This window comes from Eumetopias jubatus, unplaced genomic scaffold, assembly GCF_037043125.1.
Source record: "Eumetopias jubatus isolate StellerSeaLion01/CBP00866 unplaced genomic scaffold, mEumJub1_p1.0 scaffold_7, whole genome shotgun sequence".
Taxonomy (NCBI): Eukaryota; Metazoa; Chordata; class Mammalia; order Carnivora; family Otariidae; genus Eumetopias; species Eumetopias jubatus.
This window is the reverse complement of record NW_028274813.1, coordinates 35615374-35898240: the sequence shown is the minus strand read 5'-3', so window position 1 is coordinate 35898240 and position 282867 is coordinate 35615374. Positions and strand designations below refer to the sequence as shown.

At 47.8% G+C, this 282867-nt stretch overlaps 2 protein-coding genes, 1 long non-coding RNA gene and 1 pseudogene across 9 annotated transcripts; 1 reads left to right on the top strand and 3 right to left on the bottom strand.

Annotated features, from left to right (window-relative positions):
- Positions 1-67327: 67327 nt before the first annotated feature.
- Positions 67328-67679, bottom strand: LOC114208168 (multifunctional methyltransferase subunit TRM112-like protein pseudogene; annotated as a pseudogene).
- Positions 67680-73143: 5464 nt separating this feature from the next.
- LOC114205873 (uncharacterized) lies at positions 73144-82866 on the bottom strand. Its single transcript, XR_003608484.2, has 3 exons — positions 81912-82866; positions 75524-75643; positions 73144-73454 (listed from the first exon to the last, which is right to left on the bottom strand). It is a non-coding gene; the product is annotated as an uncharacterized LOC114205873 (long non-coding RNA).
- Positions 82867-112020: 29154 nt separating this feature from the next.
- PLEKHG3 (pleckstrin homology and RhoGEF domain containing G3) lies at positions 112021-153013 on the top strand. 5 transcript variants are annotated; one of them, XM_028116041.2, is made up of 19 exons: positions 112021-112250; positions 136935-137324; positions 138482-138579; positions 139807-139876; positions 140218-140264; positions 140375-140525; positions 140614-140745; positions 140990-141172; positions 141751-141843; positions 142078-142164; positions 142424-142457; positions 142778-142876; positions 145154-145243; positions 145709-145747; positions 146176-146195; positions 146687-147019; positions 147494-147610; positions 149525-150923; positions 151637-153013. In XM_028116041.2, exons 2-19 carry the CDS (start codon positions 136974-136976, stop codon positions 152377-152379), a joined length of 4086 nt encoding a protein of 1361 aa, XP_027971842.2. In that variant the 5' UTR covers positions 112021-112250; positions 136935-136973; the 3' UTR covers positions 152380-153013. The 5 variants fall into 5 exon arrangements, with proteins under 5 accessions (XP_027971842.2, XP_027971893.2, XP_087880698.1 ...); XM_028116092.2 differs by lacking the exon at positions 112021-112250 and having other exon boundaries at positions 146687-146932; XM_088024572.1 differs by lacking the exons at positions 112021-112250; positions 145154-145243.
- Positions 153014-157321: 4308 nt separating this feature from the next.
- On the bottom strand, positions 157322-274256 carry SPTB (spectrin beta, erythrocytic). Of its 3 annotated transcripts, XM_028115934.2 has the most exons (35): positions 219540-219693; positions 203628-203779; positions 202262-202435; positions 200962-201053; positions 200494-200574; positions 200076-200191; positions 199524-199636; positions 198548-198735; positions 196298-196415; positions 195492-195650; positions 194509-194811; positions 193642-193792; positions 191857-192727; positions 190643-190780; positions 186388-187144; positions 185038-185240; positions 184836-184926; positions 183296-183442; positions 181765-182028; positions 181200-181406; positions 180715-180804; positions 177656-177934; positions 177060-177190; positions 175940-176144; positions 175316-175690; positions 173670-173914; positions 172422-172560; positions 171876-171960; positions 170841-171037; positions 170491-170540; positions 169918-169996; positions 160383-160630; positions 157917-158090; positions 157611-157653; positions 157322-157489 (listed from the first exon to the last, which is right to left on the bottom strand). In XM_028115934.2, the coding sequence occupies exons 1-35, from the start codon at positions 219685-219687 to the stop codon at positions 157322-157324; spliced, it is 6981 nt and encodes a 2326-aa protein (XP_027971735.1). In that variant the 5' UTR covers positions 219688-219693. The 3 variants fall into 3 exon arrangements, with proteins under 3 accessions (XP_027971735.1, XP_027971585.1, XP_027971655.1); XM_028115854.2 differs by lacking the exons at positions 157322-157489; positions 157611-157653; positions 157917-158090; positions 160383-160630 and adding an exon at positions 274162-274256 and having other exon boundaries at positions 169765-169996; positions 219540-219738; XM_028115784.1 differs by lacking the exons at positions 157322-157489; positions 157611-157653; positions 157917-158090; positions 160383-160630; positions 170491-170540 and adding an exon at positions 274162-274256 and having other exon boundaries at positions 168392-169996; positions 219540-219738.
- Between the last annotated feature and the right edge of the window lie 8611 nt (positions 274257-282867).

Below are 282867 nucleotides of genomic sequence, written 5' to 3'. Positions count from 1 at the left end.
ATATTTGGGACTTTTGAAAACTAAATTTTATAAAAAGGGAAATTAAAATGTTTTTAAAATGAAATGTTTTTCTATGGCTATGTTATTATTGGCATTGAGATATAAAGTATATATGATTCATTTAAAAGCCTTTTAACATATATGTTTCATTCATTCTTTCATTTACCCATTCAACGACAAACATGTATTAAGCCTCTGGTCCATCCAAAGCCGTGTGCTGGGTTATGTAGGGAAAAGGGTTCATCAGGACAGAGACCATCATATCCTCAGATGTGGGTAGTAGAGAAGATAAACAAAATACACACCTGCTCACAAGACAATATTGAATGTGTTAGAAGCCATAAAAGAGGTAAAAACCAAGGCCCTAAGAGGACAGAGCAGAAGAGCAATCACTTCTAGGGGGACCAGGAGCATTTGGACTTGAATTTGGCTTTGGGGGGGATCGGTTGGCACTAAAGGGGGACTTCCAGTGAGAGGAAGAACATGTGCAAAGGCCCAGAGATGAAAAAATATGCCCTGTGACTGAGGAAAGGCAAGAGCATGATGCCTGCAAAGGGAGAAGTCGAGGAGCAGGCTGGAAAGGACAGCTGAATGTCCAGCTACGGAGTGAGTTGGATGTTACTTGGCAGGAGGTGATGAATAAGAATCACTAAGGAGGGGTGCCTGGATGGCTCAGTTGGTTAAGCAGCTGTCTACAGTTCAGGTCATGATCCCAGGATCCTGGGGTCAAGTCCCATGCCGGGCTCCCTGCTCTGCAGGGAGTCTGCCTCTCCCTCTGCCTGCCGCTCCCCCTGCTCATGATCTTTCTGTCTCTGTCTCTCTCTCAAATAAGTAAACAAAATCTTAAAAAAAAATACAAAAATAAAACTGCAAAATTTTTATCAAAATCATGTACTATGAGCTAACCTTTGTTGGACTTTTAATTTATGTAGAGAATTTGGTTATAATGTACTCTGTCATAACAAATTTCTATCTAGAATATGTTGATATGGTTTTATTTTTGGTTTTTGTTTTTATTTTTTGATATTTTAAAATAAAGCCCGAGAATTATGAGACTTTTATAACTATCTTTACTAGGGCACTGGGCTTTTCTCTACCTCCTTTCTGAACGGCAAGGCTTTGGGATACTTCATTTACTAATTCCTTCATTTGCTTATTCATTTTTTCATTCTATAATTAGTATATCCCCACTCTGTGCTGGGCACCATGTTTGGTGCTAGGAATTCAGTGTAGAAAAAATACAGCCAGCTCTGACTTGGAACTGACAAGTCTTAGGGAGTAACAGATGGGAAGCAAATACCATGATAATGAACTAATTGCAGTGGTGATGAATGCTACATAAGAGAAGGAGAAAATGCCAAGAATGTGGAACCAGAGACTTGCTGGGGTGTGCAGGATGGGCAGGGGGAAGAGAGTTCACCCCTCAGGAAGTGACATTTAAATCTGAGACTTGAGGGGCGCCCAGCTGGCTCAGTCAGTGGAGCCTGTGACTCTTGATCTCAGGGTTGTGAATTCGAGCCCCACGTTGGTTGTAGTGATTATTTTATTTTTTTTTTTAAGATTTTATTTATTCATGAGAGACAGAGGGAGAAAGAGAGAGGGAGAGAGAGAGAGAGAAGCAGAGGGAGAAGCAGGCTTCCAAAGAGCAGGGAGCCCGATGAGGGACTCGATCCCAGGACCCTGGGATCATGACCTGAGCCGAAGGCAGACGCTTAACCATCTGAGCCACCCAGGTGCCCGGTTGTACTGATTATTTTAAAAAATAAAATCTTAAAAAAAAAAATCTTAAAAAAATAATAAAATCTTAAAAAAAAATAATAACCAACTGAGCCTGCATGGCTCAGTTGGTTAAGCATCCAACTTGATTTCAGCTCATGTCTTGATCTCAGGATTGTGAGTTCAATCTCCACATCCATGCCCAGCATGGAGCCTACTTAAAAAATAAGTAAGTAAATAAATCTGAGACTTGAAGACACATGGGATTAGAGTGGTAGAAAGTGAGGAGGGGAATGCTCCTAACCATATTAATCTATTGCTGTGAAACAAATTACCCCAGAACAGCGGCTTAAAACAGTAACATTTATTATCTCACAGTTTCTGTGGGTCAGGCATTGGTGTGCAGCTTAGCTTGAATCTTCTGACTCCTGGTCTCTCATAAAGGTTTCAACCAATGTGTCAACCAGGGCTGAAGTCATCTGAAGGCTCAACTGGGGTTTGATCTGCTTTCAAAATGACTCAAGTGGTTGTTGGCAGGATTAAATTCCTCATAGACTATTGGACTGAGGCTGCAGCCCCTCAGAAGCTATTGGCCCAAAGCCTCCTTCTGTTCTCTGCTATATGAGCCTGTGCCTCAGTAGCTTACAATAAATCAGTAGGCTTCGTCAGAGTGAACAAGTAAGAAAGGAAGAGAAAGTGTGCAAGACAGAAGTTAGTAATTTACCTACTACTGGAACTGCCATTCCATCAGTTTGCTGTATTCTGTTCTTTAGAAGCAAGTCACAAGGTTCAGCCTACTCTCAATGGGAGGAGACCATACAGGGTCATGAATACCAAGAGGTGAGGGTCACTGCGGGTCTTAAAAGTCAGCCTGCCACACTGGCTATGAAAATCTTGAGGCTGGAAGCAAAGCCTTTTGAAGTTGTTTCGATAAGGCTTTTGTGGGTATAGACAGAAAGGATAGAAGGATGAGATGTGGCAAGAAAATAGGGAGAGCCTATCATGGAAGGTTCTGTAAGTGTATTAAGGATACACTTAAGATCAATGGGGTTGTTACAATGTGATTATGCAGTTTGTGGCTTGCACAAGGGCACCAGTCAAGGGGATGGATGGGGTCTGAAATCCAAATACACATCTTTACTTGGCCCTAGATCTTTCCAGAGAGTCCCTTTAGTAATTTACAAAACAACAAACTTAAATGGGTACCCTTTGATGTTTTTTAAGCAGGTGCATTGTTAAAGCTTACCAAAGGGTTTGTTTGCTTTTTGTTTTTTTAAATATTTGGCAATTAAGTGAATGAAAAAGCAAGCTCCCAACTGAGAGAAAATACCTGCAAAACTCATATCTGATAGAGGACTTGAATGCAAAATATACAAGAACTCTTAAAAATCAACAATAAGAAAAACAACCCAATGAAAAAAATGGGCAAAAATCTTACAGAAGGGGCACCTGGGTGGCTCAGTTGTTAAGCATCTGCCTTTGGCTCAGGTCATGATTCCAATGTCCTGGGATCGAGCTCCATGTGGGGCTCCCTGCTCAGTGGGAAGACTGCTTCTCCCTCTCTCATTCCCCTTGCTTGTGTTTCTTCTCTCGCTGTGTCTCTGTCTGTCAAATAAGTAAATAAATTTTTTTTAATTTTATTCATTTATTTGACTGAGAGATAGCACAAGCAGGCAGAGCAGCAGGCAGAGGGAGAGGGAGAAGCAGGCTCCCCGCTGAGCAAGGAGCCCGATGTGGGGCTCCATCCCAGGACCCTGGGATCATGACCTGAGCTGAAGGCAGACACTTAACCGACTGAGTCACCCAGGCACACCAAGTAAATCAAATCTTAAAGAAACAAACAAACTTGCATAAGACAACTTACCAAAGAAAATATACACACAACAAATAAGCATATGAAGAGATGTTCACAATCATTAGGGAAGGCAAATTTTGAAAGTTATGAGATAACACTACACACCTATTAACATGGCTAAAATCCAAAGAACTGACAATATCAAATGCTGGTGAGGTTGCAGAGCAAAGGAACTCTTATTCACTGCTGGTGGGGCGGGTGGGGAGGGAATAAAAATGATGCAGCCACCTTAGACGATGATTCAGAAATTTCTTTCTCTATGTTTCTTACTTTTAAGTTTCTTAAGATTCATATGAAAATGTAAGAGACCCAGATAAGCAAAACAATCTTGCAAAAGAACAAAGTTGGAAGACTAACACATTCTGATTTCAAAATTTTAACTCAAAAGGGATCATAGACCTAAATGTAAGAGCTAAAACTAGGAAAGTCTTAGAAGAAAATGTTGAAGTAAATCTTGATGGTATTGTGTTAGGCATTGGTTTCTTAAATATGAATGACACCAAAAACATAAGCAAGAAAAGAAAAGATTGATAAATTGGTTTTCATCAAAATTAATAACTTTTGTACTTCAAAGGACACTATCAAGGAAATGAGGGTGATGGTTGTTCAACTCTGTGAATATACTAAAAATAATTAAATTTTACACTTTAATGGTGAATTGTATGGCATATTTTTATCTCAATGAAGCTGCTATAAGTGAAAACAATCCACAGAATGGGAGAAAATATTTGCACATCATCTATGTGATAAAGGTCTGATATTCAGAATATATAATGAATTCTTACAACTCCACAATAAAAAATAAATACTCCAATTTTTATTTTATTTTATTAAGTTTTTATTTTAATCACCTGGTGCTCGTCATGAGACACACACTCCTGAATCCCTATCACCTATTTCACCCATCCCCCACCCTCCCCTCTGGTAACCATCAGTTTGTTCTCTAGAGTTAAGAGTCTGTTTCTTGATTTGTCTCTCTCTCTCTTTTTTTTCCCCTTTACTCATTTGTTTCTTAAACTCCACATGTGAAATCATATGGTATTTATCTTGCTCTGACATTTCACTTAGCATTATACGTCTAGATCCATCCATGTCATTGCAAATGGCAAGAATTCTTTTTTTTTTAAGATTTCATTCTTTTTTATGGCTAAATAATATTCTATTGTATATATATATACCACATCTTTATCCATTCATCAATCTATGGGCATGGGCTGCTTCCATATCTTGGCTCTTGTAAATAATGCTGCTATAAACATGGGGATGCATGTGTCCCTTTGAATTAGTGTTTTTATATTCCTTGAGTAAATACCCGGTAGTGTGATTGCTGGATCTTATGGTAGTTCTATTTTTAACTTTCTGAGGAACCTCTATACTTTTTGAGCCACCCACAGTGGCTGCACTGTTTGCATCCCCACCAACATTATAAGAGGGTTCCTTTTTCTCCACATCCTTGCCAACACCTGTTGTTTCTTGTGTTGATTTTAGCCATTCTGACAGGTGTGAGGTGATAGCTCATTGTAGTTTTGATTTGTATTTCCCTGATGGTAAGTCATGATGAGCATCTTTTCATGTGTCTGTTGGCCATCTGTATGTCTTCATTGGAGAAATTTCTATTCATGTCTTCTGCCTATTTTTAAATTGGATTATCTGTTTTTTGGGTATTAAGTTGTATAACTTCTTTATATATTTTGAATACTAATGCTTTGTTGGATATGTCATTTGCAAATATCTTCTCCCATTCCATAAGTTGCCTTTTTAGTTTTGTTGATTATTTCCTTCACTGTGCAGATTTTTATTTTGATGTAGTCCCAGCAGTTCATTTATGCTTTTGTTTCCCTTGCCTCAGACCTATCTAGAAAAAAGTTGCTATGGCCAATGTCAGAGAAATTACTCCCTATGTTCTCTTCTAAGATTTTTATGGTTTCAGATCTCATATTTAGGTCTTTAATCTATTTTGAACTGATTTTTGTATATGGTGTAAGAAAGTGATCCAGCTTCATTTTTTTGCATATTGCTGTCCAGTTTTCCCAAAACCATTTATTGAAGAGACTGTCTTTTTCTCATTGGATATTGGATATTGGATATTGGATATTTCATTCCTCCTTTGTCAAAGATTAATTGACCATATAATTGTGTGTTTATTTCTGGATTTTCTATTCTGTTCTATTGATCTATGTGTCCATTTTGTGCCAAAGTACCATGCTGTTTTGATCACTACAGCTTTGTAATATAACTGCAAGTCCAGAATTGTGCTGCCTCCAGCTTTTCTTTTCTTTTCCAGGATTATTTTGGCTCTTTGGTGTCTTTTGTGGTTCCATACAAATTTTAGGATTGTTTGTTCTAGCTCTGTGAAAAATGCTGTTGGTATTTTGATAGGGATTGCATTAAATGTGTAGATTGCTTTGGGTAGTATAGACATTTTAACAATACTTGTTCCTCCGATCCATGAGTATGGAATGTCTTTCTATTTCTTGGTCTCTTCAATTTCTTTCATGAATTTTTTTTTTAAGATTTTATTTATTGACAGAGAGTGAGCACAAGCAGGGGGAGCAGCAGGGAGAGGCAGAGGGAGAAGCAGGCTCCTTGAAGAGCATGGAACCTGATGCAGGGCTCCATCCCAGGACCCTGGGATCATGACCTGAGCCAAAGGCAGACACTTAACCAACTGAGCCACCCAGATGCCCCTATGAATGTTTTATAGTTTTCAGAGTACAGGTCATTCACTTCTTTAGTTAGGTTTATTCCTAGGTATCTTATTATTTTTGGTGCTATTGTAAATGGGATTGCTTTCTGAATTTCTCCTTAAGTTGCTCCATTATTGGTGTATAGAAATGCAACAAATTCTTGTAGATTAATTTTGTATCCCGCAACTTTACTGAATTCATTTATCAGTTCTAGCAGTTTTTTGGTGGAGTCTTCTGGGTTTTCTGCATATAGTATCATGTCATCTGCAAATAGTGAAAGTTTTACTTCTCCTTGATGATTTGGATACATTTTACTTCTTTTTGTTGTCTGACTGCTGTGGCTAGGGCTTCCAGTACTGTGTTGAATGAAAGTGGTGAAAGTGGACTTCTTGTCCTGTTCTTGACCTTAGGGAAAAGGCTCTCAGTTTTTCCCCATTGAGGATGATGTTAACTGCGGGTTTTCATACATGGCCTTTATTATGTTGAAGTATGTTCCCTTTAAAACCTACTTTGTTGAAGGTTTTTATCATGAATGGATGTTCTACTTTGTCAAATGCCCTTTCTGCATCTATTGAAATGATGCAGAAAGAATAGAATAAAGAATATTCTTTTTTTTTTAAAGATTTCATTTATTTATCTGACAGAAAGAGACACAGCAAGAGAGGGAACACAAGCAGGGGGAGTGGGAGAGGGAGAAGCAACCTCCCCACCGAGCAGGGAGCCCCATGCGGGGCTTGATTCCAGGACTCTGGGATCATGACCTGAGCCAAAGGCAGACGCTTAATGACTGAGCCACCCAGGCGCCCCAAAAATGTTCTTTATAAATAAAATAAAATAAGAACTTTCTCTATTATTCATGTGATGTATCACATTGATTGATTTTTGAATATTGAATATTGAACCACCTTTGCAACCCAGGAATAACTATCACTTGATTATGGTGAAGACTTTTTAAATGTATTGTTGGATTTGGTTTACTAGAGTTTTGTTGGGGATTTATGTGTCTACATTCATCAGGGATATTGGCCTGAAATTCTTTTTTTTTTTTTTTTTTTGTGGTGTCTTTATCTGATTTTTGGTATCAGGGTAATGCTGGCCTCATGGAATGAATTTGGAAATTTTCCTTCCTTTTCTTTCTTTTTTTCTTTTTTTTTTTTAATAGTTTGAGAAGAATAGGCTTTAATTCTTCTTTAAATGTTTGGTAGAATTTGCCTATGAAGCCATCTGGTCCTGGACGTTTGTGGGAGTTTTCGGTTACTGATTCAGTTTCTTTGCTGGTAATCAGTCCATTCAAATTTTCTATTTCTTCCGGTTTCAGTTTTGGTAGGTTATATGTTTCTAGGGATTTACCCATTTCTTATAGATTGTTCACTTTGTTGGCATATAGTTTTTCATATTATTCTCTTATAATTGTTTATATTTCTGTGGTGTTGGTTGTTATTTCTTATTTGTGATTTTATTTATTTGAATTCTTTCTCCTTTTTTCTTCACAAGTCTAGACGTTTATCAGTTTTATTGATGTTTTCAAAGCACGAGCTCCTGGTTTCATTGATTTGTTTTATTGGTTTTTTTTTTTTTTAGTTTCTATATCCTTTATTTCTGCCCTAATCTTTATTATTTCCTTCCTTCTGCTGGTTTTAAGTTTTGTTTGTTGTTCTTTTTCTAGCTCCTTTAGGTGTAAGGTTAGGTTGTTTATTTGAGCTTTTTCTTGCTTCTTGAGGTAGGCCTATCTGGCTATAAACATCCCTCTTAGAACTGCTTTTGCCACATCCCAAAGGTTTTGAACCATTGTGTTTTCATTTTCATTTCTTTTCATGTAGTTTTTAATTTCTTCTTTTATTTCTTGTTTTACTCATTCATTATTGAGTAGCATGTTATTTAACCTCTATGTATTTGTGGTCTTTCCAGATTTTTTCTTGTGGTTGACTTCTAGTTTCATAGTGATGCATGTCAGAGAAGATGCATGGTATGACAGTCTTTTTGAATTGTTGAGGCTTTTTTTTTTTTAACATTTTATTTATTTATTTGACAAAAAGTACCCATCCTTTACTCCTCTCCTCCCCATGTTTTAGGTATATGATATCATATTTTACATCTTTTTGTTTTGTGAGTTCCTTGACTGGTTTTTTTACAGAAATATTCATTTTTGGGCGCCTGGGTGGCTCAGCTGGTTAAGCGACTGCCTTTGGCTCAGGTCATGATCCTGGAGTCCCGGGATCGAGTCCTGCATCGGGCTCCCTGCTCGGCAGGGAGTCTGCTTCTCCCTCTGACCCTCTTCCCTCTCGTGCTCTCTATCTCTCATTCTCTCTCTCAAATAAATAAATAAATAAAAATCTTAAAAAAATAAAATAAAAAAAAGAAATATTCATTTTTACTGCTTTTGTGTTTCCTACCTTCATACTGTCATATTTGGTCTTTCCTTTCCACTCAGAGTCCTCTTTAATATTTCTTGCAGTGTTGGTTTAGTGGTCATGAACTCCTTTAGTTTTTGTTTGGAAAACTATTTACTGCTCCTCCTATTCTGAGTGATAGCCTTGCTGGACAGAGTACTCTTGGCTGCTGGTTTTTCCCATTCATCACTTTGAATATATCATACCGCCTTTCTGGCTTGGAAAGTTTCTGCTGAAAAATCTGCTCATAGCCTTATGGGGTTTCCTTTGTATTTAACTGTCTTCTATCTTGCTGCTTTTAACATTCTTTCTTTATTGGTATATTTTGTCATTTTAATAACAATATGTCTTGGTGTGGATCTTCTTTTGTTGATTTTCTTGGGAGTTCTCTGTGCTTCTTGGATCCAGATATCTGTTTCCTTTCCCAGATTTGGGAAATTTTCAGCTATTATTTCTTCAGATAAATTCTCTGCCCTCTTTTCTTTCTCTTCTTTTTCTGGGACTCCTGTAAATGAATATTATTACATTTGATGGAGTCACTGGGTTCCCTAAGTCTATTTTTGTTTTGCATAACTCTTTTTTCTATCTTTTGTTCAGCTTGATTACTTTGCATTACTCTGTCTTCTATGTCATTAATTCATTCCTCTGCTTCTTTCAGCCTGCTGTTCATTCTATCAAGCATGTTTGATCAAATATTTAAATGGGCAAAGAATTTGAACAGATATTATTCCAAGGAAGATATAAAATTGGCCATACGCACAGGAAAAAATGCTCAACATCATTAGTCAATACAGAAATGCAAATCAAAATCACAGTGAACTACCACTGCATACCCACTAGGATGGCTATGAACAAAAGACAGACAAGAACAAGGGTTGATGTGGATGCGGAGTAATCAGAACCTTCACAACATTGTTGGTGGGAATGTAAAATGATGTAGCCACTTTGGAAAAAAGTTTGTCAGTTCCTCAAAAAGTTAAGTATAGAATTACCCTATGACCTAGCAATTCCACTTTTAGACATAAACCCAGGAGAACTGAAAACATATGTTTACACAAACACTTGTACACAAATGTTCATAGAAACATTATTCATAATAGATAAAAAATGGCACAACCTGGGGTGCCTGGGTGGCTCAGTCAGTTAAGCATCTGACTTCAGTTCAGGTCATGATCTCAGGGTCCTGGGATCAAGCCCCGCATTGGGGCTTCTGCTGAGCAGGGAGTCTACTTCTCCCTCTCCTGCTTTTCCTGCTTGTGCTTGCTCTCTCTCAAATAAATAAATAAATAAATAAATAAATAAATAAATAAATAAAATCTTTAAAAAAATGGAACAACCCAAATGTCCAACAATTGATGAATGGATTAAAAAAATGTATATCCATACAATGGAATATTATGCAGCCTTAAAAAAAGAATGAAGCAACCAATTCATTGCTACAGTGTGAATAAAGCTTAAAAACATCGTGCTAAATGAAAGAAGTCAGACACAAAAGGCCACATATTCTATGATTCCAATTGTATGAAATGTCCAGAATAGAGAAATCCATAAAGACAAGTTAGATTAGTGGTTGCCAGAGGCTGAGCGGAAGAGGGAATGGGGTGTGACTACTAACAGGTACAGAATTTGGTTTTGGGGTGCTAAAAAATGTGCAGTAGATAGTGCTAATGGTTACACGTTGTGAATATACTATCACTGAATTGTACATTTTAAAAGAGTGGATTTTATAATAAGTGAATTATATTTCAATTAAAAAAAAAAAAGGAAATTCCAAGAAACTGCCACATGATGACTAAATGTAATATAGTATCCTGGAAAGGATCCTGAAATAGAAAAAGGACATTAGGAAGAAATAAAGGAAATCTTTTTTTTTTTTTTAAGATTTTATTTATTTATTTCAGAGAGAGAGAGAATGAGAGATAGAAAGCACGAGAGGGAAGAGGGTCAGAGGGAGAAGCAGACTCCCTGCTGAGCAGAGAGCCCGATGTGGGACTCGATCCCGGGACTCCAGGATCGTGACCTGAGCCGAAGGCAGTCGCTTAACCAACTGAGCCACCCAGGCGCCCAGAAATAAAGGAAATCTTAATAAAGTGTGGATTATAGTTAATAGTAATGTATCAATATTGGTTCATTAATTGTGGCAAATGTACCATACTAATGTAAGATGTTGATAATAGGGGAAGTTGGGTGTAAGGTATACAGGAATTCTCTATATTATCTTTGCAGTTTTTCTTTACCTTTAAAATTGTCCTAAAATAAAAAGTTGATTAAAAAAAATGCTCAGCAGATACTTATGTAGTAATGTAGTAATCTGATATGTGGATGTAGAGACAGACAACATGTAGTCCATTATGCAGGTTGCTCTCTGGGCATAAGGGAAGGATAAGACAAATACAGGTTTAAAAAGGAGAGTAGATGTCAGAAATCAAGAAAAACAAGCAGGGGCGCCTGGGTGGCTCAGTTGGTTAGGTGTCTGCCTTCAGCTCAGGTCACGATCTACGGTGGTAGGATAGAACTAGGTGTCAGGCTCCCAGCTCAGCAGTGGGTCTGCTTCTCCCTCTGCCCCTCCCCCTGCTTGTGCTTGCTCTCACTCTCTCTCAGATAAATAAATAAAAGATCTTAAAAAAAAAAAAAAAGGAAAACAATGCAATGGGGCTTAAGGGAGAGAGCCTATCAGGTTGAGGGAGTGAGAGGTGGGCACGGAGATGGTTCTTGAAGATGGGAGGGGTCTGGATAGGCAGAGATGGAGTGGAACATACCAGGGAATGCTTCTAGGGCATCTCACAGGGTTTAGACCTGGAAACCGGGGGGCCGCAAGGCCTCGTGCAGTTGAGCTGGACCATGGGGTTGGTTTGAGAATAGTGAGGACATCTCCTTTAGACCGGAAAGAAGGGGTCTTATTGCTTAACCTTCTGCTGGTGACTGCAGAGCTCTTTTCTCTTTGGTCTTTGTTTTAAGGCTGCCTGCTCCAGGGTCCTAGAGCATCTGAACTATCACTGTTGAAAGATTCAGCCTGCCTCACTCTGTCATCCTATTTCAGATTGGTCTATGGCATTCTGATTTCCCAGCTAATTTTTATACCAAGAAAGAAAAATAAACTTGACTCCTCCAGGCCCATTTTCATTTACCCCTCCCGCCTCTGAACAAGTTTCAGGTTGCAGAAAGCAAGCGGTTTCAGGGAACTGAGCACACAGCGGGAACTGGCTGCTGTTGTATTTGTAGTTGGTCTCCAGAGCAGTTTGTGCCTGGCAACAGGCTCCTACAGTTGTTCTCTGTCTCTGAGGTTGGGCACATGCTGGTGGCGCTCTCTCTGGGAGTGATGCCTGAGGCAGTCTAGGCGAGCCATGCCCAGGGACTTGGTGTCTGAGACTACTTCCTTTGCACCTTGGCCTCCCTCCTCCTTCTTGTACCGAATGATTTGTTCTTATCTCCTTTACTTCTCCTGCCTCTAACCCAGCTGCCCAAGCAGAGCCTAAGGAGAATGCCCTGGGGTGGAGGGCCTCAGCCCTCACTCTGCAAAGTCAGGCCACACTGAAACCTGACACAGAGTGGCCACCCAAGCCTAGGACCTTTGCAGGGTCACCTCTCCTGCCCTCACTGGCCAGTGTCAGAACATAGGAGCTATTTAGAATCAAAGTTTTAAGTCTATTTGTGGATGCCCCGTATTAACCCATACTTCTTTTTTTTTTTTTTTTAAGATTTTATTTATTTATTTGACAGAGAGACACAGCGAGAGAGGGAACACAAGCAGGGGGCGTGGGAGAGGGAGAAGCAGGCTTCCTGCCGAGCAGGGAGCCTGATGTGGGGCTCGATCCCAGGACCCTGGGACCATGACCTGAGCCGAAGGCAGATGCTTAACGACTGAGCCACCCAGGCGCCCCAACCCATACTTCTTAGAAATACTTTTTTAAAAAATTTAAATTCAATCAGCCAACCTACAGTACATCATTAATTTCAGATGTAGAGTTCAGTAATTCATCAGTTGCATGTAACACCCAGTGCTCATCACATCATGTGCCCTCCCCAATGCCCATCACCCAGTTACTCCATCCACCCACCCACCTCCCCTCCAGCAACCCACAGTTTGTTTACTTTAGTTAAGAGTCTCTCATGGTTTTTCTCCCTCTCTGATTTCTTTCCATTCTGTTTTCCCTCCCTTCCCCTATGATCCTCAGCACTGTTTCTTATATTCCACAGAAACCATATGATAATTGTCTTTCTCTGATTGACTTATTTCGCTCAGCATAATACCTTCCAGTTCCATCCACATCGATGTAAATGGCAAATATTCACCCTTTCTGATGGCTGAGTAATCTCCCATTGTGTGTGTATACCACATCTCTTTTATCCATTCATCTGTCAGTGGACATCTCAGCTCTTTCCATAGTTTGGCTATTGTGGACATTGCTGCTATAAACATTGGGGTGCAGGTGCCCCTTCGTATCATTACATTTGTATCTTTGGGGTAAATACCTAGTAGTGCAATTGCTGGGTCGTAGGGTAGCTCTATTTTTAACTTCCTGAGGAAGCCCCATACTGTTTTCCAGAGTGGCTGCACCAGCTTGCATTCCCACCAACACTGTAAGAGGGTGCCCCTTTCTCCGCATCCTAACCAACATTTGTTGTTTCCTGACTTGTTAATTTTAGCCATTCTGACTAGTGTGAGGTGGTATCTCATTGTGGTTTTGATTTCTATTTCCCTGATGCCGAGTGATGTGGAGAATTTTTTCCTGTGTCTGTTGGCCATTTGTATGTATTCTCTGGAAAAATGTTCATGTCTTCTACCCATTTATTGACTGGAGTATTTGTTTTTTTGGGTGTTGAGGTTGAGTTTGATAAGTTCTTTATAGATTTTGGATACTAGCCCTTTATCTGATATGTCATTTGCAAATATCTTCTCCCATTCCATAGGTTGCCTTTTAGTTTTGTTGACGGTTTTCCTTGCTGTTCAAAAGCCTGGGCTGCAAGAGTGGTTCAACATTCACAAATTAATCAATGTGATACATCGCACTAATAAAATAAAGGACAAGAACCATATGATCCTCTCAATTGATGCAGAAAAAACATTTGACAAAATACAGCATCCTTTCTTGATTAAAACTCTCCACAGTGTAGGGATAGAGGGAACATACCTCAATATCATAAAAGCCATCTATGAAAAGCCCAGAGTGAATATCATTCTCTATGGGGAAAAACTGAGAGCTTTTCCCCAAGGTCAGGAACACAACAGGGATATCCACTCTCAACACTGTTATTTGACATAGTACTGGAAGTCCTAGCCTCAACAATTAGACAACAAAAAGAAGTGAAAGGCATTCAAATTGGCAAAGAAGAAGTCAAAGTCTCACTCTTTTCAGATGACATGATACTTTGTATGGAAAACCCAAAAGACTCCACCCCAAAATTGCTACAACTCATACAGGAATTCAGCAACGTGGCAGGATATAAAATCAATGCACAGAAATTAGTTGCATTTTTATACACTAGCAGTGAGAAAGAAGAAAGAGAAATTAAGGAATTGATCCCATTTACAACTGCACCAAAAACCATAAGATACCTAGGAGTAAACCTAACCAAAGAGGTAAAGGATCTGTACTCTAAAAACTACAGAACACCTATGAAAGAAATTGAGGAAGACACAAAGAAATGGAAAAATATTCCATGCTCATGGATTGGAAGAATAAATATTGTTAAAATGTCTACGCTACCCAGAGCAATCTACACATTCAATGCAATCCCTATCAAAATACCATTGACATTTTTCGCAGAGCTGGAACAAATAATCCTAAAATTTGTATGGAACCAGAAAAGACCCCAAATAGCCAGAGGAATGTTGAAAAAGAAAACCAAAGCTGGTGGCATCACAATGCCCGACTTCAAGCTCTATTACAAAGCTGTCATCATCAAGACAGTATGGTACTGGCGCAAAACCAGACACATAGATCAATGGAACAGCATAGAGAGCCCAGAAATGGACCCACAACTGTATACTCAACTGATCTTCGACAAAGCAGGAAAGAATATCCAGTGGAAAAAAGACAGTCTCTTCAACAAACGATGTTGGGAAAATTGGACAGCTACATGCAGGAGAATGAACCTGGACCATTTTCTTAGACTATACACAAAGATAAACTCAAAATGGATAAAAGACCTAAATGTCAGATGGGAATCCATCAAAATCCTAGAGGAGAACACAGGCAACAACTTCTGTGACCTCAGCGGCAGCAACTTTTTGCTAGACACATCTCCAAAGGCAAGGGAAACAAAAGCAAAAATGAACTATTGGGACTTCATCAAGACAGAAATAGTTTTTTTTTTTAAGATTTTATTTATTTGACAGAGAGAGAGACAGAGGTAGGGAACACAAGCCGGGGGAGCGGGAGAGGGAGAAGCGGGCTTCCCGCTGAGCAGGGAGCCCGATGCGGGGCTCGATCCCAGGACCCTGAGATCATGACCTGAGCCGAAGGCAGACGCTTAATGACTGAACCACCAGGCACCTCAAAATAGAAATACTTTTTAATGACATCGTCCCTCCTCCCCCTAATTTACACAAGTAAACTTTGGTGTAAAAAGCGACCCTTAGAAAACACAAAGAAACACAAAAACCTTAGAAAAGCACAAAGAGTGAAAAATAACTTATCATTGTTAGTGTTTTGTGAATCCCCTTTTAGTCATTTGCGTGCATATACATACAAACAAAAACTGGGTCATGGAGTGAGCTGTAGTCTGCACCCTCCCTCCTTTCTATGTAGTGCATGGTGAACATTCTCCTATGATAGCCAATGCTCCTCTAAAATACGATTGTAATTGCCCTGTAGTATTCTATGGTATGAATATGCCACAGTATCCTTGCCCGATCCCCTACTTTATTTTACACACACATTGTCACTCAAACGGATGGCTGTTTTCTTAGGATAAAGCCCTGCAAATGGTATTGCTGTATCAAAGAGCACACTCATCCTCAAAACCTTATTATGGCCAAATCTTTTCCTGGAAGGCTAGCTCCAAAGCACACTACCTCCAGCTACGTATGAGACTCACTTTCTCACCTGGGCATTATCATTTCTTTGAATCATTGCAAATTCTACGGTAGTGAAAAATAGAATTGTATGTTCCTTCTAATTTATACTTCCAAATAACAGGAGGGATGAATATCTCTTCACATAGGTCATTTGTACTTCTCCTTTTCTGATTTCTCACAGAAATAGTATAATGTATGGACTGTTTTGTTTCCTGGAGTAAATGCATTACCCAACCCAAGGAACTATATTATGACATCACAGATAATAAAAGTGAGAGCACCTTGTCATAAATTCTGGATAAAGGCAAATGGTCTCTGGGTGTTTGCTTTTAATTGATAAAACTCATTTGTCCATATTTTAGCTCACAATCCCAAAACACTTTCCAGATCCCAGTTAAACTTGTTAAAAGACTTTTGAGGTACTTGTTACAGGAGTAACAACTCAGCAACTCCTGACCCACCAACCTCATCTCCAGCTTGGTAGTGATGCGAGAAAAACAATCTGAACTCAAGTACCTGATTGTTAACCTATTCGTATATTTTGCTTATTTTTCTATTAACAGACTCTATATTTATCTTTCTTTTATTGGTTTGTCATTCTTTGAAGAAATTGCAAATGTTCCTCTGAGGAAAACAGGTTACAGAAAAGCTGATTATAACAAGACACCATGTGTCTAAAACACACATATTCTTATAGAAGGTCTAGAATGAAATAACTAAATTATTAACAATTCTGCCTGGGGGTGCCTGGGGGGCTCAGTTGGTTAAGCATCTGCCTTTGGCTCAGGTCATGATCTTGGGGTCCTGGGATTGAGCCCCGCATTGGGCTCCCTGCTCAGTGGGGAGCCTGCTTCTCCCTCTCCCTCTACCCCTCCTCCCCACTCCTGCTCTCTCTCTCTCTCTCTCTCAAAAACAAATAAATACATACATACATACATACATAAATAAAATCTTCTTTAAAAACCCCACAATTCTGCCTGAGAAGTAGGATTTTGAATGATATTTCTTTAAACATTTTTGCTTACATGTACTTTCTATTTTTTTTTTGCAATAGATTGAAAAAAATAGTGTCCCCAATTTCTTGCATCATGGTGACATCTAGCACCCACTCCCATCTGGCAGCACACAGGGACCTCAATGTCTATGACCAAAAGACATGAGTAGGTAATTAGCCACAAAAGGAGAAACACAATGGCCAATATGAAGAGGTATTTATTCTCACAACTAATTAGAACATACAATTCCATTTTCACCTATAGGATTGGCAAAGGTTCCAAGAAATGACCATGTCTAATGTTGGCAAGTGGGTGGAGAAGTAGGCATTCTCATATGCTGACGGGGAAATACACTCTGGCGTGAGATCTGGAAGTCAATTCGGCAGTAACATATCACTTTTTGAACATATGTATGTATCCGTGTATTCATTTACGGCCAATTCAACTATCTGGCTTCGCATGTCAATCTGTGATGGTGTTGTCCATTATTGGTTTAAGACTTACTAAGGGGTGGAACTATATCATTTCATGCAACCCTCTGACCAAATAGATACTTCAAAAGTGCTTTGGAGGGTGATTATGGTGATAAAATAAATAATTTATCATCCTGAATTTATGAGCAGTCATCAGTCGTTGGCTGAAAGCCTACTCAATGCTACGTGCCTTGCTCAGTGCCTTGCTAGAAGAATAAGGTGAGGTTGCTGTTCTCAGAGCTGAACTAGAGTCAGGACAAAGCTCAGTAACAGAATGGGGAAGCATGCATGTAAGCTCAATTGTGAAGTGGAAACTTAAGGGCTCAGCAATCAGCCAACTCATACTCATCCATGCAGAAGTAATGAGTGAGGACCCAGGTAGGAGGAGCTCACATCTCATTTCCACTGCTCACACCACCCTCCTCCTGCATCCATGCTCTGATGAACGCTTACCACTTAGCACAGCTGGTGCATCTGAGTGGGCCTGGTCTCCCTGCAGGCATGAGCTCTTTCAAAGTGCACTCCAGGGCAACCCAGACCGTTGATGAGGGAAAATGTCTCTGTGTAGAAATAGTCCAGGTGATCACTGTAGAAGGAATGACAGAGTTAGAAACTGACCTTCTTATAAAACCTTAATGGAATAGTGGGTCTAGGAATTGATTGCCGGGGGCAGCTAATCAGAAGGGACATCTAGTCATTAAATGCCCCCAGTGGAGGGGCGCCCTGGTGGCTCAATTGGTTGAGCAACTGCCTTCGGCTCAGGTCATGATCCCAGAGTCCTGGGATCGAGTCCTGCATCAGGCTCCCCCTGCTCTGCGGGGAGCCTACTTCTCCCTCTGCCTGCCACTCCCCCTGCTTGTGCATACTCTCTCTCTCTGTCAAATAAATAAATAAATAAATAAATAAATAAATAAATAAATAATCTTTAAAATAAATAAATAAATAGATGCCCCCAATGGAAATATGAAACGCCACCTATGAAATATTCCTGCCAAAAAAAAACCACCCCCAAGATAAAAACCAAAACTCAAAGCAGATCAGGCCTCTAATCTAACATTTGATTTATGGGAAGTCGGAAGAAGAACAGGTTAAATGATACTACAAGAATTCAATCAGAAAAATTCAAAACGGGGGAACTCTTCAGAAAAACTTACCTTATTCTTCAACAAGTAACAAGGGGGAAGATGAGAGGGAAGAGGAACTTTAAGTTAAAAAAGAAACTTAAGGACCACCTGGGTGGCCCAGTCGCTTAAGGGTCTGCCTTCGGCTCAGGGCATGATCCCAGGGTCCCCCTGCTCAGCGGGGAGCCTGCTTCTCCCTCTCCCACTCCCCCTGCTTGTGTTCTCTCTCTCACTATGTCTCTCTCTGTCAAATAAATAAATAAAATCTTTAAAAAAAAGAAAAGCCATATCAGTTAAACACAATACATGGCCCTTGCATGGATCCTGATTTAAACAAACCAGTTATTTTAATATATACATATATTAATATATATTTAATATACTATATTGTATACTATAATAAATATATTAATATATTATAAATATAATTTATATCTTATATAAGTATATTTTTAATATAATATATATGATATAATCAGGGACATTTACTACTAAGGGGGATATTTGATATTAAGAATTATTGGTAAATTTAGCAGGCATAATAACGTTACTGTGGTTTTGTAAGCCCTCCCCCACCTCACCACCCTGCTTTTTAGAGGCACAAACTTCAATATTTACAGAAGGTAAAGGCCAAAAAGGCTGGCGATGGAAAGGGAGATGAGAAAACATGAGTAGGTACCAGTGCTCCTAAACCACCAGATGTGATGGCAGGCTGACTGAGGTCCCGTCCACTTCCCCAGCCTTTCCTTTTGCAACAAGCGCAGACTAAAGCAGGCGGTGAGAAGGTTAAACAGACAAAACATACCCTCAAGAAAAAGAAAACAGTAACAAGATACAGTAAAGCCATCAAGCGCAGACAACTGGAATCCACTTCAGCCTGAGCCAGCAGCCCAGTCAGGCCTCATGTGGATGCGCTGCGGGCTCAGAGCCATTTCCTGCTTCGGGGACTGTGTTCTTTTGTGTGGCTTCTTGGAGCCGCCTGACTGCATAACTATGCTGGTATCTACCCCAACACTGCCACTTAACGGGGATAATTATCTCCTTCTCCATACGCACCCTATTCCCTTCACACACATCCCTTATCATGCCACGATAATCACACACTGATGCAGATGTAAAAGGCACAAATGGAACATTTGCTTGAGGACTCAAGAGTCTTGTGTCATTGCACACAAAGGATAAAGTGAGGAGGAGCCCTGACTGTCATCACAGGACTCACACTGGTACATGTACCCATTAAAGAACAATTGGGTGGATTTTTAGAGCTAACATTTTTTTCTACTAGTTCTCATAGCAAACCAGGAAGAGTGGTAGTTATAGATGCTGGCTTTTCAAGTCAGGACCCTGAGATAGAGAGCTGTTGTTACCAGTCTAGGACTGGTAACTTTATCTTATGAAATCATTCGTTTATTGATTCACAAACCAACACTTACTGTGTATCTGTTGTGTTAGCTTCTGAGAATACTCCCATTACAAGGCAGACATGGTCTGTGCCCTTCCACATGGCTGGAGCTTCTTCTGGCAGAGGGTGGAATGAGAGGGAGTTAGCAGGGACCAGATGGTTTGTGCTTTGTAGGTTGTAGCATGAAGTTTGGATTATGTCTAATTGGATGGGAATCTAATGGAGGATTTTAGGCAAAGGAGTGACATGATCCAATTTATGTTTGAAAAGATTGTTCCAGCTACTGTGTGGAAGATGGGCTGGGGTTGGGGGTGGGAAGATGGAGAAGGGAGGCTGGAGGTCAATTAGAAGTTATAGAGGTGGCCCAGGACAGGGACGGTGGTGAGTCGGACTAGGGATGGTATTCTGGATAAGGTAGAGTTGGCAGGATTTGCTGATGGATTGGCTGTTGGGGATGAGAAAAGAGACAGCAAGGAAACCTCTAAACTTTTTGCCCTGAGCAATTGGATGTTTGGTATTTCCATAGGGGGGAGTGGATGAAGAACAGGTTGAGGGAGAAATGTTCAATTGCTATTTTGGACTGTTAAGTTTGAGATGTCAATCTGTCATCCCTTTGGAGATGAGTTGGCCTTTGGATAGAGAGATCTGGAGCTCTGGGGACAGATCTGGGAGTAAATGGCTCTGGGACTGGTTAAGATGACCTAAGTAGAGTGAAACTAGAGAAGATACAGGATGAGCAGTAGGGCGCTCTACACATAAGAGGGCACGGAGCAGGAGCAAACAAACTGTGGCAAATCCCTCCTGTGCTCCAACAGCTCAACTCGGTTTCAGAACATGCGATGAGCCAGTGCAGTAAGAAGAAAAACATGAGGGGTGCAGGCGGAAAAGTCATGGCAGACGAGAAAAAAAGTCTGCCATGAAGTAGGGAGTGGGCAGCTGCGTAGAAATGCTGCAGAGAGAACCAATAAGACACCCACGGAGAGGTGACTGTCAGATTTGGGAACACTGAGGTCAACTGTGCAGGCTCCACGTGTGGAGCCCCTTGATGAAGGCCAGGTAGAGAAAGGCTGGTGAGAAAGTGGAGACCAAGCCTCTGGCCAATGCATGGTGTGCCCTGACGGGAAAGAAAGAAATGGTGCAGTAGCGAGGGGAAGACGTAGGGTCAAGGCAGGAAGTGCAGTTTTCGTGTTGGGTTGTTTGGGTTTTGGGCTTTAGCAATAAGCGATAACAGAACCGTTCTGTATGCTGACACAGCTGATCTCATAGAGGGAGGAAAACTGACAATTCAGGAGGGAGAGGGATACTTGTAGGAGCTGAGAACTGAGGGACAGGAAGCACAGGGAAGAGGCATCTGTCATCGCAGGAGGGAAAGCAGAAGGTAGGATGTTCTTTCTCCAAGTTCTTCCGAGTCTCCCAGATGCCCAGAAGCCCCTTGTGTGTGCAACACTTGAACGAAGCCCAATCTCTGAATTGTCAATAGAAGAAACCAGAGAGCAAAAATTCTCAGCCCAGAGGAGTGCATAGCTAGTGATGGACTTTCCGACACCACATAGGCGAGACATAGCTGGGCTGTGAAGAGTGTCTTTTTGGTTTCCCTGAAGCCACACTTTTTTGGGTGATCATCTACTCCATTTAGGTACAAGACCAGCCATGAAAGTTGTATCATTTTTTTCCCATAGGATCCCTTAACCAAGTCATGGGTCCTCGAGCATTAAAAGTAACAGCACCTGAGCCCTGAGCCAGCCCCTCCTCTGTAGATTTTATTTTATGCCCTGGGGTTGTATTTTAAGAGTAAGTTTGGGGCACCTGGGTGGTGCAGTCTGTTAAGTGTCTGACTCTTGGTCTCAGCTCAGGTTGTGACCTCAGGGTCATGAGAGGGAGCCCCGTGTGGGGCTCCATGCTCCGTGCAGTGTCTGCTTGAGATTCTCTCTCCCTCTGCCCCTCACACCTTGTGCTCTCTCCCTCTAAAACAAACAAATAAATCTTAAAAAAAAAAAAAAAAGACTAAGTTCATTGCTCTTTTAGAATTTACTCCCAGGGGCACCCAAGTGGCTCAGTCGGTTAAGCGTCTGCCTTTGGCTCAGGTCAGGATTCTGTTGTCCCAGGATCAAGCCCTGCATGGGGGGGGGAGGGGGGCGGTCTCTGCTCTCAGCAGGGAGCTTGCTTCTCCTTCTCCCTCTGCCCCTCCCCTGCTCGTGCTCTCCCTCTCTCTCTCTCTCTCTCTCTCAAATAAATAAAAGAATTGATTCCCAGGGGAAAGACTGTCTCTCCTAAAAATGTACTGTGATTACTTTCATGAGAATACAAGAATATGTGTCCTATCGTGGTTTCTTCTTTTTCTTTTGCTGCAAGAAATCACAGAAATAAATGTAATGCTTAATCATGAGAACTCAGAGTTTTGGTTTCTCAGGTTTATATTTTCTATTTTTACATCTTTGTGTTAGTTGTAACTTTTCTTTTGTTTCTTTTTTAATTTTTTTTTTTTTACTTTGAAATAATGGCAGATTCACATGTAGTTGTAAGAAATTATACAGAGGCATCCTGTGAACTCTTTACCTGGTTTCTCCCGATGGTATCATCTTGCAAAATTATAGTACAGTTTCACAACCAGGATATTGATATTGACCCAGTCAAGATACAGGACGTGCCATTGCTCCAAGAATGCCTCATGTTACCCTTTTATAGCCACATACTTGTCTCTTGTCCCACCCTGTCCTTAACCTCTGATAACCACTATTCTGGTCTCCATTTCTATAATTTTGTCATTTCAAGAATGTTATATACAGGGATGCCTGGGGGGCTCAGTTGGTTGAGTGTCTGCCTTTAGCTCAGGTCATGATCCCAGGGTCCTGGGATCGAATCCCACATCGGGCTCCTTGCTCAGCAGGGAGCCTGCATCTCCCTCTGCCTGCCTCTCTCACTCTCTCTCGGACAAATAAATAAATAAAATCTTTTAAAAAAAAGGATGTTGGGGCGCCTGGGTGGCTCAGTCGTTAAGCATCTGCCTTCGGCTCAGGTCATGATCCCAGGGTCCTGGGATCGAGCCCCACATCGGGCTCCCTGCGCGGCAGGAAGCCTGCTTCTCCCTCTCCCACTCCCCCTGCTTGTGTTCCCTCTTTTGCTGTGTCTCTCTCTGTCAAATAAATAAATAAAATCTTTTTAAAAAAATCTATAAAAAAAAAAAAGAATGTTAGGGCGCCTGGGTGGCTCAGTCAGTTAAGCGGCTGCCTTCGGCTCAGGTCATGGTCCCAGGGTCCTGGGATCGAGTTCCGCATTAGGCTCCCTGCTCAGTGGAGGGCCTGCTTCTCCCTCTCCCTCTGCCTGCCTCTCTGCCTACTTGTACTCTCTATCTCTCTGTCAAATAAATAAATAAAATCTTTTTTTAAAAAGTAAATAAAAATAAAAAAATTTAAAAAAGAATGTTATATACATTATGTAACTTTCTGGCTTTTTTCACTCAACACAATTTTCTGGAAATTCATCCAAGTTGCTGTATTAATAATTTATTCCTTTTTATCGATGAGTAGTATTCTGTGATGTGGGTGTAACAGTTTATTTTTTATTTTTTTAATTTTATTTATTTATTTTAATTTTTTTAAAGATTTTATTTATTTGAGAGAGAGAATGAGAGAGAGAGAGAGAGCATGAGAGTGGGGAGGGTCAGAGGGAGAAGCAGACTCCCCGCTGAGCAGGGAGCCCGATGTGGGACTTGATCCTGGGACGCCAGGATCATAACCTGAGCCGAAGGCAGTCGCTTAACCAACTGAGCCACCCAGGTGCCCGTAAATTTTATTTATTTATTTTAGAACTAGAGATATAGAGAGAGAGCTGGTAGGAACAGAGGGAGAGGGACAAGCAGACTCTGTGCTAAGCACAGAGCCTAACATGGGCTCGATCCCACGACCCTAAGATCGTGACCTGAGCCAAAATCAAGAGTCAGACGATTAACCGACTGAGCCACCCAGGCACTCCACACGGTTTGTTTAATTCATCCTTTGAAGGACATCTGGGTCATTTCCAGTTTGGAGGCTATTACTAATAAAGCTGCTACAAACATTCATGTACAGATTTTTATGTGAACATATGTTTTCATTTCTCTGAGCTTATATCTTTTATAGTGAATTGTAGTAGATCTTTTCTGTGAACGAATAGTATATAATCATCAATAAACAAAGACCATCTACTTTCTTCTTTGTCTCGTGATTGTTATTAGCATGCTATTACCCTTCATCTTCACAGCCTCCCAGTCTCTGAATCCTCCTGTGGCCTGGAAAAAAGCAGATGAAACTTGGAAGAGTTACATAATTTGTTTGTGGGTCAAGTGGAGCCTGAATTCGGGTATATGTTCTCAACTCCTGGCTTTTATATGAAAACCCTGCAATTCTTGGGATGCCTGGATGGCTTAGTTGGTTAAGCAGCTGCCTTTGGCTCAGGTCATGATCCGGGGACCCTGGGATCAAACCCGACATCAGGCTCCCTGCTCAGCAGGGAGTCTGCTTCTCCCTTTCCCTCCCCCTGCCCCCACTCCTGCTCTCTGTCTCTCGCCCCTCTCTCTCTCTCTGCTCACTCTCCCTCTCAAATAAATACATAAATCTTATTTTTTTTTAAAGATTTTATTTATTTATTTGAGAGAGAGAGAGAGAATGAGAGATAGAAAGCACGAGAGGGAAGAGGGTCAGAGGGAGAAGCAGACTCCCTGCTGAGCAGGGAGCCCGATGTGGGACTCGATCCTGGGACTCCAGGATCATGACCTGAGCCGAAGGCAGTCGCTTAACCAACTGAGCCACCCAGGCGCCCTAAATACATAAATCTTAAAAAAAAAAAAAAAGAAAAAAGAAAACCACTGCAATTCTTAAGATATAGTTTATTTTTGCTTTTCTTTCCAGGATCCTGGACTATAGCAACCATGTTGGTTTCAAGTTGCTTGCTTAGGAAAGGCTCAGAGTTGTGGTTGGGCGTTATTTCATGTGTGTAAGCAATCAAAACAAAAGTCCTAACAGAAGTGGAAGTACAGTTGACTTCTACACCTACTTCAATCTGGACATAACATTTGAAATTAAGATAATCACTTCATGAAACCATGGTTTATACAAATCTCTGCTAGAAAGAATACTCAATTCAGAGAAAGAGACAGAATGAATCCACCATGAAACCCAAGCCATACATTTTTGTGGAAGCCACATCTGACAAACATCAATGGAGGAATAGAGGATGGGAAAGTATGTGCACCTGTTTGTTTTCAGGGATCTAAAGTGAGACACATGACCACAATGCTATGAAACTTAAAGTCAACCACAAGAAAAAATTTGGAAAGACCACAAATACATGGTAATTAAAGAACATCCTACTAAAGAATGAATGGGTTAACCAGGAAATTAAAGAAGAAATTAAAAAAAAAACTTGGAAACAAATGAAAATGAAAACATAACTGTTCAAAACCTTTGTGATGCAGCAAAGGTGGTCCTAAGAGGAACGTATATAGCAGTATAGGCCTACCTCAAGAAGCAAGAAAAGTCTTAAGTATACAACCTAACCTTACACCTAAAGGAGAAAGAAAAGGAACAACAAATAAAGCCGAGAGCCAGCAGAAAAAGGGAAATAATAAAGATTAGAGCAGAAATAAATGATATAGAAACAGAGAAAAAAAAAAAAACCCAGTAGAACAGATCAACAAAACTAAGAGCTGGTTCTTTGAAAGAATTAATAAAATTGATAAACCCCTAACCAGACTTATCAAAGAGAGAGAGAGAGAGAAAGGACCCAAATAACTAAAATCACGAATAAGAGAGGAAAGATCATAACCACCACCATGGAAATACAAACAATTATAAGAGAATATTATGAACAGTTATATGCCAACAAACTGGGCAATCTGGAAGAAATGGACAAATTCCTATACAAACTACCAAAACTGAAACAGGAAGAAAGAAAATTTGAACAGACCCATAACCAGCAAAGAAACTGAATCAGTAATTAAAATCTCCCAACAAACAAAAGTCCAGGGCCAGATGGCTTCACAGGCGAATTCTACCAGACATTTAAAGAAGAGTTTATACCTATTCTCAAACTGTTCCAAAAAATAGAAATGGAAGGAAAACTTCCAAACTCATTCTACAAGGCCAGCAGTACCTTGATTCCAAAACCAAAGACCCCACTAAAGGAGAATTACGGGTCAATATCCCTGATGAATATGGATGAAAAAAATTCTCAAGAAGATACTAGCAGGAGAGGAAGAATGAAGGGGAGTAAGTCAGAGGGGGAGACGAACCAGGAGAGATGATGGACTCTGAAAAACAAACTGAGGGTTCTAGAGGGGAGGAGGGTAGGGGGATGGGTTAGCCTGGTGATGGGTATTAAAGAGGGCACATTCTGCATGGAGCACTGGGTGTTATGAACAAACAATGAATCATGGAACACTACACCAAAACAAATGATGTAATATATGGTGATTAACATAACAATAAAAAATTAAAAAAAAAAAGAAGATACTAGCAAATCGAACCCAACAGTACATTAAAAGAATTATTCTCCACAATCAAATGAGATTTATTCCTGGGCTGCAGGGGTGGTTCAGTATTTGCAAATCAATCAGTGTGACACATCACATTAATAAAAGAAAGGATAAGAACCATATGATCCTCTTAATAGATGTATAAAAAGCATTTGAGAAAATACAGCACCCATTCTTGATAAAAAACCCTCAACAAAGTAGGTATAGATGGAACATACCTCAACATCATAAAGGCCATATATGAAAGACTCACAGCTAATATCATCTTCAATGGAGAAAAACTGAGAGCTTTTCCTTTATGGTTAAGAACAAGACAGAAATGTCCACTCTCACCGTTACTATTTAACATAGTATTGGAAGTCTTAGCCTCAGTAATCAGACAACAAAAGGAAATAAGAGGCATCCAAATCAGCAAGGAAGAAGTCAAACTTTCACAACTTGCAGACAACATGATACTCTATGTAGAAAACCCAAAGATCCCACCAAAAAATGGCTTGAACTAATACATGAATTCAGCAAAGTCGCAGGATATAAAATCAGTGTACAGAAATCTGTTGCATTTCTACATACCAATAATGAAGCCCCCACAGGAAAAAAAAATCAAGGAATTGATCCCATTTAAAAAAAACCATAAGATACCTAGGTATAAACCTAACCAAAGAGGTCAAAGATGTGTACTCTGAAAACTATAGAACACTTATGAAAAAAATTAAAGAGGACACAAAGAAATGGAAAAACATTCCGTGCTCACGGATTGGAAGAACAAACATTGTGAAAATGGGTGTACTACCCAAAGCAATCTACACATTTAATGCAATCCCAATCCCTATCAAAATACCACCAGCATTTTTCACAGAGCTAGAACAAACAATCCCAGAATTTGTATGGAACCACAAAAGACACTGATAGCTAAAGTAATCCTGGAAAAGAAAAAGCAAAGCTGGAGGCATCAGGATTCTGGACTTCCTGTTGTATTACAAAGCTGTAGTGATCAGGACAGTATGGTACCGGCACAAAAACATACATAGATCAGTGGAACAGAAGAGAGAACCCAGAAATGGACCCTCAACTCTATGCTCAACTCATCTTTGACAAAGCAGGAAGGAATATCCAACGAAAAAGTCTCTTCAACAAATGGTGTTGGGAAAACTGGACAGCCACATGCAGAAGCATGAAACTGGACCATTTCCTTACACCACACACAAAAATTAATTCAAAATGGGTGAGAGACCTAAATGTGAGACAGGAGTCCATCAGAATCCTAGAGGAGAACACAGGCAGAAACCTCTTTGGCCTCAGCCGCAGCAACTTCTTACTAGACAAAATGAAGTCAACCACAAGAAAAAAGGGAAGGCAAGGAAAACAAACGCAAAAATGGGGGACTATTGGTACATCATCAAGATAAAAACCTTCTGCACAGCAAAGGAAACAACCAACAAAACTAAAAGGCAACCTACGGAACGGGAGAAGATATTTGCAAATGACGTATCTGATAAAGGGTTAGTATGCAAAACCTATAAAGAACTTATCAAACTCAACACCCCAAAAACAAATAATCCAGTCAAGAAATAGGCAGAAGATATGAATGGACATTTTCCAAAGAAGACATGCAGATGGCTAACAGATACATGAAAATATGCTCAACATCACTCATCCTCAGAGAAATACAAATCAAAAGCACAATGATATATCACCTCACACCTGTCAGAATGGCTAAAATTAACAGGAAATAACAGATGTTGGCGGGGATGTGGAGAAAGGAGAACCCCTCCTACACTGTTGGTGGGAATGCAAGCTGGTGCAGCCCCTCTGGAAAACAGTATGGAGGTTCCTCAAAAAGTTAAAGATAGAGCTACCCTACAATCCAGAAATTGCATTGCTAGGTATTTCCTCAAAGGATATAAAAATACAGATTTGAAGGGGTACATGCACCCTGATGCCTATAGCAGTGTTAGCAACAATGGCCATGTGCCCCTTTGAATCTAAATAATCACGAGATGATGTACCAAGTGCAAACCAAAGTTTGCAAGTGGCGGTGGTGACAGCAACAGCCTCCAGTGAGGGGGGTGGCAGCAGTAGGGGGCACATTGGACTGGTTCAGCGGTGTGGCCTTGCCTGTGGACGTGGCTCATTGTCTGCTCTCCCTTCATTCTTGTCTATTTTCCAAGCTTTCCTGATAATTCTACCCAGTACGCTCCCAGGAAATTATCTGTCTGCTTAAATCAACCAGTGTTGATGGATAGGCCACTCATCTTAGATTCTTAGGAAAACTTCCAGAATTGTTTTATGTATGTAAATGCAGGACGAAGCCTTACCTGGTGTAAACATGTTGAAATACTTCCATGTCAGTTGATAAACAAGACATGGCCTCCACCCTCATGACTCCGGACTCCCTGATCCATCCTCTCATACCCTGTCCCCTATAATCATCTTAAGGGGTTACACCAGGCACAGGTACTCTGGTGGCATTCTTTCTGATTGACAGGTGCCACTGGTGAAGTACCTAACTGTATACAGTATACACATATAAGTGGATGTATATAAGTATATATGCATGACAAGCTCATCTCAATGGGAACTTACTGCACATTCTGTGTGGCTAATGTGAGATCCTTCCATATCAGCACGTGTTGTTTTACCTCCCTTTTCAAATGGCTGTTTGGTGTCCCATTGCATGGATTTTTTTTTTAAGATTTTTTTAAATTTATTTGACACAGAGAGACACAGCTAGAGAGGGAACACAAGCAGGGGGAGTGGGAGAGGGAGAAGCAGGCTTCCTGTCGAGCAGGAGCCCGATGAGGAGCTCGATCCCAGGACCCTGGGATCATGACCCGAGGTGAAGGCAGACGCTTAATGACTGAGCCACCCAGGTGCCCCCCATTGCATGGATTTAACCATAAGTTATGTAATCAGTTCGGGAAGGTTTCAGAAGATAGAGATGCCCTGCCCCCATTTCTTAACACCAACCTCAAGATGAAGATTCAGGAACTCTAGGGAGGGGTTGACCCTATGAATTTTCCATACTTTCCAGGTGGTTCTGATTATCAGCCAGGTCTGGGATTCTTTGGCAGAGGCAACGCATCACTTCACCCTACAAATATGAAAACACACAAAAAGCCAGGAAACTTCCTTTTTTTAAAAAAAAGTCTGTCTTCTTCTTTCTAGGACACAAGATACAAAATAAGCAATGTAAAAACCTGTGTTTAAAGACTTCCAATACTTCAGTTCATAGTTGCCCTGGCTTACTACCAGATTGTAAATTTGCTCTGTTTAGCAATAACTAAAAGGAATGCCAGTCTAGAAACAAGATGAGGGGCAGAGCCCTCTCAGTAAGTTCCAGATATCTAGGCCAAGTTTTTGCTTCCAAAGAACATTGCTATCCCTCCTGTATTTAGAATAAATTCAACTTTGTCCTCCAGAAACTGAGCAGTGGCCAAACATCACTATTTCTTCAGATTTGGAAATGAGTTTTGATTGTTTCTTCATAAGTCGGCATAACGCTTGGATAATCAACTGCAATTCTTGGAAAAGATTAAATGTGAACTCAGTTCACCACTCCCAGACTATCTGGAAACCAGAAAAGTATATTTATGGGAAAAGAGGTGTATATAAATACTTTCGTCAGTGATCTACATGATAGAGTTGAGGATAAGTATCTTGCTCTTGTTGGATGATACCAGATTAGGTGGAGTTGCCAACATCCCAACAGCAAGAACTAAACTCAGTATGACCCTTTTAGATTGGCCTTGACAAATTTTTTTTTAAAGATTTTATCCATTTATTTAATTGACGGAGAGAGAGAGAGACAGCGAGAGAGGGAACACAAGCCGGGTGAGGGGCAGAGGGAGAAGCAGGCTTCCAGCTGAGCAGGGAGCCCGATGCGGGGCTCGATCCCAGGACACTGGGATCATGACCTGAGCTGAAGGACTGAGGCACCCAGGCACCCCTTGGCAAATTAAAAAAAAAAAAAAAAAAAAAGATCCACACCACAAATACAAGATGAGAAATGGCTTGTAGCCCTATAGTAAAAAAAAATAAAATGTTAACAAAGTTTTCAAAGTTAACAACTGTGTCACGACTACAGAATTAGTCAGCAAAGAAGGAAACTATTTGGGAAAACAAAAGAACATGATGCTGGAATGTTAGTGAGGAGAAGATAAGCAAAACTCCTGAATACTTTCCCACATATGGTCTTGTGGGATAAGAGAACACTCTTATCCAGTTAGGGCCTTCATAATTTGGGAAGAGTTATCTAAAAGAAATCAAGTGTGCCCTGAAAAATATGAAGACTAACATGGCGGGAATGGGGGAATCTCTGGGAGAAATTTTAAACTAAATGGAATTATTTAAACATATTAGAAAGGAAACTCAGACACAGCTTAAAATCTCTCTTCCAATATTCATGGTGTGATTATAAAGAAAGTGTTAAATATCTTTTTCTCTCCCACAGAGGACACAACTGGAAGTCAAGAGGTAAATATGTAATAATTCAGAGTAAGCTAGATCTGTAAGGATGAGTTTGCTCTAAGTGGATTAGTATACTGGTGTGTATTACCTGGAGTGTACAGAGCGTGGACTCTGGAGCCAGACTGCCCGGGTCCAGATCCCAACTCCACCATTCCCTCCCTGTGAGGCCTTGGGTAGTTTACTTTCCCTCAAGCTGCTTCAGTTTTCTGTATGAGAAATGGGGAAGCCAATAGTGTCTGCCTCATAACGGGGAGGAGAGTATGAGATGATGTATGCAAAGCCCCGAGAAGAGTGTGATTATTGGTTGATGACTAAGGATGGTAAAACTCCTAGAACAGACTCCAGGAGGTGATTCTTGAGTCTATTTCTAGGCATTTAAAAGACTATCTCAAACTAATGATTAAATCTGTAGTGCTAATTCAAGTCAACTCTGTGAAGAACACATGGTGTCTCCACTAAGCATCTCACACAATATTTTAGTCATAATTTCAAAATTGCCTCATTCTATTACATTCTTATAACACAAAATTATAAATCTTGTGTGCCCAGCTGTGTCTGCCTTGCACAAAATATACATATTCAGTCAAGATTGCAAGCCTGGACACATTCATGAGACTATTTGCTCCTTAGCCTTTTGATATTGCAGAGAAATTATCGAATAATCTTCATAACAAATCATGAAATATATTCCTGCCTGAATTTTGTGTCAGTGAGCTGGTTTAATTCAATTTAAATAAATTCCATTTAGTTCAACTAACCATTATTGAGGACCTGTGCTAGGCCCTTTGAAAGACTAATAACACTTGTTCCCTTCCTTTAGAGACTGCATGGTCTACCGAGAAAAGGAAGAAACAAAAATAGTTCATTTTATTTTTTTTAAAGATTTTTAAAATTTATTCATTTGAGACAGAGAGAGAGCACGCACAAGCAGGGGGGAGGGGCAGAGGGAGAAGCAGACTCCCTGCCAAGTGGGGAGCCCGACTCAATCCGAGGACCCCATGATCATGACTTGAGCCGATGGCAGACACTTAACCGACTGAGTCAGCCAGGGGCCCCCCCCAAAGTAATTCATTTTAATATTGTGTGATAGAGGGGCACCCGGGCGGCTCGGTCATTAAGCGTCTGCCTTCAGCTCAGGTCATGATCCCAGGGTCCTGGGATTGAGCCCCACTTCGAGCTCCCTGCTCAGCAGGGAGCCTGCTTCTCTCTCTCCCACTCCCCCTGCTTGTGTTCCCTCTCACGCTGTGTCTGCCTCTGTCAAATAAATAAATAAAATCTTTAAAAAACATATTGTGTGATAGATGGCACATTTCAAGTGCCAACTGCCATGGAAGCATAGAGCCTGACTGATGACTTTGGCCTGGGAATCACCAAAGGCTCACGGAAGCCCAGACACTGAGGTAAACTTTGAAGAAAGTGGGGAGGTAAGAGCATTTCTTGAGGTGATGCTGAGAGGAGATGTAGGAGTGACAGCTTCTGTCAGGTCCCGGGACTGGCACTCAGTATGTGGAGTGAGGTGTGTGGTGGTGCGGGGAAGAGGAGGCCTGCTGAGAGGGCAGGAGCTGTTGACTCTAGGGGCTGACAGCACTGGGTGGCACTTCCTAGCTCTGCTAGAGCCCTAGCCCACCTTGGGGTCCATCCGTGACCAACTGTGGGAATAGACGAGGTGGCCTCTCCCAGTTCCTCTCCTGCCCTCTGTGTTGGGAAGAAACTCTTGTAGGACTCCATCTTCCAAAGGGAAAAAAAAAAAATCCACATTTCATCATTGTGGTCTTAGGGAAGTAATGCATCTCTTTATATATCAGGAAGAGTTGAACAAGCACGGATTTAGAGTCAGGTTCTAGGCTTGGGTTCAAATCCCACCTCTGAGGGCGCCTGTCTGGCTCAGTGAGTAGAGCATGTGACTACTGGTCTCAGGGTTGTGAGTTGGAGCCACGTAGAGATTGGGTATAGAGATTACTTAAAAATAAAATATCTTAAAAAAAAAAATCCCAGCTGTGCCACCTAGCTGCATTACTCTGGGTAAGCTGTTCATTGACACTCAAGATTTTTAGACAAGGGTTTAATATGTTCAGCTCAGAGGACCCTGATAAGGATGAAATGAGGGGTTGCAGCCAATTTAAAGCAGATGCTCCATAGATATCTGAGTGGTTTTTGTTATTGTTACTATTATTATTATTTTGCCTAAGTGACGTTGGCATAGAGCTATGACATTCCCAAATGATCGTGAACATGAAACAGTCTCAGGGGCCGCAAGAACTCAGACAGAGGTCATGGGTTGAAGCTGCATCTGCTCCTTGCAGTAAGATTTGAATAGCACCACTGCAAACTCAGAGTGAGAATCCTGTGTGTGTATGTGTGTTTATCTATCATCTATCTATCTATCTATCTATCTATCTATCTATCTATCTATCTATCTATCTTTTTAAACTATTCTTACACATTTGGACCAAACTGTGTTCTAAAAAGTAAATTGCAGAGCAAGACACCTTATCTGTGATAAATGGAGTAGAAGGAACTCTTTCCTCCAACCCTGTTTCTAAGGATTCTGGTAATATCTGCCCAAATCACAGAAGTATGTTAGAAGGAGGCACTCACTCAATTTCTTTCTATGTTCCAAATTGGCGCAAGTATAGAACACTCTACTAGTAATGTGGGAATATTCAAGAGGCACCCACCCATGTCGTTATGAAGCTTCCCACAATAGGAAAAATAGGGAGGAACAGTATGAAGAGAGAGCAAGGAGGTGAACACAGGTGTCCCTCCAGATCCAGGCCGAGAGTAGGCTAGCGGGCCTCTTTTAATGTTCTTTCAGGCAGCAGGGTTGTTTTCTCACTGATGTTTTCCTAAATAATCAGAAGCCGGTCCTGTTATAAATCAGTCCCTCCTGGGGTTACAAGGAGGGCAGCCTGGGTGCCACTGACCAGGCCAGTCCCCTCCCAGCAGGCTCAGGATCCTAAGGAGACAAAGCTGCATATATGCTCCTGAGCTCCAGCTCGTCTCTGGACATGGCCAATGGCCCCAGCACACTAAACAGGAAGTCTTTATTTTCAGGGCTGGGCAGGGAAAAGGCAGCTGGACAAGGAGTGTTCAGTGCTGTGCTATGGTACAAGGTCAAGGCTTTTTTCAAAGCAAATGACAGATCATCCTTTGTCCATCCATAGCTAAGTGACACCCGAGGCCCCAGGAGGAATAGTTGCTGCTCATCATGAGACGCCAGGCCCTCATCACATGTTTGTGTCAGACTCTAAAATGAGAGGCAATGAGCCGGCCCTGTGGTGCTGCCCCTGATCTCTGGCCAAACGACTCTACTTTCACCCTGTTCTCTTCTTTGGTGTCTGGTTTCACAGATGCCAAATAAAAACCTCATTGATTCAGCATTTGGGATCACTGGAGCTGAACAAACGGGAGTTTTCCTTTGCAACACCCTTAGTGAAGGGTTTGATTAAATGAACAAGGTAAAAAGTAGAGAAAAGGGGGATTTAACCCAATTACAATAATAAATGTATAAAAAGACTTTCAGTAGGGTTGATGTGTTAACCCTTGGTGGCAGATGGGGTTCATATTTTGGCGCATCTCCATTTGGTTGGCACAATGTTATATCTGAGTTTATTTAAGACAGGGCTGTGGTTGGGGCGCCTGGGTGGTGCGGTTGGTTAAGCGTCTGACTCTTGGTTTCAGCTCAGGTCGTGATCTCAGGGTTGTGAGATCGAGCCCCACATTGGGCTCAGTGCTCAGTAGGGAATCTACTTAAGATTCTCTCTCTCCTTTATCCCTCTGCCCCTCCCCCTCCACTGCACCCACATGCTCTCTCTCTCTAAAATAAATAATAATAAATCTTAAGGGATACCTGGGTGGCTCAGTGTGTTGAGTGCGTTGAGTGGCTCCCTTTGGCTCAGGTTATGTTCCCAGGGTCGTGGGATGGAGTGCTGCATCGGGCTCCTTGCTCAGTGGGGAGCCTGCTTCTCACTCTGCCTCTGCCTGCCACTCCCCCTGCTTGTGCATTCTCTCTCTCTCTGACAAATAAATAAATAAAACCTTTTAAAAAATTAAAAAAAAATAAATCTTAAGGAAAAAAAAAACAGTGCTGTAGTTGATTAGCAATGCCTGCTCTGGGCTCATGAAGGGTGATCAGAAGTGGTAGTAAATAGCCCAGGTATTTACTTCCTTGATAGTGTTCAAACCTCTTTTAGAAAAAGAGCTGTCTGAAGAAGACAAACAAATAAAATGAAAGCAAGTAACATTAAATATGTGTTAACATTAAATATGTGTAAATATATGTTCCTGACCTAAGCTAGATACTATATTTTTTCATTTCATTCTCATTGTACTCTGGAAAGTAGTAATGATTTTACAAATGGGGAAGTGGAGGGGCGCCTGGCTGGCTCAGTCAGAAGAGCAATGTGACTCTTGATCTCAGGGTCATGAGTTCAAGCCCCACGTTGGGTAGAGATTACTTAAATAAGTAAAACTTAAAAACAACAAATGGGGAAGTTGAATCTTACAGATATTGAGCTGACAGAGGTCACACAGCCAGTTAGTGGCCGAGCCAGCTTACAATTGAAGGTTTGGTTGACTCCAAGTCCACACTCTTTCAGTTAAAGTAAAAAGGACCTCTAGTTAACAAAACATTAAAAGAATCAATACATTGAAAGGTTTCAGTATGTATGGGAACACTTTCACATTTTTTAAAAAAGACTTTTTGTTTATTTATTTTAGAAAGAGAGAGAAAGCATGGTGGGGAAGGGCAGAGGGAAAATAAAAGAGAGAATCTCAAGCAGACTTCCTACTGAGCGCGGAGTGGCTCTCTCCGTGGCTCAATCCCACAACCGACCATGAGATCATGATCTGAGCCAAAATAAAAAGTTGGCCACTTAACTGACTGAGCTGCCCAGGAACCCTTGTATGGGAACACTTTCAATTTAAAAAGTTTAAGTGGAGGGGGTAACTGGTTGGCTCAGTCGGTAGCATGCAACTTTTGATCTTGGGGTCATGAGTTTAAGTCCCACATTGGGGGTAGAGTTTCCCTAAAACAATAAATTAAATAAATAAATAAAAAGTTTAAGTGGTGGTAAAATGGAATAATAAAAAAAATACCAAATGGGGCGCCTGGGTGGCTCAGTTGGTTAAGCGACTGCCTTCGGCTCAGGTCATGATCCTGGGATCGAGTCCCACCTCGGGCTCCCTGCTCAGCCGGGAGTCTGCTTCTCCCTCTGACCCTCTTCCCTCTCGTGCTCTCTATCTCTCATTCTCTCTCTCAAATAAATAAATAAAATCTTAAAACAAATACCAAATGGATTCAAAGAAGACAGGAAAAGAGAAAAAAGAAGCAAAGAAAAGATGTGATAAACAGAAAACAGCTAGTAACGAGGTAGATTTAAATTCAACATGTGGGTAACTACATTAAATGTAAATAGTCTGAACCACCCCTAAATAAAAAGGAGAGATAATCGAATTGAACTAAAAGGCTAGACCCAGCTATATGCTGCCTGTAAGAAACACACTTGAAATATAAAGACACAAATAAAAGTAGAAAGATGAAGAAGGATATGTCATGCTAATCAAAAGAATGCTGGAATGGACTTTGAAAACAAGGAATATTACCGGCAATAAAGAGGTTCATTACCTAATGATAAAAGAACAATTTTATCAAGAAGATATAACAATTCTAAATATGTATGTACCCAATAACAGAGCTTCAAAATATCTGAGATAAAAACTGCTAGAAATGGAAGAAGAAATGGAGAAATTCATAATTATAGTTGGAGATTTCAACACTCTTAGTAACAAGATGGAGCAAGTAGATAAAGCAGAGGGTAGAACACTAAGGATAGAGAAGACCTGAACAGCACTATTAACCAACTTGACCTAATTGACATTTATAGGACATTCCATCTGACAGTAGATACCCAATCTTTTCAAGTACACACACAAACTGTGCCCCAGTGTAACCTGGACCATAAAAACAAACGTTAGCAAGTTTAAAAGAATTGAAATCAAGTATGTTTTCTAAGCACAATGGAATTAAACCAGAAGCCAATAAAAGAAAGATATCTGGAAAATCCCTTATTATTTAGAAATGAAACAACACACTTTTAAATATCCCATGGGTCAAAGAAGAGATCACAAGGGAAATTAGAAAATATTTTGAATTGAATGAGAGAGTCTAAAGTGCTGACAATTTACCTGGTCTGAATTAGTGTGGTTTGCTTGCAGGTTTTAAGGCAATGTGCCATTGGGACAATTTTATTAAAATAAGGAGCAAGGACACTGGGCTCTCATCAGTCTCTAACATGAAAAGCAGGGGCCCCTGGTGGCTCAGTTGTTAAGTGTCTGCCTTAGGTACAGGTCATGATCCCAGGGTCCTGGGATCCAGCCCTGCGTCGGGCTCCCTGCTCAACAGAAAGCCTGCTTCTTCCTCCCCCGCTCCCCCTGCTTGTGTTCCCTCTCTCGTTGTGTCTCTCTCTGTCATATAAATAAATAAAATCTTTAAAAAAAAAGAAAGAAAAGCAGATGGGTAATGTCTATAGAACGCCTTCCCCTCTTCCCATATTCCTGGCTCTGCCCTGGTTTCAGATCACAAGTGAACACAGCCCCAGTGGAATTTGACTCCAGACACCATACTAATATTGTTTCTTTCTGGGGGAGAATCTCGCCCATGATACAATCACTGTGCAGTGAACTGAGAGGCAGGACTCTCCTCAATAAGCAGGAGTCAGCTGTCCGACTGGCTCTGGGTTTAAACACCTTTAAATAACAGCACCAAGCATGTGTCCTGCCCTGCTGCAACCTTCTGAAGAGAACCAGAGGCCTGTGTGAAGTTCATTCCTTTGTCAGAGGAGCTGATGAACAGGGGCTTAGACACCAAGAAAAACCAACTGAGGGATGGGGATGCATAGATTGCATGTCACTCATGGTGATCATAACATGTATGTGCTGCTTACTCTGTCCCAGGCGTTATCTTACAGAAACCCCGTGAGGCATGCCCATGCTGCAGAGGGGAGACTGAGGCACAGTAAGTTAATAAATTCTTAAGGTCCCACAACCAGCAAGTGGTAGAGCTGGGATTCCATCCAGGCTGTTTGCTCTAGTCGCTGAGTAGCTCTAGAGGCTTCATACAGAAGTACACAGTCTCAGTCCCGACGAGGAGCCCAGAGGGAGCCTTATAATCAAATGGGGAGAAGGATGCGGCGGCATGTCAGTGCTAGTACAGAGGAACCAACAAGGACCCAGCGAGGTCAGATAACTTAGCCATGGTTGTTAGGCCCTTGATGGCAGAGCTCGAGCTAGGACTCAACCCTTCTGATCCCCAGGCCAATGCCCTTCACTCTACACAGTGCTGTCTCCCAGGGTGCCCCACGAGAGTCACTCATGTTTCGTACATTCTGGCATATATACTTTCCAAAGCACCAGTGTGACCCGCTGTAGATGCAGATGTGAATATAATGAACAGAGCAGACGTAGTATTACGGGGCACCGTTCTGAGAGCTGCTTGGTGTCGGGGAGAGGGAAAGGACTGGGAATTACTGGGCTCTGTGGGTCCAGATAATATGAATCAGGTCAGAGAGGCTCAGGTCACAATTTTGAGCTGTGTACCTCTCTGCGCCTCTATTTCCTTGTCCACAAAATTGGGGTAATAATACTGACAACCTCGTGGAGTTAGTTAGGGCTAATGAACACCCAGCACCCAATCCAGTGTCTGGCAAGGCAACTTCGGCACACATTTTCTAAGTGTTGCTTCTTGAGTCTGCTTAGGAATTGCTTGAGTGTACACGCCTGTAACTATGACCTCTGGATGAAAAAAGTTGTTTTTCTCTTCCTTTCTTTACCATCTTGAGAGTGGTGATTTCCACCTGTGTGTCTTCCTCAGGTGCTCACCAGCCTGGGACTTTGAGACATTTGCCTGTCAGGACCTATCCTCACAGTCCAGCTCAGAGCCTCTCTTTTCTTTTAACACACACCACTCAGCTTTTAAGAAGTTCCTCCCTGGATCCAGAGAGGGTGTGTCTAGCAACGCGTTCTTTCCAAAGCCCAAAAATGGGAGAATTCTATAAGAATGCTTTGTGGAATACATATATTTGGCAGAGGGGGAGGAGGGTGGCTGAAAGAAAGAGCCTGTTGTTTTGCTTCCTAGTTTTGTACATTCAGCCTCTTCTGGGAGAGTTAGGGCTCCATTCGAGATTTTTAATTTTAATTTTTTATTTTATTTAAAGATTTTTATTTATTTATTTTGGAGAGAGAGAGAGTGCACATGAGGGGGAGGGGCAGAGGGAGAAGGAGAGAGAATCTTAGGCAGACTCTGCACTGAGTGCGGAGTCCTACACAGGGCTCGATCCCACAACCCTGAGATCGTGACCTGAGCCGAAATCAAAAGTCAGATGCTCAACTGACTGAGCCACCCAGGCACCTCTCCATTTAAGATTTTTAGAGATAGCATCTCTAGGGTCTGCCCTGAGATCGGTAGGGGGTTATTTTCAAGGTTTGGACCCCTTCCTTTGGAAGCATCAAAGCTGCGCATTGGACAGACTGAAATGGTAGAATCTCTTCTCCTTGCCAAAATGCCAGAAATGAGTTCTTGCTAAATGTATCAAGAGTCCTAAATAGGGGCGCCTGGGTGGCTCAGTCGTCGAGTGTCTGCCTTCAGCTCAGATCATGGTCCCAGGGTCCTGGAATGGAGCCCCGCATCGGGCTCCCTGCTCACCGGGAAGCCTGCTTCTCCCTCTCCCACTCCCCCTGCTTGTGTTCCCTTTCTCTCTGTCTCACTCTGTCAAATAAAGAAATAAAATCTTTAAAAAAAAGTCCTAAATCACTTTTTTCTCCACTATGACTCTTTTTAATTTTTTTAAATGAAGATCACTTTTTAAAATTTGACCTTATTTTGAGATGTGGTTTAGCCATCTCAAAGTGGTAAAATTATAGACGATTTTGTTCTTTTTGTTTATTTGTACTTTTCTAATTTTCCTGCCATAAGAAAGAATTACTTAAGTAATTTATCCTAAGGAAATAACCACTTATTCTGACAAAGATGTCAGCATTATTTATGTAGAACACTACAACCTAAATGTTCACCAGTAAGGAACTACTTACTTGAAGTATGATTCACCTATACAATGATACATGATACATCCACTGAGTGACATTTACAAAGAATATTTAATATCATGGGTAACACTCACAATAGAATGTTAAATTTAAAAAATAGTATATGTGATGACACACTCAATCCAATGGCTAAAATTAAAAAGACTGACCATACCAAGTGTTCATGAGTGTGTGGAGGAACTGGGACAATCATACACTACTGTGGGACTATAAGACAGTACCAATATTTTGAAAAACACTTTGACTTTTTAAAATGTATAAATTTAATATATAAATTTAAAATAAAAACCCATAAATTTTGGGACACCTGGGTGGCTCAGTCAGTTAAGTGTCTGCCTTTGGCTCAGGTCATGCATGATCCCAGGGTCCCTGGAATGGAGCCCAGAGTCAGGCTTCCTGCTCAGCGGGGAGTCTGCTTCTCCCTCTCTGTCTGCCCCTCTCCCCACCCTGAAAATGTGCTCTTTCTCCCAAGCGTGTTCCCTCTTTCAAATAAATAAAGTCTTTTTAAAAAAATTTAAACATACACCTACCTTATGATTCAGTAACTTTACTCCTACATATTTATTTACTCAAGAGAAATGAAGACATATGTCCACACGAAGACCTGTACATAGAAGCTCTACTCATGGTAGCTCCAAACTGGAAACAATCCAAATATCTATCAGCAGGTGAATGAGTAAACTGTGGTGTACCCATATGATGGAATACTACTCCATAATCAAGAAGAATGAACTACTTATACCTGTAACAATGTGGACAAACCTCCAAAACACTAGGCTGAGTGAAGGAAGGCAACATAAAAGACCATATAGGTATGATTTCATTTATATGAACAGTAGAAGAACAAATCTAATCCATGGTGACAGCTGATTGGTGGTCTCCTGGAGCTGGGAATTGGAAGGACTGACTGAGAAAGGACACGGAGAACTTTTTGAGATAATGGAAATATTTTTTAAAAGATTTTATTTATTTGACAGAGAGAGAGAGAGAGCACAAGTAGGCAGAACGGCAGGCAGAGGGAGAGGGAGAAGCAGGCTTCCCGCTGAGCAGGGAGCCAACTAGGGGCTCCATCCCAGGACCCTGGGATCATGACCTGAGCCAAAGGTAGAGACTTAACTGACTGAGCCACTGGGCACCCCAGGTAATGGAAATATTTTGTATCTTGATTGTGGTAGTGGTTCTAGAAGTGCGTGAAGAAATATCTTTTGTCAGTATTTACAATATGACTAAATAAAAGATATTATATCTGTGTGTGTGTGTGTGTGTGTGTGTGTGTGTGTATACCAGATATAACACCATAGGATCTTAATTTTAAAAATGAAAAGGGGGGCAGAGAAAGAATACTGGAAGCATATTTATAGAAAGATAGTGGTGGCTAACTCTTTTTTTTTTAAAGAAGAGAGGTTTTTTTAAATGTTTTATTTATTTATTCATGAGAGTCAGAGAGAGAGAGAGAGGCAGAGGCAGAGGGAGAAGCAGGCTCCCCACTGAGCAGGGAGCCCGATGTGGGGCTCGATGCGGGGCTTGATCCTAGGACCCTGGGATCATGACCTGAGCTGAAGGCAGACACTTAACCATCTGAGCCACTCAGGCGCCCCAAGTGTGGCTAACTCTTATTTGTGCAGTTACAAAAGATTAAAAGATTATTTTAATAATTTTCTGGGTTTTTCCTAGATTTTGTCCTATGAACAAATATTAATATAAATGTTAGCAAATACAACCAAAAAATAATTCTTGAAATTATTTAAATTAATTGTTTAATTTTTTTTGCATCTTTAAAGATATTCAATCAATCATCTCTCAGTACAGCGGGGGGAAAAAATTCCAAGACTTTTTGGTGACACATGCCTGTAGAGAACTAAAGAAGAGGCAGCAGGCGTGTTGTTCTTCAGCTCACTAGGTATCTTTACCAAGTCAGTGAGCTGCATGTCAGCCATAGCATGTGAGAAAGTAACTCCTATAATGCTGAGTAACACATCTCAGTAGGGGTGCCTCCTAAAAATTTAGACGGCTTACATGGGGTAAGCAGATTTTGCACAAATGTCCTATGAGATTATTGAGCACTCACTACGGGCAAGACTTTATTCCACAATCTTCACGGAGGTGGAGCGAATGAGACTTCTGGATTGGTCCTTTGGAGACCCTGACTTCAAAGGGGCTCTGTGGATGGTCCTCACCCGAGGGCCTGTGCCACCCAGTCACAGGGGCATAAGGGAACAGATATCCTGGAGTGTTACTCCATGGGGTGCAAACCCTGGGAAGGACTCCTTTTGGAGGGACACTCCCAAAGCTGTCATTGCTGTCATCCCCATTGGCCATTTCCCTCCTTTGGGCCCCTCTCCCCTCCAAAATCGTGGGAACCACAATTTCATCCTCTTGGGTACCTCCCACTCCCATCGCTCCTATATGTGAAGGTACCCAATGAAGACTTTTACCAGATTAGATCATTTCTAGTAGTTAGTTTGGTGGGGTGAAGGGAAAGGAGCCATGTCCCCTAAGAGAGGGTGCTAATGCCAGGGCTGAGGGAGAGTGTGGGGTCCATGATCCTAAACTTCTCAAAGGGTCAGAAGTCCCTAGATGCTTCCATGCAGTTCTTGGGAAAGATGACAAAGTTGGTCTAACTGTTTGCTGGCTCAGGTCAGAGGAGGTGCTTCCTCACCCCCCCTCCTGCCTTCGAGCCTCTTCATCCCGGAGACCCGCGTTCTCCCAGACCAGTTCTGCCACCAGCACGAGCTCCATGCCTTAGCTTCTGTGCACAAAGAACTAGCTGTCCTGGCTGAAACCTGGCCCACCTTGCTCAAACGATCTTCACAGTAGCTCACTCTGTGTTTCTAGACCACGCTCTTTGGCCTTACTCTAACTTCACCACACTGAGAAAAGAGCTGAGAAAACTTGGCATCACGGTGCCTTGTAGACTTGCCACCCACCACAGGAAGTGGATGTGGCCCTGGGAAAGCAGCCTGGCCCTGCCCACAGCACGTAATTACTGGGTCTCATATTTGCATGGTCCCAGCCACTGCCAGGTCTCTTGTACTTGTAGGAGCCAGGACATCATCCCCCATCGTTTCTTCCAAAACAAACCCAACGAGCCTTTATTCTCTGTGCTGATTTCCTTTGATGAGGTTTTCCAGGGCCTGATGGATGACTCTGTTCCCTCACCTTGGCCTCTAATTACTGCCCACACTTGCTTCCATCTGTTGTGGTTTCTGAGCTGGGAATGGAAGTGTACTTGGATGTTTTATCATTGCTTTGGAACACAGGCCTAGAAAAGCACAGTGTTCCCTGTAATTTCCACTCCTTTGGATTTCTAGTCAGCCTCAGTTTTTGCTGAAACAGCACACGAGGCAAAGATTAGACAAGGTACGGGCACCTTCCCAAAGCGCCAGCTACCTCTCTGTCTTATCAAGAGGGAAATCAAATGATAGAGCAAGTTTCCCTCTTGAATCTGCCATCAATCAGCAAGGAGGTACACACCGACACACACCGTCAGGAAGCCAGAGGGCAAAGGAGGTTCCCAGAGGTAGAGGCATGCCCTCTGCCCCCAAGGAGTTCACCATGGAGACTGTGCACTCAAGTGCACTCTGCCCTCCAGGCAGACCCAGGTGGCCAAAATGAGCAGGTCCAATTCTCGACCCAGGAGGAGACACGGTGGCAAGATGTGATTGGATGTGTTGCATATAGAGCAACAGCTCTACACACTCAGAGCCACTGAAGGTCACTGTGGCCTGCACGGTTCCAGGAAGGCGACTTAGAAGAGGCTACTTAAACTCAATCTTAAAAATCAAGGAAGGGTTATTTGAGTGGAGAGGGAGAGAAGAAAATAAAGGTGCTCCACACTGCATAAAAGGGTGAAGCCAGCACCTCCGGACACCTGTGCTGTGACCCCCTCCTTTACTTTGACCTCCTTCCAGACTTTCTCCTTCAACTGGTTTAACAGAATAACAGAGTCCTCTGAGGCCGCAGGCCTACCCCTAAATAAAGAGATGATCTGGACCCTTGAAGATGAAGAAGCCTCTAAATTCCAGCAATCTCCACGTTCACCCAAGTAACCCAGTGCATGCATATATAGTCACTGAAGTAAAACTAGCTAATTACAGAAGCTGCAGGGGTGTGTGGGAGAGGGTGTTAGACTGAGGGGGACACCACTAGGTACCCAGGTCGGTGGAAGGTGAAACAGTGCAGGAGACCGAGAAAGGGCTGTTGAAGAACGCTGAAGGTCAGTGCCAAGACTGTAGCATTGTGTATGGAGGTCAGATGGTCAAACAGCTGTGTTTGTCCCATAGGGCGGAGAGAGGGGCAACTGGAAGGAGAATCAGGGTTGATTTGACCCACCCTCTGGGCTCTGCGTTGAGCCTTCATAACCTAACAAGATCTCCTTTGGGGTAAGAGACTATACCTTCCCTCCCCCTTCCACAGCTACAAGGGATTTCGAGGTCAAAAACCTGTGCACGGAGGGAAAATACCAGGAAGGACATGTGTGGTGAGCTCTGCGACCTTGGGTCCCTGGTCAGTCTCAGAGCCTCTGAAGTATGTCCCTGCGAGTGACCTCTGGTCAGACCTCTGAACCCGGAGCCAGCCGTGGCCTTGGAGCCTGGCTTACCCAGCCTGCACTCCTGACAGCACTCTCTCCTTGATCCCTGTGCTAAGAGCAGCGCAGGCAAGACAGCCGCATCCTGGACCTGCCCAAGCCCTTCAGTACGGGGGAGGTGGGGGGTGGATGGGTGGGAGGGGTGGGCAGCAGCGTCTCGGCAAGTGGGACCAAGAATCCAGAGGGGGACGTCAGGAGGCTTCCGGGCCTGAGATGGGGCTCTGGGGCTGTTGACCAGCCTGGGAGCTGGCCTGATGTTGGTTTGAGTGTGGGAGTAATTTTTTTTATTGATATCCATGTGTGTACTCATCAGGGTTTGGACTCTAAGAGGGCATGACTGTCCTGTCCACCACAAGGTGCCTAGCAAGAGGCATCATAAGGGCACTGCCGGGAGGGGGTTCTCACGAAGGATCTGTCCATGGAAAGAGAACATAAGCGCCCTGAGGGCAGGAGGCTCTGCTGTTCTGTTTACTGCTGTATCCTCCATGCTTGCCTGCCATATAATAGACACTAAACAAATACTTGTTTGTTGAATTCATTAAGTATCTAAAAATCACCAGCTCAAGGCTGGAAGCCTTTTTTTGAAGGCTGTCATCTGGGGAAAGCTGGGGCAGAAATTTTGCAGAGCTTGAATTCAAGATCCATCCGTCCGTTTATTGAACACCTATCGTTATGTCCCGCACAGGGATAGATGTTCGAGGTACAGAACTGAATCAGGTATGATCTCTGTCTTCAGGAGCTCTCAGGAGATCTGAAACAAATTAGTGGGGAAAAAAAATGCTGCTGGGATTAGGTGGAATCGGAGAGGAAGTCGGCAGAAGTGGATTGAAGCATGGGTCCTGGCCTCTGAGAGATTGTTTTAGAAGTTCCTCTCAGCCTAAATTTCCTGCCCTGTAACGGGGTGGTGGTGGGGATAACAATCACTTCTGTTTACTACAGGGGTTGTTGCGAGAATTCAGTGAGCTACAGGGGGACGTGGGGCATGGCATGCGCGGCGTGGCACTCAGGGCACAGGGGCTCCCGAGGAAGAGCCGCGCGTGTCCCGCAGGGAGCAGGTGCTCACAAACGGCTTCTCAGAGGAGGGACCCAAGCAGGGTCTTGGGGGATGTGGGCACGTTGGCCAGGTGGGCTCAGAAGAGGGTGGGTGAGGTGGCATGATGGTAAGGCTGGGACATAGCCTGTCTAGCCCAGCAGATGACCAGGCCCCAGGAAGCCACGGCCGGGGTGCTTAATGCAGGCATTGCCCTGACCTTCGCCCCCCACCCTCAACACACAACACACAGCAACCAGAAGGCTCTGCTCTTTTCCAAGGAATTTCTGTGGTATCATCTATGCATTTAGGGCCTTCTAAGGCATGATCGCCAGGATGTGCTTCAGCTACATCCCCAAGCACACAGAAGATATCCGCACAGTTCAGTTGGGGGTGACCACTTGTGAATTGACAGTCTGCGTGAAGGAGGTACCCCCTAAGGCCGCCCTGATGCCGGGCTCTGTTCTAAGCATTCTACCTCTACTAACTCATTTACCCTTCCCAACAAGCCAGTGAGGCAGGTGCTATTATTTGCCCCATTTTTTTTTTAAAGGCATTACAAATGTTTTATATCCCTAGAACCATTCACAGTTATGGCTCATGAGAAGTTATTAACATCAGACACACCAACGGACAGAGACCACACACACATGGGAAGCAGCCACCACAACAGTGGAGCTTGCCTTTTATACAGAGTTTGTATGTATATATGCACGTGTGTGTGTACGTATGCATGTGTGTGTGCACATACATATACACACATACATATACATATATATTTTATGTACACAGACACAAGGGTATAAAATCCAGTGAAAAGTATTTGCCCCATTTTTTAATTGAGAAAACAGGGGCACAGAGAGGTTAAGTAATTTGCCTGAGACCACACAGCTGGGAACCAGTGGAGGTTGGCTTCAAACCCAGGCAGTCTGGTCCAGAGTTGGAGCGCTTAGCCACCACTCTACGTTACAAACATAAGAAGGGGTAGAGAATCACAATCTTTACTGTTTAAATAGGTGTAAAAACCAGTTGAATTTCTTTGTTAGAGACCTATTTACAGCTAAACATTTTCAGTTCTAGGGTCCTGGAGACTGAAAATCTGAGGACTGGATACTCTTCCCAGAAAAACACATGGTTGCAAAAGTAATTTGGGGGCTGGGGGGGGTGTTGGTCTCCTGAAGCCTATCCAAACACCCTTGACAGGCCTGTGAACGTGGGATTCATGAGTCCAAGATTTCCTATTTGGCCTGGAGATGGGGGCGGGGGGTTGCTGCAGAGACCAAGCAAGAGGCGGACTCAGGCGTCCACACCTGCTTGCCACCCACCCAGCATGGTGCTCCAGAGATGAGAGCATTCATTTCAAACTCTGAATCATCTGGAGCTATTTCTTTACATATTTCTGCAAGAAAAGAAGGCTTTATTTGGAATGATTCGCCAACATATTATAAATCAAGAGACATACAACACAGACTTAAAGGAGCTACAGACTTACAAAGCCTAGGAACTAGAAAAATAAACTATTTCCAGTGTTCCCATAGCAAGGCATGTAAACTCAACTCCGGGGAAAAGAACAAATGAAATCAACTCACTTTTCAAGAGGTTACAAATCTCGCTAATATAATGCACAGCTGTTTTCTTCTTTGAAAACTGAATCAAGGAAATGCATGAACGAGATTAAGAAGTAAAAAAAAATCAGAAAATCCGGCCATGAGAAGCAGCAGCTGTGACTTCTCCCCACCTTGAGTCCCACACCCTAAAGGTAACTAATTTACTGGTTGTTTTTACTGCTTCTCAGAGCTACCCCTTCTCTCTAAAAAACTGTTTGACTTCTGCTGTTCTGCTGTGATAGCAAAGATTTAGATTATGTCCCACCTCTAGGACACCTACCTCCAATTTATTTATAGGTAAAACATGCTTTCCTGCTCTGTTGCCTTGGTTAACATTGTAACTTTGAAAAGTATAGACTTAAAGCTCTTTCTCTTGCTCACTCAACTTTTGACAGTCTGTTTTCCTGCTTTACAGATGAGGAAATGGGAGGCTTAGAAAGATCATCGCTTGCCCAAGGCCACACACAGTTGGTAAGTGGATCTGGTGACAAGCCCCGCTCAGCCCCCAAGCCCGGCTGGGACTGCTGTGGTCCCAGAAATACTGTGCCTGGCACCTTTCATGGAAGTGGGATCACCTGCTATTTTTATACCTGTTACTCTGTAAAGAGAGCTGTCTTCCCAAGGATTCAGCTCTGCTAGCTAGTAAAAATCCAGTGCCGGCCAGTGGAGGAGGGAGTGTTCGCAGAGTGGATTGCAGGGTTCTGTGGCTCAGTCCTGGAGGTCGGGGCCCCTCTGTGCTCCCTTATTCTCTTGCTGCAGGGAAGCAGGATGAGAAGCGGGGTATTTTACCCCTATAGGGATGGTTAGGGAGAAGCCAGCTCAGAGGTTCCCTGTCCAGCACTGTGGATAGTCAATAGTGACAAAAGAGAACAAAGGTATTGAGGTGAGTAGCTACTTGTTTGGTGTCCATCCCAAGTCTGGGAACATGTGGATGGTCTCACTGGGTATCTCCTTCCTCTGTGGAGCTGTGGAAGGCTGGATTTGTTTTCATTGCTCCTTGATGGTTTAAATCCCAAATCAGACCAGAGCACACCTGATGATAGTTGTTCCTCACGCATTTTTTTCGTTCGCCTACTACTTTATCAGAACAAAGGGGCCCATGTCAGCATCTCTGCAAGAGCATGCTGGTAAAAACCTAGCAACTGGCTCTCTTGGGTGGGGGCGGTGGTGCTAATATGTAGCATTTGCCGGTTTCCATGATGTAAATCCTCCCACCACTGTCGAGTTCAAGCTCCCAGCATGACTTCACCGAACAAAGACTTGGCAAGAGATGCCCAGCAGCAGCTCATATAAAGTATTTCCACCACACAGAGGCAATAGATATGAATCACCTCAAAAGCACAGATAACAGTAAACTAGAGTGGCATAATTAGGAAATGATGATTTTTGAGTACAGGTGTATCTTGGAGAGACACTGAAATAAAGTGAGTATCACAAGATAGTCAAATGAATTTTTTGGTTTTCCAGTGCATGTAAAAGTCATGTGTACACTATGCTGTAGTCTATTAAGTGTTCAACAGCACTGTGTGTAAAAAAACAAAAACAAAAACAAGGTACATATCTTCATTTAAAAAAGACTTCATTGCTAAAAAATGCTAATCTCATCTGAGCTTCCAGTGAGTCCTACCGATCACAGGTCACCATAACAAAGATAATAATAACAAAAAAATTTGAAATATTGCAAGAATTACTAAACTGTGACACAGAGGCGTGAAGTAAGCAAATGCTGCTGGAAAACGGTGCTGATAGACTTGTTCGTTGCAGGCTTTGCCACCAACCTGCAACTTGTAAAAAGCAATGTATCAGGGCGCCTGGGTGGCTCAGTTGGTTAAGCGACTGCCTTCGGCTCAGGTCATGGTCCTGGAGTCCCGGGATCGAGTCCTGCATCGGGCTCCCTGCTCGGCAGGGAGTCTGCTTCTCCTTCTGACCCTCTTCCCTCTCCTGCTCTCTATCTCTCATTCTCTCTCTCTCAAATAAATAAATAAAATCTTAAAAAAAACAATGTATCAGCGAAGCTCAAATGAGGCATGCCTATATTTATTACTTCTTGAAAAATATACAATTTAGTTCACTGTAAGTTTTTGTAACTTAATTTTTAATAATGACTATATTTAACAACTGCCTCCTAAAATTCCTGAAAATTCAATAGCCAGCTTGGTGAGTTTGCACCGACAGCTCCACCATGCCCCTGCTCCCGGACAACTTGGGAAGCTGCTAGATGGGCCAAAGCAGGGAGCGAGGAGGCTGGGATCTAGTACAAGACTATACTATCCTATAAGTGACCAGCCCGGAAACCATAAAATACCCAGGAGGCTGGGCTCTGGTGGCACTGAGACAGAGGAACAGGGCAGGCCAAGATGTCTGCCAGATTGGGTGGAGCTGGGCTGCTGTCTTACTCAGTACACTCAGATGTGCAGAAAAGGGCAACGTTCTTTGAGACCATTCTTACCTTCCTCTACGGCCTCTGTTTCCTCTGGGGGGGGGGCAGAGATTTCCATTTGTCTATGAAAGGGAATTCAAGAGACTTCATTTTTTTTTAAGATTTTATTTATTTATTTGACAGAGAGACACAGCGAGAGAGGGAACACAAGCAGGGGGAGTGGGAGAGGGAGAAGCAGGCTTCCCGCAGAGCAGGGAGCCTGATGTGGGGCTCGATCCCAGGACCCTGGGATCCTGACTTGAGCCGAAGGCAGACACTTAACAACTGAGCCACCCAGGCGCCCCTTCATTTTCTTTTAGTTTAGAATAATCTCTCCAAGCTCTCTCAACCCCTGTTTTTTTTTCTTTTTCTAAAGATTTATTTCTTTATTTGAGAGAAAGAGAGAACGAGCAGGAGGGGCAGAAGGAGAGGGAGAGAGAGTTCCAAGCACACTCTGCAGGCTAAGCGCAGAGCCCGACGTAGGGATGGTTCTCATGACCCTGAGATCATGACCTGAGCTGAAACCAAGAGTCAGATGCTCAACCAACTGAGCCACCCAGGTGCCCCCTGTCTCAGCCCCCCTTGAAAACAGATCTAGTCTTTCAAAATTTCTCCCCATGTACCTTGTGCCTTTAGCAAAGATGGTGTATTAATTTGCTAGCACTGCTGTAACAAAGTACCACAGCCTGGGTGGCTGAAACAACAGAAATTGATTGTCTCACAGTTCTGGAGGCTGGAAGTCCAAGGTCAAGGTGCAGATAGAGTTAGTTCTGTCTCCCAATTTCCCATTTTATATAAGGATACGAGTCATGGACTAAGGGCTCATCCTATTCAGTATGACCTCATCTTAACTAAATATATTTGCAGCAATCCAATTTCCAATTAAGACCACATTCTGAGGTACTAGCAGTGTGATACTATGATTTATAGTAAGAAGTATATATTTGGCCTTTGTCCTCTTTCTGGCAAAGAACTCCTAAAACTCTGGGAATTTCCCAAGTGATGAGAGCAATAAAGGTGTCCTCTGTTGTGTTAATGAAGTTAACTTTTGGACCACACCTAAGGATGGGGGCTGTTTGCCTATGGAGCCAACCATGTGATGAGAGGGTTGGAACTTTCAGTCTGCCCATCCCCCACCCCCACCTCTGGTGAAGGGAGAGGGGCTGGAGGTTGAGTCAGTTGCTAATGGCCAATGACTTAATCCATGGCGCCTATGTAACGAAGCCTCCATAAAACCCCAAAAGGATGAGGTTCAGAGAACTTTCAGGCTGGTGAGACTCAAGGACAGTAGCACGCTCAGAAAGGGCACGGAAGCTCTGTGCTCTTTGCTCATACCTCACCCTATGCATGTTTTCCGTAAATAAAGTGTTTCCCTGAGTTCTGTGAGCTGCTCTAGCAAATTAATCGAATCCAAAGAGGGGGTCGCTGGACCCTCCAATCAGAAGCACAGGTGATGACCTGGGCCTGCAATTGGCATTGAAGTATGGGAGGGAGGGCAGTCTTGTAGGACTGGGCCCTGAACCTGTGGAACCTGATGCTACCTCTGGCTAGATAATACCAGAATTGAGTTACATTGTAGGACACCCAGCTGGTGTCAGAGAATTGTTTGGTGTGTGTGAAAAAACCCTCTCCCCACAATGTGTGAAGAAATCTTAATTGTAATTTTGTTCCTGTTTATTTTTAAATTTTCTTTTTGTTTCACTGGAAAGGAAAGATAATGCTCAGTTTTAAATGTTAAAAGTACACAGGTTGCTTTGTTACAATAAAACTAAATGTGTATACACACACACACACACACACACACACACACACAAAGAAATCTTATTAAAGGGTTAGGAATTCAACATATAAATTTGGCAGAGGACACAATTCAACCCATAACAAATGGTATTTGACTGTAGGAGCATCTGAGTGAGAATGGATATGCACGTGCCGTCATGAGGGTGGCGGGTCTGGGAGATCTCCTCCATGTCCTTCTTGGTCTTCACTGTAGAGTGGCTGGTTTGATCTGGTTTTTGAATCTCCAGTGCCTGCCAAATGCTCACTCAGGTAAAGCTGTTCTCACCTGGCTCTCTTGGCTCCTTCATCAATAGTTCTTCTGGTCATTTGGTTCTTACATTTGGTGGTCTCTCATTATCCCTCAACTTTCTATAATCTACTGGTTCCAAGCACTTACTCAAGCCCCTTGGGAGACTGGGACTCTTTTTTTTTTTTTAATTAAAAAAAAATTTTTTTTAAGATTTTATTTATTTATTTATTTGAGAGAGAGAGAGAGCATGGGGGGGGGAGGGTCAGAGGGAGAAGCAGACTCCCCTGCTGAGCAGGGAGCCCGATGTAGGACTCGATCCTGAGACTCCAAGATCATGACCTGAGCTGAAGGCAGTCGCCCAACCAACTGAGCCACCCAGGCGCCCAGAGACTGGGACTCTCGACTGCTGTTGCACTCCCACGGAAGAGTTCAGGGCTCTGTGAGATCCCCCTGCAGCCCACCTATCTCTTCACCATCTTCAGCCCAGGCGGCCCATGCTGGATGTGGACCTTCCCTAAGGTGCCTGAGGAAAGAAGAAATAGTCCCACTGCTCTGGGAGTCTCCTGGACTGACCCAACAGGGTTTCAACCCTAAATGGGGAATGGGACATGCCTCCCCCAACATACATACAATTAGCTTCTCCTCCTCTTCTTTCCCCCACTTTCCCACACTGGAGGTGCGATCTACTTTTGCCCTAGATGAGTGGATATTTAAGTTATCTCTCCCTATGTCTTGTAGCAAAAGTCAACATATAGAACTCTAAGCAATACTTTTTTGGAATATGTACATATTTGATATATATGTATATCAAATATATGCTTAGAATTTTATATATTTAATACTATACTAACATATGATGTGCTTTATAAAACATAACCCCAAATGGGCATTTTTTAAAGGATAAGATAAAAATGAAAATAGAAGTGCTAATGTTTTTTTCCTGTACCCGGTGTGTTGTCTTGGCACACTCCACTTTGGAGGCTGCCATTCACTACTGTTGTCTTACAAGGGATTAAAAAAAAAAAAAAAAGAATTTGGCAGCCAAAGCTGAGCAATGACCTGGTTGTTCTCTCTGGCATCTCCCTTTCCCTGAAGCATGGAAACCTGTTGATTAAATGGGTGGAGAACCACGGAGCACCATGATTTAATCGGAAAGAAAACACACCAGTTTAATATATATTCAAAAGTATCATCCCCATTACATGGGAACCATGCCATGGGCTGGCCCTGATCACCAGGGCCTGAGAGCAAAACAAGCTGCCTCTGTGGGGTACACAACATGCCCTTTGTCATCACTGGAAGGCGGATGGGTTAATACTTGTTGTCCCCTACGTTCTCTGGAGCTACGGGTTAGCGAGGGTGTCCATCAGCATGAGAAGCATGTGAGCACCCAAACCTGTATGTGTATTTGTCATGGGGGTGGGAGTCACCAGGACATGGATGTGGAGCAAGACAAAGAATGCTAAGTTCTATGTGCTGGGAACTTAAAAGGACATAGACTCAGAATCAGGGCTTAGCTGTGATGACCGTGTGTCCCAGAGGCCAACCAGATCTCCCTTTCGAATAGTGTATTGCATTGTGTAGAAGTCGCTAAGAATGAATACCAGTCCTGATCTAGCAAGAGAAGCAGAAAATCCTTCTCACTATGGCATCTAAGAACCCAGGAGGTCAGGGGAATGTTCACAGGTTTCCCTTGTTATCTGAAAGTAGGCTGTTCTTTTGAAAACATTTTGTAAGCAGAAATGGCCTAGAGTGAGGAAGGAATAACCATGAATTTATATGGCAAAAGTTCTGAGTGTTACCAGACCCAAAAAATCACCTCTCCTAAGCTTTTCTGATGCGTTAGGACCTATCTTGCTAACGGATGCACAAATTAAATCTAGATAAAGTCCAGATGCTCACACAGATACAGTTCAAAGCTGTGGTAGATGCTGAGCATGATGGGGCCTCTTGCTGCAGAACAAATGCTGAACGTCATTTTTGCTTTTTGCTTTTTGTTGTAAAAGCAAAAATCGTCTTCAGATTTCTTTCAGTTAGCAAAAACAGGTACTAACGTCAGTGTTTTATAAAAGTGAAGTAGCAGGGGCACCTGGGTGGCTCAGTTGTTAAGCGTCTGCCTTTGGCTCAGGTCATGATCCCAGGGTCCTGGGATCGGGCCCCACATCAGGGCTCCGCGGGAAGCCTGCTTCTCCCAACCCCACTCTCCCTGCTTGTGTTCCCTCTCTTGCTGTGTCTCTCTGTCAAATAAATAAATACAAATCTTAAAAAAAAAAAAAGAAAATAAAAGTGAAGTAGCAGAACACGGATTTTCAAGAGCAGGAGATACCTGTATGAGAATTCTGTCTTTTTCATTTTAATAAAGACGTATGACAAATATTATAGGGATTTCTGGAGGTTTCCAGTGGCTGGTCACCTCCACATGATTTGTGATGTTAGTTTACTCCAGCATAAGTGTGGTCAAGGAGAAAGGGCAGGAAATTCTGGAATCTGGGCTTGCATTCTGGTTTGAATCCTGGCTAGTGCTTGTAAGTTTGGGCAACCTGGGCAAGTGAACTTTGTGAAGTCTCAGTTTCCTGTTGATCAAATGGTCTAATACTAAACAAAATGATGTATAGGAAGTGTCTGTTGCACCACATGGCACACAGCGGGCATTTAACAATCCTGATAAAAGTTAGCTGATAATAGGTAAAAGCTAGACTTATTAAAAGTTTCCCCCCCAAAAAATTTCCTAGCACTTCCTGCCTGCCTCAGACCTGTCCCTCCAACCAAAACTCTGAGGTGTTAAAAGTGGCCCATTTTAAAAAACGAAATTTCTAGAAATGTTTAGTTTTTCTCTTTTTTTAAATACGTATTTTTTTTAATTTTAAGTATAAGCTAACTCCCAACATGGGGCTGGAACTCATGACCCCAAGATCAAGAGTTGCATGCCCTACCAACTGAGCCAGCCAGGCCACCCCAATGTTTAGCTAATTAACTTTTATATTAATACGGTTTGTACATGAAAAACTGTTTTACATTATCATTAGGAAAATCACCAGTTTCTTTTTTTAATTAATTAATTGATTGATTAATTTGTTTGAGAGAGAGAAAGAGACAGAGCATGAGCAGGGGGGAGGAGACAGAGGGAGAGGGAGAAGCCGACTCCAGGCTGAGCTGTGGGGGGCACCGCCCCCACTACCCCCCCACCCCCACCCCCCAACCACCACGTTTACATTTTCAGTAGGAAGCTCCGGAAAACCTGACCATTCTCAAAATCAAAAGAAGTACATTTTCAATACTACGACTCCAGGCTGTGTGACAGAGGGTAGAAGGAAATACTGGAACGAAGGCTGTGGGCGGGAGAGGAGCTACTTCTCACTGGTGAACTTGCAGGAGCTGCCGGCCTGACCGGCAGCACAAACCTGGCAAAACCTCCGTCGGCCCTGAGGCCACCGCCGTTGGTGACTCCTGTGGGCACCAGGGTTTTCCTCAGACCGTCTCCCTCACAGCGGCCCCTCGGGAGTGTGCGTGGTTCTCCCGGGAGATGGATGCGGGGCTGGCTCACCACCGCGGCGGAGCTGGTTGTTCCCGAAGGGGGGCAGCACACTGGTGACGGGATGGTGGGTCGGGCGGGTGAAGGTGAGGATTGGAAATAATTGGAAACAGCCCCACGGGTGTTTCTGGAAAGACCGATCCCCGGGGAGCCTCACAGTGAGGGCCTTGGGCAGCCATGGGCAGCCATGGGCAGCCAAGGACAGCTGGTGACTTGAGAAAGGAAGGCGGGTTCTCTTACTTCTACCGTTTTCACAAAAGCCTACCCTGCTTATTTTTACTACAATGTTTCAGACATAAACTGTAAAAAAAAAAAAAAAAAGCATGACATGGGAAGGTGGAGTGGTCTTTCGGGCGCCCACAAATTTGTCTTCGGGTCCCTTCCCAGGTTCTGAGCGCAGACCCGGGTGGGCTCCGCCGGTGCGGAGAACACTGCCACCTGCTGGGCCTTTTGAGAACGTCAGCGGACCCCGTCCATCAAAGCTCGTCCCCAAACTTTCTCAGTGCCCTGGGTGTCAGCACCGGCTGCACCATCCTGGTCCTTCTGAAGAACAGAACAAAACAAACGCCCCCCCCCCCCCAACACACATGCGCACCGGGAATTCCAGCCACAAGGTGTCCAGGAGAACTACAGTTGACACACTGGAGGAGAAAGGCTACAAGGATTGTTTTCTTGGGCCCTTGGAGGCCACTTTGTCTTCAGCACTACTATCCGCTGTTTCTGGCCTTTGAATTTTAATTCAAGCCACCGATTGAGGCTCAGATGTGATTTCACAGCACAGGGGGAAAACACCTTAGACATTCACCGAAGCAAAACAGAACAAAACATGGAAAAGGTGAGGGAAAAGCGGAGGGGCGGGGGTGGGTGTGGAGCAGGGGCTGTGAGAGCGCTGACAACTTCTCTCGGGGAAACTCTGAGCCAAACATCTGCTAAGGTGCCAGAGCGCGTGTGTGAGAAGAGCAGAGGAGGGGAGACAGAGGGAAGGGGAGAGAAAGTGGGAAGCAAGTTCTGTGGAGCTGGGAAATGACCTCTCGAACCATTCCTTCCACAAATGCTTTCCCGGTGCTAGACGTGGGGTGGAACTGGAAGCAGAGCCCAGATGCCACTCCTCTGGAAGGGCAACTCAGGGCCTGCTCCTTGGAGGCTCAAAGCCTTGCAGGATTGAACCTGAGCCCCAGACCTTGATAGGCTTCATCCAACATCCTCCTGGTGTTTGTGACAATGGGCAGCACCCTGTTCATATTCAAGTTTCTCCTTTGTTCACAGCATTGCAGTCTGTTCAAACATGCAGTGGAAATGGGTATGTGTTTCCAGCTACTGTTTTAGGGGGAGACGTCATGTTTTGGAGCATCCCAGTTTCAGAATCCTTTAACCGAAACATTGTCAGATGTGTCCTCAAGAACGAATGAAATTATGTTCTGTGTAAAATATAAAACAAGAGCATATTTGATCACCACAAAAGCAGTTATCTGTGTCTTATACTCCTTGTGGACAGACTAAAGACCCCCTTCACATCCAACCAATCAGGTCTCAGCCATGCCCAGCTCCAGCCATCAGAGTTCAGTGACTGAATCATGGGCTTAGCCACTGCCATTTTATAAGCAAATCAGGTTAATTGAGAAAGCAAATCATTTGTGTCTGCTAACAGCAATTAAACAAAACATGAGATTACAGCATTATGAGAGTGAAAATATTGAATCAGGTCATTCAAAGATAAAGCAACTTGCTGATGTGTGACTTCAGCCTTGGGTAGTTATAATAAAAATGAGGGGTGGGGGTGGGTCGTATTGTCTGCAAGTTCATTAGGAGGTATGTGGTGTGTGCTTTATTTCTATGCCAGTCTAAAACCATAGAAACAGGGGTGCCTGGGTGGCTCAGTCAGTTGAGTGTCTGCCTTTGGCTCAGGTCATGATCCCAGATCCCTGGGGTTGAGCCCCGCGTCGGCTCCCTGCTGAGTGGGAACCTTGCTTCTCCCTCTCCCTCAGCCTCTCCCCTGTGCTTGTTCTCTCTCTCAAATAAATAAATAAAATCTTAAAAAAAAAAGGACAAAAAACAACCATGGAAACATAAACATTGTTTGGATGACCTTTATGTCCACTATGGCGCAAGATTCCACCATGCTATTTCAAGGTGATATTTTGCATATGCTTTGTGATCACCTTGGGGGCATGTGATTATCCAAAGTAATAGAGTATAACTATTAATGCAGCCTTTTTTCCAACTAGAGCATTCTGAACGATTCCTCAAGTTATATTAGCTAAGCACTGTCTTAAGATGGAGAACTTTAGATAGAGTTCCTTGCACCATAGTGAAGTGACAGGGTAAGTCCATGAATGTTAAAATCTCAATGTAGTGTATGGAAGAACCCTCTGTGTTCCCTAAAACTTCTTTCTTTTTCATCTCAGGCACTCTTTTGCCCTTCGATGTGGCCATATTGACTGAGTTCTGACCAATAAACTGTAAGTGAGAGAGGCCAAAATAGATAAGAAATGGGTCAATATCACTGAAGAGTCAGTATACAAAAGTCAGCTGTATTTCTTTATACTGGCAACAAATAATTTGAAAGTGAAATTTCAAAAAAGCAGTTCCATTATCAATAATACCAAAAAAAAAAAAATCACCTGAGAAGAAATGTAACAAAAGATGTGCAAGACCTGTGTACAGAAAACTACAAAACATTACCAAAAGAAATTAAAGGAGAAAAAAAAGAGTTATATACCATGTTCATGGATTGGAAAAATTTTGTGCAGCTGTTAACACTCCGCAATGTTATCTGTAGGTCCAATTCAATTCCAAGCAAGATCCCCACAGACTTAAATGTGTGCATGTAAAAACAAACAAGCAAATTCTGAAATGTCAAGTGCCACAACAGCAAAGACAATCTTGAGTAAGAACAAAGTTAGAGGATGCAAATTACTGATTTTTAAGCTACCCTAATCAAAACTATGCAGTATCAGTGGAAGGATAGAAAATTGACCAAAATAATAAAATAAAGTCCCCAAATTGACCCCCACATATATAATCACTTGATCTGCAACAAAGGTACATTGCAATACAGCAGAGAACGTATTTCTGCAATACAGCAGAAAAACCATTACTTTTCAGTAAATGGTGCTGATTCAAGGGATATTCAAATGGGAAAAACTTGACTCCTACATCATACCAAACACAAAAGTAAATTACAGCTACATTATGGACCTACATGTGAAAGGTAAAACAAAAAAGATTCTAAAAGATAACAAAGGGAACATAGAAGAATACCTTCAGGACCTTGGGATAGGCAAAGATTTCTTTAACTGGACACAAAAATACTACCCCTAAAAGAAAAGATGGATACTCCATATCTAATTAAAATTTAAAACTTTTATTTATTAAAAAAAACACAAGGGAGCAAAACAGCAAGCCACAATTCATAAAGTAACAAAAAATTCATATCCTGAATAAGAAAAAGATTACCTAAAAGAAAAGTAGGCCAAAGACTTGAATGGAAAATTCTCAAAAAGAAGATTGAAGTGGCCAATGAGCCTTTTCAAAGGTGCTCAAAGGGGCACGTGGGTGGCTCAGTCGTTAAGCGTTAAGCATTAAGCGTCTGCCTTCGGCTCAGGTCATGATCCCAGGGTCCTGGGATCAAGCCCCACATCAGGCTCCCTGCTCTGTGGGAAGCCTGCTTCTCCCTCTCCCACTCCCCCTGCTTGTGTTCCCTCTTTCGCTATGTCTCTCTCTGTCAAATAAATAAATAAAATCTTAAAAAAAATGCTCAAATTACATTAGTCATTAGAAAAATGCACATTTAAAACCACAGTGAGAAAATCAACCAACCAGTCAATCAATCAATCCATGAGGAGATACCACAGCACTCACACCAGAATGGCTAAATGAGAAAGATGACAATACCAAATGTTTGCAGGGATATGGAGCCACTGGGTGTCTCATGCAATGCTGGCAGACATGTACCTTTGCATAACCACTTTGGAAAAGTATTTGGCAACATCCACTGAAGTTTTTCCTATGCATGCTCCCCGACCCAGCATTTCTACCACTAGGTGCATTCCCAACAGAAATGTGTATATATGTGCACCTAAAGATACATTCATAATAGTTTTGTTGATAATAGTCCCAAACTGAAAACAATGCAAATGCCCATCAGCAGTAGAGTGGATAAATTGTGGTGTAATCACGTATTAGAGTATATTACACAGCAACAAAAGAGAATGAACTATTGTTTCAAGGCACAATATGAAGGAATTTCACAGACATGCTATTGTACAGTAGAAGTGGGTGTACCTTGCCTATACTCTCTTTCCTCATCTATCAACTAAATAACAAGGACTCCAAGGACCTCAAAGAGGGTGGAGATGCAAAATAGAGCTTAGGGAGCCCTGAATGATCATGTGAATGCTTAGCTGGCCAGGGTTACCCACTTAGTATTGTGACATGAGTGAAAATAATGTTTTGTGTTAAGTCACTGAGAATTTGGGGTTAATCTGTTTCAGCAGCCAGCATTACTTATCCTCGGTGGTACATAGTGCAATTTGGAATTAAATGGTAACAGGCGATACCACCAGAATGTGCTGGAGAAGCTCATAAGATAGAGAGGTCACCAGGAGCTGGGGTTGTCAGGAATGACCTCTGCCCCTTTACAAATGGAGGGCGGGGATTGGCTAAGTCCAGGGAGAAATCCTTCCAGTAGGGGCAGCGGTTTGGGGGCTGATGCTGACGGAGGGTGGATGGAGAACATCCCGATCCTGCAGGCGGAAGTTGGTTAGAGGCAGCTTTTGCAGGTGCCTTTGTCATCCACTGAAGGATCTTGGAAGAGAAGGGTCAACAGCTATTCTTTCCTTGGTGGATCTGCAGCCCATAGTTGGAAATGACATAGTCCGCCTACACATTCAGGGCAGTTTCAAGTGAGATGTATGTAATGCCTTTTCTCTGACAACACGCTCCATTGTCTTCTGTCTGTTTCACAGTCATCTACTTTTAAGAGAATTTATAGAGCCTGATGAATAGCTTAGCATTTCTTTCTTTGAACTCCCAGATGTTCTGACCAGATTCCAACTTCCGGTCAGTGTTCCCAGCCCTTCACCAGAGCTGTCGGGTAAGGTTCTAATCCTCCCTGGGACATTCCTATTTCCTGCTGAGAAATAAGAAAACAACAATGCTTCCCAAAGGCTAGTAGGCCTCAGCCCTGAGGCCTGGAATCTCCATTTTAGGAAAAGTGTTTCCAAGGGTATAAAGCTCTGAAAGGAAATGGGCCTGTGAGCCTCCTGGGAAAGAATATGAGAACCCACCATAAGGATTTCACTGCATTCCTCAGCATTACGGGGCTGCCTGAAATTCATTTCGATTAAAAAACATATCAAAGTAAAAGTGTGTGTGTGAGTGGGTATGTGAAACAGATCTGAGAAACAGACAAGCAAAAGTAGAGGAAGCGTGGGAGATAAGGACAAAAGTCAAAGGCAAATAGTTTTCTTTCTTTGCAAAAAGACCTCTTCAGTGCGTTTGATTTTTTTTTTATTATGGACATATTCCAACATACACAAAAATAGAGAAATAGTATAATGAACCACTATGTTCCTGTCATCTGACTTCAACAATATCAACATTTTGTCGGTCTTTTTCACGTTTCTGCTCTTCTCCTTTTTTTTTTTTTTTTGCACTTCAGCTGGAATTGGCAAACCGTGACCCCATCAGCCAAATCTGACTTGTCTCCTGTTTTTGAAAATAAAGTTTCATTGGAACACAGCCTGCCTATTCATGCGTGCAATATCTATACCTGTTTCCCCATCACAGCAAGGCTGAGTAGTTATGACTGAGATCATGTGGCCTGGGAAGCCTAAAATATTGCTATCTAAGCTTTTACAGAAAAAATTTGCCAACCCCCACAATAGAGTATTATAGAGCAAATACGAGACATCAGATCATCTATAAATGCTTCAATATGAATATCTAAAAATAAGAGCTTTACTAAAGCCATATTAATAATAGAATTATTGTACCTAAAAAACCTAATAACTCAATTTCGTCTAATACCTGATTTATGTTGAAAATTCCTTCATTATCTTGAAAATGTGTTTTTACAGTTGGCTTTTTCAAATCATTATCTAAATAAGGTTCACACGTTGCACTTGGTTAATATGTCTCTTAAGTATCTCTTAACCCATTTTCATTTCTCCTTTACCACCCCTCATCCCATCTTCTTTTATTATTTTTTTTTTTAAGATTTTTATTTATTTGACAGAGAGAGACACAGCGAGAGAGGGAACACAAGCAGGGGGAGTGGGAGAGGGAGAAGCAGGCTTCCTGCGAGCAGGGAGCCCGACATGGGACTCGATCCCAGGACCCTGGAATCATGACCCGAGCCGAAGGCAGACGCTCAACGACTGAGCCACCCAGGCACCCCTACCCCTCCCATCTTCTTTTAATGACATTTATTTGTTGAAGAAACCAGGTCATTTGTCCTATGGAATCCCCACATCCTGGATGTGGCTGCTTGCATCCTCGTGGTATCAGTGAATAGGATCAGACTGCATTTATTTGTCTGTGTCTGGGCTATGTGAGGTGACACGGGGAACTTCCCATTGCCTTTGTACAGGTGGTATGCAGGGAGATGTGGAATGAGAATTCAGTCTAATCGGATCTGGTTCTACCCCTCTGGGATGTAGAGGAGAGTGTCAATTATAGTTACATTTAGGGCTCTTGTAACATAAGCCAGACCCAAGAAGAAATCAAATGTTCCTTAACTCAATTATGTTGAAGCTTATGTTGCACAAGTGGTAAGAAAAATCATCTTAACACGAGGAACATCAATAGAGTAATAAAAGTAAGAAGCACAATGCTATCTAGAGCAATAGACCATTCATAAAAATTAAAAGTACAAAACAAATTAAAACAACCCTATGTGCTTGACAAGGACCCAGGCCTCTTCTAGGACTCACAGCAAGCCCTAGAGTGGGTGCCTATGGGAAAGAGGCAGGACTGGGAGAGACCACTGATGAGGAAGAGGAGAGAGCAAGAGGAGAAAGTGAGGAATGGGTAGTGTACTGACCCTTGATGGTGGGTTGCCCTGAACTGCAGAGAATGATTAATTCAACTATGCACCAAACAAATAAACCAACCCCAAGGGATTCTTTTCCTCATAGGAGATTGGATGGTATGGTTGCCAAGAAAAGCCAATGCTCATTTTGGAGTGACTTGCCAGTTTTTTGTTTGCTTGTTTGTTTGAAAAGTGGTGAGTGATCTGTCATGCCTCTGGCTGGTAAGGAGACTGAACTGAAGTGGGATCCCCACTGTGGGGCCACCCTGTCCCTCTAGGGTCATAATGGCTTAGCAGATGGCAAGGTCCCAGAAGAGAGCTTCTGCAATGGCAGGGTGAAGCCCTGGACCAGGGGACACAGAAAAGGCAGCTGCCTGTGAAGAGGGGAATTTGGAGTACAGAGAAAGAAGTTTAGAGAAAGGAACCCCACTGGACAACCTCCTTTTGAAGGCCTAGGTCTCTGGTATGGGTTGAATTTTGTCCCTCCCCCCAAAAAAGAGATACATGGAGACCTAACCCCCAGGACCTCCGAATATGACCTTATTTGGAGATAGGGACTTTACAAAGGTAATCAAGTTAATACCCCACCCAATCATTAGTAGAGCCCTGACCCAATATGATTGGTATCCTTATAAAATGGAGAGATTTGAAACATGAACACAAGGCGAACATGAGGTAATATTGGAGTTATGCTGCGAGAGGCCAAGCATCTAGGACAGAGGCCTGGAACAGATCCTTCCCTGGAGCTTTCAAGGGAGCATGGCCCTGTTGACACCCTGATTTTGGACTTCTAGACTCCAGAACTGGGACACAATATATTTCTGTTGTTCTAAGCCCCCCAGTTTGTGGTACTTTTGTTATCACAGGTTTAGGAAATTAATACAGTGACACTTTTCCTTTGTGTTGTTTGAGGGCATGACAGCACTGTATAATTAGAATCTTTGCCCATCCCATGGTTTCTTGCTCTTTGACAAATCACCTGATCCATCTACAAAGGACCGACGCACCTCCTTGGCAGTCTAAGGAAGATGCGCAAGGCAGTTTGTGAGCAGAGAACACTGTCAGGCACTTTGCCAGGACACTGGTGAAATGCTACATCCAATGAGGACGGGTCAGTTTCTAGACAATCATCAAGGGCTATTGGCAGTGGCAAGAAGAACCCATGGGGCTGTCAGCAGAAGAGATTCCTCTGGTCACAAAAAGAGCAATTGTCTGATTACTCACCTCAAAGTTACATGGGATCATGAGGTAGGAAGGAGGGAGGCTGCCATACTTGCATTATGTAAAGGTGTAACACATGGACCCCTGAGTGTCTTGCCGTAAAATTCTCACAGCTGGACTCAAAGCTGGAGAATAGACAGGAGGTTATAAATCTATGCATTTTTTTTAAATTTGGTTATGTGGGAATGACTTTTGGCAAGTACAGGCAGATATCAGGATGGCAGGGAAAGGCAACTCAAAGGGCAACATTCAGGGAAGTTTAGAAGGAATATGATAAAGAGGGTGCAAAAGTCATGACCTCTCACCCTTGAACTAGAGTCTGAGGAAGGAGCACATGGAATGAGTCAAAGAAAGTGGTATAGATGGACCCCACTCTGGAGACAGCAAACTCCTCAGTTAGGGACCATGACCTTGAATGGCTGGGATCACTGGGTCCGATGCTGGAGGTCACACTCGGATGCCTAGGCAGGTCTAGAAACAGAAGGACAGCGGGAAGTTGTTGTTTTAATCTGCCACCATCCCTTCCCCTCCCTCCCTACTGCTTTGAGGGTGAGAGCATGCCTCCTTCCTTTGGAGAGCTCCGGGCAATCCTGGTGGGGCTGTCTAGCACAGTCCCCTGCCTTCCCCTGTCTAGAGCCCAAGAGGTGGGCATGAGACCCAAGCCCAGCCAATCAGAGCCATTCCCTGGGAGTTATGTCTTCTAAAGCAGGAAATTCTTTTCTTCCTTAGTGTTGCCAAACTGGCATGATGTGAGCCTAGAGCTGCCTGCAACCATGTTGAGCCTGACCCAGCAACAAAGGCTGGGGCGCTACAGGGTACTAAAAATCCTGATAACAGGGGTGCCTGGGTGACTTAGTCGTTAAGCATCTGTCTTTGGCTCAGTTCATGATCCCGGGGTCCTGGAATCGAGACTTGCATCAGGCTCCCTGCTCCGCAGGAAGCCCGCTTCTTCCTCTCCCATTCCCCCTGCTTGTGTTCCTGCTCTCGCTGTGTCTCTGTCAAATAAATAAAAAAATCTTTTAAAAAAAATCCTGATAACAACATACAGGTCACTCACTCAGTGGAAGTCTCAACATATGGACACATGTCTGAGACCTAAGGAGAGAGAGGGCTGTGAGTAAAAACAAATTATTTCCATAAACTCTCAATAAAACCATAGCGTAAGGACACTGCATTGGAGAGGAGAGAAGCATCTTTCAGCCACACCATTACAGAGTAGCTCCTCACTTTGGTCCAGTGAATTGCTCAGAAGCAATACTTGGAAGGTAGCAGCAATGCCTGGTGGGAGACTTTGGTGCTTGGCCAGGGGCACTGACCCCTGGTGGCAGCATGGCGCCAGCAGGAAACAGTGTTATCTCAGAACCCATCAGCGATGCCCGCAAGAGACAGGAAAACCGCACCCAGGAGATTCATAAACACACAGGAGACATATGCCTCTTCTCCCAGTTCACAAGCATACTTGTCATTTTCCTAAGGAAGTAGGGGGAATAGTTAATTTACAGAAGATCTCAGGTCCAGGTCTTGCTTCAGCAGAAGAGGTGAGAGAAGTGAGATCCAAGTATTACTCTTGCTGTGTCCTCTTTTGTGTTTATGGGTTGAGGTGGCTGGGAACCTCAGGTAGCTTTGGGTACCTCAGTAAAGATGAGCCACCTCATAGCCAGTGTTTAGCTGCACGGTAATTTACCCCAAAACCTAGAGATTTAAAAATAACAGTGACTGTTTATTATCTGACACAGGTCAGGTATTTTGGAGTGGCTCAGTTGAGTGGTTGTGGCTTGGGAATCTCTTGTGAGGTTGCAGCAAGCTGTTGGCCAGGGCTGTAGGATCCACTTCTAAGAAGGCTCACTCATGTGGCTGGCAGAGTATCTTGGCTGTTGGAGGGGGGCCTTGGTTCTCCCACATGGACTTGACCACAGGACTGCTTGAGGATCCTCACAACATGGCAGGTGATTTCCCTGAGAGCAAGTGATCCATCCAATAGAATGAAGTAGAAGCTGCAGTGTCTTTTAAGATATAGCCTCAGATGTTCCACTCTTTCCTTTCTGCAGTATCCTATTGTTACACAGTTTTTGTCCCTATTCAGTGTGGGAGGGGACCACACAAGGGCATGAATTCCAGCAGGCAAGACTCACTGAGCCTTCTTGGAAGCTGGCTACTACAGCCAGTCTCAGCATGGAACTATATTCAAAAGAAGCACCGGGTTCACATCCAAAAGGCCTGGAGTCTTTACTGAAGTCTCTAGACAAGGCTAGGTAGAAGGAATTACACTGTAGAGTGCCCAGCAGTTCTAAAGTTCCTCATCATGTGTCTGTGTCCCCAAAGTCACACTCATCACAGCAGCTACTCTCCAAAATCTCCCTTCTTCCAACTTACTCAAATCTGTATATCTCTCCTGTCCACCCCCACACCACTTCAATTATGTAAATCAAGCCAACCTCTCTCAATTCTGAGCTCTCCCCTCTACCTTGAAGCTCAGGAACCAAGAAGGCAGTCATAGACACTCTTGAGTGGGGCATAGAAGGTGGAGGAAGAGGGAAGCCTGGGGAGAATGACATGTCAACATTTGAGTCCATATCACATTTATGTCCTAAGTGCCTAGTATAGTGCCTACAACATGGTAGGTGCTCGATAAGTGTTGGTGAATTAATGGATGGTGGCATTTAGCAAATTCTAAATGAAGATGCTGGTATTCAGTGGTAATATTATAGCAACAAGTTTCCATATAGAACACAGAGTGATATGGTATTATCTTGTTTAAAAATGTTCATGATGGGGTGCCTGGCTGACTCAGTTGGTAGAGCATGCAACTCTTGATCTTGGGGTTGTAAGTTTGAGCCCCATGTAGGGTATAGAGATTACTTAAAAATGAAATCTTTAAAACAATGTTCATGATAAGAACATGTGATGTTGCTTTTCCATGTGTGTATTTTCTGTGTTCTCCTCTGAATAACCCTCTTGAAAGCAGGATCTGTGTTTTATTTATCATTATGTCCCCAAAGCCTGGTGATGCCTGGCTTGTGTAAGCAAGAGGTTTGTCAATAATTTATTAAAGTGCCAGACACTTCTCCAAGGCACATATATATATATATATATATATGTTTATATATATATGTATATGTATATACATATATATACATTTATGTGTATATGTATATATACATATATGTTTATATGTGTGTGTGTGTGTGTATATATATATATATATATAAACTCACTTACTTCTTATAGTGACCTAATGAGGTAGGTTATATTACTATCATCCCCATTTTTCAGATGAGAAAATGAGGCACAAGGAGATGAGGCACCTTGCAGGATGGCACAAAACAAGAGCTAGGATTTGGAGCCGGGCAATCTTGTGCTAGAGTCCACGACCACCCTCTCTGCCACATCTGCAGGGTTTGAGGAATTGCACTGAAGTTGCATGAGGAGATCTGTTAGACCTCTTCTAGGGAAAGCCTGTAAATTTATATAAGACACATCTAGAAAAATACTGAGGAAGTCCTGAAACCACCAGTGTGCTTTAAGGTGACTCATGGAGGGAAGGGAGGAAGTTGCAGTGTTTCTGAGGGCATTGTTTTAGTGAAAGATGAAATATGTCCAAAAAAATCAAGAAACACACAAAGGATTTTTTAGGGCAGTGAAAGTATAATATCTGCATGATACTCTAATGATGGATATGTGTCATTACACATTTGTCTAAACCCATAGAGTGGACAGCACCGAGAGTGAGCCCTAAAGTAAACTATGGGCTCTGGGTGACTATGATATGTCAGTGTAGGTTGGTCACTTGTAACAAGTGTGTCACTCTGGCAGGGGATGCTGATAATGCGGGAGGCTCTGCAGGAGTGTGCGCGTGGGGGAGGGGTAACTGGAGATCTCTATACCTCCTCTTAATTTTGCTCTGAACCTAAAGCTGTTCTAAAAGAAAAAGGTGGGTTTTTTTTGGGAGGGGGGGTTTATTTTGTTTTGTTTTGAACCTTTAATGAGAAAAAGAAATCGAGCTCAAGAACACTGTGTTTCGTGTGTCACTGGGTCCAGGTTTGGGGATACACGACGGACCTAGCAAACAGGATTTACATCAACAAAAACATTCCTGGTTACAGACTGAAAAACTAGCGCCTGGCACGATTAAGTCTCGGTTTCCTCATCACTCAGCAGCATGTTGGAGATCCCGTGACTGATGGGGAACAGACGTCCAGACTCTGGGCACTGCAAGGTGCCCTCCAGCACACCCACCTCCAGCAGCACGTGGTGCATCTGCCTCAGGAATTTCTCATCATGCTCATACCCTTCAATCGGCCCTTTGGGCACCTTGACCTGATGCAACTTGGGTATCATATGTGCTATGAAGTCAGGGTTGAACTCCACGGGGTTGATGCGGACCTCGGTGGCCTGGAGGCGCAGAGGGAAGCCATGGGGCCCCCACCCCACCCCACCCCCACACATGCGAGCTCAGCAGGTTGTGCGTGAGCAGCTTCATGTCGCCACAATGCCAAGAAAAAGTTTTAAAAAATTAGTGGCAGAAAAAAACAACAACAACAACAAGCAATAAACACAAGTAAAGCCAAGCAGTTCATGTTAGCATCGAAATGGAAGCCCAGATGGAGCAGGATCCTTAGGGTCTGTCCAGTTTCACCCCCGCCCCCGTCTGCCTGCTGTCACCCAGAGCTCGGTGAATGTTTGGCTGATGTGGGGTCCATCACGAGGTATAGCTCTGGTCATCACAAAGCTCTGGCATGTGGGATTCGTGTCCACTCTCATCTGGATATTAGTGTTTGAGTGAGATTTTTAAAAAATCACCCTGGAAACCAGGAAGCAACACTCTTATTGAGGAACCAGCTAATGGAAAATTTTATAAAATAAGTAACACAGCTTATGCTTCAGCAATGGGATCTGTGGCGTCTCTCCCAGGGTACACGGTTAATGTCCACCTTATTTAGGACCACATCATAGTCATTTTAGCCTTCAGAATTTTGAAACTGCATAATTTTTGGAGAAGTTTAAAAAGAACAAGAACATCATAATTTCCCAAATAAGTGAAGAATTTGCAGAGCTGAAGCAAAGGAAAGCGGGGTCATGGAAATGAGAAGCAGCAGGGAGGGTTCTCGGCTGGCATCCGGACATAGGGCTTTGAATTTCAGTTCTGCTATTTGCACCCTTTGCCTTTTCCCTTGGGGGCACTTAGCTGATCTGCATCTTTCCTCATCTGGGTGTTGAGAGGGTTGCCCTCGATGGTCCTTAAAGGACCCACCCAGGCCTAGGTCTGAATTCAGGAGAAACACGGTGTGGTTCAGGTTCTGGTGCCAATTTCTACCTGGTTCGGGTACACAGTGAAGCCCCTGTGAAGTGCGCTGCTTGGAGAGGCAACTCCGCCAATGTGGGGCAGCCGGGTCATCTGCCAAGGAAACAGCCTTCTGAATGTGGCAGCACATCCCAGGAGGGAAGAAGACACGAGCATATGTCTGAGGGGCAGATCCGCCCTGCCCAAGCACTAACCAGTTCCCCCCCTCCTTTTTCTTAAGATTTGTGTTTATTTATTTGAGACAGAGAGCGCAAGCACTGGGCTGAGCAGGGAGCCCAGTGTGGGACTCAATCCCAGGACCCTGGGATCATGACCTGAGCCCAACCAAGGCAGACGCTTAACTGACCGAGCCACCCAGGTGCTCCAAACCAGTCTTCCCTTTGCCACAGTTCTTGGAACTCTTTCTCCCTCTTTATTATGTGTGGTTTTCTAAACATCTCAAATCCTTTTATGGAACAAAGTAAGGGTATAAACGTATTCATTAAAAAACCCTCAAAAGTGAGTTGCTTCAAACTACCATAGAACTATCCTATGACCCAGCAACGCCATTTCGGGGGATGTATCCCAAAGAACTGAAAGCCGAGACGCAAACAGATAACCTGCACACCCATTTTCATAGTGGTTTTATTCACAGTAGCCAAAAGGTGCAAACAACCCAAATGATGTCCATCAACAGACGAATGGATAAGCAAGGTATATATAATGGAATAGTATTCAGCCACAAAACAAGGATGAAATTTTGATAGATGCTGAAACTTGGATAGATCTTGAAAATACGATGTCAGAAAATAAGCCCGACATGGAAGGGTAAATAGTGTCTGATTCCACACATGTGAGTTACTGAGGAGAGGCCAGTTCACAGAGACAGAAAGTAGAAGAGAGGTTTCTGGGGGCTGATGGGGCAGGAGAAGGAACAGAGTTCCTCTGTTCAGTAGGAACAGAGTTTCTGTTGGAGATGATGAAGACGTTTTGGGTACAGATAGTGATGCTGGCTACCCATGCCTGGGGGTGGATTTAGTGCCACTGAACTGTACATTCATAAGTGGCTGAAAGGATAAATATTGTCTTATGTATATATTAACACCACAACTTATTTTTTTACTTATTTTTTTTAAGTAGGCTCCACACCCAACATGGGGCTCAAACTCATGACCCTGAGGTCAAGAGTGACGTACTCTACTGACTGAGCCAGGCAGTCTCCCCAACAAAAACATTTTTGGGGGGGCACCTGGGTGGCTCATTCGGTTGAGTGTCTGACTCTTGATTTCAGCTCAGGTCATGATTTCGGGGTCCTGGGATTGAGCCCCACTGGGGGCTTGGTGCTCAGCGGGGAGTCTGCTTCTCCCTCTCCCTGTGCTCCTCCCCCCAGCTCGGGCTTGCTCACATGAGATCTCTCTCTCTCTCTCTCAAATCAATCAATCAATTTTCTGCAAAAAAGCAAAGGTTTTTAAAGAGTGAGTTGCTTTTTGTGCTTCTGTTAAAAACTTTATTTTTTGTGTATAAATGGGCTCCCCATAAAGTGAGACAATGAAAAGAGGTAGCTGCTTAATAATGAAATCTGACTGGAAATCATAGTGACCAAAACGTGAGCACTAGCGTTTGTGTGGATTTGGGAAGATGTGAGGACATGGATTTTTAGGAAGAGGCAGAGAAAGAAAGGCAAAGAGAAAGCCGAAGCCCTAGTGCCGGGAGCAACTTTTCACTCAGCAGGTCTTCAGACTCCTCAGGTCATATGACGCCCGGTTTGCTCCTGACTCCGCAGCTGCAGCTAAGTAACACTTTGTCTCTCATCCTTCCCCGCCCCCCCCCCCGAGAAGTTTGGTCAGTATTCTTCCAGAGTTTTTCTGCTCCCGTCATCCATGATAGGTTTTCAGATAGGCACATTTCTTTCCCAGATAACAGACTCTGAAGAGAATTGGGAGTGACTTCGTGTCTCAGCTTGGTACTACTGTGGTTTACGTCACCTCTGTGACTTGATTTCCCCAATACCTAGGTCACACTCACTATTACCTTTGAATAGCAGTGACTCCTTCAATGTGCCCAGGGCATGACAGCAGTGCGTGACAGCTTACAGAACACTCTGGTAGGCTGTGCCCCCCCAAATGTCAGCTCCGTGGGGGCTCTTGTGTCCTCTGCTGAATTCCCAGCCCAGGAACCGTGGTGCTACACGGTCGGCACACAGTCAGGATTGCCCAAATACATGACGAGGGGTGTCTTATGTAGTCCTCGGGGCAATGCTGTGAGGTGCTCTTCCTCCTCATTTCACAGATGAGAAACGTGAGTCTCAGCAAGACGGAGGAATTTCCCCAACGATCTGGGATTATCAGCACAGGTTATTTGGCTACAAGTCTACGGACTAAGAGATACATCAAAATCAGCTTACTTTTTATTTCTTTTCCATTGTTTTGTTTCAGTTCAAGTGGGCTTTTATTTAAGATGTGGAGGTCATAAGTTTTATATCCTTAGGCTTGGTTTATATGGGTTTTAAGCTTACTTTTTAAACACCTAGGCAGTTACATGAAACAAATACCTTGAGCCTTTGTGATGATACTGTTGTGTCCTGTTTTTCCTCTGTCCTTCTGCTCATTTTTTCTTGCCTTGTGTTCTCCTTCCCTGTCCTGAGGCAGCTTCGTGTTTTGAGTCCAGCTCTTTGGTCTTCCAGTTGTTTGAGAATGCCCCTGTGGGGTCTTTCCCTGCTCCCCAAATGGCTGGGGAAGAACTCCTTCCTACCACTCCCGTTCCCTCCCTAGGACGAGTCTGGACAAACATAGCCTGTTCGGTCCTAACACCTTCCAGCGATATTGTTGTTCCCCTTCTAGACCGGGTCTGGCCTCTGCCCAGCTGGCTGCCCCTCAAAATGGGATTTGTGGAGCTGGGCGGTGGGGCGGGCATGGGAATTCTAGGCTCTTACAGTTATTTTCTTAGTATATGACTCCAAGTCCTTGGTTAAAAGTCTCTCTGTGTTTATCAGGAATGGGGCAAATTGATGTCATGTGCCTCCTAATACAATACCCTGAAAAGAACACAGCACCGTTCTTGTGGTATTCCTGCCCCGAATGTATAAACCACGAGGAAGCATCAGACAAACTCAAGTTGGAGGGCGTGACATAGTGTAACCGGCCTGTGCTCTTCAAAAACTGTCAAGGTCATGAAAGATGAGGCATGTCTGAGGAACTGTTCTAGGTTGGAGTAGACTAAAAGACATGACAACTGAATGCAACTGGGATCCCAGTTTGGATGCTGGACCTGTAAGTGGCGTCATTAGGACAACCAGCGAAATCTGACTGGGAGCTGTGGATCACATGGTATTATTGAAGCAGTGTCAATTTCCTGATTGTTATGGTTGTCCAGTGGTCACGGAGGAGCTTGTCTTGTACTTGGGGAGTACACATTCAGGGGTTAAGCGGGGGTCAGGATAACAGCACAGGGGGTCAGAGCGCAGGCTTTGAAATGCAGCACACCTTGACTCGCGTTGCAGGCCAAGTCTGTGTCCTCATCTGTAAAGTGCAGCAAATACTGTACCTACTTGAGAGGATATTTTAAGAATGTGATAAGACCATGTTTGTAAAGAGTTGAACCTGGTGCCGGGCACACGGCAGGCCCTGCATAAACTCTGGTTATCTTTATTGCCCGCATGCTTTTCAAGGGGATGAAGAACTTCTATTGTACTCAACACAGGCTTGCCAGCTTCGTGGCTGGGACCCTCCCTGGCTCCCTTCTGCTGTTCTGCTTTGAGAACATGTCACCGTCATCATGGGCATTGTTGTCTTTGGGACCAGCCACTGTCAGAATGATTTTCTTTGGCCCAGATTCAGATTCCCAAGTTAAGTGTTGCCGTGTGAAGGAAAGCTCAGGCGCGGAACCCTTGCTTCCCAGTCTGGGCTTCCTGTTCTTGTGGCGAGGGGGGCTAGCTTCTATCTCTTCCTGAACAGCCTGGGGCTTGATTGAATTTCCTCTGGGCCTCCAGAGGGCAGGACTCTGGACCCAGAGGTGATCCATCTAAATGCCCTGGTTTTCGGAAGATCAGGAAAGCAGCTAGTCAACTCCTGGTCAGCGGCTTCTTCCTCAAAGCTGGCCTTCGGTTTCCCTGGAATGTGGGCAGGCCCAGACTGGAGGTGCATGTGGGAGGCCAGACCCCTGAGGGTCTGGGTGGGAACTCACTGAGACAGGAAGTAGCATCTTTCCAGGCCAGATATTAGAGGTTGTGGTTTGGGCCTTACTCAGCTTTATCACCTAAAGCACCTGGTCAGGAAGTCACCAGGGGCAGGTGTGTCCCTAGACTAGGTAGGGTGTGCTCAATTTTCATAGGTTTGATAGCAAAGTCCTTATTACCATTTTAATCTTCACTCTTTAGGGACCCTATCTTTTCTTTTTCTTTCTTTCTTTTCTTTTCTTTTCTTTCTTTCTTTCTTTCTTTCTTTCTTTCTTTCTTTCTTTCTTTCTTTCTTTCTTTCTGAGAGAGAGAGAGAGTGGAGAGGGGCAGAGGGAAAGGGAGAGAGAGAATCTTAAGTATGCACCATACTCAGGTGCGGAGCCAGCGTGGGGCTCTATCTCACGACCCTGAGATCATGACCTGAGTGGAAATCAAGAGTTGGACGACTGAGCCACCCAGGCACTCCTAGGGACGCTATCTTTCAAGAATCAAACCATTTAAATAAAAAAATTTTGAACTAAGTCTTGAAGTGAAATTCTTTAATCATTTATTATCTCAAGATTTCTATTGGTTAGTAATTCAGACCAAACACAGTGAGGATGGCTATTCTCTGCCCTGGGATGTCTGGGGCTTCAGATTACAGTTGTTGATGAAGGCTGGGGGCTGGTGTCTCTCACAGGCTCCTTTACTCCTTTACTCACTCACTGGTTACTGAGGCTGGTTACCAGCTATGTGCCTGTTGGCAGGAACATCCACACGTGGCTTCTCCATATTGCCTGGGCTTCCTCACAAATTAGTGGCTTTTTTTCCAAGGCAAGTACCCAAAGGAAGGAGAGAGCAAGGTGAAGGCTGTATTGACTTTTATGACCTAGCATATTAGTGTTCTTAAGAAAAACAGAACCAGTAAGGTATATATATGTATATACCCAAATCTGTAATTCCTAAATGCAAGTTCGAAATCTGCAAAGTGAGCCAGCAGGCTGGAGACTCAAAAGAGCCATTGCTACAGTTCAAGTCTGAAGGCCACTGGCTACAGAATTCCCCCTTTCAGTCTTTTGTTCTATTTGAATCTTCAACTGATTGGGTGAGGCTCACCTACATTATGGAGGGCAATCTCCTTTACTCAAAGTCTACAGTCTTAAAGGTTAATCTCATCCACAAACACTTTCACAAAAACATCAAGAATAATGCTTGACCAGATGTCTGGGCAAGGTGGTTCAGCCAAGTTGACACACAAAATTAACCATCACACCTAGTTTCAGACATCAAATAACATTACTTCTACCACATTCTATTGGTCAAGGCAGTTACAAAGGTCCACCCAAGTGCAAGGGGAAGGAACATTGCATTCCACCCCCTCACCTGCCATGCCCCACCCACCCCGCTCCAAGCTCAGTGGAGGGAGGAATATCAATGTCATGTTGTAAGGAAAGCACGTGGAATGGGGTATATATTGGTGTGGCATCTTTGGAAAATACAAATGTCTCAAACATCTAACTCTAATATAAGGGAAAAGGACACCAACTTAAAATGTTACTTTCAAAAATGTAAATTCTTGGGTGTGGTTGCACTAGAAGTTACAGCAGAGGAGTCAGACGTCCTGCACCCACACACAACACCACTAAAGATGCAGACTCCCCCAGGTGTGTTGTCTGGGAAGCTCAAAAAACACTAGTAGAGTTGCTGTAGGTAGTGTGATTTTCCAAAATGCTGAATACCATAAAATTCAACACAGAAGGAAGTGCAATTTTCCCTCTGTTTCCGTGGTAATTGCATTCCTGGGAGGGGGTCGATAGTTAAACTGGGCTTATAAAAGTAGGTAAAAAATACATCGTGTTCATGTGTAAAATGGAGTTAGGTTTCAAGGCTCAAAGCACTGTAAGTAGATTGTTTTACCTATAGAAATGTCTCTATACCTGTGTACCTACAGAAATGTCCCCTATAGAATGGAACATTCTAACATCGTGTGGTCTATAGGATGATTCCTGCAGAACTCTCCAGCACATTGCAGGAGGACTTCCTGATTTCTCCCTACTAAAAGCCAGTAGTGCCCCTCCCAGCATTGAGATAACCAAAAAAAGCCTCCACAAAATTCTAAAACACCTCCTGGAGAATAGTAGCTCCCTTATTGAGAACTGGTGCTATGAAGGAAGGGAAGAGAGAAATTCCAAAGATTCCTATGGAGACAACAAGGAAAAAGTCTGGGGAGTACAGAAATGAAACAACCAGTGTTAAAACAGAGGATGGAAGGCAAACAGCCCCATGCCACATGTGAGGGGTAGGACCACTGTGTGTGTGTGTGTGTTGCGGGGGGTTGTCCACCCATCCCAGAGAGCCCCAGTGGAGGCCCCACCCTGCTCCTTTAGGGATCCAGCACCAGCCAGGATCAGGGAAGAGTCTTTTCTCATGTGTCCACTGTCATTGGTATCGAGGGCCCCTACGTTTTTAGGGCATTGTCCACACTGAGGGTGAAGCATGGGAACAAGAAGCTGAAGGGCTATCCAGTGTTCTCTTTCAGATCGCTGTACCCCAGTAGTTGGGCCTCTCTTTGTTTAGGGATGAAAGAAAAATCTTAGATCTTACTGGGACTATCTGATAAAAACTAGAAACTTCAAAGAGGCCTCATTTTTTTTTTTTTTTTTTTTTAATGAAGCTTCATTCAGGAACCTTTTTGTCAGACTTAACATATCCTTTAAATTCCTACCCCTGGGCCTTTGCCCCCACCATCTGCCATCTCCCCTGCTGGTAGCCTGTGTGTTGCCTGTCCCACTACCTTCCCCAAGCCTTGGGCTCCCAGCCTAGCCTGAGGGGAATTCTCTTCCTCCCTGCATGACTGTGTATCGTTCAGCTCCAGCACTCCTGGACTCACCTGTGCTGTGTGCATCCCATCTTAGTCTCTTCTCTCTCTCCGCACACTTTCTTAAGCATAGTGACTGATGCAGATGCTTGTGCTTTTTTTTGTATCTTCCCACAGCACTGAGCCCAGGACCTCGGTCAAAGTACAAATATTTTTTTAAGGATTTGTTTATTTATTTGAGAGAGAGAGAGAGAGAGAGAGCACAAGTGGGGAGAGGAGCAGAGGGAGAGGGAGAAGCAGACTCCCCACTGAGCAGGGAGCCTGACGCGGGGACTCGATCCCAGGACCCTGAGATTATGACCTGAGCGGAAGGCAGATGCTCAACAGACTGAGCCACCTGGGTGCCCCCAAAGTACAAATATTTTGGATTAATTCAACAGGAATAAAACTTTGTAAATTATGCCTCTTGAAATATGGCGACTTTAACCTCCCGAGGTCAAATCAAACTTTGACACCACTGGGAGTTCATTGCTGACATTTTCAGGGCTTCCCTTCTTCTTGTAAGAGGCTGAACAATTAACTGCTCCTTTAAAAAGTAGGGCATTGATTTTGTTTAAGTGAATGTTGGGAATAGTTGCCAGGAAGGGGACGCTGCTGAGGGCTGAGTCGGGAAGGCAGAGGGCCGGTGAAGAAGGTGGTCCCTCCTCTTTGGCCTTAAGGAGGCGTGGCCCTGAATCCCTCTTGAGGAGGAGGAAGCCAGTGTGAGAGTTTCTTCAACCTCTTGAAGGGAGACATCAAGAATTATCATCCTGGGGGCGCCTGGGTGGCTCAGTCGGTTTGAGCGACTGTCTTCGGCTCAGGTCATGATCCTGGAGTCCTGGGATCGAGTCCCGCATTGGGCTCCCTGCTCAGCAGGGAGTCTGCTTCTCCCTCTGACCCTCCCCTCTCTCATGTGCTCTCTCTCTCTCTCTCATTCTTTCTCTCAGATAAATAAATAAAATCTTTAAAAAAAAAAAGAATTATCATCCTGAAACTTTGTAACCTGTTCCCTGCTTACATTTCCAAGTCTAAATATCCTTGTAAATCATTTCCGATGCTACCAGAGCACCTATGTGGAGTTTCTCTGCCCCCAGATGGTGAGAACTTTCAGGAACCCGCTGAATTACAAGAACTTCATTTTTGTTTTTTGAGAGGTGGTTTTGTTTTTTGGGTTTGTTTGTGTTTTTTTTTTTTTGGTATCACAGATTTGATGTTTCAAGAGTGTCTGTATTCTTGTCCTGTGACCTTGTTCAATCCTCAGGTGTGCTAAAAAAAAATCTATTTTTTAATTATCTGTTTAATGCCTCCTTCTCTTCCTGGACTGTATGCTCCATGGGGGCAGGTGGCTAGGTCTGTTCACTGTGGGGCTGTTGATTCCTAGCCCAGCAGCATGGCAGGGCTCAGTTAACACATACTGAGTGGGGCAAATGGTCGGGCAGTTCCTCCAACAGTTAAACATACAGTTGCCATATGACCCAGCAATTCCACTCCTAGGTATACACCCAAGAGAATTGAAAACATCTGTCCACACAGACGCTTGTACGTGAATGTTCATAACAACATTCATAACAGCCAAAAAATTGAAACAACCCAAATGTCCATCAACTCAGGCATGGATGAATAAAAGGTGGTGTATCCATCCAAAGGAATGTGTTTCAGCAATTAGAAGGAATGACATACCGATACACTGTTACACACTGCAACGTGGGTATAACACGGAGCCTTGCAAACAGGGTGCTAAGTGAGAGAAACCAGACACAAAAGACTGCATAGAGGATGATTTCACTTTATGAAATGTCCAGAATAGGTAAATCATAAAGACACCAAGTAGATCAGTGGTTGCTAGGGACTGGGGGAGGAGGTAAGGGAGAGTGACTTATGAGGTTTCTTGTCATGACGGAAATGCTCTGGAATTAGAGAGTGATGATGATTGTATAACATAGGAAATATACTAAAAAACATCGACTCGTGAACCTCAAAGTGGTGAATTTTATGTTATGTGAAGTATATCTCAATTTTTAAAAATATTGCCTTAAAAAACATTTATATATATGTTTATTGAGTGAACAGTTCATCCCTGAGAAAGATGCAAACTCAGGGCTCTCTGGTTCACCTCTAGGCCTTTCTGGATTTTCCTGCTATGTGTGAGAAAAGTGGGCTCCAAAAGTTAGGCTGTTGGCACTCTGCGTGAGAAAAGGGTGTGGCTGTGATTCATCTGAGATTGTGTGTTGGCTGCCGGCACTCTTGCTGGATATGGTCCATCACTGACATTTTTATCAACTTCTAGAGAGGAAATTTGGAGAGGGAGGCTTTCACCCTATTTCCTTGAAACTCATTTCGGAGACAAGTCAGATTAACAAAGGATCCTAGATACCGAGGCCAAGCACATCGTCTCAGTCATACAGGGACAGGGACAGGTGGCAAATACTCGAGTTAGAATTTTGATGTATTTTACTGTAGGCTTTGGAAGTTTACATAAGAGGTGAAAAAGTTGGTGCTATCTGGGGCCATGCTTTAGAGCTGTCATGAATCCAGAAAAATGAGCAATGCCTGTAGTTCAGACCCTGGTGGAATGAGTGTAGACAGCGGGACAGACACTCCCTGTGTGAATATACTTAGGGGCCCCCGTCAGTTTGGCTGAACAAGAGGCATTTTTAGGGTTTGTCCTTGCAGCTGTATCTCCTCTGAATGAGAAGGGAGGACCGACCCTTCACCAGGTTCTCCCTTCTTGTCCAGAAAGCACAGAGATCCCAAGAAAAACCAATTTGGAAAAGGGAGAAACCATTTTTTGCAGTGCAGACACGGTTACAACTAGGGCCGCACCAAGTCTTTGCTCTCATCTCCAGGCCCTGGCCAGGGCCTCTTGGGGCTCAAGACTGACCCACAGTTTACATGCATTTTTTTTTTTTGAGTTATTTATTTATTTATTTGACAGAGAGAGAAAGAGAAAATGAGCAGGGGGAGGGGCAGCAGGAGAGGGAGAGAGAGAATCTTTTTTTTTTTTTAAGATTTTATTTATTTATCTGACAGAGAGACAGCGAGAGAGGGAACACGAGCAGGGGGAGAGGCAGAGGGAGAAGCAGGTCCCCTGCCGAGAAGGGAGCCTGATATAGGGACTCGATCTCAGAACCCTAGGATCATGACCTGAGCCGAAGGCAGACGCTTAATGACTGAGCCGCCCAGGCGCCCCGGGAGAGAGAGAGAATCTTAAGCAGACTCCCCACTGAGCCAGGAGCCCAATGCAGAGCTCGATCTCACAACCCCGAGATCATGACCTGAGCCAAAATCAAGAGTCAGATGCTAATCAACTGGGCCGTCCAGGTGTCCCCACATGCATTTTTTAAAACTCCTAGTATAGGGGCCCCTAGCTGACTCAATCAAACATGTGACTCTTAATCTCAGGGTCATGAGTTCAAGCCCCACATTGGGTGTAGAGCTTACTTTAAAAATAAATAAATAAAAAATAAAACTCTAGTATATGAAAAAAATGCACCTATCCCCCCAGAAATATTACTGAGAACTGTGGTATATTTAAAATGTTGACCTTTGACAGATTAATGCTTTTACCACAGAAAATTAAAGTAAAGGTAATGTGCTTTTGCAAGATAATTCCAGGACATGTTTTAAATATATTACACGAAGTGCTCTATAGACAGTGATGGAACACGGGTTTAGAGCTCCACCCTGAATGTCACCTTCTTCCAATCCTGTCATTTGGAGATAATGTCAAAAGCCAGAGTGTGGGACCCTTTGTCAATCGTGAGGCCAGAGCTCCTCTATCCCCTCTGAGTCAGCCCCACAGGCCCCCAGCTGCTGCTGTCCCCTTGGGTTGGAGTGAGGTGGTGCAGGCTCAGAAGCTGTGTTTTGGGCTAAGGCCAGTTCTTATTAAGACCTTTCTCTTCAGTCAATAAGCAATTTGCTCTTTAGATATTAGTAGTCTTTCCGGCCAATCCCATATGCTTGTTTGCTGCTACCTTGCAGTGCCTGGGTGTCTTTGTGGATTTTATTTTTGTTTCATTTTAGTCAAAAGCAGGAGCATATTATACAGGCAAGGGCAATAATTATTCACTGTTCAACTGCAAACAACGCAAGTGGGAAGCAGGGCCCAGGTTGGCCTCCTAGGTCTTGCTTGTTGGGCTGGCTCCTGTAAAGCACATCAGCGAGGCCGTGGCCTGCTCTGGGCCCCCCATGCATCTCTTTTCCTGCAGCCTCAAACCCAGATGTGCTACTCTCCAAGGACTTGGGAGTGGAACTGTGAGCCCAAGGACCCACTAAAGACTCACCATGAGCAATGTGGGGAGGAAGGCTTGGCTTCACAGGAAGCCCTTTAAACATGAGCGAGGGAACACTGGCATTTCAGATCATTACAGAGGTCAAGTTGGAGTTCCCTGAAGGAGTTAGTTGGGTGCTAAATGTCTGTGTGGAGTACTGATTATGAACTGCCTTGCCGTTTCCCAGTTGTGGCAGTCAGGGGACATTCCAGAATCCCCATTATGTACCAAATATTAATATAAGCACTTTTCATGGCATCATCTCATTTCATCTTCACTACAACCCAATGAGATAGGTACTATCTTTTGCGCATTTTACAGATGAGTAAACCAAATATAGAATGCTAATGAGTAGCAGAGCTAGGATTTGAAGACTGGTCAATCTGATTCCAGAAGCCCTCTTCCTGGGATTCTAGAGAACTTTCCTTTTCCAAATCAACTTTCCTTGCCCCAGCATCTTTGTGTGAACAGGAGCCCAACTTTGCATGCCACACGGCAGTGAAAAGAAGGATCCTACAGTGTGGCTGTGAATGCAAACATCAGGGACATGCAAAGCTCTAAACCCCAGCTACTTCTAGAAGAGCTGTGAGCAGTGTGGCAGGATGCGGGTCTCTGCCCTTGTGGAGACCAACCTCCTAAGCAGGTCACTCAAGGCTTCCCTGTAGCCACTTGACAGGGGGTTGAGGTCTGGCAGAGATCTTGGAGCAGGAAGGAAACTTGATGAGTATTCACCCTCTCATTTACAGACAGGGAAACTGAGGTCAGGGACATTAAGTAAAGCACACCCTGTCTGCAGGCACAACCTGGGTCTCCTGGCTTCCATACCAGTTACAAAATGGGCCATTTTCTAAATTAGGAAGCCAAAGCTCTGAGAGGTGATGTAATTGACTGAAGGCAGGGACCCATATTCAACTCCCCTGGAGTCTGCCCCATGCTGAAGTCATAATGGGCTGTATAGGAGGCATTCTTCCAACCCTTGTAGGATGAATGAATCATATGCATCTGTGTTTCCCAAAGACTTGCCTGAGCATAAGAATCATCTGGGGGCCGGTGTTAAAAATGAAATCTCCAGTCTTGACTGCAGGTCCCACCCTTGATAGGGTGTTCTCACTCCTGGTCCAGAAAATCCCCAACCTGTTTATCACCAACCTTTCATAAACTAAAGGGGGTTCTTTTTAGATTTGTTTCTTGCAGGCTGGACCTTCAGGTTGGGATTTTGAACACACTTTTTTAAACACTGCCTTCCGGTCTTTATTCTCAGTAGGGTAGGTTATGTCCTCTAGGGGGCAGAAATGAGCTACTTGGTCTTTCTTTGGGGCTGCGCCTTCAGACTTCCCAAAATTTATTTATTTATTTTTTAAAGATTTTATTTATTTGACAGAGAGAGACACAGCGAGAGAGGGCACACAAGCAGGGAGAGTGGGAGAGGGAGAAGCAGGCTTCCCGCGGAGCAGGGAGCCCGATGAGGGGCTCGATCCCAGGACCCTGGGACCATGACCTGAGCTGAAGGCAGACGCTTAACGACTGAGCCACCCAGGTGCCCCCAAACTTCCCAAAATTTAAAGAGAAAATAAATACCAAAAGATGGTTGACAGAAGGCAGATCTTACACATGCTTTTCTCACTAGGTTGAAAGGTCCTCTAAGAGACAGAACACTGGTAAGAACTTAGGCTCTGAATTCAAACAGACCCAAATTTATGGATCAAATGTACAGTTCACTGTACCATACTGTATTTTGAAAATTGCTGAGAGATCTTAAGTGACTAAGATCTTCAGTGACACACACACAAAAGGTAACTATGTGAGGTAATGAAGGCATTAGCTAACCATATTGTGGTAATCATTTCACAATAGATCTGTGTATCAAGTCATCACATTGTATACCTTCAATGTCCACAGTGTTATTTGTCAGTTATATCCCAATAAAGCTAGGGGGAAAAAAACAAAACAAAAGAAAACAAAAAATAGATGCCGGTTCATATCCACTCAGTCATCTACTGTCGTTGTGATCTCAGCAGGCTATTTAAATTCATCAAGCCTCAGGTTCCTGTTCTATAAAATGGGAATAATACTACTAGCTTGACAGGATTGTTCTGAGCCTTTTTATCACAATTGCTAAAAAGAAAAAAAAAGTTTACTGTTATTATTACCTCAGTTGTTACTGTTGCTCTCTGAATGGCATATGGTTTGGTTGTTAAGTATCCGGAAGGCAGGCTCCACTTTCTTCAATAGTTGGCTGAAGCTCTCTAAAGAGGCATTTGGCCCATTTTTTTCCAGGTTCTGTCCTAGGATGACATTTCACATCCTGGAAACCAATAATATAAACAACACAGAGTCCACGTTGGATGGAAGGAAACGTGTTGACTTCCTTAATAAAATCAAATCCGCTTCCTTCGAGGTTGGCTCTGGCTGCCAGGAGATTCTCCCCATGGGAAGGATGGCGGGATCTCTTGGCTCTGTCTCCCAAGATTCACCTTTCCCTGGAGGTTTCTCCTGCATCTCACTGGTGCCCCTGTGGGTGAGGAAGGTTGCAACCCTTCCCCACCCCTGTGAGAATTTCGCTTCCACCGCCAGCCTTGGAGGAGCTGGGTTCGATTTCACTGAGGGTGTCAGTAAGTTTCTGCACCCTGAGACGTGGCGATTCTCTTCTTGTTAACTTCACCTTGAATAGCTTGAGATTTCAGGATCCTTAGTTCCTAACTGGAAAAAATAATAATGCTCATAGCAGCTACCATCTTCTGAGCCGTTCTTATGTGCCAGGTGCATATGGATTCTCTCATTCCATCTCCATTGCAGCCCAGTTCCAGTGACCCCCCTCATTTTGCAGGTGGAGAAATTGAGGCACTGGGTAACTTGCTCTCAGCCTCAAGGGTAGTCAGTGAAGGAGCTCAGGACTAGAACCCGGCAGTCTAACTACAGAGCTTGTTTCCAAATCATTTAGCTGAGCAGGTAGCTGAATGAACACAGAACCTGCCTTCCTGCCCCTTCTGTCTCCTGGAGTAGTGATTAAAGCCTGAGGTCTTTGATAATACCAGTTTCAGCGAAAGGCTTGACTATAGCCTGGACTCCCCTCTGGCTGCCTCTGAGTTAGGTGATGGTGTCAGGGACATCAGGGAAGAACTGTCCCACAGCACACTCTATTTGGGCACTTACACTTTGCCATACACTTCTGCCCTCCTCCCCCACAGCAAGTGCCCTTCCTGCTCGAGACACAGGAGGATGCTCAAAGGGCATGACCCTTTGCAAAGCTTGTGGCCAACGAAGAGGGGGTGTGTAGCTCCTGTGAGGCAGAGTTAGCTTGCAAATGTCTGGCACAGGCGGGAAGAGAAACACCTTTGAAGTCTTCTCTCTTGAGACAAATTGAGTCCCACCCCTAAGCACCGATGCTGTGCCCTCCCGCCTTGCCTTTCACCTCCTTATTTCTTCACCATGATGCAGGCAACACTCAACAGGGCACGGAGAGACACTGTCCCTGCCCCGGAGACTCAGAATTTGTCACCATCACTCTGGGGTGGGGAGGAAATTGCAGTGTTGAGGTTTCTTGCTTCTTCCTCACTAAGAGAGAAAAACCCAACTATCAACAAACCCCAAACCAATGAACCAAATGGTGCTGGGAGGCTCTTGGGCAGCAGGCTGCGTGTGTCGCTGTGAGGGTCATGAGCTAGCCCAGGCACAGAAAGCAAGGTGACAAAGGACGGAGGCTAAGGAGAGGAGAAAGGCCAAGAAGAGGGATGCTTGAAGGTCAGAGAGGTGAGGCCAGAGTGTATGGATTCCCCAGGTACCCGGGGTGCCGGGCAGGGAGGACCCAGGGGGAGGAGGAGGAGAGGAAACTGTGAGGAGGAATCTAAAGAGGGGGATCTGTGTCCCAAGAGACAAAAACACCAAACCACCTTTAAAAGAATAGCAAACAGGGGCGCCTGGGTGGCTCAGTCGGTTAAGCATCTGCCTTCGGCTCAGGTCATGATCCCAGGGTCCTGGGATCGAGCCCCGCATTGGGCTCCCTGCTCTGCGGGAAGCCTGCTTCTCCCTCTCCCACTCCCCCTGCTTGTGTTCCCTCTCTCGCTGTGTCTCTCTCTGTCAAATAAATAAATAAGATCTTAAAAAAAAAAAAAAAAGAATAGCAAACATTTCAGAGAACAAAGATGTCTAGGATGGTAAATACCTAGACCCATGGACCCTGGGGGGCTGGGGTTTGCCAAAGGGTCCAGTGGTGGGTGGGGAAGCTGCAGCCACAGCTGCTGGTCCGGATTTGTCCGTATAAAGCAATTTGTAGCGAAGGTGAGTGGAAGAAGAGGAGGAAGCAGAGGTAGATACTGTTTAAAAGTTCAGTACAAAAGGCTACATAGTATGTGGTTCCACATATACAACATTCTGGAAAAGGTAAAATTATGAGACAGAAAACAGATCAGGGCGCCTGGGTGGCTCAGATGGTTAAGCGTCTGCCTTCAGCTCAGGTCATGATCCCAGGGTCCTGGGATCAAGTCCTGCATCGGGCTCCCTGCTCCTTGGGAGCCTGCTTCTCCCTCTGCCTCTCTCTCTCTCTCTCTCTCTCTCTCTGTCTCTCATGAATAAATAAATAAAATCTTTAAAAAAAACCAAAACAAAAAACAGATCAGTGTTTGCCAGAGGCTAAGGGTGGGAGGACCTGACTGTGCAGAGGGCTACAAGAGACTTTTTGGGGTGATGGAACTGTTCTGGATGTTAACTGAGGTTATGATTATACAACTGTATACATTTGTCAAAATTTGCTGAATGTACAACTTTACAAATTTGTTTTTTATTTTATTTTTTTTAAGATTTTATTTACTTATTTGACAGAGAGAGACACAGGGAGAGAGGGAACCAAGCAGGGGGAGTGGGAGAGGGAGAAACAGGCTTCCCGCGGAGCAGGGAGCCCGATGTGGGGCTCGATCCCAGGACCCTGGGATCATGACCTGAGCCGAAGGCAGACGCTTAACGACTGAGCCACCCAGGCGCCCCTTCTTTCCATTAATATTATGTGGGAGAATTTAAACTTGCCAACTAAAAGAAAACTAGCCTTTTCTGCTTTATTTTTTAAAAGATTTTATTTATTTACTTGAGAGAGAGAGAGATCAGGCAGCGGGAAGGGAGAGAGAGAATCTCAAGCAGACTGTGCTTGAAGCCCGATGTGAGACTTGATCCCACCGCCCTGAGATCATGATCTGAGTCAAAATCAAGAATCGGACACTCCACCGACTGAGCCACCCAGGCGCCCTAGCCTTTCTAACTCTTCTAACTACTTTAATAAAAGTCTAAAATTGTTTTATTAAAGTAGTTCAGCCCTTTTGGATACATATGCAGTCAATCCTGCTCTCTAGGTGTGTCCCTCCTGCCCCTTCCCCTGCTCCCCTACCCTGTGGATGGATCTGGGGCAATGGCAGAGGGTAAGTCTGGATGCTGGACCTGATGCTATTCTCTGGTCCTCAGTGGCCTCTGCGGGGCTGTCCTTCACCCATCTGCTCTGCTGGCGTCCATGGTGAGGCCCTGGCTGGTGGGGCTGGATGGTTCACTTGACTCATTGGTCCTGTTTCAGCTCTGCTGGTTCTGTCCATACAAACCTACACCTGTTCCATGTCTCTGCATGTTTTCCATTTCCCAAGGGAGGTCCATAGGCTCTCCACTCTCCACGCTCTTCTGCATTCCCTAGCAGCTCTAGAAACTTCTGGGTTTCTCCTGGGCCACACTCAAGCCAAGAGAAATTAGGATGGGGCAGGGTGGGGGAGGATATCTAAAGACTCTCCCAGACTAAACATACCATGCAGTTGTCTCTACTTTGCTGCAGCCACCCCAGATAGACATAGGGACCCATGGCAAGGGTTGCTGCCCCAGGGCTCCATTCAAGGAGCAGGGCATAAGTTGTTTTTGTTTCTGGCATGCTCTCAACCTCTGGGGACATTTTCTACTCCACACTGCCATCAAGGTTGGACATGAATGGGAGAGCATGGACTTTGGGTGTCCCCATCCCCTTCCTCTCTCCCTCCAAATACCAAAAGAGTTTGTACTTGTTCTTTATGTTTTTCAGAGACTTCTTTTTCATCATATCTTCCTCCTTTCCTGCCCTTTGGATTTTATTCTAGATGGTATCCGCCTTTCTCCTTCCCTAGGACATTAAGCCCCATGGTGCAGTGAGAGAATATCTCTCAACGATAATGAAAATGCCTTGGAAAGTATTTGAAAAATGTATCTCCATTGCTGTAGGATCTTAGGAATGAGGCAGCCGTTTCCAAGGGAGTGTTTCTGCTGGCATGTTAAGGAACTGTCTTTAAAATGATACAAGTTTCCCAAAAATGGTGGAATTCTCATCCAGTCAGCTATATAGGATGTTCTTCACCATCTTTGAGACTCCTCCTAGATTACTTGCTTCACACCCTGTGTATCGCTGTATGTTCTTTTCCCTTAACCTGGAAGAAGTCTTGTCTCTGTCCTTTCTCCCATCCCTATCGCTCCTGCCTTAGTTCAGGCCCTGGTATTTCTCACCTGGATTCTTGGAACGTTTTTCTGATGGATCTTTCTACACCCCCCAGACTTGTTACCTACTTTCCTCTACCCATCCTTGCCCCTGGCATGATCTTTCCAAACACATATCAGACTGTGTTGTTCCAGGGCGCCTGGGTGGCTCAGATCGCTACGTGTCTGCCTTTGGCTCAGGTCACCATCTCAGTGTCCCGGGATTGAGTCCTGCATCAGGCTCCCAGCTCAGCGGGGAGTCTGCTTCTCCCTCTCCCTCTGCCTGCTACTCCCCCTGCTTGTGCTCTCTCTCTCTCTCTCTCTCTCTGACAAATAAATAAATAAAATCTTAAAAAAAAAAAAAAGACTGTGTTGTTCCTCCACTTAGGAGCCTGCAGGTGGGTCCCCATGCCTCTATGAGGGGCAGAGGCAAAAAAAAGATTCATCTCCTTTTCTCGTGAACAAAATCTCTACTCCACCCACATCAAACCACTTGTGGTGAACTGGCTGTGCTGTGCTGGTCCCCGCTCCTGTGTCTCTGCACCTTCTGCTCCCTCTGGTGGGAATGTCCCTCCTCCCCTTCTTACCATGCAACAGTCAGCTCAAAGATTTCCTTCTCTTGAATTCCTTACTTGTCCCTCCAAGCAAGACTCTACGGTTTGAGTCATCGTGATACCAACTTGCCTCTGTTAGGACACTTACCACAAAGAACTGCGTCGGAGTGCTAGGCTGTGAGCTCTTTGGGGCCAGTGATGGGCTGTTGTAATCTCCATTTCCCCAGCCTGTAGCACATTGCTTGGTCCAAGCTGGTGGAATGAATGAGTGACAATGAGCATCAACCGTGGAGTGGGAAGAAACCTTGAAGGTCACTGGGTTCAATGTTTGCATTTTCCAGATAAGTCTCAGAGAAGTTAAATCACTAGGTTGACCTCACATAGGTAATTATTACATAACTAAACCTGGTCCAAGGTACCTGGCTGGCTCAGTTGGAAGAGCGTGCCACTTTTGATCTCAGGGTTGTGCATTTGAGCCCTATGTTGGGTGTTAGGATTACTTAAAAATAAAAATTTTTTTTGGGCGCCTGGGTGGCTCAGTTGGTTAAGCGACTGCCTTCGGCTCAGGTCATGATCCTGGAGTCCCGGGATCGAGTCCCACATCGGACTCCCTGCTCAGCGGGAGTCTGCTTCTCCCTCTGACCCTGCTCTCTCTCTCAAGTAAATAAATAAAATCTTTAAAAAATAAAAAAATAAAAATTTTTTTAAGTTTATTTTTCTTAGTAATGTCTATACCCAAGGTGGGGTTTGGACCCATGACCCCAAGATCAAGAGTCACATGCTCCTCCAACTGAGCCAGCCAAGTGCCCCAAAAATAGAATCTTAAACACACACACACACACACACACACACACACACACACACACCCCTAAATGTGATCCTTTGATTCCAGTATAGAGCTCTTTCTACTCCCTACAGGGCCTCTAGACACAGGAGAGGGGAGTGGGGGTGGGGTAAGACTGTGGGCAGGGGTCAGTGAGAAGACACCAAGGCCAAAATAACTCAGAGCCTGGTATAACTTATTCTCAAGCAGGAAGATAGGTCAACTCCACAGAGGGGTTTTGTAAAACTCTCACCTGTGCAGTTGGAGTGATGTACAGGGTCTCAGCGTGAGCAGCCTGCTCCCGATGTTATGATGATAGTGTTGTGAAAGAAATTTAAACAGAAGCCTTGCTTGTTCACTACTGATTTGTTTGAGGCCCAGCCTGATGACACTACCATCATCACAGGGATTTTATTGTTTCATTCCTTTAAAAACAAAAATTGTATTTTATGATTTTAAAAAAGCAGCCACAGGGACACCTGGGTGGCTTAGTCGGTTAAGCATCTGCCTTCGGCTCAGGTCATAATCTTGGGGTCCTGGGATCAAGCCCCACATCAGGCTCCTTGCTCAGCAGGGAGTCCGCTTCTCCCTCTGCCTCTGTGCTTTCTAGCTCTCTCTCAAGCAAATAAATAAAATCTTGAAAAAAGTGTTTTAGGGCACCTGGGTGGCTCAGTTGGTTGGGCGACTGCCTTCGGCTCAGGTCATGATCCTGGAGTCCCGGGATCGAGTCCCGCATCGGGCTCCCTGCTCGACGGGGAGTCTAGTTCTCCTCTGACCCTTTTCCCTCTCGTGCTCTCTAGCTCTCATTCTCTCTCTCTCAAATAAATGGGTAAAATCTTAAAAAAATAAATAAAATTTTAAAAAAATAAAAAAGTTTTTTAAAAAATAAGGACACCTGGGTGGTTCAGTCTGTTAAGCATCTGCCTTTGGCTCAGGTCTTGATCCCGGGGTCCTGGGATCGAGCCCCACATCGGGCTCCTGGCTCAGAGGGAAGCATGCTTCTCCCTTTCCCTCTCCCCCTCCCCCGCTTATGCTCTCTCTCTCTCTCTCTCTCTGACAAATAAATAAATAAAATTTTAAAAAATTAAAAAAAAAAGCAGCCATACATACTAAGCCCTTGCCTTGTTTTTTCCTGGAGACTCAGTGCAGGGTGATAGAAAGAGCTCTGGGGACACAGGCTCTTGGGTCTGTAGCTTACTTACGGCAGGATTTAGGGCAAGTCACTTAACTGCTTTGCACCTCAGCTTTTATGTTTCCACAAATAGAGGCCATCTAGTGCTCCCCATGGTTGTCATGGGCATGAGAAGAAGGCACCAGGGAAGTGACCAGCGGAGTGGAGAAAGCCTGGCCCTGGGGCCAGAGGGTCCGGGTTTGAATTTGGCTACACACCTTGCAAGATGTGTGACCTCAGACATGCGGCTTACCCTCTCGGCAACTCAGTTTCCTCTCTTTGGTACTTAGTATCCATGTGGCACTCAGATGGTGCCCAGTTAGTGAAAACACCCAGCCCTGTGCAGGCACATAATATGTGATCATTCCTTTCTTCTGCCCTCCCGGAGGGAGCTGTGTATGCATCCATCTGATGGGTTCTCAGGACCCTGGCCTGTGCCCTCAGACCACCCTGTGTCAGCCTGTGGTAAATCTGGAGAAACCAAGCCTTCTCTGTAGAGCTAATGACATATAAGCTTTTTTGTTGGTCCCTGGAGTTACCACCGGCTGGCCCACCCCGACCCTGTGGGTAGAGCCTGCTCTCTCCCCACCCTCCGGTGTGCATATCAGGGATGACAAGCACAAGCCCAGTCCAGGGCTGGCACCTGCTCCCAGGTCTAGAACCATGTGGCCTCCTGTCTGGCTTGACTCAGAGCACTTTGTTCAGTTCTGTGGCCTGGGCCCTGGCTCCTGAAACCTCCCTGAGGCTTGCTTGGACCTGTTGTTTCTTGGGTTTATTAGTCTCAGCTCACTTGCTCGCCTCTCAGCTCTGCATGCCAATGCCAGTCGCCTCCTCCATCTGGACACACCCCAGACTCTGAGAGGGAAGGCCAGCCCCAGCCCCCTGCTGCAGCCCTGGGGCTGGTGGAGGGAGGTGGCGGGGGCGGGGGGGGGGGGAGCGGGGGGGGGGCAGGGGCTAGACCCTGAACTGGGAAGAGGAGGAGCCTGAATCCGGCTGCCCACAAGAAGTTGAAAACAAAGACAGTCCAGGTCTGCAGGTCCTGCTTCTGTGTCTCTTGGAAGCTCCTTTGCCTTGTGGTAGTTCAAGGCCCAGGATTCCAGAATTAGAAGAGATGTTAGAACTCCTCGAGGCCCGCTCTTGCCTCATCAGAAGCAAGAGGCTGCATTATGGCATCCCAGACAGGTGGTCTTCCAGGCCCTGCGTGAATGTGCTCTATAATAGAGAGCTCACTACATTTCTACCCTGCCCACGCCATTGTCGAGCCCCTCCGCCTGCAGGAAATGCAGCTTCTGGAACTTTGACCCAGTGCTCCTAGTCTCTTTCCCATGTGATGGTCAGTTTGAGCCAATTATCTTACACACTCCATCCCCCCACCACCCCCTACTTCTCCAGGCTGAACACTCTCGTGGTTCCTCGCATAACATGATTTCTAGACCCTTCCCCATTCTGCCCATGATCACTGGGCTTCCCTCATGTCCACAGAAAAACAGCTGTAACAATAAGAGCAAAGCCGCAAATATTTAGGGACCTATTGTGTGGCAGGCATCTCAGCAGGTGTGTGGGCGGCGGGGGGGGGGGGGGGGGGGATGGTGGGGAAGCATCAGGTATGGCACCTAGTCTCTCTCCTCTGGGAGCTGACCATAGAGGTGAGAGGGAGATAGCTTACCCTCACATTTGCAGGCCAGTGGGGGCCACCTGCCATATACCTAATAGTAAAAGTTTAACAGTCCCGGGATCGAGCCCCACATCTGGCTTCCTGCTCCGTGGGGAGCCTGCTTCTCCCTCTCCCACTGCCTGCCGTTCCTCCTGCGTTCTCTCACTCTCTCTGTCAAATAAAAAAACAATGATGGCAGTGAAGGTTGTACACATCTGTGAATGTACTAAAAACCGCTGAATTCTAGACTTCAAATGGGTGAATTATATAGTATGTGAATTAAATCTTGATAAAGCTGTTTAAAAATTTAAAAGGTTAACAGATAAGTAAATATATTCTATCTTCCTATCATGAAAGTATTCCTTCATAATCACCTGGAAAGCCAGGTTGGAAGTGAGGAGCTCTCAGAGTGCTTGGAATTCGGCACGGGAATCCGGCCACACAGGGAGAGCTGGCTCAGTCCTCCCCACTGCCCCCTCCAGCTCCCCGTGCCAACACTGGCCTGCACCTTGAGAGCTTCAGGCACGCCAGTGGACTCTAGTTCTTGAGTTCCAGATCCACCCACAGGGCCCCCCTACCGGCCACTCTCATGAATAGGGGTGTGCACATTGGTGGTGGGGTCTGCTTTCGGGGAGTTAGACCCAAGGAAGACATCCATCATCACAGGCCCAGGGGGGCTAGTGACCTTCTGACCAGGAAATTCCGGAGCATGGTCCAGAGCAGTGCTCTATGATAGACCATTCTGTGTACTGGAAATGTTCCATATCTGCACTGTCCTATATGGTAGTCACTAACCTCAGGTGGCAATTGAGCCCTTAAATGTGGCTAGTGCACCTGAGGAACTGAATTTTTAACTAAAAATTTTTAGTTAAGTAACACAAGTTTAAATTTCACATGTAGCTAGTGGCTACCATATTAGGTAGCATGGGTCTGGAACGTGGCGGGGTGGGGTTGGCTCTGAATGGAGGCGTCCTGTTGACTCTGTTGACTTCATCCCATGGAGGGGAGGTGGGCGCCTGCAGGGGGATCAGAGCGGAGCTCCCAGGGCTCAGGAAGATACTGGAAAGGGAAATGAGATTTGTTCTCAAAAGGAAACTGCTATATGAGGCTGCATATTCCTGGCCAGTGGAGCTCTCTGGATCTCTGAGGAGAGAGGGTGGGTGACTTGAGGGCACCCCCAGACAAGTCCTCCTGAGATCTTTGCAGGGACCTGTTTCACATAAGAGGCCTGCTCTGGTAGTTCAGGCCTGCTAGTACTGTGGGTCTTGGCAGAGAGAGAAGGCTCTGTTATTTTTTCTGCTGAGGCCATGTGAACGGGGCAGGCCGTGTGCATAGTTTCCATGGCATAATCTGACTATAAAGCCCTGTGTGTCTGTGGGGGAGGGATGAGGAGAGGCCCTCAGCCCAGCCTCAGTCGGGACTGGGCATGGGCCCAGGAGGCACATTCCCTCCCGATTCCTGCAGGGTCCTGAGCCGTGCGTGATGCGGGGAGGGCCGTGCCTGGCTGGCCTGAACCTTTGGAAGCTCATCTGGTTGCTGACTGGGGTGAGGGTGTTGGCTCTTCCCGACGCCTGGATGTGAAGTAGAGAAAGATAATCTCCCAAGAACTGGGCCGGGTTGAGGCTCGGGCAGAACACAGGATGTGGATTCACTGGGAGGGAGGCAAGGAGAGTCTCCTTGTGTGCACTTGGCTACCAGCTCCCACCTGCAAAACGGAAGCTCCCTGCAGGCTGGCTGTGGCCCAGCCCCAAACAGGATAATTTGCCTTGAGCAATTCTAGGCAGGTTCGCTGAGCACCTTTCCCTTCTGGAGAAAGGAGGCCTCTTGTGAGGCCACCCGTTCGCTGCAGAAACCTGGGGCTTCTCAGACAGAAGTCAGGGGAGCAGAGCACGGGACAACAACATTTATTAAACAACTTTTAGGTACCAGGCTTCGTGCTAAGCATTTTGCACTTCTGATTTCACTTGGAACAATATAGATTAATAGGCATCGTGATAGCTAATAATTCTTGAGTGCCTACCGAGGTAACAGACATCCATTTATTTAATCCTCACAACCCCCCTGTCGACCGGGTGAGGGAAACCATTGCCTCATCTGTAATTTAGTTTTGCCCTATGTCACTTAGCCAGGAAATGTGCCAGTTGGGATTTGAACCCAGACTCTCTGACCCCACCACCCCCTGCTCTTAACCATCAATTTTCCCAACAGAGATTCTGAATGTAGGTTTTGTGAGGCTCCAACCTGGGGCCTTCGAAATGGTCCCTCAGCTCTGAATGATCCAGTTTGTCCCAAAGTTCCCTCTGCCCTTCCCTACCCTGGCTCTGTGGGGTTGTGAAGCTTGGAGTCTCGAAGGCGCCCTGTCCTGGGACAGTGGCTGTCCCTTTGCCGGCTCTGGGTTTGTTGTGACGTTCAGGACGGCAGCCCCAGGCCACAGAGGTTGCCGGAGACAATCCTGCCTTTCTGAGGGGCGCATCTCAGGCTGCAGCGCCCGCACACAATGCTCTCTGTCTCCACCGGGGCAGAAAGGCGCATTATTGCGGTCGGGTGACTCGGGCTCTGCTGGGGTGATGTCTGTGGTCTGCACATCCCCCACCCCACACCTCCCCACTCCAGTTGGTTGGCCAGAGGCGGGGCGGGGGGGGGGGGGTGGTGCCCTCGGGGCCTGAGAGTCCCTTCTCCCTCTTGAGGCTCCTGCCTTGCCTGCCACGTCAGACTCGGCCCCTCATGGCGCCAGCCCCTCCGAGAGGCCCTTCCCTGGACGCACATCTCACACTTCCAGGTCTTTGAGTGCTCAAATTTAGATTATTCTGGAAAGCATGTGGCACTGTGCCTGGTACAACAGGCTCTCCCCAAATGTGAATTTTTCTTCTGTTTGGGAGATAATTTTGTCATCAGGAATTTTGACAGAGATACTGAAAAACAAGTGTATTCTTAATAACAGCCCTAGCTGGTGCCAGGCACCGAGCCAAACCCAAATCCTCACGACAGCTCCGGGTGGGCCGTGCTCTCTCCAGGCCCACGTTAAGTGTCAGAAATGAAGGCTCAGAGGACCGGAGTGTCTTGACCAAAACGGCAAAATGAGGAAATGGCACAGCTGGGAGTCAGACTCCGTGCCGACTGAGTTTAGGTACACTCCCTTAGGTACAAACACTCAGTGTTTGGCCGTGGTGTGACTGTGCCAGTCTTAGCTTCCCTGGGCTGCCGTAACAAAGTACCCAAAACTGGGTGGCCTGGAACAACAGACGTGGATTGTCTCTCCCGTTCTGGAGGCTAGAAGTCTGAGATCAAGATGCTGATAAGGTTGGTTCCTTTTGAGGGCTGTGAGGGAGAATCTGTTCCATGCCTCTTGCCTAGCTTCTGGTAGTTTGCCGCCAATCTTTCGTGCTCCTTGGCTTGTAGACGCATCGTCCGGCGTCTGCCAAATCCTCACGTGGTGTCCTCCCTGTGTGCATGTCTGTCTCTGTATCCCAGTCTCCCCTGATTGTTAGCATATCGGTTATGCTGGATGAGAGCACATCCTCATGACCTTATTTTAATTTGATCATCTGCAAGACCTCATTTCCAAATAAAGTCCCCTTCACAGGTACTGGGAGTTAGGATTTCAACATCTTTTGGGGAATCCTAATTCAACCCATAGCAGTGCCCTTCTCTGCTCCGTTCCCTGGTGACCCAGGCTTTTTTAAGACCATTAAAAGGAGGTGATGTTTCCGTCAGCTCCAAGGGCAAGAACATCTCTTGTCAGGACCCCCTTTTCCTTGCTCACGCAGTGTACGCCTATGCACGCGCGCGCGCGCACACACACACACACACACACACACACGTGCGCGCAAAGGTCAGGCTGGAGAGGACAGAGGCCGGACTGACACATTACCTTCTGGAGCCAGTGGTGCCGGTGGCACACGCGGCCGGGGTGAGGCATGGAGGTGCCAGGTGCTCTGTGGGATACAGAGGAAGGAGCCGGCAGAGCACTCAGCCCTCTGAGCCCTGCAGTTTGCACACAGTCACACCAAATCTGTTCTTAAAACATCCCCCTTTCCCCTCCAATCCCTCTGCCCTTCCCAGACTCATCCCCCTTCACCTCCCCTCCCTCGGCCTCAGGCCCTGCCTGCAGTCTGATTAGGGTGGAGGCAAGAGGTTGGGCTGACTCTGCAGCTCCAGCATTTGGTGCAGGAGTGACAATTTATGGGGCGTGGAGGGCGGAGGGAGGCAGCCTGCCTGAGGGGAAGTGGACTCCTCCATCTGTACCTCCAGCTACACCCAAGCGATCCGGGCCCGCTTACTGACTACCCCTGCTGGGTCTCATCCTGTTAGTGGGGCCAGGGAAACAGAATGAGGGTATAGGGATGTTGCTTCCTGGGTCCCTGGCTTGAGGGGTGCAGTGGAGGCCTTTCAGCTCCCAGGCGTGGAGGTGTTCTTGCAGCCCCCTGGCAGGCTGCCGTGGGGCCTTCTCTCGCAGCCTCTCCCCTCAGCTCCACGCAGGCCTGTCCAGCACATGCCCCCTGCCTCTTCCCACTCCCCACAGAGGCCTCCATTCAACTTTCTGTCCTCGCGGCTTCCCACCCACGTCAGTGACTGGTTTCCCCCGTGTCAGGCCTCCTGGGCCTCAGTACAATCACTCAGACACATGTTCACACCCCCCCACACACTTTACAAGTCACATGCTCACACACTCACATGGCTCGCACGCTCACACATGCGCACACATTCACACACGCCCACACACTCACACCCACAATACTCTCTTACACACACACACAGCCTCATACAAGCTCCCAGAACCTCCCTGCTTAGGACTCTGCCATGGCTAAGCAGGGCCTTCCTGGAGTTGGCTCTGTAGGGGGCATATAAATGGGCCCCCTGGGGTCAAGCACCCATTGCTAGGAGAATGAGAACAGACAGGAAGCGGTTGGGCCCTGAGATGGAAGCACAGGGGACGAGAAGCCTGCCCGACTTTCTGGTTAAACTCCAGCTCCACTGTTCTATGTCTGCAGGAACCGAGGTATTTGCTTTATTTCTCCAAGCCTCAATTTTCTTATTTGGAAAATGAGGATTAGGTTATGCATTTCACAGAGTTGTGCTAAAACTAGAAAATGCATTTGAAAGATACAGTCTGGCAGACAAGAGGCATTCATTATTATTTATTCAAAAATTTAATTGCATTTACATTTAAAAATAAGTAGCAGTTACATGATTTAAAATTCAAAAGGCAGAAAAGGGTATACAGTGATGTTTCCCTTCTACCCTGTCCCCAAACCACCTGGCCTCTTTTCCCCCAACCAGTGTTACCAGATTCTTATGTTTCTTTCCAGAAAGATTTTAATGTAATGAGTAACTATGTATGCATATATTACTGTTCTTCCTTTTTTCCACAAATGGTATGTACTCTACACACTGTTCTGTGCCTTACTCTTCTTACTCAACAATATATCTTGGAGGGGGACCTGGGTGTCTCGGTCATTTGACCGTCTGACTCTTGATTTCAGCTCAGGTCATGATCTCAGGGTTGTGGGATCGAGCCCCATGTCTGGCTCTGTGCTCAACAAGGAGTCTGCTTGGATAGTTTCTCCCTCTGTCCCTTCCCCCACTCACTCACTCTGTTTCTCTCTCTCTCTCAAATAAACACATAAATTAATCTTAAAAAAAAAAAAAACAACCATCCAATCTATCCTGGAGAATGTTTAGTGTCAGTACATAAAGGGCTTCTTCTCTGTTTTACGGCTGCCCTGAATTCCACCGTATGGAGGTACCATCGTGTATTTAACCACTTCTCAATGGATGAGACATTTAGGAGGTTTCCAGTCCTGCTATTTCAAACAAAGTTGCAGCAAAAAAATCTTGTATAGACATCATTTCCCACAGGTCTGAGGCTATCCATTAATACTGTAAATACCCTCAAACGGACACCAAAAAGCCGCTTTTCCTGGCACGTGGGTCATTCCGCCTGTTACATAGGCAACTTCTGGGCTACAAGAAGTCTGATGAGCAGCCCTCCATGCGTGCCCTAGAGCAACCCAAAAGACCCTTGCTTTGGCTAAAGAGGCAATCCTTTCCTTTCCATTTTCTGCACTTCTATTGGATTCAATCCACAGGTAGTGAGCTAACACTGCCTGGAGGTGGAAGGACGGTGAAAAAGAAGTGCTATTATCTGCTGAGGAGCAGGGCTTTTGCAAACCAAAGAGCATAGTGCTGGTGCATTCGCCTGTAGCTTCAGCCAGCATGTACCCACTGGACACACCACCTGCTATGCACTGTGCTGGGGATGATGAGACGTGTGCAGACAAGACAGGGCAGGCCCTGCCCTCAGGGAGCCTGCAGTGTGTGGTGGAGACAGATACAAAGCAAATAATTCTCACCCCAGCTGTGAAGGAAAAGTAGGGAGTGGAAAGAGCATTCCTCAGTTTGGGCCAGCCCCAGAATTCTGAGACAGGCAGGGCACCCCTTGACTTCTTTCCGGAAGCCCCTTCAGGTTTTCCCTGGAACCACCCCAGCGCCTCCACCTTCTTCCCTGGTTATCTTTCTATCTGTCCCCTCCTTTCCCTCCCTGGCTCTGGGCAGGTGGAGGCCTTGGCCTGGGTTGGGAGGTGCCTCAGGCTTCTCCACGGCTGCCTGACGTCGGCCTCCCAGGCCTGGCAGAATGGCCTGGGTCACTGGTGAGAGTGGGGGCTATAAAGTGAAGAGAGCTCAGCTGTCACCCACTCCAGTTTCCAGGGAGGGCTGGCTCAGGCTGCAGCAGCTGCTTGGGGCTGTCCTTACCGGGGCCAAAGCAGGCTCGCCTTCCTGACACACAGGAAAAGTGGCTATCTGATAAACTGGATTGCACCGAGGGGTCAGCCATTAATGTGGTAGCCCTCCCAGAAATATTTGCATAGTAGATGACACCAGGTGAGGACTTTGCTTCTTGCAAAGGAGGGAATTGCTAATTATACAGGCCATGCAGCCTGACTGGTGAGAAGATTTTATTTGGGTGGATCACAGGGGACCTTCCCATATTGGCAGCAGTTTACTTCCTTTAGGATGGTATACTCCATAATCTCTGCCCTGATTTCATTGTTGTTTTAACTGGGAGGAATCTGTAAAAATGAAACATTTGCTTAGGTGTGGGAGTCCCTCATCTTCAGAGCCCTCATCTGCACCCAACACCTTCCTAACCAGCTCTTCTCCACGCCTTTTAAAAGGTTCTCTCCATCGTGACACTGGACCCATGCAGTGGGAAGCATAGCCTGGCCACACGGAGAGAACCACACCCACAAAGTCACAATTCTGTAAGCACAGAGGGTTACTGTTCAACTTCTAGTATCAGTCTACTGGGAAAGAGAAAGATGCTATGAGATGCCATCAACTATAACGATATAAATGTAGAAATACAGCTGGTAGAAGTCGGGGGTGGAGGGGACATCTCCGTGGGAAGAGAGATAAGGAGCTCCTTTAATTGAGCAAGGGGAGTGTTGAACATGGATGGACCCAATCAGAAACCCAATGAGCTTTAAGCGCATTGTTTACAGTTACAAAGATAACCGATAGAAGAACCGACAATTGTAATGACTAAACCCAGGAGGATTGGGGAAGGAGGTGGGGGTTGGGTTAGGAGCTAAATCCTCTTGTTTCTCAGGCAGGAGTCACAGCTGAAGTTGATAGATAAAAGTTTTGCAGGAAAGGGGCAGCTGGGTGGCTCAGATGGTTAAGCGTCTGCCTTTGGCTCAGGTCACGATCCCAGGGTCCTAGGATCGAGTCCCGCATCGGGCTCCCCGCTAGGCGGGGAGCCTGCCTCTTTCTCTCTCTCTCTCTGACTCTCAAAAATAAATGAATAAAACATTAAAAAAAAAAAAAGTTTTGCAGCAAACTGCTTAGTGTTAGGTTGATGACCATCTAAAAGCAGAAAAGTCTAAAACTGACTGTCTCAGGAAAGGAGGGCCGGAGTGGGGCAGGGATATGTTGCTTTTCTCTACAATCCCTATTAGGTCACGTTTCGATTATGGGCAGGCTTTACTTTCACAAAACTTAACAAGAAAAGCCTTCTCAATTTTCCATATTTTCCCTAACGGGCATGTAGGACAACGATAATGTGTGGTAAGACAATACATGAAAAGCTTAATTCGTTTTTTAATTATTTATTTCAAAATTTGTAATTGTGTGAAAAACACATGACTGAAATTTACCATCTCAACCACGGTGTTGTGTACAGTCCAGCAGTGTTCACCATATTCACGTTGTCGTGCAACAACTCTCTAGAACTAACGCTATGCCCATCGAACAACAACTCTCCAGTTCTCCTGCCCCACAGCCCCTGGCAACCACCATGCTACTTTCTGTTTTTATGAATTTACTACTTTAGATACCTCATATAAGTGGAATCATGCAATATTTGTCTCATTTCACTTAGCATAATGTCCCCAAGGTCCATCCATGTTGTAGCGTGTAACATGATTTCCTTCTTTTTTTATGGTCGAATAATATTCCATTGTGTATGTAGACCACATTTTCTTTATCCATTTTTCTATGGATGAACATTTGAGTTACTTCCACCTCTTGGGTATTGCAAATAATGTTTCAATGAATGTGCACACAAGCTTAATTTATTTTTTAAAAAGGACACCCCAGGGGCGCCTGGGTGGCTTAGTCGGTTAAGCGGCTGCCTTCGGCTCAGGCCGTGGTCCTGGGATCAAGCCCCGCATTGGGCTCCTTGCTCAGCGGGGAGCCTGCTTCTCCCTCTCTCTCTGCCTGGCTCTGCCTATCTGTGCTCTCTCTCTATGTCTCTGTCAGATAAATAAATAAAATATTTAAAAAATAAATAAATAGGGCGCCTGGGTGGCTCAGTCGTTAAGCGTCTGCCTTCGGCTCAGGTCATGGTCCCAGGGTCCTGGGATCGAGTCCCGCATCGGGCTCCCTGCTCCGCGGGAAGCCTGCTTCTCCCTCTCCTACTCCCCCTGCTTGTGTTCCTGCTCTTGCTATGTCTCTCTCTGTCAAATAAATAAATAAAATCTTTAAAAAAAATTAAAAAAATCAATAAATAAATGAAAAGGACACCCCAAATAGATGTGGAAGCCCCGAATTTGTTTAAGTCCCTCCTGGGCCAGAGCAAGCCTAGGGGCTTCCTGCCTTCCCTCTCCTGACAGCGGGGAAGTTGGTCGAGGCCTGAGCTCTTGGGATGGTCTACAAGTTGGAGGAAGTAGTGAGGTAAAGCCATGGAATAGCATGGAAAATGCACAGAAAGGCACCAACTTGGCAGAGGCCCGGCACATTGTCCGCTCTGCCATCCGCCCGCCTCTGCTGGGGCTCTTGCGGCCCTGCTGAATCCACCCAGGGCCCTGGCCTGGCTTCCAGGAGCTGTGTGCCCCTGCAATCTGAGTTCAGTGGGAAGACAAGTCTCCACCTGATTAACCGGCTGCCTTTCCCACAAGCTCACTGTCCTCTTTTGGTCTTGGGCCCGTGCCTCGGTTCTCCTGTGCGGGGCTGGTTTAGGTCTCTCCGGGGTTGGTCAGGACCGCTTTACCTAGTCCCTGACTATCCTGATAGCGCAGATTCCTTTCTAGGCTGGAGGCTGTGGGTGGGGCCGTGTCACCCCGCAGGCTCCTTGGATGGTTTCCCACTGTGCTAGGTGACAGATTGTTCTTGGACAGGAAATTATTTAAGTTCAGCTTTTCCTCTGATGATCTAGGAGGCATTCAGTCAACACATGTGGAACTGAGATCCCTTAGGGATCTGGCCATTTATGGGGTCCTTAGGCATAGCGTGAGATACTTTCCATAGTGGGATACGGGGTCTCCCATATCAATGGGGGGAGGGTGTTCCCTATGGGGCTATTGCGAGGTGTGGAAGTTATTTCCTTCCTCACTGGACTGTGGCTTTGGAGCCACCTGGTAGCCTCAGATGACCTTTTGTGAGGTTCTTTTCAGAGGCAGTGGCTCTCAGAGGGAGAGGCTGGGGGACAGTTGCCAGAGTTCAGGCAACTGATGTCTGTGTCTAGGAAGGAGGTTGACACCAGGGGTCTTCTTCATTTCCCAATTCTGCACCACCTGCCTTGCCTGACGTAGATCATTGATTGGGATGTTCCATTCCAATTTATCCTGCCTTTTTCCCTTCCAAGCCCCAGAGGTGCATGGAGGAAGGATGTTCTCTAAGACTTAGTATCTAATACATAGCCACTAGCCACATGTGGCTACTGAAATTTAAATTCATTTCAATAAAATAAAATTAAAAATTCAGTCTCTCAGTTGCACTAGCCACACTGTAAGCGCTCGGTAGCCATATGTGGCTCCCATAAGGGACACTGCAGATATAGAACATTTGCATCAACACAGAAAGGTCTTTTGGCCAGCACTGCCCTAAGCCTCCTCTCTCTTTTTCCCTCTATGATTCTGATCTGGAGTGTTGATAGCTGCTGGCCCCTGACACTGGGGCCCCCAGAGCAGGCTGCCTACTGAGAATTCAAGAGCAGAGAATGAGCAGGCTGGAAATGCCTTCAGTCTCCACTTAATATTGAGTCCAGGGCAGCCTGAGGCTCTGAAATCTTGCTCTTCCTGAGTAGGACACCTACTGGGTCCTTGCTCTTCCTAATATGACACCTACAGTCCTGAAATCACCACCCAAACCCTTTAAGGGAGTGCTGGCCTGCAGCGAGGATTCTGTTCTGCTCACCACCTAATCCCTTTCATGAAGTTTCCACGGTGTAAAGGTATACCAGCCTAACCTGGTCTTCTAAGCTAGATCCTGCTCCTAAAGACATCTATATCCCTTTGGATGTTTATCCAGTTACTAACCCTGCCGCAGTGTCCTGTGATAGGTAGCTGTTGTCCCTGCACAAGCCCTCCTGGCAATTAACCATTTGTTTCCCTACGGAAAGAGTCTGGCTATTAGGGTTGGGAGGAAGGGGTCACATGTGTCTCTGGGAGTCCATAACAGGCAATGGGGTTTTTCAGAATAATGCAACACAGCCTTGCCTTCTTCCCCAGGTCAGCCCCATATTGTCCTTTTAGTCTTTTGGGTCTACCCCACAGCACAGGTATCTCCCCACATGACAGCTAACTTTGGGACCCTAGCAGTGAACCTATTTTGCCTCCTTTGTCAGGGATGCCAACAAGGGACTATGGAGAGGGAGTAGGAGGGAAACTTCTACTCTTTCCATTGGTGTTGATAAGTTCAGAGAATATGAATCTCAGGTGACTGACAGCCATTTTCCCCTGCCTCATTGTGAGAGCCAGCCTATAAGGTGGTTCTGAGTGGAGTAGAAAAAGGGAGAGAAAACAGAGCCCTGAGATAGTATTAGATCGCCTAGAGGCAGCTGTGCCTTAACACTCTTGCAAACTAATGTACCTCCATAGCTGGATTTTCCAGTTCTAAAGGACAAAGCCCTTTCTGCTTAAGTTAGTTTTGTGTTGAGTCTCTGTCACTTGCAACCCAAAGAATTCTAACTAATACAGAGTCATTAGATCTGAATATTTGGAAGGAGGAAGCCCCTACTTGATAATCAAGTTCAGGTCTTTGCCAAGACCCCTGAAAAGAATGACTAGACTGGAATACCAGTGAACCAGAGATAGCTCACATGTATACCAGCACCACACACAGACCAATCTTGACCAGAGGTTTGCCTTCCCAGCACTGTCTTCTGTTCCTCATATTTCCTCTCCTCTTCAGTTCCCCCAAATCTGCTCTGTCTCTCAAGACTCTGGTCAGAGGCCACCTCCTCCAAGAAGTCTTTCCTGACCACTCTAGCCTCTAGCCTACAGTAAGCTCTCTGCCTTCTGGCTTTTAGTACCAATTAGAATTATTAAAAAATTGTAAACTGTCTTATACCATGTCTGCTTTCATTGTCTAGAATGGCACTTTAAATATTTTTATATGTTTATATATGTTTATAGTTTGTTATATGTTTAGAGTTTGTCACCCTCTCCCACTTGGCTGAGGTCAGAGATGGAGTCTGATGCTTTTATGTCCTTGACAAGAGCCAGCATAATGGCTGGCACATAATAGAACCACGATGAATGTCTGTGGTTGAGAAACTTGTGGAAACAAGTGTGAGAGCTATAGGAGTCAGAACAGCTTGTCCTCAGTGGGAAATAAGTACTCCACTTAAATGCCCAGGAGGGTGGGGGGTGGGTTGCATTCCCCTAGTAAGATGTGTGGTCTACCAAAAAGTTCTTTCTCGTGTCAGGGAGTGAGGATGGAGGGAGAGAAGGAGCCCGGGAAGGAAATGGAGAGGAAGTGAGAATGTAGACCTTTGCTTGATGGCTGAACCTCCCAGGGAAGGGTCCCTAGGTCACTAGAAATGACTCTGGGCCTCAGACTTCTCTCAACTTCTCTGTCCTGGGAGAGGAGAGCAGAACCGGAGGGTGGGTGCAGGTGGGGAAAGGCACAGTGGGCATCAACTCCTCTCTGGAATTGCCTTTAGAACTGGCTCAGGGGCCACATGGGAGAAACTAGGGTCCTCACTCCACTGTCACTTCTCATTCTGGATCCACTTTAATGCAGCTAGAGGTTACATTTTCCACCTGACTTGGGTTTGAATGGGATTTGGCTATTTCCCAAACATCCTACCCCAACATTTGAAGCCCAGGATTTGCCAATATTAAAGCCATTATAATCATTTGAAGGATGATGCTCACCCACCCTGGGGAGGGCAATCCACTTTACTCAGCTGACCCATTCAAATGCTAGTCTCTTCTGGAAACACTCTCAGAGACACACCCAGAAATAACATTTAATCAGATGTCTGGGCATCATATGATCCAGTCAAGTTGACATATAACACTAACTACACAAACCCTAACCTTTACTAAGCATTTACTATTTCCCAGTCATGTGCTAAATACTTTACTGATATTATTTCATCCTTAGAGAGAGATGTCTGAAAACAACCTAAGGAAACAATAGTTATCTTAGGTGACTTCTAGTCTATTCCAGTTGTAAGATTCTTTGACTTGATTTGGCGTTAGAGAAACTAGGATGTTGAGGAGGTGCTTGGGAATCTAACACTAAGAAGCAGAAGTACAAATAGCATTATAAGCCACCTCCTTCCGTGGACTAGGAACTATGTGTTCCTTACAAGTATTTTCTCACTAATTCCTGGAAAACACCCTGTGAGATAGGTATCACTACTCACCCCCTCTTCAGATGAGGAAACTGAGGCCCTGTGAGGTTAATGGCTTGATTAAACAGCAAGTGTTCACGTCTGTTGACTCCAAAGCTTGTGCTCTTAACCACCCTGCTTGCAGAGGGACTGCCAAGCCCTCCATGTCTGGTCTGGATGCCTGAGAAGTCACCCTTCCTTGAGGCCGTGTGGGGGAGCAGGGGGGCGGGGGTGAGCTGGGGGAGAGAGAGGGCAGAGGAGTGTTGTCATAGGAACAGCAAGTTCCACTGTGAGGGCGGCTGGCAGGCAGGGCAGCTGGGGCTGGCGCAGGTTCTGGAGACAGTTCTGCAGGAGTCTCTCGGCCCAGCAGGAAGCCGACTGCCCACTCCCTTCAGCAGCACTTGGTAAACTTCAGCTTTGCTCCTGTCTGTCCAGGGGCAGGCAGGACGGGATGTTCTCGGAGTTCCAGCGGCCTGACGACTCCGAGGGAACAGGTGGCAGAGCCATGATTAGGGCCCCAGAGACTCTGCTTGCCAGGCAGACGTCCTGCCTTACCTTTTATGGCTGGCTTGCCCGAGATGTCACAACTCCTTAGAGATTTTTGCATTTTTCCCCTTCTCATCCTCTTTATGACCCTGAACCACATTCCTCCTTCTCTCTCCATCACTTGATTTACCAGCCCCTTGAACAAGTCTGTAACTCCCTCGTGAACCGAGTAGGCTTTCCAGTCGGTCGTGAGGCAATTCGCAGCAGTTTGGGCAGAACAGGGAGGGGACGTTTCTTTTCTTGGGTTTAATTTACTTAAGTTGCTCCCATCTGCTGGAGTCTAGTGGCTCCTAGGGAATGCGGTGGGGTATTTTGCTGGCAGGCTGCCAGTTAAGAGTATGCGTTCAGGCTGCAGAGGGGCCTGGGAACATGTCTTGGGTCTGCCGTTAAGAGCTACACAACCTGGAACATGTGACTTGACCTCTCTGAGCCTTGATGTTCTCACCTGGAAAATGGGAGAGAACTATTACTTGCCTCCAAGGACTGTCGGGAGGAGGGAGTGAGAATACTCGTGGAGCACTTAGCACTGCTCCTGGCACCGTGCTATCCCCATACTCTTCCTCGCAGGCTGAGCACAACCACAGGCCTGAGATAAGTGTATTCAGATTATGGAGTCAAGGGTTAGGAAGCCAGACTTGTCTCCCTAGTCAAGCTTGGAGGTGAAGAGAAAAGAGAGCTTGTAGCTGAATGATCAGTTTGGGATTCCTTAAGATGAGAGAATCCAAGATTTTTAGGATGCGAAGAAACCCTGGCAATCCTCTTTAAGACTGAGAAGAATGCAGTTACGTAGCAGGAGAGTGAAGAAGAGAGTGGGCCAGGGTGACTGCCACAAAGCACCACCTGTGAGGGGAGGGGAGGTTTCCATGGGATAGGACTGTGGGGCTCCATGCGCTCACTACCCTGGTGGAGGAACTGTTACTCCTTCTACCCCTGGGTCAGGTCCTCATTTCTCCTGGAGGAGATGCTGGTGACTTAGGAAAGTAGATGGACTGGGTCCCAGTTGCCCTAATCTAGTTATTACCGACTCCTGTTTCCTATAGGGTCTGGCACAGAAACCAAAGAAAGAGTATGCCAGGGCGCCTGGGTGGCTCAGTCGGTTAAGCGTCTGCCTTCGGCTCAGGTCATGATCCCAGGGTCCTGGGATCGAGTCCCGCGTCGGGCTCCCTGCTCAGCAGGGAGCCTGCTTCTCCCTCTCCCTCTGTTGTTCTCTAATAAATAAAATCTTAAAAAAAAAAAGACTCTTTCTCCCTTCCCCCTGCCCCTCCCCCCAAATAAATAAATCAATGTTTAAAACATAAAATAAAATGTAAAAAAAGAAAGAAAGAAAGAGTAGGCCAAACTGGGCCCCACTGGTTTCTTGGAACAACTGTTCTGTACTCTTTGAGCAGAATACTCTCAGGGAAGCCAGGGCAGAATCTACCTATTATAGGCCCCTGTCTAGGAGGAAAACATCAACAACAAAAATTACAGTTGGGAGGAACTGCTTCCATCTGCAAGTAACTGGGCAATTACCTCCTAATTAAGCTCTTATTAATTTGTTTTCCGAGTGTTACAGGATAGTACTTGGTAGGTGCACCCCGCCCTACTTGTCACCAAGGTGTGGAAGATTAGGCATTTCACATGAATCAAGGTAGAACCCTTTCATCTGATTAAATATAAGAGCCTGATTTGTTCCAACATCATGAGGTCTTAAAAGCCATACCCTTTCATCTTTGGAGCACTGGGTTTTGCAGGGTTTCTATTTTGAGTCCTTAGTTTCAGGGGAGGAAGAGGAAGCACCAGGAGGGGAAAAGACAAAAGGCAGAATTCAGACCACTGTTTTTCCAAGTGTGGTCTATGGGTCTCCCTTGCATCTGAATCATTTACTGTTAAAATGCAGATTCCTGGGGTTGGTTTCAATTGTGAGTCAGAAGCTTCCCAGGTGCTGCTTATGAATACCGAGGTCTGAAAATCTCCAATGGAAGCAGAAAGTCTTATGGGGGATATTAACAACATAGATAAAGAAGTACACAGACAACTCAACACCATTTCAGCTAATAGTTTCTGAACCCCCCCCCCCAGAAAATCTTTCACTTTAGCATTAAGCTGGGGAAAACTTGACTATTCCACATTTATACTTTGTCTATCTCCAGGCAGTGCTGTAAATAGAAAAACGTCTGGCCAAAAGGCCAGAAGTCCAAGAAAGGACAGTCAATGTATTAACCAACCCCTAGACCATTAAAGGCTGATGTCTTAGTGCCAATTCTCTGGCCTCAGGTGTTGGAAATGCGGACTTACAGCCCCTTTATCTGCCGATAACGAAGGTGACCGTAAGTGGATCTCCGAAAATGGTTCACACGTGGCTCCCAGGGTCTTCAAAACCGCAAGTGATTGGCAAATGTTTCTATTGCGGACACAAACTCAAACAAACAGCTCATTTCCTTCAAGAGCTCCTCACAGCAGTGGCTGGGAGCCTGAAAGTAGTAAGGAGGGGGGGGAAGTCTTCCTCTTCCTTCCCCCATACCTTCTTCCCCTTTCTTTTCTTCTTCTTTTTTTTAAGATCTCATTTATTGGGGTGCCTCTGCCTGTCTCTGTCTCTCATCTTTTTTTTTTTAAGATTTTATTTACTTATTTGCCAGAGAGAGAGAGAGCACAAGCAGGGGGAGTGGCAGGCAGAGGGAGAAGCAGGCTTCCTGCTGAGCAGGGAGTCAGACGCGGGACTCGATCCCAGGACCCTGGGATCATGACCTGAGCCTAAGGCAGACCTTTACCGACTGAGCCAACCAGGCATCCCCCTTCATCCCCTTTCTGATGTCAGATTTTTTTTCTGACACTACGGAGTTTAGACTGGGGGAAAGAAGCAATTGATAAAGAACTTCAGGAAGGGGATTCCCATTCTCCCCACCCTCCCAATCCCCAGGCCTTTGCTCTCTCAGAATTACAGACCTTCCATTTCATTCATTTCAGGAAGCCCGGAGCCACAAGACTCTGAATCATAGTCTTGTAAGGCACGGTGTTAGGCTGAACTTCATTCAGTGTGTTCTGGGGAAATGCAGAGCTGGGGCCTGCCCACCAAAGATTCTGAAAGGATTCTGATAACAGCCTGGTAATTCTGAACAGTTAAAAAAAATAAACAGCTTTATTGAGATATATTGCACAAGGGGCGCCTGGGTGGCTCAGTTGTTAAGCATCTCCCTTCGGCTCAGGTCATGATCCCAGGGTCCTGGGATCGAGTCCGGCATCAGGCTCCCTGCTCAGCGGGAAGCCTGCTTCTCCCTCTTCCACTCCCCCTGCTTGCGTTCCCACTCTCGCTGTCTCTGTCAAATAAATAAATAAATAAATAAATAAATAAATAAAATCTTAAAAAAAAGATTGCACATATCACACAGTTCACCCATTTTAAAATATACAATTCAATGTGTGTGTATGTGTTTGTTTTGTATAATCACTCTTTTTGTTGCAGGGTTGCAGGGTCCTTGTCTCACGGAGTCGAAGAATGAATCTCGTGGACACAAAAGGGTGAGGTGAAGTGAAGTGAAAGTTTAGTAAGAGAAGGTGAGAACAGGAGGGAAAGAAAAAACTCTCTAGAGAGGGGTCCAGAGCGGGTTGCCACTGAGGTCTTTTATGGTCGGTCTTTTATAGAAGACTGACCAGGGAACTGAAATCTTCTTGACGTCACCACTGATAGCACCATGATGACTTCTCCTTCGAATATCTCATCTCTGATGTTTAAGGCAAACGAGGTGGTCTGGTTCTGTTCCCTATCTCTGGTTTCCTTACGTGTCAGCATTTCTGGGATTTTTGGTGAGCCTGATCACACAGCCCCCTACCTATCTCTCCCTACCCGGCCTCTCCTGTCCCTTACTCATTTTTAGCATTTACAGCACTCCTAAAAGAAACCCCGAACCCATGAGCAGTCACTCCCTATCTCCTCCAACTTCCCTCCACGCCCACCCCAGCTCTAAGACAGCCAGAAATAGACTTTCTGTCTGTATAGATTTGCTTATTCTGGACAATTCATATACCTGGAATTATACAGATGTGGTCTTTGGTGGCTGACTTCTTTCACTTAGCACAATGATTTCAAAGTTCATCTATGTTGTAGCATCAACCAGTACCTCATTCCTTTTTATGACTGAATATTCCATTGTAGAGATACACATTTTGTTTATCCATCATTAACTGATGGACATTTGGGTTGTGCCTACCTTCTGGTTATTATGAATAATGATGCTATGAACATTCGTGTACAAGGTTTTGTGTGGACAGATGTTTTCCATTCTCTTGTATGTACATATATATATATACACACGTACATACATACCTGGGAATGGAATTGCTGAGTCATATGTTCACTCGGTTTAATCTTTTATGTATGAGAGTTCTAATTTCTCCATAACCTCATTAATTATTATACGTTTTTGATTTTAGCCATCCTAACGGGTACACAGTGCAATTTCATTAATAAAAATATTTTTTTTGGAGAGAAAAGGAGGAGGGGCAGAGGGAGAGAGAGAAGGAGAGAGAAAACCTTAAACAGGCTTAACCGACTGAGGCTCCCAGGCACCCCTCATTTAAAAACTTTTTTTAACTTGGGCGCCTGGGTGGCTCAGTCGTTAAGCGTCTGCCTTCGGCTCAGGTCATGATCCCAGGGTCCTGGGATCGAGCCCCGCATCAGGGTCCCTGCTCTCTGGGAAGCCTGCTTCTCCCTCTCCCACTCCCCCTGCTTGTGTTCCTGCTCTCGCTGTGTGTCTCTCTGTCAAATAAATAAGTAAAATCTTAAAAAAAAATTTTTTTTAAACTTTTTTTTTTAAGTAGGCTCCACACCCAACATGGGGCTTGAAATCATGACCCCAGAGATCAAGAGTCACATGCTCCACCAGCTAAGCTAGCCAGGTGCCCCTCATTGTTGTTGTCGTTTGATTTGCATTTCTGTGGTGGCTAAGGTTGTTGAGCGTCTTTTCATGTACTTATTGGCCATCTGTATATCTTTGGAGAAATGTCTATTTAGATTTTTTTGCCCATTTTTAAACTGGGTTGCTTTTTTATTTGGGTTATTTGCTTGTAGGGATTCTTTACATATTCTAGATAAAATCTCATCAGATTTATGATTTGCAACAATTTTCTCGGGTTTTTTTTTTACTTTCTTGATGCCCCTTGAGGCATAAAAATTTTAGATTTTGATGACGTTTAGTTTATTCTCTTGTTGCTTGTGGTGCACACTTTGAGAAACATTACTAAAATGCAACTCGAAACTCTGGAAGTTTTGAGACCTCAAGCTTGGGTGGGTTTTTTAGGTCACCTTGGAGGAGGACTTCCTCCCCAACCCCAGCAAGCCCGGGTTCCTTCTCAGGGCTGGAAGCACAGAGCCTTAGGACCTTCTCAGTCTTTACATCCCCTCCCTCTCCTGAGGTCTACCACAATAGAGCAGCTGAAATGACAGTTTGGAAATGTCCCTTATTGTAAAAACTCAATGGTCTTTGTCTCTGGGATTTGAAATTTTGATGCAGATGTTGGCAGCCAAGAGTTAGGAAGGAGAAGGGGAAGGGCTGGGAGAAGAAACCCTTCCACTGATTTCCATAGTTGAGTCATTTCAATTCTCTCTGCTGTCCTGGTTTTCTCACCCATAAAATGGGGGAGAATACCTCCATCTGCCTATCTTAGTGGGGATACTGTGAAGATGCATTAATCTGTATTTGTTAAAACACTTTGAGATCTTGGATTAAAGGCATTACTGGAGCACAAGGTATTATTATAATAATAAATGATTTAATAGGGAGAGTGCAGCCACTAAAGCAAGGATCCCCGAAGGGGCAGGAAGGAGACAGGCTCTGATCGCTGAAGTCTGGGCCCAGACACAGGTTTTTATCCTTAGAGGTGAGATATGATTTCTCACAAACTGTTTGGGTTATTTCATCTGAATTCAGGATTGCTTTATAGAGTGCTTCCTATATGACTCTGCCATAAGGAAAGATTACAATCTTTTTAGGAAATAGGTTATGTACATTAAAACAATTAAGCAATGCAAGGCATTATAACGAAGTGCTGAATTGAATATAACAGGTGTCAAAAAGAAAGCAGAATAGATGGTGATGAAGATCAGCTTTGCCCAGGTCTATCACACACTAACTGCGTGACCTTGCCTCCGTCTCTTCCGTGACCATAACTGTACAAAGGGCTTAGAATAATGGTTAGCACATAGTAAGCACTCAAATGTTGGACTTCTCTGGAAACTTGTCAGGGTCTGCTTTTGCTGGTTATGTAATCTTGGTCAAGTTGCTAGGTACCTTCTGATCCTCTCTTATCTGTAAAATGGGAATAAGGATACTGACTAGCTCACAAGGTTAAATGTGAGGAGGGAGGGAGATAATGTAAATGGCATAGCACTGGGCCCTACAAATGGTAAGCATCCACTAAATGAGTTATTATTACTGTAATTGACACTATTTCCTGCCCGAGGAGTGAGGGGTGCACTCAGTAATGGCTTAGTTAAGTCAAGGGCCTTCTTTGGAACCTGGAATTTGAGATGGACAGAACGGGATAGGATTCAGGTGATCAGAAGAAAGCGGGCTCAAAGAAAGGCGGAAGTATGAGGAAGGACAACACTCCCCCACCCCCCCGCTGGAACACAGGAAGGGCCTTGGGGCTTTTCACTTTTCTCTTCAGTGGGGGGCCTGGCTGGCTATAGCTGGTGGAGCCGCGGCGGTTTACCCCCAAACTCCTTCCGCAATCTCGGCTTTCACCTTCCCAGGAGGCGAACGTAGGGCTCGGCAAGGCTGGAGCCTACCCTCCCTCCCCGAGGAATGTGGGTCCCGCTTCCGGGGCCGATGAGGCCCCGCGCTTACCTCTTCCCCGGCAGTCGGCAGCCAGGAGCCCCGCTGTCTCCACCCCACCCTCTGCCTGGATCCTGTTTCAAAGTCACCTGAAAGCCATTTCCTTCCGCGCCCGTTCCCCCCCCCCCCACCGCCCCATGTAAATCACCTGGAGTTTGCATTTGCCTGGAGCAGGTTTTTTTTTTTTTTAAGCGTGTTTTCTTTTTAACAAGAACTCTGTTGGCCATTTACTATACACACTTGTCTACACAGAACCCAGTGATTCGGTATCAGTGTTCCATTCCTCCTCCCTAGGAACTGGCGATAATGCCTAACCAGTGGGATCTCTTCTGGGGCCCCACCCTGGGCTTCTCTCCTGCCTTGTGCGGGGACAGCATCTTTTTTCCATCTTTATTGATGAAATTATTTTGCGTTTTAAAACTTAACGATCTTGCACAAAATCCAGCCTGTCCTTATTCAGTGTTCGTGACCCCCTTCCAGGTGTGTACCTTCCCATGCGCATAGGATTACATACAGACATAAAAAGAAGAGGCAGGTTCTGTCTTCGTTTTACAAAAACGTGGTTCTCTATTACACAGGTTTCTGCATCTTGCTTTATCTCCCTAGCAGTCTTTTGGTGGGCTCCCGCCAAGTTACCCGTTTCTTCATCTCTTCAGCTTCCTCGAGGCTTGGATTTACATTTGTAAAGGATCACAGGGGCCGAGTTGCGGTGAGATATTCATGTAAGTGCCTTTCTGACTCAGAAAAGCCAAGATGACCTGCTCTGGTAGGATCGAGACCCCCAAAGCCGATTCCAACTAATGTCTTCCTAGAACGCCCCCTTTCCTATCCGCACAATGGGAGGTGTCTGGCTGTGACACCGGGGTGACCCCCACCACGTGCGTCTTTGTATCTGCGAGCACCTAGGCGGCGGGGGAGCGGCTCACGCGGGACGGTCACCGGCGGGGCAGCGCGCTCGCCCCACCTGCGGGCGTTAATCATTAGTGGCGCACGATCCCCTTCACCCCGGGCCCCGGCTCGCCGCGACGCGAAGGTTCTCCGGGTCCCCGCGGAGCCGCCAATTGCTGGATTCCAGCGGCCGGCCTGAGTCTCCACCCACTGGAAAAATTCCTGCCCCGCCCCTCCCTCTCTCCTCCCTCCCGCGGCAGCTCCGGCTCCGCTCGCCCGGCCCCGACTTCCTGCCGGGCGCTGGGAAGGCGCGCGCGGGCTGGGGTCCCCGGGGGCCGCGTCAGCAGCTGGCCGCGTCCCGGGCCGCCGAGGGGCTGGGCAGTGGGCGGGAGCGGCCGGCAGCCTCAGCGCCTGCCGAGAGCGACTTTCAAACTCGCGCCTGCGTCGCGGCCGCACCTGGCCAGCCTCGCGCGCGGAGCGTGCCGGACCCGGCGGGGCGGCGACCGCGCGGTGAGTGGCCCTCACTTCTCCCCTCTCCCTCGGCCAGTGGCAGCGCCCAGAGCCCCTCCGCGGCCCCCACCCTCCCGGGCCCTCGCCCCAGCCCCCGGCGGGGTGAGGACTCGGGGCGGCTGAGGAGGGCCCGGGGCTGTGTTGGCGCCTTCCGGGGCGAGCCCCCCGGCAGAGGACCGGAGCGCGGTAGGCTCGTGCACGGAGTCCTCTTCTGTCCTGTAGTCTCCACCCCGGAAACAAAAGGAGCGAGCGCTCCAGGTGGCTCCGGGAAGCTCCGTTTGAAAGCCGGGAAGCCCGCGAGGCTGCGCCCGCCCGCTCCGCCTGCGCCCGCCCGCTCCGCCTGCGCGCTCGGGCGCCCGAGGGCTGGCCCTTGCCTCGAACTGTGGGACTCGGGCCGGGTGGACCCTTCTGGGGAGGGACCTCAGCCTCTGGTCCCGGGAGCCCAAGGGGCGCCAGCGGCGTGTTCCGGGTTGGTGCACATGGTGCTCATTCTTGGGAATCTCAGCTCTTGTCCTGGAAGGGTTAGAGTGGGTGCCAGAAAGGCGATGTCGGGAGCCGAAGGCATAGAGACCACTGCCTGCCACTGTCGGCCTCGACCTCGCCCACTCCTGAAATCCGTCTGGTTACTTTTCTCCCCATTCTCAGCCCTTTGGTTTGGAAAGCTAGGATGAGACCTGGAAATTTCAAGACATTTTAGGGTAGCTACTTTTACTCTTTGGAGCTGCTTTTGAAAACAAAGAACGGAGTGGGAAATGTAATGGTAGGAGGCTGGAGAGGTGTGGCCTGGGGGGGGCGGTGTTAGTGGCCGTGGTAAGAGTTTCTTCCTCCAGGTCACTTGCTAAACTGTTGGCAGATGAAGGAAGCTGTCTTCTCTGGAGCCCCTGTGGAGGCGACTCAGACTGCGTTCTCCTATATGGAACCCTAGACTAGGGGTTCTTAGAGTCTCCCCAGCCCTGCCTCTTCATGCAGCCTAATCACATCGACCTTAAGAAATAATAAGTAGGGAGAGTAATGACAGCCCAGGAGGGCTTCCCTTCTGAGCACGTCGCCTGCTTCCTTTTAGGAGAGTGCCTTTCCAGCACCTCCCTTGATGAACTGGGAGTGGAATCCTGATTGCCTTAAGCTGGGAATGACTTCATTCCAACCGTCCCCAGCAGAAAACCTAGAGAGTAAGAACCAAAGGAAGGTGTACCTTTGTCATTCACCCCTTCCAGTGATCCCCGGGTGCCTCATCTCTTCCTTCTAAGCCTGCTGTTAATGATCCTGCAGCTTCTGCTGAACCCATTCTCTTCCCCCAAGGGCTGGGCAACCCCCTGGCTCCCTGGTATCTTGCTCTGGGGATAGGGCAGGGAGTCAGCATGGGGTAAACCAAGTCCTAGAAGCAGAGGGAGTGGTTTAAGGGTTGTTTTGGGGGCTTTTCCACTTTTATTAGATGTGGCGTTTTATGATATGGCCTATCAGGAAGAGTGGAAAGAGCACGGGCCTGGGAGTCCAGCACAGGATTTTGCTTGAATTTTAATCCTGGCTCTACTGCATACCATTAAAGATTGGTAGCATCGCTAGTTCTGGAAGGCACCTCTGATTAGCCTATCTACACAGGAAGGAAGCAGATCCCAGAGATGTGAGATGATTTGAGCCTGGTCCCTGTTGGCCAAACAGGGACTAGAACTCAGATTTCCTGCTCTGGCTAATCCGTGTTTTCTCCAACATGACCTGGGTGAATCACATATCTTTCAGACTCCGTTTCCACCTGAGTAAAGCAAGGTACTTGCCTTCTCTTCCTTATAGAGGTTGTGGTAGGGATCAAATGAAGCCAGATACGTGGAAAGTGCTCCATAAACTCTTATACAAAATAAAGGGCTCACTGTGGCTAGGAGAGGCTCTCGAGAGCTTTAAAGTTTACTGGATATGTCCCACGTGTGCCACAGGAGATGGTAAATACGAGGATCCTGTGGTGGAAGTTTACATCTGTGGCCTGTGATATCTCAGCTCCAGAGTAAACATTTGGCTTACCAAATCCACAGCTAACCCAGGGTTACTGTGTTTACACCGGAGGAGGCCAAAGGCTATGGCCTGAGGGATGACCAGGGCTGGAGGGGAAAAGGGACTGTGTTCCAGATGTGTGGCTTGCCCCTTCACCTCCACCCCCTCTCAGAACCTTGTGAAGCCTCTGGCTCCAAGCCTGGAGGGGTTGCCACAAGCCCAGGCTGGGGCGCTGACTTTGGAGGGTTAATTGAGGAGCCATCTAGTTATTCTCTGTTGTGTTGGGGGTTGAGGGGACTCTGGGCTTTGGGAGCGTGTTGCCTTTGCAGCTGCACTGAGGCCCTTCTTCAGCTCCTCATTTGCCTCCCTCCCCACTACCCCAGGCTGCCGCTCTGGCCCTGGTCTCTGCTCTGGTCTGACTCTCTGGCCAGCTGTTTGTCCATAGGCCTTTGTTCCAAAGCTGCCTGCCCACCCTCCCCAGCAGAAGCCCTCAGGCTGGAGCCTTGGCAGCTGGAAGTCACTACTGTGCAGGAAGGCTCTAGTGGAATCCACAGGGGACCTGGCAGACCCTCATTTCCTCCTCTTGGGCTCCTCTTAGGGCTCCTAACTTGCTCCTGGCCACACTCTTTCTTTTCTCATCTCCTTCTTCCCCTGAATGGATGGATCGTCCTTTTTTTTCTTCCTACAATTATGCTTCTTAGTTCTATTTTTAAGTATTCATTCAACATTTATTTAGTGCCTACCGTATATGACTGTAGATGCAGTGAACAAAGTATACAAATATTGACCTGGAACTGACTTGTAGTGGGGGAAGCTGACAGACAGCAAGATAGAAAGTGAACTAGAAAGCATATCAGTTTAAAAAAAAAAAAGAAAGAAACGTCAGTGATAAGTAGAAACATGTGATAGGCAAGGAGGTGGTGGATGTGCATTGCCATGGAGGGGGTGAGATGGCATTTTAGATGGGGTGGCCTGGGAAGCCTCCTGAGCGAGGGATGTTGGAGATAATGCCTCAGGGAAGAATTTCCCTTCATCTCTTACCGCCTTTGCTTGACTCCCAGTTGGAGCAACCCAATGCGGGATTGAGGGGCAGGGTTTGGAATTGGATGCACCTGGGTTCGGATCCCAGCTTTCCAGCTTGCTAGCCCCTTGGTGCTGAACTCCTCTGAGCCTGTTTCTCACCTGTAAGATGGAGTTAGTCATCATACCTACCACGTACAGTATCTTGTGAGAATGAACAATGAGAATGTGTGTTAAATGCTCAGCAAAGCCCACAGAGGTGTTCAATAAATGATAGTTGTATTATTTCTCCAACCAAATTGTGTGTGGGCGGGGGGGGGGGTGGGAGGTAGCCCAAGATATTTCATGCCATTGCTAAGGACTCTGGATAAAAGGCTTTGCATTTCAAGGGTTGGGCAGGGATGGGGAATTGGAGGGAGATAAAAACAGAAACCCTAGTTAGTGCAGACTTCCCAGTTAGGGAGACTTTACCCTATCCTAGATTTCCAATGGTTGGTCTGAGTGAGGATGCAGGACTACGAGGTGTGGGCTGCTTGCCCCGGGGCAGGGCGAACTGGGGGCAGCCCTGACCTTCCCTTGCTCTGGAATTCCCCCAGCTTCTAACCAGCCCTGATGAATCACACCATGGTCCCTGGCCTCTTTGCTCGGCCTCACAGCAGGGAAGGCTATTCGCCCCTCCCCTAGCCTCCTGTAGAAAAGTTACCTTCAGAGATGGAGGGAAAAAGGAGTGGGGGAGATGAGAGGGGAGGGCTGGGCAGATAGCATAGGTGGCAAGAGGATTCAGATGGAGCCTTATCTCGGGTTCTGCCTGGACCTCTTAACTGCTCAGCTTTGTGCTGCGTCTGCCCAGCCAGTCTGTGGAGTCTCAGACTTCAAAGGGAGGGGCCTGCTCTGAGACTCCTATCAAAGCTGTGGTGATCGGTTTCCTGGGGGCCCTGCCCTGGCTCAGGAAGCAGGGATGGGCTGTGGAGGGTGAGGCCTGGGGAAGTGGTCATCAGCTAGACCACCCCCCCGAGGGCCCCGTGGCGCACGCAGGACAGCCAGGCAGGCCCTGTGGTGAAGGAACTTTTTGGGCCTGCCAGTTGGTGCCTAGAGACTGCATAAAACTAGTTATAATCTGGCCCCAGAGGAAGTTGCAAAGATGGCCCTGAACAGCCCCAGGCGTTTTGTTTTTGGGTGACCTTAAAGGAAGAGGAAAACGGCAGGGTCCGCTACCCTGTGATCAGAAGGAGGTTCACCTGGAGACACTTGGCAGTGCTTCTGGGAGTTAGCTGTTTGGAATGATGGCTGGTCTTGTTAACTGGTCTCTGCTCTGTGCTGCTTATTTTATTTATTCATTCATTTATTCATTTAAAAGATTTTATTCATTTATTTGACAGAGAGAGACACAGCGAGAGAGGGAGCACAAGCAGGGGGAGTGGGAGAGGGAGAAGCAGGCTTCCTGCCGAGCAGGGAGCCCAAGGCGGGGCTCGGTCCTGGGACCATGACCTGAGCCAAAGGCAGATGCATAACGTAACTGAGCCACCCAGGCGCCCCTGTACTCCTTACTTTGATTAGAAGCTGTCTGAGGGCAGGAACTGTGCCGGATTCATCTGTGGTCCCGTTATAGCACAGAGAACAGTATGAAGTGTAACCAACAGGTGGGTGAGGAGCTTGTGCTGAGGTCCCAGCCTGAGAGTAATCTGGGCTTGGTGGTCTCATTGGCTCCCGCTTTTCTTCCTATGGGAGCTGGGGAGGGGGAGGGGGAGAAGGCAGTGGTGGGGGTTAGGCCCCACCTGGGTGGGCTGTGGCCATCTGGGAACACAGGCAAAGGGAGAGCCAGGCTTTTTACAGTTCTCTTGCTGGCCTTTGGGGAGGGATCTCTGGTTTAAGCTCAGGGAATGGATTTTTAAGGACTCTTAAACGCTTGTTTCCTGCTGAGCAGATTGTGGGCCTGGACACAGGACCTGCACAAGGTTCTAATGGGAACGGTGGTGGCCGTCCATGCAGCCTTTTGGAAAACCCAGTTTGAGTCCTCGAAGTTGCTGATTACTGCCGGGGTGTGGCTGAGAATGCAGGGAGAGATGCAAGAGGGCCGAGGTCTAGTTCTTACTGTGGTAACAGGATCTCAAGAGGAGAGATGGGTTCTACAGGTACTGGAAGCTCTTAAAAACGCATATCCTGTACTCTCCAGGCTGCAAGACTGTGTGTACGTGTGTGTTTGTGTTTATACATTGAAGGTTCTTGAGCAATAGTTGGCAAGTGTTTGTTAACAGGAAAAGGGAACCAGTATTCATGTAGCCTCTATCTGTCCTGCACATTGCTACATCTCCAGTGCTTGCTGCATAGTAGGATTCCAATAAATATTTTTTAAAGATTTTATTTATTAGAGCATGTGTGCGGACACATGAGTGGGGGGAGGGGCAGAGGGAGAGGGAGAAGCAGACTCCCTGCTGAGCAGGGAGCCTGTTTTGGGGGTGGGGGATTGGGGGGGTTGCGGGGCTCAATCCCACGGCCCCAGGATCATGACCTGAGCCAAAGGCAGGCGCTGAACCGACTGAGCCACTCGGGCACCCCTCCAATAAATATTTTTTGTGTAAATGAAACCCTACTGTGTGGTGAAACCTTAGGAATTCAAGAAATCCTCGCACTCTTCACAGATGTTCTATTCCTGTCTAAAGACGCCTAGGATAGTTAGGAAAGTTAACCTGTGGTCGGCTGCTGTGGCAGAGGGGCAGGCTCTGTATTTCTGAAGCCTGGAAAAGTGCAAGGCTGCTGGAGTCCCTGGGAGCAGTCCCACCAGGCATTCTGTAGGCTTCTGCCCCCATGCAGGTTGGGCCCAGAGCGGACAGGAGGGTGTGCTTGTAGTCTTGAGTATAGTTCATCTCATGCTAGGTCCCATAATAGCCGATCAAAGGCAGTGGTGGGGGGGTCACCTTTTATGCTCTTCAGGACCTGTCCTCTCTGCAGCCTCACTTACCTGCGTCTGGCCAGCAAGCCTCAGATCCGCCGGGACGCAAGTTCCTAGGTTTTCCCCCCGGCTTCCGCAGACTGTTTACTTTTATATATAGGTGGTGCTATCCTCCTTCTGAGCTGGCAACTGAAAGGAAGCAGCAGAGGAGAGACGGTAAGGAGACGGGCACAGAGAGGAAAAATGAACCCTGAGGAGCTGAGAGTCCACAGGAAGAGTGGAGAGAGGTCAGAATAGTAGGAAGAGCCAGTGCTGGTGGAAGCTGGGGTCTCTCATTTAGGAGGAATGGCTCGGCACACCTGGGCCCTTGGGGGATTATCATTTTGATAATTGATGCTTTGCTGTAATTGTGACCTTGAGTCATCCAGAAGAGGTTAAATTATGCTCCCTTGACTGTTTAGGAAGGCATGCAAGGAAGCGCTTACCGTATTTTTAAATGATTCCCAACCAGATTGATGAAAAGTTTTAAAAATGTTGATACTTAAGGTAGTATCACTGCTCCTCTCAACAAGGCAAAGTGGTGTTCCCCTGAACCACAGATAAGGAAGTGTAGTCCACACGAGGTTGGAAATTTGTCCAGGATCCCTCGCCAAGACTTGGCAGGAGTGAAATTTGAACTCTTGAATCACCCCAGGGCACAGGCGCTCAGCTTTACCCAAGACTGTTCCAAAACTCTTAAAAATGTGGCTTTTTGGACAGCCGTCTCCATGGGGAGTCCAGCCAGTGCAGTTTTAATGTGTTTCAGTACAGCATAGACGGGTCCAACCCTAACTCAGCTCCACCCAGGTAGATTGCCAGTTACCCCACAGGGCACTTGCCTTGGTAGAAACAAGAATGCTTTCAGTCCATTTACATTTTAAGCATCTCCCCGGGTGCCACACAGCACGCACCCAGCACTTTTCTTCTTCGGAGGCCAGAAAATGACAGGGAGGAGGTGCAGTTTCAAACATCGCAGGACTCTTTCCATCAGGAGCTTTGTTCCTTTGTTTTGGTTCTGGATGCTGCGGAGAGGTGCTTTGGTGTGCAGTCTTGGTGCTGGTTGTTCCAGTCAGTCTCCAGCAGCCTGGGGCCCACCCCTGCCTAGGAACCCCGACCTGACTCCCCGTCCCCACTGTCCAGGCCTGGCAAATGGTAATGGTATCCTATTTGCCTCTCTCATTTATTGTACAGATAGAATGTTACACACACAATTGAAGCTTCCTTTTTCTTGGGGAAACCTTTCTCTTCCCTCCCACCCTAGAAGTGGCATTTTCCTGAATATGGTGTTTATTATACCTTTGCATGTTTTTATACTTTTTACTGTTTGTAAGTAACATATGGTATCGTGTTTTTATTTTGACATAAATAGCATCATGTTCAATGTGGTCTTCTTGAACTTGGATTTTTTATCCAACATTGTTATCTAGATTTATCCATGTTGATGTATTTAAATCAACTGGCACATTCTCTCTCTCGCTCGCTCTCAAATTAAAAAAAAATGTAATTGCTATTGCCTTTTTCTTTTTGATTTTTTTTTTTTAAGATTTTACTTCTTTATTTTGACAGAGCGCACAAGCAGGGGGAGTGGCAGGCAGAGGGAGAGGGAGAAGCAGGCTCCCTGCAGGACTCAAATCCCAGGACCCTGGGATCATGATCTGAGCTGAAGGCAGTTGCCTAAACCAACTGAGCCACCCAGGCGCCCCCTTTTTGATTTCTAGGAGTTAAAATATATATGTTAAATAACTGATCTTTGGTAGGTTATATTCATTACATAGAACTGTGGGTTGTCTTAACTTTATTAATAAATGTCATTTTTTTCATAAGGAACTTTTAATTTTAATGTCAGATTTACCAATCTTTTGTTTGTACTTTCTGTCTCGTTCAAGAAATCCTTTCCTACTCTGATTTTATAAATATATTAAAATATTTTCTTTTAAATTTAAGTTTTGCTTCCCATGCTTACATTTTAAATTTACCTGGAATGTATTTTCTTTATATGAAACTGGATCTCAACTCTGGCTCCACACTAAAGCCTTATGAGGAGTTTTAAAAAAGAAAGTACTGATGTCTGAGTCTCAGATCATACCAATAAAATAAAAATATCTTGGGGTGGGGCCCAGGCATGGTTATGAAATGCTCCAGGTGACTTTTATGTTCAGCCGAAGTGGAGAACCACTCAACCTTGTAAGATCAAACTGATTTTATTTTTTCCAGAGGAATAGCCAAGTTTTCTAGGACCAGTTACTGACTAGTGTATACTTTTCCCACTGACTTAATACTTTTAAGATTTGATTGATTGATTTATAACTTTGAGATATGTTTCATATATCTTAAAATTCATCCATGTAAAGTGTTTAGTGGTTTTTAGTATATTCACAGAGTCGTGCAACCATTACCACTATCTAATCCTAAAACATTTTTATCCTCCCCAAAAGAAACCCTATACCCATTAGCAGTCATTTCCCTTTCTTCCCATCCCCCATCCCCATGCAACCACAGATCAACTTTCTCTGTGCCCTGGGGCTCGATCCCAGGACCCTGGTATCATGACCTGAACTGAAGGCAGACGCCTAACGACTGAGCCACCCAGGCGCCCCAAATATGTAGTTTATTATGACTTCTTTCACTTAGCATGGTGTTTTCAAGAGTCATGCATGTTGTGGAATGTAATCAGACCTCATTCTTTTTATTGACAAATCATCCATCCTCTGGATAAACTGCATTTTGTTCATCTTTTCATCAGTTGATGGGCATTTGAGCTGTTTCTACATTTTGGTATAATGAATAATGCTGCTATGAACAGTTATGTACAGCTTTGTGTATGGACATTTTTTTTAAAAGATTTTATTTATTTATTTGAGAGACAGAGCAGGGGCAGGGAGAGGGGCAAAGGGAGAGGGAGAAGCAGACTTCCCACTGAGCAGGGAGCCCGATGTGGGGCTCGATGTGGGTGGGGCTCGATCCCAGGACCCTGGGATCATGACCTGAGCCCAAGGCAGATGCTTAACTGACTGAGCCGCCCAGGTGCCCCATGTATGGACATTTTTTAAATTCTCTTAGGTATATACCTAGGAGTATAATTGCCTGGCCACATGATAACTCTAACTTTTCGAGGAACTGCTAAATTGTTTTCCAGATAAGCTACAGTATTTTACATTCTTACTAGCAGTGTGCAAAGGTTCTAATTTCTCCACGGGCTCACTAACACTTGTGATTTAACACTGTTTTGATTTTAGCCATCCTAGTGGGTATGCTGTGGTATTAAGTGCGGTGTTGATTGCATTTCCCTAAAGACTTAGAATGTTGAGCATATTTTCATGTGCTTATTGGCCACTTATATATCTTTAAAGAAATATCTATTCAAATCTTTGCCCATTTTTAAAAAAATTTAAACAATTTTTTATTTTATTTTTTTAAAGATTTTATTTATTTATTTGACAGAGACACAGCGAGAGAGGGAACACAAGCAGGGGGCGTGGGAGAGGGAGAAGCAGGCTTCCCGCAGAGCAGGGAGCCCGACGTGGGGCTCGATCCCCGGACCCTGGGATCATGACCCGAGCCTAAGGCAGACGCTTAACGACTGAGCCACCCAGGCGCCCCTCTTTGCCCATTTTTAAATTGAGTTTTATTGTTGTAAGGGTTCCTTAGATATTTTAGTTACAGGTCCATCGTCAGATACATGATTTACAGCTATTTTCTTCCATTTTGTGATTTGTCTTTCACTTTTTTTTTAAAACTTTCTTGAGAGTGCCCTTTGGAACACTAAAGTTTTTAATTTTGATAAAGTCTCGTTTATCTACTTGTTTTGGTGCCTGTGATTTTGATATTTTAAGAAATCATTGCTCACCCAAATTCACCAAGATTTACTCCTCTGTTTTCTTGTAAGAGTTTTATAGTTTTAGGTCTTACCTTTAGGTCCATGATACGTTTTGCCTTGGTTTTTGCATATGGTGTGAACTAGATGTCCAGATTCATTCCTTTGCATGTGAATATCCAGTTGTCCTAGTACCATTTCTTGAAATTCTGTTCTTTCCCTATTGAATCATCTTGGTACCCTTGATGAAAATCAGTTGACTGTAAATGTAAGGTTTTATTTCTGTCCTCCCAATTCTATTCTATTAATCTAGATGTCTGCCTTTATACCAGCACAGCCTGGTCTTGGGAAGTGTGGCTTTCTAGTTTTGAAATTGGGAACTGAGTCTTCCAATTTTGGTCTTTTGCAAGATTGTTTTGTTTATTCTGGGTCTCTTGCTTTTCCATAGGAATTTTAGGATCAGCTTGTCAGTTTCTGCAAAAAAACAAAAAAAACAAAAAAAACCCAGCCGAGATTTTCAGAGATCGTGTTGAGCCAGTAGATCGATTTGGCGAATATTGCCAGATGAACAGTGTTGAGTGTTCTGATGCATGAGAACATAAGACAAATCTTCTTTAATTCTTTCAACAGTGTTTTGTGATTTCCAGTATAGAAGTCTTATACTTCTCTTGTTAAATGTATTCCAAAGTATTTTATGCTTTTTGCTGTTATTATAAATGGCATTATTTTGTTTCTTAATTTCATTTTTGGATTGTTCACTGCCCGTGTATAGGAATAAAATTGATTTTTGTGTGTTGATCTTGTATCCTATGTTGCTGAGCTCTTTCATTAGTACTAGTGGTATTATAGTGGTTTCCTTTTCTATACAGGATTTTCTATATATATGATTATGTCATCTGTGAATAGAGATAGTTTTACTTCTTTTCAATCTGAATGTCTTTTATTTCTTTTTCTTGCTTAATTGCCCTGGCTAGAACTCTAGTACAGTGTTAAATAGAAATGGCATGAGGGGACATCCTTGTCTTGCTCCTGATCTTAGGGGAAAGGCATTCAGTCTTTCTCCATTAAGTATAAAGTTACCTATAGGTTTTTCACAGATGCTCTTTATAAGCATGGGAATTTTCCCTTCTATTCCCAGTTTGTGGAAGTGTTTTTATTATGGAAAGGCGTTAGATTTTGTCAAGTGTTTCTTCTGGGTCTCCTGAGATTATCAGGTGGTTTTATACTATATTAATATCTTGAATTCTATTAATTGATATTTGGATGTTAACCCAATCTTGTATTTCTGGGATAAATCCATATGGTCATAGTGTATACTCCTTTTTATGTATTACTGGTTTCTATTTGTTAGTATTTTGCTGGGGATTTTTTGCATCTTTATTAGGGGTTTTAGACTGTAGCTTTCTTTTATTGTGATATCTTGTCTGGTCTTGATATGAGGGTAATAGGGCCTGATAGAATGATTTGGGAAGTATTCCTTCCTCTTCTATTTTTGGAAGAGTTTGTAAAGAATTGGTATTAATTCCTTTAAATGTTTGGTAGAATGTACCAGTGGGGTCATCTAGTCTGGGCTTTTCTTTATTGAGAAATTTATTTATTTATTTATTTATTTTTATTATTATTTTTAAAGATTTTATTTATTTATTTGACAGACACAGCGAGAGCAGGAACACAAGCAGCAGGAGTGGGAGAGGGAGAGCAGGCTTCCTGCCGAGGAGGGAGCCCGATGTGGGACTCGAGCCCAGGATCCTGGGATCATGACCCGAGCCGAAGGCAGACGCTTAACGACTGAGCCACCCCAGGCGCCCGAGAAATTTATTTATTTTAAACTTTATTTATTGGGGGGGGGCAGAGGAGAGGATCTTCAAGCAGACTCCCTGCTGAGCATGAAGCTTGATCATGACCTGAGCGAAAACCACGAGTCAGATGCTCAACTGTCTGAGCCACCCAGGTGCCCAGATTTTTCTTTTAGCTCTTGGAGTACCAGTTTGTTCCATCTTTTTACTACCTTGTGATGGCTTATTTTGTTGTATGGTTAGTAATGTTTATACTCAGCCCCTCTTCAGTGGTTGCAAAGAGTGGGATGCTTAAAAGTAAGATATTTTAGAAGTCTGCACTTACTGGTGATAATGAGATCTAGGACATACGAAATGTAAGTGGATGGCTTAGGTAGAGTAGAGGAAAGGATTGTTGGAAGGCTCTTCCTGGGAACTTTGCATGTCTGCCTGCTTCTTAAACAGGACTCTGCTCAAGAGTCACTTCCTCAGAGCCTTCCCGGACCTCTTGACCAAAAAACATCCCCATCCCCCACTTGTTTTTTTTTTTTTTTTTTTTTTAAGATTTATTTTTATTTTTTGAGAGAGCGAGAGCACACTGGAGCCTGGGGAGGGTCAGAGGGAGAGGGAGAGGGATAAACAGAATCTCCACTGAGCAGGGAGCAGGACTCGAGCCCAGGACCCTGGGATCATGACCTGAGCCGAAGGCAGACGCCCAATGACTGAGCCACCCAGCACCCCCAAGATCTTGTTCTTACGTGTAGGAGGCTCTTACTGTGTTAAGAAGATAGAGCATTCACAGAAGACACTTCAGGTCCTTGCCAGTCCTCGAGCTGCTGTGCAGATGAGTACCCCTTGCTGTGACAGGGTGGAGAGAGGCAGCCTGTGCCCTGGTCCTTGGCCCATCCTTAATGGGCACATAAACCATTCCTGGAAGCTTCTAGAAGGGAGTTACACATTCCCAGGTGACTCCATTTTGCCCTCTTTCGGAGGTTGACCCCTAGCAAGAGAACTTGTTCTGAGCAGTGTTACTTGTAAAACTTAAGTGCCCAAGGGCGTTTGTACAAAGTGGGCTGAGGGAGTGCGGTGTGCATCTCTTAAGGACCCCCATGGGAGGCGGTGTTGAGGGATGGTGAACTCAGGAAGCAGGGATTCCAGGAAACCCTGGCTTTCCCTCCTACCTCCCTGTTGGGCCCTTGGGTAAGTGAGCACATGGCTCTGGACTTCGGGGTTGTTGTGAGGAGATTACAAAGGGCTTGTGTTCAGCACAATGCCTGGTGCTGCCTGATCACATGCTGGCTGGTATTCCAGTCTGCCATTTTGGGAGCCACTTGTACCTCAGTTTCCTCATCTGTAAAACGGTGATAATCCTGCTGCCCACGCGCCCTTCCCTGTGCTCCTGGCAGCCGGAAGGACAAGGGTTAATATCCTTGGGCCATGAGGGCCTGGGGTGGGGGAGGAGCCACATAAATGGAGTATTGTTGTGCTGGTGAATGAACTGGCTTTGTTCAAGTGTCTTCAGTGTTTGACTTCCTGCAGTCAGTGTCCCCTTGTGTTTAATGGCTCAGATATTTGCATGTCCTCGGTGGCTTGCAGTGCTCACCTGCTGGACTGTGCCCTGGGTCCTCATTCACCTGCTGAATTAGGGTGAGAAGCCTCATTTCCTCCGTCAGGGGCCCCCCAGGAATCAGGAATGAGAGAAATGCAGAAAGTATGACCCACACGCGGAACTGGTTCTGAATAGGACATTTATTGAAGAGGTTTTGCAGGAGGCGGCGGGCACTTTAATTCCCGAGGCTGTTGGTGGCAGTGCGCTGCTCGCCCCAGGCCTGTTAACTGCTCGCCTGCCAGGGCTGGGAGGATGCAGCCCTTGGTGCTCCGATGGGAGCCCTTTTGAGGAAAGCGGTAGGTACTCCGCCGAGGCCAGGCCAGGGGGGACAGTAGCGGCCTGACTCTCAGCTCTGGGCCTCCAGGCCTTTCTAAACTCCCCCGGCGAAACCTGGCCAGCCACAGGTTTGGGGGCAACAGGTAGGTTTCTCCCTTGGGGGTTCAGAAACAGGAACCCCATGGATGCAGGTGTAGGAGAGCTGTGGGTTTGTTTGTTTTTTTTCCTTCTATCCTGCCCTGGTCTCTTCTAGTGGATTTGTCAGTTGTGGCTGGGTAAGAACACGACAATCCTGTGTTCCTTTTTAGAGGAGACTGCAGACCGTTCTGTTGGGGGTTTCAGAGGGTATTCTGATTTCTGGACATTCAGAGTTGGGTGGTTTAGAGAAGGGGCCGCTGTTGGAGGGACCCAGCACAAAACGGCACACATGCTGGGAAAAGCAGAGTTAATCTCCTACTTCTTCCTGAAGTTTCTTTTTCCCAGAATCCACAGAGGGTGGTTATTTTGGATAAAATCAAGTGGTGACAGGTCAGCGAGTGAAAGGAAGTTCTCCCCACCCAGTTTCATCCCGGATGGACACTGCCAGGCAGGGGCTATGCCCACCACTTCCGGAGCTCTGGGCCAAAGGAGCAGGAAGGTCGGGGGGCAGGTTGCCACCCTGACTTGGCTGATGTTTTTTACCTTGAAGCAAGGCCTTGCTTTTCCAGGAGCGGGACCATGCTGCCTGGGCTGTCCTGCCCCACACCACGTGCATCCCCTCACCTGAGAACCTGGGGTTTGGCGACAGCCTCCCCTCTCCACTGCGTTCTGGTCTCCTCACCTCTCAGCTAAGGGAGAAAGCTCCTTTCCTCCCGCCTGGGAACTGGTTGGATGAGTTTCTTGGGCCTCCCTGGTTGAGGCCCCTTAGAAGGCCACGTGAGGGACCTGGGGGGTGGAGGCAGGTGCTGTGGGGTGGAGAGCTGAGAGGCTCTGGGAAAGGGATCTGTGAGGGGGAGTGCATGAGGACTTGCTGTCTGAGGGCTGGCTGCCTTTGAGAGTTGACACTTGTTGTGGGAGTCTATGAAGTCTACCTGACTTCTCTGGGTCAGGCACCAGGCCTGAGATCAGCATCTGGGGCAAATATGGGGGGGGGGGGGAGGTCATCGGAGCCCTTTTGCCGTAATGCCCAAGAAGTGGGGCAGGCCAGGGTGGTTTGCCGGATGGCAGCAGTTCACAAAAGGGGGCTGCTCACGTTAACGAATGCACTTTTCTGGGTCTGGAGGATCATGCTTGGAATTAGGAAGTTGTGTTTGGGGGAGCTGTCCTGTTGGCAGCCTTGCCCCCTAATTCTAATTTGTTTGGGGAGGGAAAGTGAGAATTTGGGGAAGGGAGAAAACCCTCAGGTGAGATGTATTCTGACCGACCCCCAGCCCAATAGAGAGCCTTTGGCCTGGAATCCCAATGGGACATGGTCTTCCAGCGAAGCCCCCAGATCTCAGTTTTCTAGAGTCGGCGTACTCTTCCTGCTTTCAGAAGCATGTGATTTACACGGAGCTTGTTTCTTCACCTTTACTTGGATCCTTGTTGCTCCCCTTGCCACACAAGGGTTGGAATAGGTCTCGTTCTTCTTTCTAGCAGATGCTTCCCTGGGTCATTCTGTCTTTCTACTCCCTGATGCTTCTGTGAACAGTCAGCATCTTCTTGGTCCTCTGGATTCTTCCTGAACACTCTTTGGCTCTGGACACCTGCTGCCAAAGCCCCACGTGCCGTAGAGGGCCCATTCTCATGCCTCATCTCCTAGAGTCTAGAGTCTCGGTAGTTGTTCGCCTAGGCGCGGCTCGGGCGTGTCCTTTCCCACAGAGCCACTGCCCAAGTGTCCTCCAGTCTGTCTGATTCCTTCCAGCCTGGCCTCTTGCTGCCCGCCGCCCTGGGTCCTGGGGAGGTCCAGGTCCTTTTGGGACTCAACTGTCGCGTGCTGCTGCTCTGCCCCTAGGACCCTCCTGTCTCTTCTTCGCTTGGCAAGTACAAGCTTATTCATCATTCAAGGCTCAGCTGAAGTCTCACCTCCTTTAAAGCTGCCCAGGTGCCCCACGTAGCACCAGCTACTCCCTCTTCTGTTAGCACAGTTTCTGTATTTGTGCTTCTGTACAGCACTCAAGGCATTGCCTGGTAGATAATTTGTTAATAGGGCTGTTTTTCCTTCCAGAATTTCCTTCCAAAGACAGGAACAATGTCTTATGCATTTTAGTGTCCCCAGGGCCTAACATCATGCTCAGAAGTGTGGAACGAATTGCCAGACTGGAGGCAGCCTTGAAGTCCCAGACTGCTCATGACCCCACTCTCTACTTCCTTTTGTCATTGGGGCACTTGTCTTGCTTCTCCTGATAGAGGATCAGCTCTTGAGAGCGGGCTCTGTGTGTGATTCATCTCTGTCTCCCACAAGGCTGCCACAGTGTCTTTGTGCAAAGTGAGTGCTTGAAAATACTTGTCCAGTGAATGCTGCAGCTCACAACTTCGGCAGGGCAGGGACTGTTCTCCCCAAATGAGAGGGTGGACACTGTGGCACAGATTGCTCACTGCTTTGCTCCTTAACACCCAGCTGCTGAAGAGCAGAGCTGGGGCGGGTTTGGAGCAGTGCTGGCTGGTCTCCCCGGGCTCACTCATACTCATTTTGTCATTTTGCTGCTCTCCCCCCCTTTGATATCCCCTGTGATTTAGGAAATGGGTGAACAGCAAGACTTTCCTCGTACCTTGAGTTTTTGTCTTATGTCCTGGTTCTTCACATGTCCACCTTGCAGCTGGGTTTCATTTTTTCTTTAAAACCCAAGGGCCTGTGTCAAGGATGGTTGTTACTGATCACTTATTTGTGCTTTGTGCTTTTGCCACCTTCCATTTCCTGCAGTTCTGTTCCTGCTTACGCCTGGTGTCCTCTTGTCGTTTTGTTCCTCTTCAGCTGCTAGTAGTACACGTTGTTTTTCCCTGTGGAGTCCGGAGGAATGTGCCCTGCCTGCCGCAGCAAAGGACTCTGACTCACTTAGACTTCATCTTCTGCTTTGCCCTTCTGTTGGGCATGGATATCAGACTGTTTTCCTTTCCAGCTGAATTGCTTTATATTTTCCCATATAAGATCATGGTTCGAATCAGCGTCGGGATTGTACATGATGAATGTCTGGCGGGCGAGGATTAGGTCGTGCTAGTTCACCAAGTTGAACACTTTTACCTTTATTATTAATTTGAGATGTGGGTAAAAATTATAGGCACAAATCAGAAAAAAAGTCTCTTGTCCCAGTGCTTGTGAAACAAACAGTAAGTTATCTGTCCTTGTCATCCTACCACTTGGGGTGGGCTTACTGCGCGGCAGAGGTTGTGCACATCGCTCTGTGTCCTCTGTCTTGGGAGACCGAGTCAGGCGGGTGCTTTTGTTTGCATTTTGCAGATGAGGAACTTGAAGCTCCGTGAGGTCGGGTGGCTTGCCCAAGCCCACATGGGGCCAGTCAAGTGGAGTCGCTGGGGTTTAGACCAGATCTGCCCGGCTCCAGAGCCTGTGGATCCGTTTAGTGCGTGGACTCCCGTGCACCCACGTGCCTGCATATCCTGTCTTCTTCTGGGGACTCAGAGGGTCCTCATGGGACCCCTCTGTGCCCACTTGCTTCCTGCCGAGATTCTCCAGTGCCTTTGAACGTGATGCAACAGCAGATGCTGCAAGTGTTGAAGGTGTGGCTCACATTTCCTCGCTGCCCCCACCCGAGCCTAGAGGCCTCAAAACCAGCAGCCCCTGCTCCCTGTGGTGGGGATAAGATGGCTCATGTGCAGGGCAAGTTTCCTGGAGGTCCTGTGAGCCTTTTTTGGCCTGGTGATGAGAGACGGGGGGCTTCTAGGAACGCCGAACCTGTCCGTGATTTCTAGCCCCGGCTTTAGCTGCTCCATCTTCTGGGGACATTGTGTCATTTCCCTGCCTAATGATGAGCTGTGCTGGGAGCCACGTTGACCTACCCTGGCTGTGAGCAATAGCAATTTCTGATCAACAGTAATTGCTCTCTTGTGCCTTTAGTATGTACGTATACGAAACTTCCTGGTAGATAGCTTTTCCTGGACTCTTTGTAGGGGGACCTTATTATAGTCTCTTCTCCAAATTCCAGAGTGGTTCCTTGGCCATTTTTCCCTTCTCAGTTTTTTGTGGCTGGTCACTTGATATGTGGCATGATGGTAAGGCAGCAATGCCCTTGCTCTAGTCCCTTGTCTAGGGCCAAGTAGGACAAGCCTGCTAGGCTGAATGAGCAGTCACTGCTCCTGGGTACCTCACGGCAGATTGGAAACTTGCTGGTAGTGACTAATATGGACACTCATTAGTTTAGGAGGCTCTGGCTCAGCCCTTGGTTTTGACCACTGTTTGTCTATGGGACTGGTGAGAGATGCTGCAGCACCAGCCCGTAGACCTTCCACGGGTGTTTATTGAGCACCTGGTATGTACATTGCTCTCTCGGGGGTGAGGGGAGGGTACAAGAAAGCAGGCCCAGCCTCTCTCACCTTTACTGTCTAATCCAGAAGAAAAGTATGCACATAGGTACCCCCCAGAGACCAGCACTTTAAATGATACTCAGGGTCAGTAGATTTAAAAGTGTGTGTGTGTGTTAGTGTCCTATGGCTGCTCTAACAAACCCCACAAGCTTAGTGGCTTGAAACAACACATATTTATTATCTTACAGTTCTGGAGGTCAGAACTGAATCTGGGTCTACAGGGCTGTGGTCCTTCTGGAAGCTCCAGAGGAGGATTTGTTTCCTCCCCTTTTCTAGCCTCCTGAGGCTGCCCAGATCCTTTTGCTGGCTGTCCCTTTCCTCTCTCTCCAAAGCCGGCAGCCTCTTTCTGTCTGTCCCTCTGCTTTTGTTGGCACATCAGCTTCCAACTCCTGCGTCCCTCTTGTGAGGACCCTTCTGATTACACCAGGCCCACCCAGGTAACCTAGGGTAATCTCCCCATCTCGAGATCCTCGACTTGATCACATCTGCAAAGTCTCTCTTGCCGTATAAAACAACATCTGGGGGTGCCTGGGTGGCTCAGTCGTTGGGCGTCTGCCTTCGGCTCAGGTCATGATCCCGGGGTCCTGGGATCGAGCCCCGCATCGGGCTCCTTGCTCCGTGGGAAGCCTGCTTTTCCCTCTCCCACTCCCCCTGCTTGTGTTCCCTCTCTCGCTGTGTCTCTCTCTGTCAAATAAATAAATAAAATTAAAAAAAAAAATAAATAAAACAACATCTGTGGGTTTTTATATCCAGGGATGATTAGGATGTGCTTATTCTTTGAAGTGGGGGGCGAAGTCTACAGTAGTGGGTGTGTTGGATGCGCTGGAAGTGGCTGAGGAGGCCTTTCTGAAGGAGGAGATCTGACCGAATTTGTGTAGGGAGAGAGGGTCTGGGACACATCCCAGGTATGAGAAACCACATGAGCAAATGTTGGGGCTGTGGGGTGGTGGGAACAGTGAGGTGCGGGCAAGTGGTCCTCCCATCGAGACAAGATGCCAGGGGCTTCCCTTCCCTTGCAAGGCCAGGCTGAGGGAGTTTTCTGGACTTCAGGGTGTAGGCTCAAACTTCCTCCCAGGATTCAGGTGGGAGGACTTCACTGGCAGCCACGACCCCTTTCCTTCCCCGCAGCTGAAGTCCCGCTTCAAAGACCCAGCCACACTTGGTGGCCCCTGCTGCTCTGGGGTGGTGGGAAAGGGAATTCATGAGGGAATCTACATTTGTGAGGGGAAATGAGTTTGAGCCAGCTGGCCTGGGTTTGTGGCCCAGAAACCCTGATCACACTGTTTGCACAGCCTCTGTGACAGTCACGCCGCTCACATTGAACATATCGAACACAGTCACTCCCCAGGGAGCCTTCCCTTGTCCTGTCTTAGGGTGCTTAGAGCTCCTGAGTCTCCGGAGAGGGCTGAGAGAGGCCCGAGGGAGGAAACTGCTCCGGAAAGGGACCGTCCTGTGCCCCGGAAAGCCTTGGGCTGTGGTGAAAGGTGTCCTCCTGCTGGTGTGGCCGAGGCGGAGTGGCAAGAGCAGACCGGCCGAGCTGGGCATGGGGTGGCGCTGAGCTGTGGCTGGCAGCACAGCCCAGTGAGCTCAGCACCCCAGTTTGAGATCTCGGCGGCTGTTCCCCTTGCTCCTGCAGTGCTTGTCTGGAGGCGCTGTAGCTCTTCTCTATTGCTTCCTTCTGGTACCCTCTCAGGAGATCCTGAAGGGGGACATGGGGGCCATCGTTCTGGGGAAGGTCAAAGGCGGCTGGCTGCCTAGGTTTGGAGAGCCTTTGGAATGTGTAGGAGGTGTAGTTGAGAGATGGAAGAGCCCCTGGGGAGGTGTGCAGGGCTGGCGGATGTTGGAGCAGTTGCCTTTGGGAGAGCCCCCTGCTCCGTCCCTGCCCGCCTCTAGCACAGGTGTGTCGGGCTTCCGCTCCTTGGGGGTGGGGGGAGGGGCGGAAGGTGAAAGGATGACATCAGCCTCCTCTGCACCTGGAGCCGGCCTCTCTGAAGCAAACTGTTTTCTGGGGCATCTCCAGAGCTGGCCTGCACAGAGGGTTGTCCGGAGAGTGCGCCTCTCCCTCTCCTGCCTTCTCCACAGCAGCCTGCTGGCCAGGGAGGGGAGGGCCAGAAGAGAATGTTGCTGAGTCCTGGGGATTCCTCAGGACCAGAAAAGGAGAGGTTCTCCAGAAGGTTCCAGGTGAGTGCCCCTGTAGGACCATCTTACTTTTCTTTTCTGTTTTTTTTTAAGTAGGCTCCACACTGGGCGTGGAGCCCAACATGGGGCTTGAACTCATGACCCTGAGATCAAGACCTGAGCTGAGATCAAGAATCGGCCACTTAACCAACTGAGTCACCCAGGCACCCCTGAGACCATCTTTTCTGAAGTTGGGGGTGGGGGAGCAGGGTCCTTTTGCCTCAGTGACCGGGAAGCCTGAGGATAGAACATGGGGGCTAATTATATGGGTTTTGTCATTTTTTTCTGTTGGAGGCAGGGGTATGGGTTAGGTTGGGGGCATGGTGCTGAGCCTACTGAGGAAGAGAAGGATGTGGGACTTGACCCCAGTCAGCTGTGCTGGGAAGCCAAGGGGCCTGCTGCAGCCTGCCTCTCTGCCTGGGGACATTCAGGGAAGGTCCTCAGAAGGGCGGGCCGGTAACCTGGGGAGGTGTGGGCAGAGGAAGGGTGTGGATTGTGTTTAAATATAGAGAGAGTTAAAAAAGAAACATTCCTCTCCTGTCATAACCCCCCCCCCCGCCCCCGCCCCTGCCAGACAGATTTGTGTCTGAGCCACTTCTTGCGTCCGTCAAAAAGAAAGGCTTGGGGGACCTTCACAGGTGTGGGACTGGAGATACCGAGTTTTCTAGAAGACTGATTCACTGATGATTGGACTGACTCATGTTGAGAGATGGAGGAGGTCACGGCTGGGGGAGACTTCGGAAAACTGGAAACTGGGTGCGGTAGGAGGAGGTAGGCGTGTGCATCTGGCTTGGGAGCTAGGCCGCTCTCTGCCTGTCTCCTTTAGGCTCCCACTTCCCCAGCCAGACTGTGTCTTCCGGATGAGTTTTGAAGACCCTGAGTTCTGATCTTGGCTTTGAGGAGAACCTTGCAATTTGGGGGATACTAGTGGAGAGGAAGGAAAGGTTGCCTCTGGCCCAGGACATGTGGGCGGGTACTAGTGCTTTTCTCTTTGGGAGTCTGAAGTACATACACAGTAATGGTTGGGCGCAGGCTTTTAGGACCAGGATGCACTAAAATTGAGTGCGATGGTCCTACCAACAGCCCCCATGGACTCTGCCTTGTTGCTCTCACTGCCCCACGTGCTTGTCTTCCTCCCTTTTTGGGTCTTTGCATTCTTTTCCAGCAAGCCTGTCCTAGAGAGCCACGTGGTCCTGGGTCTTCTGGTCCCTGCAGATCTCGTCTCATGCAAGGAATTATAGTCAGATCTTGGTGACCTCATGCTTTTTCCCTTTTCCATGACCTGCGACCCTTTGGCCTGGAATCTGTATTTTACCATGTTCCAACAGGAGGGTAAATGGCCAGAGGTCACAGAGTAGCAGGTCTAGAAATAGCTGTAAGGAATCTTCACTTTCATTCCTTTACCTCCACGGCCTTTGTAGGGTAAATGAAGTATCATGTTAAAAGCTATGATCTTTCAAGACTTAGTAAGTTCCCCACAGCTTAGGCTGAGGCGGAGCCATAGCATCCAGGCCTGTGACTAATCGTTTGCCTGTGGCCCCGGCTTGTATGAAATCCATTAGGGAGACCACAGGCAGGGGCAGGGCGGCAGGAACACTGAGCCTGTGTGCCCGAGTACACGTCCAGGCTCCATCACATGCTACTTCTGTGGCCTCAGGTTTCTGTGCCTGTAAAATGGGGGTAGCAGTGGGACCAAGTTCACAGAGCTGTTAGGAGATGAAAGCGGCGTGCTGTGCCATAGCACTTAGAACGCTTCAGCGCTCAGCTGGTATGCCTCGTCTCAGCCCGGGGGCTTGCTGGGCATGGCACTACTTGGACAATGTGAGCTTGCTTTGCGGGGAGACGGCTGCGTTCCACCAGAGGAGAGTTCTCCAGGGAGAAAAGATGCTTTCCTTTTGTTTCTGGGTTCATAGGGCAATGGGGTCCCCAAAGAGTGACCCTCAGAAGGCCCCCCTGAGAGTGGGGGGGGTGAAGGGGGGCTGTGGCTAATCTTTTACTTTAAAACTGACCTGGCCAGCTGTGAAATCCATCTGGGACTTGGGCCTTTGCCATTTAGCATCCCCGTGGGGGCTGACTGACCCCAGGTTTGATCTGGGAAAGGTCTTAGGTCGTAAGTTTCTGCCCCATTGTTCCAGCTGCGACTGACAGTGGGGGTGGGGGGGCCCTGACTGCAGCAGGGTTTGAAGGACACTGGAGTCCCATAGGGCTGGGGGTTAAGGACTGGGGTGGAGTTTGGATCTTTGTCTTTGTGCGGAAATGACACAGTGTTACCCTGTGGGCTGGTTCTGTAGAAAGGCCCAGCTGGTTAATTGAATTGAATTTAATTAATTTATTTTTTTACTTATTTTAAGATTTTATTTATTTATTTGACACAGAGAGCACAAGCAGGGGGAGCAGCAGAGGCAGAGGGAGAAGCAGGGTCCCTGCTAAGCAGGGAGCCCCCCACGGGACTTGATCCCAGGACCCTGGGATCATGACCTGAGCCAAAGGCAGATGCCCAACCGACTGAGCCACCCAGGCACCCCATCAGCTGGTTAATTTTAAAGGCTCTTTTGAGGAGGGAGGAAAAAGTAACAGTGCTGCATTTCCCAAGGGGCTCTCCTCTGAGATGCTCAGAGTTTCACCAAGATGAGCCTGTTAATTCTCCTTTGTTGCACCCGGAAGGGAGGGAGAAGGCAGGCATGGCTTTAGCGCTGCCACTGTGTCCTTATCTGCAAAATGAGAGGCTCCTGTAGATCAGTAGGGAGGTGACACCCCTCCCTCTGCCCAAGCTGAGACCTGCAGTGGCAGGGTGCTGAGCTGGAGAGGGTCCTTGCTGGGCTCTTGACTGTTAGCTCAGTAGACGCACGAGTTTGTTCACCATCATCCATTTGCCAGATCACCCTTAAGGCCCCTGAGCCTGGGTCGCTTACAGTCTAGGGCAGGGGATCTCAAACTAGTCACAGTCACACAGGGAGTGGTAGGGGTAATCCTGGGGTGCTGTAAGAGTATGCAGAAGGGGGCATCCAGGTTTGTTTTGGGGGTAGGTTTCTAGAAGGGGGCTGGCTCCTTACCTGAAACCTGAGGATTGGGTATAAGTGACGGGTTGGGGGGTGGTATGGCTTGGGATAGACAGGGTTGGGAGTGGGGTGCGCGGGGACTTGGGAGTAATGTCCAGGCAGAGAGAACATTTGCAAAAGCCAGAGCCCAGGGCCCAGGGGTGCTGGCATAGCAGGGGCATAGAAAAGCAGGGGGAAATTCAGGGTTACTGGAGTGATGGCACCTAGATCCTTCTTGTAGCTCTAGCCTGTGGTCTAGTAATTTCCGAGCCCTAGAGCTAGGGGTGGAAGGCTTTGGGGCAGTGAAAGTGAGGGTGATGCTCTGGAACTTTGTTCCTTGTGCAAACAGCAATGAAATACACATTCTGGAAAGTGGTGTTGGTGAGCTGTGGTCTGCTGGGGTTGGGGTAAAGTGTCCCTGTCCTTCCCAAGAGGGCTTAGCCCCTCCCAGACTTACTGCTCCAGTTTCCAGGTGGGTCTACCTGTGAACAGCACCACCTGCTCAGGGACTAAAGTCCACCTGAGGCTGCGTTTGCCTTACCTGGGAGCAGTTTCCTGTCTGCTGGGCTGCCTGACCTTGCTGTGCTAAAGGGAGTTTAGAGAGACTCATCGGTGGCTCAGCCCTGGGACATTTCCTGTGCTCTGGGAGCTGGGGTGAGTCAGGGCCTGTACCAGGTGCTGGGGGTTGGGGAGCCTTTGTACTCTCTCCTCTGCCTCCCCTGTCAGTATCTAGAAGGCTTCACGTTCATGGTGCAATGGCTGGTGCCCCCAGAGATGTCCTAATCCTGAGGAGAATCTTCCCCCCTGGCATGTATGTGTGTCATCTTAGATCATAAGAGCAAGATATTCAGCTGTCCTTGCTGGTGACCCCAGCACAGGCCCCAACAAGTGGGCACTTGGGAAGTGCTTTTTGACAATTGTTATTATTATCACTGTTTTGACGGCTTATGGAGACCTTGCCCCGTGGCAGGCACCATACTCAGACCTGTTGCTGCAGCAGGTCGCTGCATCCTCAAGGACACAGCCCTGGGGTAGGTTCTGAGAGGCTGGGTGCTTTGCCGGAGCCATGGGGCTGGGCTTGGGGTTCCGTCCGAAGGCAGCCCGACTGCTGCTCTGGCGGAGATGTCCTCTCTGCTCTCCTGGGGCTCGGTTTTCTGAGCCCTTTATTGTCCTTGGATGCAGTCACCCTTTCCTCCTTGGAATGCTGGAGCTGTTGGCAGTCAGGAAGGGATGTTACTTGGGCATCCTTGTGCATACTTGTGGAGTCTGAGGGAAGGGACCTTCTCGACATTCAGAGTTGTGTTTAAAACTGTGGTGAAATATACAAACGTACAATTTCCATTTTAACCCTTTTTGAGTGTATAGTGTTTCAGTGGCATTACGTACATTCACATTGTTCCTCCTCTATCACCACCATCCATCCCCAGGACTTCTCTTCTCTTGCAGAATGGGAACTCGGTACCCATTATATACTAACTCCCCATTCTCTCCTCCCCCAGCAGCCTTTTACTTTCTGTTTCCGTGAGGATTCTGAGATTTAATTCTTTGTCCGCCTCCCCCCCCAGAACCTCCCTGGAGTGCCCTCGCCAGGCAGCGATGCCAGGATGCCCGTCTCTGCCTCCCTCCGCCAGGATGGCGGCCAGGAGCGGCCGGTGAGCCTGACCTCGACCACGTCCTCGTCGGGTTCCTCCCGTGACAGCCACGGTGCCATGGAGGAGCCCAGTGGCTCCGAGGCTTCTGCCAAGAACGGGGCGGGCTCCCCGGGTAGTAGGAGGCGTCCCCCCAACGGCAGCAGCAGCTCCAGCGGCTGGCTGAGCGTGAGGGGGCCGCTGTCCCCGTTCAGCGGCCGGGCCCCGGCAGCCCCGGCGCACAAGCTCAGCTACCTGGGCCGAGTGGTGCGGGAGATCGTGGAGACGGAGCGGATGTACGTGCAGGACCTGCGCAGCATCGTGGAGGTGAGGCCCGCTGCCCGAGCGGCTGCCGTGCTGAGGCTGCGGTGGGGCTGGCCTCCAGCTCCGGGTGGCCCAGCTCACTTGTAAACCCACTGCCACCGCTGGAGGGAAAGTTCTCCCTGATAGCTTGTGTCAGAAGCAGACTGCTTCCCATGGAGCAGTGGGGAGGCCTCACGTCTCCTGCTCTTGGGGGAGCCTCAGGCTGCTCGTGCTGCCTCATTTTGGGCCAGCAGAACCTCCTGCAGACCCTCGGGGCGTGGGCATGGTTGGTGGGGACGGGCAGGGACCGCTGTGCTCACAGACACGGAGCACAGTGGGGAAACTGGCCTAGATGTTGCCCGACTGTGCCCAGATCCCTGCTCTGCTGTTTCCTGGCTATGGCGACTCGGGCTTCTGCATAAGCCTCTGAGCCTCAGGTTCTTCCTCTGTGAGATGAAGAGTCCCCCCTTCCCCCCCCCGCCTCCGCAGGACCAGTGCGACGTGCTTCACCCCGCGGGGCCCCTGGGCAGGTGGCTGGGTGGCTGCCACTGAGGAGACCCTCTGTTCGTGGTGGAGAGAGACATATTTGTTTCTTGGAGCCGCTGTAACAAATCACCACAAGCTGGGGGCTAAAATGCAGAAGTTTCTTCTATGTTGGGGTAGGAAGCCAGAAGTCAGAAATCAAGATATTGGCAGGACTGGGTCCTTCTGGAAGGTCTGAGGGGGGAGAATGTGTTCCATGCCTCCCTCCCGGCTTCTGCCAGGTGGTTGCTGCTTGGATTTCCTTGGCCTGTAGATGTTCTGTCCTGGCCTCTGCCTCCATGTTCCCATTGCCACCTTCTGTGTGTCACTCAGTGTCCTTTCCTCTTATAAGGACACCCGTCATGGGATTTAGGGCCCACCCTAAAGCCAGTATGCTGTTGTCCTGAGATCCTTGACTGATTACATCTGCAAAGACCCTATTTCCAAATTAGGTCACCTTCTGAGGTTCTGAATGGATGTTGATTTTTGACGGGGGGGTGGGGTCGGGGGAGGAGAGCTCTCCAGCCCAGTACAATAGGCGATGTCTGTGAGGTTACATTGTCATTGTAAATGCAGGACAGAGCTGAGGTGTTCTGCGGGAAGTGGGGAAACAGGACTGCACCCGGAGGGGCTGGGTTCTGATGCCTCCCTCCACACAGGACTACCTCTTGAAGATCATCGACACGCCTGGGCTGCTGAAACCAGAACAAGTCAGCGCCCTCTTTGGGAACATAGAAAACATCTATGCACTGAACAGGTATGGAATGGGCCTAACACACACCGTGTTCTGCCTGTGAGGCCCATCTCGGGGCCTAAGGAGGAGCCCTGGATGTCCCCAGTCTCTTGGGTTGTGATATGTGGGCTTGGGGCCTGATCGCCGAGGGTGGGTAATGGTGGTCCATCCCTGTTCAGCGGAATCGTTAGTTCCCTGTAGTAGAGAGGGGGATGTGGGACCGTGTGCCCTGGGGCTAATGTGCTAGATCGTTTGAGGCCGTGTGCTTGTTGGGTCCAGCCTGGGCCAGCGCCCCCTCAGGGACCTGCTGGCCTCTGGCATGTAATGCTCTTCCCCCTGTACCTGTGTGGCCCCTCTGTCTCTCCCATCATCACTGCCCACTTGCACATCTCTTTACTTCTTCTTCACCTTCCCACAGACCCCCTGGGAAGTCAAGTCTCCCTGGGGGTAATCTGACCCATTAGGAGAATGACAGGCCAGGCAGAATGTGATGGGGGAGGCTGAGCAAAACCTGGTGAGGGGCTGCTTCAGGGCACCAGGGGCTCCTCGAGGATCTGGTGTGTTGCTGCCTGGGCCCACAGATTCCCCAGGGAAGGGACACTGGTTGGGAGGGGCAGTGCCTGAGGGGACAGCGTCAGTAGTAGGAGGAGCCTTACCCTGGGCCCTTTAATATGGGCCAGAGGGGCTTCCTGCTGGGCCAGCTGCAGAAGTCCGGGAGAACAGGTGCAGGGTGACTTGGGCTGGCGGGTGGTGGGGTCGGGAGAAAAGGTGCACAGGAGGAGGTGTCCGGGGAACATTGTGTTTAGGGTTCCCATAGCGCCCCTTCTAAGTTTTGGGGGTACTGGGACTCACCCTGTTTCTCCTTTCCTGCATCCTTTTGAATTGGGGGCCTTTGTTTCCTTTGGGAGTCCCCTCTCTCTCTTCTTCTCCCGTTAATCTCTGCCTTTGTGTGTTTGACTCCTGCCTGCAAAGGAGCTGTCTCCCCTCCCAAGGTGGGTACTGGTGTCCCCTCTCTCCTGCTTGCTGAGCATGTGGGTGTTCTTTGCTCCCCATCTTTGCGGCAGTGCGGGGTACTCTCTATGGTTGCTGGCCTGGGCGGGGCTTACTTTGAGGATGGACGCCCCGACTCTTTGGCATGACACCCGGGGCTGGCTGTGTATCTGGGCACCAGGAGGCTGGGGAGGGGGCGTGTTGGTAGCTGTGGAGGCTGTGTGCTGTCCGAGGTCTGATGACCCCTCTCCCCTCCCCCAGCCAGCTACTCCGAGACCTGGACAGCTGCAACGGTGATCCCGTGGCTGTGGCCAGCTGCTTCGTGGAAAGGGTAAGAGGGGCTGCTGGGTCCTTGCCTCTTGTCCCGCCTTGCTGGGGGCTCTGAGGCACAGGAGTGCCCAGCTTAAGAGGATGTGTGAGTCCTGGAGGCCTCTGTCCAGGGGAAGTGCCCGGTGCCCTGTCTTGTGGGAAGGGCATTCTGGGGTAGAGCCAGGGGCCGCTGGGTGGATGGGATGTCCCAGACAGATGGGTCCAAAGATGGATCTGCAGGTGTTCAGGGAAAGGAGGGCCGAGTGTGCTCTGGGGGGTCAGGGCCATGTCTTTGGTATACCCAAGTTTAGAGTCAAATGGGAGTCTCCCAGAAATCACCATCTTTGTTTGGTCTCCTCTTAGAGTCAAGAGTTTGATATCTACACTCAGTATTGCAACAACTACCCCAAGTGAGTATTGGGGTGGAGGGGGAGACAGAGTTATTTTGTGGGCCTGGAGCACCCCACATCCCTATGTAGGCCTTCCCAGGTGGTGATGGCCCCTTCTCCCCCACCCCCAGCTCAGTGGCCGCCCTGACCGAGTGCATGCGGGACAAGCAACAGGCCAAGTTCTTTCGGGACCGGCAGGAGCTACTACAGCACTCTCTGCCCTTGGGCTCCTACTTGCTGAAGCCTGTGCAGCGCATCCTCAAGTACCACCTGCTGCTCCAGGTAGTCCAGTGGTCTTCCTGAGGATGTGGGGGGCCAGGGGAGGGGCAGGGCTGAGTCTGGGCTGCCTACGCACCTGTCTCCCACACAGGAAATTGCCAAACATTTTGATGAAGAAGAGGATGGCTTCGAGGTGGTGGAAGATGCCATTGACACCATGACCTGTGTGGCCTGGTACATCAACGACATGAAGAGGAGACACGAGCATGCGGTCCGGCTCCAGGTGCTCCAGGGCTGGTCGCTGGAGGGACAGGGCCGGCTGGTGGGCGGGGTGCAGCCACCCTGCTGCGGGGAGCCGCGAGGGTGGGTTTCCCTGCAGGGCAGCCTTCTCTGGGGGGGCCCTTGTGGCAGTGTGTGTCTGATGGATGCGGGTGGTGTCTGTGTCTGTAGGAGTTTCTGGGGTTCTGTGTCGTCCCCAGAGGGTCACGAGCAGCCTGACTCTGGGGGTCGGGGCTTCTCTGCTGTAGGAGATTCAGTCGCTGCTCATCAACTGGAAGGGGCCGGACCTGACCATCTACGGGGAGCTCGTCCTGGAGGGCACGTTCCGCGTGCACCGTGTGCGCAATGAGAGGACCTTCTTCCTCTTTGACAAAGCGCTGCTCATCACCAAGAAGCGAGGCGATCACTTTGTCTACAAGGGCCATATCCCGGTAGCCAGGCTGCTGTCATGGCCTCTGCCCTCTTCCCCCCTTGTAGTGGGCCAGGCTCCGTTCTTTTTTTAAGATTTGAGTATTTATTTATTTATTTATTTATTTATTTATTTTTAAGATTTTATTTGTTTGACAGAGAGAGACACAGCGAGAAAGGGAACACAAGCAGGGGGAGTGGGAGAGGGAGAAGCAGGCTTCCCGCCGAGCAGGGAGCCCAATGTGGGGCTCGATACCAGGACCCTGGGATCATGACCTGAGCCCAAGGCAGATGCTCAACGACTGAACCACCCAGGCGCCCCTAAAAATTTTATTTTTAAGTAATCTCTTCACCCAATGTGGGGCTCGAACTTAACAGCCCCGAGATCAAGAGTCTCGGGCTCTAACGTCCGAGGCTAGCAGGCGCCCCCAGGCTCCATTTCTTGACCTCTTCGTAGGCCCCGGGTTGGGGTGGATCCAGCTCCATCCTTCTGAGATTACTCTCCCTGTCTCCCCGGATGGTCTTGAGGGGCTGGGGCCCCAGTTCAACCCCCCTACCCCCACCCCTTCGTGTGCTTGACTGCGCTCTCCCTCTGCCCCAGGGCTCCTCCCTGATGCTGATCGAAAGCACCAGAGACTCCCTGTGCTTCACCGTTACCCACTACAAGCATGGCAAGCAGCAGTACAGTATTCAGGTGAGGGCGGGCCGGGAACACGGCCGCCACCTCGGCTCGCTCAGCTGAGCTGGGCCTCATAGTCTCCCTCTGCAAGGTAGGGATTCCTGTGGGCGTGTCTCGGGTTTGTGTTGAGGAGCTCAGGTAACCTCACAGAGGCGCCCTGGCAGGGCAGAGGCACTGGACATGGCCCAAGTCTGACGGCTTCCGGCCTGTGGTAATAACCCTGGTTCCCTCTCCCTTCGGTCCTTCCAGGCCAAAACAGCGGAGGAGAAACGGAGCTGGACTCACCACATCAAGAGGCTCATCCTGGAGAACCACCACACCACTATCCCCCAGAAGGTGAGTTCCCGGGGTGCCCCACCTGCCCCGTGACCGGGTGCAGGGAGAGGGTGTCCCTCAGCCAGCTCCAGGGGCCCACCAGTGCCTTACTGCTGGACGTCGGCTTCACTCGAGGCGGGGGTCAGTGCAGTAGGTGCCGTGGGCTTCAGCACAGCACCACGGGGTGTGGGGTGTCCCAGTGCAGCAAGAGCAAGTCGGTGGGCCAAGAGAGGTGCGTGCACAGCAACGTGGTAATTGTGTGCGTTTCCTTCCCTTCCAGGCCAAGGAAGCCATCTTGGAAATGGACTCCTACTGTAAGTGTGCTCTTTCTGCCTGCTTTCTCCCTGACTGGCCACATCTCTAGATCCTGGGAAAGCTCTGCCTGGTACTTCTATTCCAGGGAGCAGGGAGAATGGGGACGCTCCTTCTGTCAAGGGCTAGGAGTCTACTGCAGGATCCAGGGTGTAGTCCTGCTGGCAGGTGGGACCCCCCCACTGCCTAACATTTCTGGGTGGAAGCTGGAAGAGGAGGGAGCTCTGGAGGCTTCTGGCCCCTGGAGCTGGGGCAGGCAGCAGAGGTGGGGTCAGGGATGGTCAGAGTCCAGGCCCAGGCTAATTGTCAATCTTGTGGGCAGATCCCAGTCGGTACCGCTGCAGCCCAGAGCGCCTGAAGAAGGCTTGGTCCTCCCAGGATGAGGTGTCCATGCATGCGCGCCAGGGGCGCCGGCAGTCTGGTAAGGGAAGGGCTGTGTGGGCAGAGGCTTCCTCACAGGACTCTTGACCAGGACGGGGACTATCTGCAGCAGCATTTGGGGCTGGCTCTTCCCTCCCCGGACATCCCAGGAAAGGGCAGGAGGGAGGGTCGCCGGGCACATGTGGCACGTCATGTCCCCGTGCTTCTGCTACCCTCCCAGGCACCTTCGTTCGGGCCCTTCTTGCCCACCAGGGCCGAGCAGCCCACCTTTTCCAGGGCCCTGAGGGTGCTTGTTCACTCAGGCCTCTGTGCTCCTTCTTAGCTTTCCTGTGACCAAAACCTTGCTCCTTTGCCTCTCAGAATCCTGGGACTCAGCCAGGAGCAACGCTCAGACGTCATGGGTGATCCCCAGCCCAGTTCTGGAGCAGAACAGAGGCAGGACGTGGGGAAAACGAGTTAGACATCAAGTGGCACCAAATCCAGACAGGAAATATTTACTTTGGGTCTCAGGAAAAAGTTCCATTTTCCTCTGCTGGGTTTTCTTCCATGACTGGGCTTGCTACTATGTACTTGGGTTTATTGGAATGAATCGTCTGTTGCAAAAGAGAAAACCTTGCTTTTATTCTTAGCTCTGGGGTGATAAGGGTGTGTGTTTTCTACGTCTGTTTGTCTGCTTGTACTCTGCTCTTCAGTCTGAGGCCCAGGGACAGATTTAGCTTCAGCTGGGCACCGCCAAACATAGAGGAGGTGAGAGTTGGAGTGAGAAGTGTCTCAGAGACCGCTGGAGAGAAGATTTCGGGAGTGACTGGCCCACTGTCCTGGTGTGGGTCTCCTGGGTGCATTGGGCTTTGGCCATGACCCATGGGTCCCCTGAACGACTCTGGGGATTGACATGTGGGCTTTGGTCTTCTGGAGGGTGGAGCCAAGTGGTCTCTGGAAAGCTTTTGTGATTTTGTTTTATTTGGTATTACGCCCAGTGGACCTTGAACCCTAGGCAAATTTGTGATGGTTGCAAACATTTTATGACACCCTACGTGAAAAGCCCCCAGTTGGGGGGGTGTTACTTCGTAAGTTTCTGGCCCTTGTTGTTTTCCTTTCTCCTATGATGCTCTTCCTGTCCCTCTAGCCTTCCCCTTTAACCTGCCATAGCTTTGAATTGGAAGCTTCTGGCTCATGGAAGAGCTGGTGGTGGTGGTAGGAACCGCAGTACTGCCTGTCATGATGTCAGCACCCACACTGTGGCTATTGGGGCACGTGGGCAGTGAGTCATTTTAGAGCTCAGTTTCCACAGAACCAAGATTTCAGCCTGTGAACCCTGATGGAGTCAGGTTCCGTTTGCTTGTTTTTGTACTTGAGTTCTAACCATTATGAAACAAACGTCTATCTAAAACTTGCTTCATCCCTTGAGCCTCTTATGGTAGAGGATGCCGACCACTGTTGAACTTTGCCTTTTCTGGTGCAGGTGCGACAGCATCCGTTGGGCGTGTGCGCTGCTTGGGGCTGGGGGTCGCCATGGCGGCTGCACACCGGAGGTGTGGTGTCCACCCTTAACCCGGAGGCATTGGTTCTTGTCTGTCGCAGAGTCCTCGCCTGGAGCGGCTCTTCTCCCTGCTTCTGTTGTTTGAAATCAGTCGATTGAACTTGTGAGAAGTGTGGGTAAAGACAGGCCAGCAAGGGGCACCTGGCCGGCTCTGTCGGTGGAGTGTGCAACTCTTGATCTCGGGGTTGTGCGTTCGAGCCCCATGTTGGGTGTAGAGATTACTTAAAAAAAAGATGTTAAAAAAAAAAAAAAAAAGGCCAGCAAGTTGCTGAGAGGGAGATGGGGCCCCACTGGGGCAAGCTTGGAGTCACCCACTCTGCCTCCGGGCCTCCTTTTCCCAGAGAGCTGAGATGGGCAGAGAGGATGCTCTAGATAAGGGAGGTGCTGCTGTCACCACTTGTCACTTGTTAAATATTCTTGATTGCAAGTGTTAAGATGAAAGAGTAGAGCATTTTGTATTTCTCTAAAAACAATCGGATTCACAGCGTACTTTGGTTGTGCAGATCGGGTGCACGCACACACGCGTCTCAGTAGAAGAAACTTCTGCAGTGTGAATCCCTGCTAGAATTCCCTTACGCCTCTGAGTTTATAGCGGGCTCCCCGGTTAACACCAGCTGTGCAAGAACACTGTGGGCTAAGGTCAAGACTCTGTGGAGAGTCCCTGGACACATGTCGTCTTATCCCTGCCTGCCTCTCTCAGGTCTGTTCCCAGAAAGGCTGGGATTACAAGGGGTGACACCATCAGCCTAATGGGTGTGTTTTGTATCCTGTTCCCAGAGCCTGGTCAGTCCTCGTTCATCCGGGCAACACTCCCCAGCAGGCAGCGAGGCTTCATCGAGCCAGGCCTTAACGGCCGTAGGAAGTCGGGTGCGACCTCTGCTTTCCAGCTGGGGTGCTACAAGGGGGCTTGGCCTTGGGTGTAGCTAATGCGCTCATGTGCTTATTGCAGGGAGGGTGGGGCTTGAGGTAGAGCTGAGGTTCTCCAGAAATGTGGTGAGTTGGTCTGAAAGGAGGCAGCTTGGGACTATAGCTCCAGAACAAAGGGCCCTGGGCGGGGTGCACTAATGCAGGGATTCTGGGTGGCGCTGTTCCTAGGGGCGGGGGGTGCTGGCAGTCACAGCAGAGGTCTCTGGTGCTGGATGGGGGTGGCCCGGGCGCTGCCTCCCTGTGGGGTAGGTAGGAGGGCAGCCTCCCTCAGGCCCTAGGGCTGAGGGGGGCCAGGCTGGAGTGGACTTTGAGCTGGTGGTGGCGGTGGCGCTGTGAGCATGGGACCAGGGCCAGACACAGCTGTTTCCAGGCCCGAACTGACTGTCCACTCGCTTTCCTTCTCAGAGCCAACCAGACACCTGCTCAGGCAACTCAGTGAGAAAGGTGAGTGTGAGCATGGCCAGCCCTTCCTGGCAAGCTCTAGGGGAGGGGCAGGGAGGTGACACAGGTAACCCTCTGGGTGTTGAGGACAGTTTAGAGGGGACCCTGCCTCTCCCCCTCCCTGGAGGTGGGCCTCCCCCCTTGCTGTGTGGCGAGGGGGCTGAGCTCTCCCTCCCGCACACTCCTGTCCTCGGGTAACAGTCACAGTGAGGGGCACAGACCTGTGCTGCCCTGTGTCCCCCGGGGCCTCTGCTCTGTCAGTCATTCCTTTCAAAGCCCGGGAGACCGGGCGCAGGTTCTGGGAACAGGAGCCCCAGTGAAGCCTTCCCTGGGGGGCTCCTGGTCTCTGTAAAGAGGCTCTTTCTCCTGCTTACCGATCTCTTCTCCCCTCCCCGCCTGTGTGTGCTGGGACCTGGCCGTGGTGGGTGCAGCCAGAGCCGCAGAAATGAAGGTAAGGCCAGTGGGCAGAGAGGACTGGCCTGACAGAGGGGGTGGGACTGCCAGGTCAGTGCCCTGGTCCCTTCGGCTCTCGTCGTCTTCGCGCATTCGGCAAATACCTTTCAGGCCCCTACTGTGTGCTCGGCTGTCACAAGAGTCACAGAGATGAATAAGCCGTGGCCCCCTGGGGATCCTTCCATACCCTTTTCCTGGAATGGTACCCTGGTGGTGGCCCAGCCTGGATCTTCTCCATTTTCTCTCTCTGGTGCAGGCAGGCCTCTCTGGGTCTTGAGTTCCTGAGCAGGCCCCAGCCCCAGCTTTCCCAGGTCCCAGCTTCCCACCTTGAGGACGCCCACCCTGCTCCTCCCTGGGCCCTGGTGGAGACCAGGGCTTGGGTGTTTAGGCGCAGTTTTCTCTGTGTAAAGCCTCCGTACCCCGAGCCACTGGCAGGAGGAGGGGGCTTGCCCAGAGCCTGGTCACGAGGGGGTCTTATGCTCTGAACAGCATGCAGGCAGTGCCGGCGCTCTCCTGGACTTCGGGCGGCCTCCCTGTGCTCAGGGCCTGCAGCCGGAGGCCGAAGGGGCTGCCCGGGAGGAGGAGGAGGAGGAGGAGGTGGTGGAGGAGGAGGTGGTGGAGGAGGCCTTTCAGGTGTCTCTGGAGGACTTGGCAGGGCATGAAGGCAGCGAGAAGGGGGCCAGACTGGAGCCCCCAGGCTCGGAGGAGGAGGAGAGCCTGGCAGTGGCGGAGCAGGTAGCCGACTTCGCCAGCTCCCTGCTGGCCGCCCTCCACTGCTGGCACTATCGGGCCAACGCTTTACTTTTCTCCCGGGGCGCTATGGTGAGGTGTCTCTTTGATCTCCCCTCCTCCTTGCATGTTCCCTGGCGAGTGCATGCCTATCCGGGAGTTCTCTGCCCTGCCCTCCACCCCTCTGTCCTGTTCCCTCGCTCCTGCCATCAGCACCTAACCCCTTGCCCGCTGTCACGCCCTGGTGAGCCCTTGGCATGTGTGCTGTTCAGTACTGGGCGTGAACTAGTGTCCTACCCAGTGAGCGTGACTAACGGGGTGGGGGTGGTGGGGAAGGGGGAGAAGCCAGTGGGGCTGGAAGGGGCCAGCGGGTTGGGCTTTTCGGAGGCTGCACACCCGGCAGGGATTTCTGTATCCCCAGACCTGGCGGTTCAGGCTCAGGTCTCAGGCTGGCTCTCAATACAGCCCAGCCCCTTTAGGGCTCAGAAGGTTCGCCCATGTTGGGCTGCAGAAGGGATGAGCTCCCACTTGTCCCAGGAGCTGACGATGGCCCTCTGCTTGCTGCAGGAGAAGGGGCACAGGGAGTCCGAAGGCCCCAAGAGCCGCAGAAGGTCCGGCGGCCGGTCTCCAACGAGCGCCGAGAAGCGCATGAGCTTCGAGTCCACCTCCTCTTCCCTGCCAGAGGTGAGTGGCCGGTGGGCGGAAGGGGCCAGTGCGGCAGTGCCCAGAGCGCAGGTCTGTGGGGGGGGCTTTCTGGGACGGGCTCTCCTCTTGGGCCCATGGGGACACGGGTCCCCCGCTCCCCTCTCCGGACTCTTGGCCCTTTAGGAAGCCTGTCTGGCCTCTGGGCATACGGTGGGGTGAGCAGGTAGCCCCTTTCTGTGAATTAGAAAAAGAAACCCCTTTTGACAAGACGCAGTCTCTTATCAAGGGCCATATTCGCAGAAATGACCAGATTTTAGGTCCCTCCAGCCAGGCCTCCTTGTATAGGCCATAAGGCCCTGCCCCTGCCAGCTGGCCAGACATTGCACTCACGACTGTGCCTCCCTGGGTACTGACATCTACTGGGCACTTCCTACACGTCCAATGTTTTATTTCTTCCTTCTATTCCCTGCAACAGCTCAGGCAGAAAGAGCCTCAGAGAAGCTGAGTGACGTGCCTGGTGTCGGGCAGCTTCTGAGGGGCAGAACTGAGATCAGACCAGAGTCTGTGACTTAGAAGCCCGCATTCCACTTCCTGACACCCCACGCTGTCTGTGGGTGGAACCGATACCTTTGTTTTCCCAAAGTTACAAGAAAAAGTGTATGAGGCCTTGACTCCAGGGCAGACCTCACAACCCGGGCAGGTCTGAGGATCCTGACACTGGATAGGAGTCTGGGGTGGTGCTGTTCCATGATAACAGGAAGCAAGCCACATGGATAACTTTACATTTTCTAGCAGCCGTGTAAACAAATTATTTAATTATTGAATGTTAACTATAATTTCAACATGTAATCAATGGGAAAAGCTATTAATGACATTTTTTTTAAAAGATTTTATTTATTTATTTGAGAGAGAGAGAATGAGAGATAGCACGAGAGGGAAGAGGGTCAGAGGGAGAAGCAGACTCCCTGCTGAGCAGGGAGCCCAATGCGGGACTCGATCCCGGGACTCCAGGATAATGACCTGAGCCGAAGGCAGTCGCCCAACCAACTGAGCCACCCAGGTGTCCCGCTATTAATGACATTTTATACTTTGTATGAAGTTTTTGCAATCTGGTGTGTATTTTACCCTTCCAGCTGTTCTCAGTTTGGACTAGCCACGTTGCAGGTTCTCAGAAGCCACTTGTGGCTCGTCACAGTGTGGTGCCGGCCGCGACCATGGGTCCTGCTTTGCAGACTCTGGACTAGAACAGTTGGGGTCAGGTCTGGTTCCTCAGAATGGAGAGTGTCGCTCTTCTTCCTGAAGGCCCCTCTGGGAAGCTGCCTGTACTGGCTGGTTTCGTGGTTCAAATGACCTTCAAGGTGGTCAGGACGAGGTTCTTACATTGCCTTCCTTCCTTACCTGTCTCCTGGGCACAGGCAAACGTTGTGCCTACGGCCAGAGGCTGGCTGGTAGGAGCCAAATCCCTGTCTTCACCCGCTCTGATGGGACTCTATCATGTGGTCCTATTGCCCTCTGGAGCCTCGTTCGCACAGGAGGTCGTGGCCACTCGCGGTAGTTGGGTTTGAACCCAGAAAAACCCCTATGTGGTCTCTATAGGGCTTTAGAAAGCTGCCTCTCTATCAGGCATACCCTGTGTTGTGTGCTCCCACTTTGTCCCTGTAGCTCCCAGGCAGGCTGTCACTGAGAGCTGCCTCCACTCTACCCCATCTGCGTTTCTAGAATTTTCCTTGGGTTTTACAACCCAAGGCCACTAGCTGCATGATGACTGAGGGACATCACCACGTTCCTCTCTGTAAGGGCCTGCCTCTGCCACTCTCGAGTTGTGCTCATTCTCATTGCCTTTGGTCCTAAACTACATAATCTCCCACTGGGCTTTGAGCAGGCCATGCTGTCCCCTTCTCCTTTGGGTCTCATGAGGGAGGCTTTTGGCTCATAGCAGCTCTGTTATCCCAGGTTGAACCAGACCCTGAACCTGAAATGGAGCAGGAAGTATTTGCTGCCATGGAAGTTCCCAGCATTGAGGAGGTGCCCTCAGACACAGAGTCTCCAGAAGTCCTGGAAGCACAGCTTGATGCCCACCAGGAGCTGCTGGGGCTGGACCCCCCGGGTGACATGGTGGACTTTGTGGTGGCTGAGAGCACTGAGGACCTTAAGGCTCTGAGCAGTGAGGAGGAGGAGGAGGAGGACATGGGGGCTACCCAGGAGACCGAGAGCCTCCTGCCGCCCTCTGTGCTGGACCAGGCCAGCATCATCGCTGAGCGCTTCGTCAGCAGCTTTTCTCGGCGGAGCAGCCTGGCACTGGAGGACGGCAAGGCCAGCGGCTTTGGGAGCCCGAGGCTGGCGAGCCGGAGCAGCAGTGTGCTCAGCCTTGAGGGCAGCGAGAAGGGCCCGACCCGGCACGGCAGCACCACGGACGCCCTCAGCTCACAGCCGCCCCCAGAGGTGGACAGCACTGTGGGAGTGGCTGCAGAGAGTGGCCCTTCGGTCAATGGGACGGAGCCCCCGAGTCCAGGCTGCCCAGCAGAGCCCGACAGGTCTTCCTGCAAGAAGAAGGAGTCGACCCTCTCCACCCGAGATCGGCTCTTGCTGGACAGAATCAAGAGCTACTATGAAAACGCAGAGCACCACGATGTGGGCTTTAGCATCCGGCGCCGGGAGAGCCTCTCCTATATCCCCAAGGGTCTGGTGAGAAACTCTGTTTCCAGATTCAACAACCTTCCCAGGCCGGACCCAGAGCCTCTGGCTCCGCTGGGGCACAAGAGGCAGGTGGGCTCCCGGCCGCCTTCGTGGGCTCTGTTTGACCTCCCAGGACCTGGCCAGGCAAGTGCAGGGGAGCCAGCTCCTATCACAGATGCTGAGTTCCGGCCATCTTCAGAAATTGTGAAGATCTGGGAGGGAATGGAGTCTCCTGGGGAGAGCTATCTGCAGGGGCCCCGCCAAGGCCAGGCCAATGGTTTTGACCTGCACGAACCGCTCTTTATCCTGGAGGAGCACGAGCTGGGGGCCATCACTGAGGAGTCGGCCACTGCCTCCCCTGAGAGCGCCTCCCCCACGGAGCGGCCCAGCGCAGCCCACCTGGCCCGGGAGCTGAAGGAGCTGGTGAAGGAGCTGAGCAGTGGTGTCCAGGGGGAGCTGGTGACTCCGCTGCACCCCCGCATCGTCCAACTCTCCCACGTGATGGACGGCCACATGAGCGAGCGAGTCAAGAACAAGGTCTACCAGCTTGCCCGCCAGTACAGCCTCCGGATCAAGAGCAAATCTGTGACAGCCAGGCCACCTCTACAGTGGGGAAAGGCAGCTCCCACCGTTCCCTGCCTGCAGGAGGAGGCCGGAGCGCCCTCTGGCGGCAAGGGTACAACTACCCGGGTGGGGAGTGGGCCGTTCCTGCAAGTCTGGGGTGGAAGAGGCTTTTAGGAGCAGGTTGGCTCCTGGGGGAAAGTGACCCCTGTAGATCCATGACCAAAGAGAGGGCTGGACTCCACACAGGAGTGGTGTGAGCCCTGGCGGTTAGTCTTAACTACCAAGGCCAAGTGTGTGGCCCTGGTTGAGCCTCCTCACTGCCCTCCCCGAGCCCTTCCTGTGGAGCAGAGACCTTGGGAGGAAACGTGGCCATGGGCCCTCTCTTCCAGGAGACTAGAGGCTCTCATCTTTTCCTTAGACTCCTGACTCTGTTCACTGCCTTTTCTTCATTTTCTCATTGGTTTTTTTTTTTTTTTTAAAGATTTTATTATCTGACAGATCACAAGCAGAGGGAGGGGCAGAGGCAGAGGGAGAAGCAGGCTCCCCACTGAGCAAGGAGCCTGACGTGGGACTCGATCCCAGGAGCCCAGGATCATGACCTGAGCTGAGGGCAGACGCTTAACTGACTGAGCCACCCAGGGCCCCCCCCCTTCCCATTGCCCTTTGATAATGGGGCCGGAGATGTTGAATGTGATTTCTCTCCCCTCACAACCAAAACCCCAGCGAGCAGCCTTGGCTGGAGCGTGAGCAGAAGGCAGGGCAGAGTCCTCATTTGCCCTCTCCCCTCCCGCCCAGCCATTCAGTCCACTTACTGTCTCTTCACAGGCAAGAGAAAGCCGGTGCTGTCCCTCCTCAGCTCTGAGCAGACGGTGGCCCAGGAGCACAGCCCGCCCAAGCCCAGCTCTCCTCGGCATTTCTCCTTCAGCCCCCCTGCTGCCAGCCTGAGGACCACCTCACCTGGGGTCCGACCCTCCTCTCGAAGCCCCCTCAGCCCCTTCGACACTGAGACCTTCAGCTGGCCTGATGTCCGAGAGCTCTGCTCCAAGTACACCTCCCATGACGAGGCATTGCAGGCTGAGGGCATCCGGCCCCGCGGCCCGCCTGTCAGCCGCAGCCGCTCGGTGCCCGAGAACATGTTGGAGCCCCCTCTGGCGGGCAGGGTGGGCCGCTGCTGCAGTGTGGGCGCCAGGAGGGGCCGGGCGGGCCCAGAGGCTGTTGAGACCCAGCCTCCCAGCAGGGTGCCCCACAACAGGCCAGTCGGAGAGGAGACCCTGTACGTCACCGCAGACCTCACCCTCGACGACAACCGGCGGGTGATTGTCATGGAGAAGGGGCCCCTGCCCTGCCCCGCTGCAGGGCTGGAGGAACGCAATGGGCAGGGACCCAGCTCACCAGCAGCCACGGTGGGACAGGGCCTGGATTTCCAGGAGTCTGGAATTTCCAGGAGTCCGGAGTGTTGGCCAAAGGAAGAGGGTCCCAGGGACCCAGCGGACCCAGCGGACCCAGGCCAGCCGGGCCGAGTGAGAAACCTGAGGGAGAAATTCCAGGCCTTGAACTCCATAGGTTGACTCTGAGTCCTGGGAGAGGGAGGAGCCGTGCAGCAGGGTGGGGACGCAGAGGAACCTTGGCATGCTTGCCCACAAGCCTGGGCTCCCCCTGCTCACGTGAGCCCCTGAAAGAATGCTCTGGTGTGCTCAGCAATGCTGGGAATGCCCCGGTGCTCCCCGGGGCTCATGGCAACCTTCACAGGCCCAGCTGAGCCCTTCTCCCCACCGAGGCCAGTGTGCCACTTCCCTTATATATAGTTCTTCCCTAGTAAGAAGCTGAATATTAAAGCTCTCCTCTTCCAGGGAGAGCAAGCCGTGCTCAGGCCTCTGGTGTTGGGCTGACCACCGCCAGGCTGAGGAGCCCACCCAGAGGAGACGTGGAAGTGGCGTGGGGAGGCTTTGCTCTTTAATTGTGCCTTTTCTTAGGATCCAGGCAGGAACAAGGCCCGTAATTTATTGCTTTCCATTCTGTGGTATCTTTGTATGTGCACGTGTTTGTGAGTGTGTGTTCTTCTGTTATTGATTCCTCTCCCATGAAGAATGTAATGGACTCGGTTCAGGTACTTTTGTAGGTTGTCTTGCTGACCCTGTGGTTGTTGCTAATGTATATACATTTCATTATTTGCCAATGGTGCAATACCTGCTGCTCACCAACCGACCTGTGTGTGGCTCCTCACTGGGCCTTGCGGGGTGGGGAGAGCTGGCCGAGGCGGGCTGTGGGGGTGGTTGCTTCCACATTCCCTCCCTCGTCATCCGTGCTAAGAAGCATAAGGCACCAGGGTGCTTGCCACGTGCAGGAGGGAACCTGTTCTCCAGCCACCCCGGCCTGGCATCCTGTGCTGGTGGGGGAGCGGGTGGGGGGAACAACGCCGTGCCAGCCTCGAGCTCTTATCCTCAAGGACCAGAGTTGGACCGAAAAAGGTGAGGAAAATGAATGGAACATTTTTCTAATGGGCAGAAATTTCCAATGTCTGGTGCCTTTTCTCTCCCTCTCTAGTTCCCAGGAGACATTGTAGGAGACAAGGATTCTAAACTTGGAGACTAGACATGTCTTGAGGTGGCTTGCCGTGTCGTGTGAGGAGAGCAAATGCATTTTTTTCTGGGATGGAGCCTCAGTTTTCATCTCATTCTCAAAGTGTCTTTTCTCAAAAGGGCTGGGAGTGCCTGCCTATTTCTGATTGGGCTTTCTGCCCCTTCTCTGTGGTGGACCAGCCTTGTTTGGCCCTGTTCCTCCAGGCAAGTGTTCCCACAGGTCTGCTGGGTCCGGGCTCTATGAGCTTCTGATCTTGGAGGATGGACTCAACCTGAAGGCAGTTGTGCAGAGTCTAATGAGATCAGGGGAGGAGTGGAGGCCAGGGGAGGCCTCTCCTAGGCAGAAGCAGACAGGGCAGAGCTACCCGCTGTCCTCAGTGTTCTGTGGCCACTTCCACTCTTGCTGAGGATAGTTGGCTCCTACCAGGCTTGGGGTATGATGCTCAGGAGCCCTGAATGTATTGGAGCGAGAGTGAGGACACCCAGGTTCTGGTCCCAGCCCTGCCATTAGTTAGCTGGGTCACCTGAACTCTTGCTTTTTTCCCTCATCTGCAACTTGAAGAAAATAGATGATGCACTGCTTCTCAAACTCCCTGACTCAGACTTTTCAGGGGGGTAGGGCCTGGGAAGTTGTAGTGAGCACTTTCCCCAGGTGATCTTTAACCAGCTAGGTATGCCTGGGAGCCTTGAACCAGCTCACTGGTTCTCACTTGCTACCACTGAGAGTAAGTGGAGCCTTTTGAAAAATGGTGATGCCGGTTTCATCCATCTAGACCAAAAGAAATTGCCCCCCTGGAGGTGAATCTCAGGCATGGCACTTCCAGTGATTCTGACGTCCGGTGAAGGCCAAGATCTCTGTCCAGAGCTCTGTGGGGAAGGGCTTGCCGCAGACCCTCAAGATGGTTGAATGCGTGAATGAGCAAGCTTCACTCAGGCTCTCAGGCAAGGCGCACAGCTGGATACGGGCTAAGACTCTCCAGGGACAAACCAGAGACTGGCTCTCCCTCTGTCTCCATGGTGGTCCCTCCCTGCCCTTGCTCACTCAACTATCCCTCCTTGCTCCAATTCAAGGGGAAACAAAACTAGTCAAATAAGTAACAGAAAGATGGAGCATTGTCAATTTATTAGAAAAACTAGTAAATGGGTTTTCTCTGGTGGTGGAAGCACGTTTGAGCAGGTGGAGGACAAGGCCCAGCTGGCCCCAGGGCCAGTGCCAGATTGTGCAGTCTGTGCCCAACAGGGTTGCAGTCTGGTGGAGCTGCCTCCTCCCTTGTGTCCTCCCTGAGCTTGCTTGTCCAAGCGACCAGGCCCTTACGGTCCTCTGGGTCCTTGCCCCCTCCCACTAAAAGGAAGGGAGAGCGATCCAGGACCAACCTTGGGGACCCTAGTTGCCCTCCTATAGGAAAGAGAAGTGGTGTGGTGGGGATGCTGAGCCTTCCACAAGCTTCCTGTTACGGGTGCTGGTTGTGGGGGCTGGGGGGAAGCCTGAGGACCTTCCATACCCCCACCCCCCAGCCAATCAGTTGAGGCCAGGGGATGAAGGGGAAGGAGAGAGGGAAGGAGGACCACCTGACCATGCCCAGAAGGAGCTTCCTCTAAGCTGTTCTGGGGAGGAAGCCTGTTATGCTGGTGTGGACTGGAGCTGTGTCAACCTAGTTTGGGAATACTGTTAAAAGATTGCAAAGTAGAAAATGTAAGGAGGGGAAAACCCTTGCCAGGGCTCCAGGAGCTTAGCCCCGTGTGGCTGGGCTCGTGTAGCTTCAGTGCTGTTGGTGGAGGTCTTGGGGGCCCGTGTGATGTGGGCGGGATGCCTGGGGCACTGGCAATAGCTGGTGGGTCACATGCAGCTGGCTGCCATTGCCCAGTCTGGGGGACCTGGGGTGGTGAAATCCTACCTCTTCCTTTGGGGCCCTTTCATTCTTTGGACTATGGAGTTACTTGCTGGAAATTTCTCACCTCAGTGACTATTTTGGCACACATAGAATGGAGAGGGGAGTGCCCCTTGTCTCCCTAAAGACTGGTCCAGGGGAAAGAGTTGAGGAAGATTCTTGCCTCTACCTGCTCTTCAGTAAGGAGCGTGCTATTTGCCTCGGAGCAGGACATGCCCTCAGATGCACCAGAGGCCTTCTTCATTGCCAGGTGAGTGTGGTCACCTCACTGCCTCCTGCCTTGGTTTCCCCAGGTGGAGAAAGAGGCTGGTGAATGGTATATACTAGCCTCCCTGTAGATGCAAAGAGGGATGTAGGATTAGATGCATAGAGGCCAAGTGAAGACCCTGGCTAAAAAGTGGGCCCGCCCAATCTGGGGATGTCAGGCTCCGTTGGAGAACTTGCCTCCTGCTGTTCTTGTCTGAAGTTAGCTACCCCTTGACATGGTGGCACTGAGCGCTAAGCTGTGCCTACCTCCACTAGGGGCTCCCGGGAAGGCCTGATAACTCTGGATGCCTACCCTGTGGCTGCTACCTGAACCTCCGCCCCTTCCAGAGGGATCATCACGGTGTATCTAAGGCTCTTCATAGGGAAGGTGATGGAACAGCAGCTGTAGGCCCCAGGGACTTTTATGGTCTCTTCAGGGGGAAACACCTGCTGCCCCCAGTTTGACCCCTCTTTTGGACTTAAACCCAGCTGAGATGGAGGCTGGAGCTGTATTGCTTTCTGAGTGGTGGGGGAGATCTTTGTTGGGATGAGTGACCTCTTTCCTCCAGAAGTCTGACCTTACCAGCATGGGGAAGGCTGTCCCTGGGGGAAATAGTGTGCAGGGCTCCTTTTGGCTGTGCTTGGGGATGGGGGTGTTAGATGTTTGGTGGCCTTTGCACCCATGTGACTTCCCCAAGACCAGGACCTTCAGGAGAAGCTGAGCAAGGGGTGCCGTATCTTCATGGCCCAGGCCCCCGCATCTGTCTCAGTTGTCCAGAGGTGGTGTGACATGGGTGGTAGTACCCAGGTGTGGTTCCGTTTGCCACCCCAGAGGGCTAGGTCATGAACTTTGCTGTCTGTCCAGCCAGTACCCTCAGGTGGTAGCAGCTACAGACAGGACACATTGGGCCTTTGGCTTTGGGATGCTTTACTGCAGAAAGCTGGGGTAGCCATCTTCTCTCTGGGGAACTGCACTATCCCTAAGGGACCCGGGGTGTGAGTTGGGGAGGCTCCCAGAGTGGAGAGGCAGAGCCTTGGGTAGTGTCAAGGTCTGTCTGCCTCCTTCACGTCTGAGCCTTATGCTGTTCTGTTGTTTTAAGAGGACCCGCTTGAGAGCTTTTACCTCCCTTTTACCACCTGTGGTGGTAGCAGAGGGCACCGGAGGCAGCAGGAGGCCCTTGCATTGACGACCCATCAACCTTGGGAGGTGCCTCCCCCTGTTTTTTTTTTTTTTTTTTTTTGGTGAGAGGAAGAGGGGGGAAGGGATGTGGTGGCCCCTGAGGTGAGAGTCCTAGTTCTGAGGAGGCCCCATGGGGAAGAGGCCCCTTGTGTCCCCGGAGCCCCCAGCAGTCCCTTGGCCAGGGCTAGAGCCCTAGGCGCCTACCTGAAGCTCCTTCCTCACGCCCCTAAGGGGCAGGTCAGGCATTTCCAGTGTCCTCTTCCCTTTCCCTGGCTGTGACCAAATGGGAGGTGGCCCCAAGCAAGACCTGCTTTGGGAGGGGGCAGCATCTGAGGAACCTCTTCTGCTCCAGCTTTTGTGGGGTCTGGGGGCTGGAGGGCCCTCAGGAGGAGAGGCAGGTGGGAGAGGAGGGTGGGTGCCTGGGACACCATTTCCTGCCCCAGGGGCCCCTGGGCTGCACGGGGCGGAGGTGGGCAACAGCCGGCGGGCGGAGCAGGCAGGTGCAGGCAGCGGGGGGGGGGAGGGGGGGACGGGCGGCGGGTTGCGGGCAGGACATGCCCTGGGCGCCCCGCCAGTCCCTACACAGCCCGGTCCCGCTGGCAGGGTGCCAGAGAGGCTACTTCTTTTTGGGGAAGAAGCTGAATCTCTTCTCCTTGTCTTTCTTGCCCAGGCTGGCATCGGGGCCGGTGCTGGAGGGCAGGGGCAAGCTCTGTGCCTTGATGCGGATGCTCTGGGACTCGTTGATGGCGGTGCTCACGCCCTGCAGCCAGGCCAGCATCTCCTCCTGCAGGGTGGGAGGGTCATGGGCCACCAGGGAGGGGGCTGCTCCTAGGACTTCTGCTGGGAGGGAGACATCTGCCCCTCTGAGGTCTTTTGGGGTCTGGGCGAGGCCACCCTGCACTTACCTCATCCTTGCCATGGAAGAGCCACTCACTGCCGTTGCTCAGCCTAAGACAAAAGAGGGTTTCCTGTTCTGTGGCCACCTCTGGCTGGAGAGGAGCCAGAACCCAGAGCCTCCCCAGGACCAGAACCCTCACAGGCAGCACAGCACCTGCTGAGAGGTGAAAATCTGGACTCCAAGCCTCTTTGATTTGAAAAGTCCCTGAGGGGCAACTAAGGCATGGAGCTGGTCCCCTACAAGGGACTCCCGGTCAGCCACTAATGCCAAACTGTGCGACCAGGGAAGGGGCCCTGCGGGGAGGGGGCCTCACTTCAGCTTGAAGACATGCTTCTTCTTCTTGTAGTTGGCCGCAATCTCACAGATGGCGTGTCTCAGGGCCAGGGGCTCCTCCCCATGGTAGGGCACCCCCAGTGCCAGGTTCTTGGCATCCTTGTAGAAGGTCAGCTCACTGTTCCGGAGCACACAGTAGAGGTTGTTCCAGGACCTGCGGAGATAGCGGCCGGCTCATCACACAAGTCTGGGTGCAATACCTCTGCAATCAATTCTTACAGCTTTGCCATTTGTTTTTTAGTTATACCATTTTTGCCCCAATAAATAGTAACACACTTTACAGTTAAAAAAGGAAATGAAAATCATCTGCATGTAATTCCACTACCGAAAGTTAGCTATTTTTGTCAACGTTTTATGTATTTTCTTCTAGTCTTTCTATTCACATATTCACATTTTCTTCTATTCACATATATAACGAAAATTGGGTTATATTGGATATTCAATTTCATAGCCTGCTTTGATTTTTTTTCATATCCTGCTTTTAAGATTAACACTGTATCAGGGTGCCTGGGTGGCTCAGCTGGTTGAGCATCCAACTCTTGGTTTCAGCTCACGTCATGATCTCAGGGTCCTGAGGTTGAGCCCCGTGTTGGGCTCCAGGCTCAGTGGGGAATCTGCTGGAGATTCTCTCTCTCCCTCTCCTGCCCCTCCAACTCATGCCCGCTTGCTCTCTCTCTAAAAATAAATAAATCTAAAAAAAAGATTAACACTATATCATGAATATTTTCACATATCCTTCAAATCTTTCCTAAAAATAATTTTGAATTGTTAGATGGTATCCCATCCTATATATAAATAATCCCTTTATTGGTGGGCCTTGTAATTACTGGAAATTAAAATGGTGTAATTTAAACAGCAATGTGAAACATTCATGCATAAATCTTTGCTATAACTCTGATCTTACCTTGAGATACATTTCTAAAAGTAGGATTAGTGAGTCTAAGACCAACAGTGTAAACTTAACTATCAAAGCCCTTCTCACCCATGAGTGTATGTGATTCTCACCACAGAACTGAAGTGAGCAGAGCAGCGTTTTGTTCTGGTTATTTTTCATTTTGTTGAGGAGATCTGCCCGGTATACTGTACAAGCACTTTTTAAAGAAACATATTTGTGCAAATCAAGGCCCAACTGATGTTTGGTGACAAGCTTATAAGCTCATGGTTTGGCTAACCTGAGCTCCTTGACCGACTCATGGGAAACGTGGTGCCTTTTCACCCTTCACAGGAATGAAGGCTGGGGAACAGGGCAAGGCTTTCCTCCTCCTCCTCCTCCCTCTGGAGGGCAGGAAAGTGGAGAGCTTGTTGGGCTCATAGGAAAGACTACAAGCTCAGAGAGAGAACTTGACCTGTACAGGACGGGCTGGCTGCAGAGCCATTTTACGGGGCCCAGGTTTCTGACACCCAGAGAAAGATCCTCCAGGAAAGCTCCGATCTTTCCCGTGGACCTCACCACCTTCTTTGAGCTTGGAGCCCAAGTCAGGCAGTCGCTAAGAAGGAGCTGGGTCCTGGAGTAAAATCCTGCCTTGAACAAATGACTTCTCTGGAATTCTGATTCTCTTTCTGGGAAATAGAAACCTCAATATCACAGGGTGGTTGTGAAGATGGTATCAGTCCTAACAATGCCTTGCACATAGCAGGTGCTCAGTAGATGTTAGTTTCCCCCTTTTCTGAAGGTGGACTCTATAAATAATAAACTTCTTCAGGGTGGTTGGGCCCCCAAATTCATTTTTGGGATTTGAATGAGCTTTAGCATGTTCCACCCCCCCCCACCCCCCTCAGCCCAGGCTCTGTATGCTGCCACTTGGCCCTGAGAATATGGCTGGCTTCTTGATGCTGCCCAGTGTCCCTGTGAATGGAATGCTGCCTGGAAAGAGAGGCCCCCGGGGACCTTGGGTAGAAGCATCCCTGGACGGACGGAACTCAAGGACGTAACTGCCTCAGGGCCAGGAAAAGACATAGCCTTTGAATGAGTTCCTCGGGGTCACAGAGTTGCTGTAGGACAGCACTGGGAGGGACCACCAGAAGGCATGTATGCCAACCCCATTCTCTCCCATTTTACAGCTAGGGAAACAGGCCCAGATTGGTTAAAAAGTGGGACTTGGTCAAGGATATGTTGTTGCTGCCAAAACCTACCTACCCCGTTACCCAGCCCTGGGATAAGAATAACCGCGAGTATTCACTGAGAACCTACTCTGCCAGGCTTGGGATCGGTACCAAAGAGGGAGGTTCTCCCCATCATCCCCATTTTACAAATGGGGAAACAAAGGCTGAGTAACTTGTACAAGGGCATAGGATTTGAACTCATCATGCCCAGGTGCCCGGGAGCTCTCAGAAGAGGCAGAAGGCGCCCTCTCCCCTCCCCTGTCCATGTTACTGAGGCTCTATAGGGGGAGAAGTCCCTGGGAGCCGCCCACCCCTCCCACCAGGTGGCCCGTCCCACACACACCTGTTGGATGCCTTCTTGTTGGGCCCCTCCAGGTCATGCTTGCGTCCCAGGTAGCCCTCCATCTGCACACTGTACCCGTGGTCCTGCTGGGCTGGCAGCGTTGTAGGCTCATCACCCTCGCTCAGAGGCGTGTCCAGGACCTTAAAGAGAGGCTCTGTGGCGGGCCTCTCATCCCCACTGGATTTCTCCTGCGGCCCTGGAGGGGGTGGCGGCTGCAGGTCCTGAGGCCACCGCCTCTCTTCTTCCCCCTGCTCAGGGGCATACGGAGCACACCTTGCTAGGGGTTCAGACCCAGGGGTGGCTACCCGGCAGGACTGGGAAGCCTAAGCGCCCCCCCCCCCCAAGCCTGGTTCCTGTCTGGCTCTCCCTTGACCTGTGGTGCCACCCGGTCTGCTTCCCTCGACTCTGCCCATGCCTCCAGCTCCATCCCCACTCCCTGCCCCCTGGAACACAGTGAGGGAGGTTCTTAGAGTCAGCTGAGGGGCCTGGGTGATGGTTTCAAATGCCAGGGCTGCTGGGCAAGCCCTGACTCACTGCCTGGCTCCGGCCCCTCCCCCTGCTGCAACAGGGACTCCAACTGAGTTAAACGTGGGCTCCGGCAAGATTTCCTGTGAAGGGTTGTGCTGCTAACACAGCTGTGAAAAACGTCTAATAGTATGTTGAATGGGGACTTTGCTGGTACCTGCTTGTGTTTAAGGCCCCAAAGCCAAGGGCACAGGCCCTAAGTCTCCCCTACCACCTTACAAAGGGAGAACCTAGGTCCTCCCGGGTCACAGTGTAGGGCTAACTGGTCCTGCTCCCATCAGTGGACTGGGATTTGCTGGAATAGGGCAGTGCTTCCTAACCCCGGCTGCCTTTTACCATCACCTCAGGAGCTTTAGCAGAATACACCCTAGTGCAGGTCAGAACATTTGTATTTCTGAATAAGCTTTTCACACTCTCTAATGAGCAGCTGAAGTTGAGAATCCCCAGAGAAGGAGTCACTGCTTCCCTGGGGGGCGTGGGGTGCTCCGGCCCCGGCCCAGCCCAGTGAGGGGCCTCCAGTGGGGGCAGATGTCCACCTCCTGGTTCCCATCAGCAGAGGCCTTCGTGATCTGCCTTTGTGCCCACCCCCTACCACAGAAGAAGGCAGCACAGATGGGAGCAGCAGGGGGTAGCCAGCTTCCCACCGCCAGGTCGGCCAGGTGGGGCACAGGCGGGTCTTCTGTGTGCCAAACGAGCACCAATGAAGGCAGCCTAGCTCGAGCCAGCTCGTCAGAGCCCTGTCTCAAAGGCCTGCCTGCTGGAGACCTTATAGCACCAGGTGGGAAGGGTTTTGCAGGTCCTTGAGCTGGCCATGTCTGGACTGAAGGACCAAGGGCATCAGCCCAGGAGGACTAGGGCCACCCCAGGCAGGAGATGCCGACCCCTTTGCTAGTCCCTGCTGCTTGCCCCACAACTGAAGGTGGAGGCCTGGAGAGGCCAGAGAAGAGCAGAGACCCTGTGCTCCCCATTGTGGGTCCTTCAGACCATGGGTCAAACCTGAAATAGAGAAATGGAGGATGGGAGAAGGTGGACGTGACATCGGATAGTGGATTGAAGTAGTAAACTGAGACACCGGGTGGACCCTAACGGCTGAAGGTGACCGAGGACTGCCTGAGACGATAGTAAAGCAACGGCAGGAGAGGCTCAATGCAGATGTCTGATGCCATGGCTGGAAGAAAGGTAAAGCTGGTCATGTTTGGGTCCCATCAAATCAGGACTGTCCAATACACAGTTTTAAGTTGGAGTTCCAGTAAGATCTCTCTTAAAGAAAGGATAACAGGACTGAAAAGTTTGAAAACCACTAACCTAGTGTAATACCTTCAATTTACAAAGAAATCTATGCTCAGAGAGGTTAAGTGACTTACCCAAGACCACACAGCTAGGAAGTATCAGAAGTGATTGAGAGCATGCACTCCAGAATTAGAAGGCAAGGATTTTTTTGTTTTTTTTAAATCACATCTTTAGGTCTTTCATCTTTTCCTGTCTTAGAGCCCCAGGAGAACTGTGGCTGGCTCACACTCATCTTTACTCATCTGTAGTACTTGTATCTGCAATTGTCTGCAATGAGCGAGCATTGGCCACAAGGATCTAGAGACCAGGATCATCCTCCTAGAGGGAGGAAGGGCAGAATTGGCAGGGGTGAGACTGGGAGCCTGGGTGCCTGGCTTTGGGCTTTTTCTGTGGACTTGATCAGGCCACCCTTCTGACTTGGGTATAAAGCTTGGTGGGGGGTAGATTATTAATGGAGGAAGTGAAGCCTCTTTTCATCCCCCACCTCTCCATCTGGCTGTACTGCTCCTCTTGGTCATGGGCCAGTGCTTTCCCTGCACCTGCCGGGGGTGGGGGTTCAGAGAAGACCCTCACAGCCGTGTGTGCCTCTCTTGCTCAGCCTCTGCCCTCCGCGGACTGGTTTTACTAGGGACTGTGTCCACATATTCTTCCCATACTGCCATTCTCCTTCCTTTTTGGAACCGTCCCCTGTAAATAAGGGCAGATTTTTCCAGGACTGCCTACCAACTTCATCTTAACCTTTCTTCTGCTTCCTCCTCCTGAGTGCCTGACCCCCACTCTCTAGCAGGGACGTTCAGAGGCCATGGCCATCAAGGTCAAAAGTTAAATGGCCCGGTCATGGGTTTTAGAAAATGGGGGTCCTCCAATGTCTGCAAAGATTTCTTCTGTGTTCTTGACTGTTCATGTGGAGACAATTTAAAAGCCATTCTGTCCCGTCTGCCCGGAAGGCCAAGGCCTAAGGAAGAGCTCAGAAAGAGGGCGAGAGAAATGTTTGGCAGCTGATGCCCACCCCCCCCCCCACCCCGCAGCCCCAGGTCTAGGGAAGCAGAACTGCTCTTCAGGGCTAAGGGAGGAGCCACAGATGAGAAAGATGGGGCATGGTTTGGCCAGAAGGACCTTCCTCTCCCAGGCCCCAGGGGTAAATGGGCTTTGTGCTCTCTTCTAAAAGAAAGCGGTGGCAGGGAGGGACAGGAGGTGGGGACCGTGTTCCTGCTGCCCCTGGAACGGTGCCGTGCTCGGATATGAAGAGTCTGCCTTGCCCTACCAGGGTGGGACCTGTGGAGAGCGGGACACAGGGAGGGGATTCTAGGCGAGGAGCTGGGGCCCAGGGCTGGCTACTCGTGTGGCTGTAGAGACAGGCAGGTTCTGCCAAAGGGCCCTGGAGAAGGGAGATCATCGAAGATTCCCTTCTACCCTCCACGTTGTAAGGCAGGGAGCCCACTGCTTCAGCTCACGAGGACGATGCACAGATTACGCCTACACTGCTGAGGGGGCCGAGCCTGAAGACACCACCCGGAGGAGCTGAAAGAGGGGGCCTGGAGGAAATTCTCGGTGGCAGGCTGGAGCAGCTGGGCAGTCTGGCTGGTAAATGGGAGTGACAGCCCGAGGGATAATGGCCCGCGGTGGGAGCTGGAATCGGGGGAGGGGCTGTATGCAGGGTGGAGCCAGGTTCTTCGCTTTGGGGAACAGGTGGCTGCAGTGGGGGCATCTGAGAGGGGGGTATGTGCGTGTGCCGGCTGCTGGGATCGAGAGGTCAGAGGAGGGCAGGGGACAGGCAGTACTGGCTGCGGGTTGGGGGACATCAGGGAAGGAGAGGCTTTTAGGATCTCACAGGACTGTAGTCAAACAGGGAGAGGCCTCAGTTCCTGGTGGGCAGGGGATGGCCACCTCTTTTCAGAGTCTTGTTAAGCTTGACTTTTTAGGGTCCTGCCTGGCTAGGAAGCTGGCTTGGGCAAAGTAGGCAGAGGGCCACAAAGGAGGTTCAAGAAGGGGAGAAGAAGGGGGGCAAGATGGGTACATTTCTGCTCTGGACCAAAGGGGTGGAAGGTGTACTTCCAGGCCCAGCCAGCTGGTGGTGCAGAAGACAGCACAGAGATGCGGGACTCCCACGAGAAAAATCACCTGGCTTGGGACCACAGGGTGTTTTGGAGGTTCTAGAAGGTGCTCGGTGAACCCAGATGTATTAACAAGCAAGGAAACACAAGTGAGGGGGGGCTTCTCTCTAAAGGAGATGCTGATACGTGAGAACCAGGGCACAAGGGTGCACCCTGCGAAGAGACCATTCCACCTTGAGATGTGATGGTTTTGCCCACTGATCTCACAGCAAGGACTGAGCCTGGAATGTGTACGTAGGCGGGTCAAGGGGGAGGCACTCCAGGGCGGTTGGTTTGGGAGGGCTTTGGCATTCATACGGAGAAGGCTGCTTTTAAGAGATGAAGGACTGCAGTAAGGGACAGAGAAAAAATGAAGGGAAAAATGAAGGCTGGGATCATCTCCTCGATGCCAGTTCTACCTATGTTCTCTCTTCTGATACTCACACCTGTGAGGCAGGTATCATCCCTACCCCTATTTTAGAGACTCGGGAAAGTGGGGGTCAGGGAGAATGAGCAGCTTGCTCAGCCACACATCTAGTGAGTGGAAAGTCAAGGCAGCAGATCTGTCCCGTCCCAAACTCCAAGTTCTTCCTATGGAATCCTGCTGCACGAGGGGCGGGGACTGCTCCAGAGGAGAGCACCTACCCAGCGCAGTTCTTGGTCCAAATGAGCTGAGCCCGCTGATGTGGGATGAGTCAGAGAAACACCTGAAGGGGCTGGAGGAGGGGTGTGGGGCCACACGAGGCCTATGGCCGGATGCCTGAGGCAATCCAACAGGGCTCTGAAACGGAGGTGGGGGAAGCCGGCCACTTCTGCTGCTGAGAACTGCATGCTCCCCCAGTGTCTGATGTCTGGGCGCTTGTCCTCTGGGAAAGGGGTGGGAAGGACTGTGGGCAGGCAGCTTGGGAAGACAGTTCAGAAGACAATTGTTTACAAGAGAAGAAAAAGAGATGCTTTGTTGAGTTGAAAGAAGAAATGAAGAGATGGCAATTCAGGGTGAGCAGAGACAAATGCCTACAGAGAGAAGGCAGGCAGGAGTGGCTGGGGTGGAGGGCTCTCATGAGAGGTGGGACGGGGGGCAGAATGGCTCCACACCGCACCCTGGGGGCCGGCCATCCATCCGAGATGACAACTGGGACACCAGGGAAGATGATGGGGGTGGGAGGGCACCAGGTGAAGTGAGGGGAGAGGAGAGGGGAATGTGCAGGGTCCCCTCAGACAGGGATGGGGAGACCTGGTGCGCCGCCATCATGGGCGGGAGGAGAATGAGGCTTCCTTGGCAGCGGTCTTCACCATTCCTGCCATCAGTGGGGGCTCTTCTGGTCCCTCTGCCCTGGAGAAACTGGGGGCCGCTCCATCCCGTGGTGACTCTGAGCCAGCCACTCAGAAAGATGAGAGAGAGATGTCCACTCCCCCATCCAGATCTAACACCCAGTGGTTAAGCTGGCAGCTTCAAACCCCATTTCTGAGATCGCCTCCAATGTTAATGGGTTCTGTCCCGAGTCCGTCAGTATCTGGGATGCTCTGAAACACAGCTTGCAAGAAAGAATTTAGGGGCAGCCTTTGGAGCAGCGGGGCCTGGAAGATCGCATGTGGCCACAGCAGGGAGAGCTGGGTGGGGGACACAGGTCCAGAAGAAGCCTGGAATATCAGGGTGCAGTGCCAGATGGCACGCAGACCCCACCCCCCGCAACGTGGATTCAGGCATCCTGGGGAGACAGGGCCACGCCCAGGTTTAGGGGAAAACAGAGTCCTTTCCAGGCCCCTTCTGCTCATTATGAACAAATATGATTCGCATGGGCTGAAAATGCCTGAAGCGGCAGCTCTGCTGAGCCTCACAGGGTGGGGGAGGAAGGATCGGGAAAGTGTGCTCAGGCAAGAAGAAACACAGCTGCTCCCTCCACACACACCCACGTCCCTTCCATCCAAGGACAGTGGAGCCTGGCCTCTGGCCGCTGGGTAAAACTCCAGGCCGCCCACCAGGGAGGCTGCTCTGAGGGGAGCTGCCCAGCTGGCCAAGGGGGTGCCAGTCTGAAAGGTATCCTGGCGGTGACCCAGTGCCCGGGACCCAGCGCCCCCAGCGCCTGGGATATGTCCCTCACATTTGCAAGGGCTGGTTATTTCCCTGAAGCCACAGCAACCTCTGAGACTATGGAAGGGAGAGGCAAGGGACCTGGGTGGCTCGACTCCCTTCCCTTGTCCCTGCTGAGATGCCCAGTCCTCTCCAGGGCAGCCAGGGGCAGGCAGTCTTAAAAGGTCACACTAAGAGTGACATCTGTGAGCTGCACTTGGGTGAGTTTTCCCTGACCACCTGATGGAGGGGACTGATAACGAACAGCACCCAGCAGTTGCTTTCTGGAGTAGCCTCATGTCCCTGAGGCAGGCAGGGCATGACTACCCATCCCGTGACCCTGAAGACGGACTCTTTCTTGTTGTCACAGCCCCTAGGAACACCAGTCCCTGTCAGGGATGTCTCTCACATAGTCCCAGCAGCTGCCCTGCTGGGAGAGTTCCTCAAGCAGGCCCCAATTCCCATCCCAAAGCCGAGAAACAGATGCTGTGTGCAGAAGACATCCCAGCACTGTTGGCTGGGGCCCCTCAAGCCTGGAGGGATTTGGATCCTCTGCAATACCATTTTTCCTCCGTGAAATCAATCACATCTCACCACAGATGTTACACAGGGGATTCTGAGGCACCCAGGGTCTGGAAGATGAGGATGCTTGACAAGACCCCCAAGCCCTTTCCAGAGCCACATCCAGGATGAAGGGGAGACACACAAGGCAGGGGGTATTAGGGTGACAGTGCCTCAGGAACTAAGAGGAAAGGGAATGGCTCAGCCTGCCACCAGGCCCCCATCCAGCACCCTGGGGCCATCTTCAGGGTCCAGACCTCTGCAGGAGCTGAGGCCCAACCCTGCCTCTCTTCCCCAAACAAGGACAAAGGCAAATATCCCAGCCCTTTACCTCTTCTTTCCCATCTTCAGCCTCACACCAACTAGCAGCCGACAAGCGAACAGGCTCCTTAGACTGAGGATGAGACCCGAAGAAAGTGGGGAAACCCACCTCTCCCAGCCTCTCCCTTTACTTAGGTACATTTTTGACACACAAGAATGTTCTGGACTGTCTGTAATCCCTAAGAGAGGGCTTTATAAAGGTGAGGAGACCCAGGAGGATTAGGTGGTTTGTCTAAAATCACGCAGGAACGCTCCAGCAGAATCATGGACTGGGACCCAGTGTCCTGACTTCCACTCCAGAAGTTTTGGCTTTTTTGATACCTTTTTTCTGCTTGGCCTCACACATACTTACACACTTACCTGTATGAAGGGATTTTTTTTTTTTTTTTTTTACCAGAACATGCTCTAATGTGGAAAAGTGATGAGGGAGACAATTCATTGTACGATGATGTGCTTGAGGAAAAACTGACGTGGAACAGCATGGACGCACCCGGGAAGGGGGGGCCTGGGCTGGGGCTGGTAGGCTGCCCCCACCCCCCGGTGGTGTGGAGCCGGCTAGGCAGGGGTTCAGGTGCCTGGTCCCCTCCCATCCACTCCCCCGAGCAGGAAGCCAGCATGCACTAGTGACGGGTTTCACAGAAAGCAACGCCACATGGATCTATTCTACAGGGCGCCCACACTGGACCACACACACAGGGGACAGACAGCAGGAGAGCCACCGTGCCCCAGGCCGGAGGGAAGGGGCAGCACGCTGTCAGCCCTTCTCGGGACAGGCCTGCGGTTTCTGCAAAGGTGTCCCAGCCTGCATGGGGCCCATTTTCCTCTCTTCTCAGACCAAAGACCAATTGGAGATTGTGCCCTCCCTTGGAGTTTTGGAGATCCTCATAAAGCCCAGCAAAGGGCTCAGAAAGGAGAAGTAGCAGCCTCGTGGTTGTTTCCATGAGGCCTCGGGCCTTGGGCCTGGTGTTCATTGGATTTGCCATCTGGTTTCTTCATGTACCAAACCCAGGCATTTCCCCCTCTGGCGCAGTGGCCGGCTCTCTGGGAAGGGTCTCCATTGTAGGCTCATTCCCTCATTCCAGAGATGCTCAGGCCCAAGATTTTATTCCCCCAAACCCAGTGACAGTCAGGTGCTGGACGGAGGCAGCTCTGATGCACGTGTCTTACATTCACACAGACGAACATGACAAACCACGGGAGTCGTGCAGGAGGTCACAAAGGAGCCCACAGACCCAGGACACCACCGCACGGAGACACACAGGGATGCACAGCTGAAGCGCGGGCCATGGGGGACAGTCCCAGCCCCAGCATCCACAGTTCAGGCCAGCCCCCAGAGTTCTCTCTCCTTCCAGTAGGGGCCGTCTCTGGGAAAAAGGGGCTGGGACGAAGTCCACCAGAGACCCCACATGCGACGGTGGGTGCTTCAGAGGGCACTTCTGGGAGAGGCCCTCCATCGGGAGCCCAGGAATGCCCTCTGCTGGACATGACGGGCCGGTGCAGCTCGGAAAGGGAGGACTCTGGCCAGGCTGGAGGCTGCAGAGGGAGCTCAGCGTGGGAGAGGGGGTGTGTGTGACTCTCAGAAGTGTGAGAAGGGCCGAAATACAAATCTGACAGAGATTCTGCATGGGAAAGACTCATTGTATGTGCATTTTTCTAGAGTGGCTGGTGTATCAGGAATTTCCACCTAGAATACCAATCTCCCTAGAGGTTCAGGCAAGCTCAATCGGGCAGCTGGACAGGTAGGGGTACATGCATTGGTGAGCCATGCCAGGCACATGCTGAAGTCTTGTCTTCTTCTTAGCTGCTCCCCAGGGCATTTCTCCAAAATTGGGGTTACAGCCTCCCGGGCTCCCTGCACGGGCACCTTGGGTCTTTTCAGCTAATAGACCTATTCCTTCCTGAAGCCATGTGTCCCACGCCTTCGGCAGCTGGTCTTGGACCCTCCCAACACTTCCGTCAGCCAGGTCTCTGATGCGCCCTCCTTTTCTACCAGGTGTGGGGGGGACTGGCCCTGTGACCCAGAAGCCCTGAGGCTCTCCTTCACTCCTGCTTCAGAGCCAGCTCCACCTTCAAACCGACCCACAGGCATCAGGCCCGGGGGAGGGGGGTTGGGAGCAAAGGGGAGGGTGCTCTGTGTAGGAGGGAGGGGTGGGCTAGAGGGTTGGGTGTCCCCCCTTCACTGCCCTGAATGCCCGTGGCTAGGGCAGGCGAGATCAGATGGTCTGTTTGTGCACGTGTGAGAAAGCGTGTGTGCGCGCACGTGCGTGCATGTGTGTGAATGTGCGTGTAGGGCATGCTGTGTTAAGGGTGGAGTGAGAGGGAAAATGGGAGAAGAATGGTATATAAAAATAAGTCTTCTCTAGATCAACTGTTCCTCCTCATGTAGATGGTGATGTATTTATACAATAAAATTTATTAGACTAGATAAAATCAAACTAAAGAGTCATGTCAGTGGGCTGGCATGTCAGTTTCTTCTGGGTTGAAGCAAGGAGGGGAATTACTCTAGAAATTAAGGAAACCTAAGTAAAAAAGATGACTGATCTGAAGGAGGAGTCTGGAAGCAGGGGTGGTGCATGCCTGCCCTCGGGCTCTGCCCCGGCTGAGCCTAGTAGGGATGAGAGGGTTCTGGCAGCAAGGACTCCCAGGAGCCAGACACATAGGATAGGAAACTGACCGGGGACGTTCTCTCGGTAGCGGCACGATGTGGACCTCGGGGAGCCTCCCCTGCTGTCTCGCCTTCTTCCTCTTGAGGCCTATGGAAGACATAGCCCTCCTTTAGAAACCATCTCCCCGAGGCCAATGCCTACCCGCAGGACCTGGCTTCCCACTCTCCCCACCAGGAACATGTCAACTCTCTCCCGGTCCGGGCCTCCTGGCGACAGGCACTTAGCAAGGAACTGCTTAATCCGGGACGTACGGCAGACCCTTCAGAAATGGACATGGTTGGAGGCAGAATGGCCTCTGGGGCACGTGTTCAGGTGGCTCCCAGAACGGGGCGGGGGGGTGGGGGGGGCGCTTCTGCCTGTACCAGGCCTTCAGGCCACCCGTGTTTTGGGGGAAACAAAAGCTCTTCTCCGCCTTTAGGCTGCAGACACTTCAGATTTCTCTGGCTAGTGGCCCAGGTGTGAGAGGTATTACTAAGACGTCAGGGGGCCTGTTTCTGATGAAAAGTACCTTCCCTCCCCTTCCCACCCGTCCTCTCAGAACGCTCCTGCTAAATCCACCGCCTGGCCCTCCCCACACTTACCCACTCTCCTCCTCGGGTCTCTCTGGGGTCTGGCGTTCTTTTAGCTCAAGCTAAGGGGAAGGAAAGGCCCAGGGTATCAGGGTAGCCACAGAGAAGAGCCTGCTTGCTGTTAGACCAGCTTTCCCTAAAGATGCCTCCCCACACACCTGGTGTTTATTCTTTTAGAAATCACCCCTTTGTTTTTGGAATTCAGAAGTACTTTCTATGTCTCCTATTTCCTTCCCACGCTGCCCCTCACCAAGCCTTTTACACTGTCCGTGGGTGCCTAATGACAGGCTCAGAGTTCTTGACTTGAGATCCCCCACCCGAGGCGCAGCTGTGGGGCCTCCCAGTGCCCGTTCCCAGCTCACCGTGGTAGGCTTCTCCAGGGCGGCGAAGCGCTCAGCCCAGGTGGCTGTGGATTTCTCAAAAGCCTCATGCCTCTTGATAAGCTTCTCCACACCATCCACCGTGTGTCCAAAGTCCCGGCTGGCCAGGTAGGGCTCCTGGGCGATCAACCACGCTTCGGCCACAGAGGCATCCCTCGAGAACTGGCACACTTCCAGTACTGCCACGGGGAACAAGCCACAGACCCACCCACAGGGCCCAAGGGCCTGTTAGCACTCAGTAGTGGGCCACTCCACAGACAAGGAGCTGGCGGTCAGGCAGGAGGCCTGCACAGGGTCCCTGAACCACGTGGACACCCTGCTCAGCGGTGCCCTGCTGCCTGAGACCACTCCATCCCACGCCATATGGGGGGAGGGTTTTCTCATCCCTACCCATAGGTATATTGGAAAAACACATGAATTAGAACAAACACTAGTTTGAAAACAAAATATAATTCGGATGTCTCCTTTTGAGGAGCAGCCGTTTGCCTTGAACGCCCTCTTCCCAGCCCCTGGCTGCCTCACATAATCGTGCACAAGCAACCATGGGGCCGTCAGGCCTTCCTGGCTCGTGTGTAGCCAGGAGTGGTGGATTTTCCACCTCTCCTTAGTCTCCAGCTGCAGGAGACAGAGCTCTGTCTGTGCCTGACATGCCTCAGATCAAACATGTGGGAGGCGCAAGAGCCTTAAGCTGACCCCTCCCCAGGCTACAGGGACACCAGCCTGGCACAAGGCGGTGGTGTCCTCCCAGCAGAAGCCGAGCCACTCAGGTTCTGCCTGGACCCAGGTGGGGCAGAGGGCAGGCGGGGAGACGGCATGCTGGCTGGTCAGAGGTGGGCTGCCAGCAGTGTGTCCATGCGGCTCTTCTGTGCGGACCCCCGAGGCCCTTGGCCCCAGAACCTTGCTGGTGGGTAGCATTCTGGGGGCTCTTCTCTAGGCAGTGAAAATCACCTCTCCCCTGTCCCCACCTCAGCAGGAGTCTGCCCCCCTTCCCAAGGTCTGGGGCGCAGGTGCACTCACGCATGCGGAGCTGTTCCTGGCGGTCCTCCCACTTCTCAGCCATCTCCTTCCTCCTAGATAGCACCTGCTTCAGTTTCTCCCTAATCTGTGGGAAGGAAGGGAGAATAGCTCAGGCTTTTGGTAAACCTTCCTCTTGTCTGAAGGGGTGTGCAAATGGGTCCTGCAAAGCATGCTGGGTTTGGTCACAAGGACCTCGCTTCAAGTCTTGGCCGTTCCCCTTGCCAGCCGTGCAATCTTGGGCGTTACTTAACCTCTGACGCACGTGTGCCTCTCCTAGGAAATGGGTGTTGCCAACGCCAAAGTATGCACACATGTGGGTGGTTAGGTGGGTTATGAGCCTGCTCTCCCCTACTAAGCTGTCAGCCTTGGGTGGGGTTGCTGGGGCTCTTGTCCCTGGGCCTGCACACAGCCCTGATGCTCCATGAGTGAAAGAAAGTCTCCTCAGAGAAACCATGGCCCAGGGCTCCCTCCCAGGAAGCCGTCTGGTCCGGCAGGAATGCAGGCAAGGACAGGGAGGGGCTCCTCTTCACCCCACTGTCCTCTCACCTCCTCCGAGGCCTGGTGCTGTCTCTCCAGCAGGGACTCTCCCAGCTCCAGGCAGGCACTAAAGTTCTTGCTCCGGGTGTCGATCTCTGCCTTGATGCCCTGGTGATACTTCATGAGCAGCTCCACCGAGGAGACGTCCCTGGGGGGTGGGGGGACCATGGGTTGGGGAGGGAGTTTGGGGAAGAAGGAAACTTGGGGTGACTCTGGCCTGCCTGATGCCAAGTCCAGACCAGAGAGGGCCACCCCCCACCTCCCTGGGAGTCTGACCCCACTTCCTCCTCTCTCTCTGGCCAGCCAGGGGGTCCTCTACCAGCCCAGCCCCAGCGGGAATGCTGATGCCCTAGTGTCTTCCATTGGTCAGTGGGCAGGGGATGGGTTGGGGGTTCAGGGACCCCGAAAGAAGCCTGGGAATATTATTTGACAATAAAAAGGAATGAAGTTCTGATGCTCGCTACAACATGGACAAACCTTAAAAGGTTCATCCTTAAGTGAAAGGAGCCGGTCACAGAGGACCACGTATTGTCTGAGTCCCCTTCTGTGACGAGTCTAGGACACAGGCAAAGTTAGAGAGACGGAAAGCAGGTTCGTGGTTGCCAGAGGCTGGGGAGAGCAGGGAATTGTGGGGCGATGGCTGCTAACGGGTACAGGGCTTCTTTCTGGGGTGATGAAAGTTTTCTAAACTTAGACCGTAGTGAGGGCTGTACCCGGTGATCATGCAAAAATCCCTGAATGGGACACGTTACATGGCTGAATGGTATGTTATGTGAGTCGCATTCTGAATCAAGATGGAAACTATAAAGTCTTGGCCATCAGGACGGGCACTCTAGGGCAGAGGGACAGAGATGGGACAGGCATGAGCCCCCTGACCCGGACAAGAAGCTCCTTCTGGAGCTTGGGGAGAATGGCCGCCTCGTCCCAGCACTGGGGGGAGATGCACAGGCTCGGACGCGTGCTGCTTTGGATGTGTGGAGCGCTTGCTCTCCCTGACAGCTGGAGCTATGGTCACTGCCATGCTGTCACGTCTGAACGGCAGACGTCCTTCTCGCCGCTCTCCGGGCTCCCGTTACTCTGTGATGGCCAGTCCTCCCAGGAGAAGCCGAGCTGTTCCGTTTCTGCCTGGACCCAGCCTCAAGTGCCCCCACAGTTCAAGACAGTCCCTCCAAGGAGGAGGCCCAGGGCAGCGGCCTGGTCTGCCAGGCCTGGGGACAGAGTGGCTGAGCGGGGTGGCCCCGAGCATGTCCCCCTTACCTAGGCTTCTCCTGGGTCTCGATCTGCCGGATGATGCCCTCCATCCAGGAGAGGAGGTCTCGGGCCATGCTGAAGAAGCGGAATTTGTCTGCCGTGTCTACCAGCTGTGTGCGGCGGCCGGCACAGGCGTCGAGCAGTGCTTGCCACGCGGCGGACACCTCCTGCTCCTTGTTCTGGATGGTCTCTGCTTTCTCCCCAGCGTATGCCTTCTGCAGGCGGCCGGCCACGTCCTGGAACTGCTGGACCTGTGGTTGTGCAAAACCAGACATTGTTCCCTAGAAAGATGTGTCCTGGGCCTCTGATGGGCAAGAGGTCTGTCTCCTCCAGGTCTCCCTCCCCAGGACTCTTCTGGAAGGCAAGATCTTCAGCCTCCCACCAATGCTGGGGGAGAAATCTCCTCATTTTGGCCTCTATGGACCCAAGCCATCTTTTGGGCTTTGATGAGGATATGGGAGTGAAAGGAACTCTCTGCCCTTTGATCTCCCCAGAAGTACTGTAGTAAGAGTAACTACGTGCCAGGCATGTTTCATAGGCACCCTATGAAAGAGGTACTATTGTGATCCCTGTTTTTGAGATGAAGAAACTGAGGCACAGCAAGCCTGAGTGAGTGGCCTGAGGTCACTGACACTAGAAGAGGGGTGCAGACTGGAGTCCCTGTTCTTAACCACTCTGCATGCTGCCTGTCAAGGAAGGGGCTCTACCAGATCCCCTGTTTGAGGCCGGGCCCAGTGCAATAAGGCCTCATTCCTGAGACTTCAGTGGGATGTGCCCCCCTCAGGGGCTCTGACACCCCCAAAGCACAAGGACCGCAACAGGCCTCACCTCCAGCTGGATGACAAATTCCTAGGAGGTCCTCTTCTGAGTGAACGAGGGCCCGACCCACCTTGGCATCCTATCCCTGGACCCCGCTGGCTGGGTGCAGGGCTCCACAGCCAGCCCGTCTCTCCTGGGCCTCTGGAAGGCTGCCAAGGCCCCGGAAGTGGGGGCCCCTTGCCTTCACCTTTTCCATCACACCAAGTTCTGTGGAGCCCTATGGGGCCACCCCATTGATGGGAGGAGGGAGTCTAAGCAGATCCTGGGGTCCCCCCAGCTCCCATGTAGAAAGACTGAACAGCCCGGTGTCCAAGGGCATGGAGTCTAGAGCCAGGACGCTAGGACACCGGATCTGAATCCTGGCTCCACTGTTCGTCCACACGTTCCGGGGAACTTGTTTACTCTCTGTGCCTTGCTTTCCTCATCTATAAAGTGCAGATGATGTTAGCACCTAGCTGAGTGTGGCTATGAGGAGTCAGTGACTAAATGTAATGCCGATACCAGTACTTGGCGCTAGAAATGCACCATATATGTGTTCCCTAGGAACCCTGTTGCACAACCAGAGATAGCATTTTAAGGTATTTTATGCCTTGGGTTTTTGTGAGGTTTCAGTTTGAAGAACTACTTCTGAAGCTAAAGAACGACCGGAGGCCACAGCTCCCGCCAGCAGTGCCAGCTGCTGCCTTTCTAAAGAGGCAAAATTTCCTGGTGTCCACTGCAGAGGGTGACACCCCCGGGCCCCTGGGGAAGAGGTGGATGGCAGGTCCCTGGAGCCTGCTGGAGCGCGGCGGGGGGGGGGGGGGGGGGGGCGGGCAGCAGGGGACAGAAGGCACCTGCACGCTCAGCAGGTCTAGCTCCCGCTCAAAGGCCGTGTGCACCCGGTGGAAAGACTCGGCGGTGCTGGCGTCCAGCCCCACGTCCTCGGGCAGCTCTCGGAGCTTCTCGTCGATGAGGCCCAGGATCTCCGTGCCCGTGTAGAAGTAGCGGTGCAGGTCATAGGAGGCGGCCAGCAGCTGCATGCGCGTGTCAATGAGCTCCAGCAGGTCCGCCCACATTTCGTTCAGCCCATCCTTCCACTCGGCGATCGTGGCGGCTTCGCTGTGGCCTGCGTCGATGAGCCGCTCAATGATGACGTTCACGTTGTCCACCCGCTCCTGCCCAATCGCCCCCGTCTCCCGGGCAAAGTCCCGGAACTTGTCCCGGAGCAGCTGGACGTGGGGGAAACAGAAGGGCGGTTACCGGGGCCCAGGGGTGGGGTGGAGTCTTCGCCCCAGCGCAGACTTTCGCAGGGCGGGAACCACCACCCCTGGGGCCACACCTTCCCAGGGCAGCCTGAGCTCACGCCCGCGCGCCTCCATCTCTACCCAGCACTGTGCGCCTGCGTGCGCCTGGCATGACTGCTCCTGCGTCTCTGGCATTCGAGGAGGACAGAGAGAGCAGTCACCGTGAGTACTCACTGTAACATGGTCAAAGTCTTGCCCCATCTCAGGGGAAGAGGCCACAAGCTCCTTTTCTGAAATCCACTGCTCCAAGTCATCTGCCTCCCTCTTCAGCTGGAACAGGTGAAACATGTTCTCCAGCTTCCGCCTGCGTTCTTCGGCTATGTCCTTCAGCCCTGCGTACTGCTTGTCCACTTGCCCCTGAAGTCGGATGATCTGCTCCCTGGAATTCAAAACCAGAGAGCACTCAGAGACGAAGTCAGAGAGCACAGAGCAGCCAGCTCAGAGGGGCCGATCTACTCCTTCCCAGCCCCATGGCAGGGAGAGCTGGGGAAAGGAAACTAGGAGAAATGACAACAGCTTTTCCCAGGAGGTGCTGGGTGGGGGGGGGGAGGAGAACCATCCCTTAGACCAGAATGACTCAGCGGATGACCGAAATGTGTCCCGTCCAGACAGGGTGCCTCCCACCATCATCTCTCACTCGGGGAAGCTCAGGGAGACAAAAGGGAACTCCATTATTCTCCCAAGGAGGCTGATGGAGCAGCACTGTGAGCCCGGCTCCAGAGGGAGCAGGGATGGGGCCTGTAGTACCAGGGGCTCAATTCTTGGGGCTCCTTGGGAGATATTGGGTGGCTGCTGAAGCCCCACAGCCGTGGATGCCCTGCAGGCAGCTGAGGACCGGGCCATGCCTAGGGGAGCAGCCTGTTGTGTATGGCCCAGGCAGACCCACCGACTAGATGGGTATAGGTTTTCTACCTTCATGCCTATATAATGATTTTTGCTGAGACACTGGGAGATCCTGAAGTACCTTCTGGACCATAAAGAGAAAAGCAAAGTTACTCTTCAGTGTCTCTTAGCATAATCTAATTCTTCAAAAGATTGGAGCTCTTGGTTCACCAAGAGGGTAGTTTCGCTATTCCATTTTCTGATCTTTTTGCAAACCAGGCCTTAGTTGGCCCTGTTTGAAGTTCCTCATGCAAAACCAAGGCATGAGATGGAACTGGGCCAGTCAGCAGTGCAGAAAGCAGTGGACTCAAACCCAGTTATCCCCAAGACTGTTGCTGTTTTCCCATTTGGACCCGAAGGGATCCTGGGTGGCGGGGCCCCTGGCCTGATGTCCATGACCTGGCACACGCACCCCTCAGGGTGGCCTGCAGACAGCAGGCTCTGGGCCCTGGTGGCCAGCTGCTTGATGTTCCTTCCATACTCCTCCAGTGCGTGTTGCTGCCTCAAGTGCCGCTTCAGCATCACGATGGCGCCCTCTTCATCCTAGGAGGCAGCGGCTCTCAGGGCACCTGCTCCGGGAGGTGCCTGAGACTGGGGTGGGGGCGGGGGCGGTGGGTGCAGCCAGCCTTGTGGGATCCTCCCAAGAGAACGGAGCACGAGTCCTTCCTGCTACTCGTTCCCGAACAATACCCTACCTTCCTCTTGATTCCTTTCTGATACCTACCCTCCCAGGCCCAGCTCCCATCTTCTGACCCCATGAAAACTTCCCTAGAGATGCCTCAGCTCATCTCTCCCTCCCTCCTGGCAGCCCCTCAGGACAGAATCCGTGGCACCAAAAAGGTGGGGAAATCTTGGGTTCGATCAGATCTAAGTCGGCAAACGGGGCACCTGGCTGCGGGACGTACGTTGTGGCGGGTGTCCTTGCATACGCGGGCTTACAGTGTGTCACCGCCCCCCTGGCTGCCCCGCCCCAGCTCTTCTTGGCCTTGTCTCCCAGCCCCGGCCAACCTTGGGGGTCTCGTCAGAGATGATGTAGAGCTCCTGCTCGCTGATCCAGGCCTCGGCCTCGCCTGCGTCCAGGTAGTACTGCTGGGCCTCGCTGGCGTCCTGCAGGCGCTGCAGCCTCCCGGCCGCCGCCTCCCGCAGCGTGTCCCATGAGCCCTGCAGGTGCCCCAGGCGTTCCTCCATGTCCTGGCAGTCAATCTCGGCTGCCTCCACCAGCTGCTGCCCTCTCTGCAGCACGTCCTCCACCCGCGGTGCGTGGCCCAGGATCTCATTCTGCAGCGTCTGTGGCCGGAGGGGAAGGGCTGGGAGGTGAGGGAGGGTGGCCGGGCCCGCGTGCAGCAGGTCACCCAGGGCCACCTCCGGCACTACTGGCAGGTCCCTGCTCTGGGAAATGAGTGTGGAGCAGGCGGTGGCCATAAAAACTGGCCCTGACCGCACAGTGCCCCGCGTCCGTGCCCCCTGCCTTCACCCCCTGCAGCCTTCAGAGAGGGGTGGGCGGGAGGGGGCAGCCCACGGCGGGGTAATTCGTGCCCGGTGAGTGGCAGCGCTGGCCTTTGAGCGGGGCTCTACCTGCTCCCTAGTCCTCCTGCGTCTCGGCACAGCTTGCTTCTTAGCCGGACAGGTTGGAGGAACGGAGAATGATTGTTAAATGGCCTTTGATATCTTATTTTAGCACCTCTGGCTCCGTGGGAGACAAGAATTGATGGTGGCTCCTTGCTCAGATTTTAGGATTTTGGCTTTCCGCCCCCCATTTCTCTTTCTTAAATTTTTTGTGAGCTCTGTATTATTTGCTGTTTAAGCATTTGGTCATGAAGAGGGCGTTTTCCTCTCTCTGGTGATGGGGTCGCCTTTTTCTTTGGTGGGCCATTACCCATGGGTGGCTCACTTTCGGGGTCCTAGAGGCCTGGGCCTCGCTGCTTCTTGCATGTGGGCTCTCGGCTCCTTACACCTCATCTCCTGCCTTTCTACAATGTCCCCACGGCCTTTAAAACCATCTGGAGGGCGGGGGCAAGAGAGAGTACACACAAGCCACACAGGGACTGTCAGCATTGCAAATACACAGAACCAGCGAGACCCACAAGTCACCTAACTTGCTGAAATGCCTTCTTACCCTTTATACTCAGAATCTCAATCCTGACAATTTTTCGTGGTCCGTGCAATTGAATTCAAACAACCCACGGTGTCAGCTCTGTGTGCCTCTTTCTTTCCCTGGGATCCTATAACCTCTGCAAAGGATCCTAAAAACTATTTCTCTCTCTCTTTTTTAGCAACTCCTTTCTAGGGCCCCATGCACTGTGCTTCCTCATGATGTATTCTTCCTACATCATGTGTCCAACACAGAGCTATGAAGTTATTTCCTAGGTCCTGGGTCTGGTTCTAGGCTCGAGGAACAACATGGAAACAAGATCAACAAAACCCCTGCCTTCATAAAGCTTACACTGTCATGGAGGGAGCCTCTCCAGGTGATTCTACTGTGCAGCCCAACCCAAGAACCATTCATGTGGTACCTTGCAGGAGGGGTTCTAGTTGCAACGGATAACCATTAGAGCAGTGGTTCTCAAAGTGGGATCCCACACCAACAGCATCAGCGTCACCTAGGATCTTGGTAGATGTGCAAGTTATCAGGCTCTATTCCCAGAGTTTGAACCAGTAGACCTGAGATGGAGCCTGGTTGACTGTGTTTTAACAAAGCCCCTGGGTGAGTCTGGCGCATACCAAAGTTTGAGAACCCCCGCAATAGAGGGCATGATAAAATGAGATCTAAGCTGTAGCTCGTCTAGCTTAGAGTAGTCTTGGCTAGGGCAGCCATGCTCTGCCAAGAGACTATCTTTCCCTTCTTGGTTAGGGGAAAGATACTTGTCTTGCCCTTTTCCTGAAATAGCAACCTTCATCTGGGGGAGTTGAGAGTCTCTTGGCAATCACGCCGAGGCCAGACAGAGTCAAAGTCTTTGGTGTTGGAAGGACTGATGTCAGCTCATTTTACAGTTGAAGAAACTGAGGCCCCAGGATACTATCTTCTACCAGTCTCCTTCCTGTAACTGCATTAATTGAACCCCTACCTACTACCTTCTAGCCCAAGACCCTGCCTGTGCACACTGGAGCCTTTGTGACTAGGTCATGTCAACTAGAAGCAAAGCTCTGAGGAACTTTTCGGACACCTCTTTGAACATAACTCAGCTGTGTGCCCAGTCGCTGGGCTCTGTGAGCAGATGTCCGCTGCTGTTATTCTGAGGAAGTACTGGCTGCCACGGCCTTTCTTCCCCAGGGAGCTGCAATGCTGCCTGGCGTGCTGGGACACACCGCTTTTCTCTGGGACCAGTTCGCAGGCTCTCGTTGCCCTTGGCTGTGGTGGCCCCCACTTCCTGACCCAGAGAGTAGAGCTGGCAGGAAGAGCGACTCTCTGCCCAAGAGCAGGGCACCATGAGCCCATGCAGCTGGCCTTCTTGGAAGATACGAGAGGATCCTTGTACTCCTGATACAGGAGGAAGTATTTCATCTGCTCACTTCCAGGAGTCTGACCGGGGCCTCGGGAATGACCCATCAGGCTTAAGAAAGAGCAGAATAGCAAATGGATGTTGCTCCAATAGGCTCAGGAACCAAGTTCAGTGGCTTCCCATGAGTATCCTCATGTGGCAGAAGAAATGGGGCCTACCTGCCCTGAGGATACCCAACCGGCCAGGCTCAGTCCCGGAAGAGGGGCAAATCAGTCTTGGGAAAGAAACCAGGAGCTAATGGGCTTCCTTTCAGGGAGGCCACGGATACAGAAGCGATAAAGCGCATGACACCCCAGGCCAGGGTCCTGCACTCACCGAGGCTCCGATGGGTCTGAATGGCTCCAAATCCCAAAGCATCTGGACACCCCCCTACCAGCACTGGCCCTGCCATGGGCTTCCCATAATTCTCTCTGCCATCACCAAAGCTGCTCTTTTTATGGGATCTGGGGGCCCAACAGCTACCAACAAGAACAATAATCTGCTGGTGCTGGCCTTCTGCAGATCAGGGCAGGGGCAGGGGCAGGGAGGGGGCGGGTGGGGGGACTAACCAGGTGAAGCAGGACTCACCTGATTCTTCTTCATTAACAGCTGCACAGTTTGCAGATTCGTGCCATAGTCGGCTGACTGGGCCAGAGGCAGCCTCTCTTCCACCCAGAGCTATAGAGACCAGAAGGCAGGAGTAAGCTGATGACAGTCGTGGCCACCCTCTTCCAAGCACTCACCCTGGGTCAGACAGAGCTCTCCCCATGTTACAGATGGGGACACACGGATATTTTGAATCGAGGTTCCAAATAACTTGCTTCTGGTCATACAAGGGGAAGGTAATAGAGGTGGATCTTGAACCCAAGTCTGTCTGTCCCAAAGTGTGTGACTGAGTTACCGTCCAAAAAGCACTGGCTGCACGTTCATATTTAATGTAATCATCACAACAGCTCTGCGATCAGGAGGTGAGAGGACCAGACATGTGCTAAGAACCGCCCTGGGCGGCAGCCAGTCATTGCGACGGCAGCCGCCGGCTCAGCCGCTGGGCGTGAGGTCTGAGGCCAACTCACTGTCTCATCCTCCAAGTCCCTGCTGATCTGCAGCTTGGCTCGGGATGATTCCAGCTGCTTCCTTCGCCTCTCCAGGGGTTCCAGGAGGGCCAGGAACCGCCTCTCGATGCTCATGTCTGTGTCTCCTGCCTCCTCTCCCAGTGAGGGCACCTGGGCAAGCAGCTCCCCCAGCTCCTCCTTCCGCACGTTTACTTGGTCCTCCACACGCTGGCACACAAGGGGACAGGGCCTGTTAGTAACAGCCTTGGCACCTGGCTAGTCCCACGTCGTCTTCATCATCTGTATCCTAGCCATCCTTAAAGGCCCAGCCTCCCCCAGGAAGTCTCCCTGGATGCCCCCACTCATCCTTCCCACAAGCGCCTGTCCTGTACTTCTCGTGCATGCTTTATTTGTAACCCGGGAACCCTCTCTTACCCACTGCAAAGGGGTAGGAGATGCGTTATGAACCAGGAGACATTTTTGCTCAAGCCCGGCTCCGAGGAACAGAAGGAGTACTTTCAGGTTTCAGATTTGCTCCCCCAGATCTCCTCGTCCAACATTCCCAGTCTACAACCCACTCACTTGCCTTCAGCTTAGCCAGCATCCGGTTGACGCTGGTCAGGTCCTTGCCCGGGTCATCAGACCGCAGCTGGTCCTCCATAGCGCTGATCCACTTGTTGAGGTCGGCGTGAGTCTGTGAGCGCAGGTAGGAGCTCCTGGCAGCTGAGAGGTGCTGGGCCCTCTCCTGTGTGGTGGCCTGAAGCTCATCCCAGAGCCGGTGCAAGTCTTCCAGCCTCTGGGACACCAGGGCTCTATACTGGGTCTTCTCCTCCATCAGCTGCTTTCCTTCCTGCGTGGGGAAGCGGGAGGGCTCACCTCTGAGCAGCCTTGGAGCAGCCCTGCTCCGTGTGGTTGCCGGGGGTTCACCGAGGGGAGGTCACGGAGGCACAGAATCTGCCTAGAACTCAGGTGAGGCTCCACTGAAAGACTCTGCACCCTCGGAGTTATTTGTAAGAGAAGGTGTGACAGGGAGGGGTGTGTTTGGGGCAAAGGACTCAGGGAGACTGTAGTATGGGGAGTTGTTGCAGACCAGGATCAGCTGATGCTCAATTATTTTTTAATTAAAAAAAAAAAAGATTCAAGATCCATCCAGGTACAGCCAGCTTGGAAAGGCCTCCACTCTCTCAACTCTCTTCCCAGAGGCTGTGCACTAGCCTTATGGTGATATCTTTTCGTTACTCGGTTTGTCTTACCAGGTTTTCACCTGCATAAATGTACCCCTTCAGGTGGATACAGTATGATATGACTTGGGCCTAGGAATATATGTTGCTAATAACAATCAATATTTACTGGATTCCCCATAAGTGCCAAGTACTATGTATGCTAAGTGCTTTAATGTCCACAATTCCCTTGGGTAGGTACTGTTATTATCCTTTCTCAGATGAAGAAACTGAGGCACAGGGAGGTTGAGGAGTCAGACAGTCTGGCTCAGAGTCTGCATCTTCGACCACGATGGATGCTGCCCCATGTGGAACCTACGCCCGCTTCTTCCTGGGCAGCCACAGCAGGGAGGAGCAAAGGTAAGGGATTCCCAGATTGAACGCCAGCTACACTTTGACTTGGGCCTGGAGCAGGCCTGTTATAGGGGTCATCCTCTTAGGGTCCCCCATCTATGAGGGTTGTGAATGACCACCCCCTGGTGGTCTTGCCCATCCAAACGATGAGGGCCCATGGTCCCCTGGACCATTCTGCTCATCTCCCATAACCCCCTGCCCTCAGGCAGGACAGTGCTGGGGCCCTGGTGAGGATAATGGGAGGCACACGGACATAACCGGTGTCCTGGCAGCAGAGGCTGAGGCACTCACTCAGGTATCCTCAGTGTCTGGACTGTCTCCAGACTCAGGTGCCCTAGAGGACGCACCACTTCTGACCAGGCCTAACAGGACTGGATAAATCAGGAGCTCTGAAGGTTGGACTACTATTTAGAGAAGTTTTTCACTTGCAGGTCCTATACTGTTCAGTAAGGTTCAGACGGCGCCTATGCCCCGCGTGAAGCCCCATTCAGGTATGCACATCTGAGCAGAGAGCCCCCAGCACTCACCACTCGCTTCACTTACCGCATCAATGCTGTCTAGCCACCCCTGGTGGGAAGCCAGGTCTGCCATAAATGCCTGGTGCTTAGCCCACTTGTTTTGCAGGTTTCTTGCATCGTCATAGGAGACATCCTGAGATGTTAGCAGCTTGTCATTGATCCAGAGAGTGAGCTGTGGACAGAAAGAGGGAGTCCAACAGTCTCTGAGTGGACCTCTTTGGCCAGGGGCTCAGGGCAGGACCTGCTGCCCACCTCTGGCTGCAGGAGGTGGCCCAGGGGAGGAATACAGCAGAGTACTACTCTCCAAAACTCTGGGTCCCTAACTCTCAGCACAAGCAACTTCACCTGTCTTGTCTCAAGGCTAAAATATCAGCCCCTGAGTGTCTTCTCATACACTCTAGCCAAGTGTATGCAGTGTGACACCCAGGATATTTATGCTTCTCTCCATTTTTCCAGGACCTAGGACAGGGCCTGGCCTACTGTAGGACGTGTTTACTGGATGGATGGATAAATCCACCCTTTGCCAGTAGGGTGAGAAATCATTAATAAACACAGAGAAAATGTTATCTGAGGAAGAAGCCAAGGGCAGAACCTGTAATTAACAATGAGGGAAGAACTCTGATGAGCATCCAATGTTTCCAAGATGAGCTGGCAGCACACCAAGCCTGGATGGTGCCAAGGGCAGAGGCAGACGGAAACAAAGTTGTTTGGGCCGAGAGGAAAGGGGTATGAGGATGGGAGAGAGAAAGAAGTCAGAGAAAGTACCATTCCACACAGAAGTACCACTCATGGAGGGACTCTGGAGTGCAGGTTAAAAACCTTCCTTGCACAACTCATCCCAGGCTGAACAAGGACCTTCTGAGTCAGCTCTCCAACTGGGAGGCTTGTCAAAAATGCTGCTCTCTCTCTCTCTCTCTCTCACTCACCCCTTGAGGTTCTGATTCCTCTGGGCCTGAGTGGGGCCCAGGACTTTGCATTTCACAAGGGCCAGGACTGGCTCCATAATGTGCAGGGCCCAGCGTAAAATGGAAATGCTCAAAATTATTAAGAATTTCAAGATGGCAACCACAGAGCATTAAACCAAGCATGGGGCCCTAGATGAATGCGCAGGCGGTATGTCCTTGAGGCCAGCCTTGATCAGGGCCCTAGGGGACTCTTTATACAGATAGCCCTCAGGCCACTCTTTGGGAAACCCTGCCATGGAGTAGGCAAATTAAAATTTGTAGATTTGGGGAAAAAAATAATAGAACCAAAGATTCTAGAGGATGACCTAAGCTATCAAATACCCAGAGTTCCCCTTGTGAAATTCCAGACTCCCAACTTAGAAAAGATCTCTGTGGACTTGCGTTCCCTTCCTTTCCCTTTCCCTTCCCTTTCCTTATTTTTTTAGTAATCTCTACACCCAACACAGTGCTCAAACCCATGATCCCGAGGTCAAGAGCTGCACACTCCTCTACCTGAGCCAGCCAGGTGTTCCCCCCATACCCGTGAACTTTCTACCTCTAGGCCACTTTGCTCCTAGAAGGGAACCTCCTGCAAAGTGTCCTGCCTTGCTGGAGCCTCACCTCCTGGCAGTTCTGGAGGAAGTGCTGGAGCTCCAAGTTGTCTTTCAGAATGATGGAAGTTTCCTCAGCCTTCTCTTTGTTTTTCCTGTGCCTGGAAGGGAAGCCGGAAGCTGTCATCACCACAGGGCTATGCCCGGGGACCTTGAACAACACCACCAGCCCTACCTGGGTCTGGCCCCGTGACCTTGGGGGCGGAGAGTACCTGTCCTCGATCAGCTGCACCTTCTCCAGGATCTTGTCTGAGTAGAGGTTTTCTTCAGCTATCAGCTTGTTTCCGGAGTCCACAGGACTCAAGACCTTTTCCTGGTTGTTCTCCAGAGACACCAAGAAATCCTCAAACTTCCGGATCCCCACCTCTGCAGCTTCTAGGGAGTCTGGGGGCTCCAAGTGAGCCAGAGTATACTCCTGTTGAAGCGAATTTCCAGACAAGGCATGAAGACAAGCTGGGAAGGCAACGAGGGCACCTGCCAAGCAGAAGCACCCTGTACAGCCATCTAGGCTACAGCATGACTGGTGCTCCCTGGGGCTGCACAAGGAAGAGGCACCCTAGGCCGTGCCCCCATCCCCACCCCAGAGGTGCCCAATTAACAGTGAGCCTAAAGCCATATGGAAGGGTAATGGCTCAGGGGAAAATTCACCTTTCCAGCCTGTAACTGACCCAAGAACAAGGCATAGTTTAGGAAACAGGGCTGGAAAAGGCATGTGGTAAGGAAGAAAGAGGATTTCCCCCCAATTCATGGCTAGAGAGAGTCCCCAGAATGTAGAATTTGAGGAGCAAGGGGAACCCTCCTACACTGTTGGTGGGAATGCAAGCTGGTGCAGCCACTCTGAAGAACAGTTTGGAGGTTCCTCACAAAGTTAAAAATAGAACTACCCTATGATCCAGCAATTGCATTACTAGGTATTTACACAAAGGATACAAAAATACAGGTTTGAAGGGGTACATGCACCCCAATGTTTACAGCAGCAATGTCCACAATAGCCAAACTATGGAAAGAACCCAGATGTCCATCGACAGATGAATGGATAAAGAAGATGTGATATGTATATATACACAATGGACTATTACTCAGCCATCAAGAAAAGTGAAATCTAGCCATTTGTAACAATGTGGATAGATCTAGAGGGTATTATGTTAAGCAAAATAAGTCAGTCAGAGAAAGACAAATACCATAAGATCTCACTCATATGTGGAATTTAAGAGAGAAAACAGATGAATGTATGGGAAGGGGGAAAAGAAAAAAAGGAGAGAGGGAAACAAGCCATAAGAGACTCTTACCGATAAGAACAAACTGAGGGTTGATGGAGGAAGGGGGATGGGGGATGGGCTAGATGGATGATGGGATGAAAGGGGGCACTTGCTCTGATGAGCACTGGGTGTTGTATGTAAGTGATGAATCACTGAGTTCTACTCCTGAAACCAATATTGCATTGTATGTTAACTATTTAGGTTTTAAAAAAAGGTAGAATTTGGTCTCTGGGGACATTCATGGATTCACCAGTGCTATTGCCCTAAGAGACAACACCCCCCACCCCCCAGCCCTCTCCCTACCTGATTGCTGAGGATGGCTTCAGCTTGCTTGGCATCTCTCTGGAACTCCCGGAAGCCGAGGCACTGGGCAAGGGAGTGGTTGCGGCTCTCCCACATCCGGCACAGGGCATCCCAGCCAGCATCCAGGCCCTCGAGCCTCTGGCCCAGGAGCAGGTACTCGGGGTCCGTCTGATCACGGATCACATTCTCCCCGGATACCTTGACATTCTGGAAGATCTCTTGGTGCCTGTCAATGTCGTCTTTGATGGCCACGTGCTGCTGTAGGAGCTGCTCGGCCTCTGGCAGGGACTCAGGCATGTCCTCGGAGGCCACGGCCTTCTGGGCCATGGACAGCCAGGCCTGGAAGTCATCCAGATTCTGCAGGAAGGCCTGGAGCTGGCTGGCTTCCCCCAGCGAGGCTTCCTGCTCCAGCAGGGCTTCCTGCAACTCCTGCCACAGCTTCTCCACACATGCCTGCCGCTGGCCGATGTCCTCTCCCTGCTCGGGGTGTGAGGCCATCAGCTGCTGCGACTCACGCTCCAGGGCACCCACCCGGTCCCGGATGGCGGCCACGTCGCGCTCCAGCCCCGAGAGCTTCCGCTGGATAGCAATGATGCCTGCCAGGTCCTGGCCTAGTTCCTTTGTGGTCTGAACCACCTGCATCTTGTCCTCGATCCACTTGCTAGTCTCTTCACAGTCCACGCAGTAGTTACGCACCCGGAGGGCTGAGTTCACTGCCTCCCGCCGGTCTGACACTATGGTCTGGAATGCCTGCCACCTGCCAAGGGGGACACAGAGACGCCCTCTTTCGTGACACTTCCCACAGGACCTCCCTATATAGATTCCCACCAGAGTCTCTCCCCATAGATCTTGCACCCTCAAAAAAATCATCTACCCAACACACTGTGATGAGTAAAATTCATTTATCCAATTTTACCCAAGACAATATAAACTGCCAGTCAGATCTTTCCATCAGCCGGGGGCGAGCGGTGATGTGATTCCAAACATAAGTAAAGAAACGAAAATGACTCTTAGCTTGGCTCTGTATGTAGTCAAATTTTGGGCAAACATAAAACTTGCCCAGATTTTTTGAAATGCTGGAAATAATTAGAAAGCTTACATTTATCGACTTAAAGACAATTTTAGGACATAGGGTCCCAGTGGCCCCAAAAGAACCATAAGAATGCCCACGACCATGTTCAAAGTACCCAAGGCCTAAAAACGTCACCTTGGCTCTAAAGGAAAAGAGGCCTTATGAAGGAGGAGGAGGAGGGGGAAGGGAGAAGCTGGGGTTATAACTGAAATGGATAGCATAACCTTAACCTTCAGATGCAGTGCTGGCATGGGAATGAGAAATATGCAAAGGTCTGGTACATGCTCTGGGATCTGGGGTCGGTCGGCAGCTCCCAATCAGCCTCTCCTAAAGAGCTGTGCATCAGCCTGGGCCGAGACCACAAGGGACCCTTTCCTTGGATCCAAGCTGACTCATTCCAAGTGACATGTAATATGTAAGTAACATGTAAGCACATAAGAGTGTGCTGACTGCTCATTTGCTGAGCCCATCTTTCCTGAACACCCACAAGGTATAAGCATTATGTTAGCTGTTGGGAGGATATAGTCATAGCTAGACTTTGCCTTATGGAGTGTATGATTTAGAGAGAAATTAAGACAAGCTCACAAACTAGCTGTAGTATAAAGTGCTATGTATATAGCACACACCAGGCAGAGAGGATTAAGGGAGCTGTGAGGGTGACAAGGGTGATGGGGGCAGGTTTTGTGGTGGCCATCTGAGCGGGATCTCAATGAGCACCTCTCTGCCACTGTAGTGATCTATTTAAGGATGGGGCCCTGAGTATCTCACCCTTCTAGGTCTTTCCTGGTGTGGCCTCACTGCAACCACCAGCAGAGGCTACAGAGAGGACGGACTGGGAATTAAGTCTGGTCCCCCTGCTGCACTGTCTCCAAGATAAAAGAAGTTGAGAGAACCACTCCAGTCAGCCCTGACCAGGCCATGTCAGAACCTCAGGTTTGGTCCTGGGCCCAAGATTATTAAAAAAAAAAAAAAAAAAAATGTTGGTCAACTGGAATGCATACTGTGGAAGGTAATCACTTATTCAGTAAGTGTTTGAATGACTCATACGTGCCAAGCTTGGCAGAAGATATTTCAGTCTTGTCCCTGTTCATTCAATTCACTAAGCAATTTATCATGCAACTATCACGTGCCTGTGCCAGGCACTGTTCTAGGCTCTAGGAAGGTAGCAACGAACAAAGCAAAGTGCTTCCTCTCATTTGAGTGGGTAGAGACAAATAAATAAGTCCATAATTCATCCAAGTGGTGAAAAGTGCAATGAAAAAAATAAAGCAAGGTAATGAGATAGAGGCACAGTGGCTGGGTGGGAAGGAGGCAGTGATGTTTTCAACCGGCTCAGTGAAGGCTGCTCCAATAAGCTGACATGTGAGCTGAGATCTGAATAATATAAGGGAGTAGTCATGTGGCTATCTGGGAAAAGAATATTCCAAACAGAGGAAAGCTCAGACAATTATGTGCTTGGTGCTCAAAGCACTGTGGGCAGTAGATAAAGATATTACTTTTCATTTGCTTATAGTCTAGTAGGGAAGTTCTTCAGGATAGAAGTCACTATAATACAAGGTAGAATGTAAAGCTCTAAACCAGAACAAAGGAGGGAAAGAAAGTTTTTCATCTTGGACACAGGGAGAAAGAGGAACCTGAATGGCCCAAAGGAGGGGTCTGGGGGAGAGAACAGTGGAGGCTCGGAGGCAGGACTTTGGGCAAAGGTGAAGAATGATTGTTGTTCTAAAAAAAATTTGAAGAGCTATCACATGGAGGAAGAATCAGAATCAGTTTTTTTCTCTCTCAAGGGCAGGGCCAGAACCAATGTGTGCAAATTGCAAGGAGGGAGATTTCCATTCAATAGGAGGTCAAATCTTTTAACCAAAAGGAGTTTCCTCCATATGGGATGGGCTGCACCGTGAAGAGGTGAGCTCCCCACCCCTGGAAGTGTTTGTATGAGACACAGCAGTCTGGGGGTATTTGGCTGGACTCGATGACTTCTCAGGTACGTTTCAACTCTCAGGAAAACCATCTTACCATTTCATGCCCCCGGTTCTCTCTCACCTAAGGATGGCAAGTGCCTTGATGTATTTCACTTAGGATGGTACAAGGCTTAGGGATCTGTAAAGACCATTCTCTGACTATAGCTCATTAAGGCAACAGACACATAGCTACCAAGTTTTTCCTGTCTGTCTTGCAAATGCACACACTCACATGCACACTCACACACACACACAACATACTGCCCCCCCCCCCCCATTACCTCCAAGCCTAAAGAAGAACAAAGAGGCATCTTCCCCTTCTGCATAAACCTCAGATTACAGAGAAATCTCCTGAACTACAGTACCCATCTCTGGATGCTGAGATCATCAGCCCCATTCTAGTGGCTCTGAAGTATCCTTATCACCCTCTTGCCTCCTGCTGGGCCCCCATCAGAGTCTCTACTGTGCTGACCCCCCTTTCTTCCCCCCACACAAGGGGGTCTTGCCTAACTCCACCTCCCAGATCGCTTCAGGCGGAGCAAGGCTCAGACACAAGTGTGGGGAAAGGAGCTGGGGCAGCAGGGAGCTGGTGAACACATGGTGTTGTGTGCACGGGGCCCCGGGTAACAAACAGGAACACAGAAGTGTGTGCTGTCCTCAGAGATCCTTGAGGAACTCATGGCAATTACGCCTCGGACTGAAAGCACCGCCTCTCAAAGGCTCCTCAGGGCCTGTTTTTTGTTCCAGCCACAAAGAGTGCTCAAGGCTTCCTGCTAATTCTCCTCTGCATTCAAGCCAGCCTCATTATCGATGCTGCATTTTGGCACAGGCTAGAGCCTTCTTTTATGGACAGTACTTAAGAGCTCTCAGAAAGCAATTTTCCTGGCCTACGAATGTCTGGGGAAATGTGGCCTGAGTAGCATATGGCCTGATTCTAACTACATGTGCACTCAGAGCAGCTCCTCCATCCCCCAGGAGATGCCCCCCCCCCCCCCCCCGCAAGCCCAAGCCCGGCAGCATTCACCACTCTGTTCACCACGCAGGGCCTTCCACCTTGCTGCTAGTGCTCCAGAGTCAGAAGGAGACAGGCTGAGAAAGACAGGAACTCGGAAAGGACAAACTGGCAGTGCACAGCAGACATCCTGATGTCAGGGCCATACCCCAGGGGTTGTTAGTTGTCAAGAGAAGGCGCCCTCAGCCCCCAGCCCTACCCATGCCCCACCTGTCATTCAGGTGGTCCTGGTACTGTTTCACTTCCCCACTGCGAGGGTGGCCGCTGTCTACCAGGCTATTGGCAGCGAGGTTCACACCGTCAATCTGCGTCATCAAGGTCTTCATCTCCTGGTCCAGGACGTCAAACCTGATATGGACAGAGAAGATGACTGGGGAGGAAGCATGGGCACTTTGCCTACTGCCCAGTCTCTGGAACGCTGGAGCTCTTGCTTTCTCCTTCCATCTCCAGAATACATTTGACTGGGGAAGGGGGCAGAAAGGAAAAAGATATGCTGACATACCCTATTTTCTGGTTCATGGGTCCAGTTTCATGGTTTAGCATTTCTTGGACGAGGCTAGTAAAGAGCTGGTTGCTTATTCCATGGGCTACTGGCTCAATGGAAAGGCACAAGGGAACGAAGAGGTGTGTCTGGGGGGAGGGAGGTGTTGATCACCTCAGAGAACACCCGCCATACCTCCACAGCCATAGCTGCTGCCCTTGGACCCTAATTCCACTGCCTTGACCTTGCCCTGAAGGGTCCCCTGCCCAGTCAGGTGCTCTGTCCCTGGCTAGGAGAAGAGGACGCTGCCGGGGTCTGGGGTATAGTTCTGAAAGTGGACCCTTCCCTCCGGCAGCCTGGGCCCACCTCAGCATGCTCTAGGGAGTGACCTCTCATGCTCCTCAACTCTCTAGTTCTGTACTTAAGAGGGCCACGTGAATGAGGGGCACGCTCCCCCATGCCCGAGCATGGATGCAATCAGAGTACTGGAAAGGAGCGGGCCTTGTAGCCCGGGGCTTTGCAAACTGGTCCCTGGGGTCCTTCAGGGTTCTGTGGCTGAGGGGCTGCCATGGAAAGCTAGAGCTGGTGGGGTTCTGACTTCTTACCTCCTACTTCACTAAACGGTTCTGCTTTCCTCTGTGTTCTATGTCAGGGGTTCTGTCTACAATTCATTTGAACAAAGACCACTGTGGCTGAGAAGGAATTGAATAACTGGACCAGAAAGGTCCCCTTCTTATTTTAAGGAAGGCCCCACAGGGTAAAGGACCCAAAACCACAGAGCCTGATTGAAACCCATGGCTCTGGTGTATGGCCTCAGCCATAAAGGGCATCCCATCACCTCTCAAAGAGAACCTTGCTGATCTAGAGGTGGTTCCCCCCCTCGGCGGGGGTGGAGTGCAGGCCATAGCGGAGGGAGGGGAGGAAGACAAAGTCAGCCTCTGACCTGTGCTGTGCCACCTCCAGGTCCTCCAGTGTGTCTGGGATCTCCATCTGGGCTAGCCACTTCTCCTTCTCCCCCATCCACAGCTCACAGGCGTCTGTCTCCCCGAACACCGTGTACAGGTCCAGGGCGTCCTGTAGCCTCTGCCGACGCAGGTCTGCCTGGGCCACCACCTGCTGGTAGAGCTCCCGGAGGGCCTGCAGCCGGTTGGTCACATCTGGGGAATCCCGAAACTCTTGGGGGAAGCCCTGGGCCTGCTGTTCCAGATGATCCATCACCCCGCGGCTCTCCTCCAGCTCCGCCAGGAAGTCCTTGTGCTTCTTCCCCAGGGCCCGCGTGGCCCCCTCATCCTGACCCACGTCTTCACCTGAGAGCAGCCGGTGGGCGTCTTGCAGCCAGGCCTTCAGGTCGTCAGCATCACCCTGGAACTGGAAGAAGTTCTCAGCGTCCTGGAGGTTCTTCCTGCGAAAGGCAGCCAGCTCCTTCAGCTGGTCCCACTGGGATGACACCTCCTTGATTCGGGCCTCAATCTGCGGGTGCCCAAACTGCTTACGTGCGACCATGCCCTCTGCCTCCTGGAAGATCTGCTCCAGGTGGGTGTCCAGCCCTCGGAGCTCATCCTCAAAGGCCTTGTGCTTGCGCTGTAAGATGAGCACGCTCGTCAGGTCTTTGCCATAGTCCAGGGAAGAGTAGATCTGCTCCTTCTCCTTGATCCAGCTCTCGGCCTCATCCATCTCCCAGAAGAACTTCCAGAGCCGCTTAGACTGCTCCAGCTGCGCCTTCCGCCCAGCTGCCATGTTGCTCAGCTCCTCAAAGCACTGCTCCAGGTGGCTGACTCGGTCCTGGATAACCTGGGGGTCACAAGGCTGGTATCCTGGGAGGAATGAAAGAAGGGAAGACAAAAGAGGTAAGGGCTTTGCTTGTGGGCAAGCTTCAGGTCAGTTGCCAGGCTAGAACCACATGATCTAGAACCTGCCATCCTACGGGGGCTTTGGGATTGCATATAGGGGGGCAGTTGCTCAGAGGGCAGGTCAGGTTCTTTATAATTCATTACCACTAACACTTCATGAATAAGTTGGGTCAGCTCTCAGGAGAAATGCACAACAAGAAATTATTTTTTTAAAAGGCCCAGACACCAGGGCGCCTCGGTGGCACAGCTGGTTAAGCATCCGACTCTTGGTTTCAGCTCAGGGTCGCGAGATTGAGCCCCATGTCGGGCTATGTGCTCTACACAAAGTCTGCTTAAAACTCTTTCCCTCTCCCTCTGTTCATCCTCTCTCCCTCTCTCTCAAATAAATAAATTAATCTTAAAATAAAATAAAAAGGCCCAGACACAAATTTCAAGATGACTCTTCAAGGAGGCAACAGGGTCTTTTATTTAAGACCCAAAGCTAGAGAGGTGCCTGGCTGGCTCAATTGGAAGAGTGTGGGACTCTTGATCTCCAGGTCATGAGTTTGAGCCCCATGTTGGGTGTAGAGATTACTTAAATAAATAAAACTTTATTTTTTAAAAAAAGTCCCAAAGCTAGAAACCTAAATTGTCTCTGTTGTATCTTGACCTAGCAGAGTGAATGAAAGGCAGATGATGTGTTATTGGTGCTTATAGACACCTTCTGAGTATAGATTACCCAAGCAGCTGCCTGGTCTCTGGAGAATTCTACTATCCTTCAAGCTTCTTTCTTGTACCATCAGTTGATGGAAGAAGTGGAATTCTAAAGCTAGGAGACTTATCCAAGCTGGGGTGCTAGAACGCTGAGCCAGAGGATGGAGAGACAGCTGCGGCCTCACCTTTCTCCTCAGTGAACTGCAGCGTGGCGGCGGTGATGGCCTTCACTTTGTCCCCTTGGATGGCGATGTCAGCCTCCATCAGCTTGTGCTTCTGTAGCAAGTCCTCGACCTCCAACAAGTGCTTCCCGAACTCAGCAGACAAGAGGTGAGCCTGGCAAAGAGGAAAGACCAGGTAGAGGGAACGAGGAGAGCTGAAGACATACCTGCTAGGAGAAGAGACCCCTCCAAAGGGAGTGTCCATCGTATCTGGGCCAGGGAGTCAGACGCAGCTGGAAAACGGTCGCTGCTCAGCATGGGAGCTATAGAGCAGGACTTCCTGCTGGGAGTGCCTTGCAGAGTAGGCATGGAACGTTTTTCAGAAGCTCAAGCCTCACACTCGATCTCCTGCATCTGTCTCAAGGTTTGGGGCCTGGGCATGTGCATTTTTAGAAAGCTCCGTGGTCGGTCTGCTGGGCATCTTCGATGAGACCCACTGCAGTAGAGGGAGAGGAGCTTCAGATTTCTTGGTTGCCCCTGTGGCTGGGAGGTCTGGATTCTAACCAGACTCAAACTGTGATTACTCAGAGCCTGATTTTCCCGGCTCCTGATTCCTATCATGTCTAGGTCCTGTAGGTTGGCGCCTGTGCTACTGTGAACCTAAGATATCTTGATCACCCGAAATACAGAGGACCCGGGCTGGTGACTTGTCTGGAGCAGAGGGAACCAAGCAGGTGGAGCAGCCAGGCACCGTACTGCCTCAGTATCTCCATTCTGGTTCAGGGTCGTGCTTGGCTGGGAGGCATCTAAGGAAGTGGAGCTAACGGCACCTCCTGCACCGAGGTGGGCCTGGGGGGGGGCGTGGGGGATGGGCAGCCTCCAGGGGCTCACCTTGATCTCGTCCATCCAGTCGATGCTGTGCAGCATGTCCTGGAAGAGTTTCTGCAGGGCCAGCGTCATCTCGAGCCTCTGGCGCCGGGACCTCAGCAGCTCCTGCAGGTAGCTCCACAGGCGCAGGATGTTGTCCTTGCGGGCAGTGATGCGCTTCTGGTCATGGTAATTCTCCTGTTCCAGCTCCTGGGCCAGGTCCTCCAGGGCCTTCACCCGCTCCTCGTAAGCGGCCGTGTCGGTCTCAATGGCCTCGTGCTTCTTTTTGGCGGCCTCCACGGCTGCCAGGTCATACCCAAAGTTATCCTGGCCCACAGGGAGAAAAGCGGGCCACTTAGTCAGGCTGCCCCGGCTAGTCCCCTTAAACACAGAGAAACGGTGGTCCCTTCAGAACCACCGCTCGCTGGGAAAGCCCAGTCCCAAGGCCCGATCTGCTGTCTTTAAAAGCAGCTCATAATGTTATTCCTTGTGCCACACGTGTGGGTGCGCTGTGTGTGAATCACTCCCAGCGCCCTTCTGAGGCCTGCTGGTGCCCGCCACCCTGCCTGGGAGGGACCTGCCCGACTGTGGGCAGGAAGGTGCTGCTCCTCACTCAGGAGCCCCACAGCTGTAAAGAGAAGGCTCACCCCCACGCCATCGAGTCTGCATGCACACTCTCCAATCCTCGCAGAACACTGGCTTTGCCCTGCCTGGACATTTGAGTCCAAACTCTAAGTGGGAAGCAATAGATGCTCTTATGGAGCATCAGCCCCGGGGTCAATTTTTAGCTAGTGAAATCTGACGTAGCCCTAGAGGCCAGAATCCACGGAGAGTTCTTCCTCAAATGTGAATCCGAATCTACCCAGTCCTGGGGAGCAGGTCTGCAAGGCCTGTGGAGAGGCTTATCCTGCTGCCACCGAGAGACCAGCAGGGTCTGCAGCCCAGTTGCCTGCCAGGGGCTCTGAAAGGCTTCTGCCTCCTGCCATGCCCAGCGTATCTCCTACTACCTGAGCCACGAGGCGCTGGTTTTCATTGAGCCACGTCTCTCTCATGGCGGCCTTTCGGTCAAAGCGCCGGGCTACCTGCTCCAGCTTCTCTTGCCGAATGAGCTCATTTCTCAGGGCCAGCTCCCGCTGATACTCAGCCTCCTCCAGGCTTTCCCAGGCCTGTGTGGGGGGCAGAGGGGAATTCTTGGGGCACAGGGGAACACCTGTGGGTTTGGGGGTTCCATCTCTTTCACCCAACACTGAGTGATTTCAGGAATCTAGGCAGAGCCTAAAGTTCAGTAAATCTTTTGGCTACCAAAGATTTGGGAAGCACTGGTCCTGACCACCCCCCCAGTTCCCTCCTCCCCTAAACCTGCCTTAGACTCTTGGCCTGATGTTACTTGTCTCTGTGGGTGTTCAGTACATTCTCACTGACTCAACGGCTACTTTCATTCTGTTAGAATGTCCGAGTGGTGCTAAGCCTCCAAATCTCTGAAATATCGGAAGGCATTTCCCTTCTGTCATAAGCAGTTAATATTCGTTCCATAGTCAGAAAAACTCAAGAATGTATAGAGACTAAGCTATAAAACTGGCTCCCAAAATGGACTCCGGGCATCTGAGCAAGGGGCTGAGCTAATGGACAGTGGCTGGCGTCAGACCTCTCAGAACTAGGTTCAGAGGGTACCCCCAAATAGTCAGCATGTGTAGTTAGTTAATACCACCACAGAAAGTGGCTTGGTTTAACCGTGTCCAGTAACCATTCCCTGCACCCTTGTCAGAAACTCAGCCAACCCGCTGGCTACGTATAATGGAAAACACTGCTGTACCCGGTTGATGTCAGACACTAGCTTCCCGTCGTGAGGGGTATACACTTTCTGATTGTTGGCTCTCATCCGGGACTGGATGGTAAAAAGTAGGACTTCCAGATTCCCCTTCTCCTGGAACCTGTTGTGAAAACAGAGGTAGGGAGATTAGTGTCGAGGTCCCCGTTGCCAAATTTTTTGCTAAAGTCAACATGGAACCCTGGCATCTTGGAGCTTGGATAGTGAAACATATTCTCCTTAAAAACAAAAAGTAAAGAGGATATCTAGGCCAACTTACCTGTTAAAACATCTATCATACTCACCAACTGTGATCTACTAGGGGTTGAGTCTTTAAAATACAAACCAGAAAAAACACAACAGCCACCACAGTGTTTGCTTATCATCTGCTTCCACAGGGGAATGGCTAACTGGAGTATTCTAGTCATTCCTGCAGATACCAAGAGTTTTACCAATTGACACAAAGAAAGCTCTTCCCTGTTCTGCGAATGACGAAGGCTCTGACTAGCTCTTCAGTCGTTTTTTAGCGAGTGAGCCACTAGCGCCTTAGAAGTAGCATTATGCACGTAAGAACATATTGTATTAAAAGCAACTTTCACCTGAGTACTAATGAGCCAGCCCTCCAGACAAGTCCAACTTTCACCTGAGTACTAATGAGCCAGCCTTCCAGACAAGTCCTAAAGGCCCGAAAGGCCCACTGCCTCTGAGGGGAGAGGAAAGAGTGCGCTCCAGGAAGACAGCAGGTGTAGACGCGGACTGGCAGCAGGGCGACTGTCTAGAGCCCGGGGCTCAGCTCAAGGGAACTGCATACTTTTACATTTCCGCACGGACACCAGTATCTACCTACTTCTTCATCCTCCATGTAGCAGCCAAAGATGGGCTGTCAACCAGGTCCCCACCCTGAGGCCAGCCTGACAGAGCTGACCACTCACAGTCGTTTAAAGAGGGCTGGGGCCCAGAGCACCATCTACTCGGCCAAGAGACCCAGAGCACCATCTACTCGGCCAAGCGATAGCACCCTTGTGGTGCTCGGCCTGAGAGAAGCCCAGGGGAGGTTATCTATACTGAATTTAGGACTTTAAAAGTGGGTTAGTGTCAAACTGAGTGTTGCTGGAGTGGTGGGGGATGGGAGGGATGGGGTGGCTGGGTGATAGACATTGGGTAGGGTATGTGCTATGGTGAGCGCTGTGAATTGTGCAAGACTGTTGAATCACAGATCTGTACCTCTGAAACAATGCAACATATGTTAAGAAAAAAGAAAAAGAAGAAGATGGCAGGAGGGGAAGAATGAAGGGGAGTAAGTCAGAGGGGGAGACGAACCATGAGAGACGATGGACTCTGAAAAACAAACTGAGGGTTCTAGAGGGGAGGAGGGTAGGGGGATGGGGTAGCCTGGTGATGGGTATTAAAGAGGGCACATTCTGCATGGAGCACTGGGTGTTATGCACAAACAATGAATCATGGAACACTACATCAAAAACTAATGATGTAATATATGGTGATTAACATAACAATAAAAAATTTAAAAAAAAAAGTGGGTTAGTGTCAGGCCAGAAACGTGATACTTGTTTATAGTACATTCTAGACTCTGTGTCTCACCTTTCCCTGTTTGAGAGTCATGAATGAAGAGTGTGGGAGATGAGGGGGAGGAACAAGCCGAGGGTACCACCAATGAGCCAGAGATCTGTTTCAGAAGAGCTGGACAAGCTAAGGGCAGGTGAGCCGGAATGCCCCCTCTCTTTGCGTGTCCAAGCGTGCATGTTTGTACGGGTGCGTCTGTATGCGCACGCACACGCATGAGTATGGCCGTGCAGATGTGTGCGCACATGTGCACAGACCCTGCACACACTGGGGTGAAGCAGAGGTCCCGAGAGGTCCCCAAATGCTCTGCTGATGAGCAGTGACAGATGGGAGAGAAACAGGATGTACCTGATGATCCACAAGACCCCACACAGAGAGCTCTGGGACTGAGAATACAGAGGTCATTACCAGACGACAAACGCACAGCTCAGTGCACAGAGGAGAGAGAAACTTTCCAGTACTTTCTCTGGTTACTCATCAATGCCCCTTTCCTGCAGGCTGATGGCTTGGGAGCAGGAAAGCAAGGTGGGGGTGAAGGAGATGACAGATGTGAGGCTCTCTGGCCTCTAGGCTATACCTCCTGGATGTACTTCTCAAGGCCCAGTGCCTGGCTCTACCTTTGGCAGTCAGTATCCTAGCCACGGACGCCCAGCCTCCCAGAGCCCAGGCCCTTACTTAGGGGGCTTCTCCACGGTGCGGTAGGTGCTGAAGGCCTGTAGCTGCTGCTGGACGCCCGCCAGGGAGTTGGCAAACCTGCGGCTGTTCAGGACGGTGACAGTCTGCTCGATCCAGGTGAGCAGCTCTGAGGCCAGCCCACTGTACTTTTCAATCATCTTCTCGGTCTCAATGGCATGGTCAATGACCTAGGGAATCACTTTATTACTTATCCTTATCAGAAGAGCAATGACACCAATGAGGCCCCCGGTGGGGACCACAGTGAAGGCGGTCCCCCTCTCCAGTCCTGGAGTGTTCCACGGTGGGTTTGTTCCCTGAGCCCAAAAGCAGTGCTAAGGCAGGAGGAGTGGACTGGAAGTGGACTGGCAACATTAGCAGGGAGCTACCTCTGCTAGGGTTCAGGGGCAGCTCCACCCTCCCCCTAAGCCTATAAAACACTGGTAAACTTGCTGTGCCAGGACATCAGCCACTAGAAGGGCCAAGGTCTTGTTTATTTTAAAATGCATTATTAGGAATCCAGGGCTTCTAGGCACTGCCTTTGCTAACCACCAGGCACACAAGGATGAATGAGAAATGGTCTCTATCCTTGGGGAGCTGTGGGCCAGCAGGGGAAAGGCATCCGGCAGGAGGGTCTGTACAGTGGGATGGGTTCCTGATACACCACGGAGTGAAGAGGCTCAGAACTACAACAGACCAATACATAAAAGCCCATCATATCCCGTGGAAATGTTCATGAGATGGGGAATAGGGGTGAGGACGTTGGTCAGGACAGACCATCAACTTGTTTTGGAATTTAGCTTGGGAGCCATTATGGCAGCGGCAGTGCTTGGTTTCAGAGGAAGTTGGTGGGGGGTGATCTGTCCCCCCCCCCCCGCCCCCAACACACAGCTGGGGCCCAGACTCAGAGCTCTCGGGATGGAAAAGGAGCGTCGCAGTGTGGCGAACAGGGAAACGAGGTGACACTCCGTGAAAGTACCTTGCCCACGCGCTTGCCTTCCACCGCGAGCACCTTCATCTTGGAGAAGTAGTGGTAAAATGCCACCACATAGGTAATGATGGATTTCTCATCAGGGTTTTCCGTGAAGACATCTGCAAGGGGAAGGAGTGCATGCTCAGGACCCAACTGGAAGCTGGAACGGTCAGGCTCAGAGGGTTTATCTCCCTGTTCCTCCTCCAGCACGAAATTCAACTCCAGGCACCGAGAGACAACCAGAGGGGTGAGAATGAAAGAGTGTTTGCGATTTTCGCAAGAGGATGAAATCCATATTTGGACCACAGAGGGAGTGAAAGGAGTGAAAAAGAAGAATCCAGAGACTACAAATGGGCCCCCGGTTGGGCCAGGTGAGGGTCAGGAACCGCCTTGGATCTGAAGAGCAGGCCCGGAGCAGAGCGCTGGCCCGTCGCTGTGTCTGCGACTGGCCCGGCACTGGGCCTAGACTCCTCTCAGTGTCCTGACAGTCTGGGGCTCCCTCTGGCAGGAACGTTACCTCCCTCACAGCAGCAAAGGGCTGGAGCAGGTGCAGCTCACCTTCGGGGTCGAGGAGCGGGATGATGCCCAACTGACGCTCAGCTACCTTGAATGCATGCTCTAGGTTGTGCCGCGCGTTCGAGTCCTTCAGCTTATCAAAGTCGATCAGGTCAGGCCTGGGGACAAGGCCAGACTGCTAAAAGGCGGTGGCCACAGCATTGCCCAACTACAGGGCAGCCCCGGCACGAAGCAAAGACAGTGGACAGACAGCTGGGCAGAAGTGAAAGGAGGAGAGAGAAAGCAGGGGAGGGGCAGCTGTGAGCACCAGAATGTGGGGAAGGGGCAGAGGGCATGCCCGGAATTTCAGGGAGGCAGGAAGCTGCGGGTGAGAGAAGGCTTGAATGGGGACCTCCACGTTGTGTGCGATGTACCCAAACAGCCCAGGGGCTCTGCCCTCAGCCCTGCCCACCCCGCTTACCGGTGCCTGTGTATCAGGGCATTAAAGGCCAGGCCGTCCTTCCAGCTGGAGGTAAAGTTGGTGACATTGACCTGGGGGTAACTGCAGCCAAGAGAAACATTAAGACCTAAGAAACAGATTTTTCTGGGGTCCTCAAAAGTGTATGAACTGAAGGACCAATACACAGGAGAGAAATGGATCTGTCGTCCCTTCTTGAGCCCCTTCAGCAACAGACGAAGAGGTTCCTCCATAAGGTGGGCCCAAGAGACTCGCACACCCAACAGACACCACGGTCTGACCCAGGCAACTCTGGAAAGGAATCCCGAATTCCAGGCCTCCAAGAATCAGGTCCGGATACATTTTGCATCGGTTACGCCGAAGCTGCTATAGTTCTGGGTGATGGCATGTGTGTCCCTTGGCTGTGGCAGTACGTGGGGGAAGCAGGAGGGGAGCGGGGACCAGAGCAGCGAACGGGTTCCCAGGACATACCCTGCTGTCTTCATTTGACACCACAACAGTAGCGCATCCTTGGCAGAGCGCGTCTCACGACCTTCTTGAGTTTGCACGACAATGTCCTGAATCTAGGGGTGTGGGAACGAGAGAGGGAGAAACGAGATTTGCATCTGGCTCCGTGCCTTCCTGCTCTCCCTGGGAAGCTCCCTCCCTCTCTCTTCCTTCTTAGCCATCCATCTGCCTCGCCGGCCCTGCACCACCACCACAGTGCAAGGCCCTGGGTCCCCGTGGCCTGTTTCCCCGCCTTAGTCAGCTGTAACGGGCCAGGGATGGCCTCCTCGTGTCAGAGGAGACAGCCCTAACTTGATAACTAATGGGACAGTGAGAATAAACAAGATGCCCCAAATCCTCCTCTAAGGAACAATGCCCTGAAAGGGACAACATAAATATTGAAAGGTATTCTGTTTTGATTAGTAGCGCCTCTTTCCATTCTTCCCAATTCTGTGGGCACTACTGTTTCATTGTACACACCCGCAGAGTGAAATTGGATCCCCAGCACCCCTCGGATGAGAGCTTCCATCTGTGAGTTGTTTGCTATCTTCTTTCTCCTTGCTCTCCCTGCCCTCAGGACTTGATTCTTCTTCTTTTTTTTTTTTTTTAAGATTTTATTTATTTATTTGTCAGAGAGAAAGGGAGAGAGAGACAGAGAAAGAGAGCACAAGCAAGGGAAGAGGCAGGCAGAGGGGGAAGCAGGCTCTCCACTCCACGTAGCGAAGAGCCCGACGCGGGGCCCGATCTCAGGACCCTGGGATCATGGCCCGAGCCGAAGGCAGCCGCCCAACCGACTGAGCCACTCAGGCGTCCCAGGACTAGATTTTTCCTGTCCCCAAGCCAGCAGGTGGAAGGCCCTGCTTTCCTTCCCTTGCACTTTCTAAATTCTCTTTACAAATAACGACCCTTGAATTTCAGGATGGGAAGAAAAAAGTTCCTGATTGAAAAACTTAATATAGATCTTCTGTATTGTTTTTGCAACTTCTGAATCAAACGATTTAAAAAAAAACCAAAAAGTTACATAGGTGGGGGGAAAGCGACAAAAGCAGATCTCCCGGCCAGACCTCACCCCAGCTACTAATTTCTATCTTCTCCCTCAAAAGACTACACTGCTAACTGAACAGCTCTCCCTGAGCTTCAGCAATTAGTCAGTGCAGAGGATGGTCACTTCTTCCTATAAATACTGCCCCATAGGACAGGTTTCTAGCTTCCCAGAACGTGCACAAATACACGTCATTCGCCTTCCTGACCCAGGGAGGCTCCCTCTGCTCCCTCAGGAACCCACCTGGAAGCGAAGGATGATGGTCCAGATGAGGCCCAGGACCAGGCGGTGGTTGCCATCCACGATGTCATGGGAGCCCATGTTTTCCAGGTGCACACGCTGCTCCTTGAGGAACTGTAGGGCCTTGTCCACATTCTCCAGGCAGTGGATGCGCATCTTCCCCTTTGTGGGCTTTGGCTGAGGGACGGCATTGACCCCATGGGCATGGAGGGACCTCACAGTCACCCCAGAGGTGACTGCAGCCTGGGTCAACTCCTGTCATCAGCATCCACCCTCACCCTCCCAGCCAATCTCCAACTCTCAGGTTCACTCCTTGACACTTTTCAATCCCATCCTTTCTGCAAAGTTCAGACGCTCCCCCTTTCTTGGGCACCCAGAGCTCTGTAATTGGGCTGCATTGGTATTATTCCTGGGTTGGAACAAAGACTTCTGAGGGGGTAATAAATGCCATTCAAAAGCACTGACACAACAAACAGTTGAGCACTTATTCTATGCCAGGCACAGTTCTAAGAACTATTAACTGCCTGTGATAAGAGTGGCTTTTTGTTTGGGGATTGACAACGCGGGCCATCCCACCATCCAAGCTCCTCCCTCCCCACCTCTGAATGGCCCCAGCCAAAACTTAAGGGGCCCACCACCGAGAAGTAACCACATCATGTGAAGGGTTCCCAATGGTAACTCTTTCTATAAGAGGCAGCAGCCTGGAGTTGAAAAAGTCAACGGAAGAACATGGTATGTTTTCACTCAAACCCCGAGGATCTTAGTACCTCATCAGGTACAGGTATCATTTATTACTTAGGGGAAACAAGGAAAAGAAGGTCCTGACTGATAGACCCAAGGTTATGATGGAAGTGACTGAGCAAAACTTGAACCTTAATCTGGTTCTCCCTCAGAGACAACATTACTGCCAGGTGGGTCACGATGGAGAGGGCCTATACTACATTTCCACTTGTAAGAGTGATAGGACACACAGGAAAATATCTTCCATGCTCTTCTCTTGGTTCCAAGAAGCGTGTCAATTTCTCCAGCTGGGTAACAGAATCCATCTTAGCCTGCGTGAGGAGGCTGAGGGTGGGTCCACTGCAGGCCAGCCACAGATGCCTTGCCCCCCAGTGGAGGAATCAAGAGCTCTGCATGGCTTCTGGGAGAAGCATGAAGAGGTGGGAATGGCCAAGAGGCAATACGTTCTGACAAGAGGTCAGAGAACTCAGTAAGCCACACGGACATCTCACATCAGTAAGTAATGAAACCTCCCAAAAGAAGAGGGAGAAACCTTGAAGGCCGTGAGAACTGGAAACATCCCCAGTCATGTCTTTTCTAAAGAGGGGGCACAGCACCAGCCACAGGGTTCGGGGAAAGGGGCTTTTACCAGCATCTCTCCAGAGAGCACCTCCAGCAGCTTGATGAGCATCCGCCCATCCCGCAGGTCCTTGTAGAGGTCAGTGATGCGGCAGGGCACGCGAGCCAGATTCGAGTTCACCCATTTCGTGAAGGTCTTCTTCTGAACAACTTCCCGCTCATCTGAGTGGGGAGAAGAGTCTTGGGTGAGGTGCCCAAGGTTGGCAGTGTCAATGTGCAATGGGCTGAAGGATTTTCTCTTAATTCCAGGGTCCCCTGATCCTTGGCAGGGGAGGCAGATGTGTCTATCCCACTCCCGGCCTAGGAACATTTGTGATCAGGGTGTAGCCTTGGGCAACATGGGTCCATGTGCCATGACTGCGGCAATGAAGAGAGAACTTCCACCACCACATTCTACGCACAATGGCTATGCACCCCTCATGCAGCCACCTGTTTCCTGTGCCTGACAGAATGCTGTCCCACTGTAGCGGCAAGCTCGGATTTTAATGCAAGGTTCACCCATCTACCCATCCGACCAACATTCCCTCTGCCTAGGATGGTCTCTCTTGCCCTTCCCCTCTCCAGCCCCCTCCACCCAACTCCTATTTGTCTGGCGGGAGTCAGTGCTTGTCTGAAAAGCTTTTCCTGACCCCTTGGCTAGGTTAGGCCTCCCCGTGTGTGCCCTCGTCCCTGCATATGCATTTCTTATTAAGATCTTGCTTCACATTCATAAGAGTTGAAAGCCCATCTCTCCTGCAAGAGTGTAGGTATCTCGAGCCCAGCGAAGTCTTGTCTGGTTCACTTCTATATCCCTAAGGCCCAGAGCCTGGTATACAGTGAGTGCTCCAGAGCTGTATTGTAGTCGATTGCACAGTTATTCAGCTCCTGTTGGTGGCAGGCTTGGGCTAGGTCTGATAATTCATAAAAGTCAAACCAACTGCCTGCCCTCAAGGAGCTCCTGGTAGGCAGAGAAGAATGATGAGCAAGGCAAGGGGAATGTGTGATCCACACGAGGTTAGAGATAAGGGAGGCTTGGGTTGGGGGCTAGCCATTGCGTTATGCTGGATCTCTCACCCCCAGAATGGCAGAGGAAGGGTGAACTCTTGTTCTGTTGGCTTCAGTGAAGAGTTTGTGGCAAGAGGCTGCAGGCAGTCTGGTGCAGGAGCTGACCTGGCAGTGGGGCTGGGCCTCTGGCCACGGAGGATCCCTGGGGAGGGTGTGTGGGGGGTCGGGCACAGAGAGGGCAGACTCAGAGCAGCCCAGCCAGGAGGGATGCCAGCACCCTGGGAGCAGACTAAACGTCCGCTTGGCCGAGCCCAAACCGTGGCAGGGTTGGCTTGTTAAATTATTAAATATCTGATTGAACAACAACAAAAAGAGGAGCCCAGCAGCGTGGGCTCAAGGGTATAATTTTTCACGGTTCCTGAGGTACACAGCGTCCAATGCCTTCCTATTGCACTGCTATTTTGGTGTTAGGAACTCAGACATTTTATTCACTTCTTCATTCATTCAGCCAATGTTTACTGTATAATGGCGAGGTGCCAGGCTCTGGGGGGAGGTGAAACTCAAGGACAGGAAAGACAGCCCTCTCCTTGAGGCAGACACACTCTATTATAAAGAAGACGAGCCCTGGTGTCCCATATAAAGACTTCAATGGCAGCCGTCTAAATAAGACTTCCGCAAAGAGGAAAAATACCACTACTGACTCTCTAAGTCTCACATATAAAATTAAAATGTCAATCCACTCAACCGGGACCTCTGGGCAGAGTTTCAGGGGGAAAACTCTCCTTACTCTTTTGTTGGCAGCAAATTAAACCACTTTCCTGATTTCAAGGACTGTTCAGTAAAATGTAACTGAAGATTCAGTGATGCACTGGCATTTATTCTGGGGCATGTGTGGATTTAGCAGAGTCAGTCACAACTCCATGGTGCCTTCCCTAGAAACTAGATTTTAATACTTTATTTATTTATTTATTTATTTGAGAGAGAGAGAGAATGAGATAGAGAGAGCATGAGAGGGGGGAGGGTCAGAGGGAGAAGCGGACTCCCTGCTCAGCAGGGAGCCCAATGCGGGACTTGATCCCAGGACTCCAGGATCATGACCTGAGCCAAAGGCAGTCGCTTAACCAACTGAGCCACCCAGGCACCCTCGAAACTAGATCTGTTTAAAGAAGGCGCTAGCTCTTCCAACTGATTGTGGAGCTTTGACCAAAGGACTGAAAGTTTTAGCCCCTCTAGAGATCAGTGTATCAAAAACCTAAAGTGCTTTCTTCCTTTCGCCTTTTCCTGTTTTTAAGAATCCAAAAATTTCATTACACAGGTGCTGAAACCCTTTTATTTGTGCTTGACAAAGGGTAAGGAAGTGCTTTTAGCCGGGGATGTGGGATTTAATTCTTGGCTGCTGGGCTGGCACACAGATTTGTACTGATGTGTCCTAACTGACCCTTAGACCTCCCCAGTTTTCAACATACAAATGAAGCCTCCTAGACCCCAAAATGTTGGAGCCACAGTTTAGAGCTCAGGGAGGCAGCTTCCTGGCTGCCTTTTACTTGGAGGCTAGGGTGAAATTGCCCAGAATCACCAGGACCCTGAAACATTCTGCAGTGTAGAGACACGGGAAAGATTCTGAGAAGCTAATGATAAACCTGAGGAGAGAAAAGGCCCAGGGGTGGGAATTAATTTCCATTAGCTGTTTGCTCTGGCTGTCCCACATCGGCATGCTCAGCACATTCACTCCTAGCATGGCCCAGGCGCTCATCGGGAGCCCTCCAAGTGCAGGAGAGGCGGGTGGTCCAGGGCCAGCTGGGGTGGGAACCTGGCTGGTGGGGACAGGTCGGGGCAGTGGCCATGCATGGGGCTTGCTATCCCCAGGGAACCTGGGCCAGCTTGCAGTGACCCTCTGTGGAACGGAGGCTCAGCAGGGTCCGGCTAGGGGTCAGACCTTATTCCGAGACTCCTAACCCTGCCAGTGCAGGAAAAGGGAGCAAATCCACCAGCATGGCTTGACTCAAAGCCAGAGCCTCAGAAAACCCTGGTGCTTCTGCCGCCCTCAAGCTTAGGGCATCTCCATTCCTGCCTGTTCTTCTCCCTCTTTCTTTCCTTCCCAGGCTGTGGCCATCCTCAGTCCTCCCCTAAATGTCAGGGCTTCTCCTAAAAAACTCACCCTCTTCTCTGAACAGCCGGCTAGAACTGTCTGGATATTGTGACTGGGTGATCTTTCTTTTACACTCTTTTTCAAAGGTTTGGTTTGAGGTCAAATAAACCCACAATACCAAAACTCAAATATTTATCCACTAGCAAGTGAGTTTATACATGCAAAGTGTTTAGAACAGTGCCTGGCGCGCAGAAAGCTAGCCGTAAACGTCCTCATCACTGTTAACATCACTACTACTGCGATTACAACATGTAGGGTCCTGTCCTGGATGCTGTGCAGGGCACAAGGCAGGCTCCCTTTCCCCAAGGGGCTCATGATCTCGTCGAGGAAACAAGACAAAAACCCACGAGCAGTTAATTTTGCAACCACACAAGAGATAAAAGGCAGTTCATTTTAATAATACAAAAGCTGTCACAAGGTGATACTGGATTAATTACCAGATAAATGGTCATGGGCCAAAGAGGAAAGAGGTCATTTCTAATTGGAATAGTCAAGCAGTAGGCGGTGGGAGAGGGGGTGGTCTCACGAAGAAAACCACTTTGGACAAGCAGAGGAGGAGGGGAGCCAGGGAGGCAAGACGTTCCCAGACAGAGAGGCATGGAAGGATGGAACCTTTTCGGGGGCCGCTGGGTAGCTACAGGTAAGCCGGAAACATGTGGAAAATAGGTTTTTAGCTGAATATGGAAAGCCCGGAATGAAAGGCTAAGTTTAGATTTAATCCTAGAGGCAAAAGATACCACTGAACGGATGGCAGGATCTTTTTCTGAAACACTCGTTTATAAGGCCCTCAATGATAATTTAAAAAAACAGTGTTTCAGGGGCGCCTGGGTGGCTCAGTCGTTAAGCGTCTGCCTTCGGTTCAGGTCATGATCCCAGGGTCCTGGGATTGAGCCCAGCATCGGGCTCCCTGCTCTGCGGGAAGCCTGCTTCTCCCTCTCCCACTCCCCCTGCTTGTGTTCCCTCTCTCACTGTCTCTCTCTCTGTCAAATAAATAAATAACATCTTAAAAAAAACAAACCCCAAAAACAGTGTTTCAGCCTAAAAAGAAGTGTGTAAAACCTACATAAAGAAAACCTGAAAAGGCTCCTGAGGCATACAAAAGATTTGAACACGTGTGTAGAAAGGCACATCTGATTCTTGAATAGAAAAACTCAATATCACAAAGTTGTCAGTTTACCCTAAATTAATCTATATATTGAATATTATTTTAGCTATATTTAAATTATATAATTTGGGGAAAACTAGAGGAGCTATGAGAAATTCATTGGGAAAACAAAAACAGCTAGGAAAATTCCTAAAGAAGAGTAACAGACCTTCCCAAGTGCTTTTTCTATCAGATAAGTAAAGCACAGCATAAAGGTACAACGATAAAACTGTGTGCTACTAGAATATGAATAGACACATCAATGGAACAGAAATAGTTCCAAGCACAGATAGGCATTTGATATCTGATAGACATGGTGCTTCAGATATAAAGGGGAAAGAAGGATTATTGGATAAAAGGTATGGACAAAACTAGATGCCATCCAGGAAAAATTAACTTAAATATATACCTCATGCTCCAGGATAATTTCATTTGGATAAAAACTGAAATGTAAAAATGAAACCATAAAAATACCAAAACAAATCATGGTTGAATGTATTTTTTTTAATAATGCTGGTATATAGGACACAAAATTCAAAAGGCATAAAATAAAATATTGAAAAGTTCAACTACATTAAAAAAAACTTCAGGCAAAATTTCTGCTCCTCTTAATTAAAAAAAAAAAAAAACTTGTGTGGGTTAGAATACTGTAAGCAAAGTCAAACAAATGACTAAAGATATTTGTAACTCACATCACAAAGAGCCAATTCACTTAGGATATAAGGAACATATACAAATTAATGAGGAAAAGGACCCACAATCCAATAGCAAAATGGACACATGTATATGAACAAAAAGTTAACAAAAAACTGTAAAATCTCTTAAATGTGTAGAAAATTGTCCCAGCTATTCATAGAAGTACAATTTAAAAGTATAAACATATATAAAAATTTTAATAAATGGTCCTTAGTCTGAGCACATTAATCATAAAAGACATTTTTGAGACAACTGGGAAAATTTGAATATTAAGTGGGTATTAGGTTATATTAGAGTTGATGTTAATTTTATTCAGTCTGCATTTTTTGCCAGCACATAGCTTTAAGCTAGGGGTAAAGCTAGGTGTAATAGTGGTATTATGGTTAGGTGGGAGATGTTCTTGTTTTTCAGAGGTACATATTAAAGTATTAGGGGTAAAATGTTGTGACAATCTTCAATTTACTTTAAAAACACTTCAACCCCCTAAATGGACAAGCAAATATGGCAAAAAGTGAACAGTTGTTAAGTCGAGGTGATGATTCATTATACTTTTATCTGTATTTTTTTGTATGTTTGAAATTTTTCATACTAAAAGCCAAAAAGTACAATGACAGTACATCAAGACACTTTCACTTATCAGGTGGGCACAGATGCAAAGTCTGATAAAATACAGTGTTTGGTTAAGGGCGTGGGGAAAGACAACATTCATATGTTGCTAGAGAAGGTATAAGAGACAATTTTGGCAAGAATGGTCAGAATTATATATTCAGTAATTCCACTTCTAGGAATATGTCCTACAGATAAACTCATATATTGGGAAATAATCAATATATAAGTTTATTCATTGCATTTTTAAAAAGAGACAAAGACTGGAAGCAATGAAAATGTTCACCAATAGGAGACTGGTTAAATTAAAACTGTATGTCCATACACTGGAATACTTGCTATTAAAAAAATGAGGCTGTTTATGTATTAATATCAATAAAACAATCTTCAATATATCTTGGGTGAGGGGAAAGCACATTATAGAACAATGTATAGTAAAAAAAAAAGCTGGGAGAAATAATATAGACCATTTGGTAATATATGCATCAAATATTCCTGGAAAGTTACATGAGAAACTGATAACACTGGTTATGGGAAAAGAATTGGGTATCTGGGGGCGCCTGGGTGGCTCAGTTGGTTAAGCGACTGCCTTCGGCTCAGGTCATGATCCTGGAGTCACGGGATGGAGTCCCGCGTCGGGCTCCCTGCTCAGCAGGGAGTCTGCTTCTCCCTCTGACCCTCTTCCCTCTCGTGCTCTCTCTCTCTCAAATAAATAAATAAAATCTTTAAAAAAAAAAAGAATTGGGTATCTGGGGGGACCAAGGTGGGAATAAAACTATTTTATGCATCTTTTGAGTGTTACCCACTGGATGTACATATTATTTATTCAATAGAAAAATACATTTTTCCTTTTTTAAAATATTTTGTTTATTTCTTTGACAGTGAGAGAGGGAACACAAGCAGGGGGAGCGGGAGAGGGAGAAGCAGGCTTCCCGCGGAGCAGGGAGCCCGATGCTGGGCTCGATCCCAGGACCCTGGGACCATGACCTGAGCCAAAGGCAGATGCTTAACGACTGAGCCACCCAGGCGCCCCCATTTTTCCTTTTCTAAAGAAAATATTAAACTGTTTTTTTCTCCTCCTCTCTCCAAGATAGCCCAGTTGCCTTTTGTGTCTTGCCTCAGGACTTTTCACCAGACAAAAATCACAAGCATGGTTAGCCAGCTGAGCCACAAGAGAGGGGTAAGGGAGAGAGGGAGAAGGTTTACAAGGTGAGGAACAACCCCCCCCCCCCCCACCTCCTGAGAACAGAGCCCAGGAGGGAGAGTTTCCCTCTGCCTCCCTGACCACCACAGAGCTACTCTCTGAGGTCTGGCCCTCTGAATATCCCCAACGGTTGTTTTAAAGCACAGAGCTCTCCTCCTGGGGTCAAGGCTCTTTCCCTCTCTTGTGAGATAGCTTCTCTAGGCTTCCTCTCGGCTCTTCCTTCAACTTCCCTCCTCCCTTGGCCACAGCACATCTGTCACTGGCCCCACCTACTCCGGTACTTGCTTCACTTCCTGACATCACAGGCATCTGGCAAGTTTGTTATCGGAAGTCCCAGGTGGGGCTGTTTTAAAATAGAAGCTTTATTACACACTGGCTGTTCTTAAGTCAAATGGTAAGGTTGAAATATCTTATCTACCTTAATCACCCAGGTCTAGGGCCATCTAGTCATTCCTGCCATAGCTTCCTATAAAATTCCTTGAGTGCTTCATCTCTCTCCCTCTTTTGTCTGTTAAAAATCTGCTCTCAAGAATAGAGAATAGCAACCTAAGTATTCAAAACAGGATTATCATGATCATTTTGGTACTTATAAAGATATTAATAAGGTTGTAGAAGACCTTTCAGTGGCAAGAAAGGATATTAGAATACATTTTAAGGGAAAGTTCAGATTATAAAATTACATGCATAATATGACCCTGGTTTTGTAATTTTTAATATCCATTTAAAAATGAAAGCTTCAGCTGGATGTTGTTACAGCTGAGCGGTAAGACTGTGGGTGACTTTTCTTTTTGCTTGTCTATAGTTTCTAAAATTGCTGCAATGAACATGTATGTATTCCTTTCATAATAAGAAACAACAGATGTCATGGAGAAAAATAGGATATAAAGCTCATAAACCCTGAGGAATAAATGACTGATGAAAAGTTACAAAGGTTTTGTTTTTGTGTTTTTGAGGAAGCCTGCATTTTTGCCAGCACCCAGGCCTAAGGTATGGGTAAGGCTGGGTGGTCGGAAAGACAAGAGGGTGAGGAGGCCCCATGCGAGGCCCATGGACCACCAGCTTGGGCCTGAAGCCAATCATTTAACGTTGAGCCTTTTGTAGGTTTACAGCCTCAGAGTTCTCTCCTTCTCATGCCAGGAAGCCAAGAGCTTTGGGAACCTGAGTGAGTGATACTTGAACTCCCATGAACTTGTGACAAACCTCGAAGATACAGTTGGCAATCCTATAAAGCCTAGCGGAGGGGCAGATCCTCAGGGACACATCATAAATGATGTTGGTAGCACAAATTCCACCCTGTAGTTTAGTTTGGAGAGGAACTTTTCTTTCAGCCAACCAACTTTCATGACACTAGTACTGTGAAAGGCTAGAACAGGATTCCCCCACCTACAAGACGTAAAATCTAGCTAGGGTTGATTCCGAGAGAGAACTCTAGGATGCTTATTACATACGTGCAAAGGCAAGAATACAGCACATAAGACTGACTTTAAAAGTGAGCAGAGTTGGACACTAAGATGCTGGTTAACTATACTGGTGTACAGTAATACAAAGGAAGACTATATGGCCATGAAAATTATAATCTGCATGTTTACAGACATGAAAAGATATTCACAGTATACTGCTCAGTGAGAAAAATTCTAAGATTATAATATAATGTTTAAGTACTTACACACTTTACACAGAGTCCTGTATTTATAGGCATTAAAATATCTGTATGGGTCATTAACAATGTCCCTAGTTTTCCCTTTTTTATCTATTTTTCTAATCTTTTCTATACTAAATATATATTTTTGGGTAATAAAAATGTTTAAAGATATAGAAGTATTCATCCTATTTTTTAAAAATAAAATAGGGTCTTTACATATAGTAGGAAAAGAAAGCAAGTTATTATATCCAATTTAGTTCTTAAAAAAATGTTTCTGAAGAAGGTTAATTTGGATGTGAGGTTTGAAGATGATCATGGTTTTAGAATGGCAGGGAAGGAAGTGGGGGGGTCTTGTTCAAAGGCCTCAAGGTAGACACTGGCAAATGTGTGTGTGTGCATGTGTGTGCAGGTATAGGAGTGCACGTACAGGTGTGCATGTCTGGGGGTGAGGGTGAGAAGCAGTGAACTGCCCCAGAGCAAAGAATCTGAAGGACAGTCTAGGGAATTTGAACCTTATACTCCAGGTAAAGAAAAGCCCGGAGGTTCTTTTTTTTTTTTAAGATTTTATTTATTTATTTGACAGAAAGAGAGAGAGAGCAAGCACACAGGGGAAGCTGCAGGCAGAGGGAGACGGGGGAGAGGGGGGAAAGGGGGGAGAGGGGGGAAGGGGGAGAGGGGGAGAGGGGGGAGAGGGGGGAGAGGGGGGAGAGGGGGGAGAGGGGGGAGAGGGGGGAGAGGGGGGAGAGGGAGAAACCGAAGCTCCAGGGTTCAGGGTAGAGGCATATGGTCAGCACTACTCTAACAGGTGGCTTCTTCCCGGGAGGCCAGAGCTGGAAAGGCCTTGTGCATCATCTGGCTCAAGCCCCTTGTTTTCCAGGTGAGGAGCAGAAAAGTGACTTGGCCAAGGTCACCTAACTCGGGAAAGCCCATGATGGCAGCAAGAGCAGAAGGATGACAATGTGATGATGGGCCACTTCTCCCTGTCGATGGCCCCCAAGCTGGCTCATGCTGCCATCTTCCCAGACTTTTGCCCAGCCTCCCCATAACCTGTTCCCCCCACTGAAGTCAGAGTGATATTTAACAACCCAAATGTAAGCATGCCACTTCCCTGCAAGAACCGTTTGATGGCTGTAGGAGTGGCTCCGTCCTTCGTCCTGAGAGCCTCCAGCTCTCCCTGCTGCAGGCTCCCACCCTTTGGCCCTTCGACCCCGCCACTCCTTTGCAAATAGTCCCCCTCAGTAAACTCCTCAGCCACCTTTCTGAGTTGCCGGCTGCTTCCTGCCAGGACCCTGAAGATACCCATGGCCTGTAAGGCCCCTGTGATGCGGCTCCTGCCTGCCCCTCCCATCTCCACCCCTCCATCCCCCCCATGCACTCACTCCAACAAGCCCCACTCCTCCTTGGGTGAGTTATAGGCTGTAGGTTATGTTAGAAACTCATAGTTCTCAGTAAATCTTTATGGAATTCATCTTAATTCATCATCATGCACATACATCTACATGTACAGAGACACACGTGTGATTATTTGATCTACTTCCTTCTCACTGGACTGTAAAATGAGATCCCCTGTTGATCCAGTTTCCAGAGTCTGAAGGCCAAAGGGTTTAGAGACAAAATGCTCCCAGAGACTCAGCTGCTACCAGCTTCCCTGTCATTCTCTCTCAATGACACGATAAAAAGGGAAAATGAGCAATCGCTACAGATGCTTGGAAACAAACACCACTCCTGGCACCTCTTCAGCCCGGCAGCATGCAGGGGGCTCCCAGATGGAGGAGGGGGAAGCGGATACCAGCTGCCCTGGGAACCGTCAGCACCATCAAGGGGTCACGGCCTGCCCTTGGGAACGAAGCGGACAGCCCACAGGAATGTCCCAAAGATGGAGGAGGCTATTACCGTGGCTCACTCAGACTGCATGGCATGGGGAGGGAAGAGTCTTATTATTAACCTCGGTGTATTAATATTTGAAAACAATCTTCACGATGATAGATAGCAGTCACCCAGAAATGGGGACAGCCTTGGTTCTGCAAAGCATTCTCAGAGGAAGAACAGCTTTTCTGGAGAGGGGAGGGAGGCCAGTGGGAGAAGGTGTTATGTCCTGGGCCGGGGAGACTGCCCCAGAGCACACAGCAAGGGGGCGGTGGTGGTGGTGGGGGGGAACGACGCTGGCCTCTCGTGGATTTGTCTGCATCGGTCACCAGCAGGTTTATCTGAGCAGTGGCGTCTCAGGAAAGGAGGGGAAACTCACAATGGCTGACCTCCCAGAAAAAGCTGCTGAGCTAATTATTTTTTCTTCTGACAGTATACTAAAATGATTGCTGATGATTATACATATTTCTATGAATAGTATATTTTCCCAAAATATAGTCTCTCCACAGAACTCCAACTCATGTTTTGAAATCTGAGAAGAAAACATTTTAAAAACCCCTCATTAATGACACCATCTTTGTTCTCACAGGTAGCTTAAGAGAGACATTCAGACCATTAACACCTGATGCCGTGGTCTCCAGCAGCTGCCTGTGAACTTGTCAACTTAATAGGCTGCCAAGAAGCTGCTGAATCCCTGTGCCTGTGCTCCACCCCCCCTCCACACACACACACTGTGGTGAAATCCTGCTCTCTGAAAGGCATCATTCACCCTCTGGACACAAGGCCCTTCTCAGGCAACTGGGGCACCTCTGGGGTACCTGGGATCAGTGTGATCCTGGTGCAGGTGGGGAAGGAGGCCCAGGGAAAGGCCATGCATTACCTTTGGCTACCAAAGTCAGGAAGGAGCCCATATCACCCTCTCTCTGTGGAGTTTCTAGGGAGCCAACATGGGTGGGCAGGGAGCAGCGGGGTCTGAGGGCCACTGTCCTAAGGCTCTGATGGACTATCTGCTAGGCACAGAACTTAACCTTGGAGCCTGGGCAAAGTGGGTCTGGAAGACGTTCAAGGTTCAAAGTGGCAGCAACTCTGTACTTCAGAGCAAGGGACACAGCCCGCTGTGCACCTGCTGCCCTGCTGTGTTCTCTGAATTGTCCTCAACCAACCTCACCATGCGACCTCACCTCCTATCTAATAAGGAGGCTACAAAGACAGAATGCAGAAAGGAAAAGCATCTCTAGTTTGAAACATCACTTGGACTCCGATTTAAAGGCAAAACCAGGGTGGGCTACATCAATTTGTGCCCTTTGTTTGAAAAGGATGACTGTGTTCAACAGGCCACAGACGAGGACAAAGGGCATGTTTGGCTCTCTCCTTCTCACAGAGCATCGCAAGAGGCCCTGGCCTGCTCTCTGTACTGCAACCTTCCAGACACCTCTGTGCTCCGAGAAGCTGGAAATCCTGCAGTGGGTGGCACGTGGGGTGCCCAGATGCCTACCGAGTGTGTGGGCAAGGAGGGGGGAGGCTGATGCACAAGGTTTCTCTTTTGGGGGGAACCTTTGTGTTGCATTCCTCCTCTCCCACTTGGGCCACATCCACCCTGAGGCAGTGTCCTCACCTGAATCAGTGGGGTACCCAGCCAGATGTGAGGGGACAGGCAGGCAGGCAGAGGCCGCCTCTGGGATGAGGAGAGAGCACAGAGGACGGGCTTTTCTGGCTGGTAAATTCCCTGCAGCCTGCAGTGCCTCATCCCTCATCCCTCATCCAGACAGCCACAAATGTTTACCGAATGGCTCCCAGGACGAAAAGGGGGAAGGACAGGAAATGGGGAGAGAGTAAAAAGGAGGGTGGCTCTAGGAAGACACTGGAAGCCTTTCTACTGAGACGTGAAGGCTGGAACCTCTTGGCGGGGGGCAGAACTTGAGCTTTTCAACTGCTCCCCTTCCCCTAATCTTTCAAAAAAGTAGGAAGGTGCTAGAGGCAGTCATCAAAGCAGAGAACAATACCTGTTCAGGCTCAGAAGCCTCAGGGCTACCCAGCACTTAACCTCATGAGGTGCTGTCAGCTTTAAGACGCTGATGCTGAGAACTAACATCTGCCCAGGGACCTACTGGGCAAATATTCCTGCTGGACCCACCACCCAGTGCACCCCTGGGCACTGCTAAGGTCAAATCCATCCCTGTACATCCCCTTCTGCAGCATTTTCTTGCCCACCTCCCCCTTCATTTCAGTCAGGGTGATCCACAGTGTCAAATCCAGTGATTCATTTGGACAGAGGTCAGGTATTTGTATATCACTGTGGCAGTTTCCACACGGAATAACCAGATGGCTTGTTCATTTCAGTCCAGGGAGGAAGAGCTAGGAACGGTCTGAAAGGCAGAATAGGGAGTATTCCTTTGGAACTGAGAGGAAGTTGACTTAAGAGGCAGAAAAAAATGGAGCCCAGTTAACCAACTGCAAGTCTTCTAACCACAGGTCACTAAGTGGAGAAGGACCAGAGAAGCTGACACATGAGGAAGAACATCTAACAGGCCCCATCATTCTTTGGTTTCTCGGGCCTTCTGGGTCACCTGGCTGATAGCAGAGACGTGCCTGGGCAGCCTTAAAAGAGAAACATCTACAAAGCATGGGGCCTCATCCCTTTGCGTACTGGGTCTCTGGGGACGGAGCCAAGCGCTCCAAGCACAAGCATTAGCAGAATTTTCCCTGCTCCCTGGCTCCTTCTTCCAACCCAGGCCTTCTAAGACAAAGGAGGGTGGGGTTAAGGAGGAGGAAACAGGCCAAGATAACTGGGGCACTGACTGAGCTAATGATTCTGAAGGTCTGAAGTTAAGAGAAAGAACAGAAAGATATTACTAAGATTTCCTGTAAATCCTAACATTCACCTAGTATTTTATTACTAATAAAAAACTTTCATAAACTTTATCTTACTTGACCTTCACAACACCCTTGGGAAAGTACTACCATCCACATTTTATAAAACAGGAAATTGATTCAACCTTCCTGGCAGTAGCATTTGAGGTGGAACCTGGGTCTTGTGACATTTTTCTCCTCACCTCAAGACCTTCAATTTCAGAAAGAATCTCTCCAACTTTGCCACACACACCTACAAAGCAAACGACCGCCATCTTGTAAGAAACACAGGACTGAACGCCTTCCTTGCCAGAATGCTCTTAGGCATGGGGGAGTGGCTGCAATGAGAGGAACCAGAGGCACTTCCGATTCCTCAGCCTCAGTCAGTGGAAACACTGACCCCCGCCTAGGCTGCCAAGGCAGCCCCGAAGATAATACCGCAGAGAAAAAGGTCAAGAAATCTGGTGGAACCTGACAGCCCCTTCCTCTGCTCTGCCTACCCACCAGAACGGGTTCATCTGACCTCTCTACTTTGGACCCTTCCAAAGCTTTGGCTTCTCCCACAGGTCACTCAGCGTGGATTCTCAGGAAAGTCAGTAGACTGCTTAGGGTTGTTTTTCAAAATCCTGAACGGACCCCAAACTCCCAAACTGCCATGGTTACCTGTTGGTCAGATGGGTCTAGATCATTAAGGTCCAGGCATTTAGTTCTATACTCCATGGTCCCCCACCCGGGGGGTGGGGCATACAGATTCTCTGTAGATGAGCAGCAACCTCTTGGTGAGACACAGGCAAGGCGGGTGGAGGCTCCTTCCCCATCAACCTGATCAACTTACCTTCACCGGTTTCCCAACCTGCTCATCAGACCTTGCTGCCATTCACACTGTCCAACAGGATGATGCTGTGTCCCGCCTGCGTGTCACCCTTTACTTCTGAAGGCATTCTCCACACACGAGTCCCTGATTCTCCTTGTGCCTCCTCCTTTGCTCTCTCATTGCCATTTAATTATGTGACTTTCCTATGGTTCTTCTCTAATTCTACTTGTGCTAATTAATTATGAACATTGTTCATTTTCCCTAATAGATCATAAACTCCTTAGAGACAGATACTATGTTGAACTCATCTCTGTGGTTTCTTCTCCATTTTCATGTCTGGTCAGGGGTTTTAGCTTTACACATAGTAGGAGTATAATAAATCACTGTTAAAATGGAATTTACCGTGGTTTCTTAAAAAACAGGGTATCTGTGAAACTTATCAAAGGATCCTTTCACAAAAGACAGTCCCGTTCCTTGTACTGTCCTTTGACAAGACTTATGGAATCCCTCTCCCCCTCTATCACCAGGGTCACTGCAGTCAGGCTCAGTTGGCTCTGAGATCTAAAGACGGTAAAACCAGACTGGCAAAGACAAGGGTTCCCAGTTGGCTTATTTAACGAGGTTAAGATTACATAAGCAAAGCAAGGGATTGGTGCCGTTATCTGTCCTCAAGGAAAACCAAGAAAGGACTTTTTAAGGGTAGGGAATGGGGAGGAGGGGATGAAGGAAGAAGAAAGCGAGTTTCCTACAAAGAACAAGGACACAAAAGCTGATGGCTGAGCCCTGAATGGATTCTCCATCATGACAAGGGAATGAGACACCCCATTCCTTTTACAGAATGGGAAACCCAGATACTCCTAAGATGAAAGGCCATTATGGTCCCAGAGGGGCCGAGGGCCCTGCTCATGACTCAAGGTCAGCTGGAGACTGAGGCATCTGGGAGCACAGTGGAGGGAGAGAAGGTAGAAGAGTACTACCGGGAACTTTGGGTAGGGCCACTGAGTGATGGGGCCCTGGGAGAATCGCTCTAGAAAGTGCTTGTGGGAGAGGCTGGGTCCTTCTTACAAAGTGAAGATGGGGACAACTGATGATGGGGAAACAAATCTGAGTTGGGTTCATGACTGGTGGAGCAGGTGATGGAATCTACCCCCAGCCCTTCTACGCACACAATGCCCCACAGAACTCAAACTTTCCTTATTGGCCAAGGACTTCATGCTGGAGCACAGCTACCCTTGGCCAGGATCCAGGGCGGCAATGGTCCCAGGGGTTGGTAGGAAAAAAAATCCCAAGAATCAGATCTCAGCCAGCAGGGTGGAGGAGAAACCATTTCTGCTGGGAATTTAAGTGCGTGCTCTCTCTCTCTCTCTCTCTCTCTCTCTCTCTCTCTCTCACACACACACACACACACACAGAAATCGATTATAAACCTGCTAAGTAAAAATCTAATTCCAGTTTAAGGATAAGAGGTTTAGTCCAGAAAATCCGGCTTCCTGAGCCACTGTGGGGAGGATGTTATCTGTTCTCAATTTCCTATCAAATCCATCTTTTCTTTTGGGACCACAGCGAGGATGATGATAATTTCTCTATCTCTGCCTAGGGGACTGAGGTGCATCATGAAGCCCCATGCACCTCTACCTGGCTGTCCAGCCCCTCAGACACTCCTTCACCCAGACTTTCTCTTCACTCTTTGGCCACAGGTCATTCAGGACAGAGGCAGAGGGCTGGGCCTCCCTGGCACCGCCTCCCACCTGGGATGAGGTGAGGCATGCTTGAGAGCAGAGGCTCCCTGAGCCTGTGCTCCCTTCCAACAGGGCCAGGTCTCTCTTGGAGCCACACAACCATGTCTCCATCATGTCCCTGCCAGAGCTCTCGCCAGTGCACACATAGGATTGACCACAGGAAGGGAGGGGACTGAAGCTTGGGATTGTGAGACCAGCTCCTCTAACCCCCACAGCCCCAAATGGTACCTGCCAAGGCCTTGATCCGGGACCTCTCAAACAGCCTGGCTGAGCTGTTGTCATTATCCAGCTCATCGTCCGGGGCAGCCCAGCGGGCATTGATCCGGCTGTACGGTGGCTGGTTGCCCACGTTTTCAAACTCCGTGGCCGATGTCATGTCAGCAGGCTCTCAGCAGTTTCGCCTGCCTCAATCTTCATGGAAGGGTCCCTAGGGGGGACAGCAACACAGTCAGAGGGTTAACCCCCTCCCTTGGACTTTTTTCAGGGGAAACTTATTCAGAGCATCCAACAAGGGGAGGTCCTTACAGGAGCGGCACATCATGCCAGCTGCCGGGCCATGCTTCCCCACCCCCCCCCCCCCCCCGGGGTCTCTGGGTTAGAAAATATTGCAGCGGCAGCCGCGGCAACAGCAGCCCCAGGAACGGCGACAGTGGCGGCAAGGATGGAGAGCTGCATGCAGAAGGGGTCAGGACGGCCAGCAGGTGGAGACGTCAGTCGCAGCAAGCCCGCTTCCTCCAAACCTGCGGCCACCACAGCTGCGGGGAGCTCGGGAGGGATCAGGGAGAGGGGGCGGCTCTTCTGGGAGCCAGGGGGCTGGGCAGGGTGGGCGACGGCGTGGGGGCTGGGGGGGGGGGCGTGGGCAGAAAAGCAGCTCCGCCCTTTGGACTGGGGCCAGGACCAAACCTGGACGGAAGGTGGGGGCAGGAAGGAGGTGAGAAGCTGGAAGTTGGCGGAGTCCCACTCAGATGTGAATCAGTGGGGAGAGAGACGAACGTGAGACGCCACGGATGCCACCAGCCCTGGCAGCTGCGCTGGGGAAAGTGGGCTCCTCAAGGGCGCTGCCCAAGATCCCTCCCAGGGCTTTCCCAGCAGCACATATTTACAAAGCTGAGCTCTTGGTTTTGTCTTCTCTGAAAGGCAGTCAGGTACGTCGACAAGGTCTTCTGTTGAATCCCAAATCAGCCCAAGGAGCCCAGATGACCTGCTGTCCCGTCAGGCTCATCAGTGTGATGTGGGGGTGGTGGTGAGGGGACCTATGTGTGTTCATCTGTGCAATGCACGTGAGCACTGTGTTCTCACTTGCCTGGCATTTATATTTGCTCATTCATTCGTGATAACTTCAAATATGTACTGAAGCCCAACCAGAGGGCAGGCACTGTGCTAGGCAGTTAGGAGTAAGACAGGAAGGACCCTGTCCTCATGGAGTTTACCCTCCGGCAGCAAGACACCCCATTAAATAAGCAGCTCCAGTAAGGCATGGTGTGTGCCACTGCTGGGAAAGAACGAGGAATGGTGGCGGACTCATGGCCAGGCCGGGATGTCAGGGGGGGAAGGGTAAGCTGGTTCCTAAAGGGAGCCTGGAGGCATTCTGTGAGGGGATAAAGAGCAGGTAGAGAGTTCTGAAGGTGAGAAAGAACATGGCAAAATTTCAGAACGTGACAATGTTACTAGAGGGTGAGAGCAAGGTCAGGGAGAAAAGGGGTACAGGAGCGGTACAGATGTGGGGCTAGGTCTTGAATGTCTTGGGCCTTTGGAAAATGGAAAATGACTAGCTTTCCTTCAGCCTTAATTTCCTCACCAGTACCTCCCTTTCAGGCATCTCCCCAGGAAGCTAAAGAGATTCAGGAGATCAAGTCTATAAGACTCAACAGGGAGCCCAGAGCCTTGGATCCAAGAGAACAAAGGGGGTAGAGGTGGGGAGGCCATGAGGCAGAAAAATGACAAGTGTGGACAACCAGTGAGCTGTGAGGTAAACCACTCCCTCCATGAATGTGTGCACACACACACGTGCACTGACATTCCACAGACACATACATCTAACACACATACGCACACACCCAAACAGGCATAAGGTTGAAGAAATGATACAAGCTCACCAATCCAAGTGTAAATGCAGTGCTGTCGCCCTTATTTTTCAGACACAGAATCACTTCAGACTCCTCTTTCCCCAGGCTGATTAATCAATCCCACCACATCCCTTTGAGGTGAGACAGGAGCCAGAATTATCCATCTTAATTGCACAAGGAAGAAAACCAAAGGCCTCACATTGGATGAGGCCTCCCCAAGGTCATCTAGGGAATTCTTGCTACAGCTAGGGCTAAAGGCCAAGCTGTAGCCCGTTTATCCCCCTCTACTAGGCAGATTTTAGGGAAGCAGATTAGATTTAGGAGAGGAACACGGCACATGAGGACAGAGGGCATTCCGCAGCTTCCAGGACCTGGCAAAGGTGTTTGCTTCTCAGCGAAGGGGAGGCGTAGGGTGGGGAAGCCAGTCATCACCCCACAATGCCAGGCCTGTGCCCAAGAACACCCTCATCCCTTAGACAGCCTGTCGTCTTCCACAAATGGACACATGACTTCCAGGGCTGAGATTTCGCATTCAACTGGTTGGGCAAAGAGCGGGGAAGGACACCCTCCTCCCCATGCTCCCCCCAGCTTCCCTGAAGGGGAGCTACTGCTGGCTCCCAGCTCTGGGCAGGAGACAGGCTGACAGCCTGACCACCTCCTGCTGGGCCTCAAGCCTGTCCAGTAGCCCCCCCACCCCGAGAAGGGCCGGGCTGCCAGACACAGGAAGTGAAGTAAGATCATATCCTGCTTGCAGGAGGTAACTGGACCCTGGCTCTCCTTCTTGTCCTGGGCTATTTTTAAGAGCGACTGAGAGAGGCCCAGGCCACGGGCCGGTGGGAGGGTGGGGGTGAGATTACCTTTGCCAGGGCTCCGTAAATAAGTCTGCCCCAGAAAGATGAGCCTGAGCAGGCACAGCAGCAGGCCAGCATTCAAGACAAGATTGATGGCGCCGGGTGCAGAAGAGCAGCTACTAGACAGCAATTCATCCTGCTTAAAAACACCATGCCTGGGGCGCCTGGGTGGCTCAGTCGTTAAGCGTCTGTCTTTGGCTCAGGTCATGATCCCAGGGTCCTGGGATCGAGCCCTGCATCAGGCTCCCTGCTCTCTGGGAAGCCTGCTTCTCCCTCTCCCACTCCCCCTGCTTGTGTTCCCTCTCTCGCTCTCTCTCTCTCTGTCAAATAAATAAATACAATCTTTAAAAACAAAAAACAAAAACGCCATGCCCCCTGCTGCTGTGGCTTAGAGAGGGCAGCGGTAGGGCAGTGGCTTGGCTGGGAAGTGATAAAACACATGTATATGTCTAAATACCAAAGTCTAAGGTTTTGGGGGGTTTTGTTTTGTTTTTAGGATGTCAGGTCCCTGAAGACAACCACCAAAGAAAGAAGATTCAGAAACTAAAGGAAAGCCCTCTTTCTCCTGCCCCCAGTGGCCTGCCAAGACTGCATTCCGTCAGAGCCAAGGGAGGGGGTGCTGGTGGTGTGTTCAGTGGGTCAGCAAGAGGGGGGAATCGGAGAATCAGGCGTGAGAGACAGAGGAAAAGAAAAATCTGAAAACAGGAAAGCTACGGATGGTTATTCCAGGGAAACAAAACAAGAGCAAAAATAAAACCCCAGATGATGCCTACAACCAAATTTGACCCAGAGCTTTCCCAGGGTCACCCATGTCAATTTTCATTACTGTCATAATATCCCTTTGAAGGCTGGCAACAAAGAAACCAACATGACTGAAAAGAGCAGCGTATGGTGGGGGTTCGTGGGGGAGACACCTAACCAAATGGGGAGTCATGGAAATGATACTTAAGTTGATATCTGAGGCGAACCTGGAACTCAGGTAATCGGTCACATTTGAAGGATATAAGTCATCTATGCACCTAGAGTGGCCTTCCATTAAGTATGGAAGGCAGCAAGTACATGGCTAACATTTGACCTTAACCTGCATCTCACTCCCCTGCCAGCAAACCCAGGAGAAAGGGCATAAGAAGTAGTTCCTTGTCCTTTCACCGCCCCCAATGAACCCTCAAGCTCCTAAGAAGTCCTTCTCCCAACCCATGAGACCCTTGTCAAAGTGTAGGTGGCTCCTCTCCGGCCTGTGTGACTCTGTGCCCAGGAAAGGCCACCTTCTCTGTCCACCTACCTGCCTATCGCAACGGGATAGGCCTGTCTCCAAATGCACAGGCCCGAGGCTTACCCTCACCTGCTGAGCTTCGGCCACCCCCTAGTGCCAGGTTACATTTTGATCAGGATGGGTTCCTAGAAGACTGGCCCACAGCTCAGGACAGAAAAGCTCATCTGATCGTACAGGGCATTCACTCATAGAAGGAGCGCCTGCTTGGTAAATGGATTTCACAGTTTCACGGCCGAAACCCTTAGCTCCACCCTTCACAGTGTGCCCAGGACCTCATCCGTTTTTTTTTTTTTTTTTAAGATTTTATTTATTTATTTGAGAGAGAGAGAATGAGAGATAGAGAGCACGAGAGGGAAGAGGGTCAGAGGGAGAAGCAGACTCCCTGCCGAGCAGGGAGCCCGATGCAGGACTCAATCCCGGGACTCCAGGATCATGACCTGAGCCGAAGGCAGTCGCTTAACCAAACCACCCAGGCACCCGACCTCATCCGCTTCTGAGATCAGGTGTGAGGTCTCAGAATCTCAACCTCATGCACTATGCCCTCCTAATCCCTGGGGGGGCGGCGGCGGCTTCTCTCCCACCTGCAGGAGCCCAGCTAGCACTCGCTTCAGCCCTCCTGTGGGCACCGAGGAGCAGAGGAGGGATGCGAGGGATGCGCTGCTCTTTTCTTCCCCACCCCGTCTCCTCTTCCCGGGTGGCATAGCACCAGAGAAGCAACAGAGCCCGAAGCTCTACTTCAGGAGGGGGAGATGGGGAAGGAGATACAGGGCGACGCTGCTCTTCCTTCGCAGGGTCACAGGTCACAGGCTGCTGCAAAGGCTTCGATGCGTAATTCCTTCAGCAGAGAATTTAGACCCCTCCTACCTTTAGTTTTCTCTCTAGCTGTAAGGTTGGACTCTTCCTCTGCTTTCTATTTTGTCCTGCCCCTTTATGCTACCCTAAACCTGTTTTTAACATATTTTGGTACTATGGTAACCCAGGTCAGGAGATTAAATCCTGAAGTTTCCCTGGTAACTTTTCTGCCAGTGCATTTACTAAAACAGAACATCCTCCTACTCCCTCGGGTGGTAATCTCACTGCATATTCACAGATACCTTACAGAACAAATATATACTAAAATAGCAGGAGAACCAATGAGACGCCCAGCACAGAGTACACTAACTCTATCTCAAACCCTAACCTCCTGCCCACCCCCAAGCTCTAGTCTGGCACCTCCATCTGTCTACCAGATATCGCCACCTAGAAATTACAGCTCCGTCTCAATATGGCTAAACCTGAGCACATGGCTCCCAGGACAGAAGAGGGGAGTTTTAGGACCAGGAGCTGACACTGAGGCCCAGTGAGGTAAGCATGCCATCTGTGGGTGACTGTTCCAGCAGATGGACATCAGCAGCAGCACCTGGATCAAGCTGCTTCCCCTCCCCAGAGCACACTCTCCTTTTGCACACTCTGCAGTTCCCATCCTGAATGGCCCTGGCTGCCAGGCCCACAAGCAGCAGAGGATAGTTAGGTGTTCTTCAAGTGTCAAGATGCCTATCCGTGGTTGCCACCATCAAGGATCCCCATGCATTTGCAATACCCTGGCCATTCTAACCCACTGCTTCCCCAGAGCCTTCTGCTCCAGTTTCTTTCACCAGGCAGGAACCTGAGGTCCACATGTCCCAACTTGTCCACTCTCATCATGGAAAAATCTCCTAAGAACTGGCTCCAGTTAAGCTGCAGCTGTGGAATGGGAGTGGGGGCATGGTGGGATCATGACCCTAGTAGTTCTTCTAGGGATTTGGTTGGGGAACAGGTGCAGCTCAGCGTTGATATAGAGAGGGATTGCCACCTCAGTCCTCTATCTTAATAGCATCTATCAGCACCTCACGTCCTACACAGATGCAAATGTCCACTGGGAATGATTAAAGGAGACAGGAGAGATGATACTCTTAATATACATCATTTTCAACAACTATCCTCTATTGGGATTCTTGGGCTCAATATCTACATTTACAGAAAGCTATTACAACCCAGTCCTACCTCTTATCTTTCCCAATTCACTTCCTTTCAGGATAGCTACTGGCCTCCCCGCCCAGAATAAGTAATATTCTCTGGTAGTTGAATTAAAAGTTGAATGCCCAAGGGCGCCTGGGTGGCTCAGTTGGTTAAGCGACTGCCTTCGGCTCAGGTCATGATCCTGGAGTCCCGGGATTGAGTCCCGCATCAGGCTCCCTGCTCAGCAGGGAGTCTGCTTCTCCCTCTGACCCTCTTCCTTCTCGTGCTTTCTATCTCTCATTCTCTCTCTCTCTCAAATAAATAAAATCTTAAAAAAAAAAAGTTGAATGCCCAATTTCTCTTCTTCCATGAAGACTTTTCTAGAATACCCACAGTGACTTCTCTCTTCTCTGATGAAAATTGTTAGGGAGGTAGTAAGGTCTCAGTGTTGGGAGGTGGTTAAGAATAAGTTGAAATAATTGATTTGAAATAACTGTTAAGATATTTCTAATGAAATAATTGATTCAGAAAAATATCATCAAAAAATAAAATAATTAGATAGGTAACTGGAGAACTACACAACAGAATCAAGTTCCCAACGCTTGAATTCACTGACGAATCTTAGTATCACTAACAATAGATACTGGGTGTCTCCTGATATGATGCAGTATGAAGGATATCACAACCAATGACATTCTTGCCAAAAAGGTTGAACCTCAATCTGATCAATCTTTAGAGTTAAGTTCCCCTTATAGGAATTATAGGAGACCAAAAGACAAGTTAAATGACAATATGAGGAAGCAAGAGACAGACCCACAAGTTGGGACATTCTGCAGACAACGGACTCCATTTCTTCAACAAGTCAATGGCATTAAAACAAACAAAAAGGAGGCAAAGACTAGGGACTGATGTAGATCAAAAGAGACTTGGGAGATGTAATAAGTAATGTAATGTGTACCTTGTTCGGATCTTGAATCAAACAACTATTAAAACACATTTTTGAGACAACCAGGGATAACCGAATTATAGACTCAATACTGGATAACCAGAAATTATAGTCCATTATGTTAGGTGTGATAATGGCATTGCGGTTATCTAAGAAAATAAACCTTTTTTAGAGGTGATGAATGTAGTTGTGGGGGAGGGGGTGGTGGACAGGACAGGTCATCTGGGATTTGCTTAAATATGCTACAACAAAGTGGGAAGCAGATGAAGTAGAAAACCCCTAACTGCTGACTTGGGATGATCTACACATGTGGGGGTTCATGATACTATTCTCTCCACTTTGGGTATATGTTTGAAAATCTGTACAATAAAAATGTTCACTTACCATTAAAGTTAAATTTTATCAATTTTATTATAAAAAGTCATATGCCCTAGGTACAACTGGAACTTAGAATAAAAGTCAACCCCTTATCATGGCCTTGATGCCCAGCATGGTTTGGCTTCTGCCTCCCTCTCCAAGCACATCTCCCCATACTCACTACCTGCAACCTGCAAGCCTTTCAGTTCTTCCAACTTGCCATTTCTTCCCCAGTTCAGGCTCTTGTGCATGCTGTGCCCTTGGCCTGGGACACTTTCTGGAGTATCTCTGCATGTCTGGTCCTTTAGGTCTCCTCTTATTTTTTAAAAATCTTAATTAATTAATTAATTAAACAGAGAGCGAGAGAGAGCACAAACAGGCAGAGTGGCAGGCAAAGGGAGAGGAAGAAGCAGACTCCCCACTGAGCAGAGAGCCCAACGTGGGGCTTGATCCCAGGACGCTGGGATCATGACCTGAGTTGAAGGCAGACGCTTAACCAACTGAGCCACCCAGGTGCCCCCGGGTCTCCTCTTAGATATCATCCCCTTGTAGAAGTCCTCCAAGGCACCCTATCTCAGGTAAATCCTTTATCAGCTTCGATCTGGGCACCCTGCCTGACCCCTTCCTAGCACTCATCATAATAATAATTACTCTTACATCTGTCAGTTTTTGTTTTTGCTTCTCTCTGTCTAGACTATAGGTTCCTCACAGGCAGCAGCTGTGTCAGTCTTATTCATTATTATATTCCAGGGTCTAGCATTGTCCTTGGGACAAATGGACACACAATATTCTCTTCCTCTTAGGGACCTAAGCTCAAACTCTAGAGCCTCTTTAAACCCTTCTGTCCCACCATATTCCTTGATCTACTCATTGTTATCACGCTTAGGTGCATTGGGCATTTATTCAATATTTATTCATCATCAAAGCCAGTCATTCTGCCCTCTAAAGTGTCTTCCTTTCATCATTCCTTTATGTTCTAAAGCTTCCACTTCACTTCAGGCCCTTATGACTTCTCACCTGGACTTGTGTAGTGGTCCATCTCTGTCCAGACTTAGCCCTTTCAATCCATCCTGCATGGATGACATGCCTTCTACTCTGTAACAAGTCTATCACACACAGTTTACCAAAGCCCCACACTGTCCAGTGCTGAGCTCATACTTCCTTTTATGCTAACTCTATTCCAACCAAGAGGGTACCCATGTCCCCCAACCCCCACCGCTGTGTTAGGTGCCTCTACAACTTTATTTGTGCCACATTCCATATGCTGAAATTTAGGCATCTTTCTTCTCTCCTGGCAATTTGAAACAATTTCCAAACACTTAGAATCACAATATACAACATTTTCCTAGAATCTGAGTGAGGTCACCTTTCCCCTCCTTTCCCACCCCATGGACCTCCCCCGCCTCTACATCCAAGTGTAGAGGACAATGGAGATGGGCTCAGGGAAAGCTGACGGTGATCTGTGCACAGACTCTCCCTGGTCAGTCCCACATCCTCCCAAGTCTCATGGGTATTTTCAGGTGAGGCCAGATCCTCACTGTCTTGCCTTCTGTTCATCCTGCCAACCTTGGGAGGAAGATGAGTCTTTAGCTTTTTCTCCCTTCCATTTTCATTTTAACATGCTCAAATCTTTCCCATCTTAAATAAAACTCCTCCTTGCCATACTTTCTCTCCCCTCTCTCAGAGCTAAACTTCTTGACAAATATTCCAAGAATATGAACAGGTGACTGACAAAGAGGAAATACAAAAGAATAAACGTCTATGAAGAGATACTCAAGGTTACTAGGTAGCCAAGAAATGCAGATTAAAGCAAGAAGGAGATCCTATAGGCAAACATTATCAAGCTGGATAATGTGAGGTGTAGGTGGTGATGTGCAGAGCAGAAAACTTAGGCACTGCTGGTGGGAGAGTGGATTGGCCTAGTCATTCCGGAGGGCAGACTGACAGTTCTCATGCAGGTTACATATCTGTAACTCTGTTCCTGGGCCTAGAGACCAAAGAAACTCTCATGCAGGTCTGAAAGGGGACATAGGCAAGGATGCTCATTGCAATATTGATTATGGGGGGAGGGTGAGCAGGTGGAGATAACTTGTGTGTCTGTCACTGGGGGATGAATGATAAAATGTGGTGAATATATACATGGAGGACACATGGCAGCACTGGAGGATCTTAAAAACACAGTGCTGGATAAAATAAATAAGAAAAAAAATGAGATCTATAACACACCACTGACATTGTATGTATTTTTTTATTATGTATGGCATGTATTTTTTAAATACATGTATATAAAACAATATATATAAGAGCACATTATAAATAAGAGAAAAACTCTTAAACACATGAAAATGGCCACTTCTAGGTTGGAATGAGGAGAATGGAGAAGGAAAATGAAAATAAAAGAAAACCAACACCAAAAAAAACAAACAATCTGGTTAAAAAAATGGGCAGAGGACCCAAGTAGACATTTTTCCAAAGAAAACATATAGATGGCCAACAGACACATGAAATGATGCTCAACATCACTCATCATTAGGGAAATGCAAATCAAACCCATAATGAGATACCACCTCACACCTGTTAGAATGCTGAAATCAAGAAGACAAGAAACAAGTGTTGGGGAGGATGTGGAGAAAAAGGAAACTTGTGCACTGCTGGTAGGAATGTAAATTGGTACAGCCACTGTAGAAAACAGTATGGAGGTTCCTCAAAAAATTATAAACAGAAATATCATATGATCTAACAATTCCACTATTGGGTATTTACCTGGGGGAAAACAAAAACACTAACTCAAAAAGATATATGCAACCCTATGTTTACTGCAGCATTATTTACAATAGCCAAGACATGGAAGCAACCTAAGTGTCCATCAATAGGCAAATGGATAAGGAAATGTCTCTCTCTCTCTCTCTCTCTTTCTCTCTCTCACACACACACACACACACACACACACGAATATTACACAGCCATAAAAAGGATGAGATCGTGTCATTTGTGACAACACGGATGGACCCAGAGGGTATTATGCTGAGATAAGTCAGATTGAGAAAGACAAATACCATATGATTGAATTCATAAATGGAATCTAAAAAAATAAACAAACAAAAAGCAGACCCAGAACTATAAATACAGAGAACAAACTAATGGTTGCCAAAGGGGAGAGAGGTGGGGGCTTGAGCAGGATGGGTGAAGTGGAGGGGAGGTAGGCCTTCAGTTATGGAATGAGTAGGTCACAGGAATGAAGAGCAGAGCGTGGGGAGTGCAGTCAGTGATATTGTGACAGCGATGTAATGAGCCAGATGGTGGCTATACTTGTGGTGAACATAGCATAATGTATAAACTTGTCAAATCACTGAGCGGTACACCCAAAGCTAATATAACATTGTGTGTCAACCATACTTAAATTAAAAAAGACTCATTAAAAAATAAAAGAAAAGAAAGAAAAGAAAAGGAAATCAATCAACCATCAACCAACCAGGAGAGGAACCTTGCCTAGAAACTGAGATGTATGATGACCTCTTCTCCTAGGGTAAAAATAGATGTAAATATTTACATTCAAGAGAGCTTCCTCATCCCATACCAAACTCACTCTTCAATTCATTGAAATCTGGTTTCCCCAATCACTTCATGAAACTATTCTCTCCAAAGGTCACTGAAACCTCCCTTCCTTGTTGATTAAAATCATAGATGCTTTCCAGGTCTTATCTTGACTTCTCAGCAGCATTAAGCTCTGTGGGCCATTCAAAAATTTCCTGAAATCTCATCCTTTGTCTTCCAGGACATGCTCCTTGTTCTCTCTTAACTTTCTGGTCCTTTCTCCTTGGCCTACTCTGTGGGCTATTCTTCCTTTACCTGTCCCTTGAATGGTGATGTTCCCCAGAGTTCTACCTTGGGCCCTCTTCCCCTTCTTCCTCTGTCTACACACTCTTCTAGGCTATCCCCTTCACACTCATGACCTGAATTTCCATCTCAAGCTAGTGGCTTCTGAATCTATCTCCTCAACTCCCATCCATCACATCCAACTGCCTTCAGAACATCCACCTGGAAGACCTACAGGTCTCTCACACTCAACATGATCCTTAATTGACTCTATGACCATCCCTGTTCCAGTCTCTCCTGTCATGTTTCTTGTCCATCAATATCCCAATGGTCCAAACTAAAAGCTGGGGTCATGCTCTACCCCTCTCTTTCTTTTCCAGTATCTCACCAACTCAGTCCCCTCAATATCTCCCAAATCTCTATTCTCTGTCTACTTTCCTTTCTGGCCACCATCATCTCAAGTCTAATGGTTTCCTGCTGATTTCTTTGGATCTATACTTGCCATTTTGTCTTTTATATCAACCCATCCTCTATACTGTAGCCAGAAAGATCATTTTAGAATACAAATATGATGGTGTTACTTCTATACTTTAACAGCTCTTCTCTAGCACAGAAGAAAGGTTAAAACCCATAATAAATTGTAGTCAAAGACCTCCACGATCTATCACTTAACTGCACACCATTTCCATCCAAACCTTCCTCCCAACTTCCCCAGTCTCATATCCCCACCATAATGAACTTTAATCAGATCCCTGGCTCTCTCTGGTCATGCTCTTTGCACATGCTAAGCCCAGAAAACCCTCCCTCTTTTTGGGAATAATTTCTTTTTTTAAAGAAAGATTTTATTTATTTATTTTAGAGAGAGAGAGAGAGCATGAGCAGGAGGGGCAGAGGGAGAGAGAGAGATAATCTCAAGCAGACTCTGAGCTGAGTGCAGAGCCCGACATGGGGTTTGATCCCAGGACCCTGAGATCATGACCAGAGCTGAAACCAAGAGTCAGACACTTAACCAACTGCGCCACCCAGGCATCCCTTAAAACAATTCCTGGTCCTTCAGAACTATCTCAGCCATCATTTCCTTCAAGAAACTTCTCTACTGGGTGCCTGGGTGGTTCAGTTGGTTGAGCATCCAACTCTTGATCTCAGCTCAGGTCTTTATCTCAGGGTCATGAATTTGAGCCCTGCATTGGGTGTGGAGCCCACTTAATAAAACAAACAAACAACAAAAAAGAGACTTCCCCATTTCTACCACCATCCCCTGCAGCTGTGGGAGGCAGGGGTGATTCTTCTAGGTTCCCATCACACTCAATGCTCATGTTCATCAAAGCGCTTAACTACATTGTAGGATAATAATCTATTTCTCTTCTTTCCTAATAGACTCTACTCTACTTGAAACCAGGGACATCCTTATTCATTCTTTTTGTCTCAATTAGCCTAGCATACTGCCAGGTATGTGAAATTTGAGGCTACAAAATGTTGAACAAATAGATGAACACTAAGAAATGCAGAGCATTACTCTTTAAGAGCATAAGAGTGGCTCCTGCTAAGGACACACCATTTGAAGGCTAATTTGGAGGTGAAGGTGGCGAGGGGGCTGGAAACATGGCATGAAGCAGCAGTGCCATGGATTCAAGCTGGGCATCAATGCCCTGATGTTTGTCACTGTTGCCCCTGCTGCCCCACCCACACATTTCTGCCATCTTCTCCTTTCTGGCTGGACTGTGGTGGCGCAAGGGATGGGCAATGGCAACAGGGCCCAAGCTCCTACAAATCTTGACACCCTTTAGAGTAGCTCTGACTCAACCATGCCTCAATTTCCTCACCCAAAACAATGATGAAAGCAGCAGCTTCTCACCCAGAACTCCTCTAGACAGGGAACCATACCCCACTTAGTTGAGAAGTCTTTTATTTATTCTTTCTTGCATCACAGAAATGTCAAAGAATGGTTTCTATCCATACATCTCTGCCATGCAAATGAAAAGAGCTATTTTAGAAGTTGAACCTATAAATAATATATAAGTTATGGGTGCCAATTTAATTATTCATTCATGTTGGAGCTTTTAAAATAATTAAATAAAAATTAACCTTTTAAAACTTGCTCAGGCCCACAAAGACTCCTCAGGGAATAGATGTTGGCCAGAGGATTTTCCCATCCTTGGCCAGGACACAAGCCTGATACAGTGGGAATGTCCTCTGGGACATACGGGAAGTTGCCTGCAAGGGGCAGCTCCAGTCTTGCAGCAAAAACAAGTGCAGCTGCTTCAGGCCTGGCAGTTCCCACCGTGCATAATCTCCCAGGCCTGCAGAAAGAATACCTCTCAGCCACTAGAGTCTATTAAGCCCCTTCCCTGGGTTCTGCTGATAGGTAAGCACCAGCCGCTAGATCATGCAGTCACTCTGCTGCCCACAGTCTTCAGGAAAAATGCTTGGCTCTTGAAAGGACTGTGTAGCAAAGCCCAGGGCTAGGAAGGGAACCTGGAATTTATTAAGATCTTTATGCATATTTCTCCATTTAATACATATCCACACTCACAACTGTTAAATATTATAATTATTGTTATTATTATTGTTCCTGTTCTATCAAAACAGTTGAAATCCTAACTCCTGTAGTAATGTATTCTTCTATAAGTCACTTAACTACTCTGTACCTATTTCTCCATCTGTAAAAAGGGGGAAACACCCTGTGCATTTGTGGTGGAGACTGCTTGGGTCTACCAATGTCTGATTTCTATTCTTTCTCCAGACAGCTTGGAGGCATCTTCCTGTCACCTTGGTGGCTGGGTGTGGTTGTGTGATTAAATGAGCACATTAAATGGTCTAAATAAATGGAGAGATATACTATGCTCATGGATTGAAAGATTCAAAATTATTAAGATGTCAATTTTCCTCAAATGGATCTAGAAATCAATGCAATACCAGTCAAAATCCCCATGGAATTCTGTTTTTTGTTTTTTTTTTTTTTTTGTAGAAAAGGACTTCAAGGCCTTAGCCATAAAACTTCTCCCATAATTGTCTTATTCTTCCCTAAACTCCTAGAACCTAGACTACTGGGCCATGATGGAAGGAGTCTGACAGCCTGGATAACTATGGGGAAGCAAAACTTACTTCTGCCTCACTTTATCCCATTTACTCATATATGATGTGAGAAATAAAATTTTATTTTATACTTCTTTATTTGAGGAGTTAGGATACCCTAATTAGTATACCAATCACTTACCACACAAAGCTCTTATACAGATTAAATGAATTTATATGAAAATTATGTAAAAACTCTATAGTACGAAATAGCCCCAAGGTATTATTATTTACAAATAATATACAGTTTCTCCTTGTATCAGATCTGTGGGTCTGCTCAATGTGCATGTTCTCATAGCAAAAAGGAAAGTGTATAGTAGGTGGAGTCTATGTCATTACCCTATAGCCCCTTCTGCAACTCTCTTTCCCTTGTCACCCCTGTCTTAAGCATCCACGCTCTCCCAATCTCCCTTGATGCCAGGTGCTCCCATTGAATTGAATGATCCAAATGGAACTCCTTCTTCAGACCTACTTCTATCTCTACTTCAAAACAAAATAGACTTTGACAACTGAATTCCCTATCATTGTAAACTCAAAGGGAAGGATGCCATTTTCACCTTGGAGGTCCTTGCACTTGGTAGGTACTCATTTGGTACATGTTACTTGGGTGAAACAGATATATCTAGCCTCCCAAGGTGCCAGACTATCCCTCCCAGGGAACACATCTTAGTATGGGCCTTATGGAAATATAATATCTTACCCAAAGGAGGGGTATGAAAGAGACAGTTTAGGAACCAAACCAGGCCAATGGGTAAAATGAGTAGCACATCTAAACCATGCAAGAGAATCAACTGTGTATTGTATCTTTGGGACAGACTGCTCTTCCTACAGAGTTCCTGAAAAGTATAGACTTAATTCAATATAAAACTTGTGCTAGGAGGCAGATCCTGGGCAGAGAGAAGGAGCTGTCCAAGGTTAAAGATTGTGGAGAAAGGGTCAGAATGAAGCCCGTATTTCCTGCCTTCTAGTGTTATACTCAGACCTCTTAGCCTCACTGCTGTCCAGGCCATAACCAAGGGCTTTGATGAATTTCTAATCCTATTCTAGCATCTTGTATTTGACTACAGCATCAAGGCAAGCATTCACAAGTAAGTAGAGATTGTTTATTCATTAATTCCACAAACTTTTATTGAACAAAGCTCTTTACAAAGCTATGAAATACTTAGGTACAAATAGAACAAAATATGTGCAAAATCTTAGGCTGAAAATACAAAATACTAATGAAAGAAATTAAAGATCTAAATAAATGGAGAGATATACCATGCTCATGGATTGAAAGATTTAAAATTATTAAGATGTCAATTTTCCTCAAATGGATCTAGAAATCAATGCAATCTACCAGTCAAAATCCCCATGGAATTCTGGTTTTGTTTTTTTTTTTTGGTAGAAATTAACAAGCTGATTCTAAAATTTCTATGGCAAGGTAAAGAAAATAGAACAGCAAAGTCATTTTGAAAAAAATAACAAAATTTAAGGACTTACATTACCTGACTTTAAGATTTACCACAAAGCTACAGTCATCAAGACAGCATCGTATGGCAAAAGGATAGATATATAGGTCAATGGAATAATGTCCAGAAGTAGACTGACATATATATGGGCAAATGATTTTCAACAAAGGTGCAAAAACCATTTAATGAAGAAGGATAGTCTTTTCAACAAACGGTGCGAAACAACTGGACATCATATGAAAAAGAGAACGAACCTTGACCCCTACCTCATACCACAAACAGAAATTAACTCATAATGGATCATAGACCTACATGTAGGTCTGAAACTTCCAGAAAAAAAATAACAGGAGAAAATCTTTGTTATGTTGGTTTAATATTTTAGATATAATACCAAAAGTATAAAAAAATCAGGTATCCTAAAAGAAAAAAAAATGATAAATTTGGCCACAAGTAAAAATGTCTGCTCTTCAAAAGACAGTGTTAAGAGAATGAAAATATAAGCTTCAGACTGGGAGAAATTATTTGCAAAACACATGTCTGATAAAGAACTTGTGTCTAGAATATAAAAAGAACTCTTGATAAAAAAATACTTTAAAAAAAACAAGACCTCAATTAAAAATGAGCAAAAGATTTATATAGATGTTTCATTAAAAAAAAAGATATGGAAGGCAAAAAAGCACATGAAAAGATGCTCAATTTCATTTGTCATTAGGGAAATGCAAATTAAAACCACTATAAGAAACTACTATATACCTATGAGAATTTTCTCAGTGCTATTAAAATACCATTGACTATATTCCCTATGCTGTACCTTTCATCTCCATGACCTAGTCATTCAATAACTGGAAGCCTGTACCTGACACTCCCCTTCACCCATTTTGCTAATCTTCCTACCCTCCTTCCCTCTGGCAACCATCAGTTTGTTCTCCATATTTATGCCTCTATTTCTGCTTTGTTTATTTATTCTGTTTTTTAGAGTCCACATATAAGTGAAATCATGTGGTATTTGTCTTTCTCTGTCTCATTTATTTCACTTAGCATAATATCCTCTAGGTCCATCCATGTTGCTGCAAATGGTAAGATCTCATTCTTTATGGCTGAGTAATATTCCACTGGATATATGTACCACATCTCATCTTTATCCATTCATCTATCAATGGGCACTTGGGTTGCTTCCATATCTTGGGTACTGTAAATAATGCTGTAACAAACTTAGGGGTGCCTATGTCCTTTCAAATTTGTTTCCATTTTCTTTGACTAAATTCCCATGGTGGAATTACTGGGTCACATTGTATTTCTCTTTTTAATTTTTTTTCATCATGGGGCTTGAACTCACATGACCCTGAGATCAAGACCTGAGCCAAGATCAAGAGTCTGACGCTTCACTGAGCCACCCAGGCGCCCCCATCTTTTTAATTTTTTGAAAGAACCTCCATACTGTCTTCCACAGTGGCTGCGCCAGTAGACCTTTTTTTTTTTTTTTAAACTGACAATAACAAGTGCTGGTTGGAATGCAGAACAACTAATCTCTGAAACATCACTGGTGGGACTACAAAATAGTACAGACACTTTGAAAAAGAGTTTGGCAGTTTCTTATAAAATTAAACACATATTTACCATAAGACCCAGTGATCCTACTCATAGGTTCACACAAAAGCTTCTTTATTCATAATGTCCAAAAACTAGAAACAACCTAAAAGTTCCTTAGCTGGTGAACAGATAAACTACGGTACACAATAGAATGTATTCAGTGATAAAAAAGAAAGAATTGATATAAATATAACATGAATGAATCACAAATGCATTATGCCATGTGAAAGAAGCTGGTCTCAAAAGGCTACATACTGCATGGTTCAATTTATGTGACACTCTGGAAAAGGCAAAACTATAAGCACAGAAAACCAATCAGTGGCTGCCAGGGGTTGGGGCTGGGGAAAGGGCTGACAACAAAGGGGTATCAGGGAATTCTCGGGGGTGATTGTGGTGCTGGTTATATACTGCACATGTTTGTTAAAACTTACAGAAATGTACACTGAAAAGAGTGAATTTTACTGTATGTAAATTATACCTCAGTAAACCTAAAAACAAATTAAAACTAAAATTATAAGTTTCAATAAAAATACTAAAAACATATTTATTGAGTATGTACCTACTATGTACAGGTCCACTGTTATGAACTGCTTTGATAATAATGATGTAGGATAATTACTACAATTTATTTTGAAATGAGAGGTTTTTCTCAAGCAAGGTACTAGAATGGAGGATATAAATATGGTGTAGGCATGGATTCTGCCCTCAGGTTGCCTAAGATATGGATATGAGTAATGATACAATAAGACAGAATTGGGTAAGTATCAAAAGGGAGGCATAAATAAAATGCCATGGGACTTCAGAGGCAGGACAGAACACTGAATGCTGGAGAAACAAGAGAAGTTTTCATGGAAGAGACAGCATTTAGTTAGGTGCTGATGACAGGGAGTTACGGTTTTCTTTTTGGGGTAAACAATGTTTATCTTAAAGTTTTCTTATGCAATTTCTCTTTGATCCTCCTAACAACCCTGTGAGACAGGTGGGGGAGGCACTATTCATCTCAGTTTCAGTTAAACAAACTAAGACTTAGAGATCAAGTTCCTTGCCCACACTTGAGTGGCAAAAAGTCAAGGCTTGAACTTAGGTCTGAGAGTTTGTTTTGGTTCATGCTCTGCTCCACGCTATACCCATCCAGAAGAAAAGCTCTGCCTTCTCATGAGAGAGAGAAATAGAGAGAGAGAGAGAGAGAGAGAGAGAGAGAGAGAGAGACTGCTAATGGCCCATTTCCACCTTAGGATCTCTCCAAGAGAATGGGCTACTTCTAGCCTTTCTGGACATTGAGAATACCCTACAAGGTTAACATGCTTATTCGGGTTTACTGCATATGAATGAGAGCCAGCAGAGGGGAATTTTCTATGGCATTTGTTTAAATTCATGGTTTAAAGGTCTCAAATATCCTTTATAAACACTAAAAAAGCAAGAGCTTTGAAAGTTACAAAGATAATATTGACTGCCTCAAATGCATGACCATATACATAACCCTGAAATTGTTTAAGATGTGACCCTAGACCTTGTAGGGCAAATTAAGAAAGCTATGCTCACTCTTGGAGGGGATCAGCTCCTTGAAAGAATGAAGGCTATCCCAAGAAGCCTCCTTGCGACTTGAAGGAGAATACCTGTTCACACACTTCACCTGGCTTAGCCATGACCCACAGAGCCCTTTCTTCATCATTCCTTCACACAGCTGGGAGTTCATCCGGCACACACCTACTTAGCTCCTTGCTTTATCTATGTGCTAACCACTGGGCTAGAGATCATCTTGCTCTAGGGAAGAAACGTATTACTGGGGAGATGTATATGGCCTCGACATTTTGCTGCTGTCTCCATCTTTTTTGTCCACTGCAAACTTAAAAAATAACAAGACAGTGCCACTATGCACATCAAGTTAGCTAACCAAAAATTTCCTGAATGGATACTACATAAGTGCTCATAATGAGATGGTCCTTGTCCTAAAGTTGCTTACAGGTAATTTAAACATTCCTCCTTGGCACAACTGGAGAAACTGCTTTCTCCTTTCCATGTTCTAGTTTTCTCACCTGGATAGGAGGGAGTGAATTTCTCCAGCTGTAAAGCTGCTGTCATCAAATATTTATTGAGAGCGTACCTGGCGCCAGGCACTGGACTTACAAACACCATCACATCGAATCCGTAGAGCAAAGCTGTGAGGCAGCCACTCTCCTCCCCATTTTATCGGTGAGAAGACCTAGGCTTAAGAGGGATCCGCGATCACCCCAGTCCCTTAGCCAGTAAGGGATGGAGCCAGGATTCAAACCCAGGCAGTCTGGCTCAGAGCCCCTGCCTGACCTGAGCCCTCTGCAGGAAGGAATGTGGACATCAAAGGAGCAGGGTGCTTATAAACACTGTTTAAATCATCCGGGACTGATTCTTCCGCAACCAGCTCAACACAAGGCAACAAGAACATCAAGAAAGGCAACAGGAAAGAAAGATGATCTATGTTGGGAGGCCAAAGGGGCCCCGCAGGGTCACAGTTAATTCAACTTTGAGATTTCAGAACATGAATATGCCTGGTTTCTAGCCTGCATCAGACCCACATTTCCTCCGGGGATCTCCAAGCACCTCCAAACCCCAAATCATCAGAGACATAGAAAAGACAGGGAAACAAGGTAGGGTAACTTTCCCAAGACAAACAAGCGGCAGAGTCAGAAGGGAACTGTTCACGTCTAATGCCCCAGCTCCCCTCCTAAGTCTCACTCTATTTTTAGGGTCCCTCCTTAACACCGTACACATCTATCTATTTACAGAAGAAGGGAAATTCCAATGTGTGCAACTGAAAAGGGTTTCTTGCAGAAGGTTTCCCAAAGTGCCCTGGTTTGATAACACTCTCTCATCTCTGTTAAAGAGCGCGGCAAATGTTATCATCTGAAAGCACCTGGGGCAAGGGTACCCCAGTTCTGAGGATTGTAAATGGGCTACCCAGAAGCTTCCAATGACAGCACATCAGCGCCTCACCCTGTAATCAGGCTGAGCTGCTTGCAAAGTAACTGCTCCCACATTCCTCTCTTAAAGAGGCCTGACTCCAAATAGCTTGGCTAGGGCCGGGGCAGAAAGAGCTGCTGAGTGCCGGCCATTTCTAGGGAGGTGTGTGTGCACGGCCAGGTCGGTGGACACATAAGCCAGGGTAGGTCATCTGAAAGGTGCAGAGAAGTGAGTGGTCATTGCTAAAATAGTCTGCAAGCAAGGCCGAAAAGCTTGCCACGCCTCAATGTTCCCTAGTACGTGGTGGCAACACTCCTCCATTCAGCAAGGACTTGAGCCAGCTTCCAGAAAGAACCAGAGGGTGACACACAAGGGATTTAGTGCCAGGAATAGTAGACTAAGGTGACTTTGATCTGGGGAAGTGAACCAGGCAGTGTGGCCTAACGGTTAGAGGCATCCGGAGTGACACTACCAGGAAGGACTCCGGACTTAGCTGCTCCCTGGTTGTGTGGCCTTTGGCCATTTATTTCAACTCTAAGCCTCCCTTTCTTTATGTATAAAGTGGAGTTAATAATAGTTATCACTTTACAGCACTGCTGTTTGGATCAAGTGAAATAACATATTTAGGGTCCTTCACAGAGCACCTGGCACAGAGTGCAGCCCTGAATACGTGCATGCCAACAGCACTGTGCCCGGTCTCTGGCTGCTTCCACAGCTCAGAAGAATGAATTCTTAGCCCCTCTTTGTGCTCCAGTAAAAAAACAGCAATTAGTACCCCCCTGCGCCCCCTCTTGTGGCACTTAAAAGCTGGGGACATGTAGAAATTGAGTTTTGTTTTGTTTTGTTTTGTTTTAATTTAGAGAGAGAAAGAGAACTCGCATGCGAGAGTGGGGGGGGGATGGAGTGGAGGGGCAGAGGGAGAGAGACAGAGAGAGAATCTCAAGCAGACTCCACGCCCAGTGCCGAGCCCCACACTGGCCTCTATCCCACGACCCTGAGATCATGAGCTGAGCTGAAACCAAGAGTTGGACGCTCCATGGACTGAGCCCCCCGGGTGGCCCAAAATTGAGGGATTTTTAAAAAATTATCAGAAATGTTACTCAGTGTTTACATGGTATCTACATGGGTACTGGCCATCTTACCCTTTTGGGGTATCCATGTAGATCCTCTAAATGTTGGGTGACAGATTTCTGAGTAAAACAAGCAGGCAATGCTTTTGCACTTCTCAAGGCTTTCATGGTGCCAGGAGCAGGCCCAAGAAAGCAACCATCTCCCAGGAAGTCCCAGACGTGTGTAGAAGAGATACTTGGGAAGGATGAGGAGCAGCTGGGCTGTTGCTGCCCCAGATTTGTCATGGGACACCCCTTCCACTCCCTTCCCTCCAACAGAGGGGGCAATGGTTTTACTCCACTGGGGAGAAACAACACATCAGGGCCTGAAGGTTTGCCACAATTCTTCACAACAAACAAAGCAGTAACTTCCTTACTTTCTCATTTCTTCGTGGTCACAGCCTCATCTAGCTTCTCATCCTAGAAAAAAGGGGTGGGACTGGCTTTCTGCTGAGAGTTAGTATAGGCTGCTTCCCTGGATGAAGGTGCTCAGCTCTCAAGCAACCTGAGCATCTGGGCTCTGAGAGAAGAGTGGGGGTGCATAGAGGGGAATGCTGCCTGGCTCGTCTTAGCAGCTTACCCTCCATGGTCAGTGGCAGGCTCAGAAAATAGCAATATTGACCTTCTTACCTTAACATACAGACGCTCATGTGCCTTGCCCCAAACCACTCCACAACCACCCCTTGCCTCCCATCCCAGAACGGAGCTGTTTAGCCTAGGCGGGACCCTTATTAATTAGGTGTATTTCCTTTTAGCCAACCTAATATGTTTTATTGGATTCTTTTGAATTAGAAAAGTGATGTCTGCTCGGCTTTTAGAAGATCCCAACAGAAAAGCCTGCCGTGGAGATCCAACAATAGTAGAGTGCCCCTATCCTCAAAACAGTGTATCCAAACCGAGCAGAGAATCCTCATGTGAATAGCTGAATGCTGTGCTCGCCAAGCGGGGCTCAGCAAGAGTCCCTCTGTAAACATCGTGGGCTAGAAAACCCAGCCTTCCCTGATTTCTACAGCGTCCCCTGATCACCAGAGAACGAAAGCCCTCAGGTGTGAAGTGTCCACAGCTATTCTCCTTCACACTCTTGCCCTGCATTCCAGGCAGCCAAACCACTGGCTCCTCACATGTGAAGGGATCAGGTCCCAACACACAGCAGACACTGCTGGATCTTCAACGACAGACATCTATAGAATGTTATCACAGAAAACAGCAGCAACAACAACAATAATCGGCTTTGTGAGGACTCAGTATATGGCAGGCTCTCCGCTACATGCCTAGTACACATAGCTCATTTCATTATCAATAGACTCCTAGGAGTGAGTTTCACTTCATTTTATAACTGAAGAAACATAAAAAGCTTACAGAGGGTCAGGAACTTGCCCCAGGCCACAGAACCATGAGAAGCAAGGGGTGAAGTGGGACCTCCACATGCCTGCTACGAGTCCGACAGCATAACTCTTGGATGAATTGCTGCTAATGATAAATTTCAATTTTGTTAACAGTCCACTAATTCACATCGACATTTAGCACGGTTTCAGTTGAAAAGAAACATGAAGATGCTAGGGTTTCCCAGAAGCATCTCCTGTTTATAAAAGTCAGATTTACTCTTCTCCCATTCCCCAACCTATTTCTTCCAAAAATAGCCAACCACTTCCGGAGCTCCTGGGTGGCTCAGTCATTAAGCGTCTGCCTTCAGCTCAGGTCATGACCCCAGAGTCCTGGGATCGAGCCCCACATCGGGCTCCCTGCTCTGCTGGGAGGCTGCTTCTCCCTCTCCCACTCCCCCTGCTTGTGTTCCCTCTCCAGCTGTGTCTCTCTGTCAAATAAATAAAATCTTTAAAAAAAAAAATAGCCAACCACTTCCGAAATATATCCAAACTGTGTTCTAGGGGTCCCACCTAATCTAAGACGTCGGTGTTTAGAAAGCCATCTGGCTTCTGTGTTCCCTTTGTGACCACAGCATGCTACTTCAGAATGGAATAACAGCTGCTATTTCTAACAGGCCTGAGCATTTCGGGTCATTAAGCCACCCAGAAAGAAGACCTGCAAGTCCTGAGTCCTTGAACTGTTGCTCTCACTACGTATAATAAAAAATCCCGCCTTGTTAAAGAGAGAGACAGATGGCTAGACATACATGGAAAACAAGCAACACACTGGAAAATGAAAGATCCAAAGTAATCCGTAAGCAAGCCAACCCAGGACGGCCTGTGTGAAAGAAACCCGTGAGCCCCCACCCATTATCTGGGCATGGCAGAACTGGCCCGCTCCCCTCACTTATCTCTTTGGGGGCCCTACACAGTTTGCTACACCCACTGCATGTAGACACCCTTATCAGAAAATAGCCACTTAACAAGTGCTTGCCTTTGAACAGAAGTAGATGTTTAGCCTGCCAAATGTCAGTAACTTGGTGCAGGCTTCTTGGTATGTGTATTACAAATGCACACGTGGAGCTCATGAACTCGGCACAGGCACGGACTGCAGGGCCAAGGGGCATGTGTCTTTGGGAACTGCCCACCTACTTACAAGCTGCCAATCTGAGCCCTTCAACAAAAATACCTGCCACTCCCCTCCTCTCTGTCAACTAGAAATTGCAGAACACAGAAGTTGCTGCTCTGTGAATAATTTGCATTCATTCATTCCACAAATATTTTCTGAGCACTGTGCTGCACTCTTAAATTTAAAATTTTACCAAACTGTAGGATTCTGGAGATGAAAAGCTTGTGACACTAGTCTTAGGAGGCAGCAGGATCACCCATCTTCCAATATGTAACAGCCTTTGATGACATGAATTTATCATTTTTTTTAGGAATCAGAGCTTCCCATCCATGTATCTAACATTGTGAAATGATCACCTGGATGATCAGCAATAGGTTTATCTACTGTCTTCATTTTTGAGTCAAATTATTTTTTACTCTTTTTAAAGTTTATCATTTTGATATATATGTATTTTTAAGACTTTTTTTTAAGGTAAACTCTGTAGCCAACATGGGGCTTGAACTTACAGCTCCGAGATCAAGAGTCGCACGTTCCACCGAGTGAGCCAGCCAGGTGCCCCTCATTTTGTTTTTATTGTGTGTGTTGTTTGTTGAATATATTTTGCGGTTAGATATTTTGGGTCAATATTGATTTCTAAAAAAATACACTCTGTATTTTATGTATAAAATACATAGACCATGGAGTTGAGATAAAGTTTTTAATGGCTTCATGGTTCTTAAAATATTGAAAACCATCACTATAAAGCAATGTTGCAACCTAAACAGCCTAAAGCACCTAGCAAAATACGAGACGCTACGTTCCTGTATCACCTGCTGTGATCAGAACGAAAGCAGAGAACAGTTACTCCGGACTTGTGGTAAGTAACTCGATTATAATGCATCAGGATGACTGGAATTCCCTTCTCCCTACACAGAGAAGCCTGATCTCAACAAAAGAACAAAGCCTACATGGTAATTAAAAACCCTGCCCCAGAAGTGGAGTGGGGAACGGACCTCATTCTCCTTAAGCCTTTGGAAACATCAGAAAACAGTGGGGGTGGGAGAGAAAGAGGGAGTTGTAAGGACCCACAAAGCTGGGTATATGTACGACAAAGGCCATGTGTATAAGGGTTAGCAGGCCTCGTACTGAGCAAAGCATGTTTGGCTAAAGGGGTCGAGACGATGCACAGCTGCAGAAAGCCTGTGCAGGTACGGGGTGGGGGAGGTGTAGAGCCTATGACCCTGCAAGGGCAGCTTAATGCACAGGTTATATTTGTAGCTGGATGAAAACACAAAGCAGATAAATGTGCGCACCTGTGTTGTAGCAGCTGATTAATTCAATTAATATTTATTGAGCACCTGCAGGGCTCATGGCGCTATACTGTGGGGGAAAGGAAGTATCCTCTGTCTTGAAAAAAAACTCATGATCTTGTTACAAGAAGACAATGATGGGGAGATGATGTAACTGAATATGCTCAGATACTGTATGAACCATATATATGCATGGCTTGTTTAAATTGGGTCTAAACATGTCAGAAATGGCCTTTGTCTCACTGACCCTTAATGTTCTTGAATGCTGGCAGCAAGAGGTCAACTCAACAATTAGATTCCAATCTCCTCCAGCATTTCGCTGATGAAGTGAAAGGGACATCAAGCACTCCGCCATAGCCTCAGAGCAGAGGAACCTGTGTGTTTGGAGAAAGAAACACTTGCCAAAGGCACGGATGTCTAAGTCCAGGCTGGTCTGCAGCCAACCTACTAAGCTACCAAGAACAATCACCCATGAGTAGATCTATATTCTGACATTACCTAACAGCCATAAAAGCCACTTGTCTGTGTGTAGAATCACTTCAGAGTGTGATCTCCCTAGTTTTTCACAGGCTTTGCAGTCTTGAGCCTAACCACTTTTGAGACAGGCATCCAGTCCTCAAAGCCTCAGAAACTTAAAACAGAAATTCCTGAGGAAACAATGGTCCAACAGGCCTGTGAAGAAAGCCCAAGTTGGCTGCAGGTCGTCAGTCCTAAAAAACATCCTGGCCACATGAGGTGTGTTCTGTCTGCATGAAAGAAGATGGGCAGAACATATTTGCAGATAGCCCTTTTCCCAGTATAGGGTCTTGCTAAGAGGAACCTAATGTGGGCAGCTAGGGCAGACTTTTTCAACCTGTGTCCAGTGGGCACTGGGGAGCGGGTGGAGGAGTAGGGAAAAGCCTATTCATCTATCCTTCAGTACCTTGCCAGGTTGGCTACAGCTCCAAGCCGCACTGGCTTTGAGTCAGAACATCAACTCAGAAGTGAAGATCTGGGGTTGGGAGGAACTGCCAAACTCTTCAGCCCAAAGAGCAAGAAGAGTCTATGATGAAAGCATTTACTTCCATGAGATAACTGGCCAGCTGGTGGGAAATACTGACCTATTATATTCCCTTCCTTTTTAGGCCAGATTCTAAATAAACCACTTGAAACTCACTAAGGAGTTCATGCCTAAGGGGCCGTCCCACCCTCTGATATTGTATCAACAACACAGACCAGCTCTTGAAAAGAAGTGTACCTCATTTTCCTTACTACTACCCTCTCCATGGCTGAGACAAAGGGAGGCACTCCATAGCGCCCTCACCCCTCCATCCGGTCCTCAGTGCCTGACCAGTGATCATACACATCCTTTCCCTTCCAAGCGCTTTCATCCCTCTCATCTGTGTCCTCACATTGATACTGGTCAAGATAAGATATTTAAGGCCACTCTTAAGCCATGGAGGCTTCCCATGACACTTTTTGATGATGTCTTCTGGTGACTCACAGCATCTCATTTATGTTTTAGGTTTTACTTTCATTCTTTTACTTGCCATTCAAATCTCCTTTTTAATTTTTTTTTAAAAGGCTTCATTTGTTTGACAGAGAAAGAGAGAGAGAGAACACGCACACAAGCAGGGGGAGCAGCAGAGGCAGAGAGAGAAGCAGACTCCTCGCTGAGCCGGGAGCCCGATGCGGAGCTCGATCCCACAACCCTAAGATCACAACCTGAGCCAAAGGCAGGCGCTTAACCGACTGAGCCACCCAGGTGACCCTCAAATCTCCTTTAAAAAAAATAACTAGGGGCGCCTGGGTGGCTCAGTCGTTAAGCATCTGCCTTCGGCTCAGGTCATGATCCCAGGGTCCTGGGATCGAGCCCCGCATCGGGCTCCCGGCTCGGTGGGAAGCCTGCTTCTCCCTCTGCCTCTCCCCCGGCTTGTGTTCCTAGCTCTCTCTCTCTCTCTGTCAAATAAATAAATAAAATCTATTTTTTATTTTATTTTAAGATTTTATATATTTGACAGAGAGACACAGCGAGAGAGGGAACATAAGCAGGAGGAGTGGGAGAGGGAGAAGCAGGCTTCCCGCCGAGCAGGGAGCCCGATGCGGGGCTCGATCCCAGGACCCTGGGATCATGACCTGAGCCGAAGGCAGACGCTTAACGACTGAGCCACCCAGGCGCCCCTAAATAAAATCTTTAAAAAAAATAACTCAATGATGGTTCCTCCAATTTTACCTTCAATACAAAGATAGAATTATAGGCACAAACTTAAGTCACTTTCACTCCTCTTGCCTTCCCCCCAACTCAAGGCCTTTTTTTTTTAAGAGCAATTTTAGGTTTATAATAAAATTAAGAGGACGGTAGAGATTTCCCATATGCTCCTTGCCTCCACACATGCATCTTCTTGTTTTTTAATACCATAATACAAATACCTTCACAGACTTTTATTGTGGATTCCATTTTAAAAATCACATTCATTTTCTTTGCTCTTGTTAACACCTACTCCCAATTCCCCTCCTTTCTCTAGAACTAGGAGCTCCCAAATGAGACTCAGCCCTGCATAAAGAGTTGGCCAGATGTTCACAGAGGATGACCTCATTGTTGGCAATGTTTTCAATATTGTTAGTACAGCACTTAGTCATTTTCAGTTCATGGTTTAAATAAGTAGTTAAGGCTATGGCACAATGAACCTTCTCTGATATTTAACTTCATCACTATTGCTAATAAGCTAATTATTGTGCATATTACAGTTACTGAATTATAAAACTGCAAGACACCTCCACAAATTAGCCAGTCCATCATCCACTCACCCACCAAGATGCACAGAGTCTAACGGCTTTGACTTTATTTATACTTTCTAACCTATGATCCATCAGGGCAGCTTTTGGTTTAACTATAGCTTATAGGAGAAGTCCAACATTTTTGAAAATACATTTTGAAATTAGAAAAATGGAAAAATAAGGGCTAGTTGTTTAACAGTCACGCAACACTCTTGACTTATATCATCATTTCCTGTTAATCAGGAAAAAAATAATTGATTTTTAATGAGCACCTGCTATGTGAATGCACCATACTAGGTAGGCATTGTGGAAGATACAGTCTCTACACTCATAGAGCTTCTAGTCTAATTTAAGAAACATGGTATGGATCATAAACCCTTATGCAACAATTCTGAAATTCAAAAAGTTCTGAACACAAAGAGATTTGTAATTCATTTTGTGGCACTATTCTGAGGTTAGGCTAATTTATAGCCTTCATTTATCCTTCTTCATGTAAATATTAGCTTTGCTGCAAAAATAAAAACATGTTTGATTATAGGATGTTACCCCACTGTGTAATGTTAGATCTAAAAGATTCTGAATTCAAAACATATTTTCTAATGGCTTCACATAAGTTGACCATAGACCTGAAAACTCACACGAGAAAGGAAACAACACAAGCCAGTTATTCCATCCATTTAGTGAGGGATTAGGCAAAAGGCGGGTTAGACTGACACTCTCTTAGCTCTCAATACCGCTAAAAATCTACTCTGTGACAAATGAGTGTCAGGCAATATCTAAATTAACTTAGTCCCTCGGAAAGAGATAGGGACAATCAATGTAATTGGAACTTTGGGCCCCATTTTATTAAAACTTAGACACCTGGACCTAACTCAATCCAGACACAGAAATATTTGTGCATCTCCTTTTTACGAGATCTTTGCTTTTTCACCTAGAATCTCGGTCATTTCAAGTCATTTGCCCTCCAATGTCAGGGATTCCCATCTCAGTCACTAAGATTAGAGCCATTCCAAGTATGAAGTCACCCTCAAGTAAAGTGGGACCTTAGCCGTTTTCATTAACCAAATCTCTCCCTTGTTGCCACTGTAATCAGGAGGCCTGCAAGACGGGCTTTGTGGTCAATATCTCCCGCTCACTTTCAGCACTAACTAGAAGCCCGAGTTCCGGTCTGACTTGTGGTGCGGTGATTTGCAAACCCCTGGTCTACAGTACTAATCCAGCTCATGCCGTGAAGGCTCTCCCACTCAAAGTTTAACATAACCTGGGCTCTCTTGGAGCACTCACTCTGTACACGGCAGAGCCTGAAGCTAGGTTATGATGCTCGACCAGGAGATATGAAACAATAGCCTAGATCTAGCCTGTTTTTGGACAGTCCGTGAGCTAAGAGTAGATTCTACATTTTTAAAGGGCTGTAAAACAAACAAGAATGTGACAGAATGTACGAGACCCACAAAATCAAAAATATTTACAGAAAAATTTGCTGACCCCTGCTTTCTCTCCCGCGAAGAGGCCTGGGAGAAGGATTCAATGTCTGAATGCTAAGTGTCAGACACCACGTGTCCTATACATGGCAGCAGGAAAGGGCCTCCCCGACCCTGTCCACACACACCTGTGAATGATTTTTTTTTTTTTAGAATCCCACCTTGGAGCTCTCCAGCAGGATTTCAGAACAAATTGATTCAGCCTCAGATTTCTTTTTTTTCTTTTTTTTTTTAAGATTTTATTTATTTGTTTGAGAGAGAGTGCGAGAGAAAGCACAAACAGCGGCAGGGGGAGGGGCAGGGGGAGAGGGAGAGGGAGAAGCAGGCTCACCGCGGAGCAGGGAGCCCGATGTTGGGGCTCGAGCTCAGGACCCTGAGATCATGACCTGAGCCGAAGGTAGATGCTTAACGACTGAGCCACCCAGGCGCCCCGAACCTCAGATTTATTTTCAAAACAGCCTTTTTCTTATCGTACCTTCCCCCCCATCACACCAATACAGACATAACACGGGCAAACATCTCCAGGCTTCAGGTCCCTCACCAAGGGCCCACCGACAAACCAGGCTGCATTCAGAGCCCAGGTGTGAGCCGTCACCGCAGCCTGGGCCAAAGCGCTGGCGTCCCCTCCCCTAAGTGAAGGTTCCGATTGTTGGGAGAAGCCAGACAGGTGGAACACCAGCACTTTGTGTTTCCTTCTTATTCTTTAGGTTACCAGTCTGTGGGAAAATATAAGTAAATAAAGGTTTTTTTCTTTTCTTTTCTTTTTAATGGTGCCTCCAGCCTTCCCTTTTCCTCAATGACCTCCTTTCCCAAGGATGCCGTCAACCTTTCTGCTCCCTCCCCACCTATCCTATCCTCCAGTCAGCCTCTGTTCTGAGGGACTAATGACAGTCAGAGTTTAATGTGCTTCCACCCTCATTCAACAACACGGCAGAGAACCAGATGATTAAATGTGGTCTTTGAGACACTGGAGATAGAAGAAATATTAAACATGGGACCCAGCTGGCTCTGATTTGGTCATCTTTCTCTCCACCTACATGTCATACTCCTCATGAACCTGACACACTGCCCTGGTAATAACCTACTTCCCATAAAAATGTCCCGAGAGACCCTGTGCTTGCCCCGCTGACCACTTTTGGATTCTTTTGCCCCTCCGAGGACAAAGAACCCTACCAGACTTAGTAAGCAACACAAAGAGTTAGATGTAAATTTTTTAAAGTCCTTAGATGTTATCTCATTAGTGGAAAGGCCATACAGTGACGAGATTAAGAGCCAGGGCTCTGGAGCAGGCTGCTGAGGTTCAAGTCTTAGCCCTGCCACTAATTAGCTGTGCAACCTCGGGCCTTGGTTTCTTCATCTATAAAGCGAGGATGCTAACATTACCGAATCTACAGGGCGGTTGTGAAGCTTCATATATGTAGAATACCTAGGGAACAATGCTTAGCACTTAGAAGGAGCACAGGAAATACCTATTAATATCAGTAGTAGTAGAAGTCTGTCCCTCAATCCCATTGTTTTGAGCTCATTCTTTTCTTACAAAAGGCATGATATGCTTGAGGCGGCTGGCTGGCTCAGGCAGTTAAGTGCCTGACTCTTGATCTCAGCTCAGGTCTTGATGTCAGGATTGTGAGTTCAAGCCCCATGCTGGGCGCCATACTGGGCACGGAGCCTACTCAAAAAAAAAAAAGCATGATATATGCCAGGGACTTTGCTAGGCATGGGGGTTACAAAGATGATTAAACCTTGTTCTTGCCCTCAGGAGCCGACAGTCATAAAAACAGGCTAGGTCCTAACGTGGAGAGAGAGAAATACCCAGGGCCTTCCAGGAGCACAACAGGGGTGGCCTTCTGCCAAGGTGGGTAGGTCAGACTCAGAGTTGAATCTTATAGGAAGAAGAGGAGTTTTTCAGGTAGAGTTGAGGGAGATATAGAAGAGGTAAGCATGGTAAGCAGGGGTATTTAAAGTAAGAGGAAAGTATACACAAGGCACGAAAGGAAGGAAGGAAGGAACAGCCTGTTCATGGGAAAACCTGCCGGGAGCATGGCGAGGGCTGGGAGACAGACAAGGGCCACATCCCAATCAGCCTTTGTGTGTTGTGCTGAGGAAGCTGAGCAGTGAGGAGTCAGTGAAGGGTTCTAAATGGACAGAGTGGCTAGATTTGCCTTCTAGGAAGCTCCCTTTGGCAGGTATATGAAGGAATCAATTTAAAGGGAAAAGGAACACAATTACAAGCAGGGAAAATGATTAAGATGGGACTATAGTAGTTGAGGCAAGAGATGATGTGGGCTGTGAACTAGGGTGTTGGTAGTCAAGATGGTGAAGCTCAATGAGGTTACAAAACTAGGATATTCGTGGGCCGGTGCGAATGGCAAGTTAGAGGAAGGAAAGCGTCTAGAATGACTCCTCCATGTTGGGTGATGGTGGATGGTGGTTTTATCGACCAGGAGGGCAATTACAAGAGAAGGAGGTTTAGGGGAAGGAATGATGATTTCAGTGGGTCAGAAATATTCTGTGATAGCCATGGTCTTATAAGTTGGGTATGCAATCATGAAGCAAAACGGAGAGGCTCTCTGCTCTCATGGTGCTTCCAGCTAGTGGGGAACACAAATAGTCTAGGAATTATTACAAATAATTTATAATTTACAAATTGCAAAGTGCTGCAGAGGAGAAGATTGCATATTAAATGAAGGTTAACAGGGAGGGCTCACCTAACCTGTGGGATATGGGGAGTCTTCCAGAGCAAGTGGCCTTTAAATGGATACCTATGGGACAAATATGATTTAGACAGGCCAAGAATGGGGAAGAGCACGTGAAGGACAGCAGAAGGAGTCTCAGACATCCTGTGGGATATCTGGGTGGGAACGCTTAGCTTAAGGGTGGGTATCCAAGTCCTGGGGAAACAGTCTAGGGATATTTGAAGTCATCAGCAATAAATAGGTGGCAGCAAAAACACCAGAAGTGGGCAAGACTGTTCCGAAAGAGACTGGCTGAGGCTGAGGATGGACCCTCCGCAACCCCTTCCTTGGGACATGCTAAGAAAAAGGAGCAACAAAGATCAAGGCAAGTCAGGAGATTACGACGCCTGGAAGCCTCAGGAGAGAAAATTTCCAGAAGCAGGGAGTGAACGACAGTTTTTAAAACCCCACAGAGCTTTAGCTATTCACAACTGTCGACAACACTGAGAACAGTTTCTGTCAAATCATGGTGGCACAAGCCCAACTGAAGTGGGAAGTTGAATAAATGAGGGCAAAATAATGTGTAGCACATTCCTTCAAAATATTTGATGGGACTTTGACAGGAGGTAGACAGAGATGCAGGGCCAAAGGACAGTTTTGCCTAACGGGAGAAACCTGAGTCTGTCTCTAGGCTCTGGGAAAATAGCAAGAAAGAGAGAAGGATGGAAGACTCAGAAGAGCTTGGGATCTCTCACACAGTGGGAGGAATTTAACAGAATTTAACACTTACCATTGGGCAAAAACATTCAATAGCTTTCCAGATCCTTGATTGGATATGGCTCTGTCTCCCTCCCCCAGAGGGTACAACACTGGACTCCCTAGACCAATTATGCCTCAGCTGGTCCCATAGAATTTCCACTAGCTTGACCAGGCCCAGAAAGCCACATGGATGGGAGGAAACCTCAAATTCCCATCCCATCCTCCAGGATGCTGGGAGACTCACTCCCTCCTCCAGGCCAAGGCCTTGCCCTTCATTAAGGGGAAAGCTGAGAAACTCAGTATTATTTCCTGGTGAACAAAATAGCACTACCTCAGCCCAGAAATTTTCCTACGAATGAGTTCTCTGTGAACACAGAGAGGCTGGCAGAGAAGGGCTGCTGATACCCTCAGATGGGCCCGGCTCCGTGATCACTCCTTTCAGGAAGTGGCGCCTGCCTGCCTGCGATCATCTTTGGGGCCCTTGCCCTTAATTTGCGGCAACTCACCAGAAAGCAGGCGCCTCTCGCAACCACTCTGTGGTCAAATAACAGCAGGGATGCCTGGAACCAGTAGCCTCTATAGAAGACAAGGGCAGCCCTGATGCTCCACTAAACAGGCAAAGGGCTTCCCAACCAGCAGAGAACACTCTGAGCAGCAATGAATAAACCCCGAAATCACCAGCAGCTTGGAAAAAGCTAAAAAAGAGGGAAAGAACTTGTATCTGTGTGCGTGCATGCATGTGTGAGAGAGAGAGAGAAAGGACAGACGGACAGCCAGCCTATGAGAAGAAAAGTCTGGGCAGTTCAGTAGGGGTGCGCTAACATAGAGACCCTGGCCTATCACCAAAAAGGAACTTACTCTCTTACTCTTTATGAAATATGAAAATAACATTCTAAAAAGTTATTCTTCATGGTTGGAGGAGATAAAAAAAGAGATAGATTATATTAGATAAAATATTTCCATCACGAGACATGGTCACCCCTTGTATTCTAACATGACATAATTGGCTGAAGAGAAATGTGAGCTCTTCTTAGAAAGTAGTCTCCAAATTGGATTTTCCACACAATTCCTCTTGCAGCCACTGGGACCACAACACACACACACACACCCACCCACCCACCCAGGGCAAGAAACCAAGGGACTGCGGTGAGTGCTCCCCAGCAGGGGAGGAGATTCCAGAGCTCCTTCCCCACCACGACCCATGACCCACCACCTCAGAGGGAACTGCCTGAGCCCTACCCTTTCCTGTCTCCTCCCAGGAATACTGCCCTGCAGGGCTGGAGCAGGACCCTGGTAGGACACCTGCACAGGGCCACTGAGAGGCTTGAAAGGGCTGGGGCGATGGGCAGAGCTGCGGAAGCACTGGCCGAAGCCCAGGCTCCGGCCCAAGAAGTGTGGCCTGGCAGATGGCAAGACACACTCAGCCCAGCTGGCTTCGGAGCCGCCTTGGCGGTTCAGGGGAGGGAAGAAAAGGAAGCCACGTGCTAATGCTGGGGTCTGTAGTTGCCACCAGCTTAAGCAGGCAAAATGCAGTAAAGCCTCCGAGGCTGTCTCTCTAGGCATCCTGCTTGGGGGGCGGGGCAGTGGAGAGACAGGACTGCTGTTTTACAAGGCAGCTTCCCCAGTGAGAGAGGAGCTTCCTGATGCTCATGTTATAAGGTTGGGCCAGGAGCCCTTCCTGAACCTCCTCACCTGGGCTCTCCACAGTTTGCCATCAGAAAGGGAAGATCCGGTGGGAGGGGGGCAGAGTCACCGCCAGGTTCTTTCCTTCAGCACCAGACCATCCAACTTTCTCGACACTGCTGACTGACCTGCCTTTGAGCCATCTGCTAAACAAGCTCAGCAGGATGCCCCTTAGGAGGCTTAGCCAAGTTCAGCAAGGGAGCAAGAATTGCCGGGTTTGGAAGGGAAAATTTAGTCCTGCGAGTAATGGGACGCTCTGGGCAAGTCATTTCTCTTACTCACAAAGCCTTCTTTCATTTGGAAAGAAAGGGATCATACTACCCAACCTTCCCCAAAAGGATTAGAAGGAGCAAACTTTGCAAAGAGAATGCCTTTGGTTTTCTAATCCCTCGATCCAGGGTGATAGAAGGTTCCTAGTGTTTATACCCATCCATACAGGAGTTCAAAACGCCTTTGAAGAGAGGGCTCTGCCTAAAGGGCAGGAGTCCTCAAGAACATGTTCCCTTGTGGGCACAGAGGAGGGAAAGATGGCCCCAAGTATGGGAGAGCCACTGTTGAGAGGCCACAAGGCATAAGAGATGAAAAGCAAGTGGTAGCAGTCGATATGCTGTGGGATCTTGGACAAGTTCACCACTTCTGTGTGCGGGGAACAAAGGTCTTAGTTTTCCTTTGGGACTCAAAGAAAAATTGAGTCCATGTTCTAATTTCCTCATCATTTGTCCATATGGTCCAGTACATCACCTTGAGGGATTAGCACCAGAAACCAGTAAAGGAAGGCTAGACTCCAAACAAGTAACTCCGGAATGCTGAGTATGAAACCCAAATATGCGGCATGCCTTCGGCAGGCAACCAGGGTAACACAGATTTCACAGAAAGCCAGAAAACCACCACCATTACAATCTATGACAAACCCACAAATGAATGGAGAAAAGTCTCTGCTTAGAAACCCTTTGCTGCACATTTGTGGCAATGATCAAACTACAAAGAGTTTCCCTCAACTTAGTTGCTAGACCTCAGAGAAAAAAAGAATCCAGATTCTAAGAGCCATTTGGCATAAATGAAGACAGCTTTTCTCTGGAAAATATAAATTATTTCTAGCATGAGGGACTTCAAGGAGACACCTAAAGTTTGGCCTAAATTTATGTTTATTATTTTATTTACTATTGCCAAGAATAAGAGACGTCAATTGGCAAAATATTATGTTCAGAATTTTACATTATAGGATTCCTTTCTAATAGGACATTTGATGTATTGATTCTTTGACCCCTTATAACATGAGAGTAGCTAAAAATGAACAAGTTAGCTAAAGAGAAACCAAGCAGTAACGACAATAGTACCTCTCATTTTTGCTTACCGACCGTGTGCCAGACACATGACACATACTTTTGTCCGGTCCATGGCATCAATCCTATCTGCAAGGTGGGTATCACTATTCCGCATCTTACTGATGAAGAAAATGAAGATCTAAAAGATGAAATTATCTGCTGAGGTCACACAGCTAGTAAGTGTTGGAACCTGAGTTCGAAGCCAGGTCTGACTGTAGCCAAAGCAGGTGTCTCTCTGCCCCACCACAGGGCAGGAGTTTCCACTAGAAATGAGGTCTCCTGGCAAGGAATGGAAATTTACTGTTCTCAGGACAGTGAACAGAGGGTGAGGGTAAGTACCAGGTAACATAAGGCAAAGGGGCAGCTGTATTAAGCTTGGTTTGTATTTAAATCCTTTAAAGGGTAGGGTAAGTGATTTGGGGAAGTAGATATATTTTGCAGATGAGACTACAGCGGAAGCCAGCAGATGTTAACAAGGGCACCATCTAGAGAAACTGGAAACTCGAGCAGGGGATAAAATGAGATCAAAGTCGGGAGCTGTGGGAGGCCCTACTGGGGGAGGGGAAGGCTTGCAGAGCGGGAACAGTCAGAGGTGACTGGAAATGAGAACTAGAGGGGAAGCTTGCAACTGGACACCAAGTTAGTGGAAGGAAGGAAGGAAGGGAGGAAGGAAGGAAGGAAGGAAGGAGAGAAAGGAAAAGGCAGAAAGCAAAACAAAATGGCAGTGTAATTTGGTTTAAGTATGCTTCATGACAAAAGGTTGGTGCCTGGATGTGGCTTGGGAGAAGGCACAGGGGACTTCCCTGGGCTACAGGAGATGTCTTTCCCCAGCCTGTCAGGAGAGAATGGAGGGAGTCAGGGAGATCAGCTTTCCATTTCCCAACAAACTTGACCTCATTTTACTAGCTCCCTTAGCTTGAACACACCATCTACCCTAGCAGTTTAAAACTGGCTTCAGATTATTGGGTAGAGCAAAGAAACACACACACACCCCAATCTAATTTAGCATCACTTAAAAATTGGTTAAATAAAGTATGATTCTTCCACACAGTGGAACAATTTTGAATGAAGAAAATCTACAAGTGTGTATGTGTGGAAAGATGACCTTGTGTATTGACAAGTAAAACAATGTAAGTTATTAAATAGTATTCATAGTGTAAATCTTTTTCTGAAAAATAAAGAGCAATCGCATGTTTTATTAATATATGTATTTTTTTAAAGTTGAAAGAATATGCATCGAATTGTAGCGAATGATTATCTAGGGAATAATGAAGGGAGGTGATGAAGAACCTTCATTTTCTATGGTCTGTATTTCTGCAAAATTTTACATTAGTAAAGCTTTGTATTATATTTGTAAATAGGAAAAAAGAAAAATTTAAGTGTCCCTGAAAAGACTGAGTAACTCTCCCACCTCATCTCAATGACAAAAGGTACAATTGCCAAAAACATAAGTCAGATACTTCCTGCTCATTAAAATACTTCATATGGCTAGAATCTAAGATAATTACAACTATGGCCTGATCCTTGGGCTTCTACCCTTCCCAAAAATAGAGTTTGGAATGCCAGGAGCTGGACTTCCTAGCAAAGAGCCCTCTCATTCATTGGGCAGGAAGGAAATCTCCCAGTGACATGAACCAAGCAAAGAAAGTACATTCACACCCAGCGAGCTTTCAGGAAACAAGATCCTCTCTTATCGCCGTCAACAAGGAGACTCATCTTTCACCAGCTCATTGAATGAGCCCCTTTGTTTCCCCTAAAAGATCATCATATATTCTTTCTCTCCTTCTACAGAAAGTCCAAGTGCCCCAGAATTGGGCACTGAGAGGCCGAGGAGGAGTCCTAATACAAACTTACTTGTCCACATTTTCCAAAGAAACAGGACCTGAGATGGCAGGGCACAGAGAAAAGGGGAGGAGCATGCTGGTGGCTGCAAAAGTGTGAAGGCAAGAATGTTTGCTTTATAACTGCTTCCAAACTTACCTGCCTGTCACATACCTATGTCCCATTAAAAAGGAAGAGAGAAAGGATGGAGCCTGCCTCGGGATGTTGCAGGACAGGTGTGGCAAATCTGCCAGTGTCTTGACAAATATGCACTGATGCATCATCCTCTGTGCCAGGCACTTATTCAAGGCACAGAGAATAGTTAACATAAAATCCCCATCCTTGAGAAGCACAGAGTCACCCTGAGACCCACAGAAGCGTGGGACGCCACCGTGCCACCTATCATGGTGTCTGAATGCGGTAGATAGTGACAACTGTTCATCAGCACACAGGCATGACTGTGCTGATTGGCTCCCCTGCCACCTGATGCTTTCCAGCCTCCCAGAGACTCCCATCAGCCACCAATCCTCTCTTACCCCGTGTTGACTTCTCATGCCAACTTCCGTTCCAAGGGCTCCTCACCTGCTCAGCCCCGAAACCCAGCTCTCCACACACATAAAACTTCCCCTGACCTGTCTCAAACCATCCTTTTCCCATCAAGTTCTCAGACAAGCTCTGAATTCACTGCTTTCTCCTCCTCACCACAGCTTCACTCTAATTCCTGATAATTGAGTTTGACCCTCCACTAAAATTGCTTTCTTGAGGGTCACCTGAATCTCTTACAAGGCTAACAGCCTCCTTTGATCCCTTCCCGTCATCCTTCCCCCACGTTAGATGCTATTGAGCATCCTTTTCTTGCAGCTGGATTCCCATGGCTTTGGATTCTCTTGGTTCTTCACCCACAGTATGTTGTTACATTACAATCATTCTGTAGATCCTCTACCTCCAACCATACCCTCAATGTAGGATTCCCCAAAGTTAAAGTTGTTCTCTTCCCTCATGCCATCCTCTCTCCTTTCTGCGGGGAGTGAGGCTGTCAGATCGACACCCCCCCAGGCCCAGCCCCTCCCGGGCTCCCCATCAGCTACAGTAGCACCACTGACCCCTCCCGCTTGACCTGGTCAACACTGAGCTCCTTCTTTGTACCCCCTCCCCACCCTGAGTTGCTCCTTCTTTTAAGACTTAAATCTCAGTAAATTAGCAACCACCAGCCTCCCAGATGCCTGAGCTGGAAAACTGTAAGTCATATTCAACAGCTCTCTTCCCCCCACTTCAGTGCCACTGGGCACAATGTACCTACAAGTGAATTTTAAGGACCTTCAAAATGCTTTAAGACTTGAAAAAAAAATGATGCCAATTAAGGCTATAAAATCAAAATTAAGAATAATTCCCAAATCCCTTCAAATACTTTTGATGGCAAAAACATTATATTGAACATGAGATACTGATACTTTTAATATGTTTGGTCCTTTATGTGGTAGGGTCCATGAAAAATGACAATGGGTCAGTCCTACCTCAGACAGAAAGTCTAGATACTCTGACTTCTCTGAATCGCTTGGATTAACCTCCTCCCTTCCATTTCCACTGCCCTGGTATAGACCTTCTTGAGCCTTTCATTGTATTTTGGCAGGATATCCTAAAACACACCTGACAGCACATCATTCCCCTATTCAAAATTTTGATAGTGCCCCCAGGACCTGACCTATAAACTATAAGCTCTTTCTATGGCATTCAAGGCCTGCTACAACCTACCTCCAACCTACCTCTTGATCCTCTCCACCACTATATACTCCCATTCGTCTTCTGCTGCAGCCACACCAGATTCCTATCCCACATGCCCTATTTGCCCCACGGAATGCCCTCTTCCCAACTTGGCCAGTGAAAAACATCCTTGTCTCAAGGATCAGTTCAGGTGGCTGCTCCTCTGTGAACGTTGCCTTCCCAGGATCCCTGGCTCAAACCAGTTTGAGCTTCCCAGAGACCCTGAAGCAGTGTGCAGCCCCACGGGGCACCTGCCTCACTCTGCCTTGCCCTACACTCAGTCTCATGTGTCTGTCCCCACTGCGAAACCATAAGCCTCTCAAGAGCAGATAGCTGTGTTGTAGTCAGTCTCCTCTGACCTTGCCACACAGCCCAGCACAAAACAGACAACAATGCCTCCCGGAGAGCGGCCAACTCTTGTCCCTCCTCCCCACATCACTCTGTTTCTGCTCCGCCACTCCTTGGCCCTCCGTGTCATTGCTGTGTATGGAGTGGACACTTAGCCAGGTCTAAACCAACACACTTTGGAAGCTATGAAAAATCCTGAGCTTCAAACCCACCATGACCATTCTTCCTCGTGTCCTAGATTTCAGACAGTGAGAAAAAGACTCTGGGGTCAAGTGGCTTCAAATCTGAAGTCTGGCACTTAATTGACCATGTGACCCTTAAGCAAAGGTAGCTTAACTAGCTTCAACCTCCTCACCGGTACAAAGGAAAGCACATCTAACTCAGTGGACTGTTGGCAGAATGAAATGAGTTAAGGTGTTTGAAGTCCCCGGCATGGCAACCAGTATCTGACAGGCACCTGTAAGTAAGTAGCAGCAGGAACCAGAAGCCGGGTCTCAGGCTTCACAAACCATGTGACCTAGTCAGCAGTCATTCCCCTTCCTGGATATTCACATAAAATAGAGATCCTTACATTAGCATTATGAATTCAGGACACAAACTTCATGGTGCTGCTTATACATCCTAAAGTCATCATGGAGAAATAGCAGCATATCTTAGGCTACTCGAGATGATCAAGAGATCATCTTGATCTCAGGAAAGAGATCAATCTCTATGTCCCGATGTAGAAAAACACCCAAAGTGTTTCATTATTAAGTGAAAAGGGCAAGTTGCAGTACGGAATGAAATATAACCTCCCGTAACATACGTACCTCTATGTATGTATGTCTGTGTGTGCCTAGAGAATCTCTAGAAGGATATATGAGAAATTGTTAACAGTGGTTACCTCTAGTAATGCGTCTAGGAATGCCATTTACACTCTTCTGTACTGTTTGAATAATTTTTACCATGAGTATACATTCATGTTAAAATTATTTAAAACCAGTTTTTAAAATCTGCTGGAGAAGGAGGAGGAGAAGGAAGGGAGAGGCAGGGAGGGAAGAAGGACTGGGCCATGGACCCAGAGACCTAGGCTCCGTTAGAGTCCCATGTTAACTAACTTCCCAGCCTCAGGCAAATCACCTCCCCTCTGCAGACCTCCCTTATTGGTAAAATAGGGGCGTTGAACCAGGAACTCTTCGGAGAAGATTTCTAGGTTATTAGATGATGTCTGCAAGGTCCTCTGAGTACATTTTACTCATAGAACATCTCTGTCTGAGATGTTTTGATGCTTTAAGCATCAGGTTTTAACAAAGGAAAACACACAAACGATTTCGTTTTGACCTTCACATTTCAATGAGAAAGCATTTCCACCATTTTACAGGCAGAGAAACCAAGTATATACTGTAATGATCATTTACTGACCAAATCCACTGCTCAGTAGACTCTGCTGTTTGCCAAGAATTATGAAGCCAGGAGTTTTATAGCTCCCAGTTCATTCGTGCCTCTTCTGCAGAGCAGAGGGGGCACAAGGCTTATGCAAAACAAGCAGAAGCCACTCTGCTGGTGAGATGTAAAAGTGACTTCCTCTGGGTCAGAGCATAAACAAAGCTCACTCCCAGTACACTAAGGAAGTAAGTTTTGAACCCCTGGGACGGACTCCACACCCCTCCCCCACCTGGACCGGCAGCTTCACCTTGAAGATGCATTTCACTGCAGTCATTTTCTGAGAGTTTTCTGGGTCAGAAGCAGGGAGAGCAGCTAAACCGAGGCTGCTGATGGAGTTGCTACATAGAGGGCACGGTACTGAGTTACCTGCTCTACCACGCACCCACCCAGCTCATCTAGCAACCCGCCTGGAGAGTATTTTTCCAGTCTCCTGGGCAAAGTGACTTCACACAGCTTTGAATGCAAACAATCTCATTTGTCCTCACAGGTATGGGTCTCCGTCTTGCAGAGGGCACTGACTTCCTCCTCCAGGGCAGCTCACTTTGGTTCTACTATAGAATCTCACTCTCTGTGCCTGTAAACACCTTCCATTCTTCTGATAACTTCACACTGTGAGGGACCCTGCTGCCTGATGTTTGGGCAACAAGATTTCTCAATGGCTGCAGAAAGCACATACAGAATGCACATAGCACCTTGCAAAGAGAGGCAGAGACTGACCCACCGACCCTACAAGCAGTAGCCTAGATTTGGAATGTGCAAAACCAGGACCCAAGCACGGCTAAAATACTCCAAAGTAAACCATCCCCCAAAATGAAAAGGATGGTTCATTCAAAAAGTGTGCAGCTGGGCTACTAACTAGTAGTCAGCCCGCTGGTAACCTTTGCTATGGCACCTAGTAATCCGTGAGACAGGATAATGATCACCAGCATCTGTGCCATCCTAGAGCTTCTAGAAGCTATTTGTTGACCCCACTCTTGCTGTCACCTCTGGGTCAAGTTTCCTCACTGTTGCCTACCTACCACTGGCTTCACTGTGCCCTTTAGAACTCACTAAGGCCTTCAGTTGTCCTGGTTGAGCCCCTTCCTTTATCTCTCTACCTTCAGGTCCCCTGCACAAGGCCTAACTTTGTCCTCTGCCCTTCTTTATCCTGGACACATCTTCCTAAGACCTTCTGAAGGCCTTCCATTCATCAGTTCATCTCAGACCCACCTAAATATTTATAAAAGCCTAGCAGCTCCACTCACTGCCTTTGGAAGCTAAAACCCACCTCCTATCAATCGCTGGGCACAGAACACAGTAGAAGAAGTGAGCAGTTGGACTGTAGTGGGAGTGTGTCCATGACAGAGAGTTTTGTTAAAAGAAACAAAAATGCTCTCAAAGGCCTGAGCAAGCAGTATTCTGGTGAGTCTGTCCATTGGTGAAACTCACTTTTTGTCTGGGTAAGGCAAAAATGAGGGCAGAACAAACCAACTAATAGTGCTGTAATATTTTACAAGGTAGTTTCTACTCTGACATACCTTAATGACAACAAACAAAAAAGGTTATGTGCACCCAGAAAAAAAAAAAAAAAAACACCAAACCTCTATATGGGAACTTCTGGTCTCTTTTCTGAAATGTTTTTCTTAACTCTTCACCATTATAAAACAAATCTTGTGTATATCAGTCTGAAACACCCACTCAAAGAGCCTTTCATAGCTGCTTTCTGAGGGTCAGACTCAAACATTTGCTGAAAAATGAGGTGGGAGTGACTGGATTCTGGATGAATAACTAAATTTTTCTAGCAATAGACATATTCTGATGATGTAAGTTAAAAAATCAGCTGTTACTTCTGCATCCGATAAATGGAAAGCAACTGTAGAATACAGAGGTGGGAAGACAGCCTCCACCCAGGTCTAAAACATTTCTCTTCACTCCTTACCCCTATGCCATCAACACTGAGCGTCGTCTGTGAACCCTTCTTCATAATCTGTTATGTGGATCACCATTTTGGGGATTATTTTCAGTGGCGAACATTCTTGAAACTTGCCCTGTCACTCAATTCAATCCGCATTTCTTGAGCACCGCACGTGAGCCAGAGGCTCTTAGGCACCAGTGTGCATATAGGCGCCAGACAAATGTCCCTTCTTCAAGGAACCCATAATCTAGAAAAGCGTCAGACCTGTACACAACCCAACCAGGGTGCGATGTGAAAAGTGACAACTTGAGGTCTCACAGGAGTGAGTGGATGTCTTGGTGCGTTAGGGAACAAGGGGAAGCATCAGAGGGGTACCGTTTGAGTGGGGCCTTAAAAGATGCATGAGAGTTCACAGCTACAGAAAGGGAGAAAGACACTGCAGGCCTAGAAAACAGAGAAGTCAAGTCATGGAAGTGAAAACGCACCCTGAGCTGACACAGTCACAAGCATCCGATGTAAAGTAAATAGGAAGGGAATGAAGCCAGGAGGGATGTTGGAACAGACCGCCTGCCTGTTTAAACTTTATTTTGGGGCAATGGGGAACCATTGAGGTTTTAAAGCAGTGGAATGACTCACAATCATGTTTTTAAAAATAATTCTGAGGTCAGGGTGTAAGATGGGATACAGAGAGACTAAAGGCCAATTATTCAAACATGAGACAGTGAAAATTGAAAGGAAGAAACCAGTTTGAAAATTTTGGAGGAAAAATGAACCGGCAGCCAACTAGATGCACAAGTGTGAAACGAAGAAAACCCAAAAAAGTTGATGACGCTCGTACTTGGGACAATGGCAACCCAACAGGAACCTAGCTACGAAAACAGGGAGAAGAGCAGGTTTGGGTGGGGGGGGGGGCGCTGAGAGGTCCTATAGCTACATAGGGAGTTTGACACATCTTGTTACAACCAAATGAAGGCAGAGATTGGGGCTAGAGATGAGGATTTAGACACACTGGCAAGCCCAGCAATGAAAAGCTGGTAGAGAAGAAGGAAAAAAAAGAAAGAAAAGAGAAGGCAAGAAAGAAAGAGAAAGCAAGCCAGCCTGCGGTTTAAGCAAACTGGGAGTAGAAGAAGGAGAGAGCCTGGATCCCAGGAGCCAAGGGAGGGCTTAAGTTCAAAGCAAGAGTGGTTAACAAAGTCCAATATTGCAGAGAACTTGGGACCTGGGTCCGGAAGAAGGCTACCTCATTTGACAGTATCAGACCTCTTTTGAGGCAATTTTAGCAGAGCTGTGGAGAGCTGTCTTACGGCTGGGTATATTGTACAGTACTAATTAGCATCTTCATCCTCAGTTGTCAAAGAACTATGTTGGAAATAGGATTCAGAACATTATTTATTAAAAGCTAATAGGGGGATTCAAGCCTATTAGGTTAAATCATTGCAAATATAAAGCAACATATAAAGGTATACAACTAATTACCTCTTTAATTTCAGGACATTAAAGATGCAAGATAAAAGAAAAAAAGAAACTCTTAGAATTAAGAGCCATGGAATATTGACCTCCCCCCCAATATGGTGGGTACAGTGATTCTAAGCAAGCACTCTAGAATAAATACATTAGGGCTCAAGTTCAGCTTTGATCTCAGTGTATAATTCTGGGTAAATAAACTTCTTTAAGCCTGATATTTTTCATCTGTCATATTAGGATAACAACAGAAATGACAAACACATATAAAAGCTCTCAGCATATCTCTCTCTGAGAGACTTATAAATGTTGACTTCTTATAACTCATTATAATAATATTAATTTCCACTATACATATATATATATATATCTCAACCATATATAATTTCAAACATTCACTTGTTAATTTTTTAATCAATACTATTTTGGGGGCTGTGTACCAAACATGACTCTAGGTGCTGGGAATGAAAAAAAAAAAAAAAGAGACCTAGCTCTCCATCACAAGAAGCACAGTCTAATGATGTAGAAGGCAAGTTGACAATTTCAAGACAAGATGATCCATCCTCTGAGAAAGGAGCAAGAAAGGTACTGCAAAAACCATGCAGGAGAAAGGGTCCTGTGCTACTCCAGGACCTGGGAGGGAGAGGGGTTGTCAGGCAAGGCCACGAAGAGGAGACAACACTTTAGGCATTACAAGGAACTCTGCAAAGACATTTTTAAGGATAATAATAAATATTAAGGTGCCATCACACACACACAAATCCCTGAAAAAAAATGTTAGAGAAAGAGGAAGCTCTTTGCCCAAGGGCAAACAGCAAGAGAAAAGGAGTTGGAAGCAACCCAGACTCTTGTCATCCAGCTCAAGGAGATATTTTGGTTGAAATACATCATCACATAATATTTACACCTTTCCCCACCTGAGTTTGGGTTACAAGTTTTACAAAGCAAATTAAACATCTCCTGCCTGTCCTCTAAAAGTCTACAATTTTAAAACAGGCAAACTAGTATGTGGACAAATGCAAGCACTTTGATGAAAAACTATCCCCCAAAGACAGTGTTCTCAAATAAACAATTCTCAAGTTCAGTTTGGTTCCAAAGGTGAGGATGTTAATAAATTTTGCCCTTCCCTTCGGGGAACCAGGGAGAAATATTAAAATGGCATGGTTTGGTTCCTCAAAAAATTAAAAACAGAATTACCATATGATCCAGCAATAAACTGGAGACTATAGTTCTGGGTATATACCCGGAAAAAGTGAAAGCACAGTATCAAAGAGATATTTGTATATCCATGTTCATAGCACCATTTTTCATAATAGCCAAAGGATGGAAGTGACTCAGGTAGATGGATGAATGGATGAATAAAATGTGAAAAATACATACAATGGAATATTATTCAGCCTTAAAAGGGAAATTCTGACATGTGCTGCAACATGGATGAATCCTGAAAACATTATGCTGGCTGAAATAAGCCAGACACAAAAGGACAAATACTGTATGATTCCATTTATATGAGGTACCTAGAGTAGTCAAATTCATAGAGACCGAAAGTGACATGGTGATTGCCAGGTGCTGGGGGATGAGGGGAGTTATGTTTAATGGGTACAGAGTTTGAGTTTTAGAAGATGACAAAAGTTCTAGAGATGGATGGTGATGGTGGCTACACAACAATGTACCTGTACTTATCCCACTGAACCAAATACTTAAAGCTAGTTAAAATGGTACATTTTGTTATACATTTTTTAAAAATCACATGGTTGCCTTGTCCATTAAATAACTATACTTCGTCATTTAGGAGCAAACGAAACACCTTGTTTCTGACATTGAGATGCAGTGCCATCTGAAGAAGGGACAAGGGTATGAGACCAGGCCCCTTAGAAAGTTCTACATCTAAAGGAGCAGAGTCCATTTACCATTTTCTGGGAATGGACCCCTATGTAACCCACTAAGGAGATGACTTTGTTGGCAGCCATCATTTGAGATTTTTTACTTAATATAATCCCTGTGCACCGGCACCACCTTGTTAGGGGATGACTGTCAAAGCACACATTCCAAAAATTACTAGTTGAACTTCTATGTGAAAAAGCATTATGCAGGGCTTTATGTAAGACCTGTGACTGTAAATCATAAATCGGTTCTGGCCTTTAAGAGAACAAGTGGAGCAAGTAATAGACAGACATAAGTTAAATAATAATAATAGTAATAAATGAAGTCTATGATTATGTAACTAGACCTTTAACAAATCTGTAGAAGGGAGAGATCACTAGGGGCTGGAATGTTCCAGGAAGACTGATGGAAACCTCTCCAAATCTGGGAGAAATGTTCAGGACTGAACGAGTAGAAGCAGACAAACCTGGCTCAAATAAAAGGTCTGTGATGGGAATTGGTAAGAGATAAAGATAGAAAAAGAGATTGGAGCTAGATTACAATGGCTCTTAAAAGTCAACGTTGTAAGTTTGGATTTCCACCTCTACCACTGGAGGTTTTTGAGAAGGGGTATTACAGGACAAACACAGGGTGCAGGATGGCTTGGAAGGAGACCCCTAATTGATAGAAAGCTGGACTCCAGGCCTAAGGGCTACTAAGTCACAAAAATGAAAACAAACATGTGCTTTTAGTAGGTTAAAGCTAGGACTTTAAAATATGGCCAAACGCTTACATATGCAATGAATTTTTCTTGAAGGATATGCAGGAAACTGTTGACATTGGTAACTTCCTAGGAGTAGAACTGGAGGTAGGGAAAGGAAGACTCTTACTTTTCATCGTATACCCTTGTACAATGTGGATACACTTCTTAATCATGCACATGAATTCATTTTATAATTTAAAATAATTTCTTTTAAATATGGCAACCAGGAAGTGTTAGAAGATGTTTAGGCTGTAAAGAACACATTCAAAACATTTCTATTTATAAAGTGAAATATATTTCAATCCTGTTTGTATTATATCTTAATCTCTATCACATAGTAGAGATGTTGTAAGAATACCCAAAAAGTAACAGTACAAAGTACACAGAACTAACTGCACATCTAAGGCTCTACTTCAAAACAAACAGATATCCTGAGTCACTCACCATAAAACACCTTCTTTCGGGTGTATTTCAATGAAAAATCTGCCTGAATCTAAACCTATTCCAAATAAACTCCTTGATAACACCAAAAACAAAAAAGAATAGCCCACAGTACACTGGACAAGATATATCCCTTCTCGGTAAATGGCTTTTTCATTCTTAAAGTTGCTCAGGCCAAAACCAATGGAGTCATCCGTGACTTATTCTTTTTCTCTTCTCCTCTATCCCCAAATCCCATGAGCTCTGTCTCCACCTCTATCCAGATGCCAGCTGCATTTCCCACCGCACCACCATCGTGCTGGTCCATCCTCTCTAACCCAGCCCCACTAGAGTAGCTTTCATCTTACTCCCTGTTATCCACTCTTGTTCCCTACAGTCAGTCTTCCACAGGACAGCCGGAAAGGTCTTCCTAACATACAAATCTGAACACATCACTCCTCTGACCACAACTTCCGGTGGCTTCCTGTTGCACAGCTAAAACCCAAAGACCTGCATGGCTGCAAAGCCTGCATGATCCAGACCCCATTTCCTCTCTAATGTCACGTCCTGCGCTCACCCCTTGTCCCTCCTCTTCAGTCAGGCTGGCTTCCTGCCCATTCCTTGGACATAGCGGTGACCCCACTTCAGGGCCCTCACCCTCGATCTAAATCTCTTCCCCCAAACACACACATTCCCCTCCCTCACTTGGTTTGGCTCTCTGCTCAAATGAAACCTCATCAGAGAGGCCTTTCCCCACCATCCTACCTCAAATAGTAGAATCACCTCTCTTTCTCTTCACACTGCTTTTTCTTTACAGCAAATTATAATATATAGTCTTCTGTTTGTTGCTTTTATTGTTTATTCCTGTCTCACCCAACGAGTATGGATACTCCATGACATCGAACTTTTTTTTTTTCCATTTTCACTCCTCTATCCCCTGGACCTAGAATACGTCTGGCAAATAAATGAAAGCTTAATAAATATTGGTTGAAGATTGTACAAATCTTCAAAAAAAACAATTGATTTTTTTGAAGATTTGTACAAATCTTCAAATCAAATCAGAATACCTAAGATACTGGACAAAAAGAGGTTTTCAAAGTCCAAAATGAGGCATAAGCATAATAATGCCCAGTAAATTTGGGGTAAAGGAATGAAAAAGCCAACACATCAATTGACAGGTATGTAAACCTATCATTTATCTACAGCATACTGGGAATCCACACGCACGCTTGATGTTAATTCATACTTTGGGACATCATCTGCGTACAGGCTGGAGGGCTGCTCTTGAGGTTTTGCACTTAAATAGTAAATACTGCAACAAGTTTCCTCCTCCCTCTCTCCAACGAACTGAGACTGATAGTTCTGAAGAAAGAAAGCAATCACTGTCTCAACCAGAAGGCCCAGAATATTCAATTACTCCATTGAGGAGAAGATCTGGACAAAGCCCCAGCCTTGGAACTAGGAAATTGGGTCGAAGTCAGGTTCTGTGATACTACGAGAGGGAGCTTGGGCAAAACACTGTTTGCTTCTAATCCATAAAGCTTCCTCACGTGGTCGCTAAAATCAGATGACGCATACACACAGGCATCCTGGAAGCCGAGTGACCATATCTCATCTGTGTGACGTCGTCCTGTGCTAATCTCCAGTTCACCTACCCTTGCCTGCCACCGGTGAGCTTTGTCTAAGCAAGGATCTGATCTGGTCCCTCCCCTGCTCAAAAATCTTTGCAGATTTTCAACTTGAACCTCCAGTGGTTCAAGCTTCTTCACAAACTGAACCCAAACCACCTTTCCAGTCACATTTTGGCCCATTCCTGGGCTGTGCCCTACATTCCAGCCACACAGAATTGCTCCGCATTCCCTAATTTCATCACCCTTTATTGCACATCTGTGTGGGCAATGTGCCTAAGCCCCTCCCCCATCCTCCCTTCTTCTGTTAGAGAAACCCTAGGCACTCTCCAACCTGAATCAGACTCTTCCTCCCGTGGGCTTTCTCTCAGGCACCCTTTTGAATCACTGCTTGTTTGCAAGACTCTTTCCCCACCAGACCAGCAGGTCTCCATCTGATCCTTTTTCATGTCCTCAGCATAGAACGGTGTAATGCACGTAGGTGTTCAATGCTTGCTCTCAACATTTCTCAGATGGCTCTTTCAGGCCTTTCCAGCTCTTTCTCTCACTTATGGCTTGGAAGCACTATTAGGAAGGGGCTTCTCTTACTTTTCTACTCCTGAGGAAATATGCTGGAAGATGCCACTGACTGACCACTCCTAGGGGCTTCTGGAAACAGGCCGGAACTAAGCAGAGGGACAGAATGAAGCTAGGGACCTCTCTCCAGGCCTCATAAGTTATATCTTTAAAGTGCACTTTGTTTTATTGGAATTGCTATGAATTCTCAAAAGAGGCACACCCTAATACAAATGGAAATGATTTTCAACTTATCCATTTTCAGGATTATTCAAGTTTCTGTTCTTCTTCACGATGGTGGAAACTCCTGGATTGACTATAATTCAAAGCAATTATTGTTCTTTAGCTGCCAAGGTGCCCTGTTATTCTTCTCATAACTATCCTGGATGATCTGAGCCCAGTCCAATGCAAAGTCTTTTTTCTTTTCTAGCTCTGTACCTTTCATTTGCTAAATTTACAGCATTCACATGAAAGGAAGAAAGGAAGCCCCACTTTTGCCCCCATTGGGAACATGATATATGGGTTTTAATTGCCCTTGTAATTATACCCTTGTCCAGCTCTGCACAGGTACGGTGTAGAAATTAAACATGATAGCAAAGCCTGAGAAGGCCTCACAGAGGTAGGAAGATGCCGGCTTTGTAAGATTTCCTGCCCCCAGGAGAAGGAAAGAGAAAAATGAAAGGTGGTTTGGGAATGTCATAAACTAGCCAGCAATCTCCACTGAGAAAGCATTTTCTGTCTATGACCACCTCTAAAACTGTGTGAGCTGTAAGGCTGGGGATCCCCTGGTGGTTTGATATTCAGCTAAGGCTGGCTGAAAATGGCAGAACTTGGATTGCTTGGCTGCGAATTAAGAAATAAGCACAGCAACAAAGGGAAACATGCTGTGACATTTTCTAAATATTTACCAAGGGGAGTTGACAATTCAGTGGCTGCAGCCAGATCTGACAGTGAATTCTGCCTGCCTCCTATGCCTTCCCTCGATCACCATCTCCATCTCCAAAACCAGGTGACCTTCACCTCTTGGGGTTGGCAGAAACAAGCAGCTTCTTTGTGAAAACCCGGCAAATGCTACATGGTGATTCGGGCACACGGATCACGGCATTTACCCCTCCTCCCAGATCTCTTATCTGAAGTAGAGGAGTAACCAAAGAGCTATCTATAAAAACAACAATACAAACTACTTCTAAGATAAAATACTTCTTTGTACAGCAATTTCTGACTAGTAATATCCGTATGGTTTCAGAACCCAATATCCATGAACAGTCCCTGCCAGTCCTCATCATAAAAGCAAATTTCTCTTCAGCCCACACATTTGCATTTCTGATCCTCCCAGGTCAATTGGTAAACATCAATCTGCAGGTCTGAGGTTATAAAAAAAAAAAAGCATTACGGATAATGAAGAAATGTACTTTACGTCACTTTAAACCTCCTGCTGGTCATGTTTCCTACACTTTCAAGTCTTACACAGAGAGTATAATTTTGCCTTTGCTTTTAAAATCTGAAATAACATACTTCAAGAGCAATTTGGTGAGTGGGTTTAGATTAAAACAGGTATCTGACAGTCCCAATGATTCCCCAAAGTCCTTTCTTTCCCCACTGCCCCAGAAATGCTACATAATTATCTATCTTAAGTCAAGACAGTAATATGCAAACCTATTGTATAAAAAAATGCATACATCTCTATGTCTAACAAGCAATGGGAAAGTTATGGAACAGTTTAGAGTTTAATGCTCACTGATGTCTTCTCACCTGTCTCCAAAACCTGGTTTTTTTTAAGATTGTACTAAGATTAAACTACATCCTCTTGCAAATCTCCCTCAAAGGAATGAAAACTTCAGTGGTTTGGTTAGGCAGAACTTCAGGAGATAAACCCAATATTGGTCTTGAGAGAGAGAAAGGAATGAAACGAGCAAGAATGATAAGAAACATGGAAGGCACGTACCATGTCTGCACAGAGATGACCAAGTAAACTGCACTTAGGTCTCCCCTTTAGGCAAGCAGCCACACAAACAGAAGCTGGACTCAGTGACCTCTAAGGTCCCTTCCCACTCCAATAGCGTTTGCCTCATGAATTTTTTATAGTCATCCTCTGTCCTATCACACTGTCCCCATGCATCATCAAGCCCTCCTGGCCACTTCCACGACTGAAAGGAAAATCTGTTTTAAAAAAAAAATCCATGCTTTGACTATTGCCAAAATTATAGTTCTGTCCTTGAAACAATGACCTGAACATAATGGGCCAGGCTAAACACCTCTGAGCAAAGAAGTGCTCAATACCATCTTCAGGCAATATTTTTTAAAGCTTCTCTGATATATGCAGAATTATAACCCAAGGTCTTGGGAGTGAAAGACTGTGAAGCTAATAGACCACCCTACAACCAAATCTTTGCAACTTGTACTCTTCTATTCCCTGCCAAATGTCTAACCTTAAAAAGCAGGTAGGAACCTAACAGCTGAGTTTGAATCCAGGCCCCCACCTCTCATCAGCTGTATGATGTGAAGCAAATTATTTAATTTCCTTGAGCCTGTTTCCTGACTTGTAAAGTGCTGGTTATAGGAACTACATTGCAGAGTTACTGTGACAACAGGATTAAAAACAACAACAACAAAAAAGCACCTCTGAGCATTCATTTGTTTGTTCTCTCATTCATTCAACAAAGATTGAGTGTCCACAACCAGTCAAGCACCAGTACATAAAAGATGGGAAAAAAGTGAAAGCTATTATTACTTTTATTTACCCAAATAGTCTGTTTCCAGAATTGTGGCAGAACCATCCAATTTTGACTTTAGTTCAAAACTTTCATGACTAAAATCGTCATTTGTAGTTTATCAGATATGATCCCACATGGGAGTGCACCTACCGCCTTACCTTTACACACCCCAAAGCTAGTCACCTAGCAGGTGTTCGGCCAGAGGACACCTTCAGAACGCTTGGAAGCAGCAACAAGCAGAGCAAAAGGTGGTATCCCAGCTCTCAGCTGGATAAGCCACTCAGGAAAACTCGATATGCCTGCACTACAAGACACGTCCTGGATGCCTTGGAGTTTTTGGGTGCTTTCAATTCCACGATCGGACTCTGAGTCTTCCGAGAATTTAGGATTAACAGCTCTGGCTCATCCCCGGTCTTTGTGACTGGGCCACTGATAAAGCTAAGAGCAACAGCGAAGGGGTCTAAAAGCTATGTTTTCATAATGTAGGGTTTATCGTTTTCAGCTGTGCTTTACTCCAGAGTTTGATAAAGTTCTGTATAAGTGATCCACCTCTGAGGAGTCATTTGGTTTCAAGGCTGTAGGCTCTTTTTCAGTGTGAGCCCAACATTCCTTTTCCTAACTAGCCCAAAGCCTCCAGGCAAGTACAAACCTAGCTGTATGGGGTGTTGGGCATTCAGTACACTTAAACATTTTGCACTTACAAAAAAAACAGTTTTCAAAGACTTTCTGGAACCCAGGGCTCCTAGCAGAAGAGTCAAAGTCTGACCCTGGAATAAGAAATAACCTGCCCTGGGTCATAGGGTGGTCAAAGAGGGAATTCTAGAATAAAATTCAGAGCCATCTGTGAAGCTAAGGATAGGTTAGTGGGCAGTAGAGAGATGCCTAAAAATTTTGATTTGCAGACTCCTCTCATTCAGGAACCACCTGAATTATTTTCCCTAGAAACTGCAGTATAGACCAGGGCTACCTCAAGGCTCTGCATTTTGCATTGCTACCTCCTACTTGGAGGCGAAGGCCTAAGGTCTTCACAGAAGTTACAGGTACAAAAATACTGTCACTGGGGCGCCTGGGTGGCTCAGTCATTAAGTGTCTGCCTTCGGCTCAGGTCATGATCGCAGGGTCCTGGGATCGAGCCCCGCCCGCATTGGGCTACCTGCTCGGCGGGAAACCTGCTTCTCTCTCTCCCACTTACCCTGCTTGTGTTCTCTCTCTGGCTGTCTCTCTCTGTCAAATAAATAAATAAAATCTTAAAAAAAAAAATACTGTCACTATCTCCCCCCACCCCCAATCTGATGCATCAAATTTTTTCTAAAAAGTGGATTTTCATTTCCCTTCAGCCAGTTTAGAGCGTTATTATCAACTCCTGGCGCCTCTAATTGCTCACTGAAAACAGTGGTTTGGATATTAATAGGTTATAAATCAAGGCCCGACCTGGGGCTCGTTGTCACGGAAACTGTACTCAAGCTCACAGCGACTTGGCCACCCTCGGGAAGTCTGGATGAGTTGGTGGGAGTTGGGGATGGTTTTAAAGCTCCTGCTGTTTCTCCCACTTTCTGCTATTTCTCAGAGCCAGGTTGTTGGAGAAAGAGGAACTGGTGAGGCAGGTGAGAGTAGAGTGGACCGTAGCAGCTTGGAGCACTCTTTGGGAGGGGAGGGCAGGAGATCCTTGGAGTATGCCTCGGGCATTCTGATCTTTCCTCCTCGGGTCTGCACCCGGCCACTCTCTCCGCGTCGCTCCCAGCGTCCGGGGATCAGGCCCCCTTCGCTGACCGGTCCTGTCCTCCCTGCCTGGGCTGCCCGGGGAGCGCGCGGACAAGTTCCCCAGAAGAAAATCTGAGCGGCTCCGGGCTGAGAAGCCCGGCGGCAGGAGGCAGAGAGGGCAGGTCCGACAGGCAGGAGGCAGAATCCCCTTTGCCCCCAAGCCGGGGTCCTGGAGGAGGTGGCCCGGGACTTGAACACGCACCGCCCCCCGCCGCCCCCGCCCTCCCAGAACCCCGGGGCGACGCTCCAGGATCCGGCTCTCCAAAGCAAAGCGCCCGACTCGCCAAGTGTTTCCGAAGCCCACGCGGATTCCCGCGCCCCAGGATGTTCGCTGCCGCAGCCGCCAGGGCCTCCCGGGCCCCACGCCCCGCACCCAGGGCCGAACCCCCACCCGGCCCCCTGGGCTACGCGCGTCACGAGCCCCCTGGGCCCAGCGCCTCCTCTGCGCTCGCGCCGCGCGCCCCAGCCTCGCGCATCGGCACCCGCACCCAGCCCCCGCCGGCCGCTGGGCCCTCCCGGGACTCACCTGCGCTGGGGCTGTAGCGGCGGCCCCCCCGAGCCCAGGGGCGGCGGCGCAGGGGGAAGAGGGCAGCACGGGGCTCCTAGCACAGCGGCCGCCGGGCGCCTGGTGCTGCCGAGCCGCGGACCCGCCCAGAGATATAAATAACATTATCTGAGGAGGGACATTCCTGCCGGGGGACATCGCTGCTGCCGGGACCAGATAGTCCCGCGGCGGGGGCGGGGAGGCGGGGCCGCAGCCTCCCGCAGCGCCAGGCCCAGCCCTCGCCTTCCCCACCCACTCCCGCACCTGCCAATCAGCCTCCGCGTTGGGGGGCACCTGCCAGGCCTCCGCCCCGGCTCCCGCGGCGGGCCTCCGCCTCCTGGCTGGCCGCCTGGGCCCGGGACGCCAGAAGCTCGAGCCGCCCGCAGCGCCCCCATCGTCGTTCACCTCCCCTAACCGCGCGCTACCGCAAGCTCCCTGCGGCGGGAAAAGGGTTTCACTCCGCAGCTCGGGCCTAATTCGTGCGCCCTGAGCACCGAGCCTGGCCACGAAAATGAGCCCTCCAGCCTTTCCCGCCCCGCGTCCCCACTGTGTACTCTCCGGTTTTTAAAATATATTAAAACACACGCTTAGACCATAGGGTGGGCGAGGCGGGCGCCCTCGGCCCTGCGCCCCCGCTGCGGCGGGTTTGGGAAGGAGGATTGTTCCCCGGGGCTGGTGTGTTAGAAAGCACGCTCCGGGGCGGACTTCACTTGGCAGGCAGTGTGAACAGACGCTGGGAGGCCCCCACCCCCAGCCCACGGGCTCAGCGTCTCTGTTTCTGTCTGCAAACCTGGTGTGGTCGGGGAGACCCGGCACTGCTGACCCGGCGCAGCCCACAGTCCCAGGGCGCTCGCATATTGCAAGGATTGTAATCAACAGGCAAACTGCCACACCAACCCACCTGCACCTCCTGTCCGGCCCCGCTTTCCAGGCGAGCAGGGGCTTCCTCACTACAAGCCTGGATGGGGTGGCATGCAGTAGGCCAGAGAAAACACTAGAACCTATGGTGCCAAAGAGGAAAGACAAGGCATCTCTGAGTCACCCGAGAGAGATTCATAGAAGAAAATGGGCAGCTTGCAAGGCTGTCCATTTTCTTGACTTAAGATACAGGTTATTGTTCAATGACACTTAGTGGTACGCTTCACTGTTGCCTTCATCTCCTTTCTCCATTGGTCGTTTCCGGGACGGTGTCTCACCCAGGAATCAGCCCAGGTGATCTCAGGTATTATGGATGACGGTGGAGATTAAAAGCACAAAGATGTAGAAAAGAGTTGCAACTTTGATACCGCCTGGTATTCTTAACAACGGAACAGTCTTACTCCTGAGTTATTTGCTTCCTATAATTATGCTGTTTTCCAGAATTCACCAGGAAAAGCGTGTTTAATTGCCAGATGTGCTTGCTTCATTTATATATTGAACAGATGCAAAGATATTTCACTTCCTGCTGCAGCCACACTTCTTGAGAAGTGGGCATTTAGACACTGAGATGTGCTAAGTGGGGCAAACTCCACAGATATTACAAAGCCACAGAACTCTCCACCCCACCCCACCCCAGATGTCTGGGTCCTTATTAACCTCAATTTCTCAAGAGACACTAGTAATATAAGATGATAGCAGAATATTCGTGGTCATCCATTAGATTAGCAATGATGCCCGCTCTTCTGATAACATTTAAGAATCCATTTGTTTATTACTAAGTTAGATACAGAAAGATCATTCCCATTTAAAAAATCATTTAAGAACCAAATTCTGGCAAGGGAAACAAGAAAAACAGGCCAGCTTCAAAAGCTGAGTATATATCTCAAGCAGAAATCCTTGCTCTGTTTTTGAAAGGAAAAAATGGTGAGAAATTATTTGTTTTTTAAAAGCCTTGTGTGAATAAACTTACTAAATAAATTCATGATTCCTGAGGATTGCAGCTCTGCAGCTACATAATTGTATACTACATGAAACAGATAATTCCTTAGCTATAGGTCTGTGGCACCGAACTGAAAAGTTGAACACATATTTCTTTGTAGCCTTAGAATTTATAATTTTCAACCATGAAAAGAAAAATTAATATGATAAAAGTACAAAATCAGCGGACAGATTACCCTAGGATTTTACAAACCAGCTCAGCTGCTTTAGTTATCTCCACTTTAGCTGAAAGCTAAATAATTCAATACAACCTCATTTGCTACAGAGCCTGTTATCCTGACAGCATCCCCAAATGCTTTACAGCTAATAGAGTTACAGTGAAATGATAAATCAGAACTGAGGGAGAGGGGAAGTTTAGAAGTACACAGGGAAAGGGCATTGTCAAAGAAGGAGGGGGAAAAAATAGCAAATCCCAGAGAGTGGGAATGAGAAATTAGGGAGAGGAAAGAAGGAAAAGCTGAATATATGGGTTCACAATCAAGGTCATTGTTGTGGGCAACAGGGATTAATTCTGCAGGAATTTTCTGAGAAGAGTATGTAATGCCTCCTGAATTGTCTAAAGGGTGGGAGATTGGCCCTCATTATCTTTGGTCCAGGGACAGCACCTCCTTTACCCCCATCCATGTTGACACTTCACATTTCCAAGCTACCCAGCAAGCTCCCAGTAGGTAGTCTGCTGTGCTGGGGCCAGAAGGGAAGGGGTGCATTTGAGACTAGATCCTGTCAGTCAGTAAATCAGAAAGCGAGAGGAAGCACTCACAGAATGGCCTACCCAGCTCCAGCTAATATCAATAGGTGAGGACAAGAAGATGTAAATTGGGGCAACAGAAGAATCTGACACACAGGGACCTTTCACTTTCTATCTCTGTATTCTCTGAATTTTTCACATTGAGCTTGTATTATTGGATCATCAGTGGAGATAATAAGGACAATAATAGGTAGAGATTAGATCGAGATGGGTCCAGCCCATGCATTTACCTTTTCTTCCATCCCAAATCTCAGAAAAGGATACGTCTTACAATAAGAATTTAACAGCACGGGGAAATAAGACAAAGGCTGATCAACTCTCTAAGCATTTTTAGGAAATTCTGAAATACAGAAAAGAGAGACAGGATCTAATCTAGAGAGAAATATAATAAGAGAAAGTCAAAACAGGTCAGGAGAAGGACTAGCTTAGGGAAGTTCCAAGCAAGAGTCAAAGGATACAAGAGAAGGAGGGGCCCTAGGACAGAATTATTCATTGAGGAGCCTCCTCTCTCTGCTGGCATTGAGTATCAGATGTTTACCTGTGGGATAAGGAAGGGAGCAGACATCCTGGAACCGGAGGAAATGACAGGGAACCTTCTCTCTCTCCTGATAGCGTGTGTGCCCTTCCTTCACAACCCCTAGCGAGACTGTGGTAAACAGAATGGGCAGGCAAATGAATCTCAAATGAAAGATCATCAAGCAACCCAAATCACCAAAGATTTTGTCAGGGTAGCGGAACTAATACCGTGAAAGGGAAGCGCAAAACTCAGCTAACAGAAAGAAGTCATACCAGAGGAAACTAAGTTAATAAAAGGAAACGGATAGATTTAAAATGAATTTAAATTCTATTCAACAAGATTTGAAAAGGATATTGCATCCATGACAAGTAAGCAATAAGAAAACAAGGAAATTTAAAAAGTGGTTTCTGAAATTGAAAATTTATTAGCTGACAAGCAGAACTGACCAAGCTGAAAGGCAGATTAGTGGGAACAGAAATTCTCCCCAAACACAGAGCCAAAAACAAGGAGATGGAAAGTTTGTGAGAATGGTTTGAAAGCCATGGAAGCAAGATCCTCAAGGTCCAATATCCATCTAATAGAAGTTATACAAGGCAAGAGAAGAAGTAGAGGAGATAATAATAATGAGAAAGTAGAATAAAATTTCTCAGAATTGAAGAAAATATGATTTTCATATTATAAAATCCTAAATTTAGAAGAGGATGAAGAATTTTAAATATAGTTTACAGTGTTAGGACAGTTTAAAGTATATGATTTTATTTATAAAATCCAATAATTTGAATAAAATTAAATGAAAAACCAAAAACTATAGTAAGTTAACTTGCTGTGCCTTGAATTAAGACTATTTTTACTGAGGGGCACCTCGGTGACTCAGCTGGTTAAGTGCTGCCTTCGGCTCAGGTCTTGATCCCAGGGTCCTGGGATGGAGCCCCACATCGGGCTCCCTGCTCCGCGGGAAGCCTGCTTCTCCCTCTCCCTCTCCCTCTGCCTGCTGCTTCCCCTGCTTGTGCTCTCTCTCTCTCTGTCAAATAAATAAATAAAACCTCTTTTAAAAAAGACTATTTTTACTGAATCACAGAACTGAAGTTATTTGTTTGAAATTTAAAACTATTTTGACTTAGAAATGAACGTATATATCGGAAAGCTACTTACAAAAGGACAAGCCAAACCAAATAAACCTGAACCTACTTGTTGTTCCACTCATTCAAACCCCTGCTAGCACCAGAGGGATCGAGAGGACATGGTAATGTACAGAAAACTTCAAAATAGTGCCTAGAGTTCAAAAAAACATTAGTTCTCCTCTTTACCCTTCCACCAAGAGATGTAGTTCATGAAACTAAACTAAAATTTCCATTCCATTTCTGGAAACATTTAGGGGAACAATGCCCTCTCCAGCTCCCAAAGACAAAGCAGCAGCAGGACCAACTGGAAAAGCCCTCCATTTATGATATAGAGGATGAAGGACGAAACTTCTCCTTCAGATGCCTCAAACAAAATGGTCACTGTAAGGAACCTGAGAGCCTGTAGCAGGTGTGCAAATACCAAACTGACCAGCCTCTGAAGGAGCAGGTGTCATCAATTTCAAACTTCCCTCCACCAATAATGGAAGGGAGCCGAAGAACAAGGCTTACATACTGTCATCCACCAGTCCATGGAAGCCCTAGCCAGGCTTTGGAATAAACGAGCATCTTTCCTTCTATAGTTGTTCCTGAGCTTTTCCTCCCTTTTCAGGATTAGATTGTCACCTAAGGGATGCCAGCTTGCACAGATGTCATAGCAGACTTCTCTTGGGGTGTGCCTGGAGGTGCTTAATGTTCCTCTACTGTTGCGCTGTAGGGCTGTAGGAGTTTGCTAGGGCTTCCGTAACACCACAGACTGGGTGGCTTAAACAACAGAAAACTGTTCTCACAATTCTGGAGGCTAGAAGTCTGGGATCAAGGTGTTGGCAGGGTTGTTTCTTCAGAGGCTTCTCTCTTTGGCTTGTAGATGTCCATCTTCTCCCTGTCTTGGCATGGTCTTTCCTCTGTGCCTCTGTCCTAATCTCTTCCTCTTCTTCTTTTTTAAAAAAGATTTTATCTCTCTCTCTCTCTCTCTATTTAAGAGGGAGAGAGCATGAGCAGGGAGGAGGGACAGAGGAAGAGGGAGAAGCAGACTCCCCGCTGAGCAGGGAGCCCTAAATGGGGCTCAATCCCAACACCCCAGGATCATGACCTGAGCCGAAGGCAGATGCTTAACTGACTGAGCCACCCAGGCGCCCCCTAATCTCCTCTTCTTATGAGAACACTATCATATTGGATTAGGCTCAATCATACGACCTCAGTTTACCTTCATTACGTCTTTAAAGGCCCTATCTCCAAATATGGTCACTTCCTGAGGTACTGGGGGTTAGGATATCAACATATGAATTTGGGGGGCACATAATTGAGTCCATAACACAGGCCCCATCTTTTCTCACATGGACTGCTTCTGTAAGCCTCCTAACTGCTCTCCCATTCTCTAGTTTCATTCTCCTTCAATTCTTCTTCCATATAGTAGCCATAGTATACTTTCTAAAAAGGAAATCTGATCGTGTCACTCCACTACTTTAAATCATCCAGTGGCTCCCCATTGCTTTCAGGATATAGTTTTAAGTTTTGCAGCACCTAGCACGGTTCCTGATTAGAAGATGTACTTCATAGGGGCGCCTGGGTGGCTCAGTCGGTTAAGCGGCTGCCTTCGGCTCAGGTCATGATCCCAGGGTCCTGGGATCGAGCCCCATGTCCGGCTCCCTGCTCAGCAGAGAGCCTGCTTCTCCCTCTCCCTCTGCCTGCCACTCTGCCTACTTGTGCTCTCTATCTCTCTGTCAAATAAATAAATAAAATCTAAAAAAAAAAAAAAAAAGAAGATGTACTTCATAAAGGCCTGATGAGTAAATAAATGAGCTAATGAGCAAACAAATCATGGAAACTAAAGGAGAGCTGCAATTGTTGAGATCAGCCAAAGAAGTAGGTAATTCAAAGTCTTTTCTATTTGGCTTAAAAATGTGTATTTGTGATTTTTTTTTTTCAGGAGAACTACTTTCCTATTTATGTTTGAGTAAGGTTATTTAAATGAATTCACGTTCTCTGAGAAACTGGCAATATTTGTGCGTGAATTTCACCAGCTCCTCAGCCACCATGGCACATTCATACCTAACTTATTGTCTGTCGGTGAGAAATGGAGCCAACTAAGTAGGTTTTATGTTCACACCTACCACCAAGTTCACCTACAGGGGAAAAGGCCTGCTGTCTTCCAAAGTCTCATTCATAATGGGGACAGCAGATACAGTGGGGATTGGTCAGCATGGAATTTTGTCTCTGTTTGCCCTACCTCTCAGTGATATTTTCAGACCTCATCCTTGGAGCAAGGCCACGCTCCAATAGGCCAAAGCCTTGAGTGCAGATTAAGAATGCCGGAAGTTAGATCAAAAAGCATTATAAGCAGTGAATTGATGCTGTTTTGACGTTAACATTCTTATATTGAATACTCCACAAAGCGTATAATCTGTGTGTGGATAATTTAGAGTGCCTAAACCTGAAACTTTGTTCTCTTCCTTTAGATATTTATCAAGCCAGGAACTCAAATCAAGCGGAGAAAATATAAATTAAAAATTGAGTTGGTTAATAAAGAATGACAGCAAGAGTTACAATTAAACAATTTTTTTATTTATGTGATGATTATTGCCAGCATAAATGGTCTTAATTGCTTTTATTTGTTAGTGAGCAGTTTCCAAATTGAAAATATTGTTTTCATAATATTAACCAAGACCTTTGGGAAAATTTCAATAAAGTTTGGAAAGATATTGCAATAAAAGACTTCATTACCTCTGTAAATTAATCTCATTTTCTATTCTGTGGGATATTTCTGCAGCTGTTTAACTTCTGTTTGGATATTTCTTCAATGCTTTAAAGTCTGCAAGAAACTATGATTCAACTCAAACATGATTTATTTTGTAGAATAACTACTTCTTATCAAAAACATCATTTTTCCTCATTTTCCTTTGTGTAAGGCAAATTCTATTTTTAAAGGATTACTTATCATTTTCTTTTTACCAAATGCCATATAATCATTTTTATCCAATTTCATGAAGTAAATTGCTATCATTATCCTTATTGCTAAAGAAACCAAGAAACTCAGAGTTCAAGTAATTTTCCAAAAACATCACATAGAACTCCAAATCCTTTGCTTATTAAAGACTTATTTATCCAGGAAGCACTATCTCATGGTTTTTGAATTAACACATTCCCATGATATTTAATGTAGATTATCCATAGTATAGACTAAAATATTTTTAAAAGATTTTATTTATTAACTTGAGAGAGAGAGCAAGGGAGAGAGAGAGAGAGAGAGAGAGAGAGCATGAGCTGGGGAGAGGGGCAGAGGGAGAGGGAGAAGCAGACTCCCCACTGAGCAGGGAGCCTGACATGGGACTCTATCCCAGGACCCTGGGACCATGGCCTGAGCTAAAGGCAGACGCTTAACCAATTGAGCCACCCAAGTGCCCCTAGACTAATATTTTAAGTCAGTAATTAAGTCAAGAATTTAGCCCCAAATTATGCTGAGCATGTGCAAAGCAGCAACTCCATGTTGCTTATTCTAGTCTATCATCATCTTAATCATCAAGATACACATAATGAAGCATACACTCTGGACCTTCCATAGCAGAAACTGAAAAAAGCAAAAGCTGTGGACCCTCTTTTGGAAGGGTTTCAAAGCTGTGCCTGAACACCAGTATCCCATATCTGACCCCAACCCCTGCTAAACCTTTCTCAACTCCCACTCTGTACCTCTACCGAATACTGCCAGAAATTGATAAGTAGGAGCTTGCCCCATATGATTTCAGGTACTTGAAACTATATGGAATGCCCTCATTCCAAAGATTATATAGGAATCCACAAACTTATTTCATAACTAGCCACAAATGTTAAAATGCACATGACCCTGGGAAGAGTTCACTTTTAATGTACAGCCTTTTGGCTACTGGAGTAAGAAAAAGTCAGTGCTGCTTAGTAGTACTTCAATAGCTCAGCAATTTTTTTGAAAAGAAGTTAGCAGGGTGGAATGGAAAAATCAGTAGACATGGTCAAAAGACCTGGATTCTACTCCCCCCTTATCTTCTCTATGTCTCAGTTTTTCTTCTGTAAAATGATGGCCCTGAACTAGCTAGTTTCAAGGACTCTTACAGCTCTAGTTCTCTATATTTTACACCTACAGTAAGAACATTCTGGATGTTCATTATAATAATGTTCCTTAAAATGAAAAATTGGAAATCCATGTCCATCAAAATGGAATTGGTTAAACCAGGTATGGTGGACACACACTACATATAAATTCTATGTCGTCAGTTAAGCGGTGATGTGGTTTTATATTTATTTATGGGGGAAGATGCCATGACATACTGCTGAATTTTTTTAAAAGTAGGCATCAGGAGCACCTAGGTGGCTCAGATGGTTGAGCGTCTGCCTTCAGCTCAGGTCATGATCTCCAG

Bases quoted from the DNA above. Each gene is read 5' to 3' on its own strand.
- SPTB (XM_028115934.2), bottom strand. From the start codon at position 219,687: ATGACATCGGCCACGGAGTTTGAAAACGTGGGCAACCAGCCACCGTAC. The intron at 169,997-170,490 runs GTAAGTGTGGGG...TGTCTTCCATAG, and splicing joins AGACCCGAGGAGGAGAGTGG to GCCTCAAGAGGAAGAAGGCG. The intron at 160,631-169,917 runs GTCAGTTTCCTA...GCCCCTGAGCAG, and splicing joins CTACCGAGAGAACGTCCCCG to GGGGAAGAAGAGAGGCGGTG.
- PLEKHG3 (XM_028116041.2), top strand. From the start codon at position 136,974: ATGCCCGTCTCTGCCTCCCTCCGCCAGGATGGCGGCCAGGAGCGGCCG. The intron at 138,580-139,806 runs GTATGGAATGGG...CCCCTCCCCCAG, and splicing joins AACATCTATGCACTGAACAG to CCAGCTACTCCGAGACCTGG. The intron at 147,020-147,493 runs GTGAGGTGTCTC...TGCTTGCTGCAG, and splicing joins TTTTCTCCCGGGGCGCTATG to GAGAAGGGGCACAGGGAGTC.